The 288,358-nt window shown below is 40.4% G+C and overlaps 2 protein-coding genes, 1 long non-coding RNA gene, 1 other non-coding gene and 1 pseudogene across 8 annotated transcripts; 2 read left to right on the forward strand and 3 right to left on the reverse strand.

Moving 5' to 3' along the window:
* Positions 1-20,240: 20,240 nt before the first annotated feature.
* On the reverse strand, positions 20,241-151,802 carry ntng1a (netrin g1a). Of its 4 annotated transcripts, XM_085418335.1 has the most exons (8): positions 149,019-149,752; positions 136,118-136,789; positions 91,100-91,743; positions 61,514-61,686; positions 46,371-46,397; positions 39,249-39,416; positions 35,589-35,723; positions 20,241-22,015 (listed from the first exon to the last, which is right to left on the reverse strand). In XM_085418335.1, the coding sequence occupies exons 2-8, from the start codon at positions 136,367-136,369 to the stop codon at positions 21,759-21,761; spliced, it is 1,656 nt and encodes a 551-aa protein (XP_085274461.1). In that variant the 5' UTR covers positions 136,370-136,789; positions 149,019-149,752; the 3' UTR covers positions 20,241-21,758. The 4 variants fall into 4 exon arrangements, with proteins under 4 accessions (XP_085274461.1, XP_085274459.1, XP_085274458.1 ...); XM_085418333.1 differs by lacking the exons at positions 35,589-35,723; positions 39,249-39,416; positions 149,019-149,752 and adding exons at positions 42,083-42,127; positions 151,568-151,802; XM_085418332.1 differs by lacking the exons at positions 35,589-35,723; positions 39,249-39,416 and adding an exon at positions 42,083-42,127.
* Positions 27,606-31,900, forward strand: LOC146661842 (uncharacterized). Of its 2 annotated transcripts, none has more exons than XR_014913281.1 (5): positions 27,606-27,719; positions 28,419-28,484; positions 28,835-28,990; positions 30,592-30,684; positions 30,983-31,900. It is a non-coding gene; the product is annotated as an uncharacterized LOC146661842 (long non-coding RNA). The 2 variants fall into 2 exon arrangements; XR_014913282.1 differs by lacking the exon at positions 27,606-27,719 and adding an exon at positions 27,739-27,875.
* Positions 151,803-162,075: 10,273 nt separating the features above from the next.
* Positions 162,076-166,707, reverse strand: prmt6 (protein arginine methyltransferase 6). Its single transcript, XM_085418337.1, has one exon. It carries the CDS (start codon positions 165,698-165,700, stop codon positions 164,645-164,647), a length of 1,056 nt encoding a protein of 351 aa, XP_085274463.1. The 5' UTR covers positions 165,701-166,707; the 3' UTR covers positions 162,076-164,644.
* Positions 166,708-217,861: 51,154 nt separating this feature from the next.
* LOC146661844 (uncharacterized) lies at positions 217,862-219,961 on the forward strand (annotated as a pseudogene).
* Positions 219,962-236,705: 16,744 nt separating this feature from the next.
* trnas-uga (transfer RNA serine (anticodon UGA)) lies at positions 236,706-236,787 on the reverse strand. Its single transcript has one exon. It is a non-coding gene; the product is annotated as a tRNA-Ser (tRNA).
* Positions 236,788-288,358: the final 51,571 nt, after the last annotated feature.

Here is a 288,358-nt window from a genome sequence, read left to right on the forward strand (position 1 = left end):
GTTCAGTTTTTTCCCCCTCCCTATGATTTAGATGCTGCAGAGACACAATTTACTGCTACACTTAGCTAATACCTTAATTCTGTAATGTACTTCTTCAATTACAGGGAAGAAGAAAGAGGATGAATTCAGCTATTTATAGTTGTGTTGTTTTTTTTAAATATGAAAAGCACAGAGCCCTGGAGGCCAAAACACTGTTAAAAACATGCTGGTTAACACTTGACACACAAACGCAGCACAAAGCCATCTGTTTCAAGTCACAGATATTTCAATCAACGCTTAAGAATAAGACGATGGGGAAAAAAAGTGATATGGGAGCAAAAAAGAAGTTTTCTGTACTTGAGATCCTCATACTGCAGCCGGTGCACCCAGTTCGATCTCTGATAACAAGAAGTCCCTGTTAGGGCTTTACTTTAGCAACGTTTCACATCTGTGCTGCTGCAAATAATGAAAGGACTCAAAAGCCAGGGAAGAAGGAGAAAAATCGTTTATTGAAAACAAATGTGGCTAATCAGCTAACATTAGAGAGCCGCTTTACATCAATCCATCAGATCATCTTATAACATCATACCAATCAAAGCCTACTTCTAGTGTCCGTTTAAACAGGAGTCACTGTTGAGAAGAAGGGATTGGCTGCTGGGCTTGCACATGCAGCTCTTTGCTTTGCTAGACGTTCATGAATGCAGCGTCAATACTGCTAATAAAATATTAAAAAGACATATAAGCCCTTATTAAAGTTTTTAATTTGGTAAAACAGAAAAAAAAAACTTTAAATATGCATCTTAGTTTTGTTTACGTGTATTTTGGCTTATATGACACAGCAGATAGTGAATATATTATAGCATATCTCTCTCAGATTGACTTCTCTTTTTATTGGCTCACTGTTATATCCAGAATTGAATTTAAAATTCTTCTTCTCACATACCAGGGCTTGAGTAATCAGACCACATTTCTTCTTAAACACCTCATAGTCACAGTTCCTATGGTTTAAAAGTAGAATTGGAGGCCGAGTCTTCAGCTTTTAGGCCCCTTTTCTGAGAAACAAGCTCCCAGTTTAGATTTAGGAGACAGACTACTTTTCTACTCATAAGATTAGCTCTAAAACTTTCCTTTTTGATAAAGTCTGTCGCTGGGGCTGGATCAGGTGACTCTGAATCCTCCCTCAGTTATGCTGCAATAGCTTTCTGGGAGGTGCTGCGCCCCCGCTACCCGGCCCTGGATAAGCGGAAGAAGATGGATGTATGGTGTTTATACACCACTCTGCATTTCATCATTAGTTATTATTAATCTCTGGCTCTCTCTCCCACAGTGTATTTTGTCTTGTCTCCCTCCCTTCACCCCCAGCTGGTTGTGACAGATGGCCGCCCTGGAACAGGAAAAAGAAAAACTCCCTCTTCCTGTCAAAAGGGAGTTTTTCCTTCACATTGTCGCCAAGGGCTTGCTCAGAAGGAATGTTGAATTGAACTATAGCATAAAGAAACATGAAAGTCTGAGGATCCTTGATGTTAGATGTAACTTTTAAATGCTCTTTGAGAATCAGTGAGGATGCGTCTTGTCTGACACGCGACTGTGGTTCAGGGTTGTTGATATGATGCACTTACACTTGGTAAGTATATATGTATGCAGACCCCTACCCCCACCTCCCCCACCCCCAAGCCCATGTGGCAGAGGGATGATGGAGATGTGAGAGGCAGCGCTTCTATTTTGGGGTCTTTGAGTCTAGCTCACGCTTCGCTCTGCCTCTCTCCTTCCCCCCAAACCTCAACTGGCAATTGTGCCATTCACAGCGCACCCATTCCCCAGTGTCCCCTGAAGCACCTCCAGTTGTATTCAGCTCCCATTTGTCATTCCTGGGAATGTGGTGGCGTCAGCAGTTATGCCCCAACCTCAACTGACGGTACCACACCAACAGAACGGGAAAATTTCAGCCCCTGCCTAAGGTCACCCTACTCCCTTATTACAGTTTTATATCTTCAGAGTGATGGATAATGATGATGTTGTTGCCCTATTTCGTCTGCTGTGGTAACCAAGCTCACGCGTGAATTGCTCATTCAGTTGCATTTCATTTATGCGCTGGCTCACTGCTCACAGATGTGTTAGCTCCAGCGGTGCATTTAAAAGCAGACCCAAACTCTGCTTCATACCAATGTGGTTCTGCTAATTGTATGCAAATGTCAGGGCTACCGTCCGTGCATAATTTAAGACGTTTTGTGCACTACAGAGTTTTTAGCAGAAGACTTCTGAGTTAAAAATAGTACAGGTGTAATTAATAACAAGCTGTTTTAGTGAGGCAGCTAAATGGACACCCTACTCATTCAGTTTCTTTCTTCTTGAACTGAGACATGCATTCATTTGTTACTATAAAAATAAAAATGTTGATTAGATTAGGGGTAGACACATTGTAGTATATAATGTGCTTTGATATTGTATGTGTTTATTGTACAAGCTCTGATTGTAACAGGGGTGCAAGAACAGGAGGAAAAGCCAGTTAAGAAAAAATAAAAACAACAACTGCAGCAAAAAATGAGTCCAGACTAGAACAAAGAAAACAAAGTGGCTTTAGTTTAAATTAGAAAAACTATCTTCCTAATTACAAATATATAATAAGCAAAGCACTTAAAGAAAACACAGTTTAAAAGATCTGACAGCAGGCACTGCTTTGTGTACCAACACGGAGCCTCATGCGGCAAACTAAAGAGCTGTGGGAAAAAAAAGCTTAATATCTCAACATTTAGATATTGTTGTTGTAAGCAGGGAGCAGAAAATGGAAAAGCGGCTCAGATGGTCTGTGATAGGCTGCGCGATCCCAGATTCACCTGCCAACTGCATGAGGTAGGAGGATGACCTATAACTAGTGCCCACAGAGCCTGAGCAAGCACAGAGGAACAGAGCAGGGCGATGAAGTCGTTTTGGCCTGTTGTAGCCACACATGGTATACGCCGTTTGCTCACCATTTTCTTTCTTTTTTTTCACCCCCTATTTTTTGCCAAGCATTTGCCTCACTACACTAAATCCTCTTAAACACAACAGTGGGCGAGCGTGCCATCATTCATAACGCCCAGCCCTGATTCAGAGCGTTTCGAGCCCAAGCTGCCACATTTAGTTGAACTGTACGAAAACAGCCTATTAAAGAGCTGAAGCTCACAAGTTTGGCTGCAGATTTGGATGATAATTCTCTTGGTCCATCACAATGAGAGGCCCAAATTAGCATCTAATAAACAACAATCCTCCATCCATCTTTTCTATTTATCCAGGTCAGGGTCACAGGCGGGCTGGAGCCTGTCATATGGTGGTATAACCTGGACAGGTCACCAGTCTGTTGCAGGCTAAGATGGAAATGCAGACAATCATGCCTAACTCATTATGATTAAAGGAGGAACCCAGAGTTCCTGGAGAGAATTCAGTTACTTTTTATTGTCTCTATATTGTGCTAGATCACAGCAACAGTTGCCTCAATACTTTAAATATGGTAAGGTAAAGACTCTACAGCATTACAGAGAAAACACCAGCAATCAGACAGCACCCTATGAGCAAGCACTTGGCGACATGGAGGAGGAAAAACTCCCTTTTAACAGGAAGAACCCTCCAGCATCACAGATAGGTGTCCATCTTCTGTGATGGGTTGGGGGTGAGGGGAGGGAAGTAAGACCAAAGACACGATGTGGGGAAGAGCGAGAGATTAATAATAATAAATAATTAAAATGCACACAATATCTGCACAGGCTATTTAAACCCAGGTACTTCTTGCTGTGAGGCAGCGGCACTAATCGGCTCACCACCCTAAGCAACAACCAGATATGTTAAAAATTCACACACGAGAAGACGTTTTCCTTAACTGATTAGATTCTGCACACAAACAGTTAGACGTGAGGATCTCTGAATAATGGATCACGGTGGCTACAGAGACAAGATGCTGAGGCCTCCAGTAACTTGTTGAGCAGCTAACGGCGGCCCTCATTTAAAAGGTTGACAGCTCTGCTCTCATCCCTCGCAGCTACAGCGTTCACCTACAGAAACACAAAGGCCCAGCAGCAGCAGCACACACTGTCGACAATCTAATAAATTAAACTCAATTAATTACCGTATTTAGCATAACTCTGGAGTTTAACAAAGGTCTTTGTGGTAGATGTATACATTATAACAATTGTTCATTTTGATGAGCAGGGATTATAAATGAGGCAATTAACGTGCTGTCAGATCGGAGGGGAAAGGGCCTCGCTGCTCATTCTCTGAATCCTTCATTTTTTTTGCATGTAAACTTCAGCCTAGAGTGCAGCGGCGCCAGGCTGTCAGATGGGGGGGCAAGGTGGGGCGAGGGGTCAGCCGGGCGCTGGAGTGACTGGGACAGCAGTGGACGGTTGACCCCATCAGCTGAGATGCTTCGTCCTTCCATCTTCTCATGTTAACCTGATTTAACTGAACGACGCGCACACACTCGCACACACACTCGCACACACACACGCGCGCGCGCGCATGCAGGCTGCCAGCGAGTTAGGTCCCCAGGCGAGAACTGGGGCTGCAGAGAGGGGGAATACATTAGCCTAATAAGGGCCATCTGGTGGCCATTCATTAACTTGACCATCCTTGAAGTCCCCGACCCAAAATGTCATTTTTCACTTTGCAGAGAAATCCGTTAGGTGACAAGAAAGAACTTGGGCCAAATTACCGGAGATGGAAAACGGTAAGACAGAGAGCAGAAAAAGAGGTGGGACTGAGGAAGAGCGGCGGAGCCAGCCAGAGTTTGTGGGTAAAAAGAGAGTGACGGGGAGTGGGAGCTCAAGTGAGGCCAGAAAGGGAGGTTAATTAGCAGATACTGTGTACACTGTGGACTCATCCAAAGCATAGCATTAGTGGCACAGTGAAACACTTTCACACCATTAGCCGACTCTTTATTTTTATACATCCATTCAACTGTGCGGGTCTGAGCGGTCGACTTTTTTCTATACAAAAACACAGCGAAATGTACCAGTGAAAATAACACCATGTGAGATCCTGTGAAAAACAGCTTCTGGTGGAAATGTGTCTTTTTGTGGAAGGATTAATGTAAAGACACTGTGACAGATGACTTTGTAGTGTATCTCAGACCTTGACTGACACTCATTTGATATGATAAGTGATTTTTAAATGAGTGTACGCTCGCACTCGCGAGACGCAACGCCCTCGTGCAACGGGGGGTCTGCGCGGGTTTAATCAAGCTGTCTGAGTCGATGCCTGCGCGGAGAAGCGCCATTCATTCTCAAAGCAAAACATTCTGCAAGGTCATATGCAAATGCTCTTATTATTTCTCACATCTTAAAATGTTTTCAAGTGGTAACGTGAGTCATCTGTATCTTTTTTTTCTTTCCTTTTTAATCCACGGCGTTAGGCGGTCATTTCTTTTCTCTGCATTTCCCAGAGCAGATGCGTGTATTTATGTTCAAGGTTGTTGTTGGTCCTGCAGGTAATATTATGTTTGTAGTGGGACAGTTTCATTAGAGCACACCGAGAGCCTTATTGGAGTAAAGTGTTACACATCTCTTCTCTGAGACCTTCCCAGCATGCAAGGACACACAATCTGTCTGTTCAAAATGTCCTTACTGAATCATAATCTCAACACAACTGATGTTTACAGTAACAAATGGTGGGGAGGATAACATTACCCATCCCCGCTCAGCGCTGCTGTCAATACTCTATTATTACATTGTTGTGTACTTGAATGGTTGCTTGAGAGTCAGCTCTTTCTCTTGGCGATCATTATCTAACATTTCTTTAGTTCATGTTCTCAGTAACAGTCGAGCCTTCGCCCTTTTCCTCTGTGCATGTGTAGTGCACTTGTGGCTCCTCCTGGCTGCTTGAAATCCTCCACAGTTTCTGTATGAGTTTTGCTGAGGTCTGTATGGACTAGAGTTGCTACGGGCATCAATTAGCTTGTTAACAAGATCAGAACCACAACTTTCTTGACAATATAAAAGCAAATCAAGAAAGTTATCACAATGTGTCAGTAAGGAGGCATCAATGTGTGGTATTGCCAAATACAAAGACAGTGGGAAAGTATGTAAAATTAATTTAAAGGTCTGCGACAGCCTGGCAGCCCATCCAGCCCGCCTCTCGCCCTGTGACAGCTGGGATACGCTGCAGCCCTCTGCACTGGATAAACAGAATAAAATGAATGCATAGTTTAAAGTTTTGGAAACTCCAGGACAGTGCGTTGTCAGAAACAAAGTAACACATTACTGTAATCACATTACATTTTCCAGTGATGTGGTAATGTAACACATTACTGTACTGAATTCAGTAACAGTGTCCAACAAACATGTTTTTCCCCACACGTCACACACTGATAATCAGCTGATTTCAGTTCCAGTTTGGGAGGAGGAAAATGGTGGAGCGATACAGATTTAGAGGAGGGACATATGGACGTTACTTTTATTTTATTTATTTTTTTATTTTTACTACACAAAAGGACAAGAGCACAATCAGGACAGAAACAGTTGCATTTCTCTGCTAACACAACTTCAGGTCTTTGAAAGCATCTGCACAGACAGCATGCTAACATAGTGAATTACTTTTAGGAAAAGTAATTTCTCTGTGAATTTCATATTCCCGTGGCAGCATGCTAGGTGCTTGCTCAGATTTGAAGTTTAATTTTTGACTATAGAAACAAGTTTTCGTCCCACACAGAGTGTTCAGCGGATGCTAATGTTTTTGTCACTTTTTAGGGACTCAAACTCAAAGTAATGTCAGTACTTCCAAGCTTTAAACCAGGGGTGGGGAACTCCAGGCCTCAAGGGCCGGTGTCCTGCAAGGTTTTAGATCTCACTCTGGGTCAACACACCTGAATCAAATGCTTAGTTGGTTGCCAGGCCTCTGGAGAACTTCAAGACATTTTGAGACGGTAATTTAGGCATTTAAATCAGCTGTGTTGGATCAAGGACACATCTAAAACCTGCAGCACACCGGCCCTTGAGCCATGGAGTTCCCCCACCCCCGCTTTAAACGCTGCACGGTCGCACTCTCTCCCTCACTCCATATTATCCATTGTTGATCAACACACGTCTGTTGCTACCACGGACATCACATGCTTGTACGTCATTGTCATGAGACACTCTCACAACCAAAATCGCATTTAGTAACGTAGCAAGATAGTGTACTAACAGGAAAGGAACAGTAATCTAATTACATTTTTTGCAACAGTAATCCCTTACTTTACTTGTTACCAGAGATGGGCAGTAACACGTGACTTGTAACGTGATACTGCCCATCTCTGGTAATGTCCCCAGCACTAAATATGATAAACACAGCTAGTATGTTAGCAGTTTAAAGGTCTAGCAACCCATCCAGGGTGCAGCCCGTCTTGTGCCATATGACGACATGACATTGGTACCTGATTGGTGAGTAGTCGGGGTTAGTTGATTATATAGTAATAAGTAGGGGTGCAACGATACACAAAATTCACGGTTCGGTTCGGTTCGATACTTTGGTGTCACGGTTCGATATTTTTTCGATACAAAACAAAAATGTTCATGCCTTTTTAATTTGTCATTTATTAAAATTATAAATATATATTTTGACTCAAAAGTACAGTTTTTAAATTTAATGTTGCTGAAACAACAAAGTAATAAAAATAAATAAATCTATCTGATCGAGAAATCGCTCATCTTTGGAAAAGAGAGTTTATTACAGAGGAATGGCTCTTTCCAAAATAAAAGCTATACTATCCGCTTCTTCTGGGCTATATTCTCAGCAGCATATTAAACATATCAGGTCCCCATGAGGAGAATCATGTGCTAACGGCTGTCTAAATGACTCGGGTAAAGTTTGTAGCATGCGTGCTTGTTGTTTTTGTCTGCTTCCACTTGTCTTTGCACTAGGATGATGTCGGCGTAAATGTGCAGTCATATTCGTTGTGTTCCCACTAGTGCTGTCAGCGTTAATCTCGTTGAAATGACGTTAACGCCACAACACGGCAAATCTCTGTTAACGAGCTACTGCGGATCGCCCCGTGCGTAGGGCTGGACGGCATCAACACATTAACGAGCTAACTGCGCTAATGCACTAGTTCCCACCAATGTAATTGAGCATTGAGTGGGACATCCGACATACTATTTTACTTTAGTCCATGACGCGCTTACCTTCAGGGTCATACGTCACATGAAAACCAAAATAGTTCCAAACGCCAGATCTGAATGAGGGTGGGGGAGGTTCAATTTGCAATTTGTTGCAAAAAGAGCTTAACTTCTGTCTCGCTAGCTTGCCCTGCGCTCAGTGAATCTGCGTTCGACTACTCCGCCTAGGCTGCACTGTCGAGCGCAGATCCACTGAGCGCTCAACACAGACAGCATCGTCAGAAGGAAAGTTGATAAAATAAATTAAAAATTTTGTATTGTTCGATACATATGCGTACCGAACCGAAAGCACTGCATCGAACGGTTCAATATCGATACGAGTATCGTTGCACCCCTAGTAATAAGGTATAGTTTGACTAGTCAAACTATACCCATATATATATACAGAGATGGGCAGTAACGCGTTACTGTAATCCGATTACTTTTTTCAAGTAACGAGTAAAGTAAGGGATTACTATTGCAAAAACGGTAATTAGATTACCGTTACTTTCCCGTAGGAACGCTGCGTTACTGCGTTACTAAAACCGTGATTTTTTTTGCGAGAATGTCTCACGACAGTGACGTAAGCGAGTGCGCTGTTAGTGACAACAGCTGTCTGCAGATCAACAATGGATCACAGAGTATGAGCGTGCAGTGTTTAAAGCGTGGAAGTACTGACCTTACTTTAAGTTTGATTCCATAAAAAGTGACAAAAACATTAGTGTCCATTGTGCGTGGGAAGAAAACTTCTTTTTACAGCGAAAAAAAACCCCTAAACTTCCAAGCAAGCACCGAGTGCGCAACGATGTAATGGGAAACTCACAGAGAAAGTCGTGGATTCTTCAACTGACCGCGGCACACCTGCACCAGGGTAAACCTCCGCCTACCCCCAGTCCTGCTTTACAGGTGAAAATAGAGCAACAGGACCGTTGAGTCTTTGACTTTATTTATTTTCTGCTGTGTTTTACTTGCATCTATTTGAAAGAGTGAGTGTAAACACAAAAAATATTTTATTTTATGTGCTGGAATGTGCAGAAAATAGCTTTAAATGTTAAACTAATTTATTCAAGTCAGAGAATGTTGCATATAATTAAACTTTTGCTTGATGCATAAAGTTAAAAGATTAAAACTGATAAAACAAGTTAAAAAAAGAGACTTTTCCATTTGATTACATTTTGTATGATGGATTATGTAGAAAAAAGTAGAATTGGGCTGAAAGAGCTATTTATCACCTATTCAGGTTGTAAATCGTGTTTTTAAAAAGTAACTAAGTAACTGAGTAACTAAGTAATTAATTGCTTTTGAAAATAAGTAATCAGTAAAGTAACGGGATTACAAGTAATCAGTAATTAGTTACTGATTACTTTTTTCAAGTAACTTGACCAACACTGTGTATATATATATATATATATATATATATATATATATATATATATATATATATATATATATATATATATATATATATATAAACAATTTCCCCGCTCGCCCCTGTGGGCGGTCAATCCTCTACCAGAGGCCTGGGAGCTTGAGGGTCCTGCGCTGTATCTTAGCTGTTCCCAGGACTGCGCTCTTCTGGACAGAGATCTCCGATGTAGTTCCCGGGATCTGCTGGAGCCACTCGCCTAGCTTGGGAGTCACCGCACCTAGTGCTCCGATTACCACTGGGACCACCGTCACCTTCACCCTCCACATCTTCTCGAGCTCTTCTCTGAGCCCTCGGTATTTCTCGAGCTTCTTGTGTTCCTGATGTTGCTGTCATTCCGAACCGCTACATCGATCACTACGGCCGTCTTCCTCTGATTGTCTACCACCAGTATGTCCGGTTGGTTAGCCACCACCATTTTGTCTGTATCTGGAAGTCCCACAGGATCTTAGCACCACCACCCTTGGGGGCAGCTTTTGGGCATGTTTTGTTTTTCAGCAGGGCACTAATGTCATACCAAAAAGGGAAGACTTCAGTGCAAACTTGCCATGTGTGCCATTATTTCACTCATATGTTTGTGTCCTTGGGGATAAAAAACAGGAAAAAGGTATGTTCTGTTGCTTGCTAATGAAGCTCTTCCTAGGCAACAATCTCAGTTACTGAGTGCATTTGCTCATCAGTGAAACTTGACAAAGGAAAGATTCTCAGCTGGCTGGACACAACTTTTAGGTAACTGCAAGAAAAGGAAGCAAGTAAGATATTTTCCATGAACTTTAAATGAATTTTAAAGATCACAGTGTCCCTCTTATTCATGCTTCTCTGTCACCCGCCTAAACCTTTCAGTTTTCACCACCTACAACCTGCATTCATGGAAACATTTATCTCATATTTTTGCAGAAGTGTCCTGACTTTATTTTGAGCTGCACAGCCTAGTCCGTCATGTGAACACAGAGCAGATCCACTAAGGTTAGTGGGTTGCTCAAGGGCACTTTAATTCCAGTGGATGTGAAGCAGAGAGGGATGTTTTCATTTACTTTCCCTGGTTGTAGCAGCTGAGCTGCCAAATAACACACTGTACTATCCAAACCCTGGAGGTTGCCCAGCAGTCCAGTTGCCAGGCCAAGGGACCTTTAGCTATGTTTGTGTCTTTACCATCCAATAACCTGATTTTGTTTGTTTCATTGCCAGAACCTTTGCACGGATACTCCCATCTGTAATGCTGGACCACAATACAGATGATTATGCCATCCTTATTAAAGCTGCAGGGATGCCGACGGTGGAGCAAACTGTATTTACAGCCTCAGAGATGCTATTTTGCTCTCCCAGTAAAAAGAGGATACAGAAATGTTGCCTAATGATGGCACAGATGACCATCTTGGCCCTTATTTATGGTTATCAAGCTCCATGAGGCAACAATCTCTCCCTCAGATCGTTACCTTTTTACTCCCATCTTCCACTACATGGTGTACCTGCAGGAACATCAAAGATAGCTGGAATTAGCCCGCCTCTTTGAAGGCGAACAATACTACAGTCATGTTAATTCTCCTACCCCTGTCTCTTCTCTTTAAAGTGAAAGAAACTTCAGATAGAAATATCAGGATCTGTCAAGCATGGCCTCATTTTTCTCAGGTGCCAGAGAGGAGATAACTGAGCAAGCATGAACTTACATAAGGCATGAAAACATCAAGCCATGGCTGACAATTTCATTCACAAATTGAAACAAACTAAGAAGCAAACAAACAAACCCCCCCACAAAAACAAATAGCCGGTTCCGACACTTCTTTCTTTTCCCCAGCCAGTTTTCTCTTTCCCACTGTGGGATGTTAAAGCCAAAGCTGTGAGTCTCACATGTCTCAAAGTGTCTGCACATCAGGTGTCTTGCCATGAGCATGGCGCCGAATCAGTTCTATTTCTGATGAGACAGATGTCTCTGATCTTATTAGTGTGACACAGACAACACAGAACTCTGACATAACTGGCTTTAAGAGAAGACATGTGAATAATGCCGGTTGCACTGACAAATTACTGTCAAAACAAACCCACACTGAGTGACAGTATGACAAATGGCTTTTCACTTACATCTCTGATTCATTTACTTAGTTAGCTATTACACCCAACGATTCTTCTTCGTACGTATCGAGACAAAGATAAAAAAAATACAAACCGGCATGTGGGCTTTGTGACTTTCTGTTTGACCCCGCATTTGTTCAGTCTATCAGTATACATATATAGTGTTGATGCAGTGGTCGCACTTGCGACCACTTGTTTATCCACGGCACACACTACATCTGTGGAAAACAGCCAGTGTGTACTCAGGTTGATACTATACACACTGCAGGGAAGAGCATGACACAGAAAACAAACACAATCTGTTACGTCAAATCTCCGCACTTCTGTATTCAGTCATGTGCTTTATTTTTGACTTTGACACGAGGATACAGCTTAGTGAAGTGGGATGTGAGACTTTGCGCTCAAAAGACCTTATGTAAGTATTTGTAGGGGAGTTGTACGACTCCTAAAAACATACAGTGATAATGACGCGTGCTTCTCTCAGTATGGCTGAAGAAATGTAATGTTTTTCAAAAAACATTCACAGGACAAACGTCTGTTTTATTTTATTTTTTTCTTTTATTGCAGTGGGTTGGGACAGTATTCACAGTGGTCACAACTGAAGAAAGAGTCAAGCTAAGAATCTAGGTGAAAAATAATAAAAATAACTGGGAATATCAAACTAACCTTCATATTTGCGGAAACATCGCTGCACTAGGCTATACCCTATTTTAGTTTGGCCCCTGGCAATACAGCTAGCTTAGCCTGCGTTTCATTGTGTTGCCCAAAACACAGTGAAACTTCAAAAGAGCTGCAGCTGCTGCCCAGAGTCAGTTGCTCCTTACTCTACAGGAAACAACAATTAAGCACTAAAGTGATTTACAGCAATCCATAGTATTTTACTCCAAAGACAACGATAACAACAGAAAAGACAGTGAACTTGATCTCAAACAGTTTACAATCAGCACACTCTCCAAACATCAGAAAAAAGTCCCCATCCTTCATACCACACTTGGTACATCCCCCCAGGAACTGAGCTATAAAAGGAGTCCAAAATGGCCTGGACTGGTCTGGCACTTCCTGTGTCCAAACCAAAAAAAGGCTGTGGGTCCAACTGAAAAGCCGCTGTTTCCCAAGCTTCCTTTAACTTGACATGAATGGAAAATGTATTTAATTTAAGGAAATTTGTGAAAGAGATTTTTACAAGGTGAATTGTGACTGTGGGTATTTGCTGTATCGAAAACTCCATACCCCTGGATGCAGAAACGATACCAATAAATACTAAAACTACCATGACAGACATAATGATTGCAAGCTGAATCATGGTCAACTTTGATCGTTAAATCTTTTTTTAAGTTTTTACAAAACCCAACACCTTAACAAGAAGCAGATTTTATCACAGCAGCCTAACCTTCACTGCTCAGCTGAGGATTTACTCTAACAAAGCCTGTTGTTGAAGATTCAAAGCATATCAGCAGGTTGTGTCATCAAATGAGACACTCATTAATGAATATTCACATGCACTTTGTTGATTGTTTTCAATGACGCCTGGATATCATAGTTCTTTCCTCGTCTCTTCTCCTTTGATAAAGGATGGTCTTATTACAGCTGTCTCACTGATACACTATATGAAGAAAGATGCAAATATTCGTGACAGAATGGGTCGCTCTGAAGAGTTCCACGAGTTCCAGCACCAGGCTGTAACCGACTGTAATTGCTGCTTCAAGTCATTGTACTGAAAAGTGGAAGCGATCATTTAAAGTTAGAAAGCAAATTCACAGAGTGCAAAAAAAGTCACCAGTGACTCAAAATGTGCAGAGCAAACCTCCTCTGGCATTAACATCAGCACAGCACTGTGTGCCAGGAGCGTCATGGCACTGTTTTTAATGGCTGAGCACCTCCTGTAGTTGTAATGTGTAGTGGCCCAGTACTTTTGTCTGTATCCACGTACTTCTGAGTCACTTCACTTAGTTGTGAACCATCCTAAACAAGTGTGACTGTTCGACCGCACCCTAAGAGCAGTCACTACATCTCTACTAAGAGATAACAAGCACAGACAATGTATAGGTGTCTGCAGCACTGCCTACTCTACCTTTATTTCCATTCATGCCCAAGGTGCCGAAATGACATAAACAGCCTCAGTGTGCGTAAAATAAAGTCCTTCTTGTGTCTTTTTTAATGTACAACTAATATGCAGAAAAAATTACACATTACTGTGATTTGGATTTTTGTGTCTCCTCTCATCATAATGTGTACGTGTACTTTAGAATTATTGGTTTCTAGAAATTGAACCGCATTTACCATAATACTCCAGTCTTCATTAATATTCATTTAAAATGAGCCCCAGGCATTCTGTGTTGCCCTCTGATTTTTTTTTTTTTTTTTTTTTGGCCTGTCCCGTTTGGCTCTTTTGCCATCAGAATTATTGTCTAAAGGCAAAGAAAGATGCCCAACGGATTTACTTTACCAAATTGACCATCCCAGCCTTGCCGTAATGGTCCATTTGATTCACCTTTTATTGTTTATTTTATTTTCACTTACTGAATACGGGACAGACTTGACTGGGGGAAAGAAGGGGAGAAAGAAAGAGGGAAAGAGAAACAGCTGAGAAGAGGGACGGGGGAGAAGGGCAAAAGACAAAAACCAACAGAACGGGCAGAGAAAAAAAATGCATATATCAATCACCTGGATCACCTGCTGAGAAAGAAAAAAGAAAACAAGCAGAAGAGAACAAGAGTAATAGAATAAACAACATCACAATGATATATGGGAATATGACAGTAAATACTAAATATTAAACATTATTGTGCAGCACATAAGATCAACAGAACACAGTGTGCTTTGAGGTAGGAGCCAAAAAGGGTGTAGTTTGTGGGTGTGATCACCCGTGTGTACACCTGTGAGCATGGACGCGCTTGTTTTTTTAAAAGGTTCCTTCATGTAATGATCTGCTAGAGGGTGGGGGGGCCACAGCCCCGTCCTCCAGGGCATGAAGCAGGTATGGAGGAGATCAAAACTCCAGACATCCAGAGGCCCCCAGAACACAAGAGACCAAGGAAGACCAACAGAGGGGCAGCTGCGCCACTGTCCCAGAAAGAGCTGAGGAGAGTCCCAGATGAGGGCTCACTCAGCAGCCGCGGAGCAAAAGCCAGGGGGAGTTGCAGTGACGCGCCCGTGAGCTCCGCCGGCAGCCAGCTGTGCCTGAGTGACCGAGCCCCAGGCCGAGAGGCCGGGGGCACCCCACCTCCGAAGTGGCCCGAGCGAGCCCCAGGCTCCAGGCCCCGATAAGCGGCCGCCAAGGAGTGAGCCGGTGTGCACCTGGACGCCCATCCCCGGACACAAAGAACCACCAACGCACCCTCTGATATTTGTATATGCACCCATAACATTAGCGAGGCATTTCCGGCAGATCCGGGTACATACAGACGATTATTCCTTAGGTGTATTGGAATTCCATTCATGGAATCCCAAGCTATATCTGGCTGTGGTTTCCATTTCCAGGTGCAACCATTCACAGTGCAGAAGAAGCCTGTCACTGCAACATCAAACCTGCTCTAACCATGTGATGGTGGCTTGTGTCACTTCCCCTTCACTCCAGACTCTCCCTGCCATTAGAGCCGTATTTGACATCCATCAACTGTGTTGAGCCACAATGGGAATTCACTCTTTACATTTCAAACACTTCCCCGCGAAAACACATCAGGGGTGTCAAGAATTTTAAAGTTGTGGGAAAAAGTATGAAAAAATAAAAAGTTCCAACCCCGATGGCTTTTCTCCATGCAAAATTCTCACTGCAAGTCGCAATCTCACTTCTCAGTGACTTTGTGTAACATGTGCTGTGTCCCTTTCACAATGAGGGGCCCAAACTAAATTAACTGAGTGGACTGACTGCATATAATTCACAAGACAATGAAGTGAATAACTTTCTTTTTTAGAAGTGCAAAGTGACTTAGTTGTGTTCCTATTGTAGCAAGGGATAAAAATCAGTAAAGCACAATACCACAGATACTAAGACTATACTAATTCAAAACCAGGCTTTTGGTACTGCTGGTTGCACTGGTTCAAAAATATCACTGAATGTGTCGTTCCTCAATCTCTGGCACTCTTCCACAGTGTGTCTTTGACCTGTCTTCCCCCAACTGGTTGTGGCAGATGGCTTCCACTTCCTAAGCTTGGTTTGGTCAGAGGTTTTTCCTGTTAAAAGGGAGTTTTTCCTTCACTGTCACCAAGGCGCTTGCTCAAAGGGGTAAGTTGACTGTTGGGGTTTTGCCTGTTTGTATCTGGGTCTTCAGCTTGCAATATAAAGCACGTCGAGACAACTCTCGTTATGATTTGGTGATATATCAATAAAATTGAATTGAATGGAATTATGACAGTAAAACATTTCCCCGAAGAAAAAAATGGACACAACACTAATACACTGCAGCTATTAAAAATCCTAGATGTGTAACACTTAATCACCAGAAGGGAGACATATTGCTGTGGTAACATCACCGTGGAAACTCTCAGGTGCCCTGGCCTCCAAAGGCATCTGTAGCTTTGAAAAATGGAGCCTTGAAAGTATTCATTAGTCAGCCAAGCAGTGAGATTACCCTGCTAATGCCAGTGTGATTCAGAAATAAATTAAAAAAAAAGATGTGGGACAAAGAAAAAAAAGTTTTCAGCTGTTCAAAAGAATTATTTCTAAAGGAAAATATGGGTATGGAAGACTTTCAGTCCCGTTCTGCAAAGGCCTCCAGCTGAGTAGCAGCTTAGTATCCATTAATGGTCTCACTGTGGAGAAAACCGGGCAATGGAAAAAAAGCAGCGGCCACTCAGCACCCACACTGTAGAAAAAAGAAACACTGATCAATAAGTGCTGCGTGCGGTTCGATAAGTGCATTGATCATCGCGCAAACAAACACATCACAACCATAGCGGGAATAATAGTGCTGGGGCAAAGTAAATTCTTTTCAGCCCGACCTAATGTGAGTGTACTTAGGCTTGTGTTCACCCGCCCTCCAAGCATCAGTCAATGAACATTTGAAGTACAGACACTGATGCTAAAATACACTGAAAAGAAACCAGTTTGACATGTGTGATGTTTCTGTTGATGCCTGCAGGTACTATTCTTTTATCTTAAACAATGTCACGATGCAGTGTTTTTTCTTTTACTGTTAGAAGTCTGCTAGCTAGAGAAACATGCACAGTGCAGTAGTCTCTATGATTATTGTCTAAATATGAATGAATACAAGGTTCTCAGACCTGAGCAACACTTTTTGCTCATTATCTTGGCTCGGCCTTCAGCTTTGGTTTTGTTCAGTCTTACTGCTCTGCAGTTTGCAGCTTTGCATTTCTAAAAACTGACTGTAGGCTGTACTGCTTATCCAACTCCAAACAGCAGAGAAGTTAACAACTAGCTTTAAAACATTGCAAAGCTTTTAGGATTTAATGCATTTTCCTGAAGAATTGGGCCAAAATCCAAAGGAAAACAGCATTTTTTTCTGGCCACATGCTACTTTATGAATGGATGTTCAAAGCTACAAGCTATGGCTTGCTGCAGCTCGGGAGGACAAGCGGGTTATCTGCTAATTTGGAGGCTGGCAGTTTGATTCTTCGTTACTCCAGTTGCATGCCAAAGGAACCCCCAAGTTGCTCCCCGATGCATCCAATGGAGGGTGAATATGTGCAAATGTTAGATAAAAAAGTGCATGGGTGAATCAGACATGTTGTATAAAGTGCATTGAGTGCTCCAGTAGTGTAGAAAAGTGCTGTATAAGAACCAGTAAATTTATAATGTTTGCTGTATTGTTTTAAAAGGAGTAGTATGGTTGTACAGGAAATACAGTTAAATGCATAATTATCTGGACAATTTTCAGAGGTTTTAAAGAAAAGACAACATAGGATTTGATTTTCAAACTGATATATATTATGATGTAATCAATGCAACGGTGTGGTGTTTACTAAAACTCTCGGATGAGTTTGAAGCTTTGTGATTTACACCTCAAGGTCAAGGTCAGAGGTCAGAAGTCAAGTTTTCTGAAAATCGTGTGAATGCAATAACTTGAGGATGAAGTCACCTAGGATTTTCAAGTTGATACCAAAATCTCAGATTAGTTTAAAAGTCTGTGACATTGACTGCAAGGCCAGAAGTCAGAGTTCAAGTTTTCTGAAAATACATTTTTTTCAGAGGATCAAAGGTACTTGGACACACTTTCTGTAATTTCAAATATATATATAAATCGTTTTTAATACATTAAAATCTTTTGTTAGTTAGCTATTGAGATGCTCGGCCTGGGCTTTACTTCTACCTTCAGGTGCTGCTTGTGTGGGGCTCTCTCTGCATTTGGTTTTACTTTACTGGGTTGAGATCAGAGACTAAGGCACTGAAGAATATCTGATTTCTTTGAGTCTGCCTTGTTGCACCGAGACACCTTGAAAAGTCCTTGAAGTTTTGATTTGACACTCACCTTTTTATCTTCGAAAATGTGACAAAAAGGCTCGTCCCCTCTGAGCGTCGGTGGCCTGTGAGTGACACCAGTGGATGTTATATGACAGGAGAATTCTACCTAATTACAGCACTTTCAAAGACATCTATTGCCGTTGCAGCTGAAATGCCTTCGCTGAGTCACAGATTCCCCATAGATAAATTCCACGCTGTTTTTGCTACAGGGCAGAAATAAAAAAAATAACACACCCGTGGCCCCTTTAAACACGTTTTACCAGTCGTTTCCACAAAGCACGTTACAGGGGGAGATAATCCAGTGGCGGTAGATGGCTCGCTTCGAGGTATTTCGGCGATAATTCATGGTTGGGTCAGGCAACAGCTGCTGGAGGTGAGATATCTAGGATGAAGTCCTCTCCCCAAACGACATCAACTCTATTTTAATTCTCCACGCAGCATGGTGCATTGACACCTGGGCTGAACACATGGTTAAAATTAGGGCCGCTGTAGGAGACCTTGACAAACAAGTGACTTTGACTGAATTCATCAGGGCATCCCTGGAGTCACAAAAGTGTTTTAGGAAAGTTGTATTAGTTTTAATTGTCCATATGGCCTTATTTCAGTTTTTCAGATTTCCCTAAAATGGTCTTCCTCATTGTCACATATTGTGCCATCTATAGCGTATTTTATGGTAGCGTCATTGTCTCTAATGTGTTAAACTGAGCTAGATTTGTCTGTGTCTGGAAGGAGCTCAGTGTTTTTAAAAATTCATGCTTTGGAAAAGTAAAATATCACAGCTTAAATAGTGTCTTTTTTATTATATTTTCACAAAGAAATCCCAGCACCCGAACGTAAAAGTTAAAAAAGGCATAAAAGGCTTCACTTTTTCATTTCACTAGATAAAACCACGTTTCGCAGAATAAAAGGTTGTGAATGGAATTTATTCTTGGGATTTGGATGTGAGTTGGTGGCTGTGAGCAAAATCGGAATCAATTAATCGGGCATATACGAGCCAACTTGCCAGGAAGCAAGTATCTGTTGTTTTTGTTATTGATGCATTAGCAGAACAATCAGTGGCCCTAAGTTCTTTTCCTCCCTTTGAGTTAAACTTGGAAAAGAAAAGGAAAGCAAAAAAAAAAAAAAAAAAGCTGGAGCAATGGCTTGAATATTTTAGGTTATGGATGAACTGTCGAGTGTCTGACAAGACCCACTATATAAACTTTGAACACAGGCTCTCCGGGACACATCGATAGTTGTAAATATTTAATTTGGTGCCTCCGACAATGCATGCCCACTGAAACAAATCTTTACCAGATTGAATTCAAGATAAATAGCACGGAAATATCGCAAAAGCTGATACACAGACTTTTATGCTATCATTTTGTCAGGTTTGCCTCTTTGGGGCTTTCGCTTCACGTATCGCATATTAATTTATTTGAAGTGTCAGCAATTTTAAGAAGTAACAGAAGCTGCGTGCCCCTTTATACTGCGTGTGCAGTTCTAATTAAGATGGGAATGCATTCATGGACATCATAAACACATATTTCTAGTGGTTAAGTTTGACTTTATTTGTATATTACAAAAAGGCAGATTAGTGCGAGACTGTGATTGCATGGATTATAAAATCAGCCATTATAAAGTACATGAAAGCTTTAAGTGAAAGGCATGATCTATTGTCATGATATCTTTTTGGATTATAAGGCATTTGTGCATGAATAGGTTCTAATCGAACAGCTGCTTTTGTGAAAAAGCAGAACTACACAATATTACTATGTATGCTATATGTACACATCCACACAAACATGTCTCTGTGCAGATTATTATACAGTTGTTCTATGCAGGCTGTGCTCTCTTGCAGTCTGGACTGAAATGACTTTACTGCATTTTATTGAAATGTTAATGTAGTCTCAGTATGATTTTTCCAGCTATAATAGAAATTGTGTTTTCTAAAGACCTTCTTTTTAATATATACAGACATCATTTATAGCGAAAAAATAAGAAAACTTGCATATTCCATTTGTCACTTTGATAAAGTCATTAAAGCTAAAATTGTTGTGTTTGTTTGCCGATATTTCTACAATGTGGTTAATTGTCATTATTTCAATTTCCAAACAGCTACTAAATTTGAATGGATGATTTCTGCAGCGATGCTCTTATGATGTGGAAAAAAACAGCGATCGCATCTTTTCTTTCTTAGCATGAACAAAAGATCAACACGGGCTTAATTTTTTAACCTTTTATTCATTTAAATTCTCAAGTGTTAAAGCAAGAACAAAACATTTATAATGTCCTTTGGTGGGATTTTATTACACTTTATTAATACTGTATATGTAAACTGATATTCTTTGATGCCAGCACGTTGCCAATACAAAGGAAAATCAACTGCACAACGAAAAGTAATAAACAGAAAAGGTGAAAAAGGAAGTGAAAATAAAAGAGAAAGAGAGAGAAAAAACAACCCAACTGCTTCTGCATTTGAATGACTTAAATAGATACAGGTTGCCTTTTTTTCAATCACAGTTCGGCAAAGATACAAAAGGACTACATGACTCTCTTTTTTTGTTGTTTTTTTGTTGTTTTGTTTGATCTGTCGAGAAAAGAACTTGCAAATACACTGATGGTTTTCTATGCACTTCTCGTCTGCTCAGGTGAATACTATCCCCTGACCATGACAGTAGGGAGAGTGGTGGCTCTAAGATAGAAAAAGAATCAGACAGCTTCACTGGAGTATCTTTTCGGAAGAGAGGAAAGGGGGACGAGGGATGGGACGGGGGATTCTTACATGTGCATCACTAACATTGGACAAAAGAATCTTTCAACCAACAAGGGTTTTACAGAGTAACGTTCACGAAAGCACAGGTCAGTGGCGGCGTCTGGGGGTGGAACTAGGATCGGAGGGAAGGGAGGGGGATGAACGAGAGGATGAGGCCGAGCTCGAAGGAGAGACAGAAAGATAGAGACAGAGAGGGATCAACGTGGGCAAGGTTTTGTGTCACAATGTGGCAGTCCGGACAGATTTCCTTCTATCCACAATGCACTGACAGCAAAGAATGCGTCCTGGGGTTTTTCACCTCTTTCTGTTTGTTATCACGCTGAAGTGTAACGGGTTTGTTTCTGAGGCCAGTCTTTGCCATTCAGCGGGGACAAGTTTGCTTTTTTTTGTTGTTGTTGTTTTGTTTTTTTTTCTTCGGCATCAGTCCAGCCAACATTAACAACGCACAGAAGCATCCCAAAGGGGTCGGCGGCCACCGTCGGCTTGTGCGAGAGCTGATTGGTCGCAGCTGTTGTTGCCGTGGCAATATGAGAAGAAGTGAACGAGTCTGTCATCTTTAGTTATCTCCTCTCAAAATCGAAGGGGGCTCGTGTACTGTACCTGGTATGGCTTTTGGGGGGAGGGAGAGAGGTAGGGTAGGGGTCGGGGTGGGACTCACCATTCTCTGCTCATTTTACTTTTGTTAGGCAAACCCTCAGTTACTCATATTTCTAATAATATCTGTATTTTTTTTTAGAAGTATAGTTTTTCTTTTTAATTATTTCTATATATTCTTTGAAATTAAATGAAAAGCTTCTGCACTCATTTGACTGGCACATTCCCTTTATTGTCAGTGCGAGTGTCCATTGAGTCTGGAGGCGGAGAAGCTCAGAACATTACAGTCCAGAAAGCTCATGGTTGTTCTTTTTTAAATGGTTGTTGATTATCTGAAAGGGGAGGGGGATGAGCTTGGGTTAAGGTGGAGAAGGTGGGAAGTGTGCGACTCCCACCAGGTAATGGGTCACTTTAGAGCACAGCGGGCCGGCAGGAGACCCCTCTCAGCAGAACCGAGCCTAGCAGCAGGAGCAGCAGCAGCCTGGAGGTGGATGGAGGTGTCAGGTGAGCCTGGCCTGAATCTGGGCCCCCACAGCCTCCCAGCTCTGACTCGCAGCGGCGCTTCTCACACAGCAAACCCGTATAGCCTGTTGGACAGCTGCAGCGGACGTTGCTGATACACGTCCCACCATTTTGGCAGCGCAGGAGTTCGTTGTCACACACCCGGGCTGCGGTGGAAGCAATGTAAAGACAGGAAAGATGTGTGAGAATTTAACACACAAACACGTGTTTGGGTGACACTTTACTTGAAGTGTGTTCTGGTGCATGAAGGAGATTCTCTTCTCATTAGCTCTCATTATCAAACATCACAGCAGAAGCTTTAAAGATGGCCAATTATGGAATCAAAGACTGACAAAAAGTGTTCTTCAAGTAAAGCGTTGCCACATTTTATTCCATTTTTGATGTCTATGAAATCTTAAATTTGAAAATATGCTTATTTATGGTCTTGATAGTTACAGTACAGTAAATATGGAGACAAGGCTTAGCCCAAAGACTGGGAATTGGGTTATACTGTCCTAATTGTGTAGTCTATAATTTCATGGGTGGTTATTTGCCCATAATCTATACACCAACACATGCTGCCATTAAATTACAGTAAAGTAAATGTAGTTAGATTCGGTAGCCTAAAACCATTAATCTTCCATGTAGCTAGCATGATCTACAACAGTGTACCTATATGAAACTGCATTCCTCATGAGGGGCTTGGTCTTTATAGCCTCACATATCTAACCCACATTTAAGTTCTTGTTTTATACGGGAACGCTGCCGTATTAAGCATTTTGAGAACCATGCTAGCTGCTGTGCTGGTGGCTACTGCACGGCTAAAACTCATCACTGTTCTTGACAACAAAAACAAGTCTAAAAGCAACCTAACAGAATTTACAATCAGTACACTGCTGAATTAATCACTAACTCATCAACATCCCCTCAAGTCTTTGCATAAGAGAAACTACTGACAATCTGTGCAACCAAATAGTTTTTAAGCTAACTGCGTACTAAATGAAGTAGGGCAACATAACTTCCCTTAATGAATTGTGGGTCGACTCAAGCAAAAGAGTCAGATTTCTTCCACTATGGCCACTCAGACACTAAACATCTCTCACAATGGCCTCCATCTACATTTGCATGTACCAAATCCTGACACTACATGACCCCACACTGGCAAAGCGTGTAGTTTTAGGGAAATGGCTTCTATAACAACTGAAATGCATAATAATTTTAAGTTGTAACATCACCCCTTAATAAGTAAGTTTCATGGGTGCTGGTGGGCAATGCTCTTTGTCTTTGAAACCTTTGAGCACATTCAGATTAGCTGGCACAGCCTGGTTTTGATCTATTTAATGTGCAGAGGCTTAGATCTCTTAATAAACTCAAGAAATCAAATAAGCATATTTTCCAACATGTTCAAGTATTGCTTCAACATTTGGCACATTTTGGATTGTAAAATGCATGAAATATAGATTATATGTCATATCTAATAATTAAATCTAGTAAAATTATAAAATTAAATTAAAGTATTAAATGAAATTGACTATTTTATATAGGAAAATAATTAAATGTGATGTAAAATTTGAACAAAACACGTTTGTAAGACAGCGAAAATGTTGTGTAATGTTGTTGCTTCGAGCTGTGGTAAAGATGTACTGTACACAGAGGCTGAGATTAATCTTAGGCGCTATACAAGTGCTATTAAACTCTAATGAATATATACACATGTAATTAAAAGGTGGTGAACACTGGCTTTATCTTTTAATCACCTCTTAAAGAGTATAATGCCACTCGAAATTAATTTCACAGTCTTTTTTCATCATTATTACTTAAATGACTCTGAAACATTTCATATATTCCCCATCAGTTTAACTTTACAGCCTCTAATCTTTAAATAACACCAAATTTCAGATTTCAGGACATTTTTTCAGCATCTAAAAAGACGCGTCTATTTGTTTAATACCAAAACCTTATTCAAGCCCCATCAAATCAGCTACGTTACAGCACAGAAATCCACACTTTCCTCAAAGCCTGCGAGGCTTTCCCCAAACACCACTGACTTTAGACAAACTGAACGTCAGGTGAAAATTGGTGTATATTTAGAGCTGGGACACCGAGGCCACTCTATTCCCAGCGGAGGCAAGCTGTCAAACAAGCTGGAGGCAAACAAAGCTGCGCTGCACAAACTAATAAACCAACAGAGACAAATAAACACTGATAAACACAGGGGCCACTTCTGCCCATTTCAGTCCTTTATAGGAGTGGAAAACAATGCGGTGAGCAATCTATGAACTCTATGGGACATAAATATCACAAACAAATATAAGACCTCTCTCCTAATAATCAGGATTGGATGCATGCTGTCTCACAGGAATAGCCAAATAGAGCTTTGATGGGAGCCTTGTTAAGAAACATTGACTGTGCGAATCCTATTTGTGTTTCGTGGGAGAAAAGAGAGCTGCTGTTTGGCTCAGTAAGTTTCGCTCCAGGCCACAGCTCACCAATTACCATGCACAACTACATCCAAATAAGACATCTGAACTCTATCTTTGTTCCCCCTGTTTTGTTTTTTTCATCTGACATATCAATTGCATGACCACCTCAACCACTCAGGAGAAACTACAGTAATGAGTCAATATGAGACTGCAAAACAGACTCTATGGAAAGCCTTTGTTCACTTTGATTGCTCTCTGTGATGAGGCAGCGGCTAAACTTGGTAATTAGATTGTCTCCTCGAGATGACAAGGAAGAGCGATCAAATGTATTAATTAAAGAATCATGAGGCCTTGATATGATCAGTACACAGGAGAGACTCCTTTAATTAGACAATAACCTTTCGTCTCGTCTATCTTATCCTTCCTTGCTGTCACAATAGAATGATAACGTGAATTTCTAAGAATATTCAGACTGGCTTTTATTCAGAATGTGCTCTAAATTGATTAGAAAAATAATTGGAAAAAAGACGTCGGACACGGTTGTGAATGCCCACTTTTTTGGACTAAAAATCTCAAACTATCCTAGTCTGATAAGATATGATCACGTCTTTAAAAAGGCACATCTTTAAGGCCAAATCAGACTTGCTATTTGATATAAGCAACGTCGGATTTAGTCTATGTTCAGGAAAGTAATCCATACTTACAGACAACCACTTCCTAACTTGTTGATTAAAGCTTGGAACATTTTGAAGGTGAGATTCGATTAATTTGTCTAAATTTGAGGTAAAAACTACATTTTCAGCAATTTGATTGGTTGTTGATAGGTTAGGCTTCAGTCACACTGGACTTTAGACTAGTCAGTGACCCCCATTGGAAAAATGTGTATCCCTGCTCCAATCAACATGTTTGAAAACATACAGCGTTTACTTACTAAGACAAATAGTCTCTGATTTCACTGTTTCAATTCAGTGTAATTCAGTTGTATTTTTATAGCTTCAAATCACAACAGCAGTTACCTCAAGGTGCTTTATATTGTAAGGAAAAGACCCTATCACCATATAGAGAAAGCCCCCAAAATCAGATGATCGCCCATGAGCAAGGTGACAGTGGGAAGGAAACATTCCCAGGCTCAAGGATGGGAAGTCATCTGCAGCTGCCAGCTGGGGGTGAATGGAAAGGAGGACAGCAGAAAGACTGCTTAGCAAGAAGCTGGCAAGTGTTTGCAGACACCTTTCTCACTCATGTGTTAATAGACCTCTCTGCATTGAATTGTACTTGTTATTAATCTCTGGCTCTCTTCCACAGCTTGTCTTTATCCTGTCTCATGTCTTCCTTCTCTCACCCCAACCGGTTGCGGCAGATGGCCCCACCCCTTCCTGAGCCTGGTTCTTCTGGAGGTTTCTTCCTGTTAAAAGGGAGTTTTTCCTTCCCACTGTCGCCAAAGTGCTTGCTCATAGGGGGTCATGTGATTGGATTGTTGTTTTTTTCTCTGGATGCATTATTGTAGATTCTACCTTACAATATAAAGCGCTTTGAGGCGACTGTTGTTGTGATTGAAAAATTGAATCCAAAACTGAAAATATCATATAGAAGTGCAGCACTGTATACCTCTTTGTGACTGATTTGCGACAGCCAGCAACCTCCCTCACCAACAGGCTGACAAATACATATTGTTGCCTAGCAACCAGCTGGGTACAGAGGGGGAGGCCTGCCTGAATGGGGTTTTTTACAGCAACTACCACCAACCTCCAGCAACCACAAATTTCTCCATAGTGACTGGTGGTTGCTAAGTGTTTTTTTTCTTATTTTCAGAATAATCCCATTAAAATAATTTTAAGAATCTTTCTGTTCAAAGGAAATTTTAGTTCATTCTAAAGGAAATTTTAGGTCATGGCTATTCCCTGGAAGCAGAGTGATTCATCAGCTGAAGGGACTATAAAGACAAATAGATAGTGATGACTTAAAAAAAAACAAAAAAAGGAAAAAAGATCAATAAAATCATCAAGATATAAAAAAAATAATGACAAACAAGAACGATCACGTTCAGTGTTGTAAGATTGAAAACACAGCAGAAGTAGGAACTTCTTGTCCCGCACCTTTATCTGATTTCATTTTCTCACATTAACCATTTTGCATTACTGCACATAAACAGAGCCGGCACAGGCAGTAAAAGACAAGATTTGTTGTGTTTGCTTTTGATATGAGTGATAATATTTAGAGAAGGGGCCGCTGAACTAGGTGCGCCTGTCTGGGAAAGTGATGTGTTTGACGAGAGATTTAAGTTTTAATTGCATTTTTTTCCCCGCTCTGCATGCAGACAGCGTCTCGTCAACGCACAGAACTCCTGCAGCAGCAGCGGGGATGCAGAAGAAGGTCGAGTTTTCCCATTTCAGCCATAGAATCACTCAGTGGTTTTGGACTGACATTATTCTGGGGGTTTCTCGTTCTCTTTCCTACTTTAGAGGACATTTTGTGAAGTGAAAGCACTGCTATGGGTGCTTTTGTGGCTCATTTGTTGTTGGGGCGATGAATCAAACTCCAGTGAAAAACTTCACATTTGTGTTACTGCCAGAGCAGAAGAGCCTGGAATTTTTTTCAGTGACCAAACAAACAAACAAACAAACAAACAAACAAACAAACAAACAAACAAACAAACAAACAAACAAACAAACAAACAAACAAACAAACAAACAAAACAAACAACCCAAAAAAGAAGAAGAAGAAGAAGAAAAATCAATCTCTAGGGGAAAAAATCTGTAGTCAGGAATATAGCAATACTATGCTATTCTTTTTCTCGATATGAGCATACTAATACAGCCTCTATGACATTTACAGCTAAAAGATCCCCCTTCTTTGGATGTTGCATTCTTTGAAATGCCACCAATACTTTGATCAATTTAGAAAAGTCAGTGCACAAGCAGTAAATTACAACCTCAATACAAAGGAACCTCTTTGCCTTTTATTTGTAGGCAAAAGATATTAAAGCAATCAAAGTATGTTTGTGCTGAAAACATTGAGATATTTGACCTTTTCGGAGACTGTCTTCAAATTCATGTGATGAGAATGTCTCTGAGCTGTTGTTTGAGTGATGTACACTCAAAAAAATGAATGAGGTGGATTGTTCAGTGTATATTAATTATTTATTTTCATTTTACTTAAAATATATGTTTTTGTTAAGTTAACCTATGTTTTTCTAATCAAGTCTACGTAATTGTGTCTATTATTCAACGTACATAATACTAATGTGTTACTTGATCGCATAACATTTAAGTTAAGTCAATGAGGATCGATATACCTTGTATATCCACAAGGTGGCAGTAATGCAAAAACAGTTGTAATGAAACCGCGCAGAACAAGAAGGTTTCACGGCTTGTGCCTGCTCATGCGCAAGACTTCAAATTTAACTGAAAAAGGCTGTTTTGGCGCCAAGCTGCTGTTTCTTTGAGAGGTAAGACCACTTTTTTCTTTGACTATGTTGTGTAGTATCTATATATCCAGCATGGTTATATTTTGCGTTTGTCTTACAAGACATGTTATATCGTTTGCGTGTGCTTGTTTTACATTAGTTTTACTGGGTCCTGGACATGCTTATTTTGTGGACTGTGTAAGAAACATTTTTATTGTTTTTTGTTTTATTAAGGGATTAGCTACAGGGGTTCATGGGGTTATTCTTTCAAGGGGTTATTTTTCCATTTGCTTTCTTGGGATTCCTTTTCTGTAATCCGAGAGTCGGAAATATCGAATAGGATAGCAAGGATAGCATAAAGTGACATTTAAAATCCAAAAAGTCAAGGGCGAAAGCCACTGTGACACCATTGTTCTGCTCTATCAGTAATCTGTATTATGTAAAAATGGTCTGTAAATACAGCATGTTTCCTAGCGGAGTTATACATATCAATGTAGTTATAAATTACAGTTTGTGAAAGTACACACTTAATTTTTTTAATAAAATTATTCAAGACATATGAGTGGACAGACAATGGAGGTCGACAGACCTGGTGATAATTGCTTCTATAGAAAGTTAGCACATGGCAGTGTCAATCTCTTGCTTTTCTTCTGAGTAGTATTTTATTTAGTTGTAATTCAAACAATAATTTGCTTCTTGAAATTAAGTAATGAATTTCTTGTTTTACTTTATAAATCTCAGATCCTGCCTTTACCTGCTCCCTCCTATACTGATGTGGTGTATGTGGTACTGCTGAGCTTGTATGTGGTATGTGAACTGTTATACTTTTAAAAACAAAACTGTTTTATAAGTTAAGTTTTCTTTTGTGACCCATCCCATGCCCCTGTTATTTCGTCTCCACATCTGAACCATGGTAAAGGTTGCAGTTCAAGGGCCTGAGGCATGAAATTCTTTTCAGATCAGCTGTGATCAATATTTTTTGGAACTTGATAAATAACAATAAAAGCTGTAATGGCTCCATTAGCATTTTGTGTAAATGTTTGTGTTAAAATTATAGCTTTAATGAGGTCTTACTACATTAGTTTTAGTTTGTATATGTGTACATATAGTATGTATATTTACAGTACAGTATGTTGTGTTTGTTGACATATTTTCAGGTGGAAGCAGAATATGTGAGGATTACTACTGCTGCACATGTTCCAAGGCTTTTTACACAACTTGACCAATACACTGACCAGCTCATAAAAGTCTTCAAGAAAAAAGGAGGCGTTGCAGGGAAGAAAATTAGACAAACTTTGGCCCCAGCCACACAGGTGCGTTATTCTGTTGGTAGCAAAATATTATGGCTAATAAGATCATTTTCAAATTTAAACAGCTAGTGTATGGTAGCTGCACAGTGCACTTACATTTATATTAAGCAAGACAAAGTTTGGTACTCAAAACGTTGGAAAATTTAAATTACCTAAACATATGTAAAATCTGATCCCTTGATTTAGGTTAAACCAGAAGTGAATGTTTTTATGTTATGTTTTGAATGCAAAAAAGATGATGTATTAGTTTGTCTTTACCTCCATTATGGACATATATAATGTGGTGGAAACCCTGCCCAACAGGTTAACTATTCATGTCCATGTGATGATTAGTTGGTCTTGTGTACATGTCTATCTGTGCAGTGGCTATGTCATTCATTTTGCGTATAATGTGAGTTTCTGTCATCCTTAGGACTGCTCGATTATGGCAAAAATGATAATCACGATTATTTTCACTGAAATTGAGATCACGATTATTTGACGATATTTATTTAACCCTTTAAGACCTACTATAGAACCAAGTCCACCAGAGCTTATATTATTTTTATTTTTTTTTTTTACATGCTGTAGTGCCATTTGTGGGAGCATTTCAAGTTGCTATACATCAATACAACTGTTATAGCCCATATTTTAATAATATGTATGCATTAAGTCCATAGTAATTACATAAATTGCAAAAAAGTGCAATAAACTACAAAAAAAAATTGAAAATCGCTTTTGTTTTGTTTACATATATTTCTACTTGGAGAAGTTTAAGAGGTTTATCCCTCAAAACTTTAAATACAATAATGTTGCAAAAAATAGTTTCCCACCACAGGAAATTTATTTTGAATGTCTTCATAGTTTTATTTTGGAGATACAGCAATTTTTATATACTGCAGGAAAAACAAAAAACAATCCTGTGATGCAAATTTGCAAAGAAAACAGCATGTGCATCATTTCACTGTGGGAAGTGTTACGAACAGCTGATAGGAACGGCGAAGCGTGTTTCTGGAATATTATGTTTTTGTTCCTGCAAGCGCTTTTTATGCAATTTTTGCAAAGCTATATGTGGAACGAAACCGTGACCGAGGACAAGCTGATGGCATCAGATGTAAGTACAACTCCTCCGGTTTCATATGCAAAACAAATTATTGCGCTAGCTTACACGGTTCAGGTTCTACAGGGATTTAAAAATAGTTACGCAAAACGGAGCGTGCTGCTCTGACCGGCTTTAAAGGGTTAACAATGACTTTAAAAAAATAATATAAAATAGTGTGCAACACCACTGAAGTTTTTTTTTTTTTTAAACTCTCTTTTCAACCAACGGCAGTCACTCTCCAAATAACTTCTGCTTAGCTTTCCGAGCTTCCCTCGGGTCCCCTTAATCAGCGGTCTCCAACCTTTTTTGCGCCACGGACGGTTTATGCCCGACAATATTTTCACGGACCGGCCTTTAAGGTGTCGCGGATAAATGAGGGAGGGGCTAATAATCGGCTCAGTCATTTTTAATGATCGTTGAAAGCCCAGATCGTAATCGTGATTAAAATTCGATTAATTGAGCAGCCCTAGTCATCCTAAAGTATTTCTGTTTTCTCTTCCTGTATCTCTGCCACTCTCTACAGAAGGAAACCATTGAAAAGGGGAGGGAGTGTGTCCTCAGGGCACTACCTTTTTACCTGAATGAAGACTCAAGCATCCTCTTCAAAGAATAATTGGTTGGTAATTTTAGTTTAGTTTTTTATCTGTATTAAACCAAATTTTGAATAACTAATGTTGTTGCATGTTGTAATGTTGTTGTTGTTGTAATTTGCATGGAACCTGTTTAAATGTTTTGGGAAATCTTCTTGTATACCCAAACTATTTATATTTATCGTTGAATCTGTAGTCTGAAATAGTGGCGCACTGGGGTGCATGTTCCTAATATTGTGTTTACGTCATTAAAGGGTAGCTTTGGCCCTTTTTCTTTCTTTTTTTTAAAACTGGATGCCATTTTTCTATGTTTTTGTGTCTAAGCTACAGCTGTTCAGAGGGAGCTGGAACAAATTACCCTTGCTATCTTTACCATCGAAAGAGCTGATGCCAGCACTCCTCCAGCCGATGTGGGTATAACCATCTAGTGTGTCCTGCATGACCTGGAAGACCTGGCCTCTGCATGTGCACTCTTAATGGGTGGGATATATGCACTGAATCTCAGTTAACCTCAAGACTGAAAGCTAAGAGACAATCAAAAGTATTGAGATTTAAAGGATTTAATTGAGAGATGATACTGCACCAGAAATGTTGAAGGGTGGTGTGTATATTAGCGTTCAAGGCATATTGTTATGAGGTGGAAATATGTTCATATTCAGTTTGTGTTACATTGTGTGCATTGTAAAGGTAATTGCAATACATACTAAAAATAAGGGTAAGTTAGGAGGTTGATCTGATATCCCCGTGTTGGTGTTGTTCCCAGATCATCATACTAAATGTTGTTCCAGGATCAACATTGCAAGTGACCAATCAGAATGTTGTGACGTCATACTTTTGCGACTTCGAGAAAAACCGGCGTAAAACAAAAAACTGTACTTAAGCTGCGTGAAACCGCCTCTGTCCGCTGATCAACTGACCCTAACCCTAACCGTAACCCTTTAATAAACAGTAAGCAGAATTGATATTGTCCTTGCAACATTGGAATTTCATAAATGCACGAATGGCTTGGAATAGAATAACGTCACAACAATGTGATTGGTCACTTGCAATGTTGAACCTGGAACAACATTTTCATGATGGTCTGGGAACAACACCAACACGAGGATATCAGATCATCCAAGTTGGGAATGCAGGATGAATGTATATTTTGTGGACTTTTAAAGACGAACAATTGTTTCCATGTTAAAATGTTTACATCTGAAGTTTTTTGCCCAAACACTGGTAAAATAAATGTTGACAGTGGCAAGTGTTAAATGGTTACTGCTGTGCTGTTGCAAAAAAACTGAACGCTGACAAGCTGTTTTATTGTTAGACCATAATGTTGGCATGTTTTGTTAAAGTTTTATTTGGGATGGTGATGTAATTTTCTTTGATTGCTAATATCAGTGGACTATTTATTATTATTATTATTATTGTTGTTGTTACATAATTTTTTTTAAAAATTGTGGCTGTTGAGGTGGACACTTCACTTTGCATTGTTAAAGGAAAGCACTTCATTGGCATTGTGTTACTGGACTGACCCTAAGCAATCATTGCAAATAGCAACTTTGCTATCCATTTTAGACACTAAAAGAAAAAAAACACTCACAGACCTTACTAGCATCACATGTGCATAACTCAAGTGTCATCTTATCAATGTGTTATGTGATCTTCAATGCGTTTTTTTTTCCTTCTATTTCTGGCAGATACAGACATTTAATTTAAAGTCTTGATGTTGCATCTGTCTACATACTGTTAATTACTAACCCTAATGAGCTGTTGTGTTTTATTTTGGACTGGGTTTACACAAATGCTCACTGAATGTGTTGGCAATAAAATAAATTTTAAAAAATAAGTTGGATGTACTTAATTCATTTGTGTGGAACCTGTTGACAAAATAGATTTATGTAAAACTAATTAATAAAGCACAAGGTGGCTGAAAATATAATATTTGAATTAATCTAACTTAAATTTAACATTTTACTGCCACAAATAAGAAATGTGTTGAAGTAACTAATCTAAACTATCTAACCTGAAAATATATCATCTATGTTCATACAACATAACTTGATTTAGTTAGTCTTAAATATGTCTTGTTAATCTTAAGTAGTTTTTTTAAATTAGATGAACTAAAGATTTTTGCTTTAAACTAACATAATTCAATTTCGTGGAACCTGTTGACAAAATAATTTTAATTAAAGTCAACGTTTCATTTTTTTGAGTGTAGGAGAAATTTTATACCAAGTAGTTAAATCTTAAAGACCAAAAAATATTTACATGTTAAGACATTCTGGATTTTTTTGTGTTACTATTTTAATCAGGGAGAAGGTGTAGATGTAATTGAACTTCTTTTCAGACCCACATTACTATGCAAATCCCAGTATTATACCTTTCATCGTGTCTGGAGCGGATCTTTAACTTTAGCAGCTTTTTAAGTGAAGTATTACTCAGACCTCTTGGATATAGAGTTTGAAGTTTTGAGAGCATACAAACACTTCAAACAGTAATGTTTGTGGATTTTCTGATCACTGCTTCATCTGACAAATACAAACTGATCTGCTCCGTGCTCACTCCCGCTGTGTGTGGCTTCCCATCTGTTTACCTTGGCGCCGCCTCTCTACGAAAAACATTCTTCCGCCGTTTTAAACATTTTCACGTTAATTGCTTTTTTCTGCTTTTGTACCACTCAGCGTTCTCGGTACATCATTAGGTTCGGGTTGTGCGCCTCACGTTGCAGGTCATGCTAGGACGCCTGTCTCTCACCTTTTGTTTGAAGCAGATTTTTTCATGCTGACAGTGCCTTTGCGCTGTACACACAGAATATATTAGTACAGTCACAAAAAACAGCGAATTTTAATGAATGTCTTTCTGTGTCGAGAACTACTAAAAAAAGCAAGTGACTCATTTTACACTGAATTTAAATCACAATGCAGCAGACTTTAAAGCATTCGTTTTCTTAAGTTGGACGCTAACAAACACAGTATAAGCAGCGGGGGTGTCGCTAATTCGCTGTATACTCAATGGGAAACGCTTCTATCTGCTCGTGTTGTATTGATACAGTTCGCATAATGAAATCGTGAAACTTAGTGCATCTCAGAAAGTCGTGACGAGTGCTGTAAGTGGCTCCTTCGGTGAAGCCCTTTACTTTAACCAATCTCATCTCCGTCCACAGCACCACAGATAAAACAGAACATACTGAGCGCACATTGCCTGCCTTGCATGTTGAGTTTGCTGTTGTGAAAAAAGTGATACTTTTCCTTATATGGAATCGATTTTTCTCTGTGCTGTTTCAGTTACTCTAACATTATTGTAGGGTCTTTACTTTACAATATGAAGCACCTTGAGGTAACTGTTGTTGTAACGTGAATATTAAGCCATGTGTTTTAAACATGTTCACAATGATATACCTTCTTTTGTTTTTTCACAAAGTTTACACTGTTTATTTATTGGGTGTTTCCCAATAAATTCACTAATTGATAACACGAGATTACACTCTACTTATGCCGATGATCACTTAATATCCACATGAAGAAGCACAGGAATCAGCTTCAGGTCATAAATGTTTTTTTTCCCTGCACTTTAATGTTTTAGAATGATATATATTCAGAGATTGACACTTAAACTTTCTAAAATAGTGAAACTATAGTTTATATTTTTCTCTCCAGTCAGTAAAACTCAGACATCAGCCAATCCTAGTCCAAATATTTCGGATACACGAGAATGATGTTGAAACCTGAAGCAAACAGTGGCAATGTAATTCACAGAATTAATATCTAGCGATCAAACTTGTCTAAAAAAGAAAGCTAGAATAAATTACACTACCAAAAATTAATTCTTTAAATTAAAATTTTCCCTTTTTTTGGCTTTTCTGTAGGATGTAATAAAAGTGTGGAGTCGCTGTTTAATCTCAAAATCACGTCCTCGTACTCTATTGAAGTGCCTCGTTTAGGACGCCTTTGTTAGTCGGGACAGAGATTAATGTTGAGCTGCAGGAGGCGGGCAAATAGATGTCACTGTCGTGTTGAAAAGGCCTATTAATCTGAGGTAACTTGATACAAAGATGGGTCGCGGTGGGAGAGCGCCAATTAGAAGCAATTATCACCTGTTCTGACAAAAAAAATTGACGCGAGCCTTTTTAAACCAGCGCTCGACTAGTCAGATAGATCCAAAGAGGCCTAGTAATGCGTGCCTGGAGCATAAACAGTGTTAGCAATGATGTTTTCAGTCTTTAAAGTTCTTTGTCAGAGAGTTAAAATCCATCATCCTGAAGTGTTTACTCTATTTTGTCTACCTCTTGCAGGTTTGTCACTGAGATTTGACTTGAAGGAAACTATGAAAAATTGGTGACATTTGAAAAAAAAAAAATACATAGGGCATGCACTGCAAAATGAGCAGGGGAAATATAAAGTGTAGACAGTAATAAATGGGCTGGAACTCAAAACGAGAAAATGTTGATGTTGGATGACATTGTCCTGTTGTGGACTGTGAAGGGGTGATGGCTACTCAAACAGATCACAGGCAGCCTGTCAAGCAGTCAATATTGACTCAGCTGTTGTGTTGCTGGTGTGCGACACGCCTGAATAACTGAGTTACCGAGCAGCATGCATCCCATCATTCCACTGCTTTCTCTCTATTTGAGCCATAAACGGCGCCTGCTGATTCGACGCTGGTAATGCAGCCACAGCGAGTGTGAAATGCAGGTACAGGCTATGAAAGGAATGGCTTCGTATATATCGGGTTAGGTGGTGTTATGTGTTAGCTCTGTGTTTGTCAAGGCAGCTGGGCAGTCTTGCACGTGTGCAGTGTTTTTTTTTTTGTTTCTTTTTCTTCCAGCCAAAGCTTCAGGAATCACGCAGAGAGAAAAGACATCAGAGAGAGAATAGAAGAGAAAGACACAGCTGAGGGGGAGAACAGTCAGGAGCTGCACGGGGAGGGTTACGGTTCTACTTACATTTGCAGCCATTGTCCCACAAATAGCCGGGCAGACACTCCTGACACTTAGGCCCTGTAGTGCCCTCCTTACATATACAAAATCCTGTGCCATTACAGCGATCATTGACTGAGCCATAGGGATTACAATTACATTCTGGAAAAACAAAACACACATACACACACAGGCTGGAGAAAAAAAGGGTAGTGCTTTGACTTCCCAGCACAAGTCTAGGATTTTCACAGCGTGGTCTGCGGTCCTCGAGCTCTAGCTTAAGAAGGTGCTTGATTATTATAACTGGTAAAAGAATGGGAATAGATTTAAAGACTCATACAGGGAAAAATGCTACCATTTCAACTGTAATGGAGACAGAATGAGTGAGAATGAAGCTGGCTCTAGATACATGAACATTTTCTATTCATTACAACATACTTGTAATTAATATAGCATTAATTAAGGCTGTTTTAAAGAACACAGCGTGCAATGAGCAGATATGCAAAGCACTATCAGTAGCTTTGATTTTTTCTTTTTAGATGGACAAAGTGAGCCTATCTGAACATGCTCTTCCAAAATCTGAGTCATTCAAACAGGTAGAGGTAGCAAAAGATGGCAAGAGAAGACAGGAAATGTGATGAGAAGGTAGAGATGGATAATGATATGAAACAAAGATAAAGACTGAATGTTCCAGAGGAATGAGAGAGTACATTGAAATGGGCATTGTAGTAATATGTTCTTTAATTCCCTCTAATTTTTAAATGGCTCTGTAGACTTATTGTTATCCTTTGATAAGAATTTGGCTTCATCTTTAATTGCCTATTACAAACAGAAGACAGCGGTGCTCTGGCTGCAATTTGAACATAAAGCGCTTCATGAAAGCAACACGCCCAGTCTCTAGTGCCTCACACTCAACTGACCTTCCCACTTTTCAGAGCACCTGGAACACTCTGCAGTCAAAGTGACACTTATTTTGACAGTCCCTGACCATCACATTGCACCTTCTGTGTCTGTGCTGGCTGCACGCGGCTGCGCCTGAGTGACATCCAAGGGTCAGGCAAGAGGAGAGAGGTTACAGCAAGTGACAAAGTGGGGGGTCAGCGAGAGAGAGGCAGGGTGACGGCGAGTTTGGCACGCAGTAACGCCTCGGCGACTTTTAATGCCTTGTGACAGGTTTCAGCTGCTGCTCCTGAGGCCATTTCATGTATATGACATATGCACTTGTGTGGCACCTCTGACTGGTGGTGTGACTTCGCTGCAACATTTCCCTCAGAACTCTTGTTGCTTGTCAGAATCCCCCCTCAGGACTCACAAATGCACCTGGCACTGAGCGCTGTGAATTCACACTACATGTGCTAGCTAAAAAATTCAATGGGGAACCGAGATACTGCCCTAGGAACCGTAGGAAACGCAATTTTTACACATAGACAAAGTAGATAATGCATTTTATGAATGCCTGCGTAAAAGTCATGAACAAAATAACAGGAACACCAAGTGGAAATGGCCTTTTACCTCAGACATAACCATAAAGGTGGCATTTGCTTCACCAGCAAGTATTTTGGCAATACTGAATACATTTGCTTGTAAGTTCCACCACCAATTTTATGTAGCCTACAGTACTGTGCGAAAGTCACAAGTCACCTCCAAATTTTTTTAATATTTTGCTAGGAAAATGGAGAATAGGTGCAGTGATTATTCAAACATGTAATCATACATGGGAATGAGTATATGGTATAACCATCTTTATTCTTCAACACAGCCTGAACTCTGTTCAGCAATAGTTCTCCAGACTTCCTGAAGGAAATTCAAAGCTCTTCTTTGGAAGTTTGCTAACTTCTATTTCCTTCTCTGTCAAGATGATCCCACGCTGCTTCAATAATGTTGACGTCCGGGGAGGCCAATCCATGACTGATAGCCTCCCACTGCGTGCTTTTTCTATCCAGGCATGCTGTCAGTGTGTTTGGGATCATTGTCATGCTGGAAATTCTTTCTTTCCAGATGCTATTGCATGATGGATCAAAATCTGCTGGAACTTTTCTGCAATTTTTTCAAGATCCCAAACACCACTGGCTGAAATGCAGCTCCAAACCACGACAGAGCTTCTACCATGTTCACAGATGGCTGTAGACATTCAATTTTGTACCACACTCCTGGCCTCCTTCATACATATTGATGATGTCCAAAATTTTTAATTTGGATTCAAGACTGCATCCAACCTGTAGCCACTGATTTTCCGTCCAGTTCTTGTATAATTTGGCAGAACCTCAGCTCCCCCCTTATTATTTACCTTGCTTGATAATGACTTGTTGACAGCCACTTTTCCACTAAGACAAGTTGCGGGTTTGGTCATCAGCAGATCAACTAAAGAGCCAAATCTATCTCTCAGGTCCTGTGTCAGGTGTTTGCTGGAATTGTTTCTTATTTCCTAAGGACATGACTTTCAGATACTGTTCATCTGCTGCAAATAGTTTTTTTGTAAGTTCTGCCGCTTCTTATATTGTCCTGCTTTCCTAAGATTTTATAAGGGTACACATGATGCACAGACATGCCAAGCTTTTAGCTAATAGCTCTTTGAGAATCTACCTGTTGGTGCAAAAATACTATTTGATATCTGTTAAATTATGTTGTCCTTGGCATTTTATTTTATTTTTTTGTAGATTCCACAACTGGCATCTACTAAGAAAGTGCCTAAAACACAATTTAAATTTGGTTCTTTCCCATTTGTCTGTAATGTTGGACACAACAGTGATTCATCCCGTAGGTTAGGTGCCTTTGAGTGATTCACATGTGTTAAGTGGCTTAACAAAAAAACACTCCTGCGTTTTGCTCACTATTGCTCAAGACCACTTTAAACATAAGAAAATCTGACTCCTGGGAAGCAAAATATTAAAAAATGAGGGGTCACTCAACACTTTGTGGTCTATATGTCATGTCATACAAGGTTTCGAAGGTTACCTTTGGACAAAGCAAGACTAAATGTTATCCTTAATCTATAATGTCCTAAGCTAAGGCAACATGCTTCTGTCTGTACCTTAATAATAAACATAAAGACATAACAGTGCTCTCAGTTTTCTTATCTAACTCAGCTATATCCTAACATTTGAACTGTTTCTCCTTAATGACAGAATTTGTACAGAAAATTGTGACAAGGCACAAACCTGCTAACGTTTCAGATGTAGCTGTTGTGACCATTTCACACTAACCAATTTCTAATCACCATGCAGCTATTCAGGAGGACATTTATTCCTCAAATTATAGTTTTCTCACCTCGCCCACATGCTAAACCTTGAGAATAGGATCATTTTGGCTTCAATATACACCTTTCAAATAAAACCTAGCTAGCAGCAAGAGATTACAATAAAACACAATATATGAGAGCTAGTAGGTAAAAATAAAGGTATATTTAATAAATGGTAAACTGCTAATTTTAATATGATGCTAAAGACTCCCTTAAGCATCACCTGCTAACACCCAGGCTAACAAGGAGATTTATGAGCAACAACCTTGTGTGAAAGCAGAAGAAGCAAAAGAGGAAGATGACTGGACATGGAAACAGGAGAGTGTATGAGTGATGACGTGTTGGGGATGAAACTGACAATTTCTCTAATGAGGAGTCAGAGACAGGAGGTGAGGTGAAGAGAGTGTGAAAGCGTGGTGGTGGTGAAGGGGCCCGGATGGGGGACTGACCTATGCACACATTTTCATCGTCCAGTTCTGCTGAGGCATTGCGGTAGTAGCCCAGCTTGCATAGCTGGCAGTGCTGGCCCCTAGTGTTGTGCTTACAGCTCACGCAAATGACGGTGTTTAGCAGCTCGATATAGCTGCATCGGTTGGAGTGGCCGAAGCATTCGCAGTCTTGCAAAGAGAGAGCAAGTGTGAAGTGAGGAGAGGGGAGGAGGAGAGAAAAGAAGGAGAAAGAGACGCGGGCGAGAGCGTTGGAATTGTTGCTTTTGCAGCGAGTGCTACGGCGGTGGGGTTAGCAAGTCTGATGGAGGCTCCGTGGCATGCGAGGTTAAAAATGGAGATGGTTTGAGGAGAAGATGTTGGGGGGAATGACAGGTAAGGTTGGTCGTGATTAGTCTCGCATGGGCATGGCCAGAGTTAGAAAAAAACAGAAGTTTCACATAAAACACCACGGCGTTAGTAGAGAGGTCACATCACTTCAAGCACACCACAGCACGAGGCGACAAAGGCTCTGAAATGACAGCACAGAGACACGATCACATCAGGAGCACCGCGCAGCATGAGGCAGGTCAAACCATGAATGAAATGGATGTCTCAGCCGCTGAGAATGGCGTGTGAGGGAATTTAGAGGTTTTTGTGTAAGTCTTAATGTCAGCGGTTATCTGGTCTGAAGAGAGGATGAGATGAAACCTTTGTGTTTTCTTTTAAAACCCTTTGCAATGACTGATGTATTACTTATCTTTAAAACCCTTAATTCATCCAACAAACATTTCTTTAGTTGTTTTTTAGTCCGACCCAACTGAGTTTTCAACAAGCAATCAGCGAGGCAAGTGAGTGTGTGGTGAATTGCAGCTGGGTGGGAAAGTGACATTGCCTACTATGCAGTCATGCTTAATTAGATAAAGCTATATTGAGTCGAAGCTGCTACAATCCATGATACTCACTGGCAGTCCTGCCCTAAGGCTTGCAGGATGGGGCGTGTCCGGCCCCAGCTCTGTTCCAGTGAGGATCAGCCCGTCACTCCGAGTGACCACTGACACCATGTGTCACAGCACAGACAGATGTGACCCTTAAGCCACACTGGCAGCTGCTTGGACAGAATGCCCACTCACAGCTCCACGATAAAGTGGTTAGTGCAGGAGGCTTTTGTCCAAGGGATTGTGTTTATTAAGAATCTGTATTGAGGTCAGTTCTCTCTGTCCAGACACTAATAAACTCGGCACGTCTCGGAAACGAAGGTACAGCAAGTCCAGTTCACACTACCTTTCACCTAAATCAGCAAGTCTTATCCAAATGTAAGCTAAGGTCCTCTACGTTAGATGCCTCCCTCTTGCAGGCATACTCTCAGAAGACAAATAATCTCTCCTTTCTAGAAATAGGCTAAGGTTATAAATCATGCACGGCGCGCACAGGGAATAAAAAGTCTCAGGTACATGTTCCCCCCCAAAATAGTTGTGGCCTCAAACACCCACTTTATTTTCAGTGAAAAAAGAAATGATTCCAAGGGACTTTTATAGTGTTTAGAATACGATTCCATAGATGAATGAGTCGTCCAGTGAAAGCCATCAGTCTAGCTCTGAGCTGGAGATACGGATACAGAGTGCTCTAGCACTGGGGTAGTGTCACAAGGGTTGGGGAGGGTTGGCGGGGGGGGGGGGGGGGGGGGGGGGGGGGGGAGGGGGGGGGTAGCTCACAGGTTAGCAGAAACATCAGTTCATACAGGAAGAAGGCTTTGGGTGTCATCTGGGATTGGGTGGGGACAATGTGGGAATTCCAGAGCTCCTACCTCGCTTGCTGTTTGCAACGTGGACAGAAGGGGCAGTGGACAATGCAACTTGAGGAGCTACTAGACAAATTAAAAGAAACAAACAAACAAACAAACAAACAAACAAAAAAACCCCATGATATTGCAATTCAACATAACACATGTAATGCCAGAGAATTAAGGATACCAAGCATCACGCCTAATAAAAATATAACAATAAAAAAAAAGAAAAGAAAGGAAACATACGCAATAAAGATGAATGATGGCATTGAGAAATAAGGAGTGACATTGCCAAGTGAAGCTGGCTGCGTGTAGCAGCATCTGTTACAAATGCCTTCGATTCAACAATTCAAATATTATGGACCCTCTTTTACGCTTCATTTCATTAACAAGTGCTTAGTATAATTCAAAACTGTCTGTGTATGTTTCCCCAGACAGAAACTATACCCTGACAAACTACTCTCCACCTCGGTGGAGGCCAGCCAAGAATTTTCACACTATAAATTTGTGCACAGCTGCGTGGGTAAGGAAACTGGCTAGCAGTGAACACATCAATCCCTCCATTCTTTTACGGCTATAAAGCAAACAGTGGGGAAAAGGAAATAATGGGCCCGGCCTCTGCCATTGTACCAGGTGACATAAGCCCTTGCCACATACATTGTGAGCGCTTGGCTGCAGTCATGGAAACACAGAGCTGAGCGGTTGTGCGCTAGTTGTGAGGTGGCTGAACACGGCATCTACATGATGGATTAAGCTAAGTTGAGCCCAACACTTTCAAAAAAAGACAAAAGTGAAACCTCTCCTGCTTTTCTATCTAATGAGCTAACACGGTGCTGAGAGCTGAGCACCTAACTGAAACAGTGTTAATGTATAAATCAGAGCTGCAGCAACCTCTTGAGCCTCCAGGGTGCGACAGGCTGACTTATAATGTTTTTGGGCTTTTCAAGAAGCCAGGAAAAAGGGAAGGATAGTTTGGGCTACCAAAGAGTCATTTTTGACAACTATACAAACACCTGAAGTAAATGAATCTGCAAAACAAAAACATAATTGTTGCATAATCTTAGATGCCTACCTTCTTTTCGGTTAGCGACACCTAGGGATGACACATTCGGCCGAACTGCGTGCAATTGAGAGAAATCAGGAGTTAATGATGTGTCCTCGTGGGATGCACTTTACAGATCATCTAAAGAGGGGAGACTATGTGGTAGTGGACACAGACAACTGGAGATATGAACATGTCCAGCATGACTCAGATCTGTAAATCAGGAAACAGCACGATGGGGCAGGGCTGACATGGACGGGCAGAGAATGCATCCAAAGAGCCATTAAAAGGACGTCGGAGAGACGTTGTATGTAATTTGTGTGACGTCCATTACCTTGCTGTGCAACTGTATGTTTATGGCAATGGCAATGATGAGTGGGAAAAAAAACTGAAGACAAAAGATCAAGAAAAAAACCCAAACTCAGTTAAACTTAGTATTTAGCTCATGATTTATGCAAGGGACTCTATGTATAGCAAATGAAGACGTTAGGGGGCATTTTGTTTAATTCATCACATTGACTGAGTAATCAATATCTAATTACAGTGTATTTCTGGTGGAGGAATAACAATGAATAAATAATGGCAGGTGTTGGGACTTGGAATGACGGACTGCTGTGGGTAGCATAACCTCATAATTACATACAAGTCAGTATTTCCGTGTCAGGGAAATACTTTGCGGTTGGAAATGGAGAGGACTCAAGCAAAGGGAGGAATACGGATAAGTTTCCTCATCGTGCCCCTTCATCTCTTCACTTGATCTTTCTGTCCTTTCGCTATTGACTCCATGAATCATGCAATCTTGGGTAATTAACATCCAGCGGTGTCTTGGCAAGAAGCCACTTACTCTAACTATGTGTGAATAGAGAATATGACTGCTGTTCACCAAGTGCAATCTTTTAAATAATGACTTTTTTCCCTTGTGAAATAATGGTTTCGAATCTTTTTTCTTTTTTTTTGTAAGTGGGCTGGATTTCAATAAAACATTAGTTTTGAGGTTTGTATGTCTTTACAGAGTGACAGTCGCTTTAAATACCCTCAGTGCTGATTTCAAAACTGCTCGAACAAAAGAAGAATTTGATTCTTCGTGGGGATTCTGGCATCGGTGACGACTTTGACGTCTCCGCTGGGTCTGAGTCACACGAGTCACAGAATGAAATGCTGTTTGAAAATGAGATATTAACAAATAAAGAGCTTTTAAAAAAAAGCTCTTTTTTGAAATCTACTTTGAAATACTTTGTTCGTGTGATAATCACTTAGCAGTGAAACCGTTTGGTCAAAACAGCTGCAAAAAAAAGGCTCTGCCAGGAACATTTGGAGGGGAAAAAAGGTGAGAACGCTGCACTGTCTAGATCTGTCGAACAGCTGATCTAATTGCTAAAGTATGATGATATTTAATCACAACCTGTTTCCAAAAAAAGTTGTGGTGCTGTGTGAAATGTGTTTCAACATAAAGCACAATCCTTGTCAAATCGTTTACCTGAAAACGGCACAAAGACATTAAAAAAAAATCCAGGTTTGATCATTTTAAATTTGCTGCCAGCATCAAGTAAAGAAGGCTGAGTAAACAAAAGCCTGGAACCTGTGTAGCATCAAAAATAAAACAAAGTAAGACAAAAATATTAAACAACTGTTGAAACATCTCCTAACTAATTGGTTATATTAGCATAAGGTCAGTAACACGACCGATTATCAAAAAGAGCAAGAAAGCCTCTCAGAGGTAGCGATGGAGAGGCGTCTGCTCCTCTGTGTATTACTGGGTGTGCAAACAGTTCAACAACGATTCTCTGTGCTAAATTTGAAAGGGATTTAATAATACACGGTACATAATATCATCAGTAGATTCAGAGAATATTGAGACATCTCTTTACATAATGAACAAGGCTGCGATCTTCTTGGGCCTTCGAACGGCACATTTGGTTCTGGAAATCACTGCATGAGCTCAGGAACACTCAGCAAACACAGTTCAAAGCTGCAAATACAAAAGAGCCACGCTAAAGGAGAAGACAACAAGAAGTAAAGAAAACTGCCCTTTTCTGAACCTGAGCTCATTTAAGATGAGCTGAGGTCAGGCATTTAATGTTATCTGTGCACAGTCCAAAATCCAGCCTTCATGCTGGTAAATGGCTGCTTTGGTGTACACTGGGTACTTTGCAAATTTATAAAGTAATGCTATAAATGTTAAACAATACATATAGGTTCTTAAGCAACAATGCTGGCATTTTTTTTTCTTTAGAGAAGGTTTTGCTCATTTCATGAAGGTAATACAGCTACAGAAAGTCTCAATGTATTGTCTTTGTACCACTTTCAGTGAAATACAGTTTCAAATCATAACAATAATTTTATTTTCATTTTACACATTTCCCAAACTTGCATTCTTTTGGAAACAGGGTTTCTGTGTTGGCAACTGACGGGATGTAATGCACATCTAGGTTCCATTAATTATTTTGTTATGGGGAATATTCAGGAGTGAAATGAGTGGTGACGGATTTTAATCAATGCCATACTTATAATGAAATGCAATCTTGCAGAGCCAGAATTGTTTTTTAAAATATTAATTTCACTTTAATGGTCTGCATTAGGCAATTCTGCCTGGCTTAATAAACTTGAAATAGAATTGAGGAAAGTCAATAAGGAATTCAATTACCTTCAAAAAACAACATAAAAAGTGCAGGGCTTTGTTTTTTCTCCCCCAAACAGTAGCTTTGTTTCCAATCCTTAAAAAAACAAACCTCAAGGACATCATAACCTTTTCCCCCCTTAGCCTGTTCTTACTTTATTAATAATGCGACTTAACGTTGGTTTGTGTTTGCGCTGAAAATGGCCTCATCCTCTTCAGTGTGCTTAAAAAATAAGACAGTCAGCATGTTTCATTTTTTTGTGTTTTGTTGGTTCTGTGGAAGGCTGCTGCAACAAGACAGCCACTCGTGAGAAATCTAAATCCCCGTGGGCCAATCTGGATGAGAAACGAAGACTTTGGTTTGTCAGAGTGTCCTTTCTACATCGCCCATCCTCCCTCCCCAAAACACACACACGTACACACACACGCACTTATCAGCATGCACACCCGCCCTGTAAAGGATTTGAGGACAGCCGTTGGACATGGTCTGGCCTGGCATTTTGGAAGGGACGGAGAGGATGGATGTGCAGCAGTGAATATGTACGTGTACACAGCATGTATGAAGAGCATGCCCACACACACTAAGCACTAATAATGCCGTGCATGAAGACGAAGCACAATTCGGAGGCAAGCAGTGGAAGACTGTAGTTGGGTTAGGGGGGGGGGTGAAATTGGTCGTCTTGGCCACATGTCCATTTCTGACTCATGACGTCATAGCATCAGACTTTATAACAAGTGTTCACTTACTGAGTAAGCTACCACACTAAAGCCTGATTAATAACCACCCGGGAACAATCCCTACGTCGCTCGCAGCACGTTTTAGGAAACTTGCCCAGAAGTCGTCTTAGCCTTTAAATGATAAAAACAAGACAAGCACGCATGTGTCCTTTGGGGAACCTTGGGTTGGCTTGAGCACACAATTGGATATTAAATGAAAACAATTTACTACTGAGCTTAAAAAGAGCTCACAAATAATTGGAAATATTGAAAAATGCTGTTGATCTTAATTTAACAGGTAACTTCATCAGGAGGAAGCAATTTATTAATCGATCCACTGCCCCGGGAATAGAGGATACTCATGAAGAACAGGGCGATGGGGAAAAAAAAGAAAAAAGATTAAGGCGAACTGAGCCAGGCTGTGAATGCACTTTGACTTGTTCAATACAGTCCTATGTTTCCTGCATCACACAGCCTTCCAGGCAGCGGTAACTTGAGACATGGCACCTCTCTTCCTCCTCCTCCTCCTCCTGAGGGGCTACTGTTTGACGAAGATAATACCAGCCGAGGCGCTTGCGGCTTATATTAAAATGACCTCCTGTGACATTACACTGTCAGAGAGGTCTTGGCACTTTAATAAAGTCTAGATGCCATTTATTTATAATGCATGGGAGAGAAGGAGGGGGGAAAAAAAACAAATGACATTTGCCATGCAGAGCCAGGCAAGTATTATCTGGTCGAGTTGAATCAGGATAAAGTAAATTAATATGCCCACATTATGACAATATAGCCCCCAGCTATGGCTTATCCCTCCCCCTAACCAAAAAAAAAAGGTTAGTCGACAATTGCTGAGTGATTTTTCATAAGATTGGAATCAGAAATGAACACCTGGCAATGGGTTTAGGGGTGTACGGTGAAGAGTGGGACAGTAGGCAAAGCAAAGCATCAAGCAGTCATATTGTTTACTTGTAACTGTTTACTTACTAACTGGACCAATGTTACTAGGAATACCTGCAAGAGAGGAAGAGAAAACAACAATGAATATTAAGGCACATAACACAGACATTAGAAAAAGTTACTTTTGCCATCCGTCCTCACGGGGGACTGACTTCCAGCAGCAACATCCGTGATTCATGCTGCTGAACTCTACCCCTGAAACCACGACATCTAAAGCAATGCCAGCAGTGTGCACCGTGATTTAACGGCATTGCCTGTACCCGTTTATCCTTACGTCTGCTTGGTGTCTCGTGGTTTTCCTCTGTTATTTGTCTTTTGATGTCTTCTGCTGTTGGCAGTGTCAGATAAGGTCACTGCTGCCCTCTCCCACAGCTAAAGGTGCACACCCCTAAATGTCACAAAAATCACTGGAAAACTCATGTCAGGCTCATGACAGTCATGGGATACTTTTGTGATTAGTGAACAGTGCCTGTTTTCATGAGAATTAAGTTGTCAGCACGTATTCCAACACACGCAAATATCAAATGGCATCAACTCAGTCTCTGACACCAAAGGAGGACATATCTTATCCTGTTGCCTAACTGCCCATCCCTCCGCCGAGCAATCTCTTGAGCCAGGCGGCCACTGAGCAGATAATACAGTCTGTCTCATGCCCACGGTGACCAGATCTCTCCCACACCAGGACACTGGCTGGCTGTGGATCTGAGCACGCTAAGACGTTCACAGGCTTCTTCCGCCGAACCAGCCGCTATCATCTTGGTTTGGGTTTTAATTAGGACCTCAGGACCGAGTGACGCACATTTGTGGCCGCATCAGACAGCACGAAGCAAAGATGATGTCAGACAAAGTGCCGAGGACTCTGCCACGTTTCTCAGTTTGCATCGGTATTCCTCAAAGGCACGTGAATGCACCGGCTGTGTATTTTTGGTCAGCGTTTGTCTTCAGAGGAATTTGCTCTCAACTCTACTTTTTCTAATCATCCCTTTAAGGCGAGGCCCTCCCTCCCATTCGCTCTACCCCCTGCCCTCATTAAGGCAGTCTATCCACCAAAACAAACAACCTGCTCGCCATGAAAAGAGAAGCATGCTGTGCAAGAGTACCCATACTTCTTCTAAACAGTAGAAACAGAAATGAAATAAGAAGAGATCTCACTCTCCCTCCAGCTCACATCTCTCCTATTAAAGAAACTGATGGACATTATGGACAATGCCAGGCATCCTCTGCACACGGCCATTAACAACCAGAAGAGTCTGTTCAGTGACAGGTTGCTTCTCCCAAAGACAAGAACTAACAGACTTAAAAACTCCTTTGTCCCACACGCCATCAGACTGTTTAACTCCTCTCTGGAGGGGAGAGGGAGGGGAAACAGGAGGACAAAGGAGGGAACAACTAAGCTGTAGTGCCTCTGCACCTCACTGTGCAATACCTTTTGTGCAATACTTTTGTAAATAGTCAACGGTGCAATAGACTCAATACTTGAAATGTGCAATTCACTTGTATTTTTATTTTTTGTTCCTATTTATTCTATTTATCCCCTTCGTATATTTTATTTATATTGTCTCTGTATTTATATATATGTGTGTGTGTATAACTCTGTAACTTCTGTCGGTGCTGTGCTTTTTTGGAAATCGAATTTCCCAGAGGAACCCACCCGAGGGATTAATAAAGTTCTATCTTATCTTATCTTATCTTATCATTCGCTCGCTATCACACCTGCTGCTGAAGAAGCTGAGAAGGCACATGTGCAGGATTTTTGGTGGGGTCTTTCATCTAATGGAGCCGTCACGAAATATCTCCAAGTACTCAGGGGAAACGAGGGTTTCCCGAGTGTGTGTGTTTGTGTTCGTGCACTTTGATCAAACTGCTGTCATTCAATCACTCTTCCTCTGATCTCTGCCTGCCGGTTGTATTTAGGAGCCAAAGCTATGACCTGCTTGATAACCGTGAAGTACAAAAGTCTATGCTGACACATGGAGACAGAGTGTAATGGGTGTCAGACCTCAAGGGGGTGGACAGATGCTAACCCTGAGACAGGAAGGATGAGGCAGAAACCATCAGGATCCCAGTCATTTTCATTGTCACACTCGGATTTGGGAAGTTGGGCTGGATATAATCATTTTCAAATGAAAGCTGCCACCTCACAAAACACAGTGCAACAGAAAAAAATAGTTTTTTTTGTTTTTGTTTTTGTTTTTCCTAAATAGAGGCCAACAAGTATGAAAAAATTGTTGGGAGACGGGCATGCCAGAGGCAGTGTTTCATTAGTCTTCTTTTCACACAGGTCCTGGTTGATCGCTAATCAAAGCCACAGAGAGCAACAGATATGCTGCACATATGTTCATGATACCTAATGTGCAGTGCATGAACAGAGAGCATCACAATGAAGTTATCATATTTTTTTGTACATAGAGATATCCATTAAAATCCACTGCCCCTGTGAAATAAATGTGCATGTAATGAAACCGGATATTCACGAAGAATTTTAGGTCCTTAACTGAACTGTAAAAAAAAAAAAAAAAGGGGGGGGGGGGGGGGGGGCTGGTTAAGTAGCTGACAGAGCAATAATACACAAACGTTATCTGCATCTAGTGTGAAAGATTAGCAGGGGGACCCACTATGTTTAATGGAAAAGGATATAAATAAAGAAGCAGAGCTGGTGTGTGTGTGTGTGTGTGTGTGTGTGTGTGTGTGTGTGTGTGTGTGTGTGTGTGTGTGTGTGTGAGAGAGAGAGAGAGAGAGAGAGATCACTAGGTCTTGTTATTACTGTACAGACTTTCATTAGAGTGCACCACAGAAAGTTTACAATTTAAGTAGAGATATTCTTCATAACAGAGAAAATATTCACTATGAGCTCCACTGTACCAGCTACACAAATGCGGTCTAAAAGCCATGTGTTCATTATGCAGCGTGGTCTGTCCTCCACCCATCCTCAGGTTAAATGTATCTATAAAAACTGTATAAATCATGTTTCGTACAAAGACGTGGTTCACAGTGATCACTCATTTGACAAATTACACTTTGCCACTTCACTGGGCTCAAGGCCATAGAACTTTTTCTCTCAGGTCATAATCTCAGACACCAGTGGCCCGTCATTACAATTATTCAGTGCTTTAGGCACAGCCTGTGGGGTCCTAGCAGATCCATGGATCTGAAGTCAGGTCACTGAAATGATTTTTAACCGCCATCGTTTCCAATTCCCCTTCACCTGCCCGGCCTCGCCATTATGGGCCACTGGCTCCAATCTAATTTTGTCTTATCGCACAGGAAGAGCATTAGGAGCCGCATTTGTTGACTCCATTGATTTTTATGTGTTGCGCAGAGATCGCAGTTCTGAGCTGCTAGGCTGGTGAACATGATCTCCTCGGGCCGTGTGATTCACCGCACATTTGGGGTCAGCACATATGACGCATGTGCAGATCGGTGCATTACAATACAGTGCAGGCCGACTCATGTGGGGCATCAACCGATTTGCAACAAATCTCACTTCACAGTGTGGTTAGAAGTCTCATTGCTTGATGTTTACTCTATATCGGATGGTTTCCAGCTATGCTGTCAAGCATCCAAGATCTCACTAATGGATTATCAGAAACCCATAATAAAATGTTCTCCCATGGATATTCAGCCTTTAAATCTTTGGCATGCATTCTGTTGCATCACTGAACTGGCTCGTCTGTCATTTATTCAGTGTGTCTGCACATGTGCAGAAAGGGCACTCATCTTAGGAAAATTTCTGCATGCTTTCTAGATTTTACTGTCAAGAGCGTTCGTTAGCATGGGGCTCAGCTGGTGTGTGCTTGCGCGTGTATGACCGTGCGTGTCGCTGTGTTGTTTCTGTCTGTATCACTTCTGTTCTGACCTTCAATGTGTCTCACCTGTTTGCTTTGGCAATACCTGGACTTCCCTGGAAAGGCGCTTATCAGCTGAATTTCCACCACAGGCAAAGTTGGTAATTACTTTCCGAGGCTGCCATCGTTTTATAGCAATCCATCATCATCTAGAGCTCTTTGGCTATATAGAGCTCAGTGGTGGTGACAGGCATTGCTAACTGGTTAGCAGCGGAAAGACTGCCAAAACACAAGCATACAGCATGCAAGCTGATTGAATTCTTCAGGAGCAAAATTACGTCTTGCTCGGCTTCCCTGCTACGTCTTAAAGCCTTGAAGTCCCCAAGAGCCAAGATGGACAAAGCACAGTTAAGATTTCAGGGATGGAACGAGGTGTGCATCAGTGGCAGCACGAAAAGTGAGAAGGAGGGGGGGAAATCTGGAGATGGAAGAAACAAATATTTGAAAGAAAGATTACCGTCACAGCTGCACAGAGCCGAGATGTGGAAAAGACAGAGTAAACAAGCTTGGTCTCTGGGGTGGTTGGGGGTGTTGTGGGGGAGAAAAAGAAAGAAAGGGAGAAAGACAGAGTGAGCATGAAACAAAAGAAAGAGATGGAGCGAGCACAGGCAGAGGCAAGAAGAAGAAGGAGGAGAGAAAAAGGTAGCGGGGAAGATGGGCAGCAGGAGAAGCAGAATGACAGGATGCAAAACAACAGCCAATAAGTTTTATAGAGAACAAAGAAGGAGAATGGGGGTAAAATGAAAATTCAAATGAGTGGGTGTTATACATGAGAGCAAAGCTCCTGAATGAATGTGTGTAGATGCATAAACATATGACACTAATTGAAATCACAGTAGAGCTCAGAGATGATGAAAAACCCACATTTAAAACATTTATTGGACCTCACTTAAATTCAAAAGGAAATGACAGACCTTCCTTTTTATCGAGCCACGAAGCTAAACAAAAGAAGAAAACACTAAGCGCTAATTTTCTTTAAATGATATCTTTAACAAATGTACTGTGTGGATTGGTTAGTAAAGCAAAGTCTTACTACTGCAGTTGGTAAAACATCACACAGGATTCATTTTAATGCTTTTTGCAAAAGAGCCATTTTTTAAGACGGGTGTTTATATCTGCCCAAATCTGCCCAAGTACAGTAATTGTAAGAAAGAGTGAGCTTTATTCCACGGTGGCACCATCAGTTCCTGAGGGATTTGGTCTTGCTGCTGAAACACATAAATCTCACAAAAGGAGGAAGATCGATCAGGCAACCTAAATATGTGTGTGCGCGTGTGTGTGTTTGTTCACATTCCTATGATCAGCTCCCTCAAGTTGGCACTCATTATAGAAAAACCACACAAGGAAAAAATTAACATGCTATGTGTAAGTCCAATGAAATAATACTTGATATTGTCACTGCCGGCTCCAGATATCACAGCGCTTCTCATCATGCTAATGTGGAACGTGGGAGAGGCAAGGTGTTCTGCGTGAGTGGGATGCTGAGGGTTGGGGGTGGATCTTCTCTTCCAGCTGGGGGTGGGGAATGAATCCTGCTGGAGAAATCCACTGCATGTTCGCGCCTTTCACTGCTTTGATCAAAGGGGATCCATAAACTCCGAGGCTGGCTTTAGCTAAATCTGAACAAGTGCCTCTTAATCCTTCTCTGATAAGCCAATCTATTCATTCATTCATTCAGAGAGCAGAATGAACAAATCGGGACTTAATTAATCTGAACGTTAGGCGTCGTTGGATGAAAATAACATTCTCTGAGTGCAAGGAAGTTGCAAAAGTTTAAAAGAAAAGAAGAAAAACTATATCATTTCCTCCTTAATACGGCCATTAAAATGTCTAGACACTCGCACCAAAGACTTTCAATTAGCAGTGTCAGTCAAACACATCACACGATGAAAAACCTGCACGCCGGCCCCTCGATAAACCAAAGCATACATGTGTGCCGTGCAACAGTGTGATCGTCATAAAAAGGTAATAGCTACAGGTGACTGGTAGGATATGTTATTATGGCTGCCATAACAGCTATCATCAAACTCAATGACTGAACTTTTACAAGGCTGTCACAGTGCAGCAGAGCCATGCTCCCCTCATAACTTCACTGCTTACATCCCCGTGCTGACACTGGTCACAACCTTCAAAAGCCTTTCTCTTTCCTGTCCCACCAGCTTGTCTTTCACTGGTGATGTTCATCGTTTCTTCCATCTGCATTCGATGAAGACAGAATACACCTATACATGCATGAGTGCATATACTGTAAGGAGATATGAAAGCAATTTGAAATGGATTTGAAGGCAGTGTGAGTAGTGACGCACAAGTACAAAGCTGGTCTTATTTTAAATCTTAAGGAAATTCATATTTGTTTGTGCGACTTCACAGACTACCCGCTTCCTATTGTTCTACTTCCCCATGCTGTCTGCAACAGCTCATTCACTGCTGAACATGTAGCAGCTAAGGATGTATGCTTTTATTTTTAAAAGTGGTTTAGTAATATCCTAAAACAGGTCAGCACTGCAGCCTATCCCAGCTCGTATGTTGTTTCTCTCCAAGTTAAAACTGAGATTAAAACATCTCTTTTTCCAAGCGTGACCTGACCAAGAGAGCAGAAAATATTTTTTTACAGATACAGACACAAACAATATAAGGAGACAAATACAAAACTCACAGCTGCCAGAACTTCCTTCCTGTTAAAAGGGAGTTTTTCCTTCCCACATTCACCATGTGCTTGCTCATAGAGGGTCGTGTTACTGTTGGGGCTTTAACTTAGAATAGAAAATTTGGCGCTATATAAATAAAAATGAATTGAACTGATTTGGAGTATAAATGAGTGTTTAGGTGTTAGTTTAGCTACTGAGAAGAAAATATTGATCACTAAACATATTAACTCAGTTTCTCTTAACTTTCTTTTCACACATGCACAGCTTTGTTTTAATCTAACCATATATATGGATATGTGAGCTTCATGTTAGTTACTTTTAAAAAGTCAGGTCAACAAGCAGTCTTACTAGGTTGGACCTACAGCATGCAGAGTGCACCCAGCCCCATTAGGGTAGACAGAAGGTGATTACTGCACATTTCTCTCATGTGTCTTTGTGAGTTGCTTAGCTCACCGAAAGGGACGGATGTACTGAAGAAATTGCTCAATTATGCATTTTTGCAAATGAGATCGCTCCTTCTCTCCCACTTTGTGCCTATGTGTGATGGGTGGGGGCAGCTGTCTTTCTCACCGTGCAGCACACTTGCACACAGAGAAGCCGTGCTCTTAGCGACATCGGTAGAGTGAACTAAATGTTCAAAAGTGCGATTACACTTCGCTAAAGCTGACGTGCAAGAAGTGCTTTACACATATGGTAAAAGTCACATGTGCACCATGGATCTCTCCATCACTGCTGTGGGTGCGTCTGAATGAAGTGCTGAGGAGCATTAACTGAAAAGTGAGTTACATCAGAATAACAGACTGCTGCCACTTTAACAGACTGATGAAGTCAGGAATGTTACCTACAGATGACCCTGAAACCCTGAAAGTATTTTTTAAACAGAGCAAGGTATTTTCAACATAGAAGTTCTAAACATGCCAATTTCCTTTAGAGATCATAAATCATATCATAAAATTCGCACACAATAACAGAATAATAAAAACAATTGACCAGGTTCGATGTTATTAGCCTACTGAAAACAGATCTTTTTGTAGACCGATAGCACAAACCAGTGCTGTGAAAACATGTGTTTTAACTTTGTAATGCTTGAAGCTGGTAAAACTGAGGGTTATCTTCCCATTTACATACAGTACAAAAACTTAAGCAGGGGTTTGAGCTGACACTGTCACTGAGAAAGCATTATGCCAATAACTAAAGTTGGGAATTGTAGTCTCAAAGAAGACAGTCACTGGGACCCTGCACGGGAATGAACTGCGAGGTTGCAGACCAAGAAAAACTTCACCTCTGCAGAAAAGTTGCCTTCAAGCCAGACTCAAGCAAGCTAATGACAACCTGCAGACAGATTATGCATACTGAGATGAAACCGTTTGGAGAAAGAAGGGAGAGGCATACAACCCAAAGAACAACATACCCACAGTGAAGCATGGTGGTGGGAGTATTTTGCTGTGGGGATGCTTCAGTATATCTGGAACTGGGAATCATCAAGACCGAAGAAATTACAAAAAAGAATATGTGAAGATTTTGAAAGGAAACCTCAAGCACTCAACAGCAAAATGGTTCTGTCTCATCACTTCCAATGCGACAGCGACCCAAAACATAGATCGGTCCTGGCAAAGTACTACCTTCAGAAGACCAAAGCAAACATTATTGACTGGCCTCCCAAAACCCTGACTTGAATCACAATGAAAATCTTTGGGGTGAACTGTAGGCCAAGATCCAAGCCAGAAGACCATCAAATCTGAGGGAGATTAAGAGATTTGCCAGAGAAGAAAGGGCTGAGGTTGCTCAGGAGACGTGTGTGAGACTTACCGAAGTCTGCAACAATGACTGCAGGCTGCTATCCAGCAAACAGGATACACAGTTTACTATTAACATCAGGGAGGCTAATAATTCTATCCATCTGTATTCCATGTGTGAAAAGAAGTTATCAGGTTTATGTGTTTCTTTCAAAAAAAATTCGAAAAACTTGTATTTTTGACTTCTCAAGTTTATCTTAGATGCATGTACTTTCTCACTGTTTCCCAATATTGTACATACTCTGTATCATACGTTCTCTAAATCAAGAGATCCAGTCTGTAAAGTGACAACAAAATGTGAAGAGTTTTGAAGAAGATGATGCTTCATGAGCATAGAACCATATCACCCCATGAGAGCACTTCGCTCTCACATGCACTAAAGCATATAGTTAGGGCTGGATCAGGTGACCCTGAATCCTCCCTTAGTTATGCTGCAATAGGTGTAGGCTGCTGGGCGATTGCCATGATGCATTGAGTTTTTCCTTTTCAGTCACCTTTCTCACTCATTATGTGTTAATAGACCTCTGCACTGAATCACACGCTCTCTTCCACAGCATGTGTTTATCCTGTCTTCCTTCTCAAACCCCAGCCAGTCTTGGCAGATGGCCCCGTCCCTTCCTGATCCTGGTTCTGCCGGAGGTTTCTTCCTGTTTAAAGAGAGCTTTTCCTTCCCACTGTTGCCAAAGTGCTTCCTCATAGGGGGGTCATGTGATTGTTGGGTTTTTCTCTGTATGTATTATTGTAGGCTCTACCTTACAATATAAAGCGCTCTGAGGCAACTGTTGTTGTGATTTGGCGCTGTATCATTTTTTTTATTGAACCGAATTGAAATTGAATGAATGGATCTTTGCATACTGACATCATACACATGCAGTACTTGAACTAACTCATTTCTTTAGCACACAAACTGCACAGAGAAACATGGGTTCTCTAAATCAAGTCATCCATTTGAAGTGCATACACAGATTCTGGGTTTAATATAACACAGAGGATATATTTTTACAATCTGAATTCAACTTTTCAGAGGCCACCAGTTTTCTGCCCCCTCCACCGCCAGCTTCTATTTCCCTCAGTGTCCTCAGCCCTACAGTGAAATGAACTGCCATGGTTAATTCTCCAACTGATCTCTCTCCTTCTGTCTCCACAGAGGAAGGAAGCAAGAATGAGTGAGGATGAGAGAAGCATGGGTGGGGTGGCTGGGTGGGTGGGTGTGTGTGAGGGGCTGAGGGGGTGAGAGACGCAGATGAAAAGAGCGAGAAAGACAGAGCCACCCCAGAAGGCTGAGTTAGCTGTGACAGAGAGCGATGCCCACTTCCCCTCCTTCTATCCTTGCCATTCCTTTTTTCATCACTTTCTAAATCCCGCTCTTCTTCTGCGCTCTCAACACAGAGCCATTGTAAGACGACATATCAACGACCCCCCAACCCCACCACCCACACACACACTGCACCCCTCCCCACACCCAGACTCCACACCCTCTCTGAATGATGATTCATCGAGCTCCTTATCGCATCAGACTACTTGATGGGCATAGTAAAAAGAAATTAAATCTTAATTAAATTTTCATCTTTGACAAATTTGTCTCTGCAGAGCTGCCATATGCTCGCTGGGTTTGGGGGAAAACATTGAGAGGGAAGGAGACTTTTGGAATTGGTGTTGAATGGGCTTGAAAATTACAAAACAGCACAAGGTGCATTTTTCTGTCAGCCTTGAGCATTTTCTTTTCTATTCAGGAGGGATAACCTTGCATTCCTATAGATTTTTCACAGCGTTATTACATTATGGATTTTTCTTCCTCCAAAGTATAATAACGCACTTTATACTCGGACTGTTTTTCATCACTTGCAGGGCAAAGGGAGCATGTGTGCGTGAGTGTGTCCTTGTGTAGTTATGAATGTGTGTATGTTTGTGTGCATGCAGGTCTGGATGATCACCTGTGTGTGTGTGAGTGTCACCTTTTTTAATAATGTGCTGTCAATCTGGGCTCTGGGAATGGGCATTTCACTAACCCTCCCTAAGTCTCATAACGTGGATCCTCTGGGAGGTAGAATAAGTCATCAGTGGCCGGCGGCCGGGAGCCCTCGAGCGCCGCAAAGAAAGGCAGAAATCACAGCGGATGCAATAAGGAGACAGGGTGGAATAAAAGTTGGGCTTTCATATTAATGCCACGGCACTCAAAGTTATAGCCCTGCTGCTCATCACTCTTTCTGGAAATGATGTAAGGGAGTAGTAGTGGCTGCTCTGGAGCCTGTGTTCACGAGGGGCAGTTGATACTCACTGTTTTTGTGCTAATTGTTTTGTTAAATACACTCACAGATCCATCGCCTATTTACACACTGAAGTCTGCTAACAGCAGAAAGTCTAAAGGTGAGACGCAGTACCCGGATCATCTCCCAGCCCCTCATTTCAATGACACTAAACTGCTGTATGAACAGAGTACTTCCCATATTGTGTGTGTACCCCAGGAAGAACACACATTCCTGCCTTTCAGTTTAGGAACAAAATAAACAGCGAGCAGTAAAAGTCTGGGGGGAAAGAGGCCATGAAATGATAATATATTCCATATTTCTCAAGCTCATAGACTGCTGTATTTCTCCTTCTTGGCAAGGGAAGTTTTACTGTAAATTCCAATATTACAAACAGTTGCCTTCATGCAGTTGTATACTTCTTTCCCTGAGGTTTGCTCAGGGCTGCAAGTGAGATTCAACAAACTTTCTTAAACTCACATTTTTAAAATCAATTAATTATGATTAATGTGATGAAGGTGATGATGATCATTTGGCTGCTGGGGGGCAGCGGGAGCAAGCTGAGAACAAAGCATTTTCATTTCATCACCTTACACAGCAAGGAGAGCTTTCAAATGAAGTCATGACTCTGGCCACCTGGTGAACCCAGGACTAATTTTCACTCCTCATTGTTATTTTGTTCCCTTGTCTGCACTGTGGTTTGTTACCAACTGCCGAGGTTTGATGTCAGTTCACTAGTTGAACTCTCTCTGCTTGGTTCATCCACAAAACTGCATTTGAAAAGCAAAACAAAAAGTATTCAAAAGTGTAAAACAAAGAATTCCTTGTTGTCCTTGCATTAAGTCAGATATAAAACATGGGTCCACACCAGCAAATGTTCTTCAGGCTCTGTGAGAAGAAGATGTGATGTGACGTCATGCCAACGCATTAGACAAAAGGAGGTTGGCCCACTTACTTCAGCTCGAGCAGGAGAAATTGCCTCTGTTCTACATTAGCATCGCAGCTGCAGCTTAACAACATTATTTATTAACTGTAATCTGTGTCGTTTATTAGTGGAAAGCTCGAGCCCACTTCAAAATATAACAATATGAGATTATGCAGTCTGGATGCACAATTTCCCCATTGGCGACATTTGTTAGCATTCTACTTTTTAATTGTGACATTCCTTTGTGTTTCCGAAAACACCTCGGGATCAAAAGTAGAGAAGCCTTCTGCTAAATGCGCATTTCAAAATCGCAGAGAGCCGCCCCAACCTTCGTCCCCCTGATCAACGCCTCCAGCGCTTCCGGTGGATAGCGAGGTTTTCCCAACCCGTTTGAGAGTCACAGTCTCTCCAGCGTATCCTCAGTCTGCTCAAAACATCTCACCTTTGAGACGCCCAGGAGGCATCCCTAGCGAGACGCATTAAAAGTAGCCAGTGGCTACCCCATTGGCTACTTTTAATGCAGAGCAGCAGCGGCTTTACTCTGAGCTCCCCATGAATGACTAAGCTCCTCATCCAATCTCCAAAAATTCCTACCTTACAATGGTGAAGAGGTCTGTATGCCTGAGTGATCCCAGGAGCTGTGCTGTCAGGTCCAACTGGGCCCTACAGTCCTGGTTAAAGGGCCAAACTAATGCGGTCCTACTGACCACTATGAACTCCTTGCATCTTTTGAGCAGGACTGAACAACACAATGCAGCCAAGATGTAATTTTTCAAAAGCATGAAAAAGTAAAGGAGCACACGTGTGTGTTGGTTTGTATTTAGCCTAACGTTACATAACTTTGTAAGCAGCCTGTTCTATTGCAACTTCTCGAAATTCCTGTTTAGTAGAAATAAAAGTTTATAACTAATAAAGTTGTAATGCAGTTTAGAATTTTAAGCAAAATAATCATGTGGTTGCTGAACCTCCCACAGATTTATATAATCAAGAAAAATCAATTTTGCCTGAAGGATGGAAAGAAGTATGAAAAAGGGCACACACTGTTAACGGGAAAACTACAGGCCCGTAAGTCTGACATCTACAGAGGCGATGCAAAACCTCATCAGTACCTTTATTGTTGACAATGCGCCACGTAGAATTTCATCAGCGAGCAGGTGCATTTAGTTTCTTAGGTACACCTGTTTACCTGACAGTAAATCTCTAATTAGCCAATCACATGGTAGCGATTGAGTGCAAGCAGACATGGTCAAATATCAAACTGAGCGTTGGGAATATTGAAGAAAGGTGATTTAAGTGTCTCTGAAAGTGACAGGTTTTTTACTTACCGCCCTGGGCTGGTTGCTAGTTTAGTTTCGTTCTTAAATTAAAGCAAAAAAAGTGATAGAAAACGAGTTTACACAAGAGCTACTAAACTAATCCAAGTGTCAAAGGGCTGTCACCTGTGGACAGGTTAAGAAAGGTTCACAGATACCAGATGATACCACAGTTAAACCTGTGATCCTCTTTTGGAACAACATAGAAGATTTAACATCCTTTAAATAAATTCCACTAATATTGTCCAGTAGTACTTAATAATATGGCCCACGACTAAGAGTGCTGTAATTACATGAAATTTCAATGTATTTTATTGGAAATTACATTGTAATTAATTTACGCGTGGATAGTTAAAGGTAGGCACACTAGAATAAGGAGATAATAAGAAATAATTGCACTGTTAATATTTTATTAGTAATTTTAGGTAGTGCATGAGTAGTTTTAAGTACTGGAACTTCAAGTTTTTTGGGGGGGTTGTTTTTTTGTTTTGTTTTGTTTTTGTTTTTGTTTTTTACTTTTTGTAAAAAAGTAGGAGACACAAATTACTCTATAAGTAATTTTAAGTGCTGCATAATTTGTTTGGAGTGACTTAACTTTGCTTAAACTTCCAGGTATTTTACAGGAAAGCAGACAATACTTCCCTCAACACTGCTTTTCAAAGTTATGCTTGGACAGTGATGATAAAAGACAACAAAGTTGACTCCATCATTTAAAGATCACACAGTCCTGCAAAGTCTGTTTGTTGTTGCTTTCTTTTTCTTGTAAGTTAGTAAGGGAAAACGGCCCTTATCACATTTATGTGGTAAAATACAAGTTAAATAATAGAGCACCATCATGCATAATGAATATTATATAAAGATGTATACATATTCAAAAAACATACTTGTTAAGTGTTGAGTGTGCTTGCAATATAAGCTGGAGAAATACTGTTTGTTTCTCTGCAAAATTACCAAGAAACTACACAGTACTTCAATTTACTTAAGCAGTAGTTAAACAGTATTATTTGTGTCTCCTGTGAAGCTGGCAGAATTATTGGAACAAGTCTGCCAGAGATCAGTAACATCTTCCCCACTCGCTGTCTGAGGAGGGTGCACAGTATCCTGCGGGACCAACATCACCCTGCGCGCCACCTTTTCCATCTGCTGCCCTCAGGGAGAAGGTACAGGTCTATACAGGCCAGAACATCCAGACTGGCCAACAGCCTGTATCCACAGGCTGTGAGGCTCCTGAACTCTCTGCCCCCCTCTCACGGACAATAACCATATCCAACTTCTTAATAGCAATGAACTGGTCTGCATTGGTGCATCATATCTTTATTCTCTTCCCCCTCCTGCCCCCCCCCCTCTTTCTTAAATAGATAACTATCATATCTGATATCATATCTCACAGTACAATAATATTGAATGGGTTGCATTGTTGTATTTTGTCATGTTTCTCAGGTCTTTGTCTGAATTTCTACGAACATTATTGCTAAGGATTGTCTTATTGCATTGGAGTCACACTGGGTTAAATATGTACACTTGGGTTTTAAGGGGTATTTATTATTTTCTTCTTTTTTTTGGGTTGTATGGAAGCCCCAAACGCAATTTCATTGTTCTTGACAATGACAATAAATAAATAAATACTTAAATACTTAAATACTCCTTTCCTGTAAAATACCTAAAGTTACACACTACTTATATTTACCTACAGTATAATTATTTCTTTGTTTCCTGTAAAAACCTGACTTATTATTCCCTTGTTCTAATGTACCTAGCTTTAAATATCTGTAGGTAACTAAAATTACATTGTAATTTCAAGTGTTAATTACAGGGGACTTACACTAGTTTGCTAAAGTGCTACCCACGTTTCTCTAAAAAAAGGGAGAAAAATGATTCTTTTTTTGCACAGGCTGCATCAGCGTATAACGAGCTTCCAGAGGACGTAGTGCAGGTTCTTTCACTTCACTCTAATTAGAGTGGTCGAGAAAAGGACATTTTCTAGAATACAGAGCTGTAGAAGAGAGAACAACATCCTATTTACACTGTGGTCTTTTAACTAGACTGCACTCTGGTCTGGAAACATTTGCTTCAACATAACATCACTAATCATACACACATCTTTTTTGCATGCTGTTAATTGCTTCACTTTGCTTTGAAACGCCGCAGCTCAGCATCTCTGAATGCAACGACCGTCTGAACTCTCTAAAAGGACACACAGGATACTGATAATTAGGACTGGACTTTTATCACTTGTCGCTGTAGATGCATTTTTTTAAAAAACTAATTCAACAAATTTTCCATTATTTTGTTGAGATCTATAAGACCTCCTGAAAGTCCTACACTGCCATGTCATCCATCTTTTTAATTAGCCAACACGTCAGAGGTGTGCTTGTGTTCGAGTGTGCGTGTACTCACAGATATTTGCGGTGCCCTTGGGTATGGGCAGGTATGAGCCAGCACTCCACGCTCGCCCCTGGTAGTTCCTCTTACAGCGGCCGCAGTCGGGCCCAGTGGTGTTGTGTTCACACTCACAGCTCAACTTCTCTTTGTCATACACGCAGCTGTTGGCGTGAAGATTGCACTTGCACCTGTCAAAGCAGAGGAGGGGCAGGGTTGAAAGAGGACAGGCACGTCAACATGAGTGAATTTTCCGGTGCTGAATAGAGAACAGACGGCTTTTATTTTGTTGGACAATGCTGCTGAAGGGCAGCGTGTCCTTGAATAGCAGTAGCACTGGAACACAGGCAGAGCTGCTAAAACAGTCGCCTTCTCAACTTCAAGAACTGCTAGTTCAAAGAAGGCAGGCGACTGCACGAATGAATCCGGCATCATTATTTCCTCCGCTTTTTTTCTCCCCCTCTCCACTCGGGAAGGTAGCTCGGTTTTAATTGTCCCACTGGAGGATGCGTAATTGTTGTAAGGTCACAGCTGATGGACACGAGAAGATCGAGAGGGAGAGGGGGACAAAGAGGTGCAGGGAGGGCCGAGGAAAACAAGCTAAGTTAAATTGCGAAACAAGCACTTGGAGATTGAAGACGTCGAAAGGCTCACAGCTCCGAAAGATGACGAATACCGAGGAGTTAGCCAGAGGGCGGCGTGGAGCAACAGTATGACTACCTTCTCCATGACAAATTAATATGAGATGAGATCTCAGAAGCACATTTTCAGTTTGGAAAGAGGGACTCCCTCAAGGTGCACTAAATCCTCACTCACATCCTGCTCACTAGAACATCCATTTAACAATAAACTCAGCAGATTCATTTTCTGCTGTGGCTAGATGAGTATTGGGGGGGGGGTATCTGTTAATTTAATTTATGAGCTGCAGACAACAACATGACTGAATGTTTCCACATTTCTCAGAGATGAACTGTGAAAATTTGGTGACAATGCATTCTAACATAGTCTGATTTAAACATGAAGTAGGAGTAGGAGAATATTCCCTGCCCACAAGTAGATTAAAGGATTAAAAAAAAATCTTTTATACTCAATGGCTGTCTACATTTCTACTTTCAGGTTCCGCCAGTGTTATGTCGGTTGTTTTGTTATTTTGTCCATTTTCTTTATAGAATCACTACTTTTATTTTGACAGCTAATGCTGAAAAAGGTGGCGCGACACACTCCCCAAAATCATCACCGTCAAGCATAACCGTGTTGTTTTTAAAGAGTACCTGCCATAATCCCGAGCCACTGCCTGCACTGGCTGAAACAGGCATGACTCACCATAGATTAATGGTGTTGTATTTGTTTAGTTTGAGAGAGGAGGAAAAATGCTGAGAGTCAGGTAAAATGCCACTGTTCAAGCCTGTCTCAATCATTTTAAAGTGCAGTTTCATTCAGCATACTGGGAGTGCCTTACAAATGTCTTTTCTTTCTTCTTAAATCAAAGGAAATGTACACAAAAAGAAAGAAAATTTGTGTTTGGTCGATTATTCCTTTGTTGTAAGAACGCTTCTTGGTAATCAATCTTTTACTGTTGGAAAGCCTATTTATTGCTGTGAATGACCACAGCAGACCCGGTGACATCAACATGCTTTGCAGCATTCTTTATTAGCACACACGGTTGCTGTTCACAATGCACACAGTGCTGCAGCTCTCCCGCTGCTCAACATTACCACAACAACCCCAACCACAGGAGACAGTACAATATTTAAGTCGACGGGGCGTGATTGCAGATGCCGTACAGGTGCGTCCGCCTTCCCTGCACGGTACCGCAGGCCCTGCCCGACACAATTGCCCTTTACATGTTATCACATTTGTAAGGAAAATGCATTTGTGGGTTGAGCAACAGAGTTGAGTCGATGAGTTGTACCCATGAAAAACTTGCAAAATCTTCTCTGTCAATGCCAAACAACTTATTCTGATGTAGATGCTTGTTTGGTGTCATTTATTGGATGTCTGGATGATTGAAAGCTGATGAAACAGAGTGGCAGTTTAACAGCTTACTCATTTAATAAAGAGGGGCCTCAGTAACATGTGGAAGAACCACTAAATGCCCACAACAGCCTGGCGCCTCCTCTGCATGCTGGTCACACATTGCTGTGCGGTGGCCAGTGTTGGGAAGGTTACTTTTAAAATGTATTCCATTACAGATTACAGAATATATGCCCCAAAATGTATTCTGTAACGTATTCCGTTACGTTACTCAATGACAGTAACGTATTCTGAATACTTTGGATTACTTAATATATTATCATGCTTTTTACAACAACGTGAATGTACTATTGCTGTGATTTATTACTATTACTGAAGGTCCGCGACTCCGAACTGTAGTAAAGGGACCTCTGACTAATACGGCGGGGTCCCTGTCGGCTCGTAGTCGAAAAATAGCTTTACTTTGTTGTGTGGGTCAACTTTTCTTGCGAGAGACAGAGAGAGGCGTTGAAAGGCTGCTCCAACGGAACTTATTGTTTTCGGAGGAAAACACGAACACGGTGTACAGTCGAGTCTTAATAGCTTACTTACAACTGGGCTCGTCAGGCACTCTTCTTGGCTGCAGTGGTTATTATTATATTTACATGCTTCCAGCTCCCGTTTTTCCTCGATGACAACTCGTACCTTTCCACTCCCCTTTTTCTCCCTCCTCGCGCTCACAGACCCATAACGTGTATGGCAGTCCATTCTCCCTGCAACACGGACTACACTGCCCATGATGCTACATTCTTTAGAGCTATGCTTGTAGCATTCTGCCTGTTAGCTTAGCACAACAACAACAACAACAACGAAAAGGCGCTCTCTCACCCAGGAAACACAGTTGCAGAGAGAGAGAGAGAGAGAGTCACCCTGTAACCATGGCAACCGTAACGCTGCCGCCTGGAACAACAGAACGTAGCTGTCAAACAAAACCCAAACAGTCCTGACCCGTGACAATCCGGTTGTTCAGTCTGACGTCACTAGCTGTGTCTGGGTCTAAACTCCGCTGCCGGTCCATATATCAAACGATCACTATGGCATTACTGAGAGTTGAAAAACTGTCTAAAGTCTTTCATCTTTAATAAAATTATCAGCGTTCTGCTCTACCAGGTGTAACAATTGAGTTTAACATCCAGGCATCCATGAAAACGGAATTTATGACATTAAACGGAGTTAGAAGTTAGCAGGGAGTTAGCTCGCTAGCTTCTATCTAAATACAATATAGCATGTCCTGACTGCAGGGTTTTGGAAACAAATTAAAACGTACAGCTCTGCTATCACTTCCAGCATAAATGAAGACAGAAAACTAAACAGCAGTGACGTTTGTAGGGTTACTGAAGTTGGGCTAGCTGGTATATAATGATGTGCTACGTGACCGCTAGCGACACAGCTATGTTAGCATAATATAAACAAGCTAACTTTTTTTCCACTCGATAAAAGTTAACGTGAGTGTTCTCGGTGGTCAGAAACAAATGTAATCGCATGGCAGGATGCTGTAAAAGGACCAAACTTCAGCTAGGAGAACAACTGAGATAATCCATCCACAATACGAGGTTAGTCATTCATATACTGCTGCATGGGCTGGGCTGTAGTTACATCCTAAGGTTTTAAAAACTGAGCTTAAATAAATGATTAGCGGTAATAAAAGCCGAGGAGGTCAACAGGGATCACTGACTGTTTTAGGAGCTTTTTGAGATCAAATAGAAGAAAAATACATAACATTAAACATGTTAACAACACAAAAGCCATATTAAACGCAGACTACTTTAGACCCGGAAGTAGGATTCGTCGCGTCATCACTGAACAACCGGATATGAAACAGGAAAGTACCGCAGTGTAATCCATTTATTTCAACAAAGTAACTGTATTCTGAAGACCACCTTTTTAAATGGTAACTGTAACGGAATACAGTTATTCATATTTTGTATTTTAAATACATAACGGCGGTACATGTATTCCGTTACTCCCCAACACTGGCGGTGGCATTACATTCTTCAACCAGCATTTGTTGCAAGTGATGTGGTTGTGTTGGTCACACAATAAGCTGTTTGGCATTGGCAGAGAAGATCTAGCATGTTTTTTAATGGGTACCACTCATCGACTCAACTCTGCTGCTCAACATACTAAAACATTTTCCTTACAAATGTGGCAAAATTTAAGGGGAAATAAACTGGCCTTTTATCTGTTAGTGAGAAACGTCAGTACCAGCTGGCCTCTCTCACCCTGCCCATCCTGCTTTGCCACATCATGACTCATAAATAAACACAATAACTCCTAAAAGTTTTAAATCACACACTGTCTCTGACCCTGGAAATACACCAACCTGCTGTTCACACCCCTAAATGAAATGCTGCAGAGCTAATGAAGGTATTTAAGACAAACTGCCAAGAACCCCGCGTTTCACTTATAAATGTCACCAGCTGCAAATTATATCATTTACAGCTAATTACCATGAAGTCTGTAAATAATAAGCCAGCATTGTTATTTGGCTATTTTGTTTTTTTGGGGGTTTTTTGTGGCTAGCTCGCTTCACTTTTTAACACCATTCCAAGAACACGAGGAGCACACTGTGTGCTTTTGTAATTTAGCAACACTAGCGTAGTCACATTCATTTCAAATATTCCATGCATATCGTATCATTTTAAATCACACAAAAGTTCTGATGTGGGACATCTGTTGTTTTGAGCAAGTGGCACAGAAACTAAAAGGTGTGAAAAAGCTTTCTCGATAAGTAATGCTACGGCTTTTATTTCTCGTGATGTCAGGCATATTTTTAATAAGCCGCTGCTACCTTATGCTGGTTGTCTCATTTTCAGGTTACACTGTAGCAAAAGGCTGTGCATAATAATTAGGCTGACACCTACAACTTTAGTGTTTCTAAGACAACAAAAGCTTATTTCATGGATCTCCCTATACTTTTTTTTAAACTACAAATGTGAAAGCTCATCCAAAATGGATATGATTAACTGGAAGCATTCAGATCTGACATGCATTACAACCACGTGAAATGAGTCTATTTATTTCCGCCTGATAAATGGGTGCACAATACTATTAATGCTATTAACCCAGGAGTCACCCCTACTGGTGTGCCTAATATAAACCTTCTCGACTTTACTTTCAATCCAGAGGAGTGGTGGCTTCACTCTGACCTTTTCTGGAAAAACTAAGCTCCTCATCATGTCTCCAAAATCATGACCACACAATGATGGAGGTGAAAGGACTATCGAGTCAGGAAAAAGTAAATAAGATATCCAGCTAACTCACCACGAGCAGTGATACCAAACTCCTCAATGCATTTAGAGCCCCAGTGGGGAATAAGCTGCATGAGGAACAGTGGGGGTCTATTGCTTTGTGGACTGGGAAACAATGGCTTGGTGTTGGCACGCTTTTCTTAGTTTTTGTGATATTTTCCTGAATTTTTACTCATGCAATGCATCTGTCAGAAAGCTTTCTGTTGTCTCGGTTCTGTGTTACAGATTAAAAAAGCGTTAAAAAAGAAATAAGAGCAGAAACTCTGTCATTTCACAGTCACCATGTGAGGCCCGTCTAAGAGTCCACTTTGAGCTTTGAGCTTTGAGCTTGACTGGGAAATTCTTTTGTTACACTGGCTTAAACGTATCACAGCGTTACCCGGTCGACACTGAGACGTAGCAAAATTGATTGAGAAAAAGTGCCTCGAGTTGAGTTGACGTGCACGCGCAGCTAAAAATCAAGACAAGATCAGAATCGGGTCCCACGGAGTGTTGCTCAGCGCAGCTGCTCCCCACTCTGTTATAAAAATCTGATTTTTACAGTGCGTGTATGTGGAGTGGATAGGCAATGTGGTGTGAAATGACTTCACACAGAGCCCTTTGCGGTTTAACCTTCAGCTTCTTTTAACATCTGCAACATTTTAATCAGCATCCAGAAGTGATAGTGCCGTCGGCATAATGATGGAGGCCGCCAGTGAGGCCCGCAGGGCCTCATACCCGCCAGTGCTGTTGTGCTTCCAATCAACATCGGCTCCTGAATGTGAACACCAGGGGACTCTCCCTCACTGCTGCACTAGCAACAACATCTTCAGAGAAAGAGCCAAGTAAAATTGTATTTAACAGCAATTTAATAGCAAATCTCCTCCAGGGTTTCCCACGAGTTCGATGTTGTGTCTTCGTTTCCTGTTGGCCCCGCTTTACTTTGAAAGCTCTGTGGCATGTTTTCTCCTACCTTATCATTCTCCTCATTTCTCTCTCCTCCCTCCACCTATTAGTCTGTCATTTTTTTACTTAGCTCCAGTCTCCCCCAATAATAAATATTCATGGACCTAAGGCATCTTTGTTTTTGTGTGGTGCTCTCGAAGTGATATTGCTCAAGGCATTATTGAGTGTACCAGCCACCTGTGAGCTAAAGGTCCTGATATGTATTCACGAAATAACCCATGAGGCTGTGAGCTCAAATTGCTGGACTGGCAAAAAAGAAGAAGAAAAAAAAACAGGATGGAAAAAAACTTTGAAGTTTTGATTCCATTTTGTCCAAGAGAAAGGAGCGAGCATATATTCTATCTGAGCAGGGTTTAAAGTTTTCCTTGAAATGTTGGAAATAGAAGATACTGTTGGGCACAAATGTATTTTTTCCCCTTTATTCCGGTGCAGCAGAGCAGCCCGCTGAGACTTAACTTACCTGCAGCAGCTTGTCCATGACCTCTGCAGTAATGGGATTCTGATTGACACTGGGGGTGCCGACGACATATTGGAGCCTTTCCATTGATGACAGCAGCAACAACAAACATAAACAAGGCAACACAAAGCTGTTGTTTTCACGAAAAACACCCTTATCCCTTCCATTGGTTCAGCCACTATCCGCGTAATTCCTTTTAGCCGAGTTCATTCCCAGCCATCGCTCCATTTTGCTCGTTGCGGCATCAAAGCCAAAAGTATCAGCCACTAATTAATAGTAATTATCCACAATCCAAGCAACAACATCCCTGATGCACAAAGCTGCTGATCCCAACAAATTGAGCAGACTAAACTCAACACGGCCCTTAAGTGGGTTAACTAAGTGAAGCAATTAAATTTCAATCAAACGGCCAGGTGTTTTCATACTCAAGCCAACTGGGTCAAATGCTCGGTTAATAAATGCTTCTTTTAGCGCGTCTGCATTCAGTGTCTGCTGTACATGAGCGACAACACACCAGGGGTCGTAGGGGGGCAGGCGATAGGGTGAGGGGTAGCTGGATCAGAGAACAGTACAGCTTAATGATGTGTGATCAGAATGGAATTGAAAAACAGGAATGGCTGGGAGAAAAGGTCTTGGGGTGTGTGCTTAAGTGTGATTGGTAAATTGTACAATATATTTGTCCCGCATGATCTCATCCCACACACACACACACACACACACACACACACACACACACACACACACACACACACACACACACACACACACACACACACACACACACACACACGTGCATCTATCGTAATATCCTGCATTGATATGTAAGCTTGCAGCTGCTGTCTGTAGTAAGTTAAAATGGATCAGCCTGCCTGCTAACGTGTTACCTGCTAATTGCCTCTTCTACCTCTTGCCCCCCTGTTCCCGGCCTGCGGTGCATTGTGGGAAGTGGAAGAAGTGAGATTTCAGCAACAGCTCTCCTGGGATGGACCTCAGCCCCCAACCTCCCCCCTAATTATATCCGCCTTCCCCATCGCTCCCTCTCTTCTCACTAGAAAGCAGACGGTTAGAGAAAAGTGCAGGCTGTGAGAAAAATCACGGCAGATTCACCGAACTCCTCGCCTCTTTCGGGTTTAACTTGCACGAGAGAATACATTTACACAGCCGATGAACGAGCAGACCTTACAGATCTGTTAAGTGAATACGTTCGCAGTTTAACCTTACAGGAGCGATGCTGAACATAAAATGCCTTCACACGTCGATTTGAATTCCTCAACACAATACCCAGCTTTAAACAACCCGAGTGCTTGTGACCTCCACGTTTCGATTTGGTGGAAATCTTTTTATTCTTATTTTCTAACATATTAAACATTTATTTCTGTTACCTTCTAGTCTGCTTTTAATTTATTCGCACAGCTGGCAGCAGGAGAGAGCAGGAGACAAAATATCAGTTTCAGAAAATGATGTGAGGCCAGAACGGGCAGTGCAAGCTACAGTCATAACAGCGAGTTGCACTGGCTGGCTGCGCGCCTTACGATAATAAATACTGGACAAGTGATACGCTTAAGGAGGCAATTAAGTCTTGAAGTGGCACACACAGTGGGGAGCCTGTGAACTTAAAATTTGCAGGACTTTTAATTATTTCAGTGCTTGTTTTGGTGAGTGGATGAGCAACTCTTGCTTTCTGTTGCGTAATACTCTCAACATTATTCACTCTAAATATGAAAAAACAACAAGATCTTGCCAGACTAACATAACCTTGACAATAAATACTTCTTTAAACCACTCAATCTATTACAATCCATATGACGCCTAGAAAACTTTACAGTATATTTTACAATTGCTGTGCAAACGTGGTTCTCCTTTTGTCTCATCCACTGAAAATGCAGAAAAGTGTAAATGCGGAGCCTGCCTGCATCAATCAGCCCGAGTCATCCATCTATCGAATCCTCAGCATTACTAATGTATGGGGTTGGACATGCTATCCAAGCAGGAGTCAATCAAGAGGTCTTTACTGCTTGTGACACGCCAGGCCAGTTCAATAGAATCGACATGCTGGGCCTCAGTGATACTGCGCTCAGCTAAAGACTACTGGCTGTGGACCCAGCGACAGCAAACGCACCGCAGAGGCATGAGAAAGCTCCATCATAGGGAAGACACACAGTTTGAGGTGAGGCCAGGTGGAGAAGCGACATTAGCTGATCCTATCATTTCATTGGAGACATTGAAGCCCTGGACAGAAGTAACTCCCTAAAGACGCTGCAGCATTGATCAGTTTGGGTCCGCAGACTGCGAGGGGTGACTGCTTTTGTTTGTGTGTGTGTGTGTGTCAGAGAGAGAGAAAGAGAGAGACAGAGAGGAAGCAAGCATTTGTAACGATGATTTGTAGTGATATAGAGTCAATCTGCAACCATACAACTAAAAAAAAAGCATCAAAAAATAATAAAACACCCCACTTTTCCTTGTTTAGTCTTATCTCACTGCTTCCTACTAACATCACTATCCATTAAACTTTGGCAACACTCTTCTTTGTTATTTAATCCCGGTGTCTGGAGCAGACACTTCACACGGCTACACCCACTAGGGGCCATAATCTGAAACCAGGGTAAGACCCAAAGAGCAGGTGTAATTACAGAAAATGTTGACAGTTTTCCAGAGGGGTTAAGTCTTAGTACACTTTGCTCCTTATCCGGGGTGAGGGTCATTAGTAGCTCAGGTGGTTACTATGTTCGCTTCTTAAAAAAGAAAATCCCCTGAAAGACCTGTAGCGCAATCATCTACAGTGAGCGAAATGAGGGATCGCAGGGCTTCCCGAATGAGCCGGAAGTATAAGAACAAAGTGGGTGTGAGGAGGAGATAATTTGAGCCATACATCAAAATATAACTATCTGACTGACTCTGCTTTGTGATTGCAAATCTACACACAAGGACACTGTATTAGAAGGTATTTCTAGATAAAACTAAAAAAGAAATGAAAGTAGAAAGGGACATTTTTACAAACAACAGCTGAACAGCACAAGCAAAATGCTATTAGGATCACTTTATGGGAGCTGTCCGTTCAGCACCACAGACACACAACCAATGACAACATGAGCTGAAATCTGTAATCGCTCTTTGGTCAGTGGAAATCATGCCAAAGTCGGACTCGAAAAAAATACTCAGAATATTCACAAAAATCTTGCACAATATTATTGTTATAACTATTAGTATTTATTTATTTATTTAGGATTTTTTTTTCTGATAATAATTAATTTACATGGAAAAAATGTGCAGAAATGTATAAAATTAGATCCAAAAGTAAAAAAACAACAACACCTTTTTTTTTGTCATTTTGCCTCTGTACATTGCACTTGGAATTGTGAGCTGTTTCTCTCCTTCTCCATACTTTATTCTTTCCATCATTCCCATCAACCAGGTTCATCTAGGTTTCATATGTCCAAAGAATCTTTCTCAGAGCTGTGGAGGCTCTTTTAGGTGTCGAACCTTGAGTGTAACCACTGGTCTCCACCTTGTTGTAAACCATCTGTACAGTATTTACATTCATGAAGAAATCGCTTGATACACCTACCACATGAAGGACGTTGATTGCATTGGTGTGGTCTGACCTTCTTTTTTATTTGGGAGGCATGGTGTGGCTAGTACACCTTCCCACTGTGTGCTGTCCACACTTCCATGTGTGTGCGTGCAGAGTTGGAAGTGGGGAAAGCAGCCACAAACCCCAGCACGGAACAGATTCGGCACCAGTGACAATAGATAGGGCATCTATTAAGCCAGACATGATTGAAAAAGCTAGAATGGAAGTGGGTTGCAAAGTGGCTTGTAGATGTGTTGACACTGTGGGCAGTCTAATGTAGCTTAAACAGCTATTGGTTTGCCAATGGTGTACTTGCTGGTGTGGGCTGGCACTGATATAAGAGACCTGCTGGGACTTGGACTACTTGAACTATCTATTAACTACAGTAGCAATCTTGGTTTTCTTTAATTCTGTTATATTTGAAATCTATAAATGGTTTTCACATTCAGATATCCAATCAACCAGTTCTTAAACACACACAATAAATACAGTATATGTTTATAACTTTAAACAGCATATTGCAAAGTGTTAATTATTATTCATTTCCAAATTATCTCAACTGCTCTAAAAGCGAAATCATTTACCAGAGATAAAAGAATATTTATGCTGCCATGGTGGTAATCAGCTGAGAAATAAAATATAAAATATGCTTTGTCTCTAACCCCCATCACCTAACATCACAGTCACCTTCAATCACAGCTGTTAGCCCAAACCATCACTCAGTCATTACCTTGCAAAAAGTTACAGTACCTTCCTAAAGAACTGAAATCTGGAACTTTCCATATGACACTTTTTCTTTGTTTGAATGCATTCTCCTCCTCCTTTGTTAGTTGCAGCTCTATTGTGCATTCCCATTCTGCTTGAAGGCTAAAGCACCATCAGATGGCAATACATAATGAGCACCTACATTCACTGGCCTCCGCAAAAGATAACTCGCTCAGAATGGCTTTTCATGTTTCAATGATCCCATTATCAGGCAGTTTTTATTCATCACTCCCTGTCGTCTTCAGATCAGAATCAAATATCTTGCTCGGGGAGGTTTTGGATCTTACCACAGAAATGCACACGCCGCTGTTGCTGTGTGTATTTATTTGCGATCGAGGTGATTTTGACAAACAGAAACAGTATGACGACGCTTGTGAGGGGGAAATACAGCCATATGGTGTTTTCTTCACTGACGAGGCTCTCTTCTCATGTCGCCTATGCCGATATGGCTAGCTCGGTGGGAGGTCTGACTGATAAAATGAAGCAAAACTCTTTTTGCTATTTCAGATTATGTACCACTGTAGAACTAATCATCACATTCTTTCAATGAGGTCATAATGAGCGTCTCAGTCGCCTTTAAGTTCTTAGTTTATTAGCATGTTTGTTGCAAAGTCTCACATTTGCTATTTTCAAGTCAGAAAGTCATTATAACAATAACTCTGAGAGACTATTTGGGACTGTCATGTAGCTGTAAGTAGGCGCTGTCTTACAATGATGTGTGGATACTGTTTAAAAGTGCTGCTTTGTGAGCCAACCCTACCAGACAAAACAGTATCTTAGTCCATCCACTTACACCCTGAAAAAAATGTTTTTTGAAATACTTTATTTTTTTAATGTCTTCTGGAAGGATTTTAAAATTCAATACATGCTGCCACTGCATGCATGCGGCATCCCTGCTGCTTGGCCAATCACGCACTAAACATTACTGTTGAGCAGCAACTCAGGTAACGCATCGAGTCGATATGAATGTATTTCCTAGAGATATGGGGATAAACTGAGATGGGGACGGGGATAAATGGAAACAGGGTGAATTTAATTCAGTGCCAATGAAATTAATTTTTGCAGAGTCGCTTGCAGATAGTGGGAGGAATGGCATAAAAAATAACCTCTAACACATTCACGTTAAAGCAACACAGTGAGTGTTACGAAGCACAAACGGTCAAGGGCTGTGGTTTTAAGTTTTAGACTTGATGGCCCAGCACAGGCCTTTATAACACATAAAATCTGGTCACATCAAATCTAAATTAATTTTTTAAACCATCTAACACAACTACATTTTCTGCACATGCCTGCATGATGATTTACAGTTAAACACAGAAGTGTATTTAAACTTGCCCTTTATTTTTTTCCGAATGTTTTTCCTGATGCAAGTGTCAATAACTGCCCTGTCAATAGCTTCAAAGCGGTTACTGAATCATCAGTGTGGTGGAGGTGGCTGCGAGTGAACGAGAGGTCAATGAGCAGATTAGTCATGAAACCCCGACAGGAGGGCCGATTATGAGGACGACTGCAGCCGAAGAAGAAGGGGAGGAGACATGGTGAAAAAGGCTCTCTCCATTAATGAAATGGGTCACCGCATGAATGTTGAATGCGCTCGGTGGACGGTGTGGAAGAGAAAAATGTCTCTGATATGCCTGGTTTCTGCACTAAGATCCCTTTTCTAGGAAAAAAAAACCTGGCTTGAGGATAAGATGGTTTTATGAGAAATCAGATTGAAAAATGTCTGACTGCACACTCAATGACAGTGTCGAGATTTTAATGTAACGCCCGTAAACCCTTTGAGTTTATCATCTGTATGGGAGTATTTATATTTATTCATCAGGCTGGGATTAAAAAATGACTGCATTATCTCTCTTGATATGTGTGCGTGTGTGTATGTGTGTGAATTAGGTAAAATTCCCATTGAACTAGATTTGGATTTACGCAGAACAATAACGGAGAGCTATTGCCTGGCACATTTGCTCACACAAATGCACACGCATATGTATGAAAGACACACCTGGTCTTAATAGTAGAAATCCTGCAAGTGCTGCAATATAAAGAGTACACTATTTGTAAAGACATATATTTTTCAGTCAAAAAAAATCAGTTTTATATATACGCACGGAAATTAACACACGATCCATTTTGTATGACGTGTTAATGTCATCTTTCAAAGTAAAAAAATGAATGTGGCTGCATCCCTGAGAACGAGAAAAGGATTTGTCGAGGCGAGGTGCCTCCTGTCCTCTGTTCTGCTGATATAATCTTTCATGTCACTTGTCGCTTTGCTCCTCATATCTGTGGACTTGGTTGATTTCTCTGGCCTGTGATAAAAAGAACGGATTGGCTCGTGCACCTTCTGTGGGTTCAGTGTCAGTGAAACGGTGGCTTAGCTCTTGATTTTTTTGTGCAAGAAGCTTTGAGTGTACTTCATCCTGTAGTTGGACAGAACTGTGCTCTGCTATTAAATCCGTTGTTTCTACAATTTGTTTTGGTATGCATATAGTAAATATGAGCATCAGCTGTTTTTAGTAAGAAAGAGAATATGTTGATATACACTCACGGGACAATTCATTAAGTGCACCATGCTAAAAGGGGATGGACCCCCTTTTGCTTCATGGCAAACAGATTGAACAAAGTCCTGGAAACAATGAGAGATTTTGGTCCATACTGACTGAAATGAGCACAGAGGTTGCACTGATCATGTCTACATGACTAAATGAACTGACTTGCTGCCATGTGATTGGCTGGTAAGAAATTCATATTAATGAGTGGTCGGACACGTGTACCTAATGAAGTGGTCATTGTGCATATGTTCTAATTCTGACCACTGTGGAAGCTAAATAAGCTAAAAGCTGACTTGACTAAAATGAAATATAATTATCATAAGAAACTGTTTTGCAAAAGTAATGCACTCCCCATGACTGTTCAGAGGTTTGAATGATGTCCTTTGTAGTTTGTTTAAAACCTGAATTACATTTTATGCTTGTGTATTTTATGTATGTCACTACCAGCTGACCCGGGAAAGATTTTTTCATTATAGCAATCCGCTTCAAACATCAGCAATAATTTGAAAGCACTATCTCAAAAGCAAAGATTGCACTTTCACCTGACTGACTCTCCTCACACAAACTACACCTACAGAGATTTCTATAGGCTGCCCTCTTTTTAAATTCTGCTTAAGCTGCAACAACTTCAGATGGGGAACAACAGAAGGCAAACACTTTGCTGTTTGTGTTATTAAAAAAATAAAATAAAAAAGGGGTCTTATGAAAGTCCAGTACAATAGGTTTAAGCTGGATTGTCTTTGGAAAGGGGCTATTCAGCAAACAGAGACTAAGCAGTCAAAATCCATCCTTCTTTCATCCAGTTATTTGTATGTGCAAGTGGTAGGCACTGAAGGGAGAAGACAGAGGAGGTTTGAAAGGGAGTGAAAAGAAGCTGTACTTGGTAAAAGACACTTTACACGTGGAAATGTTGTGGTCCCACCTGTGCTCCTGATGTCCCAGTGTTTCTGCGGTTTTACCTTTCACTGTGTTTCTTCTCGGTCGCCCGTTTGTCCGCTCTCTCACGGCCCCCCATTTCTCTCCTGCTCCCGACTCACCTGCACACCTGTGACTCATCTACCAGTCAGGCTCCTGCAGTACATATATCACAACTCCACACTCTATTTTCCACCCCATTGTTCAATCGTCCACGTGTTCCTAATGGCCAAACTGTGACTTTTGTTCAGTCTCGCCTCAGATTGTTTAAGCTATGCTGTGCTTACATGTGCTGTATGCCCAGTCTCCCAGTGTTCCCCGTGTCCTGTCTCAACCTGTGAGCTCTAGGCTTCCCCATACCACCCTCCTTTCATTCACAAACAAAACTGTATTAAAGTGTTTTCAAATTTTGCCCGAATGCTGCTTTTAACCCCAAAAGTGTACATACACACAATAGATACAGTTTTTCCTTTTTTCACTTTTCAAGGTCTTTGTAACTGATGTGATTTTTCTGGACTAAGGGATCCAGCAAAAAAATTAAAAAAAAAAAATATATATAGAAAGAAAACCAGTAACTGCTTCAGTAAGGTGATACAGTGGGGCAAAAAAGTATTTAGTCAGCCACCGATTGTGCAAGTTCCCCCACTTAAAATAATGACAGAGGTCAGTAATTTGCACCAGAGGTACACTTCAACTGTGAGAGACAGAATGTGAAAAAAAAAATCCATGAATTCACATGGTAGGATTTGTAAAGAATTTATTCGTAAATCAGGGTGGAAAATAAGTATTTGGTCACCTCAAACATGGAAAATCTCTGGCTCTCACAGACCTGTAACGTCTTCTGTAAGAAGCTTTTCTGTCCCCCACTCGTTACCTGTATGAATGGCACCTGTTTGAACTCATCATCTGTATAAAAGACACCTGTCCACAGCCTCAAACAGTCAGACTCCAAACTCCGCCATGGCCAAGACCAAAGAGCTTTCGAAGGACACCAGGAAAAGTATTGTAGACCTGCACCAGACTGGGAAGAGTGAATCTACAATAGGCAAGCAGCTTGGTGTGAAAAAATCAACTGTGGGAGCAATCATCAGAAAATGGAAGACATACAAGACCACTGATAATCTCCCTCGATCTGGGGCTCCACACAAGATCTCATCCCGTGGGGTCAAAATGATCATGAGAACGGTGAGCAAAGATCCCAGAACCACACGGGGGGACCTGGTGAATGACCTGCAGAGAGCTGGGACCAAAGTAACAAAGGTCACCATCAGTAACACACTACAACGGCAGGGAATCAAATCCCGCAGTGCCAGACGTGTTCCGCTGCTGAAGCCAGTGCATGTCCAGGCCCGTCTGAAGTTTGCCAGAGAGCACATGGATGATACAGCAGAGGATTGGGAGAATGTCATGTGGTCAGATGAAACCAAAGTAGAACTTTTTGGTATAAACTCAACTCGTCGTGTTTGGAGGAAGAAGAATACTGAGTTGCATCCCAAGAACACCATACCTACTGTGAAGCATGGGGGTGGAAACATCATGCTATGGGGCTGTTTTTCTGCCAAGGGGACAGGACGACTGATCCGTGTTAAGGACAGAATGAATGGGGCCATGTATCGTGAGATTTTGAGCCAAAACCTCCTTCCATCAGTGAGAACTTTGAAGATGAAACGAGGCTGGGTCTTCCAACATGACAATGATCCAAAACACACCGCCCGGGCAACAAAGGAGTGGCTCCGTAAGAAGCATTTGAAAGTCCTGGAGTGGCCTAGCCAGTCTCCAGACCTCAACCCCATAGAAAATCTGTGGCGGGAGTTGAAAGTCCGTGTTGCTCGGCGACAGCCCCAAAACATCACTGCTCTCGAGAAGATCTGCATGGAGGAATGGGCCAAAATACCAGCTACTGTGTGTGCAAACCTGGTAAAGACCTATGGTAAACGTTTGACCTCTGTTATTGCCAACAAAGGTTATGTTACAAAGTATTGAGTTGTATTTTTGTTATTGACCAAATACTTATTTTCCACCCTGATTTACGAATAAATTCTTTACAAATCCTACCATGTGGATTCATGGATTTTTTTTTCACATTCTGTCTCTCACAGTTGAAGTGTACCTCTGGTGCAAATTACTGACCTCTGTCATCATTTTAGGTGGGGGAACTTGCACAATCGGTGGCTGACTAAATACTTTTTTGCCCCACTGTATGGTGGTATTCAGGGTGGGGCATCTTACTAGCATGGTTTAAAGGAATGACAGCTGTAAATCATTAGAAAGATCACCTTTTTGGAGGACGACAAAGCCCCTGTCCTCAGGGCACTGAATGGTTTGATGAGTATGAAAATTATATGGATATGGCCTTCATACTCACCATCGGTCCCTGGGTGGACAGCTCAAACACTTGGTGCCTGCATAATGTAAAACCTTACTGCTCGGTGTGTTTATCAGAGTGTGTGGAGCCTGTGCCAGTGTTGATCCTTTTTTAAATCTAGTGTTTCATTGGAGGACTGTATTCGTGATTTGATCTCTTTGTTACTCAAATAGTAAATCTGGTGATCTGTGTTGTTGTTGAGTTTTTCCTCCCTGTGTGCTTTGACATTGGTCTGCAGTCTAATCCTCAGTCTGTCCTCTCCTGAGGGGTGTAGCATGAGCTTTAGTGAGAGATACTGAGTCTAAGAGTGTGCAGTGTTATAAAGGTGCCCCCTCATTTTTAATTTGTAATTTTTAAGTTGGATGGAAGAGTCATCTTTTCACTTCGCTGTCATCTTTATTTACAGCCCACTTCAAGTTCACCATTTAGGAAATTTGTATGAACCAAATCTATATAAACATATCTAGGTTTATCTAGGTAACTTATTAAGCTGTACATCAGCTCTAAAATTACAACAGCATAAAATGCATGTAGTGCATTGTCACTGGAATTTGCACTCAGCTGATTGTGTAAGAAATGTAAAAATGTCATCTTGCTTATTTCTAATCTGCTTTAAATACTTTTTTTTTCACACTGCTGGTATTGCAGCTACATGGACACAGATTAGAAAATTGATCAGCTACATTTCTCTGCTATTTATCACTGAGAATACCTCGTCAATCAATAAAATTAATTCCACTTTGATCTCGTGACAACCTAAAGCGATTCCCGCGCCTCCTTCGTTACTCTGTGGGGCAGTGTCAGAGCTGAACATTGTGTCTAACCTTTAACATATCAGGACAAGGATACAGGGCTGTGTGCACCTGTCATGTTAGAAATGCACTGAAATAAATCTGTGAATATGAGTTAGGGTATTTATTTTTCTCCTTTTGAAGGCAGACTCTCAAGATTCGGTGGTCAGTTGAATCATTTTGTGCTGAAAGAAAAGACTCAAAAGATGTCAAATCCCCCCTTTTGCGTAAGTGTGCAGTGATCCTGCAGCAGAAAGCCCGAGTTCACAGGAAGTTAATAACCACTGTTTTGATACCTGTTATCTCAGAATTGGGGGTTTCGGTGGTTTTAGGTTACATCCTAAACATCTTAAATAGGTGAATATGAATGGAATGAGCATGTAATGCTAAAGGTTTTATTCATGGGAAAAATGACTGCTTTGGTAGAGACAAGGTGTTTCATTAAATGCTGCGCTATAGTTCAGATAACATGACATTACTCTCATTAGAAAAATGTATTTTTTAATAATTACATTTACCTTGTAACTGTTATATTGTTACACTTGTTACATTGTAACTGACGTCTTTATTGTAAAGGCAGCAGCTTCCTTTGTCGCCTCCAGAGTTCTGTGACTTGCAGTAATCATCCATCCTTGCTCTCACTAACAGTAACTACAGGTGTCAACAAATCAACCAGGAATGAATTCCTTAAAAAAAACTGAAAATAAGTTAAAATAAAAAAGAATAAAAATGAAAAATGTACCAAGTGCCTTTTATAGCAGTTAATTAAGGCAGCCTTGATTGACGGGGTACATTACTCCTCACAACACTTTGGTCTCACCATCCAAGAATAATCTCCATTTTTGTCCACTGTCACAGAGAACACAGATGTGGTGACACTTTGCCACTAGCTGTATACAGATGACTTCACACAGCTGTGGCCTCTAAATACGATGCACTATGCTCTGCTGTTGCTACCGCGATATGTTTTCTTCCTGTGGCCTGTGCACTGCCGAATCCTTCAAACTTGCTCTTTCCCTTCTCTGTTTTACCTTCACGGTTCATATGTGTAGTGTTTGGGCAAGTTTTTGCATTTGGGAATATCAGATTAATTGGATGGGAGGTAACTTTCTATATTAATAGTGCTCACAGGGGAACACACCAACGACAGCTGGCTTCAGACTGGTACATGTTAGGTACTGGACCGTCAATACTAAATGCTCCACTCAAGTAGTATTGCTTTCATTACTGACGTTAACAAGAGGTTTAAAAATGGAGATGTCACAGCATGAGCTGCAAGAGAAGAAGACGAGGAATCTGTTGAGTTTTTAAATACTTTACAGGGACAGGTGGCGCTAATAAATCATACCAGGATTTAGTTTGTGCAGGCGTATGTGAGTGTTTGCCTGCTTGCCTCCACCTCTCTGCAGCTGCAGGTTGGTACCAAAGACTCAGATGCTCTTGTCCAAACAACCTTACATCTAGTATGCACAATTTTCAAAGCTCTTACAGCCTTCTGAAGCAGATTCTTCCAGCACAGTAAAGTTTCTGCTCCAACTGATAAAAATTTCTTTTGAGCTCCTCAACCTGGCAATCTCAAGCTGGGAGGGTGTCAGCTAGAGATGAACTAAAGGAGGAGGATCAAAGACACGGAGGTAAAGAAATGGCTAAGACATGAAGTCTGGAGCAACAGGTGATTTGGTGTTGATGGACGGAGGAAGCGAGAGACATAAAGAGGCAACGGCGGCTGTGTGGTAGCTAGCTGAGGGAACACAGATGCGAGATAATAATGTGAGCGAAAGAGGCTTTCTGAGATAAATGAAGGCCCATCAAAAGCATAGCATTTCCTCATGGCTGTCAACCAAGATGTCAATATCTATTTTCCTTTAAGCTATGAAGTGGATCTCAGTCCTCACACCAGAAGTAAACTGTCATGGTCCTGGGTCGTGCGACCCAGTGTTTTGTGTTTTAGCCTATTTTGATGTTTATTCTTTGTTTAGGGTCACTAAGGCAGTCCAGCCATTTGTACATACTACCCGTGTATTAAGTCTCCCTTGCCCTTCGTGTGGTTATGTCATCTCCCCTGTACTACGTCTCCCCGGTTCATGTGTCTTGTCTAATCTCCATGTTTCCTGTTTTACTTTGAAAGTCTGTATTCACGGTCAGTGTATTCAGTTTCACTCCTTCTGTCCTGTCGTTAAGTTCATGTGTGTCAGCTGTGTTCCCATGTGTGGCCACTTCCCCTGATCATCCCTCATGTGTATTTAGTCTCTGTGTTTCATACAGTCTGTCTCGCGTCGTCTGTGTTATCTCCCCTACCCCTTGTCATAGTATCCCAGCCATAGTTTGTATTTTGCAGTCTAAATCTCATTAGAGTCATAGTTTCCCAGTCTATGTTCAGGTTTTCCCTCAGTTACTTTGTTGTTCTTTTCCATGAGTTTTTCAGCCATAATAAAAGGCTCGTTTTGGTTGGAATCCACTCCCGCATCCTCGTTTGTGTTCGCACCTGGGTCCACCACACACCTTTCCGCACGGTCTGCCTCCGCAGACCTTGACATAAACTCGTTGTACTGTAGAGCCATTTAAAGCAGGCTAAAGCTGGGCCAAATAGAAAAAACAAAAATGTCTCCAGAGTGGTGACTATGAACTATCGAGAAGAGGTATGAGTTCATCTGAAAACTTGGGGTCAGTAGGTCAATATTTTACTAGTTACTTTTCAGATTATTTCGATCCCTTAACTCTGTTAAAATAAACCATCTCATAAGTCATTACTTTTTTGTGCTGTCTCCTCCCTTCACCCTCAGCCAGTTGCATCTGGTTTTGTCAGAGGTTTCTTCCTGGTAAAAGGGAGTTTTTTCCTTCCCACTGTCACCAAGTGCTTGCTTAAAGGTCATCTGATTGTTGGGGTTTTCTCCATATTATTGTACCGTCTCTAACTTACATATAAAGCACCTTGAGGTGACTGTTGTTGTGATATGTTGTTTGATAAATCAAACCTAATTTAACTGAATTCTATTGAACTTTTCCTATAATGTGTTTATTCATCATATAAGGAATTCGCCAGTGTGTGGGATAAAAAAATCTGTGGCATGCTTGGTTTCCTAGCAACATGTATCTGTTATACACATTTTTATTATGTAGTGTGCCACAGCTAGGGAGGTGCGATTGGTAGATGAATATATAGGAGACTGCAGTTAGATAAAAAAATGAATAATTACTGCAGGGCTGAGTGGGTCATGGATGGATGTTGTGGGTCAGGGTGGGTCAGTGTGTGATGGAAGGTGTGGAGAACTGGCGTGTTGCTGGCTGTGTTGTTGGCACAGGAAGTGTAGCTGAACTGAACACAGAGTCCAGAGTGTGGTGAACAAATGAAGAGTGAAATCTGGAGCAGAGTAGCCAGATTTTACAGTATTTCAGGCGTGAGGAGCAGAGGAGGTGGAGGGCTGGAGACTGAGGCAGGGCAGTGTGGACGGTGGATGAGAGAGACTGCAGGTCTTCTACAATAATTAAATTATTACAATGCGTTGTGCTCTCTTGTATCGTTCTACCCATTGTTTATTAGTGTATTTTAAAATATATTTTACCTTTACAATGAACAATGAAAATATCTAAGTTATTTGTAGGACTAATAAAACCACTAATGCCTCATCTTTAATGCTTACTTTGTTAAATCTTTCTTTCAAAATGCCCCCAACTATTAAAGATTTTTTTTTCTGATAAAAAAATATTTTTCTCTCATGCCTTGATGAAGGTCAATAGGACATGTTTGTTGTTAACATGGTTGCAATAAATTGATGAACCTGAGATGTGTCAATTTTTTCTGAATGTGTTTTTTGTGTGCTATTTATTTACTTTTGTGTATTTAACAATAAAAATGAGACTTCTTCCAAAAACTCTTCTTCTTTGTTTCCTTTATTCTGCTTCTTTTTTATTTCAGATTAAATCGAAACACCTCAAATGTATCTTGTGAGTACAACACTGTATATGAAACAGTTAAACTGAGCCGCATCCCAAGCTGCTGCAAGAGTCTGCATTAATATGCTGCAGATTAGTTGAAAATAAAAATAATCAATAGCTTGGAATGAATGAGATGGGCCTATTCCTTTGCCTCTCTTTGATGAGTCTCCCTCCACCGTCATGGACAGAGACATACTCGTACACTAGATATTTTGTCTTACAGCCTCATTACCTCTTGAAATGGCTCACTTAACACATCGTTCTCAACCAACAAAAGGCCGTTGGGTCATTTGATTGCAGCCATCAAACTAACATGTGGTGTGATTTTTTAACAGATGGTGCAAAGTTATCTGGTCCAGTCTCTTGGCCTGTCCTACAAACATGGCATTCTCCCACACAGTGACTAATGTAGAATGCTGGTAAAAAAAAAAAATGGATGAAATGCAGAGCACAGCTAGATGTAAATAGATGCTCATGGCGGCAGAGAGTGAGGAAAAGAGACAGAGAGAGACTAAAGAGGGTAGACAAGTGAAATGACTTATTTAAGGGGGAAGTGGGCAGTAAGAAACATGAAATTAGCACAAATAGATTATCTGTCGACTACAGGCAGGCCTAAGAGCAAGCCAAGCACTGTGGAGGGAGAAGGAGCGAGAGAGAGAGCGAAAAAAAAAAAGCAGATCGACTTCTTGTTTATTCCTGCCTCAGGGGAGTTTCGATGGAGCCATCACTCACCAAATTGCTGATCTGTAGTTGGAACAGCTGTATCCATAGCACACACGGGCTGAACTATACTGCAATTATAATGCAGCAATAGTGCGACCTATGGTCTGTAGGAGAGATGAAGTGTTTAATCCCTTACAGATGGTGTGTTTCTGCATTCCACAGATGAAAAGCTTTCCTTTCATTGCCATTTTTTTTGTAGTATTGTGGATTTGAGCCAAAAAGATAATACAGTAATGACACCGCTATAGCAGCGACAACTCACTCTAAGTGATGTACAATTATTGCAAAACGTGCAGCAATGCAGATTTACAGTGGTTTCAAAGCAATTCATCAAACACAAACAATGCCAAAAACACACACATATTCCTTTGGGTGGGTGGGAATGAAGACTAAATTGTGAAGGCATGATGACGTGATTATATTCTGTGGGCAGTGAGAATGGGCACAGTAATACGATTGCTACAGATCAATTTCATGCCAGTTTTGTTAAAAAAAAAAAATCAATTTTCAGATATGATTTAACATAAGATCAGAAATGATTATAATCCAAATTTTCTTTATTTGGAGTGGAGTGTATTCTTTGCTTATTAATGTAAACTTAAGAATAAACAACCTATTTTTTTAACCCAGGTAAATGAAATGAGAAAATAGCACAAGTGTAAAGGACACAGTATACATTAGCCTAATGACTCATACACAGAGCTGAAATGAGACTGTGCTGTTATTTTACAAAGTTTGGATCTGTAATTAATGTCGGCAGACACCCAAAACAATAATATCAATATTGTGTTGAAGCTAAAAGTTGGATCATTGCATCACAAGAAATAATCTTTATCAAAAATATCTTCAGTAGACTTAGTTTATGCAGTATTTGTTTTGAATAGCACTATGTAAATTAGTATACTCACTTACTTATTCACTGATTGTTTACTTGTTACCTTTATTACATGGTGACAGTGTAAGATGGAGCTGCAGCATGTATTTGATGTGGTCATGTGGTTTGTTCATCAACAGTACCGCACGGCTATCAGTTTGCTCGTTGTAGTGATTTATTCAAATTGAATGACTCACTGCAGTAAAATCTAACTATTTCCCAAATGCTGCTTAATTTTGGAGAGAGAAGAGAGAGAAGGATCTACTCCGGCTTCCTCCCACAGTCCAAAGACATGCAGTTAGTGGGGATAGGGTAATTGGTTACTCTAAATTGCCCATAGGTGTGAATGTGAGTGTGAATGGTTGCCTGTCTCTATGTATTAGCCCTGCGGCAGACTGGCGACCTGTCCAGGGTGTACTCTGCCTAATCGCCCTAAGACAGCTGGGATAGGCTATAGCCCCCTCGCAACTCTGACAAGGATAAGTGGAAGAGAATGGATGGATGGATGTTTAATTTTGGACACCGAAACCAAATGTTGGTTGTCCAAACTATTGGTCCGTCCCCTGAGCAATCCCACCCAATTCTTCCCAGGTGAATCTCTCAAGGTCTTTCAGAGTTGATGATCTTCTGGCGTGAAATCCTGGTCCTCAGTTCACTTCACAGAATTTCATTGTGATTTAAGTGAGGGCTCCGTGCAGGTCAGTCATGTTTGGTCTTTTGGAGGTAGTTCTTCACCAGGAATGATGTGTGTTTTGGTTCGCTGTAGTGTTGGGAGACTCAGGATGACCTGGATCCAGTGTTGTTGCTGACTGCTTGAGGTTTACTTTTAATATCTTCCCATATCCTTCTTCCTTTGGTGATTCCTTCCATCTTGACGAGATTCCCAGTTCCAGACGTCATGAAGCATAATACTCCCACCACCATGTTTTACGAGGCGGTGTTTTCTGGGTTGTATGCCTCTCCTGTGTCTCTCCAAACAGCATCTCTGTGGCTATAGAGTTTTAGTTTAGTCTCATCTATTCTAAGGATGCACTTCCCTCACCATACCTCACTGTGGCCTGAAGTCATGTCTTCTGCAGAAGAGGAGTTTTTCTTGTTCCACAGCCCGGCAGTCCATTCCTGTGCAGACTTCTGGGCCTGTCATCTTTGAGACTACAGTTCTAGACTTGGATAAGCCATTCATTCGTGTCTTGGCAGTTGTTCAGTGGTCATTAGACACACCTCTCACTAATTTATTTTTAAAGTCTTTTGCTTTCTACCACTGTCAGATTTGTTCTGGACGGTGGTGCTCTCTTTATAATTCTTGATAATACTTCAGTCCTGTTGATGACACTGTGACATCTGAAAAGCTGTAATAAATTTATATATCCATGTCCTGCTTTATGAGCATCAAAACTGATTTCTTTAGTTTTTAGCTTGATCCCTTCTTAAGTGACAACTCAAAGCCTAAGCCAATTTATTTATAGTGTGTAAATTAGAAGATAAACCTCACTTTTGGTGCGATTTTACAAGCTTTGAACAAGTTAAAGCAGGTCATTGCACAGGAGTGGTTTGTGCTATGGGTCACTGAAAAATATCAGATTTTCAGTAAGCTAATAATATTGACCCCGCGTTTTTTTTTTCCTTAATTAATTCTGAATAATGAATGATTTGTAAAGAAAACTAAACTAATATGTTTAAAAATTCAAGGTTCTACTGTTAAAAAATCCTTTTGTCCTTATTTTAACTGAACATATTCATCAATAAGTGTACAATGAAAATGATTTTTAGGTAATTCATAGTTTAGGGTCATATGTTAAATGGTTTAAAAAGTAAAAACAAATATATTAAAAATGTAAAAAATCCAATGATCCATGATATTTCCATTTCTGCACATATATGCCAGGGCTCTAGACTAACTTTTTGACATGGGCGCACCGGTACGCCTAACTTTAAAAATTTAGGCGTACCGGCACAAAAGTTAGGCGCACTCAAATTTTTCAACCGCATCGCTTAACACCGCAGTTTTACATGTGCACTTTCTTTGGGGGGGGAAGTCCATACAGACAATATTAATTTCTAAATTATTAACTAACAAACTTGTGCTTAAAGTGCTTTGTCAATATTGTAGAAAATGTTAAAAACGTAATCATCATCTTGGCCTCCTCTGACGACCTGTTTGCTGCTGTCTGCTGCTGAAAGGCCGTGGGGAGAGGGGACACTTGGGCAGTGCATTTACTGCAGCATATAATGTGTTTTCTGGATACACTGTGCTTTTTCAGCATTCAAATATTGATGGCACCGTGTCAGAGCACTGGCTATGAATTTCAGACAGATCAGGCCTTAACTTAACAAAAAAGTTATCAATAGTTCTTTTCATCTTTTCTTATTACCCACAGCTACAGTACATCCACTTCTCTCAGGCCTAGGCTGCTCACTAGGGCTGAGTATCATCACTGATTTCTATAATCCATTCAATTCCGGTTCTCAAAGTCCTGATTTGATTCAATTTAGCCTCAGACAGTCAGAAATATTATAATTCTGATCATTTATCAGTACTGATACACATGAGACTTCATCAGAATTGTGAAAATCACAGCAGATGCCTTTGTGTGAAAGTAACTGAGAATAAAACACAGGAAAACATGAAGGAGATTTTCCTGGTCTGGCTTTTTATAGCAGATAACCTTAAAAATATTCTGCAATTTTGCATAATTTTAAGAAATTTAAATTTCTTCAGTATTGAACAGCAGAAATTAGGCTTTCTTGTCCGAGGTCATTTAAGTGAAAAAAGAAAAAGCGCTGTAAACAACGCTAGACTGGTGGGTAATAAGCGAATGAATAATGCAGAAAACAGATTTGAGACGGGAAACTGTTCCTGAAGTACAGAGAGAGAGAGAGCTGTGCAGGAAGTGTGATTTTTATCGTGGTGGAAGCAAAACAGCAAAAGTCAGAGGGAATTCATGACGACATTGATCAAATGTGAAGCGCAGTTTGCTGCTTCTTTTGCTGCAGGCTCGGTGAATTTTGGTTGGAGAGAGGCAAAACCTGCAGCTCAGAATCAGCGCAAAAAGACGTAAACACAGCGCGGACCCGAAGAATCGCTAAGCTCCGACAGCGTGTCCGTGTTCAGGCCGTCGGGTGAGAAAGCCGAGAAAGACGAAGCTGATTCTGATGTGTTGGGTCCGCTCCGTGTTTAGGTCTTTGTGTGGAATCCGTTAATGAATTGATATCGCTTTATTCAAGCTACTCACCTCTCTCTTCCACCTGCACTTTCAACTGGACCACGGCCAATCAGAGAGGTCCCGCCCCTGACTATCTCTGATTGGTTTAGTCCACGATAGGGGCATAATGTGTGTCTGTTGTTGACCACACGGAGAGTTACAGAGATTTTTTTTTTGTTACCGGAACAGTTGGTCGCACCTGTGCGACCAAATATTTATTTTTAGTCACACCACTGAAAAATTTGGTCGCATTTGCGACCAAATTGGTCGCACTCTAGAGCCCTGTATGCTCTGGAAATTGAATCACAACTTCCAGGCAGAGGGATAAATTGTTAAAACAAACTTTCTCTTCACTTATCAAATCATTTGCTTAACACAAGCAGGTTGGAAACAGGCTGGAAAAGTAGTTCATGATGGTTCTTAAATGATATTTTATGCACTGACAGTGGGAAAAAGGTTTGTAACAATCTGTTGCCAGATTGGGAGGTTATTTAAATCTCTGGCCTAAAAGGATTGTCCTGGTAGATTTTGGCAATTAAAAACCGTGACGGTGATTAAAAAGAGAAGTGCCAGAAATCCCACCTACAGTTCTTCCTATTAGCTGTATTTTTCTTGATTTGATAGTGGGAAGTGCTTTTGTGGGCATGTGATTGGCACACACACACAAACACACACAAATATATATAAAACTGTTTGATGTATACAGGCCTGAAACAGAAAAACCGATAGCCAGAAAGAGATCTTTTAGTAGCCTGAATCTTCTCCAGCTTTAATTACACTATATTGATCAGAAGCAGGAGGAAGGAAAAGGAAGGGGAGATCGAGTGAAGAGAGGGAGACAGTTGGTGAAACTGTCTCTCTGGCTACGGCTGTAGTTACTGTAAAGCTTGTAAAAAAAGGAGGGGGGCAGGGTGTTTGAGCAATTACTCCAAAGTCATACAGTAGATAATTAGAAAATTCCCCCTAACCCACCACAGTGTCTCTCTGCATACATCCATTTAGCTTAGCTGATACAATGAAACAGTGAGGGTGTCAAATTCATTTAAGTCACCAGCCAAAATGCATTGTTCACATCCATCTCGCAGCTTCATGCTTGGTTTGATTTGAAATTCTCAGCATTGATTTTTCGGTCCCTTGTGCCTTTGGTCTGTTTCTTTCTTGTAATCAGCTATAATAGAATGGTCATGCATGACACTCCTGGCTTCCCTGTACCAACTTTAGCTATATGTTAAAGATGCAAAGAGGACTGCTTCTGCAAAACTGCGCTTCTTCTCTCACTTTTAGGTTGACCTACTTTGGCAAAGAGCTTAGGTTCCTTCCTTTGTTTCTCGCACTGTTGTGGCAAGGGCAGAAAATCTGCAAACTCTCCTACTGTATTTTCCTCCACACCCACTCCTGCTTCTGATCCAGGCGGATGGTAGATGAGTCCAGCACAGTAAAATATGCCAGATTCAACCTCACTGCCCCAGCGAAAACTTTCCTGGCGCGTCTCACAGAACTGTATTCTGGGGGTTAAGGAGCTTATGTCTAGTATACGGCGCATGGAGAAAGGAGCTGAGCAGTGATTCGCCATGGGGGGGGGGGGGGCGAGCAGAGTGAAGCCTCTCTGTGTAGAGTGTATCTCATTATGGCTGAACTGTGTGTTACCTTTGGTAAACAGTGGGGAATATTTCTTAGTCGAGCGTCACTCTAAAAGCAGCAGGCTGGTAAACGACCACGGCCCAACGGTGCCGCAATGCCATTGCTCAAATATACAGCCCCATAGCGATGTATGAGTTCGGTCATGATTAGTCAGATAGAATAAATAATCTGCTCTTATGACAGCCCTCTTCATTTCACCGTGTGTTAAATGGATGCCACGTCCAACTCTTTTGTGTTAGTAAATTCCCTCCAGTTATTTTTGCTGAATGACCTTCTCAATCACGAGAAAAGTCAAAAATTCAATTTCTGAGAGAAGCATTCATTATCATAGCCTTTGTGCTGAAGGGTACCTGCCCATTTACTGTGCATTAGAGCGATCCATAGTATATTTGTAGGCAATTTCAATAGCATATTAAGCAAATCAACAAATTAGAGAATCATAAGGCATTTGGCAATATAACGTGAATACTATCAGAGCCACACAAACATGCAATGCCACGAGTATGATGAGAATGACGCCATTTCTAAATTCCTATCAAGTGTTGATGCTCATATTCAGAACTTTTGATTTACTTTTCCCCAACAACTACACTGGCTCAAACAATTATTTGATGAGACTGAACAGGACACTGCTGATGTTTATATTTCTAGTCCTCTTTCCAAGTCTGTCTTGAGGCTGAGAAAAGCTGCAACACACACACTGCTGTGTGCCAGCCCGACTTCAACACTTCCACATATTTCCTCTAATTGTTGTGACGTTCTGCACACTGTGCTTCTGTACAGCTGAGTCTCTCACATGTGAAGAGCAAAACATGAGTAATTAAATCTTCATTCCTCCACCCACACTACCGCATTCACGTCTGTTAAATTGAAAAACTACACGGTGTAAAACAGATCCACTTAAGTCGACGCCTCACTGACTCTTGTAGTATAGCGTCACGAAGCGGGGGAAGCTTTCGTTAACCTTTGCGCTAACACTACAGCGGAGTCTTGTTTTGATGTTATATGACCCTCCAGAGACTTTGTAAATCAAACACTAATTACAGCGTACAGTGACCTGATGGCTGAAATGTTACATCTGATGTGCTCCGTGGGCTAAAAGACAGCTGAGTGAATTCTTGTCTAAAGTAGAGTGCTTCAGCAAACTGTAAGCTGCTTGGTTAATTAAGACATGCTGACAACTGGTGAACTCTGCACAACATTATAGATCCACTGCCTAATTGGAAAGAATGGACAACAGTCAACACATTTTCTTCACTTCTTGGCAGCTGCACTGTAGTTGTAATAATGAATATAGAAAATATAGAAAAAAAATGAAACAGTCGATTCTAAAAGGATCCTTACAATGAATGAGTCAACTCATTGTTAGATTAACCTATATGGGCACCTTTTTTGTTACGCCCCTGCTGGCCGATAACTGATTCACTGCCAATTTATATGAAAATTTGAACTGACTCACTTATCAAAGTTAAGACAAACACTGGACCTAGCTTTTTTAAAGTCCCTTGCAGTCTGAGGCTCATGGGTTGGAACCCCCTTTTCGTTTTTGGTAATCCAGCCTTGAGTCCATCAAACAGTATTTGTACAGATTATTTTATGTCTTACCTGCCCTGAACTTTGATGTCAGAAATGGCATAGAAGTATCTGGACAGGTTGTTCTCGTCCACCATCGTTGCTCCTGTGGCAGGCCGGAGCAGGCGGATTCTCAGATCAGTAATGGTAAAGAAGTCCCTCAGCTTCTTGGTCGTGTCTAGCTGGCCGTAAAGTGAGGCCATGTTGTGGAGCCGGGGTCCAGCAAACAGTGCAAATCGGTCCTTGATCTCAAAGCGTACAGTTTTGTCGTTCTTCCACACGTACCCTCGTGAGTAGTCCTCGGTGCAGATAATGTCCAGCAGGGTATGCTGAGTTAGGTCTTGTACCGTCTTGGGCTCCATGGTGAAGGCGTCCAAGCAATCAGTGGCGTAGAACTGGTAGGGCTGCCAGGTTCGTCCATAATCTAGTGATTTTTCTAGGACCATCTGTTCGGGTCGGCCTGACTCAAAGGTGAGGACAATGTCTTCAGTCAGCTCAATGGTTTTGTTCCAAGATAGAGTGATGTTGACCAGTAGGGGTTTTGGGTACTTCTTCCAGGAGGTGGACTGCCAGAAGGTTGTGGGGTTGCGGCCCTCAGTGTCGAACATCAGCCCTGGGGGGTGGGCGAGCTCTTCAGTGGTGGCGTCACATTCATTGTTACACATGTAAGGGTTTTCCTACATAAGGGTAACAGAGGAAACAAAGAGCAGAAGAGAAAGCAATAAAAATGTTGCTCACAACAACAACTAACAAGAACAAATCAGGCCATTGTCAGAGTTGATTATTCAGAAAACTTTATATAATAGTTGAATTGTAAATGTCATGCAACACCAAGATATTTGGCGATTTTTGAAGACATGAGCTATTCATGAAAGGCAAGCAGGAAAAGAGTGAGGTTGTCTCAGTAGTGGGCATACAATTAGAAGCAGTCAAAGACACACTGATTTGTGTTGCACATTTATCATTTAAGAGTCTGCCAACAACCTATTGCCAGGTGGAACAAAGAGGTGGCCACTAAAATTTGATCACTTGGCAAACCAAATTGTGAAGCTTGTGTAAATAATTAGGTGCATCAAGTAACTACTATTTTTCTCACTGAACCCTTACTATGGCCATTGTTCCCACACAAATATTTAAACATTAAAAAAAACACATCCCTTTAATGACATTATGGGCAAAAACAAAAACTATAGCAAGGATTCTAGACTATTTTCCTCAAATAAGGATTTAAGTCCCTGAAGCATGCTTATCAGGGGTTAAAGCAACCCGATATCATGCAAAGTGTATAACAGGCACGCTGGTCCACCGTGTCCATCACGCTATGCCTCTACAAAACGTGAAATGTCCCGCTTGCAGAAGTTGCAGTAAGGTGCAGTAACAGCAGAGGGAAATATTTTAATTCAAGCCAACACGAAAATAATCAAAGGAAAGCATTTAAACAGACATTACATGTATATATATGTATATATTAGGGGTGCAACGATATTCGTATCGATATTGAACCGTTCGATACAGTGCTTTCGGTTCGGTATGCATATGTATCGAACAATACAAAATTTGTAATTTATTTTATCAACTTTCCTTCTGACGATGCTGTCTGTGTTGAGCGCTCAGTGAATCTGCGTTCGACTACTCCGCCTAGGCTGCACTGTCGAGCGCAGATCCACTGAGCGCTCAACACAGACAGCATAGTCAGAAGGAAGAGCGCAGGGCAAGCTAGCGAGACAGAAGTTAAGCTCTCCTTGCAACATGGCAAATTGAACCTCCCCCACCCTCATTCAGATGTGGCGTTTGGAACTATTTTGGTTTTCATGTGACGTATGATCCTGAAGGTAAGCGAGTCATGGACTAAAGTAAAACAGTATGTTGGATGTGCCACGCAATGCTCAATTACATGGGTGGGAACTAGTGTGTTAGCGCAGTTAGATCGTTAACGTGTTGGCCGTCTAGCCCCATGCACGGAGCGATCAGGGGTAGCTCGTTAATGGAGATTTGCCGTGTTGTGGCGTTAAGGTCATTTCAACGAGATTAACCTGAAAGCACTAGTGGGAACACAACGAATATGACTGCACATTTACGCCGACATCATCCTAGTGCAAAGACAAGTGGAAGCAGACAAAAACGACAAGCATGCTACAAACTTTACCCGAGTCATTTAGACAGCCGTTAGCACATGATTCTCCTTATGGGGACCTGATATGTTTAATATGCTGCTGAGAATATAGCCCAGAAGAAGCGTATAGTATAGCTTTTATTTTGGAAAGAGACATTTCTCTGTAATAAACTCTCTTTTCCAAAGATGAGTGATTCCTCAATCAGATACAGGGCTCGCAATATCGCTAGCCCGACGTCCTGGGGATAGCGATTTTTCCAGTCGGGCTACCAAAATCTATCTCTGCCCTGCCCTTCGGGCTATTGTAGGAAGGAAAAATATATGTCAATGCTTTTGCATTCTTTCGGAAATGTAGCTGGGTAATTATGTCATTGGCATCGGTGAGCCACTGTCAATATGTGGCATATTGAAATCGCGTTTGAATTTGCGCTTGTTTTTTGCTTTCACTTTGCAATAGCGCGAACTGTGTATAGAGAGCGACAGCACTGATCTGTGAGTGATGATAATTTGCGCACCAATTCCTCTGATATCGTCTTATCAATCGTTAGCTTACTATGCAAACATGACAAGTGAAATCTCCCGCAGCAAGCTTAAACATGTAAGAGGATGCAGAGAATCGCTGAGCGTTATGTGAGTGCGTGTGTAAAAGCAGCAGGATATATATTTGACTACGATGACCTGGATGACTGAGAACCTTCACAGACAGATATATATTTTTGTTCTGCTGAGCCAAATAAGACGGGTCAGGGTGAAGAAGTGACAGCCAAAGAAAAGCTTACCACAAAACGGAAAAGTTATGACAAATCAGACTATAAGGCAAAAAGAAAGTGCAGCTTTATGGTTTCATGGACAAAATAATTTCTGTGGCTGGGATATGATAAGCTAAATAACCAGGGCTGCACATAAGTGGTCCGCAGGTGCGCATTCGCTGTCAAAATAAAAAACACGCACAAGGGTTAGGGTTAAATTTAAAAACTGTACTTTTGAGTTAAAATATATATTTATAATTTTAATAAATGACAAATTAAAAAGGTATGAACATTTTTTTTTGTATCGAAAAAATATCGAACCGTGACACCAAAGTACCGAATCGAACCGTGAATTTTGTGTATCGTTGCACCCCTAGTATATATATATATAAAAAACACACCCAGCACGCCTCTGCGGGCGGTTTATCCTTCAAGCTCGGGTCCTCTACCAGAGGCCTGGGAGCTTGAGGGTCCTGCGCAGTATCTTAGCTGTTCCCAGGACTGCGCTCTTCTGGACAGAGATCTCCGATGTTATTCCCGGGATCTGCTGGAGCCACTCGCCTAGCTTGGGAGTCACCGCACCTAGTGCTCCGATTACCACGGGGACCACCGTTACCTTCACCCTCCACATCCTCTCGAGCTCTTCTCTGAGCCCTTGGTATTTCTCCAGTTTCTCGTGTTCCTTCTTCCTGATATTGCTGTCATTCGGAACCGCTACATCGATCACTACGGCCGTCTTCTTCTGTTTGTCTACCACCACTATGTCTGGTTGGTTAGCCACCACCATTTTGTCCGTCTGTATCTGGAAGTCCCACAGGATCTTAGCTCGGTCATTCTCCACCACCCTTGGGGGCATCTCCCACTTTGACCTCGGGACTTCCAGGTTATACTCGGCACAGATGTTCCTGTACACTATGCCGGCCACTTGGTTATGGCGTTCCATGTATGCCTTGCCTGCTAGCATCTTGCACCCTGCTGTTATGTGCTGGATTGTCTCTGGGGCATCTTTACACAGCCTGCACCTGGGGTCTTGCCTGGTGTGATAGACCCCAGCCTCTATGGATCTTGTACTCAGAGCTTGTTCTTGTGCTGCCATGATTAGTGCCTCTGTGCTGTCTTTCAGTCCAGCTTTGTCCAGCCACTGGTAGGATTTCTGGATATCAGCCACCTCCTCTATCTGCCGGTGGTACATACCGTGCAGGGGCCTGTCCTTCCATGATGGTTCCTCGTCTCCCTCCTCTTTCTTGGGTTTCTGCTGCCTGAGGTATTCACTGAGCACTCGGTCAGTTGGGGCCATCTTCCCAATGTATTCTTGGATGTTTGTTGTCTCATCCTGGACTGTGGTGCTGACACTCACCAGTCCCCGGCCCCCTTCCTTCCGCTTAGCGTACAGCCTCAGGGTGCTGGACTTGGGGTGAAACCCTCCATGCATAGTAAGGAGCTTTCTTGTCTTTATGTCAGTGGCTTCTATCTCCTCCTTTGGCCAGCCTATTACCCCAGCAGGGTACCTGATCACGGGCAGGGCGTACGTGTTGATGGCCCGGATCTTGTTCTATATATATATATCTATATATATATATCTATATATATATATATATATATATATATATATATATATATATATATATATATATATATATATATATATATATATATATATATATATGCCTAGCTTAATCGTTTCCAGCAATTAAGGACCCTGCAATGTATTTCATACATTTTCTGCACTTCAGCTTCTTGGCTTTAAATATATTATCTCCTTCTGCCGGTAATGCAACTTCTGCATGGGTGTACATTTCAAATTTTGAATAGCCAAATGGACAAGTGACATGAACACGGTGGACTGGCGTGTCTATACACATCTGTACACAGTATGTTGTGATACTGGGTTGGTTAATGTGGACCAGAATTATCCAGAACAGCACCTTTGATTAATTGGTAACAAAATTTCATTAAGCTAGCTAACCTAGCTTAATACATAGTACTGTAAAGAGAGTTCATTTTTTGAGTGCTGCTGTCTGGCATTGTTTCCAGTTGATGTCATGGAGATACTTGCATAGTACTAAGTATGACAACCCATGCTTTTCTTTTGTTTTTGTTTTTTTTGTCACTGTGATTTCATGATTTCATGTCAATAAAGTTGTACTTGTGGAACTTTGTCCTTTAGCTGAGGGCTTTGGCTAACACTAGATCAGCAAGCATATCTGAGAAACATTTAAATTGGCAGGTAACTATAAATTTTTCAAACAACTCAACAAATACTTCTAAACACCAAATGTTTCTGTGCAGTCTGGACCACAGTGTGTCTGCAAACACTGTATTTCCCAGGGAGAAAACAAAATAACAATGTGTGATCAGTTCAGTCTAAGAGATGGAGAAAGACGTCAGTAAGAGAGGACAGGAGAGGAAGAAGAGATTATTTTCAAAGATAAAAACAGCACAGTGACATTTGATAAGTCAGACAGCATCTATGATGTTTTGCAGAAGTTATATTTTTTTACATTCTGAAAAAACTTGAAAGATAAATTGAAGGGTCCTTGAGTACTCCTTGATGGAGGCTAAATTAATTCGTTTGCAGTACTGTGTAAGGTTTACAATGCTGGGTTGGAGTGGTGCAGAGCAGGCTGTGGTGTTCATGGTCAATGTTATGTTATATTGAAAGCAGCAGACATTTAAGTTTGATCTGATTGGGCTGCTTATATATGTCAGTTAATTCAATTAAATCTACAAGAAGCAGGAGACTTTAGAGCAGCAGCATCCAAGGTCAGCTGATCACATCCTGTATGCAAAGAAAACAAATCTACTTGGAGTTCACTATGCAAATTTGCATTTTTATTCCCTATGTGATTCTTTTCCCTGTGCTGCACCACCACATGGCTATAGCAGATCTTAGGATTCTCCCTGGCAAATGCCACTTTAACCCCTGCTTATATATGGCAGCCATGCCTGGATAAGCTAATGATAAGCTGGGCCATGAAAAATTATTCTTCAGTCTGTAGTGATATGTGGGGAAAATGATCTTGTTCTGTTTTTAACATATAAGAGTTTATGTAAAGATAACAAAATTATATGATAAAAGAAATATCTCCTAAAAAGTGACTTTCTTTTCAGTTTCCTTTGGCCTTCATATTTGTCTGACTTTATTTTTCATTTTCTTTAAAAGATTCATTAAAATCTTGTGGGCAGTTGAATCACTTTTATCAACTTCATTCAAAAAAATAATAATTATGCACACATAACATATAATTTTCACATCAGAAATTTCTCTTGAGGTTTCCAGAGTTTCTTCACATTCTTTAAATTCATCAAGCTCCTTGCTTGAAAGAGGTCTCTCCAAAAACATTTGTCCGATTTACCACAAATCATTACCAGGCAATGTTCTCTCTCCTTGCTCCCTGGGGGCTCGATTTAGCTGTCAGGGGGAGGAGGCACTCTTCCAAGAGGACCTTTCAAGTGTTACAAGCTCCAATTTATCAGGACAAGATAATCCACTACTTGATTAGGTGGGAGATGTCACCCTGTGTGTGTGAGTGCGTGTGGAAGTGAGTGTGGCGATGTGGTGAGGAAACAGGGACAGGAGCGGGTCTCTGATGTAAGACAGTCTAATGAAGCGGCGAGGCAGAGATCGAGTAAGTTAGAGTGAGAAACAGCTCTATTCACCTAATAAGCTTTGCAAGTTTTTCCTCGTCCTCCAAGGCAAGGTGACAATGAAACAGGGCTCTGTCAGGCCTTCTGACTTTTGGAGGGACCCATTAATATCCTGTCTGGGCTATCCCCTACAGGCTTCTCCCAGTACTGGACAGCGGTGACAGAGGAAGGCAGGCTGGCAGTGGAAAATTCCACTTGGGTTTTATTATACCGACTTAATGGCGGAAGGTTAGGTGTGGCATTAACTGCAGCATCTGGTGCACCGTGCAGCCACAGACAGATGTGTAATAAGTCACATGTGACAGTTATGCATGATTAGGGGGTGGGGGAAGTCTCTAAAAACATACTTGGCATGCAGAATAGTTGTGTTTCTATGGCTTGTTGGGAATGTGTATTTATTGAGAGAGACCTAAAACTGAGCTCATATAAGATTCAAGAAGGAAGAAAATTTGGATTTATTGTTGTAGATTTTCCCGCTGTTTCTAACATAGCAACTAAACTATTTATGCTATTTCCTATTAAATTATGTTTTTAGTTATAATGAATGCTGCTGTTGACATCATACTATGCATTCTTACACTGAGTCATTATCTACTTGCTTTCCTGCAGAATTTAGTTTTGTAATTAGCTCATTGTAGTAAATAGACTCCATCAGACGTGAATGTCATTCTGAACCGAATTCAACACATCAGTCAAGTAAAGACATATTATCAGCAGGATTTTGTACTGAATCTCATCCACGCTACGTCACTTTTTAAACCTTTCACATTGACATTACCTTATAGCCAATCCTTTCTCCTTTTTTCTAAGTGCTCACATAAATAATAATGAATTAATTTGAAATGAATCTATGTAGATATGAGGGTGAAGTGTTCAGCACGGTGGATCTCCAGACACTATGGTGGTCTGGACACTAGAAAAGACCTGAGCATAGACTTCTTGGATGGTCTGTTAGCAAAATTAAGTATGAAGCAAGCCATCATGACTAATCAGTGACTCAAGTCAACTTAGATGAATTGTGTGGCTCATTGCGACCACCCAGTAACAATGGTTATATTTGAGTGTTAGTGGAGATCAAACAGCTATAGAGACCAAAAATGCTGGTTGGCTGTGAATTTGTTCATTTCTGGCATCTGCTCAGTAATGAACTCTGGCTTTGGCACTTTTACATTGGAGTTTGAGGTTTTTGGGGGTGTTTTTCAGCCCCAAAGCTGCCAGTTGATCTTCCCTAGTGTACCAAAATGGCTAGAGCAGGATTTGGCTTTAATACGTCTGAAGAAGCAAATTTCTCATGAATGCCCATCAGCTTATAGTATACCATGCTATACAAAGTTGAAAGGCACTTGTTTTGGGGTCACATCTGTGACTTACTTGCTTAGGCCAGTGGCTGAAGTAAACAGTCTTAGGATGTCTCTGTGGGAGCAACTATATCATCTCTGAGGTCAACCCTATTTATTCCTTTAAGTCTAAATAATGCTGATCCAATGATCAGCTATTACTGTAACATCCAAACACACACACACCCAGGCTACTCACACAAAGTGCCGGTACATCACAGTAATCAGACAAAGATGTATCCCTATCGATCCCTGTGGCCGTGCAGCTGAAAATCTGCTGCATGTAGCACCTTGCAGCCCTGACCAGTGGTCCTGCGATCCCCTGAACACGCAGGTTAAAAACCTTTCATTACTGTCTCCTCCGCTTCTCGCCTAACGACAAAATACTGCCTTTATGAAGCTCAATAACCACACTGGTCTACCAGAGAAGAGCAAGGAGATAAAATGCTGAGTATACGCCTTTATGAAGATCAATACTAGATTTCTGTGTTTTACTGTGGGGTAGTGCTAAGGCCTTTACTAGTGAATTAATGGTTTGGCACGCGTTTAACCATCTGACAGGACCCGACACGACAACAGCAGCATTTTTGTAATTACAAAAGATGTTTCTATTAATCCCAGTGTGATGATAAGTGGCCAAGATGGGGGGCAGCCAGCGGAGATTACAAAGCCAGCGCTGAGATAGCAAGAGCGGAAAGGTCATGCCAAATTGGCACTAATAGAGATGCAGTCAACCCACCCAAAACACACTGGATTATTAGCACTGTGATGCAGTGATATAGTGTGAGAGAGCAGTGGTGTGCATGTGAGTGTGTTTGTGTTTGCAGGTGGGTGTTCATATACCACCAAGTATGTGGTTGTGGGTGGATAATATCAGGAAGCTGCTCTAAATTCCTTTGGTGTTGTCCCCATTATAGTCAAACTGTTCAGGCTAATTTAACCAACCGGCTAGAGGAATAAAAATCAGCAGTGCTGCAACACAGTGGGTAATGAATTAGACTCATCTCATTCAGCTGCACTCAACAGACCAGCGTTATTTGTAGCGTTTAGGTCACAGGGAAGTGTTTGCCTATTTGTTTACAGGCTAAAGGCTTTTAGATATGTTTAAGCAATTTGCCTGTTGTACTCACAGAAGTAACACAAGACACCATTTTGGCTTCAAATTACAGATCCTGGATCTTTTATTGTGACTCGGTAACTGCTACGATTTAGTGAACAATCATCAGGAATTTAAGCAGCTGCAGTTAAAACGTCCTATTAAACTTAACAAAACCAATTATCCTAGAAAAAATAAATATATTCTTACTTTTATGCAAATTCTCCATGTGTATCTATGCTGTACTATAGTGGAAAAAACAGCATGCTGTTATGATCTCCTGTTAGCATTTTCTCATCACCTGTACAACAAAGGGTCGCATTAACCTTATTTCAAAGGGATCTTTGACCCAAACAGTTGGATACGGAGGCTTCAGCGGATGCATGATGAGCAGACGGGCGAATTCATACACAAAAGAAGAGAAGAGCAGATAAGTTACTGAGGTTTAAAATAAGATATGACCATGCTGGCTGACAGCCTTGGCCTGGCCACACAGTAACCACTGATGGAGGATGGGACCTGAGGGAATATAAATTTACTAACTGCAGACAAGCCATCTTGATAGATGGGCTCACACCAATCAAACCAATCCGCTTGTGTGACAGATGTCTTGGACGTGCAACCCAGATAGCAAATTGAATTCACACTCCATCGATTCGTCTTTCTAACTCGCTCCCTTTTTCTTTTGCTTCCTGTTCTTTGTTTCATGTTCTAAGAAATCTCATTTCAGAGTGGGATCAGTGTTTAAATATAAGAGAAATAAATCAATTTTAATATGTGGCCTGATCTTTTTTTTCTTACTCTTTTAAGAGGAACTTACTGGAGCAGGACCTGTACTACTTCTAATGAAGTAGTACAGAAAAATAAAGCATATTAAATCGATGGGGGGACTTTTCATCAGGTGATCACTGCATATCAGTGTTATTAATCAGTGAATATCTTACAGTTTAGGCGGTACACCTCCAGTGACCTTGCTGATGAAATCACTCCACTCTGAAACCATGCTCTGGTGTGGATACTGTGTCACAGACTTCACGCATCATATCAGTGTAATATCCATGTGTAATTTAGTGTTATAGATGATGGCAGATATGGCAGACATCTATCTAACCAAAACACACGAGCAATCCTTCCTTGCGGGTTCTTGTAACAAACAACAGAGACAAAGACAGATGATGAGTGGCTGCAGTTTATCACTAAGCACACATCAATACCACATCTTCAGAACGCCTGTTTATTTCACTGACCCGCCCTCCAGCCTCTGCAGATTTGATCAAAGGAACCAAAAATGATTTGAAACATTTCTGGACATTAACCATCCATCTGTGGTTTGTATTAGAAAACAGGATATTATATAGCAACGGGATAGTCAAAAACAGTATTGGTGTGGTTGTACTGCCATTTTTCAAGGAATCTAAACATTGTTCTTCTGCATATTCTGCAAAAAATCATGCGGAAATGGAAAAGATGCACCATCATTCTGTATGTGGCAATAAATCTACAATAAAACAAGTAGAGTGGGGCATCAGTTTTACATGAATCAAGAAGCTCCTGTGATTTCTGTGTTAAATGTCTCTAACTTTGTACCATTTGTGGAAATCTTTTTTTTTGTTGTTGACAGTGTAGAATTCCTCCCACCTCCGCTGCAGAAATCTATAATCCCTTCCTTATATATATATAAATCTATTTCTCTTCCATGTTTGTACCTCTCTCTCCTCAGCCAGGTGTGTGTATAAGTGTGTATGTGCATGTGTGTAGGATGTGGGGGTTGGGGGTTAAAGCTATCCCTGCTGCATTAATGAGACCTTGTGTTCCACAATAGATTTCTTCACCCCAACCCAGTGGCTTGATTGAAGCATTGCTCTCTCAATTTCAGTCTCTTTCGCTCGCTCTCTCTCGCTTTCTCTCGCTCTCTCTAGTCATGCCAACACCTTCAGTGGATCCCTCCTCTCCCTCTCCCCGTCTCCCATGGTGATGGGTGGTGCAGACAGAAAGAGGAGCTTAACCTGGACGTGGAATGAATATTGGATGCCAGTGTGACAGATTACAGTGGTAATAGACACCCTGGTCAAATCCTCACAAGGATTACAATCATATTTTCAAATGGCTCAGGGTCGGCCGGAGGTCGTCCAGCCTGGACTGTGGTCAACAACCCAGAGGGAGCCCTAAAATCCCACACTTACACATGCTGAGACAGGTTCCTCTGCCAATTGTGTGTGTAAAGCATGGTTTTGCATATAATGTTAGCTCTGATGTTAATATAAACACTTTTTACTAAACCAGTGCAGCTACTGGTCATTAATCATGCAAAACAAGGAAGATGAAGGCCTTAAACTCTGGAACAATTAAGGAAAATAAAATAATACATCATAAAGTTTTAGAATAATATATCAAAGCAATAATAGTCAATACACTTCTCGCTTATTTGCTCTTTTTGCTGAGACACTTTTTGGAGTTGGAGCTAGCCGCCGGTTAGCTAAGTTGACCGTAAAGACTGTCAAAATGTGTCTATATGAACCACTAACCTGTATGTGACTATCATATACAACCATCATATACCAGCATACTGAGCTTAGACTCAGCATGAAATGTGCTGAAGCCCTACACAAGCACTGACTGCAGACCACCAGCTCAAAGGGTCCGATAGATGAAATGTGCTGTTTTGTAGCACCACTGGGGGAAATCCAATAGTGATCCAAAAGGCAGTGAGCTGCACCATTCAGCCACCTTAAGCACCACAGCATGGGCCGTCCAGTCGACTGTGGAGGGGTTATGAGGTGAGACGATGTGTAAATGTTCTCCTGTTTCATTCATCGTGATCACTGGCAGCGATTTAGAAGATTCATGAGCCTTAAAACAATAGCGGGGAAAGCCTTCAGCATGCGGCCTCTGCACATTCAGAGGATATAAAAACAATTTTATATTCCATTATCTTTTATATGGCAATGCGGGCCCTACAGGGTGCCACTGCGATATGGTTTGGAGGACAGGACAACACCTCCTGCTTAAAAGATGTTATATTTGTGAGAGCGAGGTAAGTACACCCATTGAGAGCAAGAGCCAAGGAGTGTTTGATGGCTGTAGGTGTACCTTTAACAGAGACAGGTTAATGGCCCGCTACAGTGTATTGGCATTGTATTCTGGCACATTTAACACCAAATTAAGAAAATTTATTCATGCAGCACATGAATGTATAGTTCACTGCTTCCTTCCTGTACAGTGAACATGCATTTGAGGAAATTAAGAAGTTGTGCAACATGCAAAAACCAGTTTGCATGTTGCAAAGACAGTTTGTCTCCAGTGCACACGAGGTTACCCCAGGAGTAGCCAACAGTTGCTCCAGCAGGAAACCACTTATGTAGAAGACTTTTAGAATAATTACATATCTGTGAGGTCTTTTCAAAGAGGACCCAGTGGTAACGGCTGTGTGCTGAAATGTAAAAAGAAAAAAGTATGCATCATTTCAAAGCCTAAGCCTTTTCCCCCCAAGTCTATAAAGTGTAATGGAGCATTAATAATGCACAAGTAACTTAACCAAAAATAAGTTTCAAACTTTTTCTGTTTAACTTCTGTCTGGAGCTGGTTAGATTTTATAGATTATATATTATTCCTGGCATATCAAAGTGTGGCTCATGGAGGGAAAACTCTATACAGTGCTGTAGATTTGGTTCTTTTGTAGTAAAAAACTACTAAAAAAATGTTTTGGATGACTGCATTGCTGCCTGCACCAAATCGCAAATGGAGGAAGGTTATTTTTCACTGTCATTCTCGTCTCTTCTTTCATTAAGATGACATTTCTGCAGTGAACTAATACACGAGGGTATAATCGATCCGCTGGCTGCTGCAGTGCTACATCTCTCAATCAAACTGTCTTGTCAGATAAAACGAAGACTTTGGAATTTTTCACGACACATTAGGACCAGAAACCTGTAGACATGATCACCCCTTAACTTCTAGCTGTGAAATCCCTCACGGCTTGACAACACGAAGCTGAGGCTACATCAAAAGCTGTCTACCCCACTCCATCGCCTGTCGCCATTCTTTCTCTCTTGCCATCTCTCAATCTACTGGTATTTTTAGTGTTATAATAGTGCTACACATCCTACATGGAGGCCCTCCAGAGAGACATGGATCACTGTCACCTTGACCAAGCTAAGAGTCTAAAGCCCAGCACAGGGAGCTGCCCTGGCTTCCTCCCCGTGGACACGAACCCTGCCTGACTGCAACAATAAGCCTACCTTACAAATTAATTCCAGATCATTTGCCAAAGGCGAATGAGTGGAAAACACAAAGGAATATTTGAGCTATATAGAAAGGCATTGACGTCAGTTACTATTGGTATGGCAAAGAAAAGCATGGGAATTTAGTTTTTGCATCAGCAAATTGTATCACAATGTGTGCTTTAAGTGCATTATTTTAAAGTACACAGAGCTTTTACAGCCATGGAGAAAGTTTAGTAGGATGTGCTACGACGTGATAAGATGAAGTAATTCTTTCATCTTATCGATAAATTGTAGCAGAATTTAGACAACAAACAGAGCACATATAGGTAAAATCCACTCAGAACCAGGAGGTTAAAGAGACGTAAAGCCTCACATCAGGGCCTCGTGTGCACAGTGCGGCCAATTCAATTAACTGACGCGCCACGACAGGAAATAAAAACCTCACGCAAGCTCTGATCTTCCTCCACCACTGCTGCTGTGGCGCTCCTGCTCAGTCCCCGGTCGAGGTGTGTTGCGTGGGTTGCAGCTTAATGCTGTTGCTTTGTTTGCCCATCCAGATTGCAGACTTTTAAATACATTTCAGACCAATGCTTTCCGCCTGCTCCCCTGCTGCTCTGTTAATATGCCCTCAGAGGAAGCTTAAAGGTACAGAAGCTGGTGGGTGACATTGCTGTTTGAAGCAAGTTTCCTGCTGGAGATAATCACTGTGTAATTTCGGAACAGTCCCTGCCAAGCCAGAACACTCACACAAGATTGTGTGAACGTTTGGGGCTCTCAAGGTATCCTCTTTACGAGAGTTGACTTAATATTGTTAGAAAAAAATGTGACAACCGTAGCCGGTCCTTTTATGGAAGAGATTTCCTTTGCTGCTTTGTTAGCCTGTCATTCAGTTTTCTCTCAGTTTTATTGTGCTACATAGTGTTTTTGTCGCTACTCCCACGTTACTCTTTGACACTAAGTTGGTTGCGTCTGTAATTCTTAATTACTGTGTAATTACTAACCGGGAGGTGCTATTTACACAATATCATTGTAATCTACTGTAGTTCTTGTTTTCAGTTCACTTTCAGTACAATTCTCGATGTTTTTCGTTCATATATTTTACTTCTGTCCTTTAAGTTTTTTTCATGTAGACAATTTATGGTTTCATTTCCCTTTTTTAACATCAAATTAAGTGAAGCGTTACGCTTGTTTGGTTTCTCTTGCCTGTGTTGGGGGAACCCTCCTGTGTGTTTTTGTGTGGTTGCTTGGTTGATTGTAAGACCTGCAAAACGACCTGGTCAAGCCCTTTTGCCAGCAAAGTCGCACAATTATTAGCAATAAAATGGAGCAGAAAAAAGGTTACCAGAGCAATACGATCACAGTTGTGGTCAGAAGTTTACATACACTCATCATGGAGATGAATGTCACTGTAATTTGGGGCTTTTAATTAATTCTTTGTTCTTTTGTAAGGTGGGATGATTGCACAGGATACATCTTTAACAGCTACTTCACAAGTTAATCTTTTAATAAGTAGTGCTTAAGGTTCTATAATGTGTTTTAAATTGACAAGACTCAACTTATGAACTTCTCAGTCATGATCATGATCAACTGGTACATATAGGATTTGTCTGATAGCACGCATTGGATTGATCAGTACTTAAAAATTGAAAAAGTGCAATATCGCTTTAAGCTTCTGGAATGACCTTCCTGACCTCAACCCTGTTGAGAACTTGTGGTCTATGTTTAAAAGGCCGGTTTGTGATAAGATAACAAGAAATTTAAATAAACTTTGTCTGTTTTGTCAAGAAAAGTGGTCAAATACAGTGGGGCAAAAAAGTATTTAGTCAGCCACCGATTGTGCAAGTTCCCCCACTTAAAATGATGACAGAGGTCAGTAATTTGCACCAGAGGTACACTTCAACTGTGAGAGACAGAATGTGAAAAAAAAAAAATCCATGAATTCACATGGTAGGATTTGTAAAGAATTTATTCGTAAATTAGGGTGGAAAATAAGTATTTGGTCACCTCAAACAAGGAAAATCTCTGGCTCTCACAGACCTGTAACGTCTTCTGGAAGAAGCTTTTCTGTCCCCCACTCGTTACCTGTATGAATGGGACCTGTTTGAACTCATCATCTGTATAAAAGACACCTGTCCACAGCCTCAAACAGTCAGACTCCAAACTCCGCCATGGCCAAGACCAAAGAGCTTTCGAAGGACACCAGGAAAAGTATTGTAGACCTGCACCAGACTGGGAAGAGTGAATCTACAATAGGCAAGCAGCTTGGTGTGAAAAAATCAACTGTGGGAGCAATCATCAGAAAATGGAAGACATACAAGACCACTGATAATCTCCCTCGATCTGGGGCTCCACGCAAGATCTCATCCCGTGGGGTCAAAATGATCATGAGAACGGTGAGCAAAGATCCCAGAACCACACGGGGGGACCTGGTGAATGACCTGCAGAGAGCTGGGACCAAAGTAACAAAGGTCACCATCAGTAACACACTACAACGGCAGGGAATCAAATCCCGCAGTGCTAGACGTGTTCCGCTGCTGAAGCCAGTGCATGTCCAGGCCCGTCTGAAGTTTGCCAGAGAGCACATGGATGATACAGCAGAGGATTGGGAGAATGTCATGTGGTCAGATGAAACCAAAGTAGAACTTTTTGGTATAAACTCAACTCGTCGTGTTTGGAGGAAGAAGAATACTGAGTTGCATCCCAAGAACACCATACCTACTGTGAAGCATGGGGGTGGAAACATCATGCTATGGGGCTGTTTTTCTGCCAAGGGGACAGGACGACTGATCCGTGTTAAGGACAGAATGAATGGGGCCATGTATCGTGAGATTTTGAGCCAAAACCTCCTTCCATCAGTGAGAACTTTGAAGATGAAACGAGGCTGGGTCTTCCAACATGACAATGATCCAAAACACACCGCCCGGGCAACAAAGGAGTGGCTCCGTAAGAAGCATTTGAAAGTCCTGGAGTGGCCTAGCCAGTCTCCAGACCTCAACCCCATAGAAAATCTGTGGCGGGAGTTGAAAGTCCGTGTTGCTCGGCGACAGCCCCAAAACATCACTGCTCTCGAGAAGATCTGCATGGAGGAATGGGCCAAAATACCAGCTACTGTGTGTGCAAACCTGGTAAAGACCTATAGTAAACGTTTGACCTCTGTTATTGCCAACAAAGGTTATGTTACAAAGTATTGAGTTGTATTTTTGTTATTGACCAAATACTTATTTTCCACCCTGATTTACGAATAAATTCTTTACAAATCCTACCATGTGGATTCATGGATTTTTTTTTCACATTCTGTCTCTCACAGTTGAAGTGTACCTCTGGTGCAAATTACTGACCTCTGTCATCATTTTAGGTGGGGGAACTTGCACAATCGGTGGCTGACTAAATACTTTTTTGCCCCACTGTATCCACCCAGAATCATGCCAGAATCTTGTTGATGGATATCAAAATGTGTGGTCGAAGTGCAAATCTGCTAAAAGACATTTAAGAAAACAATAGTGGGGTGTATATATACATATCTGAGCCATTAGAGAAAATTAACCAAATTCTTGCTTTTTAAAGCCATTAAAGAAGTTTGCTGTACAGTCATTCTTCAATAAAAAAATTCAAAGAAATGATTAAAAGCCCAAAATCACGGTGACATCACGCTGATAACAAGGTATGAAAACTTCTGACCACAGCGTGTGCGTGTGCTTTTTTCTCCCATTGAGTATAAATGTTGTAGAACAAATGTTTACTGTTCTATCATGTGATTAAAAATGACCAGGCTATTGTGTTTACATCGCTATATTTATTTTACCTTTATAGTTCATTCATGCTATCACTGATTTCTACCACTTTAGTCCAGCATAAAATATTTCCACAACTCCTAAATGAAAGGTCACGACACTGTGGCCAGTTGTGACCTTCATATGATGATGGATGCCTAATGGCTATAGGCCGATCTCTGACTTTTGCATCCAGCATCACTATTTATTTTCTTTCACTTATCCAGTAAAAATATGTCCACCTCGACTAGACAGACTGCTACAAACATACATTTGCAGTTACTAGATTATGAATTTGGAGCAGCCCATGTTTTCCTCTGGTGACATTTGAGTCAATGACCTTTGGAAAATTTTGTACCGACACAGATGTGTATGTCAGGATAACCTTTTTGATCTCTGCTTTGAAAATTTGTGTTTACTGTTTCACCGTATTTGTGCAAGGAAATATTTAAGCATAACATATACATACCATAGCACATTGGTATATATTTGGTGAGAGTATTTCCTTATATTTTTCTTGTCACGGCGTGTGACTTGCTTCCAGATGTGGCAAATGGAGAGGTAGAATTTTAACGTGAAGTGTTTACATGATGTTACATACACATGCTTCTTAATGTTTCTGAGCTGACTCAACCAGTAATACAGAGTCGTGTGAACCTTACAGTAAGCTAAGCTAATTTATTAAAGAGTTACTGAGAATAAGTCATTTGTTGTAACGACCTGCCCCTTGGCTGTACCGACTAATTTACGAGGCTTTAACAAGGTTAAAATCATGGCTATCTGATAGATCATGATTGTTTACACAAAAGCTACCAACATATTTTAGCAAATCATTGGGCAGTTCATAATCGTCTCTAATGGAATTAATAGCTCACTGTTTAATGAGTGCAGATAAACTCTGATCCAAACACTGAGTGACACAAATCAGTAACTTCTAATCAATTACTGATTACTTACCCTGTAGTTGCTTTCCCTTTAACTTTAGGATCACGTCACCATTCACTACTGCGTCTGTGTCCAATCAAGTAAAGTAAACCATCAAAACCGCTATTTGCTCAGTAGCTCCTTTTAAGCATATTGATACTTTGCTATTGCTTACCATTAATAATGTCCTGGATGAGTAATTATTAGTTTCTGATAAATGACTCATTAACTGTTCGGCTGCTTCTGATTTATTTTACATTAATTTTCTATTAGCCAAGCAAGTCCCTGTGTCTGTAAGTGTAAGGTATTGTAAAGTCACATTGGTTATGGATAGAAATAAGTTATGATAATGTAAATGATATGAGTTATTAACATGTTAGCATTGTTTTTAGTCTATTAAGAGGTTTGGAGTCTTGTGTGGCATACAGAGGTTTTTCACTGACACACCTCGTGACGTTGGGTTAAAAGACTGTAAGAAAATCAGGGTTTGGAGTGTTTTCAATTAATTGATATTTGATTCCCCTGCAAATGGCTGCTCTGACCCTCAGACCAAAAACGAGATATTGGCTCTTGGATATATGCCAGAGTTCCCCCCCCCCCCCCCCCCCCCCCAGTTCTGTTTTGGAAGTGTTGAAAAAAAAAACATTTTCTCCTTATAAAGCTCAAAAACACGAGCGGTGATGAAAACGAACACTGTCAGGGGAAATAGCTTCGCGTCTGGCTTGCTGCCATCGAAGAATAAGCAGAGCAGCGTATTGTCCGTCACATGATTTTTGCTCTGAAAGCTCTTACAGTCGTATAAGTGCCATCACATTTCACTTCTAGTGGAGGCTTTTCAATCAAGCTTCACCCCTCATTAGTGGCTCTACAGACAGCCACGAGAACGTCAAGAATCTATTCCCCTTAATGAGCACTTCTGTGACTCGGTCAGCAGCAGCCAGAGCAGGAGGTAAATTTAGGTCCTTATAATTATCTCAAAAGTGGTCTGAGAATGTTCGAGATGTCAAAAATATTTCAATCAGTCATCATCTTACGGATTCACAAGATCTCTTTTCCATTTCTTTCTTTTTTTGCTCAGGCCTTTAGGGTCTCCTATTTTATTTATTTCTTAAAAGTCTGAGCTTTTAAAAGGATGATTAAAATCAATAGCGTGGTAAAGCTCAGCATTCCCAGCGCGGATATTTAACTGTGCAGAGCAGAGCGTAGTTGGGATGCAGCTCCAGGCCTGTGTGTCAGATCACTGAAGGTCTATTTAGTCATTCTACGGGGATACTTTCTTCTTTTTCTTTTCCCCCTTTATTCTCCTTTCTCAGTCTCTTACCCTTCCCGCCATTTTTTTTCTTACCGCAGAATCTCAGAAAATGATTGGCAGATGACTCTTGGGAAAAAGAACTTGGGCCTTTTCCTCTCTCACGGCTCACAGGATCACGACACTCAAACGCACTGACAGGCAAAGTGCGTACACACACACACATGCGTGCGCACACACACAAACGCGCTCTTTTTGAAGGCAAGTCACACAGAACATTGCAGAAAAAAGTAGTGACACACATAAGCACACAGTGGAATTGACTTGGCACTATTCCTATGATCTTTGACAGCTTAGGATATTTGCAAATATGAAAGAAAGTCTTACACTAGACTAAGAATTAATATTTCTGGACAAATCATTTTTATCCTTAATCACAAATTAGTGTGAGCAGTTGTAACCACTAAAAATGTCCGTGCCCCTTTGTAGTCAGCACTTTCAACTTTTGCCATGGGGCTGTTTTTGTAGATGTGGTCTCAGTAGTATGCTATCATGACAAATTCCTCTTTCACAACTATAGAAAACAGCTGTGAACTGTCAACAATAAAAAAGACAGCCACCAGAAACCCCATAAATAACAAATCAAACACCAAAACATGTAGTTGTCCATCATCATACATCATTAAAACAAAATTAAAAGAACCCTTCAGTACTACAAGCAGCAGTGCACCCATGCAAAAGGATCAAGTCTCTAGAAACTTTGCCATACAGAAGTATGGCTCCCTCATCACCATATGAGCTAATAAAAGGCAGCAGTCCATAAAATAAATACATTTAAAAAGTTGAAGGAGAAATGTGAAGGCGTGCAGCCAGCAACAATGAAACACGAGTGTATCCACTTAATTCCACGACCGCAACTTCAAGCACCCATCGCCATTGTAATCACAACCATCAAAAAGGAGTCAAGGGTGCTCTGCCTGCTGATTGTCTCTGAGCTCCTGATGAGCTGCCATTATAAAAGATGAGAGAGACGCTGCAGTGGGTGGAGGGTAGCAGGGTAAGAAAAAAAATCAGAAAAGGAAATCAAAAACTTGAGGGAAATACTACACTAATCAACTCCACTCTGCTGAAATTATAGATGAATTAAGCTCTCTACTAGTGATTAATTAAACCAAGAGATTCAAACTAATGAGACCATACAGAGATATGGGTGTGCTGCATGCATGCTTGTGTGTCTGTAACTGGTGGTATGGCTGGGTGAGGGGGGGGGGGGGGGTGGCCTGTTAAATTTTCTTGTGTACATTTCTGGTACCAAACACTGCAGAAGCACACAGGTTTCAGGCTGCAACCCACTTTGAAGAGGGATTAGCTGCAGTGGCTGATCTTGTGATCGCTGCACACAGGGTGTGCTCATTAAGTAGCCAAAAAACAGGCTTAGAAATATCTGAGAGAAAGGGATATCTGCAAGTAGTGTTTGGGCTTCAGGGAGGAGAAACTCTTTGTTTACACTCAGAGGACATTAAAATGTAAATCTGCTGTATTTTAACAAAAGATTCCTCATAAACGCAAATATTTACTGTTCATGTTGTCCCTAAAAAAGGAAAGAGATTTGATTGAAGAGTAAATTATGTGGTTAGCAGAAGGGGCAATTTCATTTTTTTATGTGAATTGATGGGAAAGCTTTTATATTGATGGCATTTCTTGCATTACATGATAAAAATGTTAAATACTAAACGCACATTTGGGGTGTAATGCAATCCTTCTAGTGGTTAAGTAAATTTAGCAATTATGCATAAACTTATGCGACAGTATCTAACTTCAGCTCATTAGTTTCTCATTTGCTGTCAAGTCCTAGATTAAGGGAGGATAAGTAAATGGAAAAAAAAAACACCTTTGCAAAACAGCTCAGGCTTAAACCCCCGCTGCCCATCAAATCAATGATCCATAATGACCTCCACAAAAGTCTGAGTGTTAAATTTAATGGTTTTTTTCTGATCTCTCGTCTAAAAAAATGTAAAAATCGGAAAAAAACTTTACCATCTGTAGGTGTTGATGTCCAAATAACGTATTCGTATTCATTTAAATATCAAAAAGTTAAAACTGAACATTGACAGGCGTTTTGCTTCTGCTTCTTCTGAGGTGCTTTTTTAAACTTAGCACAAGTGGAGTATAAGCAGCTTCTCCGCTAATGAGCTGCTTCTCTGATTGGCAGCCCTACAGGGGAAGAGTCACACTAAGTTAGAGCTGATTGGTAGACTTCAGACAAGTCTACTGTCTGACAGATGCTAGAACAAAGTCAAAGTATGTGTATTTATTTAGTACGTGTGTGTGTCTGTCTGTGTGTGCATGTGTTTTAATATAATCCCTAACTCTGTGGGAATTGTGTAACAAACACCATTCAGATTTTCACTAACTGTCCTGGGAATCTGTCACCATCAGCTTTTAGTCCATTTCTTTAGCTCTTTTAAATACAGTAACTGCTAAATTCTTACAGTGTACAATCTGATCTGGGACATAGAATAAAGTAATCTCCCCCAGCTCTACCATTCCTTGTTTGTAAAGGTGTTAGAAGCAGGTTTTTGTAGACTGGGGTTGTAATATGAAAGAACAGTGCTGACTGCAGGCTCCCATGCCCTATTTTGGTCCTTGACTATTTATGAAATCCTACAGAAATGTAAGCAATCAAAACTGCATTTGTGCAACCACAGACAGATTTCAACGTATATTTTTAAATTCTGAGGATGCCCATTAAAGAAGATGCCGAGGAAATATTTGTGCTGGAGGAATATTTCTTTACTTGGGTTAGAAACACATATGTTGATGTTAAGAAGTTGGATTCCTACATGCACAATATGGCATTTTACCCAAAGCACCACACGTGTGCATTTGCAAGTGACTCATAAATTACTAGGTACAGCCACAAAGAGGGTCATTAATTAATGAAATCAAGCATATGTGAATGACAGCCTCGAACCTCACATATAATTCATGTGCGCAATTACTTCTAGCATGGGCTTTGATTTATACATTTCTCCTGTGCGTCACAGTGTGTGTACACCAACAAACCCTGGTGGTGCACAGGTGTAATCACAGGTAACACAGAACACCCCAAACCCTTTCTCTCCAAACAAAATAAGCCCTCGATTAACTGCATAACTGAACACCTGTAGCTACAAGTAAAAGATCAAGAGGATCTGTAAATGACTTTCAAATTCTAATAAAGGTTCATTGTATTGTTCTGTCGAGTTAAGTCACACACGAATATTTTGCTATGCTTAATTAAAAAGCTAATTTGTATTTTATGAGCTACACAGATTGTGTGCCCGGTGTCTATGACTTGACTGTCACTATAATGAAATCCCAATACAGTGATGATCTCCAGGTCTCAGCTACTGACCATATATTACCATCTGTGGTGTTCTATGTGTAAATGAGGCTGTCTGTGTAGAATAACATGGATGGTGAGATGAACAGGTGAGGTTTATTTTGATAAATACTACAAAACTATCAAATATAGGCGTGCTTCAATGCTGAAATCCTCTTGCTCATCATGGGGAGAAGTAGATTTTCAGAATCAATGTTCTACTTCAGCCCACAGGCTCTATGCTTCCTTATTTTTCTCTGTTCTCCAAAGAAGCCAGGATGGAGACAAATATATGTGGTCTTTGTGGGAACCGACTGCAAGGCATTGGGGGATTTTTCTCCTTTTGAGCAATAAGGGCTAACAAAGTCCTTTTCCTCTGTTTTTGCTGTTTACCTGTTTTAACAATAACTGTGCATTTCCAGCACACAGACAGCAAACTTTTGTAACACACCTCAGTGGTCTGCTATTTTCATTCAGGACAGTATCTATAAACACCGTGGTTGTTTAATTCCCATGCACTTAACGCACAACCACCGTTTCCCTTCTCAGTGTGCTTTTCCTGTTTATTCTCACCCTTGGATTCCTGTTCAGGTATTCTGCACTTCCCTCCACGTCCACACACACCCGGGGCACAAGTAAGATTTTATTTTATTTTTTGCTTGTGACTGACAACAATAATAATACATAGTGAAACTGGGGTGCAGTGTTTTCATCGCCAGCATCTCCTCGCTAAGCAGAAAAATATCCTGCTCTGACTCCTCTATGTGCCTCCTCCCTTTCCCTCCTCCACCACCTCTTCTTTTACCTCTCTCCTCTCTGAAAGTTGATTTCATCTGACGTGACAGAGTTGTGGAAGCCATGGGCAGAGGTGTTACAAATGCTCTGTCACAACGCTAAACATGGCAGGAAGCGAACGCCTCGACAGCTCTCGGATGCAACTTGGGAAACAAGCGACGATGCTCTGCCTTGCCACCGCCTGTTTGACTTCAGCCTTTATCTCTCATTTCAACTACACCGGCAAACTGCTCTGTGCCTACTCTCTTCGGCTGGCCTAGTTTTGTTACTGGCGAGGGAGAACATGCTGGCAGGGAAGAGGTGGCAATGAAAAAGGCAATGGATGCCGAAGGGAAAAATTCCTAGTTCAAATGATGCATACAAGAAGTAAACATAGTTTACTATTAGGCTGAACAGACTATTTGAATGTTTGAAACAATGTTTGTACTAAAACACCATCGACAATTAAGACACATTATCGGATGCAGTGTGCAGAGCAAAGCAAATAACAGCAGATTTTTTATGAGAGAGGGGGGATTGACAGTGTCAACACCACTCAACCTGGCATTTCTTTCAACATAAACAAGGTGTCAGTGGTGCAGTGCAAAACAGAAGATAATGTATATCACGAAGGAAGATCAAACTTCAAGCTTTCCTCTGACTCAACAGTATTGATGGGAATGAGCGCTGGCTGTAATTCAGCCTTCCCTATGGATTTAATCTCTTGGGCGCTGTCATCCCACTGCCTGGATGTGTGGGTTTGTAGATTTGGTGTACTGTGTGTACTCACATCAATAATGAGTCAGATTTGGTGATACTGATGATGATATGTAAGTTCCTATTATATCACATTATCATCAGCTGGGGCTAGTGTAAAACCTTTACACACATTTGTATGTGGACATATGATGTTAATGTCCATATGGTCATATATATATATGGAGAAATCTTTTGGCTGGATTTACTAAACAGGGCAAATTAGCATGTGGGTACAATCTTGCTGATTACAGGTGACTAACAAATATTTTGCTGTTTTTTAAACAAAGGTGCAGTCAGTTCATTTCAATGTCACGAGTCCAACCTGCCAACAGTTATGCAATTTTGAGCAAGGTCACAGAGTAAGCGGTGGTGCCTCCAGAATTTTTTCATATGGGTGGCCATATGGGAACTACTGAAAATATTGGGGTGACACACCAACAGAACAAAAACAGAATTTTTTCTTTTATTGTGCTGTTGTCAAATATAGATTACTTGAAAAATATGTCAAAAAGAAAGAGAGAAAATAATTATATGTCTAAATAATTCCCTGCTAGTTAATATCACTGAAAATAGGTACATATGAAAACCAAATACATTTTGAAATCCATAATAATCTGTTTTAAGCAGGAATAAATATCAAGTTTGTGTTTCAACTCGATGCCTTCCACAGTCTTGTGCTCACATCTATTTGGATTATTTCCAACATAGGACAGTCTTGTTGGGGGGAGGGCCAGAGGGCCAGTGCCCCCTCTGGCCCTCCCCTTGGTGGAATATCAAAGATGATATTCAGCTGTTGTTTTTTTAAGGTAAGCTAACAGGATAGGCACAGTGTGAATTATAATTAGAAAAGCATAAAAATGTAGGCCATAGATGTATATGTTAAATGTAGTCCTGTGGCAGTGACAGACAGAGTAGTTATAATGAAAACAGGCTTCAGTAATTAACAGCCTCTGATCTACGTCTGACTGTGAACCATGCAGAGTCTGTAGCAGTCTTGTATTAAGACAACTATAATCCCTTTAAGGGGAAAAAACAGAAACAAAACATACATGCCTGATTGACAAAAGTTTATTTCTACACTCTGCGGCTGGTGGTGTTAACAGTGTGTGTGTGTGTGTGTGTGTGTGTGTGTGTGTGTGTGTGTGTGTGTGTGTGTGTGTGTGTGTGTGATCTAACATACTGCTGAATATGTGTAGGTCCACCAGTTGAAACCTGTTATGTGCTACAGCACAACTCATGGCATCACAATGAAACCCACATGCTCTGTCCATGGTCCTGAAACTATAACAGTCTAATTAGTTCAATATTTCACAGTTAATTTGAGTGTAATAGAATGTTATGAAGGAAAAAAATATGCACTCAACTATAAGAAAGCCTTTTTTTTCTTCTTTCAACCAGACAGTGACACTCTGCTCAAAGTAAGGGCCACAAAGGCATTTCTCTCCAGTGGAGAATCATCTGGCAGAGTTAGGCCTAAAGCTCTGATCACATATCAGACCTTTAGGCCTATCACATGTGATGCTCTGTTCTGATCCGCACAACCCTGCATGCAAGCTGACAGGTTGCTGCTTTGCAGTAGGATAATGTGACATATTTTTGGACAGTGTGTTTCACTATTCCCACAGGCACGCTAATAAAATCTCCTCAGTCAAACATGAACAAAGGTAACCTGTGGCCTTCAAACCTACAGGGGCAAACTGAACACTCAGTGAAATAATAATAATAATACTAATAAAAAAAAAATGTTTCATTTCAATTTTCTTAGGGAAGTTTACACACATCAAAATACTTTGAGCATTTGGTGACATTTACATAGAAGCTTCCAAAGCCAACACCCAGACCTTCTCATTTTAGGCACGTTATCATTGCCAACAGGTTTTCAGTATTATGTAAACTCAGTGACTGTGGAGCACAAAATCAAATTTGTCTTGTAGCATTTGGATGAAGATACAAAATAACAAAAAACAAATCACTGACAGCTAGCAGAAATCTTGGTGTTTTCATATATTACTTAATCCACAAAAAGAAGCCACAGCACACGAGGCTACTTGCACTGACACGCACACTGAAAGCTGTTTCGTTTCACTGGCTCTGCACTGTGTTTCAGTGTGTGTGTCTGCCTGCAGTTCCAGACTGAAACCCTTGGAGAGAGTCTGTTGGCAGCTAGAATGAACGGCCAAGCCAAACCTCCTCCCAAATTTAACTTCTTAATAGGAACGTGGCAGCCAATCTATGTGAATTAATAAATCTCCCAAATATCAAGAAAGTCTTGAAAATTAGCCGTGGCACGTGGAAAGAAATGAAAACTGAACTGTTCGTGTTCTGGCAGGGGACGTCAACGCATACTGTAGGATCTCCAAGTGGGCAACACAGTTTTCCATAGATCCAACTTTCTCCCAACAATGAAACCCTTTATTTACACTGAATGACCAAAGAATTATCAAATAAAAACATACAAATTTCAAGTCTGATATTTTTGGATTGTAAACTTTCAAAAACTCAAACACTTGGTGACGTTTTTACACTTTACAGGTTCATGAATTGGATGTTTTAAGTGTAAGAGTTTATTCTGATGCTTAACAGACTAGAAGATGGAAAACTATGCTGAGCTGTGCAGAAGCATAGAAAGCAGGCATGCAAAGGATGCTCTATAGAAGTGGTGTGCAGTCCATATATAATACACAGTCAGTGCCATTTACAAAAAGCTTAATGTGCAGTCTCCACACAGATCTATGTGTATGCTAAGTGCTGCCTTTTTTGTTGGATTTTTGTGTATTTTCAGATTAGAAACAAGCTTTTTTTAATAAACCAAAATCAAAGACAATTGGGAAACACACTTTTTTCATTTGCAGGACGTGTAATACACATTTATTGCCACAAAAATAAATCTAAAATCTAATCCTAAAATATGATCAGTTTAATGACAAGACATACAGTTAGCAATGCAGACAATGCATATGACAATACAAAATGTTGATAATTTTGTTCTTTCTTTTTGTTTTCCTCAGTGATGCTGACACAAGCTGGAGAGACCGGACAGATGGCCTGATTCTTAACCCTCGCTCTCCTGCGAGGGATGCTGAGTTATTCATCCAGATATTCAGATGTGGAGTAAAAAAAGAAAGACTTGTGGCTTTATTTTGTGAATTCTGTTACTAAAGGTTTGCAGTTTGTACATCACAGCCTTGATTCAGACATATGTGAGGCTGCATTAAATGAGCTGGAAGCATAGACTCCATTGTAAATCAGGTAAGGAAGAGAAAAAAATGTTTTGTAAAGCAGATGTTTGCAAGAAAAAAGAAAAAGATTAAAATTGTGAATAAAATCAAAAGAGTCTAACAGCTTTATTAAGGAAAGACGAACCAGTGAACAAAAACGACACAGTGAAAGAGAGCGATGAAGAGGAGCGCTACAGAGAAATCCTGGTGTTTTTACCCAAACCTGTAGCTCCTCACAGCAGGATCTCTCTACCAGGGGAGTAGGAAGGGTGTGATCAGCAGCCAGGCTGGCTGTCAATAATTCAGGGTAGTCTGCTCCTCACCTCAGCGTGCTTCACACGAGCCAACTCACATCCAGATCTCAGCTTTAGATCTCTACCTTCAAGAGACTCTGTGAAATTGAGTACATCTATTTAGCCCTCAGCACAGGACCTCTGCACACATCCAAAACACAAGGCACAGGTCACGAACACTGGTTCATCTCCTGCAGGTATGGTCTATGGCTAATGGGAGAGTCCAGTGTTTACAGGTTGGTCTGCCTCAGCCCTCCACGTCTTTCAGCAGAATAAAATATTACTGTTTGGCTGTTTCAGAACATTAGCTGATAACTCCACAGGCTCCACTTACGCTGCGTTTTATGGCCAACAATGAGCCTAAATCACTGCCGTAATGCTGGTGTGATTTAACATAATGATTCTTTTGCTATTTTGCATGCAGCTGAGGTCTACAAGCGTTTTGATGCTTAACAGAAATTGATATGACACCCAGCAGCTATGCTGACAGCTCAACTAAGTCCAAATTACTGCATAGTTGTCTTCGCCTTTTTTTAAACTCTGAATGCAAAACCACACCTGTTAGTCATTTAAATGACTGCAAAGCTACAAATCAAACTTTCCTTTGTTAGATATTTCACTGAGCTGTCAAACGGTTCAAAAATATAACTTTATCTGGAGTGCTTTTTCAAAGTTTTTGTCCCCTGTACTCATCTAGCTTGTCCTGACTACTAAGTGGGCAGTGCTTATGCGGGAGATCAAGGCTTCATCATTTCTATAATGAAGAAGATTAAAGCACATATGGTAGAAGACAGTTTGCACCATATACAGTACAAAAGAAAGAGATTAAGCACTGTTCATACGCAGCAAATCCAAACCGAAATACTCAGAACTTTGTTAATGGTGGCAGTAAACTGCTGCAAATGTCAAATCAAACTCCCTGTCAATTTTCAGCAACGCGAACACAACTCGCGCCATGCCTGGCTGCATTCCCTCAGGGTGTACTTTTTTCTTTTTCAGCAGAGGAAAAACAAAGACCATTGTGAGAATATCCACTCGCTAATTTAAAAAGCGAACTAAACAGTGAACATGGCTGACTTGATGACAGCTGTCAGCACGACAAGAGGTATTATCAGGTGGGATTTAAATTGTTGTGCTGGAGGCAGCCAGGCGGTGTCCAGAAGGGATTTGTTTGGGGTGTTTAGTGGCTGTCACTCAAACCTATATCATACTTCTACTAGCCCTTCAAGTAAAAGTTTCTCTTCTGAATATTCATAAAAAAATTATTTTATCATCCATCAAAACTGCTAAAGAAAACACAAAAACCATGCTACAACAAAGTCAACACTGGATTGGTGAAAACTAGCCAAAAATAGAGTAAAGTTTAGTTTTCATGTGTACTGTAATTCTTTCAGGTAGCATTCATGGTGGTCACAGAGGGTTAACTAGATTTGTTATGTTAGTTTAACATGTTAAAGTGTAAAGGCGACAACTGGGATCCTCTACCCATAGCACCAAAAAGTGTTGTTTTTAAGTGGAACTAGCAGTTAGAAAGGTGTGCTGTAGCAACATTTGGACAAAGTGATGAAAAATAAAAACCACTAAGGAGTATGTGAGTAGCTGCGGGGCTGCTGCACACTGCTGGAGTAGCTTCAGTGTGCTGGCAGTGAGTCTAAGGCTCTCCTGGTTGAGACATCATGCCGCCAAAACAACATTCCCTTATTTGGTGTTTTGATGATGGTTGTGAAGAGCTCTGGAAACCCCAGCATATGGGTTACATCATTTTCACACTTCATAATTCAGCGACTTAGGAAATTTGGCATCTAAAATCTAAAAGGCAAAGACACCAAAACGCAGACAAGACTGCACTAAATCACATAAAGGCAACATTTCCTGTTAACCAATCACCCCTTTTCTTCAATTAGACAGCTCCTCCTTTTCTCCAGCTATATCCAGATACACCCATTAATCCAGCTGGTAACCCTTAATATAGAAGAAGTCTATATTTAGCAAATGAAAGATTAGTCTAAAAATATTGGAATTAATTGCTGGATAATTTTGGTAAATGACTGGCATGACACTGCGTGCTCACTGACCCTGCTGCCTAACAATATAAGAACCTGAAAATTATCTCAGTTCTGCACACACGAAACAAGCTAAAAAGGCGGCCTAACAAGGGTAAGCACTGGTGAGCACCATCAACCATATGCCAGCTTCCACCTCCACTTCCCAGCAGGCACTCCCCTCTTGTTGCCGACCCGTTTGCTGACTGCTGCCAACATTTCACTGGCAGAAATCTTCTGCAAGGCATGCATCCAGTCAGCACAACAGTCTAACACCTTTACTTCAGGAGCCAGTCTCCCCCTTTTTTCCCCTCTCTGTACTGATCTAAAATAACAGATTAAACAGTATCTATCACACGGCCGAGCTGGAATGAAATAAGGTGCTTAGGTTTAAAGTACTTTCATAATTAAAACAATTAGACCTACCTATTACACGCTAATATCCCAAACCGCCATGTGAAGCTGTCCTCGATGCACAATGATTTAACAACCCTACCATTTCTTGCCATGGCAGGATTTAACTGCTTTTTTAACTGCTCTCAAGTGCTTTGTCATTGATAATGTATTTCAAATAGCTTCTTGCGCTGAACATATACAGTACATAAAGTCAATATGGCACTCTGCAAGAACTGTCACATTAGAAATAGAGCAGCCCTACAACTTCCAACAAAGAAGATTCAGAGGTGAAATCCAGTAGGCTGGCGCAGCGAGCAGCTTACCCTGTGTTCTTATCTCTTGGCAGAGCAAAGCCGAGTCGCTCAGTGCCACATGGCACCCGGATACACAGTGAGACGCAGCCACACACATCAACAAACACACAAACACACGTTGGCTTTTATGATCTATTCCCCCAAAGCACTTCCGCAGGTTCAAAAGCATCGCTAGCAATAAATCAGGAGCTTGAGCCAGGTTTTGCTTAGTTATATCATTAACATGAGGAGAAAAGCTGTAAATATGGATGTCTTGGTTTTTTGTTTCACCATCAGTTGTGCTTCTTCTTTGTGAGGATCATTTTGATACTTCCTCAACTTAATCATTATTCTATTTCTAGCTCAGACTTAAGACAATGAAGTACTATGATGGATTTAATTTCTCACGACAGCTGCTAAAATTTGGCAACAATAATGTTGCAGAAGAATTCTTGGGCAAAGCTCAAAATACAGGAACCCATACTCACGGCCAATCTTCCATACACTGCCTGATACCGATCCTGATTATAAATCAAATGTTTGCTGTTTAGGAAATTTGGCATCTAAAATCTAAAATGTAAGCAATATTCTCCTAAGGGTTAACGGCTATTAATACCTTGTCTCCAATAATCAAGCAAAAACTGCTTGGTCTTAAACTGGTTTGGGTTAGACTACTTAAGGATGATAAAATACCAACAACAGAATGTAAAATCCTGTATGGTTATCATGTAATATTTGCTAGTTATTGATAAGCACAAAGTCTGGTGGAATTACATGCATTTGCATGTATTTTTCCAGAAACCAAAAATACTGATAAAGTTTTTTTTAAAACTAAAAGATCAATACACTCTTTCAGTTTTTCATTATGGACCTGAATAGATGCACCACATTATCCACAAATTAATATAGTAGTTATAGTATTAGTAGTATATAGAAGAGAATTAAGTCACAACCACAAACCTCCAAATCGCATGGTGGCACCAGATCACAGGTACGGCCTGCAGAACATGCATGCCAGAGGGGCGAGTTAGGCTGCCCACCGTTTGGCAGTGCAAAATGTGAAAAGTAATTATTATTACTAAATATAAAATATCTGGATACATTTTTATAATCATACAATGTAAGTTGTTTACTTATAAAAATGTTACATTTGCTGTTTGTCAAAATTGCAAGATATCTCATGCAGTTCATCATCTGGTTTGTAAACAGGTTAAATTAAATGCTACTTTTCACACAGTTTATTACACCATAGATTTACTGGTCCAGCCTGTCTGAGATCAATTTGAGCTGTACGTCTCCCATGAGCTATGAGTTTCACAACTCTGCACAACACAAGAAGTCAAAGGTTCACCAATATCACTTTCCTCTGCTGCAAACTATTGTGGTGCAGCTCTAACTCAAGGCAATCCATCAAGGCAAACTAAAGTCACACAGCATTTCTGCAAGTGCATATTTACTGTTCACAAACATAATATAATAATAAACGGTAAAACTATATCTCATTTTGTGAGGTAAAATAAGGTTATAAAGTTCTTATTGTGCTAAATACGAGTTTCAACAGCAACACTTTTACCTCTTGTAGTGGCTGAAACTCTTCATCAGGCAGACAGATTAGAGGTAGTGGCTGAATAGGTTCCAACCTCAATTGCACACCAGAGGGAGTATTTAGAGGAGTGTGTAGGGTGGGCGGGGGTACATTAGGGGAGCTAATTAGGATTATTAGCACGGACGTATTTTATTCAGCTGGGACTAAAACAAATTGCTCAGTCGTTGCAGAGCTAAATTGAAAATGACTTCAGAATTACTGACAGCCAAAGTGCACACTCAATTTTTAGAAAAAGAGGGGGGAAAAGCCACAGTGTGAGACACAATGTTGCTACACGCCTGACATGGTGGGAATCGGTGACACTAGCGATGCCATGTGTTAGTCAAAGTGACTGTTATGAAGTCTAGTCAGCAGCTCTAACATGAAAAACAATGATCTTCCAATGAATAAAACATTTTGTGGGACTCCACTAGTGTCGCCCTTATTTAACTTAAACTGACCTCACAATTCATCCACCATCTGAAATGAGCTGTTGTAACTCCTCTCCCTTTCCAAGTCCAGTTTCTACTGACCGGTTTCCAGTTTTTAAGCTAAGCTAAGCTAACCTATGTAGAGCTGTGGAAGTTAAGCATACAGATATGGGAGGTTTCATTCTTATCTATCATGAAATGTAGAGTTTAATCAAAGTTGTCATTTGGCTCAAGCAGTTTATGAAGACATTGTTCAATTAAAATTCTCTAGGATCAGAAAAGGCAAATATGCATGTATGCTAACTCAGTGACGCTAGAGTTAGCATACAGTCAGCAATGCAGTAACGTAAGAAGGAAAACAGATCTTGTAACTACATAGAAAAAAAATATTAATGTACTGAAAACTAATTTGTAATTGTCTACTTCTCAGTATCTTTTTACTCTCTAAAGTGACAATGGTGATGGCAAGCCAGAAAGCCAGCTAATAATACAGGTAGAAGAAAACCCTTGATGAAATCCAAGGGAATTCAGGCAAGGAGGGGTACTGCAGTCATATCAAACACCAATGCGCCCCGCCACTGTGTTTGCAGCTTGGCGTATTGCCCTCGTGTTTACGGTGGGGGAATAATCTGAAGGGGCGCTGACTGTCGTTGAAAGAGAGCCTTCAATGTGACAACAATGTGTGTCCCAGAGTAACAGTTAATGGCTGGCACCTCTAACTGAATCATTTCATTTAGAGCCTCTGATGTGCAGACAGAGGGGATGTAAAATGCATTTCCATGCCAGCCACTCAATCGCTCACTATCCTTGTGAACATAATGAACAGATTACCGTTTGCACCCTTGTCACATCATGCCTCTGTGACAAGTGTCTGACACCTTGAGGGAGATGCTTTGAATGCATGTCCTCGCAATGCAGATGGCAAGGCCTGAAAAAAAAAAAAGTCAGGAAACTAGTTTGGTAGCCACAGGAAATAAAACAACTTGCTAATTAGAGGAGCAATGGACTGAGGCAGACGGTATTGCCTGAGTTTGAGATGGCTTGGGAGATGGATAGGGTGAAATACCAAGTGTCTATATCCCAGCACCCTTAGGCCAAAGTCCTAGAGACAGCGCAAGTCTACACCCAATTTACCACTTGCTCTCTCTGTCCTGACTCGGGTTAATAAAATGCTAACCATCTCAATATCCGTGACGACATTTTGCTAACTACGTCCCCTCTAGTTAAATTCAGCCTCTCTTGTCCTTTTCTCTCCCACAGAAATATACTCCTGCCTGGGCTTAATCAGGAGGATTGCTTATTAAGGAAAAGCTCTCGGGTACTTCCTAAATTGGGGAGAGAACAGTCTCGCCAGTGCGATAACTGCAGATTTATGTCAGAATTAGGTGTAAATAGCTGCACTGGTTATTCCCCTTCTTTAATTAAGCAAGCACATTTTCCAGGTCTTTGTCTTGTGCGCTGACCACTCCAGTTCCCTCTGCGGGGCAGATGCTAGCTTACAAAGCAACTCGGTCATGTGTAGGAGAGTGCACAGACAAGCCATTATAATGTGCTCCCAAAAGTTCAAATGGCTAAAAACTCCATGACAGCTCATATAGTTTCTTTTTTGGTATTTTTTTTATCATTCTTATATATGTGCTTTTATGGGTCTGATAAGAGAGTTCATAGCCCAGTCGTCACTTCATGTTTCTTACTTTGTTCTCTGTCGTGGTTTCGAACTAGTACTCCAGCCTGATTGAAACTACCAACGGGTAGTTATCCAAAATGATACATGGCGGTAACTGTCAAATTACTTTTCGGAGTCAGATCAAGCTGAGTGCACAAGAAAATAAGGTGAGTGGAATAACACTTTAAAAGACTGCCGACTCTGTACTTTGAAAACAATTCCATCCATTTCTGCTCATCTCTCTGAGTTCTATCTTTATGCTCCACTCTTAATATATGTTCCAACAACCTTTACACTTTCTCTTAGCTGCGACTGTGCTCACATCTGCCAGTGAGAAATATAACTGAGACGAGCACTGGAAAAATGCTCTTATGCAGTTCATGAGGGGGTACTCATCGTTCAGATTCCGCATTCAATTTCCATCACTGATAGTGTTGCTATTGATCTAGAGTTTGCCCTGTGCTCAGTGCGGGCCAGACATAACAGATTTTATGGTTTGGGATCTGTCACTCAATGTAATCCAGGGGTCTTTTTCAAAGCCTGTCCAGGGTGAAGTGCACCGACTCACATTTCCCTCGAACAAGGAGAATGACACTGTTGGCCTAAAAGCTGTCTGAGAAGAGAGAAGTGTTTCATAGGGCGAGTCTAAACAAGCAAGTAGAACTTTGAAAGTGCATAAAATATATCCCCCTTCTTTTTTCTGAGTTAAACAATAACGAATTCTCTTTAATGCATTTTGACTAGATGATGTTATATCAGCCCCTTGTGTTAGCAGATGACTCGGCTTCAATATGCTTTACAACTCCTTATTGCATGTGTTTATACTACAGCTACACTTTGCATGGTTTCTATCCCCATCCATCCATCCATCCATCCATCCATCCATTTCCTTCTTGTATCATAAGGAAATTATTGAGAGTTAAGTTTTCAGAATGAATGAGTGACCTGTATTATTTCAGATGTGCATCTCTTATATTACATTTCCATTAAAATAAACCGTGACACCAAATACAGGACATTGCACCTCAATTTCATTTTTGTGTTAACACAGCGAGAAAACGTTAATCCCCATCTTTTCACCAGTCATTAGTCCAATTAAGAATGAAACAGTGTGGTTTACTAAGGTGTGGTGACAGTATGCCCTCCATCAACTCCATCCACCTCCAAATGACTCTGAGACATGTCCTAATACACAGTAGTGCATTATAGAAAAGACATTACAAGCCAATAAAGGTTAAATAAACACCTACATAACTGAGGATATAACTTTTAGATTGTGCAACTAAACTACAATCAGTGTTGCTATGATGATGCTAATGGTGTTAGTGCAATGGTAGCATAGGAATTTGGCTGAGGGACAAAATTATGTTGCATATAGGTGGAAATTAATCATTTCTGACATGTTGCAGACATGTTGTACTGCTTTTTTAAAACACATATCACTTTGCATTAGTATAGTATACAGCAGCATACATCCCAAAATAGATAGAAAAGCCTTCTGAAATAGTACAATGTGAACTGCAGTTCAAAATTTAGCAAAGTGTGTCTGTACGTACAGACACAAATAGAAGCAAAGTGGCACACACACATACACTAGTCACACAACACAAGGTATTCATTGTGCTGATAAGGGATGGGAGGCCCTGCTGCTTTGAAATGCTGAGTAGAGGAGGGAGAGCGTCTGCCACAACTGTAGGAAGATCTGACCCCCCACGACGGGTAAAAATGAGGGATGGGATCACTGGGACTGCTCTATTCAGAACACACCCCCTTATCTGCTGCAATTAACATTAAAACCCCCCCGAACACAGCTAAATGAAAACATGAGTGCCTCAAAATATGAATGCTACCATATGCCATGCTCGGGGCTCTGTAAACTTCTCTCTATCGGCCTGTGCTCGTGAATGCCATTTGTTATTCAGTTCCCAAAGAGGGAAGGGGGATATTTAGAAAATCAGTGTTCAACCAAGTGAGCTCCGAGGGGAAAGCCACACTAGAGGGTCAAAGAGTCATTTAAAGTCAACGGATCTCTGCAGAAGCCAACCACTGTATCTCCATATATATTCTCCAACCCCTCGCGCACAAAGGAGGAGGAAGAACAGGGACGGCTATAGGACAGGAGGGGGTGTGTGGGTGTTCCAGACCATAATTTTCCTCAACTGATGAACTGTGAAATGCAACAAAAGCCCCCATTACCACAAGAGGGATTTTGAGTCCATGGAGCTATAGGAGAGAAAAGAGGGTTAAAAAAAATGCCTTTGTTAAATAAAATACACGGAGAAAGAAAAGAAAAACGTTCCCGTGTAGCAGAAATCAGACTGTGAGGGCCAACATGGTTGGTATATATTATTTGTGAGGTCTCCGGTCCCTAGAGTATGGTGACCACTTAACTGTGAGAAAACGTGATATTTCTGGGTGACTTGTAGTCAATAGCAAGAACTTTTAAAGATATTCAGAGGCTAAATCTGAGCTATGAGAGATCATCCCTTCCTTGACTTATATTCAATAGCAATTTTCTCGGAATATATCATTTCAGTATCTGGAAACCAAAGCTGAACGAGAGGGAAATATAATGTTTTTGCTTCCCGGGATGAAACGTTAGCCCTTTTCCTATTGACTTTGTTTTATACATGTAAGAGAATATGTTCTGATTTGCTCTTTCACAGTCCAACATGTGAGTTCACATTTAAACACAATAACGATCCTTCAGCTTCTCCGAGGTTCCTCGCCATAGTTTATGGTGAAGGAGGAAATGTTCTGCTTCAAATTTAAAATAAAAAAATCTACAGAAAACCCTGTGGGAGGCTGGAGCCGAGGGGGCCCCCTGTCATCCTGTGATGGCAGTGTAAATGGTGAAGCAACACCGAACGCCTTGATGGAGCCCAGATTTACAAGTCATACACTCACACAGCACAACATCACAGAGCAACACCTGATGTTTTCTGCATACCAACTTTTCGCTAACTTCACTTTGCCAAACTTTTTTCCCCCCTCTCTGGGAGTAGACATTTCCTCCTCTTCACACTTTCAAAAAGTCCTCCCATTTCATTCATGTACAACCAAAAGAAACAAAAACAAAAATAAACAATGACACATTGTGATGATAGGAGGTGGTGTAATATGCCATTGCTCACATTGATCACTAAACCACACCCCCTCAAGTGTTGCTACATCTGCAAAGTTTTCCATTTTCCCATGACACATGCTCAGTTTGTAATAATATTTGCAGCTCTGCTACTTAAAATTCTTGGTAAACAAAACAAAGTCTTTCATTTATTGCGGGTGGCCGTTGTTATGCCTGCTGAAAGTAAAAATATTTTCCGCATACCATGAGGTGGTTTACAACGCAGTATCCAGCGGACTCATTAAAAGGAAAAAAAAATCATTATTTTCTGTCACATGAATTATTCTGCAGTAGTAGACGCTCATAGTAAACATCGCAAAAGTTTTTGAGTAATGGGTGCGTGTACGTGCAATCCAAACGCTCTGGCTTCTGTTTGCTCTAAATACTCAGTTTCAAATAGCTTTTTTTTTATACTCTTGGCTTTGATGATGTCAACAAGAGCAGATCTCCCTATTATGGTCATGTCATGCTCACAGCTCTGGCTGTGAGCTCAGGAGCCTTGCCCACCTGCTGTCCCCACCTTCTGTTCGTTAGAGGCAGCCAATCAGAAAAATGTGGGCTTAGAGGGAGGAGGAAGAAGCTTATTTTAGATGGAGGATGAACTGAGCAGCTGCACTGAGGGCCAGGATTATTTTCAAGTGTGAATCATGCAAAGCTCCTCTAGCAGAGCTCCAGATCAAAAATATGTTAGTAGAAATGAGGATAATAGGTCCCATTTAATATTTCCAAGTGAATGACTGTGAAACAATTTGAGAGTCTGATCAAAGACTGTATCCATAATCAAACCTGGTGCACCTTCCATTGTGTTTTAGTGTCTGCTAGAAAGTACATGAAAATATTCACAATGAAAGAATATATAATAACTATAATAACTTAAAACTAGGTTTGAAAACTCCAAAGATGTTTTTCCATAGCAACTCTGAATTTCTGCTATCAACAGTATCTCCCATTTCAAACATGTCAACTCAGTTTGCAGAACGGCTGGAAATGCACCTCTTCAGGGAATTACAGCATAATAAAATCAACGCTAATCCAATTGATTTGGAAATATTACAGAAGGTACTGTTTGTGTTGTATGTGCGGTTTCACTTGGCAACAAACTCAAACAAATGCATAGCACAACAAAGTAAGTGAATTTAGGCTCTGTATCCAGTGTGAATACAAGGTTCGCACTGCGGTTAACTGGTTACATCAGAAAATTAGCTGTTCTTATTCTTTTGCTAGCCTGCTGTTTCCTGGCTCTAGTAATTGCTACTTACATGAGAGGAAACACACTTTGCTGTTGTGTCTTTGTGTCTGGATCCTTGATCATAGCACAAAGATGATGTGGCAACCATACACTCAAAACTCCATGAATTCATATCAGAAACTGAAATTTAAAACAAAAGTACTGCTATACAAGGCTGAGCCACAACATGCCCATAACAGGAAGTGGGATTTTCTGCCAACACCTGTTTAATGGACTTCTCTTGAGCCTGGTCTGGGCTGGCTGACAAGCCCATGTTCATATTGGTGCTCGAAGGCTCGGGAGAAGGAGCGCTTGGAAATAAGAAAATGATAAAAATTCAGCCGGTGCCCGACGCTCATGCAAAGTTTATAGCACAGGATGTGTCGGACAGAATATGATGAGATCCTCCCCTCACTGCGGTATCTGTAACCTTCACACTGGTCAGCTACAGTGTGGGTGTCTAACAGTTATCTGCTGTCTTAGACAATATTAGATCTATTCTCGCCGTGCCGGCAGTTGAATTCATCAAGCTACAAAATTAAAGATTGAAAGGTTCATATTTGGAGAACACGGGGGAAAAGTGTGCAGGCTGTAGGTTTCAACTCATTAAATATGAATGTTAACACTACATGACTGACATTATAGAAACCCATCTGTTAGTCTGTATAATAACTAAACAGTTCTGTTTACTTAATATCACCCTTTGTAAATAAGGAAGCAGCCAAAAGCAGCTTCTTCATTAGTAAATCCAATTTGTATTTTTCATTATTTATTTATTTATTTATTTTTTAATTATTGTTGCCAGAGAGTCTGGACCGTGCAGCGATTTTGCACTCTGGTCACAGTGGCGGCTCAAATCCTTAAAAAAGGAAAACAAAATAATTTTCTCACAAAAATAAAATACAGTAAAATTTAAAATTTCCTGATTTCTCTGCATAATTGGAGAAATTAGCAATTTTGTCTTTTTCTATGCTCAGACAATGTGAAATCACACAAAGCAGAGATGCTGACAGTCCAAAAGCTTTAAGAAGGGAACAAAAAGTAGGGAACTAAACAAACAAATGTATTTAACACAGTAGTAGCTTGATGGTTTGTTTGAGTTATTCTGGGTTTGACAGTTTCAATATACAATGTATGAAATTATATATTCAAATAAATATGTGTTTTGTTAAACACATGTCTGCCAAAGAGTAATCAAGCTGTGTCATTAAAGTTACAGTGTTAAACAGTAGCCCGGTGTTGTTAAAATCAGTGTGCATGACATTATGTTGCTGATAGAATAATTCAGTTTTTTTTAAATAATGAATGACCTCATGTTATGAGTGTAAAATATTTTTATAGTAACTTTTGGAAGCCTGGCCCACTTGTTATGGAGGATATATCGAGTACATACTTACATACATAAGTATTACTTTACCTACTGATTATATAGAGAATTTCATCTATTTTTTTAGTTGCAGATAAAACAAAAAACTAAATTGAAAAAATATTGAATCTGGTGATTTTCAGTTTACAATGCATCAGTTCATCATATTTCATTAAAGCAATAAATCTAAGCATCAAAATTGATGCAAATGGACTAATTAAAGCACAGTGTATTTAGCAGGCATGTCTGTGGGAATGTGGCTTCAGCTTGTAGCTTGTTGAAACAATAAAGTAAATTTTATGGCTCTTATGTGATGAAAACCGCTCTGCCCATAAAGGAGAGTGTTTGAAGTGTGTCACGTTAAGAAAAAAAATGAATACGCACTATACTGAGTACAACCTTCGCCTCAACTTGTTTGCTGAGGGTTGATTAGGCTAATTAAATCACAGAAAAGAGACAGAATTCCCTTGAGCGCAGATTAAAATCAGCTGTGAAAAATTCGCCTTCTGGGTAATTATACAAAAATAATAACTCAGGCTTTGTTTGCCACTCCAGATAGCTATCAGTAATCAAACAATGAAACAAAAAGCTATGCTGAAAGAATCTGTGGATTATCCACAGATTTTTTTTTACTCCTATTAGCTTGTTTTGGCAAAAAATTCAAAAAATGCAATAAATGTTTGCCCCTGTTTGGCAAAGATGAAAGACAATACATAAAGTGGATCACACTGATTTAGTCCTCCAGTGTTAAACAGTTCTACTGAATAGAAAATGTTTTTTATTCGTGTTTAATTGTAACAATGTTCCTGATATCTGACCTTTTTTATACCAATCAGTGCATCTGAAATTCCATCTTTGTGCTTGTTTTTGCAATCTCACCTCACAAAAAAATCCAATATAAACTGTTTATGAGACAGACACAGACAACACTGTAGCCCTGTGAAAAAGCAGCTGTCTCTTTTCTCTCGATATCATCCTCCTCTAACCCTTGCATTGAGCGTTGCAGTATGAAATGAGACATATTGCTGCTGACAGCGCACTCGTTTTCTCAAGGAAATGTCAACGTGGAGCCCGTTGGCGGAGTGGGATGGTTGAGGCATGGGAGAGTTAAAACGCTTTGGCTGTCTCAAACCTTTAATCGGGATCAGCTTAGGAAGAGGGGAGATTTGTATACCTCTGAGTAAATCTATGGGGGCTCACAACAACCTTGCCTCCCATTCACTGGTTAATACATCTAGAAAACCTCATCTAAAAGGATGACCAAGATGCAACATCGAATAGCAGGTTATAATGGGAAAAAAAGAGTCGTTGTTACAGAAAAATGAAAGCCTTCCTAGTACTGGCTATAAGCACAAACAAATACTCCTAAGCAGGTTTTGTTCAAGATAACAAATCAATAAGTATAAAAGCACCAACTACTGACCAATCAATTCTCTTGGAAATTGGCAGCGCCATTTGTAGAAGATGTTGCAACGCTCGGTGTTCGGATCATGAGGGTCTCTTAGGAGGGCAAGAGTGTTCAGAGAAGGTCTAAACCCTCTGGCTTTCCCTGATGAGCATCAATAAGAGAGCTATAGATTCTCAGCAGAGGGAATTGCCTTTTCATTGTTCTTTAGGTCTTTGTATAGCAATATAATCCTACAACAGAGACTGATTAAAGTACTAGTAAAGTCTTGTATTTTATGTCCTTGAGAGTAAGCCTACTAACCGGGTTGAATTATGTGTTTATATATGCTCTTTTTTTTACTGGGATTTAAACATGTACACAATAAGTCAAACTTTGATTAAAAAAAATAAATATATATCTTGCATATTTGCAGCTTAAGGGGGAAAAAATAAAATACGACATGCTATGAAAAGCTTGATATGGGTATGTTTGCAGGCTTAGAAATGGCAATGGTTAACAAAGTTCACATTTTAAAGCCTATATCAGTTTCTAATGAATTATCCAAATTAGTTACAACGCCATGTGTGGTATACTGTCCTCTGACACAGCATTACAGTCCTTTGATTGAGGCTGAAATGGGGTAAAAAGGCACACACTGCACCACCTCCTAACAATCCCCATAGCTTCCTCATTTAGATGTGATTGGCTATGAAATGTACTGGCCTGCAGGACTCAGGTTTCAGCATTCATCAGCACTTCCTGGTTGTAAATTGATGGCACCGAGAGAAGCATCCAGTACTTGCACGGGAATGCAGAAGGACATCAATGCATGCAAGAGCATGGTTTCCAAACACAGTTTAATTTATATATCCACACCTACTGAGTAGACTCATTTATGTTTAATGCCACGTGCATCAAAGAAGAACAAAACTGTGCGTTACGCTGAACGATCATTTTATAGCCCAAAAAGCTCTGCGGCGAGGTAAATGAAACGCTGATAATTCCCTTGAGTGCTCTTGACTGTGATGCGGCGGCTAGACATAGAGGAAACGCAGCTACTTCTCGGTTTAATCAACCTGTACTGGGAAACAAAGACGTGTCTAAATGCAACATAATTACTTCCATTGGTTTTATAAATATGCAGCTTTTTTATGTTTTTAAGGTTTTCCAAATACACAATCATCAAAGTTAATTGTTTTGCACAAGAACTGGCTTTTCTGGAGATTGCACATTAATTTTGTATGAGCTCAAAGATGCCCTCGTGAACGCTGCACAAACCCGACCATCAGGCTGAGGCTGTGGGAGCCGTCCAGGCTTTTAAAGGCCAGTCTGAGTCTAACTGGAGGGGACCGTGAAAACTCATATGATGGCAGATTCATGTGCCGGAGTTCAGTGAATGCCAGCTTATTGCTAAGGAAAAGGTCACTGGGCTAGAAGGAGAATTAAAAAGTCTTTACTGGGGAGGGTGGTGTGTGTGATGTTGTCTTCCCTTATCTGTGACCCTGGGATGAAAGCCGCAACCCGAGATAACCACGCTCATATAAGCAGCACGCCCTCAAGCTACTGCATCTCTTTCCGTCTCGGTCTCCTCTCGTCAGGCTTCGGTGTCTGTTACCTTCAGCACTCCAGGAAGCAGACACAACGCTTTAAAATACACCCGCCTCTACGAGCGCAAAATCAATTACCAGAGAGATGGAATTCTCCGATAATGCAGCATAATGATAATTGCCCTGGATCTGCCGTGATTTGACTTATGATACAAACCACTATTGGCATTGTAGCAGCGTATTGGCAGCCAGAGTAGCTGAAATATCAATGATAATTGTTCCAATGTTGATTCGGAGCCACGTTACTGCCTGGGGTAAACATAAACCAATTGCACAGAATTGGACTCCATGGTAAGCAGCAGGGGTCATATTTCATTGATGTTTGTGTGATTTGCGATCAGCACAGTGCAGCAAGAGAGAGGAAATGGTTATGTGGGAGCTAACCGCTGCCTGTTTAATTGAAGCACTCCTATCACATCGACTGCCGGAGACACGAGGGCGACAGCGTGGCACAAACTCGCACTAATTCAATAAGCAATAATCACACTGTTGTTAAGAGGCTGGCATTAATAATCACAAACTCCCTCTCAGTGAGTCTAGAAATAGAACATAGATCAAAAACGGATGGCTGCTCGTCCAGGATTCAGCCAGTTTATCCACAGCATAGCCGCGGCAGGCCGCACAGATACTACGACGCGCTTCAGACTCAGATGTGGATCGCTCGGAGGTCAGGGAGTCACCCGGAGGGGAAAGAAAAGCAGAGGGTGGCTGCATTTTGACAATGACCTCGCAGATATGGAATCCCATGCCCTCTAACTCACTTTGCCTTCAACCAACCTTGGAGTCAGCCAATCACAGGAGTCAGCATTTTTCAAAAGTGCCTCAGAGATGTCGGGCTGAATAATGTGTCCTATGAATAAAACACATTAGCTACAAAACATGCTGAATTATTCACATTTCAGAGCCTCCTTGCCTCCCTACACTCGAGATATTAGTTCTTCAGTCATCATATGCTTCGCACACGGTCCTCGGAGTCTCTGTCTCCCTCACGTTCACTCCTTCTCACTTCTCCGTTGATCATTCTCACTGCCTTTGTCATCTGTGTTTTGTTAATCCCTCTCTGTTTCTCTGTCTCTCCCCTCAGCTGACGTTCTGCTGATGGCGAGTGTCTATTTATACTCCCAAAGTTACTACTTTTCCTGGAACATCTCACTATTTATCTAAAGAGCTCTTGAAGCCGTTGAGGAGTACATTTGTTCTGAGAGAATCTTTGATGATTTGGTAACACACGGTGGCCCAAAATGGATTCATCATTCAGCGCTAATCTGAGGCGACCAGCTGTGAGCTTCAGAGCTAAAAGGACCTGAATTAAGGAGGAGGGTGTTTTGCTAATTAAATACTTGACCTAATATGCATCTTTTGCTCATTTCACTTTCAGCTCCATCAGGAATTTGTAATTTTCATGATTGCGATATAATTTGCAGAATCAACACCATCGCTGACACTTGAAAGGGTAAACCAATCAACCAGTCGCTGCTTTGAATTTTGCTTTTTTAAATCAGTCTGATCCCGCAAAACATCCCCATCATTTGCTGGGTAGTTCCTTGTTGAATTTGTTGTGATATTAAATGCTCGTTGGATAATTTTCTAAAATGTGTTTAATTATTTTATTTATTCCAACTCCACTTTAAAGTGTTTTTTGATCATAAAACTGAAAATAAATACAGTAAGAAATCCTGCTGATGCGTACAGTTTGGCCCTGCAGGTCACAGCATTAAAATGTTTATATATGAGAAAACATTTTCCTCACAGAAGAACATCTAACATCTTTTTTCAGAGCTTCCCAAAAAAATAACAAAAGAATAATAAGGAATGCTGTGTGACTGATTAATATGTCTGAACACTGCATGGGTAAAAACATTGTGCATATACCATCATGCACCACACTGTTATATTTTTAGTCCACCTGTGCACTATTTCACCCACCCAGAAACTGTTTGAATTTTTAAGCCACTCACTCATCCACAAACATGGGTGCAACAGCAAAGCTGTGCTGGGACGTCTCTTTACTCTGAAAGCAGAACGACTGAGGAAGCTGTATTTCTATATGAGGCTTTTGTGTGTGCAGAGAAAGAGGTGAGCGCTTGTGTTTTCATTGAAAAGTCACATTATACTGTGTTTTCTGCCGTGTCAACAGCACATCAGACAGTGTTTGCAGTGCACACCAAGAAGCAGCTCTCTAAACAGCAGAACATGACGTCAATGGGCACAAGCCTCTATTTCTTCAGCCACAGTAAGGTATCTGAGTCACACAGGCTTTTGAAAGTGTCTGTCATGGCTGTGGGGTTGAACAAGCCGAGAAGCAACTTGATACACAGGAACAGATAAGAAAGACGCCTTAGGTTGTCTTTTTTTCCCCTACTAGGTGTACAACTTAAAAAAAAAAGTTTCACTTTTCAGCGTACTCACCAGGGCACAGTACGTCTCTGGAGGGTCTCCACAAGTGATGTTGGGAGGATCTAGAGTCACCTTTAGGTACTGGGTCATATCTGCTGCCTCGGGTTGGCAGGCCATGTAGTCCCAGGTTAAGCCTTCATCTGAATAAACCTGGGACTTGCACACATCGTAATGTCCCCATGCTGCAGCAGGGTAGTGCTGCATGGCTGCCTGGCAAACACCAGTCCACAGTGCCTGCAGCGTCAGCGCAAAGTGGAAACGCATGACTGGCCCTTTCTCAGCTCCTTGTTAAGGAGCCGTATCTCCTTCTGAAGGGTGTACAAACAAGGGATCGCTCTTCGACTTCCACTTACTAAACTTCACTCAAGAAGAGTGAGGAGGCATGCCAAACTCCCTTTCGGTGGAGCACGGGTTGCTTTACAAGTGTTTTTCAGTACAATTTCTGTCTCTTTCAGGTTTTCGAGGGGCGGTGGATGATTTGAGAGATGGTGAGGCTACCAGCCCATTGAGAAGATAAGACAGGACCGAGGGAGGGAGGAGGATGGTGGAGGAGAGAAGGAAGAGGAAGAGGGGGGAGGCAAGACGGAGATAGCCCTCTGACACGCTGATAGGAAGATGAGTGACGGGTCTCCTCAGCTTGCCTGGCTGTCAATCATGGTACTCGTCCTGCGTGACGATCTGGCACTGCAGAGAAACAGGAGAAGGAGAAGAAGAGGCGGGGTGAATATACCTCACTTATGGGAATAGGATTTGACAGTGAGAGAACATTAGCTGGGGCCACGTCATGAGTAAAAGGTGTACGTGTGAAAAGAAAGTTGGATGGGTGCGAGAAAAAGGTGCCGTGCTGGTGTTGGTTGTCGATCAAAACACAGAAAATCAGTAAGCGAGGCCACCGGGGTAAACTGGATCCTGCTGCTTTCACGCCAAACCCTCATCACACTCAGCGGTATTAAGCCTACAGTGTTACAGCTTTCCCACAACCAAACTCACCTTACACCTCAGTCAACTCAAACACCATACAATGCATGGGAAAAAAGTACAAATAGCATGCAGAACATAACAAAATTTCATGTGTTGTTCATTCATGGAAACCATTCACCTCAGTGCTGCTTTAATCATAAATACTGGACAGTACTCTAAATGGCTGCTTAATGGTTTAAGCTAAATGCAAATTTCAGCTTCTCTTTTTGGTTAGCGCCACTTTGTATCAGTGCTTTATGGGATAATACAGCAAAAAATCAAGTTACAGCAGGGAAAATGTGCAAAAACCTCACATCTATAAAACACAGACATGCGTGTGCACTTTTGTATTGGTGCATATACATGTGCAAACACACCAAAGTTCATATGAAAACAAAAATACCAATAAGTACCAATCGGTTCAGTGTATTGATGCTAAATTTGATCTTACAGATAAAACATTTTGTCCGAGGTATCAAGGACTTGTACTGTGTCAGCTGCACAGGGGGATGGAAAAAATGATATTGTACAGTTGAAATCAATTGTGTAGTGAAAAACCCTGAAGTATGTTAAGGTTCAAAATTGAGGAGGGAGAGTACAAACCACCCATGGTCCAGAGGATCTTGGTCCAACAATGATTTTAATGAATACACGCGTGGGAAGACACTCTGTACGCAGACAGCCAGTAGTCCTCGACTTAATCAAAGCATGAACAGATATTTTATAGCATCAGGGTTTGATTTACTGACGCCCCTTCATGCGTCACAGATACATTTTATACATAGATCAGATCAACACCAGAATGACTTTTCACCTAGAAGATCATCTTCTATTTTCATGGCTGGTACTTTCCGTTATCTTAAAGTGAATTGTTCCTCTTTCTTGTCGAGACATCACTAATCTCTCCTCTAAATAAATTTAACTCATGTGTGTGTGTCACGACCTCACATGCTCTTTCTCAATTCACCTGTTGCACTTCTGACCTTTCACCAGGACAGAGGCTCACTGAGACTATGTGTATGTCTTCTACTAAATAAATGTTTTAACCAAGAACCTCTACTAAAACCTTAATATAAAATGATCTGATATATAAGTGTTTTGTAAGCATGTATTGCAATTCCTTCTATGGCTCCAAGTCACTTGCACAATAGATTGTCCGAACATCGCGCCGAACAAAGCTTCCGACCCCCAATTAATTGACCGAGCTCCAACTCTTTAATAAGCACAGATATGCATTGTGTATAAAATAGTCATAACTGCTTAAGGCCTTCTTAAAGCTATCTGTTACATTGTTAAAGCCTCGTCTTAGCCTGCTGCTCAAAATAACTTCCACTTCTGCAAAACTCTCCAAGCCTGTTTCCTGTCAGCCTGTGACTTTTAGCTTTTCTGAAAGACACACACTGTTCAACCCCTGAATGCAATATAAACTCCAGATTATATTATTAATGCAATGGTAATGATGACAATTATTTAACAATAGCAGTAAAATAATTTCCCTGCTCCACAAGTACTTCAAAAATAAAAGTTGGCAACATCGGGAGTATTATGATACTTTAACAGCTATCATGAGCACTGGAGTCGATGATCCAACAGGGAGTCATGGGAGGCTTTTATGTCCGTGTTGTCATTAATAATATATAAATATTGTTTTTTTCCAGTTCAAGTTTAAGTTCTTGATTAAATGTACTCAAACAGAGATTGATTGATTTTTTTTTTCACTTGCAGGCAATGGTAAGACACATTTTGACTCCCTGATAAAGCTGATGTAACATTTGTAGAAACTGTGAAGGGTGTGAAGGACACAGAGAATAAAGAGGTAATATTATTTATTATCTACCTGATTAATGAAAATCCATTAAAGAAAAAACAAAGAGCCCCATCAAATGCTCCATTAAATGCTCCACTATCTTCACCTGGGAGAGCTCTCCTAGTTGTTACAATCGAGCATAGCATCCGGGGGTCCATAAAAAGCTAGCTCGTCCGGCCCACCATCCATCACTATTCAAAGGTTAGTGTAATGTGTGAAGTACGTGGGAACATTTTCTTGACAATAGCTGGCTGCACTGCACAAACGAATGAGAATTAAAAATCCACTGAAAAAAGGTAAAAGTGACCTTGACCTTGAGCACAATTTGGATGAAGACCCATTGTGTGTAACTTTGATTAAATTCTGATTGGAGCAGCAATTCTTTCAAATTATGGAGAGATGGGCAGACGACAGACATCTCACCACCCTGTAAGCTCATCTGACTGATGCAGCAGAGTTAGAGGTAAAACGGTACGCTTTCTAGCTAGTGCTAAGTCTAAGTATACTACTGTATATGTAAGAATTCTGGGTAATTTGTACGCAGAACATTGCACTCTCTGTTACTACGTTTTTTGTTTGTGGAAGTTTGTTAGCAGATATACCAACTTGTGACCGATCATTAGAAGCCACCGCAATACAAAAACACTATAGGAAGTTAAAATGTTCTCAGTAAAGGTGCAGCCCCTGTGTGTGTGATCCAATAATTCCAAACATCCTATGGCAAGAATAAAGAGACAAAACTGTTTTCAACATTACAGGTTAGTAATTAATGATGACTGGATAATGAGTCATGGAGCTCCAAAATACTGTATTCATGACATATCACACTTAATCAAGACAACATCCTCAGCCAGGTAGTAGAGGCTTTGACCCAGAAACAGGGTTGCTAAATCTTTATGTAACAAGTGCACAGATGAAAAGATGAGATGAAGAGATACTCATGAGATTTGTGAGAATGAATCAAAGCAGTGAAATCAAGACAATGAGCGGAAAGACAGTGAAATACTCATGTGTACTCCAAATTCCTTTCTATGGGTTTGTCTGTGCAACCAGAATATTACAAATAAATGTAACAGTTATCTGATCCATACTGATATAAACCAAGTGATTAAAGCTGCCTTAAATGAAGGACGGAGTGAACCGTACTCCACAAAAATGAAGTGGCCACTTTTGAGATTGTCCCACATTTCAGCATTACTAGTTCATGACTGTTCACAAGTTTTAAAGGAGTCTCGCAGATGGTGGATTGTCCATTGCAGGAGCCACAGTCCTATATCACATACAGTGATTTACTTCATAGCGTCTATAGGATCCATTTATAACTGCCAACCATTGTGGGCTATGGCCTCGTTTTTTCTTCTGTCTTCAGCCTTCTCTTATTTATTTTTTTCCACATACGCTTTTTATTCCAGTTTTTGTGAATTTAGGTTTCTTTTTTACTTATTTAAAACATCTTTGAAGTAAAGATGTCTCCGACCCACATTTATCTTTATATTTCAAAAAGCAAGCCAGATGACCAAGGTCGTAGGTTATGTGAACATTTCCTGCTTCCTGCCTTCAAGCAGCAGCCCAACTGAGAGTGATTGATGGAGAGCAGACTTGGAGACTGAAGGCTCCTTCTCTGGTCTCTGTTGTGCTGCTTTTTTGCAGTATGTGTGCAGCAACAAAACACAGTTTGTAGTCATGCCTGATCACTTTCACCTAACAGACACTAAATTAGGTCTAAGCGATCTCTGATGTTCACTGATGGTGTAGTATTGTTTTAATTGCTAACTTTAATTGCAATTAATTGCAATTAACACAGCCATGTTTAATAAACCCTAAGGGCAATACTATGGGTAAAATTGGATCATGTTATCATACTACAGACACACACACACACACACACACACATATAGATACACATATATATTTATTTATTTATTTAAGGAGAAGTTGAATAAAAACTAAAGCTCAGAATTATCAAAATGTGCTAAGAAGCAGCTGAGCACAAGCTGTGACAGGATTATAAAAGGAAGTGTAGTGTGAGAGTATGAGAAAGTCAGTATGTGGAAAGAAATAATACACTTCTATAGAAGCTGAAGTCACATTTAATGGTCTACCTGAAGCCTAAAGATGTGTTCAAATGAGTAGATGAGCATAAGCATAATAGAGACGGAGATGAATGCCCAGATGAAGGGAGTCCACTAAGGACAATGTAAAGACATATTTAGTTCTATTTCACATGCAAATGTAGCAATAAGGCTATTTTTATTTGCCTCTTAAAATGTAAATTGGACGCATTGTACCAAAGTAGGGTAGATATGTGATGCTTCTGTGTTTCACACTGTGGCATTTGGAGTCATTTCAATCCGACTGAATGTAAATCATAATTTTTAGAAACAGTCAAGGTCAGGGGCAAAGACTCAGTAGCATATAAATACACTGTGCAAAGCAGCAGAGGCACAAAGTGGGAAAACATCCATTAATAATGTTGGAAGCCAGATGATATAAGCAGAAATGCAAGGTACCTAAAAACAGGGCAAGATAAGATGAAAAAAATAACTCCAATTGATCACTAAAGCACATATCCCGAGCTTTAGCATTCATTCTAAAAAAAAAAAAAAAAAATCCATTCAAGAATCCAAGAATTAGTGGAAAGAATTTAATTTTGCAGGTAAAATAAGCGAGAAATACAATGTGAAATATAGAGTAAAGTATTGCAGGTCAGTGGGCAGAGGAGGGAGGAAGAGATTTGGGGGCAGGGGGGGGGGCAGAACTGAAGCACCTTAAATGTAAAATGTAAGAATGTCAATGGGGGAGATGTCAGCAGGTGAGGAAGCAGCCAATTATCCAGACGAACTCTTGGCACAGAGCTCCCTGTTCCCATTAAGAGACATAATATTACCGTGTTAAGAAGGAGACTAAAGAGATGGCTGGAAAGTGTCCGTGTGTGTAATAGCGTGTGTGTAATAGCGTGTGTGTAATAGCGTGTGCGCACGCCTCACGTGCAACCTCTGGATAAAAAGTGGTTCAAGTCATGGGTAATGAGACAACAAGCATGGGCGAGGGCTTCGATAACAAGCAATAGAGATCACAAAAGCTGGGTCATTATTACTCCACTAGCCTGGACACAGCAGCCCCTTCCTCTCATTACTCCCTGCTTATAACCCTCTGTCGCTCCAAGCAGACGAGGTGAGAGCGAGAAAAGGAGAGCAGATGGAAGAAGTGTGGATGTGCATCTTAAGTGAGAAAATGGTTTATTTTAGGGCAGGCTGCTTCCTCCAACCATCGATCAAGGTCTAAGGACATCAGAGGAGGTGCGCTCGGAGGAAGCCTGAAAATTCTTCCACGTATAGGAATATATACTGCATCGTATGCACACGGCAAGTAACAGTGGGAGGTCGCTGAATATGAGAGAGGAGCAGACGTAGAAAAAAAAAGTATTATTTTAAAACTCTTTAAAAAATAGCTTTTCTCTTTCAACAGAACTGCATATTGCTCAATTGCCTAGTCATTCAGAAATATGGGATTTAACTACTTTTTAAAAATGTTATTACACTGATGTATTAAGTTGTAATGTACGTTAAAAAAACAATCAAGTCATTAGAAAAAGTTTAAATACGTCACAAGACCTGTCCCAGTTGATGAAAAAATATATTCAGTATGATAAAGAAAAGCCCCACAGCATTTCTTCTGTTAGACGTGGAAACACAAACAGATATGTTATAAATGAGGCTATAACTAATAAAAGTTTGGATCTCACATCTTTATCCTGTTAACAAATGTCTGAAACAATGATCATTTTTAAGGTTTTCAGTCATTAATCGTTACTTTTTATTTTCAGTCACAAAAAATACAGTCATGGAAATATAAATTCCTATGATCTCATATTGGGAAGAAAGAGTTGCTTTAATTTTTTATTGATTTAATTATGATATTTCTAATTATTAGAGTATTATAAAACCTTTAAATGCAGCTTCATGGAAAAATGGTAAGAACTACAGCTCCATGTCTGTGGGTGCCCCTCAGGTTGCTATGGTATTTATGGGTATGCCTATTTTTATATTATTATCTTTGACATGTATTTTATGTCTATTCTGTGTCATAAAAACAAATATCATATTTTCTATTCAAAAATGTCAAGTGGATGCTGATGTTTACCAAAATAAGATAAAAAAATCTCCACAGTCTGCGATGGGAGTTTACAAACAAAAAATCAACTGAAAAGATAAAAAGGGAAAGATTACAACCAAAAAAATGGAATAACAGGCACTTCAGGTAAGTTTGGACAAGTACTGAAAATAAACCAGTGCACACTGGCTGTAGGGATACAAAGCTACCAACAGAGCACCTTCACACGCTGTAGATGTGCGACACCAAATATGTGCATCATGTTCTTTTCTAGGCTTGAGAGGCAATGCTGAATTCACAGAGTGAATTGGTTTTGGAGTTTTAAACATTTAAACAATCGCACTAATTAGCTTTACCTCCAGATCCTTGACTCTGGCATTGTTGTGACTGAAGGCAAATCGGATTTGTTTCTCAGATCAGGTCTTAAGGGCAGACTGCTGACTTTCGTATTTGCCAGTGATCGGATCAGATTTGCGTATCCAGACAGTACCAGAACCAATCTGCATGAGCTGCTGCGGTAACAACACAAGTGTCAGTAACTGCATTGCTCCACTTGTGACGCAGCTTTCTAAGAAGCCTTCCCTAACAAAGTAGCAGCATATAATTTGCTTTGGCATCTGTTATTCTCCATGTTGCTCTCTATAGCGCTCTGCAAGTGGCAGCATGAATTACACTCAAACTTACATTTCTCATAATTTTTTTTATTTTTTTCCACAATTCCTAAAATCAATCCAAATAAAATAAAATCTCGATATGGCGAGAAACAGATTTGGGCTGACAAGTCTGACAGTTACGTAGTTGCACATACTTGTATCGCACATTTCTTTTTTTCGTCTAGATTTGTGTCACATTATCATTTTAAACACATTATTAGCTGATCGGAATACAATTCTACGCAAACCCAAACTCCATCTACATCTCTCATTATTTCTTTCTGCTCTGGAAAACCTTTTTTTAGAATGTATTGTCCTTTCATCGTTCTGGTCATTAAGAGCATACATTTTTAAAACTTTAATCATAGGAAACCATATTTCCACGAGTGCTTTTGCTTTTTTAAAGTTAAGAAACCCTGCCACTGTAGCCTCGCACTTTTCATCAGTGTGAAAGAATTGATCAAATTCCAGCATTAACATAAATGGGTTAAACCGAGTTGAAATGAGCATAAAGAAACTTTCAAAAGGTAAAAATATAAACAGCACACACACACACGCACGCACTGTGAAATATACTGAAGGCAAAACATCCTAGTAAAGCAGTGACAAATGGAGCACGTTTTGAATAGCAGTAAGCTTAAAAACATGAACATTAGATTGAGAAATTGAATTATTAAGATTTTTACACATACAGCCATACATTATTTTGCTTCTGCTCTGTTTTGTTAAGTTAAAATAACTGTTTCTTTGTTTCTTCAGCAGGGACGTTGTTTCGATATGACTGTATGTGCAAAAGACCTACTGTGTGGGTCGGAGTGGAGTTGCCATTTAGACTGAAGGTAGACTTTTTAGTGAACATGAGGGGTTTAGGGCAGACCGTGCAAAATAATAAGTCTCAAAAATCTTACATAAGGATTTAAAGAAGTTTTCATTTTCTGAAAAGCAGATTTGTACGGGAGAATGACGCAAAGACCCCAGTAGACTGGAGAGCACAAGTCTGGGAGCTGAACAGATCTTAATTTGCATGCTGAAGAAAAACCCTTTATGACTGTGCAGTTAGTCAAGAAGGTACTCCAGCATGTGTGTGCACAGGTTGCAGTGTCAACAATCAAGAGAAGACTTCTTGCAGATGCTCAGAGGACCTGCTGCAAGATGCAAAACCACGGTAAGCCTCAAAAGCAGAAAGGCCACCTGCAGCTCACATAAACATCCAAAAAGAAAGTTTTGGAGCACAAGCGTATGAAATGAGGGAGCAAGTTTTGTCTAAACGTAGAAAGAAGAAAGACAGGAAAACTAAAAAAATAAGCAGCTCCACCCAGAGCATCAAACATGGAAGTTGCAGCTATTTTGTCTTAAAATGCTTCCGGTGAAACTGATTGTTTCACACATGACACGATGCAGAGGTGCACAAATTCAACTGATGGGTTAAACCCAACTGGAAAATTTGTCATCATCCAGCAAGACTGTTTTCCTAAACAACCAAAGAACATTTTAGAGTAAAGACGAGGTATTTCCTCCACTGGCTGAGAGCAGACACCCCACAGAACCCACGAGCTCAAGGAGATTACAGTGAAGCCCGGAGAGAGCATCAAGCATCTGCTGCTATCTGCGAGACAAAGACTTCAGGCCATCATTTACTGCAAAAGTTTTCACCAAAATGTTATATGTGAGGATTTGCTTTGTCCAAATGAATCCCTGCGCTGTGTCTCCACTCAGTTGTTTCCATAATGACACAAACCCGATGAAATTAAACATATTTAAGGTGTTGGTGCTTTAATGCACAGTTACTATATGTCAACCTGAATGGGTTGAACACAGAGCCTGGCGAACAACAGATGCTTACTACTGGATTGTAAAGAAAAATTACTTCAAGACGTTAAAGCAGTGATTTTAAGGTGGGGCAGAGGAAATAAAAAGCAGCTTTAACTTCTATTAAAGGTCTTTACAGAAGTGTGAGTGTGATTAAAAAAAAATCTTAGAAACAAAAAGTGTTAGTCACTCCGGGGAAAATAGCAACGTATTCAAGAGCCTTGTTCAGGCAGTGTCATAAACCACATACAGTAGAGCAGTTCCTCACAGCCTGTCTGAAACATCAGGGGACTGTAGACATCAACCCGCCAGGCTGCAACCTGCAAGCTTTTATATTTAGACACATGAATCTTTCACAAGGCCCCGTAGAACTGGGATGGGGTTGTTCGGTTGGTGAGGTCACCACCCATCAAAAGCAGCCTTTTCACCCAACTGAACACCTCTCTCTGGGGCTGAGAAACGGCCCTCTGCGTCCTCTTCCATTTCATCCCAGAGGAGCACACGAGCACTGACTGTTTATCCTCATCACAAGGAAAAAGTTACGTGCATGTCCCCAGAGCTGCACTTCACTACTAGTGGGAGTAACTTGTAAACCATGCACATTGTCAAATAAACTAATGAAAGGACGACTCCTTATCAGTTTGTAGTTCTTCCTTTTTTCTCACTCTAGCCCTAAATGTGTACGTCTGAATCTAAATCCAGTGCTTTTGTCCCACTTTAATTCCCCATTCTTCCACTTTCTAATTTCTGTTTATATTGAAAATTCATTTCTGTTGACCAGTGGTTTGTGTGGGTTCAGCATTTTCTCCTGCGATTGACTGCCAACATTCTCCACTGCTTCGGACAGCATTTCTTTTATTTTTTTTAGTCCGCCTGTGAACAAAAGAGGCCATTTTGTCACCCAACCAAAAAGAACTATCAGATCATAATCGCTTCCAAACCATCTACAATGGCCCACAGGGGGCAGTACTTACACACCTGCCACATTATAAAGCAATTTGATGAGTAATAATGTCCCAAAATGTAAAAAGTGTCCACTTTAGCTCTAAAGGGTGCACTCAGGACAAGGTGCGGTGGAAAAATTACGAGCTTACAGCTGATATTTGAGCTATTTTCCTGCCTTTCATTTTTAATTTCACACATTTTATGCACTTTCAAGGGCAATTTCTGACCCTGCTTCTGTCCTGTCGCTACCTGCTTTCATCTTTTCTGACTCCACCTGTTTCATATTCCCTACCAGTGCCTTACTATAAGAGAAACAAGAACGCAGGAGTGAGAAGGGGAGAAAGACAGGATGGCAGACAGTCGGAAACAGATGAAAGATAGATAAAGATAGAAGCTGGCTAGGCTTCAGGAAAGAAAAAACCCTCCTGCCTGCTCTCTGCGCGCCGCTCACCAGATTTCTCTGCCTGCTTTTTTTCAGAATCCCTGATCTTGCCTGTTAACAACCTGCCAATAGGGCCGCTGTCCTCATGAATAAACATACGGAGAGTGGAGCATGGCCCTGAAAACATGACAACCAGCGCTCATTTGAGCACGCCTATAATGCGAGTGAGCTTGCCTGCGACTCAGTCCATCACTTAGCACTTTTTTTCCACTTCTGAAAATGTCGCCACCTTCAATTGGCAGGCTTATGATCTTTTAATAATGATGACAGGTAGCAAATGGGTGGAGTGCTGAAAGCTATGAAGAGACTGTGTGGTGGAGATGAGTGGGCTGACTCACAAGAGCTCAGAGTTAAAGCTCCGCTGCGGGGTTAGACAAATAATTTGCCTGTTTTTGTTAACTGGGCTTGCACTGGCCCTTGTTTTCCTCTCCTGGTGTGATAAATGTCTGACGGAACCAGATGCAATAAAAGAACAGAGCCACGAGTTCTGTCAACCTGATGTTCATTCGTTAAGAATTTCAGTTGCTCTTCTCCGAGAAGCTTTCCCACCCTCAGGATAAAAAAAGTGAAAAATGGACAAGATAATAGGCAGTGAAAACTGGATAGTGCTGGCTATCAAAAAGCCATGCTGGAACTCTAAGGTAATCATTCCTTAAACAGGATGTGGCTGCAGTCTGTCTTTGAATCAAGCATCTACTGGAGCCAGACAGGTCAGGCCTCTGAAGGCGCACAAATCCCTGACGGCCAAAGAAGACGTGCTTCACTTGCCTCCACCAGCTGTATCCGCCACCGTCCTCCATCACTCCCTCTTTCCATCCACCCCCACCCCTTCCTCTGAGCTGCTCAAGCTGCCTTGTGTGCTCTGTGTGTGCGGGAGCAGCACTTTTGACAGGGTGACTGTGGCGATGCTGACCCAAGTCGAGCTGAACGCCCTCGGGCGTCAGTTACTCCAGCTGCACATATAGAGCAGCGCGTGGGGCACCCGATGAGACAGTGAGACAAGATCACTCCTACTTGCTCCCTCCCTCCCTCCTCCTTTTCTCTGCTTCCCCTCGCCACCGAGCATGCTTCTCTTTGCGACACAGGAACATCTTATGCATTATTAAAGACACTTTTCCTAAAAAGGCTGCTAGCACATTATTCTGCAACCACAGTGACATGTCTCGATGCTCAAAATGTCCACTTTAGCTCTGAAGAATGTGCTCACCCAGGTAGCTCTCTCAAGCTGACAGTATTGTGAAAAGGTTGGAATAGTCACACAGTTTAAAGCGACAGACGCTTGGAGCACACAAATGATGGCTCAGTGTTACCTACGAGTTTTTGATAGCATTAGATATAAATGACAAAGCACATAAAGCACAAAGTGACTTCAAATCTGATATCAGTCACTCATTTATGCCAAAAACAAGTGTAGCTGATGCTGTGTATGAAGTGTAAACTAAATCCAGAAACCCTCCAATGCACACTGTGATCCTCCAGTCAGAATTTGGATGGAGCCTGAACCAAAGAGCGCTCATGTTTAATGATAATGGTTAAAGGCATCTGCTTAAAACAGCAAGGGTTTTTTTTTTAGACTAATTCAAGGTGAAGCCATTCTAGTCTTGAAGATTATAACTATTATTTAAAAAAAAAATAGCATAACTGTACTGCCACATACTGCTTTGTGACAGACCTGGTGTCACTCATTGGGCTAGGAAGCATCTTTAAATCACACCAGGAGCTACCAAATGTGCAAAAGTGACCAACACCTAAACCAAATATACCAAAAAAGCTTCTAAATGCAAGAGACAACACAAGGATGCATTAAAGGTGGAGTAACTGCTTGCAGCGTGACACTAATATAATTATACATGGCAGTGAAGCAAGGACGTTGTAATAAGTTCCACAAGGGGGCGCCTCTAAAAAATGACCTGAGGAAATTGTGTCATGTTTTTGGATGAATTCAAGGGCACCTTATTTCTACATGTTAACACGTCTTCTTTGCTTTAAACTTTGTCAAGCTGTCCAGAAACCAAAGCCCAACAGCTGCCTGCCCCATCCTTAGCTGTTTATTGCTGGAGATAAATGCATATAAACCAGACTCACCAACTTCCAGCAATGTTAGAATTTATTAACCGGAGTGTAAAAATTATTCCTCAGCGCACAAAAGAAAAAGTAAACTTCACAAGCAAATGGAAAACTCACATTTCTTTGAGTGCCTCTCTGGGAGTCCCGCTGCTCTTTAACGCCGCTCAACAAGTTCAGAGCAGCAGAATGAACATGAACGAAGAATGAAGCTCTTTAAGACGCGCTCCTTAACGGGAACGTGATGAGTACGCACGTCAGTCTCCGAGGAATCGCTGCGCGCACCATCTCTCGCTCTTGTTTCAATCAAGAGGAGGATTTTCCTGCCACTTCAAAACAAATGACTGATCACCGTCCTGAGGGCTCGGTCAGCACCGCGCCTGCTGGAAACGCGGGGGATCTCTGAGCAAGACTCCGGTGCCAAAGTGTCCATCATCCTCTTTTCTGGTGTCATTCCATCACGGTGTCAAACCTGAAGCACAATGATGTCCACGGAAAAGGGAACCCCCCACCCCATCCCATACACACAAACGCACACACACGCAGTACCGCGAAAGAAACTTTGACCTGCTGGCGCGCTTTCCTCCTCTCTGCGATCTGCTTCCTATATTTCCAAAGACTGCTGAGAGCGGATCTCTGCGCGGATCCCGTCCCCACTCTCCCCTTTCTCTCCTTCTCCCTGGCTATGAATAGGTTTCAGCCACTCAACAGGGACATGAATCACAGACAATTAGTCTCGGCTGCTGAGAATATCCGCTCGCATCAACGCATCTTCTCCTGGCCGTTTCCCCAGCAAGGCGCAGCACCAACCGCACAGACGGAGATGACGGGGAAGATAATGCGTTCCGAGGCTCTATTAGATGAGACGCACACTCAGCGTGTTTCCCCCCCACACACACGCATACCTATGGTTTTTCTCCACACCCCTCCAGCCCTTCTCCACTTCGACATACTCCTCCACCCCCCACCCACACCCCTTCTTCACAGACATCAACACGCACAATCCTCTTTCGGGACCCGTTAGAAACTCAGAAGGGAGGGGGATTGTCTGTAGTTGAACCTTGTTTGGTTGAGTTCACACGAGTCGGCTGATCGAGTTAAATTATCCAACAAATGTGGGCGTGAATATAGTCTCAAAGGAATGATTGCATCCGGGCAAAATAGAGGGGGGGGGATCATACTCTTGGTGATTACTACTTAACAGCCATCCGAGCATGTGAGAGGAAAAAAATAGAAGAAAAAAACAATATTTGTGCTTTTGATTTCACATGCAAAGCCATTGTGAAGTGTGAACGTGTTGAAATGCCAGGATCTTATTTATAATTAGATTTATTAGCTATAGTTCTAGTAAAGCGAATTTAATGTGTGTTGTAACTATTCAAAATGGTGCGTAATTGCTCCAAAATCCCTCTGACGCAAATAAAAACAGTGGTACCATACGTTCACTGGTGCCGCCTCGTTAAACGGGCTGTTTTAATTCCAAATACGTGTAAATTGGGACAGATTAGCATAATATAACCAAGACTGAAAAAAAATGGAAATGAACAAATAAGGGCGAAGGCTCCACTGAAAGTGTCTATTTTAAAATTTTAAAACTCAGTTACTGTGGGTGAATACGTCCGTGGGATTACTTAGATATAAATAATACAAAAATCTGTTTATCAGAGTTTAACATTCGAAGTTTAACACCTGTGGGTGAAGAAGCAACGTTGTTTATATTAATTTAAGGATCTCATAACCTACTTTTTAAAAAAAATTATAATAATAATAATTATTATTTAGTTAGCGCCCAGTGTGTTCTGTATTATCACCCCTTAACACAAGGAGCAAGAGAAGACGGGATGTTAAGGAGTCAGGTCATGACACTTGGCGCGCAGGTTAACCTCACAGTAGCTTGACAGCCTTACAGTTGAACGAGTGTCTACAGTCTATCTAGTCTCTAAAGGCCAAGACAGGCCCCTAGTCACCCCCTACCCGAAACCAACCTGTGTTAAGGCTGGTGATGTTCAAGGATGTGGTTAAAAGGAAAGAACAGACACACAGACTTCATAGAAAACGTTCGTTGGGCTTTTTTCTTCTTTTTTAAAATATCGATCAAAGAGCCTGAGAGAAAAAAAAAAGTATTTGATGACAAGTGTCTGCCAAGCGTTATTGTAATTTTTAGTTTGACTTTAAAGTGGGAATATCGGCACGCAGCAGTGCTGATTCGTTTCGAGTTAGACGTGGAAATGCTTCCTGCTTTGGTTCTGTGCACCTACAGCGCATCCACGTGTCCTTTAAACAACGTATACAAGTGATTTGGAGCAAGATTTTAAGATAAATCTTTCTGTTCAAAGAAAGTGTGAAACAGCACTTTCTTAGTAGGACAGCGGCATTCAGGCTACACCTGATCTCATACTGGATGTACCACAGAAAAGGTACCGCTTTTTATTAGAGCATCTCTCCGCACGGGAGAGTGTGGTGCCGAATGAAAGCACAGCAAAGAGAACCTGAAAGGTAAAAAAAAAAAAGCATGTGATCTCAAAATAGTCGCCTTACTTTCTCTTATCACGACGCACCTTTTGGTTGCCCACTTGGCGCGCGTCGTAGCGAAGCTTCAAAAGTTTATGCGCCCCTCCATCCAGCTGGACATCAATTAAAGAAATAAATCGGCTGCCTGAGCCTCTCACCTTGGGCTTCGGTGGTTCATTCCGTCGGTAGCAGCCGGTAATGTAGCCTGTTGCAGACAAATAAATCCGCTTTAAAACGGGACATCTTAGCACGGCGCGAGAACGGCACACTCCGCGACCCGCTTGTCTCTGCCGCTCCCGGGGAATGGAGAGGAGCTCCCTGCACCGACGCAACGTCACTTAGACCTGGACACACAGGTGGAGATTTTTCCAGGAGAAAATCCCACAAAGTAATTGTATCTTTAAATCGTTTGGTTATTAAAAAAAAGAAAAAGAAAGAAAGAAAGATTTAAAAAAAAAAAAAAAGGAGAGACACAGAGATACCTCGAGTGGCCCCTTAAAAAAAGAAAGAAAAAAAAAGAAGATCCTCGGAGACGGCAGAGTGGCCAGACCCACTGCTCTCAGACACAATGAGGTGGTGAGGCTTTGACAACTGGCTTTCACCTGAAGTTTAATTCTACTGAGTGCAACCATGAACAGAAATATACATATTCTTTAATTTTTAATTTTCTTTTAAATTTTTTTTTTTTTTTTTACAATTATATGGCTTTAAGTAGGAAATGCACTGTCTAAATATGTGACAGCATTAAAACTTTGGAAACAGGAGCATCGCTACTGAGTGGGAAAAGAAAAAAGCTCTATGGAAAAACGGCTGGCAGTAATTCTGTTAGTCTTCATTTCGAGCAGCTGCTTCCAGAGAGGTGTTTTGTTTGCTTAAAGTCACGTTGTTAAAAGTCAAAGGTGTACCGTCTGAGTAGACAAACATGTAAAACTTATACTGCTATGCAAAGAGCTGGAACAATGGATTATATAAGCTGTGAATGACAACATATTGCAACACTAGAGGGGTTAAGCAAGTCAATCAACTGATAAATCAAACAGAAGCATGCCGTGAAACAACTTTTGCCTGATTTGTTTTTTTTACTTTTCAAATTGGAGAATATTACATTATTTGCTCACTTGTCTTGCATCTTTAGCAGTTACAGCTGAGGGAGTGGGCTTCCAAGGCAGCATATGAGTCAGAAACAGAGTTTTCAAGGCTAGAAATCTCAACAATAAGTCAGTTGAGTCACTAATCAATAAACCCTATCAAATCCAGTACTCTAACATGGCCCACGAAACATTTTGTTTCATGGGACCGTTCCAGTGTCAATTAATTCATCTCTCACTTTACTCGTGTCACTGTGGAAAGGTTAAGGATACAGTGTTGACCATCTGAGCTGAGAAGACAGCTCTTCATGCAGCTGCCTCTCTCTTTTTCCCTCTCTTCTGTGAGCCCAAGGGCAACTTGCCTGACATGAACCTCTTTTTCTAATTCACTCAGCGACAAGAAAGAGGAGAGCGCAGAGGAAAGCTACCAAAGAGCACATTAAATTCCCACTTATTGACTCAATACAAAGACACCATATAAAATGTGGACTCACAATACATTTCTGAAGCTCATCTACAGACTGTTAAGCCCTATTCTGTCTTTTATTCAAGGCCTAAAAACACTAAGCTCACGCAGACTGGGTTTGAACAGGGATTCTGTAAATGAAGCCATTCGCCAATAAAAGGCTAAAGTACAGTTGTGGTCAAAAGTTTACATACACTTGTAAAGAATATAATATAATGGCTCTACCGAGTGTCCCGTTATTTCTAAAACTCTGATTTTTCTCTGATAGAGTGATTGGAACAGATACTTCTTTGTCACAAAAAACATTCATGAAGTTTGGTTCTTTTATGACTTTATTATGGGTTAACAGAAAAAAGTGATCACATTTGCTGGGTCAAAAATATACATACAGCAACATGAATTAGCAATTTTGGTGACTTACAAAGTTGTCAGTGAACTGAGCTTCATAGCATGGCCTCTTAACTTCTTGTGAGTGATTATGAGTGACTACAGCTGCTGACTTCTCTTAGGCCAGTTAAATAGGGCTCATTGGATACAAACGCCCACAAACGCTACAATGGGAAAGTCAAAGGAGCTTAGCATGGATCTGAAAAAGCGAATTATTAACTTGAACAAGTCAGGAAAGTCACTTGGGGCCATTTCAAAGCAGCTGCATGTCCCAAGAGCAACAGTGCAAACAATTGCTTGTAAGTATAAAGTGCATGGCACTGTTTCGTCACTGCCAAGATCAGGAAGAAAACGCAAGCTATCACCTGCTGCTGAGAGAAAATTGGTCAGGAGGGTGAAGAGTCAACCAAGAATCACCAAAAAGCAGATCTGCCAAGAATTAGAAGCTGCTGGAACACAGGTGTTATTGTCCACAGTCATACGTGTTTTGCATCTCCATGGACTGAGAGGCTGCCGTGCAAGAAGGAAGCCCTAGTTCCAAAAGCGGCACCTTAAGGTTCGACTGAAGTTTGCTGCTGATCACATGGACAAAGATAAGACCTTCTGGAGGAAAGTTCTGTGGTCAGACGAAACAAAAATCGAGCTTTTTGGCCACAATGCCCAGCGATATGTTTGGAGGAGAAAAGGTGAGGCCTTTAACCCCAAGAACACCATGCCTACAATCAAGCATGGTGGTGGGAGTATTATGCTGTGGGGCTGTTTTGCTGCCAATGGAACTGGTGCTTTACAGAGAGTAAATGGGACAATGAAGAAGGAGGATTACCTTCACATTCTTCAACATAACCTAAAATCATCAGCACGAAGGTTGGGTCTTGGGCACAGTTGGGTGTTCCAACAGGACAATGATCCCAAACACACATCAAAAGTGGTAAAGGAATGGCTAAGTCAGGCTAGAATAAGGGTTTTAGAATGGCCTTCCCAAAGTCCTGACTTAAACCCCATTGAAAACATGTGGACAATGCTGAAGAAACAAGTCCATGTCAGAAAGCCATCAAATTTAACTGAACTGCACTAATTCTGTCAAGAGGAGTGGTCAAAGATTCAACCAGAAGCTTGTGGATGGCTACCAAAAGCGCCTAATTGAAGTGAAAATGGCTAAGGGACATGTAACCAAATATTAGCACTGCTGTATGTATATTTTTGACCCAGCAGATGTGATCACTTTTTTCTGTTAACCCATAATAAAGTCATAAAAGAACCAAACTTCATGAATGTTTTTTGTGACAAAGAAGTATCTGTTCCAATCACTCTATCAGAGAAAAATTAGAGTTTTAGAAATAACGGGACACTCGGTAGAGCCATTATATTATATTCTTTACAAGTGTATGTAAACTTTTGACCACAACTGTACCTGAATACTAAGAGATAACCCCGTGTATGTTAACATGTTAAGGTAAGGCTGTGACGAACAAGACGCACTAAAGGTCAGCAAGGGAAATGAAAGGAGGGTGTGTTTGAATGTGGAGGAGTATTATTATTCAAGGACAAAATGACCATGTGCCATCAAATCCATCAGTGGGTTCAATAGATGGCTCTTTACTTAAGAGACCAATAATCACGAGGCCCACTCTTCCAGTATCTCACCACTTCACTTATGTGCTGTTAAGTTTTGTTTTCCTTTTCCTCTTCTTCTTCTTCATGATGGTTATTAGTAAATTGATGAGTTACGCTGTTTTTGCACATCCCTGTCTGGCGGATGCCAGGGACGGATGTATTGAATTTTTTGCACCTGTTGAATGGACGGTAATGTTGCCGGTATCCAGAAGAGTCTGTCTGTTAGTCAATGGGGTGGAAGGAGGAGAGGAAGGCAGGTTATTAATACAGGAATAGTGCAAGTAATAGTAAAAGTTAAAGAGAGGGCATGCTAGGGCAGAAAGTAAACCAAAGGGTTAAATAATCAGTAACCCAGAAGCACAAGGAGATCACAGAGGGTATGCACAGGGAGGCCAAACAGAAACATAACAATGCAGCTGACAAACAGTCTGACAAGGACAAAGAGGAAGAAGGGACTATTTAAACACACTGGGCAGGTTGGGAGCACAAAAGAGGGGGGAATGAGACACAGGTGCAATGAAATTACACACAGGTGAAAACAATCAGGATAATCACACAGCAGCAAGTAAAACTAACACAAGATGTGAAAGAAATCACACCTTCAAAGTAAAACAGGAAACAAACCAAATGCAAATGGTTAACACAGAAGCAAAAAGACTTGCGCTACATATGACAGAGACAGTGGAACAATGCTAACAGATGAGACAGAGCAGACACATAAAACTGCAACTAATAAAAACAAGACTAAAAATTAATTTAGAATACAAAATCTTCAAAATGACACAAACCAGTCAAATTGTGTCAGAAAGATAGTGGCAGAAGTATTCTGAACATGAACAAGAATGAAAACATCTTACACACTTTTCTGCAATTCATACTTACAGACACCGAAAGCGCTGTCGTAGATTGTGCCACTGACAAATACATGAGGCGCTACAATGTTTTTAAATGCAATAACGGCAGTGGGTAAAGTACCAAAGCTGATTAATGTTTAACTCAACACAACACTGTTGCATTGCTTTAAATATCACAAATCTCCACATTCCTTCAGAGTTGTGTGGAGACTGGGTGAGTTCATATTGTTTGGTTATAAAACATTCAAAAAGTTGAGGAAGGAAATTTAGGGAATCTCATTTTAATCACTATTATTCAAGTTTTAATCACCTTTTAGTGATGACAGGGAGTCATAGCTTGCTATGTAAAGCATCTATGTGTCTCTTTGGAGGTGAGACAGTGAGTAAGTGTCAGGACCAACACAAGGCTCACGTCACCGGGTGGGATGCGTTTGGAAAAGACTGAATCAGGTCAGCCTCACCACTATTATGCACCTGCTCCATTCGGACTTTGTGTCAAACGTTTATCGTGCTCCTTTCAGTCGGGCACTAACCCTCCGCTCCAATCTGCTGCCTGCAGACCTCTGCTGCTTATCCAATCCTGCACGGTGTCCTAAACCCATAACCCAACTCACCCAAATTGAAATATCATATTAAGTTATAAAACAATACCTGAGAAGAATTACAGAAAAGCATAATCCAAAAAGTGCATGATTGAAAACTGATTAGTGGGGAACAAGAGGGGGAGGAGGATGTGGCCACACAGTTTGGTGGATTTGTACTTTGCTCACAGGCAAAGAGCCGCCTGCCTCGGGCTGATTGTGAATCAGGGCCATCCCGTTCAGATTTACGTGCCCCTGCGAGTGATTTGGGATTTACTTTCTTAACAGGCGCCATCCAGATCTGTCCTTGTTGTGCGGTGTGTGTCCGTCCATGAAGTCATGCCTCAGTGCCTACAGCTGGATGCTTTTCTGATAGGCAGTCGCTTTCTCTGCTGAGATTTGCAGCTCAGGGGCAGAATAAATACTGTTTCTCATTTAAATAAGTCTACGGTTTTATTACTGTTGAGGAAAAAAATATGTGGACGTGGAACAGCACAGTTATTTTGGGGTTTAGCAGTAGGCACATGGGTCAACGACCCCAGAAAAATGTGGCAGGGGATCAATCACATTACCGACTACAGAAGCAATAACCAGGCAACATCTAGGACTGATGCCTCACTGGCTGAGGATCTAAACCGTTTCTTCGCCCGCTTTGAGACGACCAAGCCCTCAGCTGCCACACCACTTCCACCCGCCCCCAGCACTGGCACACTAACACTTAGGGAGCACCAAGTGAGGTGTGTTCTAAGGTCAGTGAATCCCAGGAAGGCGGCAGGTCCTGATGGAATACATGGAAAGGTTCTCAGAGCATGTGCTGACGAACTGACCGGAGTCTTCACTAAAATCTTCAACCTTTCCTTGTCATCAAACACCGTCCCGCCCTGCCTCAAAACCTCCACCATCATCCCCATCGCCAAGAAGACAGCTGTGGCCAGCCCAAATGACTACAGGCCTGTTGCACTTACGCCTGTAGTGATGAAGTGCTTTGAGAGACTGGTCTGTCAGCACATCAGGGCCGGTCTGCCTCCCACTCTGGACCCCCACCAATTTGCCTACAGGACAAATCGTTCCACCGAGGACGCTATCACCATAGCGCTCCACACTGCGCTGAGTCACCTGGAGCACCGAGGAAGCTATGTGAGAATGCTCTTTCTGGACTTCAGCTCAGCATTCAATCATATCATCCCGGAGATCCTGGTCCAGAAACTGTCTCACCTGGGACTCTCCACCCCCATCTGCCTCTGGATCAAGGACTTCCTGACAAATAGACCACAGTCTGTCAGACTCGGCCCCCACCGGTCCAGCACCATCACACTCAGCACCGGGTCTCCACAAGGATGTGTTTTGAGTCCCCTCCTGTTTACGCTCTACACATCCGACTGCTCCCCTACCCATCTCTCAAACACCATCATAAAGTTCGCGGATGACACCACAGTGGTTGGACTCATCTCAAGGGGGGATGAGTCGGACTACAGAGATGAGGTCAACAGACTGACTGAGTGGTGTTCAGTTAACAACCTCCAACTGAACACCACGAAAACTAAAGAACTTATCTTGGACTTCAGGAAGTGCAGAGCAGACCCGGCCCCACTTTACATTCACGGGAGCTGTGTGGAGAGGGTACACTCCATGAGGTTTCTGGGCGTGCAGATCTCTGATGACCTCTCCTGGACTGCAAATACTACAGCGGTGGTTAAAAAGGCCCAGCAGCGTCTCCACTTTCTGAGAGTGCTCAGGAGGAACAACCTGGAGGAGAGGCTGCTGGTGACATTTTACAGAGCCACCATAGAGAGCATCCTAACGTACGGCATAACAACATGGTATGCAGGGTGCTCAGCTGCGGACAGGAAAGTACTGCAGAGGGTCATCAACACAGCCCAGAAGATCACTGGCTGCTCTCTGCCCAGACTGGAGGTCACTGCAAACTCTCGGTACCTCAGCAGAGCTGGCAATATCATCAAGGACCACTCTCACCCCAGCAACCAACTGTTTGAACTATTACCGTCAGGCCGACGGTACAGGTCACATAAAACCAGGACAAACAGATTCAGGGATAGCTTCTTTCCCAGAGCTATCACCGTAGTAAATAAGCACAAAAACAATTGAACCTATTCCATACCGTCACTGTCATTATATTATGCTGCTATTCATACTGTCATTATATTAATGCTGCTATCCTGTATATATTGTACATACTATTGTTTGAGTACTTACGATTGTTTTTTTTGTACTTTTTATATTTTACATTTATATTTATTATTGAAACTTGCACCAAGGGAGTGGCACTCCAATTTCGTTGTACTCTGTACAATGACAATAAAGGCTATTCTATTCTATTCTATTCTATTCTATTCTATTCTATTCTATTCTATTCTATTCAGTTCCTGTTGCTAATGATAATGATGACAAATGGTCTGGCCTGCTGGGCCCCAGAGAAATGAAGTCCACCACTCTGAGGGCTCTTGCACCAAATTAGCTTTCGTCAATACCATGCTCCCAATTTGTCCTCACAGGATATGCTGACAGAAATATTGGTTACAGTAACCGACTGTGGGAATTGAATCCCATTGGCTTATTCACGGTGTCATTAGCATATCAGGATGAATGAGCAGCTACAATAAGATATCGTGTGCCACCAGAATCCAGCTCTGAAATACACAGTCAGTGATTTTCCACTTTTTATAGGATTAAATGTAGGATCCACGCTGAACTATAAAGAGTGTTTTGATATGCATGTTAATCTGATCATTAAAAACATCAACAGGGAAAAATTACTTTCTTCCAACACTGACAATTATCTCGAATCAAACCAGATTACTTTACGCAGATTTACATTTTTCTATTTAAGTTTCAAAATGCATAATTCATACTTGTTGATCTCTCAGAGTCGCAGTGAAATGTTGAATATGGAGGTGAGCTATTGCCTAGCTTAAGATCCATCACATTTCGAATAGTATTTTATAAAGTGTGAACTGGTTTTACAGATTTCCATTGCGGGTTCTGGTGAAAAGCCTTTTTTATCAAAGTTATTCTGTACGGTTAGGTTAGGTTTCTTTCTTCAGCTGGATTGCTGTTAATACAGATGTCAAACAAAATATATTAATTTTCAGGGTAATAAGAGCATTGTAAACTGAGCTGAGTGGCTCAGATGTGAGGAACTGTACACTGTGTTCTTTCTACAGGCTGACAACTCAAGGACAAAGCCACCATATCACCATAATAACATGTAACATGAAAACCCGTTATATATAATGGGTTCATATATATATATATATATATATATATATATATATATATATATATATATATATATATATATATATATATATATATATATATATATATATATCCTACTATGCTCTCTTCTACCTCTATATATTTTAAACTTACAATCTAGCAGGGTAGTTTTGCATGATTCACTGTTCAAAAATGTAATAATGCATCATGTGTTGGACCTTAGTGGAACCTCAGTTTATTGCCTCTCCCTTTAAGGTTACAGCTCCAAATAGGTCCATTTTTGTGCGATTGGCTGCCCCTCACAAACAGCTGGTCCGAGGGCCTGCTGAGCTCGCAACCACAACTCTGTACCTGAGGACCATCGTAAAGGATATCCTCTCTGTATGACATCAGAAAGAGGCAAAGATAGAAAAAAACAACAACTTTAGAACTTGAATTTTTAAAGCAGTCTGAAGCCTGAGATTTTGGCACTGTTAGACAGTAGAAAGGCATAATAGTTCCACTTATACAAGATGGTATACTGCATGAGTGCTCTGCATCATGAATCAATTCATGACATGTCCTCAACGGTAGTGGCTACTGGAGTCTATTAAAAAGTATTACTAGTTTGAAGGTGTTTAAATCATCAAATATTTCCAGAATTCCCTTTTTGATGATGCACTATATATGTTTTTAACTAATATCATACATTTGTTGCACTAATTACAGAGTATAAGTCTAATTGTACGTCCTTTCCCCGTCTCTTTCTACCCTCACCCCCAAACTATAGAGACATTTGAAAACTGTATATTCATAGTCTGTAGGAACACAGTTGGCTTTGACATTAATACACTGAGGGTTTCTTTGCAAACTGTAGACACAGTCAGGAAAGATTCAATAAAGGACCATTTGCTGACAACAGTCAGAGTTTGTTAAAAGGCAGATAGAGGAAACACAATTTTCATCTAATTTTATGGAGAGATGAAATCAAAAATAGACTTGCAAGTTTCAGTGTCGGCGGCATCATAGCACGACACAGGACAGCTCTTTGGCATGAACTGGGAGAGTTTTGGCAACAGAGGAAAGAAGGAACTGAAGCTGCTGGAGAATGCCAAAAAGCTCAGACTGGGTGTTAGAACACGACCTGGGGCATAGAGGCCGGCCAAATCAGCTTTGGAAAAGCTACAAAACAAGAATGAGGATATCTTGCTTGAATCATACAGAAAGATTAGCCGTGATAAATTGTTGTTGATCACAGATGTTTTCTGTCCAACTTAAAGAGGCTCGAGCCAATCCAATTGCAGGGTTGGGAGAAAATCCCAAAATTTCTAATCTGTGTGCCAAACTATTAAATTTGGCTTCTAATAGAGCCAGTGAGTTAATAAAATATATTTCTGGTCTTTTTTGAATCCATATGTAAAAGGCTGTGAGCGTTCTTACAGTTTTGTGTTGGGACATTTTGTTTAAAGCAGTACATTTCAATATTATGACCTCACTGTTTGAACTCTGCACAGTGATTCAACATGGTTTAAGTCTTTTAGATTAAAATAAAGACAGAATTTTTATACTGTGAAATTTTATTATTACAAGAAATAAATCTGTACTAGATTCCTGCATTTTCATTTGCTCATCTTTACAGTGAATAACTGTATCCTGCATTTTAGTAGTACTGATGATTTTGCTACAAAAGTAAACATTTTCATTTCAACACAAATAATTTTGAATACACAGTAATATAATGCTATACGCTAATAACATCACATTTATAGTTAGATAAAATTAAATCTAAAGATGGCTTCATGTTGTGATTCCAGTTCAGCAAGTCCCACTCTGTCCTGTCTCCGTCTCACTCGCCAGACCTCCAGTGAACAATGAGTCTTGAAATCTGTTAGATTAAGCACATTGTCTATTGATTGGCTCCTAAATTGCTGTGCGATGCAACCCAAATAATCCCATTTCGAGTTTCAACACTTGTTTCTAATGGTTTCCAAATCATTTCAGGCAGGAATGGATCACAATTAGTTTAGCATTTAGCAGCCGAGAGTGGCCGTGCATGCAAGAGTGCGATTCTGGGCTTAACGGCGGCTGCCTGCGCTGCATTTGACATTTCTATTCTCTGGACACCCTCCTTTGTTTTGCCTCAGGGCTTTTTTTTCAGCTACCTGTGGAAGTCAAGAAGAGAGTGAGTCTCTGTGGGTGTGCATTAGGACAGGTGCAAAAGAAGAATTAAATTTGTGTGGAAAGTGTATGGACACAAATGTAGTTTTTGTGCTGCAAAACCACTCACAAAGACCCACCCAGCTCGCTACCTGTGGTAGAACACAGCCCGTCACAGTGGAAACCCCATCTGACATTTGACTACAATGACCTGATGTGGTCATAACTAAGCCCGCATTTTCTGAAACCAATTTAAGTATAAAATATTACATTTTATACTTAAAATTCTATAAATTAACAGAATCAGATTAGGCTGAATTTTAATTTAAAGAGACTATACAAGACAACAAAGTGTACAAACTTGAGATAGTATCCATCCATCCATCTTCTTGAACAATTCTTTTAAAAATTGCACCACTGCCCATCGCATTTCACCGTGTTTTGTTTCTGATTGCAAACAACCCTTTTGTGACCCTTTTATAGCAGTAATATAAAAGTTTGCCAGTAAAGCAAATGACTGATAAAAGAGCTTAACCAGGTTTGGCCCAGCTCCTATCCACAGACATCAATTTACAACTACAGTATAAAAACTATTTCTTTGCCTGGTTCTGCTTGTAAAGCACATTTGGCAGTAAATACAAATATTAATTCTAATTCTGGATATCTATTTATTAAAGTGCCGTTGCACACTTCATCTTTAGACTTTAACTGACACGGCTTGTTTTTATAAAGCTCGTACATCTAACTGACCATAAGCTCAGTATGTTACCTTAGTTACATTTCAAGCTGCTCATATCAGTAACTGGATATTATAAATGATGTTTCTGCATCTGCTTCTCCTTTTGTAAAACACACTAAGCAGTCGATTGGAGAAATGATTGAATGTCAGTAAGTTGTCAGACAGAAGATTTTTCCATTGTTATAAAACTGCATATAAGTTTGGCCCAAAATGGGTTGCAAAGAAGAACTGCATATAGCAATATATACAAGATATTAAAATATAAATACAAAAGGACAGCAGGTATTTAGCTACAGCGATTCGGCCTTTTCACTTCTTTTTGAATTGATACACAATGGGATTGATTTGCAGACACTACAGCTCATGATTAATTTTACATACGCTCATTAGACAATGGGTAATGTTTGTATTGATGATGCAGAAACACATGAATGCCAGGTGATAATAGGGCCTGAAAGCACAATCATCAGTGAACACTGTCAGGAATCTGTATTTAACTGTTGCATCAGAGAGGCTGCATGCTCTTACTCCACAAGCTTTGGCTTTAAGTCTTTACAAAAGGTTTAATCAACACATTGTCTCTGATTCAAAGCACCTACAGAAACAGCAGCTCGCCTTTCCAATAATGAGTAGGTGTCATTCCTGCTCCTTGGGCACAGAACCTCTGCCTGTGTCCACTGGTGTCTGGCATGGAGCAGTCTGCATTCATTTGGGAACTTTGGGATATGGATGCAACATGTCCCAGCATCTCCTGTAGAGTTCTGATCGGATGGGGATACGGGAGGTTTAAAAGTCAAGCCAATGCTTTGGGGTCTTTGTCGTGTCTCGCGAGGAGGTATTTTTTCTCTTTAGCACAGCAGCGGGGCACTTTGTTCTGCTGAAGGGAGCTACCCCATTCTGGAGTGTCGTTGCTAAGAACTGCCGTTGTTCAGCAGTGTTAAGGTGAGTGGTGTGTGTCGTGATTGAATGCAATAAAGTTTTTGAAAAAGGACTGAGACCCACAAATTAAGAACAAATGAATCTTTTCTCTAAATCTGATTCTGGCCCACTAATCAAAGTTTTGCATTATACCTGAAAACAAGCACTGCAAACTCCGACATAAACAGATGACTTTTTTCTTTCTTCAGTCAATAAATAAGTTACTTTTTGAAACTCCTGCCTGGTAAAGTTTATAAAACTATCATTTCAAACTGTTCAAAAACAGGTATACTGGCAAGATATCTTGTGCTTTTTTATGTAGAATGCTTTAGTAGAATTATAAGTTTTTATTAGGCTGGTGTTTTCTATCAACAGATGACAGTGCAGCCTAGTTTTAAACCAAAATAATGAGCCAATTTGGTACTTCATTAAAAAGTAACTGAACAGCAGCCAAAGTCATGTAGGATGCAGCCTCCTGCCTGACTGCAGCTAGTCCAAGTCAATATATTGGTCTGATGCTCATTTGAATGCAGAATTTTGATGAGATTCCACACAATATAAATGGCCGAGTTTATCAGAATATCAGATGCCTGCAGCATGGTGTTGAATTTAACATTTTATAAACCTGCCTCAGAGCGACTGATTACAAGCAGCTACAAATTCACCTCAAACTCTTCTTTTAGCCAGACTTTCTGAAGGTTTCTTCCTAGTACACACTGATGTATCAAAACTTTTAAATTATCTTAAACATATTGATAAACAACTAATTTTTGAAGGTGTTTTCTACTAAGACAAGAAAAACAAGACATTTGAAGATGTGGGCATAAACAGGCTGTTTTCCTTTTGTATTTCAGGGGCTATTTCATGAATGATTCAATCAATTAATGAATTGTAAAAGAACTAATCAAACATACAAAATTAAAACCCAAACACTAAATAAAGAAAATGTGCTTTTACTTTTTAGACATGCACATGCACAAAAAGGTTAAATTCCTTGGCCAATCTTTATTCTGTGTCTTAATCTGCAGCTGTCCATTCATTTGCTGGGGAGGCCTACTGTGATATTATATTTTTGCCAATATATTATAAAGTGACACCACTGCCTCATTTTCCCAGGAATTTTAAGATCCATGGATAACCATGACACAATAAGAGGACTCGGGCATACAGGTGTGACACATGGTGAATGAAGTGCATTTTGGTGTTGATGGCACGCTATGGCTGAGCCTCAGAGCTCCAATCAGGGATGGAAAAAGTCTTGGACTGTCGCTTCTGCTCTCCTATAGAGTAGTCCACGTGGATACATATATGCCTGGCGTTTTCCTCTGAGGGATACATTCTAACTTCTCCAGTAATCGGTGTGTCCTGCACCACTTCCACCGGAGCGTCCAGGTACAGCACCGCTTGCTTCCAGTGTGTCTCTGGTTTGCACGGAGACGTGGAGAGAACGAGGGGAGCCGTGCTATCCGGGCACGGGAAAGTCACCGTGAAATAAACACAGAATGCGTTCACTGCCGACGAGCCGAACGACTCGCACCTGAACTGGCCCTTCACGGACCGCAGCTCCTCCGGGGTGACCGAGTGCAGGTCGAGCTCGGCGAAGCGGGCCGGGTGGGAGAGTACATCCTCGCAGGTCACAGAGCTAACAGTGATGTCTGAGTTCATGATACATTTCCGGGCGAAGCCGGACATGCAGGACATGTCCACTCCATACTGGTCTTTGACTGTGTACCAGAAGTGCAGGCGGTCCTCCACCACCGGGTCAATAACAGGTGTGATGTAGAGTTCGGCTTTGCTCGGCAGAATGATGCCGCCCGGCTTCAGCCACTTGTCGCGTGCATAGAGGACCGAGTTGAGCATGGACTCGTGCAGAAGGGCATAACCCATCCACTCGCTCACTATCACGTCCACGGTCTCCGGCAGGTCCACCGTCTCCACTGTTCCTCGAATGACTTCAATTCTGTCCTCCATGTTGTTGTGTTTGACTGTTATCTGGGCTTGCTCCGCTATTGAGCAGGCCTCCACGGCGTACACCTTTTTAGCTCCAGCCTGAGCACAGAAGATGCTCAAAACGCCGGTTCCTGCCCCGACGTCCAGAACAACTTTACCCCGAACTGACTCACTGTTCTTCAGTATCGCCGTCCGGTACGTGTTGGTTCGGACGTGGTCTGCTATCATTTCCTCGTGGATAGTCACATCGGAATAGCTGTCAAAATAAAGCCTATCCTGTCGGATTTCGTCCAGTTTTCTCTTTTTAACAACACGCGACATCTTCTCTGCCGTGTTGTGCTGTAGCCTAGCCGTGTTTTGTCTCGCTATTTCCGCCTTAAACAATCTGGGACTTGTAGTTTCGCCTGGCACGTCACAACGAAGGGCTCAAGCAAATCAGACTACAATTCCCACAAGCAAACCTCGGCCATGCCGTGTTGCCTTCGCTGTCAGGTGAAAGGTGGTACACGTGAGCTTCTAAAAACTAAAGTGTCGGAGAGAGAAACAGCGCCTTCTGCACTGTCATATCTGCACGCGTTAGTGATATTTCCATGGCACTGACTAGTATAATAATTATGAGGGTTATCAACATTTTAACCATGTGCAACATACAATTAACTGCTTCATTTTGACTGTATGATTATTTCTGGAGAAAATGTTAGTTTTTCCTTTCTTATAAAGGACAAGATAAAGACATAAGGAATAACTCCAGTCCAGGTGATACCTGACAGTGGATACTTATATAGATGTTGCAGTTTTTTGATAAAACTATTTACTGTGTCAGTTAAAACGTTACTGTTTGGATTATGAAAATGCTTCGATACAGTAAAAGTAACAGTAGTATGACTGTAATACTACATTTCAAATGAAAAAAATGCTGCTGATTTCAGTACAACTAATAGTTTAGTTAGATGTATTTGCAGGAGGAGGACGGAGCACTACTGGATGATTTTGTGGAGCGGTCTGGAAGAACTCCTCTGTTTCTTAAAACCAGAGAGATGTTGATCGAGTTGAGAAGGAAGAGGACGGCTACATGCTGAGCTAGGATGTTGATGTGGTGGTGGAGTACAAATACCTGGTTGTCTGCACAGCAGGCTGAACTGAGAGATCAACATACAAGAAGAGGATGGGCAGATTCTCTTTTTTACTAAAGAAGATGGAATACTTCAGTGTGTTTGCAGTTAAATGTTAAACGTTTTCTAGTGGTCATTTGTGAGTGCAGTGTGCTTTGCTGGGTCTGCTGGGGGAGCAGCAGTGTGTTGTGACACCAACAGACTGAATAAAATGAAGGCTGGCTCTGTGATTGGCTGCAGACGGGACACATGTGAAGTTTTGGTGAAGAGAAAGTCACTGAACAAACTGTTATGCATCATGAATAATCCTGACCACCCTCTATACCACTTACCGGACAGGTAGTGGAGCACCTTCTCAAAAAGACTGATTCAGCTCAGCTGTACAAGAACAGAAAGAGGAAATCTTTCATACCAAATACTATCTTTTGCTAAACTATTATGTATCTAGTAGAAAGGCCTCTGCCACATATTATTATTATTTCATCATCATTTCAACAGCTGTGACAAAAGAGCCTCCTAAATATGGGATGATAAAGTATTTATCATCTCATCACCATCATCATCACATAAATCATGTGACAAATGACTAGCATTATTCAACACATCATTTGACCGTGCTGTATCAATCTGGACTCTCATGTTCCTGAAACAAAAGTGTAAAATTCTTATAATTTATTTTACACTTTGTCAAATTAAGGGTAGCTTTATTTTGGTACCATCATCATCATGGTGCCTCGGTCAGGATTACAGCAGATAAGTCCTCCTCAGTCTGTTCAGAAATCCTACAAAGGGGTTTGCTTGATGGCAAGCCCCCTTATGATACAGTGGTTTCAGTTAGTATAAGCCACCACATGTTTTCAGTCATAACATAGATGGTTGTTTGTAATTATTAATTACAAGCATTTCTGTTCAGGAAGCTGAAGTCATGTGAAGCCTAGCAATAACCTAATAATTTGGGCTTACCGATACACAAACTACTTTTATGTGTATCAGGCTGTGTAGCTTTAAGGTTAGAGAGACCATATAAACACAGTACGCCGCAAGACGTCTAAGAAGCATGATAACATTCTTTAGGTAGCTTCTTCTCGTCATATTGCCTTTGCAGGGTTTTACAATCAAAGCAATAAATTGCTGGCAGCATTTCACTGTTTATAATTAGTACAGAGCCTAATCTTCTATAGCACATCTACAGTGTCTGCAGAATACAGCGTGGCCATTACCACTTCAGAGCCTTCCCCAAAGTTATGGCAGGCAGAGTATACCTGCTTTTGGCTGAGCTCTTCTCTCTTCTAGACAGTCCTGTGGGACCCTCTCCACTCTGTTTCAGAGATCTTTGGCAAAAAGATGCTGGACAAATGAGCAGGAGCTGTATCCCATTTCACAAAGATGAAAAGCAAGAGAAGGAAGCTGTGGTTTGTGCACAGCAAGATGTCGGGTAGTTTGTTGTTTTCAAGACAGCACATTGTAATGCAGGAATGGGGAAATAATAGCATCGCAACATAAGAAAAAAATACATTATATGGGAATTTGTGTGTGCATGCGTGTGGGTAGATCGGTGGGTGTTTGTGCGTGCAGGCACATTTAAAAGCTTCTTCTAAATTTATATCCAGTGCTGTTTTTAAAGCACAGATGCTCATGGGGAAATGTGTGCATTTAATTATTCAATCTTTTCAAAAGTATATGAAGAATAAATCAAGGAAAGGATTCTACATTAAATTATATGTTTGCAGCTTATATCAAGGGGAAGTAAGACCCATCTTTGGAGTAAACACTGATTTTATATTCAGAGCTGCAGTTCGTCTTCGTGGGTGCCTTTATGATAAATCACAAACAAAATTAACACTAAATATTTACTTGTAGTGTAAGCCTTAACTAATCCAACTATAGAGGCTGGCCTCCCACATCTGACTGGTCAGATTCAAAGTTGGACGAGGCGCAAAGGAGGAATGGCAGTAAACAATAGGATAGATTACTGGACTGTGAAATACAGACTGAAGCATTCAGACTGTGATTCTACATACTTGGCAGGCAAGTTTGCATGCGTTGTCGCGGGTAGACAGAACAGACAGACAAGCAGCTGCTGGATGTGTTCTGCTCTCAAGCTTTAGGTAGAAGCACTGCCAGGTCCAGACACAGCCAACACCTAGCGCCCAAGGAAATGGCTACCGTGGTTTACCTTTATCCTTAAAGTAAGTGTCTATATTGTGCAGGATGTATTCAGGCCCACAGAAGTTTGTTGCCGTCTCAGTATTTGGGTCACAAATGGTAAGGTCGTACTGTGACTGTGTTAGAGCCACCTTGTAAGATCATACACTGTGAGAAACCACATTAATATGTCTTTTTTTTTCCCATCCAGTTTCTGTATTAAGAATATATATGCTTTTTCCATTTCTTTTGCCTACTGCTCTGCTTACTAGTATGTATGTTTTGGGCCTGCAAAAGCATTTAGTTTTAATGAGAAAAAAATAAATACATTTTGATTTACATTTTTTAAACAATCAAATGACACCATATTAAGTAAAGGTAAATCTGGTTAGGAGTCATTTGTATCGGCCAACAAATTGTTTTAATTACAAGCAGGCTTGTTATGTCTTTCATCTATGGTGTGATCATATCCACGGAAGAAAAATCAAAAACTTGAACTGATTTAACTTCTTCCTCACCCTTTAAAGTTATCTCTGGACCTCTACACTGAGATGATTTTTAGATTCTTCCATGCAAGTCCCACTCCATCCCCTTGTGTTGGTGCCTTCTTGATGCATGCTAGATCACCTCCATTGTGTCAAAACAGGGAAAATTGAACGTGAATGTTGGGGAAGCAGACCAAGTTGGAAAAGACAAATCTGGGAAGTAGGGTGGGTGGTGAGCAACAATTATGTTGGTATGCCTGCTGCCTTTTGAATGTGCTGTGTGCAAGCATGCATTTGCACACTGGCATGAGCAGCAGTTTGGCTATTTCTGTTGAATGTTCTCCCTCAGATGCCACAGAGCATTACACTGTAAAACTGACAGTCTGAACTTTACATTCCCAGTGCAAAGACCTTGTGAATGTACAAAGAAATGACCAGCATGCTCCTGGTTGCTTGGTGACAATGTGTAATATAATGCCACCTCCATTATTATTAATACTAGCAAACACCAGGACTGTGGCGCTTTTTCAGCTTCTTTATCCTGTATTTAGTGGTGATATGATAAAAATTCCTTCACTGATACGAATTTTGGTGACTGCGAAGTTATGTACGCACAATGTGGGATGAGCATGACAAGTGAAATAAATACTAATGGAAAATGTAACATCGCATTCACAGGAAGATGAGAAATATGAAAATCAGAAGAATTCAGATTTATAATAAATCTTCTTTCAAAACAGATAAATGTTAATAATCATGGAGCCTTCAGCTCCACATACAACTGTGTATGGGGAGCAATAAAAGGAGATCCACTAAGACTGAGAGGAGGAGAGAAACTAGTATTACTGTAAAAAACATCAATATTCAACAACCTATGACTTTCATGCTGAACTGACAGGAATGAAGAGTTCAGATAATGTATAGGCTATATTAAGAAATACAAATTTGCAAACACATAGACATACACAGGCCAGTCCTACCAGTGGCTGGATGAAGCTGGAGTGGAGGGTGAAGGCAACAGTGTTCCCAGTGCTAATCAGAGCACTGGGGGAGTGGCTGCAGCCTAGGAATATCATCAGAGATCTCTGTCCAGAAGAGCACAGTCCTAGGAACAACAGAGATATTGTGCAGCACCCTCCCAGGCCTCTCTTGAAGGATAAAGATATTAGAGATTAGCCCAAGAACAGTGTGTCGAGAGCTTCATGGAATGGATTTCCACGGCCAAGCAGCTGCATCTGAGCCTTACATCACCAAGCACAATGCAAAGCATCAGAGGCAGTGGTTTAAAGTACTCTAGCTGAAGCTGTCACTCAAGTTCATATGAGTGTGAAGGTAGACGAGCAAATACTTATGGCAACATAGTGAATAAAGATGAAACTGACTGTTTCTGAATAATGTTTGATCTGATACAATTTCTGATAAAGTTATGAAGCACAATTACGGTATGCTGAGTTAAGCATTTTCAGTAGATCTTTATTTCAGAATTTTTCAAAATTTGAAATTTTCAAAGGCTAAAATACCTGGGGTAGCAGCTCAGGAAGTAAAACAGGTCTGTTAATTGGAAGGTTGGTGGTTCAATCCCTGGCTGACCCAGTCTGCATCACAAAGTATCTGTGGGCAAATGGGTGAATGAGACGTGTATAAAGCGCTTTTAATGGTCAAGTAGAATAGATGCGCTATATAAGATTCAGTTTATGTATTAATTTTATTTTTTTCATATTATAATGAAAAAGGTCCAGCAAAATGCATTATTACATGAGAACAGCAAAATAAATCCTTTGTAATGTCACTGATTTACATTTTGACAGTAGAATGAAAGTCATGATTTTACAAACCTTGGATTATGTCCACTGTAGACACCTTAAAAAAAATATTGCTTCCCATTAAAGCAATTACAAATTAAATAGCCAAGATGCAACAGTCTGGGTTGATAAATGAAACCAAATAATTACAACAGCAGACTGTTCAGAAAGTCTGTGCATTTTACTCTTCATATATTAGCTAGCAAGCTGGATCACTCTATTACAAACCCTTCACTCTTACCTTAATTCAAACCCAAGTCAAATCTTCTAAATCAAGGCTATTTGTGTCTAACACTGGCAGTCAGTCAAGACGTCAGTCACTCTGTGCAATACAGCCAAACGGTCCATGAATGCAGCTTGATAACGAAGCTTGCTAGCATTAGCTGATGAATTAGCAATTTAGCTTTTCATGCAGAAATCTTAATGTCTGGCTCCAAAAACCTGATGCTTCAAAACAAAACCTCACCAATGTTGTATCTCTTCACTGGCTGTAATACACTGTTCATTTGCATTTGACCATTTATGAGTTATACACTTGAAAAACAACTCAAATATGGACACACACTTTCACAGATGCATGTAAACCTTATACTACTGATCAGTTTTAAACTCTAACTATAAAACCATTCTGCCTAGCATTCACTTCTTTTCTCAAATGAGTGCAGCATCCTAAAAACACACATATTTGCAGAGACATGCAACATTATCCTCTTAATTAAACTGGGCCAAGTCCTGTTTGCACACCTAGTCCCACATACAACTGACTGAGCAGGTGTAAGAAAAGGCAGAGCATTTATATTGTATGCACTCTTTGTGACTTAAACATTTTCAGAAAATCCAGGGAGGAGATGCTGGGAAAGACCGAGTTGGTCAAGCATGGTGGTGCCAATGGCAGATCACTTTGGACAATGAGGGGTGTCGTGGAAAAATCAATAACTGGCTTTCTGTCTCCCCTGTTCTTCTCCTTCCTCAGGCTTCAGCTGTGTGTTGTTGTGTGTGGAGAATCACAGAATTCATTGCATGTGTATGAGTGTGTGTCACTTCAGTTTATAGACAGAATGTTTTTACATCAAGAAAAAGCAAACTACCATTTTGCTTTTTAATGAAATTCAAATAAACAATTAGTAAAAGAGTAAGTGAACATATAAATAAAGAAGGATGGAGAGATAAAAGGCGAGGCTCAGTGTGGGCTCTTTGTACTGGAAGCTCATCAGCAGCTGTTCTTTTTCTCGACCAGCTGCTGTCAGCATGCACGGCCTCGTGGGAGTTGCCTGCATCCTGTCACTATTACAGGACCTGTCAGCTTCTGCAGTAAACACACACGTGCAATGAAACAACATGCCACATCCAGGTATGTACACACTCATACACAGAAAGCATAACAAAGCTGCTTTAAAACTATCCCACAGTAAACTTGTACACATGAACACTGAATATATACAAGCATCCACACACAGCCATCAGTTGTGGTGTCATGATCACAGATTTTAGAGGAAGGCAGACTGCTGAGCAACAAATACTAAGGTGCAATGGCTTCATATTGATTGTTCCCAGGAATCAATACCAAGCTACTTTGATATCTCACTCTCAGAGAAAGAGCCCCACCATCTGTAAATGCTGGTGTGTCATAACACATCTCTTCTTCAACTCTTTATTCACCCGTTTCTTACAGCAAACATAATTCATCTCACCCAAAAGACTGTTTCACGCATGAATCCTTCTGGATGCCTTTTCCAAGTGTGTGTTATCTAGTTCCATGCTTTGACATCTCCCTATACGGACACAGTGCGCACTTATCAGTGGAAAAGTTATAACAGTGGCTAGAGCAAAATTTCCACCCCAGGCATTTTCATTCCTCGTGTTTGTACAGTCCACAAATCATCACACGTACACACACGATTCCCCAGCTTGCCTCCTTTCTATACCTCCAACCAATCACTTTGCAGGACCTCGGCCTGTCAACACAGAACACCGGTAATCAACTCATTAATTACGTCCGTGTTTTGTGGAGACTCACTTCCTTTGTGCCACACTGGTATCAGTTACATTACACTGCAATTATATTGAATTACTAAGCACAATCTGCATGCGACAGCTGTTATGGCTAAATTATGCTGACTCCAAGACAAACCCTCTGTGCAATTTGGAAAATGGAAATATTGTCTGTTTGTTAATGGGGGTTATTTGATAAGAAAATGAGGAAGCACTGCATTAGTCCTGTTAGTACTCTTCAAAACATTCAGAGATTATACCACTTAAAAATATGATTTTTTTTTCAATAGTCTACATTAAAAAACTGTGCTGATAGTCAATAGTTCAAGAGTTTGACATTTAGGAAAATGCACTGAAACACTTTGGATGTGTTGGATGTATTATGACTATTAATATATGAAATATAACACAGATCACATGTATGTGTGTTGAATCTACACACACCGGGGGAAAAAGACAAAACTTAGACTAAATGTTACATTTTTATATACCAATAAGACTTACTGACATATCAGTGTCTGGCAAGATAACAGAAAGAACTAAACATCAACATAAAATGTTATGTTTGACAATAAATCAAGAAAATGAATACTTCTATGGATAAATTACAGTAAGAGAGTTAAAAGTCTTAATTTCCTTACATGGATACACAGAGTAGGTGGCTGATAATAATGTAAAAACAATGGAAACAGCCAAGTTAGATATATCACCTGCTTCCAGTCTTTATAATAATCTATCATTTGATAGCCAGCTTCACTTTTTCTTTTCAAATTTTTAATCATGTTCATTTTCTATTTTTTGTTTTTAATTTTCTGTAATTTTTTTCATTTAAATTTGTTTTTACATATTTATTCTTCTGTGCAGCTCATTGGTTCATTGTGGTTGTTTTTAAAGTGTTTTACACATTAGGCTGGTATGGTATGCTAACAGTATTACTTCCCAATCTGTGAGTAGATTGGGAGGTAATCTATAGTTTTATAGTCTAGTACTATAAATAGTGCTTGAAAAGCAATATCTTAGAAGCAATTGTGGAATTTTTCATGATTTATCTGCTTTTTCCAGGTTTTAAGACAACTACAGCAACTACCGTGATGCTGCAGTCACTCGTTATAATTGTAAAGATTCTCAATAACTCGTGCATTTAAACAAAGTACAGACAAAAATTTTCACCTGATGGTGTCACGAGAATTATCAGGGAAAATCTGTATGGTTCAGTCATGAAAGCCTGTCATGGCAATTATGCCTCCTTTAAGGACAATAATCAACTGAAGTAAGTTTATAAATTCAGTAGTAACAACAAAAATCTCTGCTCATACAAATCTCCTGAGTCATCACTTTTACAACTTTTTCATTTGAAGTGAATTATAATCCGATATGAGGCCAAAAATAGACAAATGAGACTCTGGTGGGACTAATGCATTCACACAGGTTTGTGGTTAAATGTGGGGCCATTGCTAAACTGCAACTAGTGTTCTGTGAACAGCAGGGTTACCCGATAACCTTGCCTTACACATGAGACGTGGAGTTTGATGTTATACTGCCACAGTAACATCAGGACCAGCACTATAAATCACCACTGATCCCAAACCATATACAAACCACGAAAAATCAATTCAGCCTTCACTCCTTTGCCAAGAAGCCTATAATTCACTTGTGATGCAAAACAAGCACGCGAGGCAAAGGGTAGAGGAAGAGTTGAGAATACTGTTAACTACATGCAAATGCATGCTGCGTTTGCCATGATAGGATCAACCCACTTGGGAAGAGCGGATGACATACTGCATAATGCTAGCTGCTTTCACATGATTACACATGATATGAAAAATTTCAAGTTGTAAAGGCCCTTTGTTGTCACAGTGGTGAGAGCAGATGAAAACACCCAATAGTGTCAAACTCCCAGGGGGATTAACAGTTATGGTTATTAAGAGATTTTTACCAGTAACTCCATTAGAGAAATAGTTTGACAAATTATGAATGCCTTCTTTTAGCTGCCTCACTGATTTTGATGAGACAATGTGAGTACAGAAAACACAAAGCCTCTGTTAACAATTTGAAAGAGTGAGGTATATTAGCAAAGCCGAGCTCTGTGCAGTGACATCTTGGATTGTCGTTGCAGTGATAAAAGAACATTACATTACTTTTAAGTATATCCAGACCAGCTTTTCCCCCTTGATTGTGTTTATATGCTAAACTAAGCTGGCTGCTGCCTGCAGTACACACACCATACTGGTATCACGCATCTGCAAAAAAGCAACTAGGCATATTTTACAAAACACCAACTATTACTTTTATGACCTACTCTAGATGTACTTTGCAACAAAGTACTGTAGAGTGTATCTCCAGTTTAGATTTATTTAATTCCTCCATCATTTACTATGTGTGTGGAAAAAAACCCATAACATGGATTTTGGGGATTCTACTCACGCACCACGAGCACATTAATAACTTGACTTACTGAAATGAAAGAATAAAGCTGATTGATAGTAATAAAGACGCATTTGGATGTGTCATGGGGGATTTCCAAAAAAAACCCAACCCAGCCCTGGAATGAGAGTGTTTGTGTTTGGAAAATGTGCCTTCTTCATTTAGTCTTTGATGGAGCCATACCTGCTGTGTTGTGCTGTCAGGTCTAGTTCTTCTCATGCATTTTGAGCCAGGTTTAAGTCATTCACTGGGAAAGAATTAATTTGAAAGCGCCGTCATCTGCAATGATTAGTCCCATTACTTGTTTTCTGCCTCCGAGGCTACGCATGTCTTGTCTTTTGCAGTTAAAGTATGATATCCCAAACAACCAAGAAAATGCTAAAGACACAGAGCAAGATCTGAAATGTTCCAACACTTCGAACTTTAAACACCTCAAAGTTGAAACATTGCTGTATTTGTACATGCAAGGTCAAAGTAAGTCAGCCAGCTGTGTTCTCAACTTCATTTGTGTGCATTTTCCCTTCAATAAATAGACCGAGAGGAAGGCCTGTACTTCTAAGGTGATAAGATCCTCCCAGCTTGTTCTTCACACTGACCTTGGGTGCCGCAAAGTAAAAATCAATGCTTTTTTTTCCCAGAAGGACAGAAGGCAGTATTCACTTTCTGGTAAGGTACTGTGCATCTTCCATGCAAGACCAAACAGTGGACGAGAGAACCTGTTAGTCAGTGCAAGAGTGTGGAGTGTTTATTTAAACAGGCAGATGCACACACACATGCATGCACACACACACACGGTAGTATAGGTATTAAGCGATAAGGTAAGACTATAAGTCACCAATAGCGGCGTATTAGGTTTACATTATATCAAATCAGCCTCCAGAAGCCACTCACACATATGAAATTCCTTTCATAGCACACTTTTAAAGCTGCTAAAATTGATATTCTTATAATACTAATGATCATATGATCAAATATGCATGGTATTAAATTGACTAATGATTTTAATTAAATGATAAACATTTCTCTGCAAGCAGAAGTAAAAAAATGTGCTTTCATCTTTCTTTTTTATGCAGTATCATGACAGAAGGAGCTGTATCAACCGCACTGGAGAGCTACACAGATACTTCTAAAAGGAAACTTTCGTTGTGTTGTTATTCTTGTTGTGATTAATAATACAGTAACTGATAAATGCTGAATGTTCTGTTTTTGTCATGATCCTCTCAAAAGTTCTAGAAAAATGCATCACTTGACCTGCTATAGCCGTCCTAAATCAGGACGTGACACACCGTCTGTACGCTCACCGTAAATGACTCTGGTACCTCAAATATAATTCCGTTGACCATCTGTATGCTTTCAGGAAGCAAAGCATTAAACTATACTCCCATCCCAGCAGTGTATTTGTCTCTGTTGTGCCTTTTGTATTGTGCGGTAATCGGTAATCACAAAGTGGTACTGTTAGTGGACACAAGTGTGTTATATGCAGCTTGATGACTGACGCATGAACGATACAAAAAAGACTCGGGAACACTATTTGAGGAATTCAGCCTTCACTGCAAAAATAGTTTTTCCATTAAAATGCTGTGAAAAATGTAAAATCCACCTTTGCGTTTAGAGATACAATCATTTCTGGAGAGAGGTAAGAGGTACAGGTGCTTCACTCTTCTCTGACTGTATACTGTCAGGGGCATGCTGACTGGGGACAGATAGCCAAAGATTTAGCTGTACCGTATTGCTTTCCTCCAACCAAATCGGAAAATCCATTCAAGCACATTAGCACTACTGCTAATTGCTGGGCTGTGTGTGTCTAATTGCACACATTGATCTGTTCGCAACCTCCCTCAGTTGAAATGGAATTGTGAAATTAAAGACCTTAAGTGGACAGAAAGCACTGTGCGCCACATTCAGACATATGATTCAGATATTTTGGATAAAAGTGTTTGTTATGAGTATGTTTTGTGCATGTACAGTGGTGGATTGGAGCAGCTGCGTTCAGGCTTCTTTAGCTGAGAATGACACGTCTAAGACTTTATTATGCCCGCACAAAACACTGCACAGCAAACATAATAAGTAATGCAATATGCAAGTGGTATTTTGAACATCCTGTTCTGTAACCTTGCTGAAATAAAGTAGAAGCCACTGTCCACAAGCCCAAAATAACCTGGAACAAATCAGTTAATTCAGCATGACTGATCCCCTTTTTACATTTGCTTTTCAAATTCAGCACAAACTGTTTGGAAATGTATGGTAAATGTTGCTATATCACTGCACTGCCTAAACAAGTCCAGTCAGCTCGGTGAATGTCCCGTCAGTGAGTGTGTCCAGTGACACCAAAACTACAAATTTAATCAGCATGTGAGAAGTCAGTCATCATATTTGATTTTAGCAGATAGTTTGACTACAGGACACATTTCAACCTCAAGCATGAAGCTGAAATAGAGAGTAAAAGCGTACATTTAAAAAACAAACCCCTTTAAAGGAATAAAAACTCAACAAAAATGAACAATACACAAGAAATACAATTTATGAATGAAAATGCAAAACCACCACAGCATCACTCTGCTGAATCAAACAGTATTATCAAATGAGAGTCAAATCATTTTGGAAGTTACACCAGCAGCATTGCTGCATTGCTATCGATTCACTGATCCACACTACCAGGCTATACAGCAATGACATTGGAATGTCGTTCGGACTGGAGAAGTGTAGTCGGATGGTAAAAAAGAGAGGGAAGGTAGTCAGAACTGAGGGGATTGAACTACCAGAAGGCAACATTGCAAACATAGAGGACAGTTACAAGTACCTGGGGATCCCGCAGGCAAATGGGAACCATGAAGAGGCTGCTAGAAAGGCTGCAACCACCAAGTACCTGCAGAGGGTCAGGCAAGTCCTGAGGAGTCAGCTGAATGGTAAGAACAAGATCCGGGCCATCAACACGTACGCCCTGCCCGTGATCAGGTACCCTGCTGGGGTAATAGGCTGGCCAAAGGAGGAGATAGAAGCCACTGACATAAAGACAAGAAAGCTCCTTACCATGCATGGAGGGTTTCACCCCAAGTCCAGCACCCTGAGGCTGTACGCTAAGCGGAAGGAAGGGGGCCGGGGACTGGTGAGTGTCAGCACCACAGTCCAGGATGAGACAAGGAACATCCAAGAATACATTGGGAAGATGGCCCCAACTGACCAAGTGCTCAGTGAATACCTCAGGCAGCAGAAACCCAAGAAAGAGGAGGGAGACGAGGAACCATCATGGAAGGACAGGCCCCTGCACGGTATATTACCACCGGCAGATAGAGGAGGTGGCTGATATCCAGAAATCCTACCAGTGGCTGGACAAAGCTGGACTGAAAGACAGCACAGAGGCACTAATCATGGCAGCACAAGAACAAGCTCTGAGTACAAGATCCATAGAGGCTGGGGTCTATCACACCAGGCAAGACCCCAGGTGCAGGCTGTGTAAAGATGCCCCAGAGACAATCCAGCACATAACCGCAGGGTGCAAGATGCTAGCAGGCAAGGCATACATGGAACGCCATAACATCTGTGCCGAGTATAACCTGGAAGTCCCGAGGTCAAAATGGGAGATGCCCCCAAGGGTGGTGGAGAATGACCGAGCTAAGATCCTGTGGGACTTCCAGATACAGACGGACAAAATGGTGGTGGCTAACCAACCGGACATGGTGGTGGTAGAAAAACAGAAGAAGACGGCCGTAGTGATCGATGTAGCGGTTCCGAATGACAGCAATATCAGGAAGAAGGAACACGAGAAGCTGGAGAAATACCAAGGGCTCAGAGAAGAGCTCGAGAGGATGTGGAGGGTGAAGGTAACGGTGGTCCCCGTGGTAATCGGAGCACTAGGTGCGGTGACTCCCAAGCTAGGCGAGTGGCTCCAGCAGATCCCGGGAATAACATCGGAGATCTCTGTACAGAAGAGCGCAGTCCTGGGAACAGCTAAGATACTGCGCAGGACCCTCAAGCTCCCAGGCCTCTGGTAGAGGACCCGAGCTTGAAGGATAAACCGCCCGCAGGGGCGTGCTGGGTGTTTTTTATATACACATATATGTAGATATATATATATATGTAGATATATATAGATATAGGTATTTGTTTTTACCTTGCACTTCCATACGGTGGCCCCTAGAGACAAAGCATGTATAAACTCCAAAACACTTACAAATTCCAAATAGCACGCACAAACTCCTCAACACATACAAAATCCAAAACACATGCAAAATCCAAAACACGTACAAAATCCAAGACACGTACAAGCTCCAAAACACATACAAAATCCAAAACACGTACAAAATCCAAAACACGTGCAAAATCCAAAACACGTGCAAAATCCAAAACACGTGCAAACTCCAAAACACGTGCAAACTCCAAAACACATACAAAATCCAAAACACGTGCAAAATCCAAAACACGTGCAAAATTCAAAACACGTGCAAACTCCAAAACACATACAAAATCCAAAACACGTACAAAATTCAAAACACGTGCAAACTCCAAAACACATACAAAATCCAAAACACGTGCAAAATCCAAAACACGTACAAAATCCAAAACACATACAAAATCCAAAACACGTGCAAAATCCAAAACACGTACAAAATTCAAAACACGTGCAAACTCCAAAACACGTACAAAATTCAAAACACGTACAAAATTCAAAACACATGCAAACTCCAAAACACATACAAAATCCAAAACACATGCAAAATCCAAAACACATGCAAAATCCAAAACACGTGCAAAATCCAAAACACGTACAAAATCCAAAACACGTGCAAAATCCAAAACACATGCAAAATTCAAAACACATGCAAAATCCAAAACACGTACAAAATCCAAAACACGTACAAAATCCAAAACACATGCAAAATCCAAAACACGTACAAAATCCAAAACACGTGCAAAATCCAAAACACATGCAAACTCCAAATCACAACGGAAGTGCTCCAGGACGCTAGGGGCAGTGTTGAGCTCGATTTGTAAAATAAACGGCAAGTTTGTTGCAAACACATGGGCTCTAGTCTCCGTTGCGCTTCCCAGGTTGCCTAGCAACTATGATACTAACAGCTGGAAACGTGTCATACAACTTTTTTTGACAGAAATGAAGGAGAACATATTTTTTTTCATTTGTTTGTTTGTTTCTACAAGAGCTTTGTTTGATTTGATAAGTATCTGAGGCTGAGACCACAGGACAGTAAAACATGATTTTTGGGCTTCATTTCTGTACTGAACAGTCATTTAAGATTAGCTAGTAAATAACAATTAGCTAATGTTGTTCATGAGACTAAAGTCATATCACTTTGGTAATGTAAATATAATATGGACAATATTATGGTTATTATATTAGTCATTATTAGGTATTACAGCAGTGAACATGAACTCTTTGTCAAATACTGAGCTTCAGTACAGATTCAAGTTGCAGTTATTTACATGTCTTACCACCTTAAATCTTCACTCAAAGACAAGTATATAGGAATGACTGCCAAATTTATTTGCCACTGAAGCCGAAGGATGGCATCTGAATAAAACCTCTCTTGACATGCCTAGTAGATGACATTAAAGCTTGGATGGCTCTAAACTTTTTAAATTTGAATGAAAAGAAAACAGATTTGTTGGTGTTTGGACCCAGTGGCCCCTGTGAGTCCTCTTCTTTTCATTTGGAACCCCTGGAGGTTTATTTTAAACCTGTTGTTACTGCCCTTGGTTTTAAGTTGGACCAGTCCATTTTTATCATTTAAGGCGACTGGCAAGAGTGAAATCGTTTCTTTCTAGGCAGCACTTTGAAACCGTGATCCATGCTTTTATTTCTTCCCCTGTGGACTACTGTAACGCACTTTATGTGGGGGTCAGTCAGTTGTTACTCTGACATCTGCAGCTGGTTCAAAATGTATATTGACAGTGCATATATAGGTGTATCATATATAAGAGACAAATGTTGTTCCTTCAGTATGTTGGCATTACTAAATTTGGCTCAAATGCTTACATACATGTGTAAAAAGAAAATGTACAAGCTGTGAGCTGTTTCAAATCAAATCACTTTTATTGTCACATCACATGTGCAGGTACATTGGTACAGCACATGTGAGTGAAATTCTTGTGTGCGAGCTTCACAAGCAACAGAGTTGTGCAAAATACAATAATGTAAACAAGCAAAATACAAGAATGGCTACATCTGAAACTAATAAATATATGTACAATATATAATAGTATATATATGTTTCTGATAAAATGAAGAGTAGACTGATGTATTAAATATTCCTTTATTGGGTGAGAAAATCAGACCATGTCATAACTGCTTTAAGTCATACAGAATAGATATCAGAGCTTTAAACAGGCTGACGTCTGCTAAATGGGTCAAACTGGGCAGAAAGTATACAAACACATAACATCCTTATAGAATATGATGTAACACTATAGATCAACTTACCTCAGAATATATAAAGCATATAAACAATTACAGCAATATGATGCAACAAACACAGCAGTGCTACTGATCCAAAATACTCAAAGCTTCATAGAACTGAAACAAACATTTATTTTTAGTTCCATTCTGCTGCTGATACAGACTTTAGGTTTCTGAACATTAAACTTGTTGCTGCCTTTCATAGTGCGTAACTTGAAGGCCCTGAGTACTTTCTCCCACACTGGAAACACTGGAATGATAAAATTATTTGAACATTACCTAATAAGACTGATTCAGGACAGACAATTAGTTATTTTAAACTTTTCTAGCAGTCCTTCACAAACAGGGAACAGTCTGTCTATTCTCTCCATCTGTCAGCTGCTGCTGGCTCTTCCTCCTCCTCTTCCTCACATACTGCTGAGATTGTCCTGGTGGATCATCAGGGGTGCAAAGCCTCACAGATGATGTAATGCAGTGGGTCCCTCAGTCTGTTCTCACTCTGGACACTTGCAGGTGTCACACATAGAAATCAAATGTGTGATAAGCTGCAGGATTCAAACACAAGTGTGACTTATAAATACATGTTCATACTTTTATTCCACAATCAGAGAGAAAGAAACAGAGAGAGAGTGCAGGACAGACAGACAGGTGACAGTCTCAGGTGTACACACTGCTACAAAACAGCACCAGAGAAGGAGGATTTAGTGTTTGTGTCATTACGAGTGCTAAACAAGAAGAGTTCCCAGATGGTACAGTGGACACATGTGTGACTCCTGTGATTAAAGCATCTTTCTTTCAGCTTAAGGAGTGAACCGTCAGCTGACTGACATGACTGACTTTAATTACGCATAAAATCATCACATTCTCTGTAAGATTAAAGTCAGCTATTGAACGGCGAATATTTTGAAGTGAAGGCTTTAAAACCAAGTTAGTACAAACGTCGCTAATGTCACATAACTTTCCCGACATGTTGCCAACAGTAATGTTTTAATGTTCTTCATTATAAAAACATTTGCGCATAAATAAGTGACATAATATTCAGTACTTACTTCTGGAAGTTTACTCTTCGTCCGCTCCGCTTCCGCCGTTTTTTTTCGGCAAAATTATCCAAACCACCGCCGCGCTATGAAGTCTGGGATATGTTGGGCCATGAAGGCTACACAGACCCATCCTTAAAATTCAGGGAAATTAAGGACGCATTTGAGGGCCGCATTTCGAGCAGCCTTTGAATTGGGACAGTCTTTGTCGTGTCGCTGTGACATAATCGGCCTTAAAATGCGGCCTTTAAGGCTGCAGACCCCAAATCCTGTCATTGGTACTTCCTGGCTTGTGTAGTTACTAGGTAACAAAAGCTCAACATTGCCCCTAGCGTCCTGGAGCACTTCCGTTGTGTTTTGGATTTTGCATGTGTTTTGGAGTTTGCGCGTGTTTTGGGGTTTGCACGTGTTTTGGATTTTGCACGTGTTTTGTATTTTGCACGTGTTTTGTATTTTGCATGTGTTTTGTATTTTGCATGTGTTTTGTATTTTGCATGTGTTTTGGATTTTGCATGTGTTTTGGAGTTTGCGCGTGTTTTGGATTTTGCACGTGTTTTGTATTTTGCACGTGTTTTGTATTTTGTACGTGTTTTGTATTTTGCATGTGTTTTGTATTTTGCACGTGTTTTGTATTTTGCATGTGTTTTGTATTTTGCATGTGTTTTGGAGTTTGCACGTGTTTTGTATTTTGTACGTGTTTTGGATTTTGCACGCGTTTTGTATTTTGTACGTGTTTTGTATTTTGCACGTGTTTTGGATTTTGTACGTGTTTTGTATTTTGCATGTGTTTTGTATTTTGTAAGTGTTTTGGAGTTTGCACGTGTTTTGTATTTTGCACGTGTTTTGTATATTGTACGTGTTTTGTATTTTGTACGTGTTTTGTATTTTGCATGTGTTTTGTATTTTGTACGTGTTTTGGAGTTTGCATGTGTTTTGTATTTTGTACGTGTTTTGGAGTTTGCACGTGTTTTGGATTTTGTAAGTGCTTTGGAGTTTGCATGTGTTTTGTATTTTGTACGTGTTTTGTCTTTTGCATGTGTTTTTTATTTTGTAAGTGTTTTGGAGTTTGCACGTGTTTTGGATTTTGTAAGTGCTTTGGAGTTTGCACGTGTTTTGTATTTTGTACGTGTTTTGTATTTTGCATGTTTTTTGTATTTTGTACATGTTTTGTCTTTTGCATGTGTTTTTTATTTTGTAAGTGTTTTGGAGCTTGCATGTGTTTTGGATTTTGCACGTGTTTTGGATTTTGTAAGTGTTTTGGAGTTTGTACGTGCTTTGTCTCTAGGGGCCACCGTACTTCCACTGAGCCATACCTCATCATTGTGGTCTGTGCTCATCCCCAAACAATGACATCATATATCTAAAGCAATGCTCTGTCCAAGTACCTCTATTCTCTATTCTGACCTCTAATTGGGGAGGTAGTATGTGCCAGAGGGAGCGTTCCACTGCATTCCTAAATGGCTACACTGGGCCACTGAACAGGACATTTAGTTAAAGTTGGTCATTCTCCATCCCTTGAGAGCCAGTAAAGAGTTTGCCACATTGCCTGGAAGAAAAGTGCAAAGACATACAATGTGCTGTAGATGACAGGTTTCTGCTGTGGGATCCCCAGATAGGAGTCAAGTTGGCAGGCCACACAGCATGGAACTAAGTAATGCCCCACTGTATCCTGCTAATAAGCTTTAAATAACCATCTGAGTCTCACTCTGCTCTTTTTTTTTTATCTGTATTCTTTCTAATATAACAAGAACACATTCAGTTGGATCAAGCTTTTTTTTAAAGGCACTGGGAAACGGTTCCCTCTGGAGTATCCCTTGTTTTCCAGCATTACCTTGGCAAAACATGGATGCAATTTACAGACAGGACTCGAACACACTCCCTATGAACCTTTGTTTTATGCAAGACATCAATGTGAACTCATGCTGGCATTTTCTTTTCAAAAACATTGTAATTGGATTTTTTTCCATCTTCCTGCCTTGCCTGTGATGCAAGTCCATATAGAATATTTTCATTCAATTATTTCATTCAATATGTGGGGAAAAAAAGAGGCTTTAATAACAGGGAACGCATTGTGTTTTCAATGTTATTGTCCTGAAACGGGTACACTAATTAGGAAGGAAAGCCAAACCAAAAAATATTAAGAATTAAAAGGGAAAAAAAAGTGTTAATCAGTGATAATGGCCTTCTTTGTCAGTCTCACTAGTATGGTAGAGGGACTGTAGCCTGTTATAAGTGCAAAGTGTTTGTTGAAAACAGAAATGTGAAGCATTTCCTAAATTAAACACCACAGGCTAAAGCTTTTGTTGTCTTCACTATGTTTTTAAGATAATTATTGTGCACTGTAGAGTGGGGATAGGAGCCAATGGTGTTTGATTTAAAATGCTCACACCATATGCAAACATCTACCGGCCTGGGTCATTAAAAGCAGTTTAGTAGCTGGTAACTTAACCCTAACTTTTCGGGACTCATGGCTAAAAAACTTTCTAGTTTTGATATTCATATTCAGCAGTTATGGATCTGGACAAACAAGCTGCATCATGATCACGCTAGACGGGGTTGTGTGAGTTGCAGAAGGTGTAGCTGCATTTATCTTATGGGAGTTATTCTGGGAATGAAATGTCACATACAGACATCACACAGTGGCTCCGGAAAAGGAAAGACTTTTATCCCTGTCAAAAATGGGACATTTATTTTCCTTTAGTTGAGAAGTTGATTCTCTTTGGGCTTCTCCTTTGAATATTCACCATAAAATGCCTTACCCTAGTGTATCACTGTAACCTTTGTGCTATTAATTCTTGTGTTATTCTCTTTACAGATGAAAAGGATAGCAAAAGTTAATAATTCTCATAAACACTTATTTGATTTCAGTCTCATTTGTCTTTTGTTTTCCAGTTTGCATGCTCTCACTGGGTGATTTTTTAGCATGCACAGGTTGAACGAAAGGCAGAGATATAGAAATAAAACAGTTTTTTAATTGTTTATTGTACTTTTTCTTCCTTACCACAACAGATTTCATCAAAGTTTACAACTGACATCGGCATGTGACTCCTGATTTTCCTGTTATCTTTGCTCTGCCGGACACTGGAACCACTGGTTGTGTTTGACTAATTGTGATACTATAACATTAAAGTAGCCTAATACTGTAATGCAGCCAAAAACCCAACTATGTTTTTCATAGGAGAACATGATGTGTCAATATGTCTATCCATTTAAACATGGTCAGATAAATGCTGCTAGACCATTAAGGGAAACAGTGTCCAGTAGGGACTAAGACTCCATGCTCTTTGGTTTAAGTGTGCAACAAGAAGTGGACAAATCTCTGCACCAGCATCTAGAAGTTTTGGGGTGGACGCTAAGATTATGTGGTCACAAGTAGAACGAGTTTGTGGCATTTAAAGATGCAAAATTATTTGATAATATTATCACAGCAGCCGCTTATTATGGGAAATTAGAAGAAAATAGTTCCCCCAAAATTGCAGTTTTCTTTCAATATATAGAGCATTTTGGGCTTCCTTTAGCACAGGGTTAACTTTACAGTCACCAATGTGATGGTTTCATTTGCTCACACTGTGCAGGATGACTTCAGTATGAATTCAAATAAAAAAAACAACAACTAGCTGATAAATGCAGAGGGCATTTAGCAATGATCATATATTTTGACATTTCCCTCTACAAATGGTAAAGGCTAAAAACAAAAATATGAAGGAGGTAAGAGTTCAAGAGATACAATTATAATATAGGAAAAACAGGAAAAGGGAAGGCAGCACCAGTGAATAATGGGTCCCAGCTAATTAACTCACAAAACAGTACACAGGGTGGACTATTATGGCATTTAATGAGATGTCACATCATTTGAATATTTACACATTTAAAAAACCTACAACAAAAAATAATTTGTTGTTGTTAAATGTTAATAACAAACATGCGCCATTTCATGGTCGTATTTATTTGTTAAAACCTTTATTTGTCTGTTTTCTGAGATTTTACAAAGAGGTTTGTACATAACTCAAAGCCTGCTTCATCCAAAACAGCCAAAAACTTTCACTCCAATATATCAACTGAATGAAACGAGAATTTTAGATCTGTTGTCATCCAATATTCAGAGCTGTATTCAAATTACAGATAATGACTCATTTCCATATTTAAAACTTGTAGCACAAAAATGATATTTATAATATAAGTCATCAACTGCAAATTTCATGATAATAATATCTTTAGATTTTTGTGATGGAATCCTCTCAGTTTTTAATGAGAAAAGCTCAAATTTTCACCTCAAATACACCAGAAAATACAAACAATGTTACATCCAAACCTCAACAAATACTTTATATCACATTAGTAAGTTGCATTATTGTAAAAACTTTACATTTTCAAAGAAAATCAATGTACAATTTTGAGGAACTCAATATTGTTAATAAATTTTAGTTCAAATTACAATTTTTCCATTCACAAAAAGACACTCTGTTTCCACAAGTTGCAGATAAAGATTTTTTTGCAGATGTTAGATCAGCTCTTTATTTATTATGTGTTATTTCAACCCCCCTGCAGTGTGCGACAAGTGCAAACACAATGGGCGCCTTCATCAGTAAAGCGTCCCTTGTTACCTGACATAATGAAACCTCACTAAAAACCGAATGAAGTGCTCATCTAATGAATCCTGAAACTGAAAAGACCCAGCGACACCTACAATAGGAACAAATATACCAGACGTGACCTTTTCAACCCCTCACATATATATTTCCCCTCTGTATATTTTTTCTACAATACCATAGACAAGACCTTTAAGATGAGATTGCACAGGATTGTCTGCAAATTGAATGCTATCGCTATTAAAAGATGTTCAAAATGATCCAATCTCAAAAAGTGCCAGACTCATACTTTGCATTCTCTTCACTGTGTAGAAAGTATGAAGGATCACAGGCTCCGCAGAATTTCCTGCAGCGCTTGACAGTGATGTGTGAAATGGAACAAAAGAGTAGTTACATTTTCTTTAAGTTCCCCGCTGTTTTGTTGTCTACTTCTAAATGTAAACCAAAGCCTGTATTAATCATTTTAATCCTTTTTATTGTCATGGCCTAATTACACTTCTTAATTAGCAATTAAGCACCTCCTCCTCCTGTACTACACAACACATCTGTTCAAGGGTCTCTGCTTTTCTTCAAGGTGACTAATTTAATTTCCCTGATTTGACTGACCTTTGCCAGAGTTGTTTTGATGGCAATGATTTCCTGTCCCTTTGCTTCGGTTGCTGCAGCAAACAGAGCAAGTGTAACAGTCTGGTTTATGTTCCTGGCTCTCGGATTAAATGTGAAGTGAGCTGTAAAGAGATCCTTGTGTGGGACTGAGGGTCAATATGCAGAAACAAGTGAAGCTAAATAGCTTTTGAGACAATACATTAAACTGCCGCAAATTGCTTGTGTCAATGGGTTTGGTAATTGTGTGAAATTTTACAGAGATAATAAAAACTTTAAGAGATGTATTAAAAGGGTAATTCTTGATTTTGTTTGAAAAAAGTGTGACAGAAAAAATTAGAAACCAGCGTCAGGCACAACTAAAGTATATTTAAGAATTATGGATATCTAAATTCTTCAGTGTGTGGCTTCAAAATGAGAAGTCAAGCAATTACACACTGAAATAAAAATTAGACCGATGTCCTGCATGCATTGTGCACTTCATCTAACCTCATCTTACCTATACAGTCTGTCAGTACTGTTGAATGTAAGCAGTATACAGATAACCAGCACCACCCTTATTTCAGATTGTTAATGAAAAGGAGTTACGGAGTCAGAAAGCTATAACCAGTAACCAAGAAGTGGCTGCAAAGTAGTCCCATGGGGCAAATGTTGGGGTCAAAGTTTTTGCCACATACAAGCTAAAACAATTTTTCTTTTGATAATTTCTTGGGATCTTTGTTTAATGTTATCATACTCAGCTTCTGGGTGCACTGACATCAGGTCGACAAATAATTTTAGCCAAAGAGGAACTCCATTCTGTCTGCAGACACATTTGAAGTACTTCTTCTATTTTCTAGAAAAAAAAGCTCTGTGCTATCAGATTTCTTCCCACTTTTGACAGCCATAAATAGCTGCTATGGCATGCAGTCAGCATGGTCATTGCAAACACAATGGGCTACTGGGCACTGCACATGGACAGGAGTGCTTCCATCCATTCAGAGCACAATTAGCCACGACTTTATTGTGTCCCTGCTCCTTCACTTTGTGAAGTGAAGCGTGCCATTTGCCATTGTGTTGCCACAATTCAGAAACGCACGACAACAAACCGCTGGTTTTTTGATCTTTCAGGTAAACTTCCCGTACTCCATCGACTCCACTCCTCCCCAGACAGCTTTATTCAACTTTTCATTCATGTTTACACCGATGTTTTCCTGCAATAAACTCACTCCCAGCATGATTTCAGAGCCAAACCTCTCTTTGAGGGAGACTTCTGTTACATGTTAGACAACTCTATCTCTGCAGGGATCCTTTTCATGAAGCTATCAGACACTTATAATAATCTGAGCCCACGAGAGGCAAAAACAAGCACTTTTATGAAGATAATTTCCTTGTGGGATTACATTGCAGCCATTCCACAGTTGCTATTTGAAGATCAGCTTTTTTGGTATTTTGAGCCTTTATTTGATACATACCCTCATGGTATGCTCCCTAATCAGTTGGCTATTGAATCAACCAGGGGTTATGTGATCTCACTAAGTAGTAGGCCATTTCAAACCCTTTGTTCCCATTTTGTGTAACCTCATAATTATATAAAGCATACGATGATACTTCTGTAACTTGGTACTGGAGTAAGTGAGCAGTCACTCACAAAGGCAATATTAAATTCCTGAAAGCTGTTATTTATTTATTTTTCACAGGAATCTTGCGAATGCAAAAGAGGCTTATTAACAAAGAAAAATGGCAGCTTACAGTTCTTTGTTGCACTTTCCTTTGCATTCAGTAAGATTCCTTCGGGCCTTGTTTAAGTGTACTACCCAAGGGAAGGGGGTCTTTAACAAAAGGTCTGTTTGTGACAATGGTCTGCATGGCAAGCAAGCTTATTTTTTTGCATTCGGAAAGGATTGGGATTTTAATGTCTGACAGCCTTCATATAAAACTCTAAACTATATCCATATGTACTTCTATCTGCCTTTTTTACTGATCTGAATCCACAACAGATAATAGTGACAGATGTTACTATTTGCTGGGCTTTAGCTCATTGGTGCCAAGTTGCTTCAGTTTTATATTTTCCCTCATGCGCTGCATAGCATCATGAGTCTGTAAATGTAGTATGTCCCATATATTGTAATGGTACATTGTCATTGACATCTTTAAGGATTTAAGACAGAATAATACAATCTGCTCCAAGTGAACCAACATTACTTTAACTAAAATGGAAATAGATGGAAGTAAAGACTGTTGACATAATGGAAACACTAGTATTAAATTGCAAATCCAGCAAATCCTCTGGAAGTATGATTGCAGAGTTTTAAATGGTACTTCTATGCATGTCAAAAGCTAAATCATCTTTCGCTGTGTATTACAGCTAATGGGCCATTTGTTTTGACAGTATAGTTTATTTGGATAATTATTTGGGCCAGTTATTTTGTGTATGATTTGTGCAGAGGAGAGGTAAGTTTTAAAACAGTTTGCATTTTTTTAATCTACACAAATGTAACTAATTACAGTTATTCACAACCAGCTTGGTTGAGCTGTCAAGCTATTTAATTGGGGGAAAGCCATTGTTTACTGTCTGGAATATGACTTGGTCGGATGAGACAGTTATGTCTCATGGTAAAATGTTGGATGTCTCATTATTGTAATATGCACTGTCTCCTAATATTTTCTTCCAGTGTCGTATTCTTTTTAAGATCAGGTACTCCATCCCTGTAGGCTTTAAATGTAGGCGTAACAGTTATCTGCTGACGTGAATTTAGTCTCCATAAAGATTGAAACTTTAAACTTGAATCGTGTGAAAATTCAATGCGAAGAACAGAAGATTTGCTTTTTTACTATACCTGCAAAAAGCTGTAGGAATTTAAATAACTTTTATTTGTCTTGTTCAGTTTTGATCAGTTTTTTACACTGTCAACTCTCTGAACTTTCGCAGCTTAGTCAACTATAAATGCAAAATGGAAATACTCTAATTCTGAGTGACATTATGTAACTCTGAGCATAACTCCACCCAATGATGAGTTAATTACTTTGATCTAAATGTTTAGAGAAATTAAGAACATCAGTGAAAGTGATAGAATGAAAACTGAGCACCTGGACTACCTACCACAGGGACATGTGAGACATCCAAGTGTCTAGTCATGCATGGACATTGGAGTTCTTGATTGCATGGCTTTATCCGTAGTCCTAAGTGGAAAGTTCTAGTAAGATTTGTTGCCACACTAAATGCATAAATCCTTTACAAGGGAGAGGTTTACCACACAGGCCAGTGTTACAGCTGCACCTATAATATTAAAGCTTGTGTATCTATCTGCCTTTAAACTGCCAGTAGCATATTCTCTTAGCAGGACAAAACCTGTGAGTGACAGCTAAGTACATTATATTTTATGACCGGGCAGTGGAAACAGGGAGCGATAGGGCTCTAATCGGGGACAGGCAGTGGCATTCTTTTACATGGCGAGGAGCTGAGTCAATACAGGGATGCGCTGATAGCCATAATCTTTAATGGGGGGCATTTATTTCCAAGCTCCACTGGCCACAGCTGCAACAGTTGTTCATCTGGATAGTGATAAAGAGGCAGCAGCAAGGGGCGGTGAACCAATTTTAGAGGGTCGACACGGGTTAGGAAAGGCAAACTGAAAACAATATCTTTGCTCCTGTTATATAGGTCTGCAGACCATTAGGTCACTGTGCATGAAAGGACCAGCAAGTCTCAGGACACTACTTGCCTGGAGACTCAACATATCAGACTGCTTACCAGCATATTTAAAAATCTGATGCAGTTGCTGTTGCTTGTTTCATTGATGTACAGAAGAATACCTCCAGCGTTCTGGGGGGTGGCCTTTAGCAAAAGTAAAAAGTTTCCCAACAACACGAAATGGAAATGGGCTGTAAAAGTTGAGTGAATAGAAGCACAGTTGCTGATAAACCTGAATACTTCAAATGCTCTCTCCACACGGAGATATCTAATGTATCTAATGTGTCCCACTCATGAGATGCATAGCACCAGGTAATTTCCTTGCAGGATTTGCAGTCCTTGCTTCTACGCATCCAGCCTATCTCTGCATGCAATTAGGTGAGCTATCGCTTGATTTCTTCCATCTCCCTTAATGTTAGTTGCAGCGCCTTTAACAGTGCCGCTGCACTCTTATTGCCCTGACTCAAGTAATAAAGGGCTTTCTGATACTTTCAGCTGACTTAAATGTAGATTTACTATTTTATTTATCGCCCCCCATCACGAGATTGGTTTTGCTTGAGGCTATTATCACTGTGCGTGAACACCGATATAAAACGTTGAGGCTATCCTTCACTCAAATAAACTAGTTTAAGATTTACCACACAGCCTGATAATTTAAAGCGTAACAGAGCTGTTAATCGAAAGCCCGCATTTATTGTTTGTAGCTGCATATTACATTCCACAGAACACTGGCTCTCTTAACTCAGCTGTCATCTGCAGGAACTTTGACATCTAATTTAAAATCTTGTGATTTCACTTTAGCTGCGCTGTTTCTGCTGCTTTTTTCAGAACCACCTAGCACACCTACTTGTCAAGGTGAGTGAGGTTCTTCCCAAAGAGTTGCGCTCAAGTCCCTGGGAGTGTCAGTCGGCAGCTTATTAAAGCACTGTCAGACTGGAGGTTTCAGCCAGAGAGCTCATACCATTATGAGTTGCCCATGGCCCTGTGAATGGCTTAACCCAGTTGCCACAGAACGCCAGGTGATTTAATAAGACCTGAAGAAAGTGAGTGTTTATGGATAATCCTCCCTCGCTCACATGCATCAGTAGCTTCTCTGGATTTTTTTATGCTCTTAGCCTTCATTCGCTCAGCTGTTAGAGGGGTGGACTTCTGTTGGAAGAGTCAGTCTAGTGGCAACAGAAAAAGGGGCTTTAGTATGGATTTTTTCTCCTATCAGTGAGGCGTTGAAGCTAATATATTTATTTCATCAGTGGTTCTTGAGAAGCGAATACACTCAAAACACTTTAAATGGAAGGATATGTATGTGATGGCTTAGTGCTGTACACGGGAAAAAAATAAACATAAAATAAATACTGGATATCAGTCGGTGATCATCAAATATGACGAAGGCGAGTTTCTGATTTTCCTCAGCAGCTCCAGGGTTGTCAATAGTAAACATGTCCCTGTCTGTCCCCTGGGGGATTGCTGAGATAACAGGCCAAAGATTTCAGCCACAGCATGAACTGCAGCATCCCACTGGGCTGGGTCACATATGACCTCTCCGATGCTCTCCATCACAGTTCAAAAAACGTACATCTCTAAAATGTGACAGCATATTTATGCTCATGACCTGATAGCTGCAGTATGTGTTGTGATTTCCTCAGCAAGGTCTGGAACAATACTCTCTGCTTCAAGACTTCAAGATTTCAATGCTATGCTGTGAGGAGACAGATCATTGCAGGCACCTTTCATCCTCAACAAGGACTTTTAATTCTGTATAATATGATACAATAAAATTCCTTCACCTCTGGCATTTTTTAAAGTGTGGATTTTTTCTTCTTCTGCATTTATTGTACATTGCAGTGTAGAAATGAAATCGCCACAAAGAGCTAAAGCATCTTCACACTTGCAGAATGTACTTGGGAACAGTCAAGAAAGTAATCATTTTGTTTAAAAAAAAAAGTTTAAATCTTGGAAGCCAAGTGCCTCAGACGGGGAACATGAAGAATCAGCGTCCGAGGCACTTAAAGCTGCTATTATGATCTGATTCTGCTGGGTCCAGCAAGCCGGCGGGCTTTGGGACTCAGTCAGACTTTTGGCCTATGATCAGAGTTTTCCCTTAAGGGGCAGAGGAAGATAGATTTTAGTACTGAAAATGGACAGAACTGTCCATTAAGGAACAACCAAAGAAGAATTTAATTAGTTTCAGTGGAGAATTTGACTGTCACATCTTGGTCTACATGCTGTCTTAGAGGCTTTTTAAGAATGCCAAGAATAGAAATCAGGGAGGGAGAGTCCTTGAAAGCAACTGCCAGTTTTTTGGCTAACAAATAACAACTAACTGTTTTACAAAAGCTTCAGTTTAAAGAGTTTCTGGTGTTTGAACTCCAGTTTCCCTCATAAAGCTGTAACCACTGCACAGATTGGTGATTGAACAGGGAATTCTACAAACATTAGAGAATGATGTGGATTTTAAGCCGAGGTGTAGCTTAACATGAGCACACTTCAAATATTGAAATCCCATGGGTGTAGTCGACGCATCCAAACAAAGTGACTTATAGTGAATTGTCAACAGAAACACTTGCAGTGATCAAAGCTCTGACCTCGTGGCTAAATAACAGCTTCGGTAAATGCAAGTTCACTTTGCCAACCAATTTGACTGAAATTATACAAAAAAGCCTGTGGGCCTGAGTGTGACTGTGAATATAAATCAAGAACATGCTTACATGAAGTCAGTCTCATGCTGCTGAATAGTAGCAGGCTGTTTATGCGTCCCTTATTAAATTGACATGGTGTGTGGACATAGGCAGGTGCTGCCAGCGGGACGAGCGTGTATAAATAGGGAAGAGAAGTCATTCAGAATGGCAAAAAGGTCTCAGGAACATGACTTGGCATCACATTCAATTCTCCTGTTAGGAATCTCCATCTAATAATACATTGCAAACCAGAAGTATCTTGAAGTGGGTTTGTGTCTGAATACTTATTTGTCTCGTTTCACTCCTCCTAACATCATCAGTACTTTTTCCACTTGTTTTGCAACTGATTTTGTAAAGGCATGTATATTACAGACAATATTGCCAGTACTCCTAAAAGCAAACTGCTTCCTTGATTTTAATTATATTAAAAAAAATATATATATATATATATATATAAAACATGGACATTCTCAAATAACACAATATCAGATACAATTCTACTCGCACCCCAGTAAAAAAAAGTTAGATATACCACTTTAAAGATAGTGGGACTCTTTAAAATCAGCATGACCAGCCTCACTCCATCCTTCTTTACCCATGTATATATACAGTGTATGTACAACTTGCAGTCTTAATAATTAAAACGCTGTCTAAAATACATCTTTAGACTAATTGCAGCAGAGGAGTAAAAATTCAGGAACTTGCCAGTACCGGATGTTTCGCTGTCTTTCCCTTCAAACGATAATGGGTTTTCCTAAAAGCAGACCCTTTATCAGTCAGATGCAGACGGGGTGAACAGAGAGATGGCAAGGCACAAGGTGAAAAAGGCCAGAAACCTACACATTTTTGTTTTAGAACTGAACCTAAATAGGGCCGATATTCTGCTTAAACACCCTATGGTTCATTTTTTTAAAAACTAAACACTATTTACAAAATGTAATGTGGGTCTACTCGAGACACAATGTTTCAATATGTTAAAGGTGGCAATCCAGCTGCCTTGGCCTGAAAAGAATATAAGTTGAATTACATCTGGCCGGCTAGTTTAATCATTTCCTCATTGTTTTTTCTTTGTATTTGTGTTGATAGTGCAAAAAGCGAAACGAATCCCTTTTGAATTACTATAAAGTCTGGTTTATGCTGTTAATTCACTCCTATTTTCTGTATATGTGATATGGATGACTCGGGAAGAGAAATTACAGAAAGGTTTTAGTTTCATCAGCTGCTTGTTTTTCACACTTCATATTCAGAGCAGAGGGTTGTCAGCACAAATCTGCTCCTGTACAGTTTGTCAAAGGATATCAATCATAAGCCTGATCTTTAATATCTATAAATAAATTGTTTCAAATGTAGGAACTGTCACTGTTCCTGATCATGGCAACCCCGATTCCTCAGAGGACCCCCTACATTACAAATCCCAGCATATCGCCTGGATATAACCAAGATAAGACTATAACAAGGCAACAAGTGTGTATGTTAACATAAGCACTGACATACTAGGGCAGGAGTTTTAGACCTTTTCCACTGACAAGTAGTTTTACAAAATAAATGTCAGTAAGAGCAACCCAGTCTTTACATATTCTATCAAAAAGAAAAAGAAAAGAAAATTCAGAATCTAATTTACTGGTTCAACTCATGTTCATTCATATGATGTTAATGTCAGAAAAAGCTAGACCCAAACAGAGCACAGCGTTTGAGGGTGCTTCGATACTTTTCATCAAATTTCAGAAATTCTTATGAAGTTATGCATTTTAAATTTTGCCTGGGTATTGAATCTGCACATTGTTTCTGAGCATTATAAAGTTTACGTCCTCAGGAGTGTCACTGTCACCTGCTCTGACAATAATAATGGATTGCATTTATATAGCGCTTTTGAGACCCTCAAAGCGCTTTACAATTCCACTATTCATTCACACAGTGGTGGAGGCAAGCTACAGTTGTAGCCACAGCTGCCCTGGGGCAGACTGACAGAAGTGAGGCTGCCATATCGCACCATCGGCCCCTCTGGCCAACACCAGTAGGCGGCAGGTGAAGTGTCTTGCCCAAGGACACAACGACCGAGACTGTCCGAGCCGGGGCTCGAACCGGCAACCTTTCAATCATAAGACGAACTGCCAACTCTTGAGCAACGATCGCCTGCTCTGACAACTCTCTATTGTCGAATGCAGCGGGCAACATGGCATCCTAACAATACAACATAAAACTGTCACTACATGCTGTTCTTTCCAGAAACCACTTCTTCAGCTCTGATAGTTCCTGCTTTTTATTTGCTCACCTCTCATGTGTGGTCACTACAGTTCTGGGTGCAGGATCATCAATAAACTAGATTAACGTGCCGCAAACATCACTGCACTTCATCAGCACCGTGACTAAAGAAAATAAACTTGACAGCAGAGTAGCTCATTTTTCTGACACCTGATTGGCAAATAATGTTTAGGTGTTCGAGGTGGTTGAACTGTCCTTCTTGATTAGGCTGTAATCACAACAGACTGACAGAGTGAAGCTGTGTCGGTTTATGTTTGTATCATGTATGCACAGTTTGTAATCTTTGGACCTTAAAAACATGTGGTAAATTACTACTATGCCAATCCTTTGAAGAAATAAGATCACAGACTGTCCATTTATAGTATACCACTACTAACAGCAGCTGTTTCCCAGCAGGGAATGTAAATGAATATACACAGACACATTTTTTTTTTTTTTTTTTTTTTTTTTTTTTTTCTTTTCAAAACTTTAATTTTGCATTTCACATTTAACATTAATGAACCAAGAAAATCTGCATTTTGCTTTGGAAACATGTTTGCAACCATCAATGGAGTGACAGGATGCGTGACTGCAGCTTTTTCCAACCTTATAAATAATATTTTTTAATAATAACCAAAACTACCACCAATGACTACCAATGGGCCTTGCAATTAGTCATGATCATTATTGTGCTAATTCTCATTACCATTCATCAATGGAAATGTCTGTGCATTACCATTACAGTTGGGGGAATGGCTGTAATCACAGTACTGTAAGATGGTGAAACATATATCCTTAGAGATGGTTGTAAATGGCCTCCTTGACTCCCCACTCAAACCAGTGTTGCTTTTTGTCAGGATGTGCATACCATCGTCATTGAAAGAGTGATGATGAGGTAGCTCTGCGGTGTTGTGCTATCTGCTTATCCAGAGGTGGTTTGGTTTCCCCGATGTGTAATTCACAGCAATCTTCCTGGCATTTCACCACGTACACTATATTATTCTGTTTGTGCAAGAGGATCCGATCCGTCAGGTGGACCAATTGTTGGCATAGTGTGTCGTGGGGTTTGAAAGCTACAGACACCGTGTTTTGACAAAATGCGTCTCAGCTGTTCTGTTAAAGGTTTTCATTTAGGCAGCAGTTGTCTTTCTTCTCTCCTGGATCGCCTGGAGCATTCTGTAGGTGCTTTCCCAGCTTTGACAAATGTCCAGCTGGGATAACCACACTTACTCATGGCCTTTTTGTAATGATGTCATTCTGATTCCCTGGCCGCTGTGTCTGTGGGGATGATAAGAGTCAAACATTTCTTCCCCTGAAAACGATATGTCCAGTAGGGCTGGGCGATATGGCCTAAAATCCATATCGCGATATAATTTGAAGCATGTGCGGTAACGATATATATCGCGATATATTCTTTTCTTCTGTATAACGTATTTTCCACACTATAAGGCAAACTTAAAATCTTTTAATTTTCTCAAAAATCGAGTGTGCCTTATGTATGAATTCTGGTTGTGCTTACTGACCTCGAACCGATTTGGGTGTGCAGAAATCTGTTAAAAAATGTTTTGATGCACAGTAAAGCTGGAGGATGAACGCCAACTTTTCTTCCACTCGATAAAAATTAGGGCTGGGCGATATGACCCAAAATTCATATCTCGATATTTTTTAGCTGGATGGCGATATAAGATATATATCTCGATATTTTTTTAAAGCCATAAAGTAAGAACAAAAAGAGAGTTCTTTTTTTTTTTTTTTTTTTTTTTTTTTTTTAATAAATAGGACAGGGGGAATGAATGAGAGAGAGAGGGGGAGAGAAAGAAAGAAAACCAAAGGGGAGAAGAGACGGTGAGAAGGGGGGGGAAGAGAGACAAAAAAAAAAAAAAAAAAAAACTCCTGGGTCACCTGTATGGAGAAAAACAAACAAACAAACAAACAAACAAACAAACAAACAGAGGAGACAGCAAACAACAAAGAGCAACATAATAATAGAGAAAACAAAGCACCATCACAATAAACTAGCTAGTCATAGATATCAGTATTTACTAAGTAATAAACAATATTGTGCAGCACGCAAGATAGACAGCGCACAGTGTGCTTTGAGGCAGCAGCCAAGAAAGCTTTAGTCCGCGTCTGTGAATACCCATGTGTGCATACCTGTGTGGATCAGCATGCTTGCATTCCAAAGGTTTCTCCATGTAATGATCTGCTAGGGAGTGTGGGGGGGCCTCAGCCCCGTCCTCCAGGGTGTGAAGCGGGTATGGAGGAGATCAAAACTCCAGACATCCAGAGGCCCCCAGAACACAAAAGACCATGGAAGACCAACAGAGGGGCAGCCGCGCCACTGTTCCAGTAAGAGCTGAGGAGAGTCCCAGATGAGGGCTCACTCAGCAGCCGCGGAGCAGAAGCCAGGGGGGGTTGCAGTGACGCGCCCGTGAGCTCCGCCGGCCCCCAGCTGCGCCTGAGTGACCGAGCCCTAGGCCGAGAGGCCGGGGGCACCCCACCTCCAAAGGGGGCCCGAGCGAGCCCCAGGCCCCAGGCCCCGACAAGCGGCCGCCAAGGAGTGAGCCGGTGTGTACCCGGACGCCCACCCCCAGACACAAAGAACCACCAACACACCGACACCTGAGGGAGTCCGCCACCGGCAGGGGAAGTGGTGGTGGGTGGAGATAGGCCTCCAAACCTTGGAGGGCCTGAGGTGTCCCCAGAGAGGTGGCGTCTGATACCCAACCTGACATATAGACACAGACATACAGGCACACACAGACACAAACATCCATTCCCACCCTCATGCTCTCATATGCACTTACTCCACACTCAACCAACGTGGAGACAGACATAAAGAGACGCTGTACACACAATCACACTCCCCAAGCGTACTCTACAATCCGGGTCTAGGTACCCTTGCCCCTGGAGGGGGGAATTGCACCCAGACCCAGGTGGTGTTACCCTTTTCCCTGCGGTGGGGAGAGGCAGACCACCCCGACTCCGCAGCAGCAGGGAGGCCCCACACCCCAGACCGCAGTCGGACGGCCAACTCCTCCTACTAGCCCTCCCGCTCCAGCAGGCCGCAGAGAATGGGGGTGGGAGAAGACTCCAAACCTCCCTCCACCCGCTCATTGTAGTGTTGATGCATATGTGTTCTAAGGTGCAATTAAAACCCAGGAGGGCATGGAGCTACCTGCCAAGGAGCAGCAGGTAAGCGCATAGTCCCTCCTGCTAACCCTCAATGACTAAGTGTATTTAAAATTGAGAGGTGGGCAACGACGTCAGGGGTGAGGTATACACCCTGATGGTGATTTGGACTCCGTGATTGTGCCCACCCCCAAGATCCTATATGTATGTGTAATGAGAGTGTGAATAATGTGAATGTCTAAGATGTGGGATAAAATTGAGGCAGAGGCAGCCAGAAGGGGACAGGGGGGGGGGTAGCCTCCTCTGCACCCTGGTGACATACCCCCACTCCAAGGCCCTGCATGTGTGGGTGGTTGTGGAGGAGCGGGAAGAGGGAGGCAGCTGGAGATGGGGAGGGAAGGAAGGGAGGGGCAAGTGACCCCTCCCTGGGGCCAGCTCCCCCGCTGACCCCAGTAGGCACTCCCACCCTCCGCGACCCGCCAGGGAAGGGGGGCCCAGGCCCATCAGACCGGGGCCCAGTGCAGTAGCGCCCCCCGGCTCCACAGAGCCCTGGACAGTCCACCCAACCCCACCACAGAGAAAACTGCACCCACCCCACCAACCACACATCTTCCAGACTACATAAGACGGTAAACGCCCAGGCTGAGATCTTCCTCCACCTCTCCTGTATCTCCCCCTCCTGCAGAGAGTTCCTGAGAGAAGAAAGCTCCTGCCAGATGTGACCATCCCCCCCACCAGTTGAAGAGCCCCCCAGGCGGCTCGATGCACCGGCGGCACCCTGCTCCAGGGCCGGGCCCCCATGCACCCACCCGCCCACAACCCCGGCAACACACCAACCAGGACCCGAGCCCCCGAGGCCCGGCCCGGGCCCCCGCCCAGAGACGGAGCACCCCCAGAACCTCACGCCCATCCCGGACCCACCCAGGGGCAGCCAGGTTGCCAGGTCAGTAACCCACGTCCGTCAGCACAGACCCTCCCCTAGCCCCGCTGCACGCAGCCGCGAGGAAACAGTCACCTGAGAGCCAACAGAGCCCTCAACCGGACGTGACCGCTACCCCGGGTTGAGCCCCCCAAGGAAGATGCCTCCGGGGAACCCCCCGACGCCCTAAGCCTGTCCCTACCCCCTCACCAATCACAACAGTGAAGGCGGGACCAAACTATGACCCCCCACCCCCACTAGGTGATGGAGCTGATAAAAGGGGCCCAGAGCAATTGATCTGATGTGGTGGCAGAGGCTGTGTCAAGACTAATGTAATCTAATAGATAATTTCTATATTGGTTAGAATTAAGATTATTTTTATTTTTCCAGTTCATGAGGACTGTTTTCTTGGCTATGCATAGGGCAGTGAAGATCATATGGGCTATATTCTTTTCTGAAGTGACATTATCTAAGCTGCCCAACAAACACACTAAGGGGGAGGTTGGAATGTTACATTTCAGACATTTTGATAAGTCTTCACATATCTCGCGCCAAAACTTTTGCACTGGTGGACAGAACCAAAGAGCGTGGATGTAATTGTCTGGTGTATTGCCTTGACAGTGTGAGCAGTTGTTGGAAGATGTAAAGCCCATCTTGAACATCCGATGACCTGTATAGTGCACTCTATGAAGTATTTTGTATTGTATTAATTGCAGACTGGGATTTTTAATTAATTTAAAAGTTTTTAAGCAAATCTGAGACCAGAAGTTTTGGTCTAGGTTGACTGATAAATCTGCTTCCCACTTTGCAGTAGGAAGGGATATTGATTCATCTAATTTAGAAAGTGTTCTGTATATTTTAGATAATAATTTGGGGGATTTAAGAGTAAGAAAATGTGCCGCACTTAGTGGTGTTTGTAATTCAACTTGACTGAGGTTAAATTTCTTTTTTACTATGGATTTAATTTGTTGATATTCTAAAAACCTTGTCTTGTTGATCCCATATTGTTCAACTAGTCTGTCAAATGGAATAAATTCTGTTCCCTCTAATATATGTTCTAAGTATTTAATTCCTTTACAACTCCATTCTGGGAAATTAATCATATTATTGTTTTGTAATATGTCAGGGTTATTCCAGATAGGTGTACGTTTGCATGGGATTAATGAAGACTCCGTTATTTTTAGAAACTCCCACCATGCTGTTAGAGAAAAGCTGATGTTGATACTTTTAAAGCATTCATGTCTTTTGATGTTTGAGCTAATAAATGGTAGGTCTGAAATCTCTAGATCCTTGCATAGTGCCTGTTCAACATCTAGCCAGGGCTCAACTAAGAAGGTATGTTTTAACCATTCTGAGATGAACTGAAGCCTGTTGGCTAAGAAGTATTGGTGAAAATTAGGCAGATCTAATCCTCCTCTATCCTTGGTTCTTTGTAGCGTTTTTAAGCTAATACGCGGGGGTTTATCTTTCCAAAGGAATTTGGAAATATATGAATCCAGAGATCTGAACCAATCTTGTGATGGTTTGTTAGGGATCATCAAAAATAAGTAATTTATTTTTGGCAAGATCATCATTTTTATAGTGGCGACCCTTCCCATGAGTGATATGGGTAAAGATTTCCATCTAGTCAGATCGCCTTCTACTTTCTTTAGAAGTGGGATGTGGTTTAGTTTAGTTAAGTCTGAAAGCTTAGGAGAGATATTAATACCTAAATATTTAATGTTTCCGGATTGCAGTGGGGCAGAGGAAGAATTATGGAAGGAGCAGTTAATGGGGAGAACTGTAGATTTTGGCCAGTTAATTGAATAATCTGAAACTCTTGAAAACCAGTTTATTAAAGTAATTACCTCAGAGAGGTTGGTTTGTGTGTTTTGCAGAAAAAGCAACACATCATCCGCATAGAGACTGATTTTATGTTCTATGTTCTTACATTTTATGCCCTTAATTGTTGTAGCCTGTCTAAATGCTGCTGCTAGAGGTTCGATAAAAATTGCAAAAAGTGAGGGGGAGAGTGGGCATCCCTGTCTGGTGCCCCTCAGGAGACAGAAGCTGGAGGATGTCTGGTCATTTGTTCTGATACGAGCCGTTGGGGAATTGTATAATATTCTTATCCAGTTTATGAAAGAGTTTCCAAAACCAAATTTGTGTAAAGTTGCGAATAAAAATTTCCAATTAACTCTGTCAAATGCTTTTTCTGCATCTAGAGATAATATTATGGCTTCGATGTTTTTATCGTATGAGTAGTCTATTAAATTAAGTAATCTACGAGTGTTTGTTGAGGAGTGCCGACCTTTTATGAAACCAGTTTGGTCAGGATGAATTAAGAGGGGGGTCATTTTCTCTAATCTCTTTGAGAGAGCTTTGCAGATTATTTTAAGGTCTACATTTAAAAGAGAAATTGGACGATAGCTTGAGGGAAATAAAGGGTCTTTGCCTGGTTTTAGCAGGAGACTAATGTTGGCAGAATTCATATTTGGTACACAGACACATTTGCCAATAAATTAAGGATAAACATGTCACTCGCCACCTCCACAGAGCAATCTCGTCTAAGGAAACATGCTGCTTCTGTAGTCATGTTTTCGAGGCTTTCCACGGCCTATATTTGACAGCTGTGACAGACCTGTCATATAAACAACTGTATATGATATAGTGGAACCAATGTGTTTTATAGCCAGTGGGTGATTACTTCAGTCTTATTAAGGACAGGTAAATGATTTCTTCTTTTCATTTCTCATAGAATGTGCAGTCAAGAAGCAGGAGGGCTTTAATCTGCACTAATTAGCTGTCATCCGCATTCATCTCAACAAGTCATTGTAGGGCTTAATATACTTAATAAGATTCAAGCTAAAGGTGAGTGAAATGTAAAGGAACTATGATCCTAGCAGAGTGAATTGAACATTGATTTGAGCACATTTAAAAGCATAAAGTGACCAGTTGCAATACTCCAACTTCTTCACGTGTCTCTAGTACATACTTTACAACGCATCTGCTCAGAGACACAGAGGAGTATCAAAGCTGTAAGGCGACAGGTTCAGAATGTTTTACAGTCACCTGTATGCCATTGAAAACACAGAATCAATCATAACAACTGAACTTATGAGCAAGGTTTCAAACAAAACAGCTGAATGCAACCTTTGCTACACATTGTCTTGTTTTTCCACGGATTAGAAAGCGCTCACAGTTAAGCACCCGATTCATTTTATGCTGAATTGTCAAAGTGAACCAAAGGGCAAAGGGAGCAACGGGAAACATGTTCATTTTGTAAAACCACATGTGAGCGCTGTGGGCACCAGCAGCCCCATTACAAGCTTATGTGAAGTATATTAAATCTGGTTAGAGGGTATTCTAAAGCAACTATAGAAGACACATAATTACTGTTCTGCTCTTGCAGATGTCCTCCAACAAATCTCATAAAACACTTTCCATTTAAACCATGTGATTTATGAACCTGTTGATTTTTCCCCTTTCTTTTCTGAAGCAAATTCATTGCAAATGTTTGAAGCTTTGTTATTTTGCTTTGCACTTCAGCACTGGCACTTCATGTTCTATTAATGCGGTCTTCAGTGTCACCTCATGCTTTCATAGTTCCTGACTTGATGATGTTACATCCTCAAATGAAAAAAAAAAAATGTCTAGCATCCTTGGCAGCTGAGGTTTACAAGCAAAAGTAAAACTGGTCATGAACTGGTTGTGAACTGAATTCCTGTTGTGTCGGTCAACAACAAGTGGCAGAAAAATGAACATTTCTGAAGATAAAAAATGCAGACCTTTTCTCAATGCGGAGCCGCTTTCAAGTACAGGCTAAAAATGCAAGACTATAAAAAAGAAACGCTGCATTTTTAAAGGCAACACACTCAACAACTAAAGCTGTATGCTCTAAAGTGACATTTTTTTTCTATAGTATTTTCATGCCTGCAAGTAATCAAGTGCATTCCAATATGTAAGGAAAGAGCTTTGGCTCTGACTGCAAAGAAGGTCGTCTCTATCTCCCCTTTCTGTGTATAAGCCACATAAATCATGTATGCACACACCCAGTTGAGCCCTGGCTCACCTGCACTGCACCCTAACACCAACCCCCCATGCAGCGGCCGAGATAAACACAGGCACAGATGAACTCTCCAGGTTATCCTCCTGATTCCCTTGGGTACACGTCAAGGAGATTAAACCATCAATGAATATGCAAACAGGGTCCAGGGAAAAGCGACAGGAATGTAGGAATGTACAGATAGCGAAGACTCGGCTAATATTTCAGCCCATAATGATGTCATCCCCATTGTTGATCACTTAACAAGTAGTTGCTGTTTATCTTTCCATTGAGGTCACATGCAATGGAACAGAAAGTGCAACACTGTTTGAATGGATTGTGGGGGAAAAAATCAAGACAAAGGATAGAGCAACCACTTAGAATAACTAACAAGTGAGTCTTTTAACTCTTCATTTAAAAGCCTCACAACTGTGATTGGACTGGTGCGGGTTAGGAGAGCTGGCAGGATAGACTACACAAACGAGTGCAGTGACGCCTAAGTACACCACTTCCAGTCTATACAGAGCCAAGGCATTGATCAAGCTCATGTCTGAATGAAGTGAAGGGAAGGCGACAGAGGTATCGCCTTTCTTCTCCAGAGTTAGACATAGACTCTAGACTCGTTGCTGTCTGTAGCTGCAAGGTCCTAACAGCAAGGGGGCTGGCTAATGGTAAAGATCCTACCCAGCACAGTTCCCTTCATCTGCTGCATGAAAACACCAAACACCACATGCTTCAGCAGCTGAACTCTACTGTATACTTTAATAGTATCAGGAAATTCTGATGCAGTGACTTTATGCAGCTCTTAAGTGGCATTAAGAATTGTAAACAGTAAACACTAAGGCTGAAAAACACAGCTACATTTCTCGTGAAAAATAATGTTTGTTTGCCTTTAATACTCCAAACCTACAGAAGGACATCTGCTGAAGTGATCACAGTTTCTTTGGCCTTGTGTATTAACCCTCTACACCCTGCTAATGCCTACCAAACATATGTGACCTGTCGCTAAGATAGATTCCCTCCATGATTAATCTGCACCCCTTGTCTTCTGGATTAGGAATCCAAAGGCCGTAGCGCTAACCATTATCCCCGGGCCATGTTCTAATATTGGACACTGAAAAATAGTTTTACTCAAATATTCTGCCTTTCTGTCTATTTCCCTTTATCTCTTGTACATAGACATATGCATACATCTACTGCATCTCTGTAAGGATATTGAGACCTAATCATAACTGCAAACTAACTCAGAAAATCTTATAGCAGTATTCTGGAAATCTAGTTATAATACTATACTGTACTGCTAGCAAATCTACTATAAAAATAAGTTTAAACCCTGATATTATTTGATTTTTACACTAGCCTTTTAAAGAGACAAGTTGATAGACGATAATGATGGAAAAGAAAAATATGCTCTTTAGTCATGGTGCTTAGTAATCTATTGTAGATATCCTGTATTATCAGAAGGGTATTCAATAAGATTTAACCACGTTTAGCTCAAAGATGTCTCAGATTAGTCTGACAAATATCAGTTTTGCTTCATAATTGGCATTTATTCATAGATATGTAAAATATGGAGGTTATTGAGAGGAAAATGGAGAATGCTGCCCTAATGCCTAATGCTTTTCTGATGCTTTTCTGTTCCATTGGGGATATTTAGAAAATCTATAAGGTTCAATAATTGTTGTGAGTTTTGCCATTTTTGTGTGAAGAACTGTGAAGAACTGTTGTGATGTGAACAGTTCTTCACCTATACTCCTGGTCAATGGTGAATGATATTTTCAACTATGTTAGCAACTCTGAATTTAATGAACATCATATTAGCAAGCTAACGTGCTAGCAATGATAAGGCTAAGCTGGTGTTGTGGCCAAGCAGCGATAGCACGTTTACTGTCCGCTCCAATCCAGGGATGGCCACAGCACTACACTCAGTCTGTGGACCACTGCTGCTTATACTGTTGTTGTTCAGTCAGCTGCAGAGAAAAGTGACATTCTAACACGCAAAGAGCTGAAGTCAAACCGAGTGCTAAAAACAATGAAAAATGTTCACTGCAACGACTCTCTGTGGTCTTCATGCCGTGTTTTTTTTTTGTTTTTTTTTTATCTCTGAAGTTTTTTTCGTGGTTCTTCTGTTCTGGTGAACTCCAACTGTCATTTGACAGTTGCTTAGATCATCCACTTCCACCCCAGACACACAGGTCCACAGTCCAAGCTTCTGACTGTGCATCGGTGTGTCTGGAGTGGGTGAATACCCCTCTCCGTCCTCTTAACGAACGGAATTCTGTACGTGGAAAGACACAATTGCAGGATTTTAAAACCAGCTTAACACGCTGATGTTTATAAAGTATATTGTTTTCTCTGTTAACTTGTATTTAGGTTAGCATATTAGCAGGCTAGACTTATTAAATAGGGGTATGCACAAGATCACTGAGGTGAAAGGGAATGTCATTATATTTTGGTTTTTGTCATAAACCAAAGCGATGGAGAATTTTTACCAAGGGCATTAGCAGTCATTAGAAATTACCTTCTAAAATATGTATGTTTGCACCATATTTAATCACCTTCCATTACATCTCGACATTTTATTCTACACCAATCAGTCAACCAGCTCGCGCTTGTGCAGGTTTAGTTGGGGCATCTACTCAGTTATAAAAATTTGTCATCTGGGAACCACAAATGTCTTTGTGTTAATATACCTCATGATAAACATTCCATATGGTCAGTATTATTTTGAAAACAGGAAAGTCATTAGGGTTTATTTATTCATAGGGTCATAAATGTTACACACATACAATTGTAAATATTAAAATTGCTGAGCTTTGCAAGTGCTAGAGCCACTGACCAATTCCATTATATTGTTGCAAAAGATGTGACAGTGAGTACAATGTTTTTGTTATACATCAATTTAGCATTCTAGTCACAGTGGATATGACTTTACTGAAGTTGCAAAATACATTTTTATGCATTTGTTATTTTTTAGTTTCTTCTACTACTACTACTACTCAAGTGGCACACTGTAACTTTTGTAATCCTCTATGGTGTCTGCAAAAAATACTAGTTGTGGTTATTTGTTCGGCCTCTTGTCTTGCCTGAAAATGGAGACCCAGAAATGGAGAGAAAGTCAGAAGAGACTTCTGTCATTGTATCCGCTGGGTCCACCACCAAAAAAGTTGATTCTGTTCATCTGGATGTAGTGTTTTCAGTGGGCGCCGACTCCTTGCAACTTCAAAAGATTTCCAATTTGGGGACTAATTGCAAGTGGTTGCAATAACTTGTTTTGATGGCAAGGTCACCTGGTGGGAGGCAACACATCCAAAGGGTCATGTGCTGACTGACTGCAAATACTCTCAGACACATTGGCGAAGATGTACCATCTAATTTATAAAACAAGACAGATTATTAGAACTTTGCGATGATTAGTGCAACTCATCTGTGATGCATCACTTTCGGAGACTTAACTCAGCTATATTCCTATATAAACCCAAGGCTGGTTAATGCCTTTAATTTGCAGTTAAATGGCCGTCGTGTGGTATCTTCAAATCTATAATTTCAAATCTGTGATGTCCTGGCTGGACACTGAATGTAACCCAGAATTAGTAAATTGGTATATTTAGTATGCAAACAGAAGTATAGATTATTTGTAATTGAGTTTCATAATATGTGCTACAGTCATTTAGTTTTACCGTGATACCTCCAAAATATAAACGTGATGTTTCCTGTCATCATAAGAATCCTTGTGATGAAGCATCCAAACTGAATATGACTGAGGTTGTTTGAACCAAGATTTAACCTCTTTACAGTTGTATTCAAAATCACCCCCAAAGCTAATTTTTTGCAAATAACCTATAAACTCTTCATAGCCATGTATATCCAAAGAAGACAAATGACAACGACACCTCCCTTGAATGATAAACACATTCATGATTAGGCAGATACATCTCTAATTTTGTGTCAATATAGTCACATAAGAAAACAACTTTGAGTTCTTTTATGTAACAACAGCTATTTCTACAGTTATTTATGGAAACTACAGTTTGTTTTAATTCAAATTATTTTAAGACTTCAGTTTTTTAATATAAATTAAATAACTTTAAATAGCTTTGAGTGACCGGTGTGTGGTTCTTTTGTCTTGTTAAAAGTGTTTGTCCAGAATAACACCCTAAGGACTCAGCTCTTCAGTCTTACAGGTGTGTATGTGTTATATATATATAATCCCTGTCCCCAAGAAACCTAGGATCACTGGACTAAATGACTACAGACCCGTGGCTCTGACATCTGTGGTCATGAAGTCATTTGAGCGCCTAGTTCTCTCCCATCTCAAGACCCTCACGGCCCCCCTCCTGGACCCCCTGCAGTTTGCATACAGAGCCAACAGGTCTGTAGATGACGCCATCAACATGGCCCTACACTTCATCCTGCAGCATCTGGACTCCCCAGGAACCTACGCCAGGATCCTGTTTGTGGACTTCAGCTCTGCCTTCAACACCATCCTTCCAGACCATCTCCGAGGCAAGCTTTCCCAGATGAATGTGCCTGATCCCATCTGCCGGTGGATCACTGACTTCCTGACGGACAGGAAGCAGCACGTGAGGCTGGGGAAGAATGTCTCGGACTCCCGGACCATCAGCACCGGCTCCCCTCAGGGCTGTGTTCTTTCTCCTCTGCTCTTCTCCCTGTACACCAACTGCTGCACCTCCACCCACCAGTCTGTCAAGCTAATCAAGTTCGCAGATGACACCACCGTCATTGGGCTCATCTCTGACGGGGATGAGTCTGCCTACAGGAGGGAGGTTGAACGTCTGGTGTCTTGGTGCAGCCACAACAACCTGGTGCTGAATGCCCAGAAGACAGTGGAGATTATTGTGGACTTCAGGAAGCACACAGCCCCACTCCCCCCCATCATCCTGACTGACACCCCCATCACCTCTGTGGACTCATTCCACTTCCTGGGTACCACCATCACCCAGGACCTGAAGTGGGAGCCCACCATCACCTCCGTCATCAAGAAAGCCCAGCAGAGGATGTACTTCCTGAGGCAGCTGAAGAAATTCAACCTGCCAACACGGACGATGATGCAATTCTACACTGCAATCATCGAGTCCATCCTCACCTCCTCCATCACCGTGTGGTACGCTGGAGCCACTATCAGGGACAAACAGAGACTGCAGCGTGTTGTGCGCTCTGCTGAGAAGGTGATTGGCTGCAGACTCCCATCTCTGCAGGACCTGTACACCTCCAGGACACTGCGGCGTGCAGCCCGGATCTCAGCTGACCCTTCTCACCCTGGACACAGTCTGTTTGACCTGCTCCCCTCAGGCAGGAGGCTCCGGTCCATTCGCACCAGAACCTCTCGCCACAAGAACAGTTTCTTCCCCTCTGCTGTTGGACACATGAACAATAACCACATGACTGTCCCCGCCACTAACACATGACCCTACGCTGTGTCACTGCATCATTTCATGTCTGGCACTGATCACCACCTGCACTCATGTATATATCTTTCTACGTAGCACTCATAATTCTTATTCTCATGTATATATGTTTGGCACTGATCACCACCTGCACTCATGTATATATCTTTCTGCGTAGCACTCATAATTCTTATTCTCATGTATATATCTCATGTATATCTCATGCACATATCTTTCTTTCTACATAGCACTTTAATTCTTATTGTCTGCACTGAAGCACCGCAGCAATTTCCTAATGTTGTAAACCTCAACATCTGGCAATAAACCCATTCTGATTCTGATTCTGATTCTGATTCTGATTCTATTTTAAGCTTCTTTAAGTTAGCTAAATTTGTCATCCTATTTAACCTCCTAAGACCCGAACTCTTCCACGGCATGCATTTTTAATTTCTCTTTGATATTTGGGCTGATTGGGGCCCGATGAATGTAAAAACAAAGAATTACCAGATTTTTTTTTTACATTGTTTTTGTTTGTAAGACAAATAAGAGCCACATATGAGGATATTCGTTTAAAATTTTGATAGAACAGTAGCAGTATAATGTCCTCGTAAGTGGATATCAGGCCCTTGTAGAGCATAATTGAGTATTTTGGGCTAAATAACCCAAAACGTGATGTCCACATATGTGGACGCCAGGTCCTAGGAGGTTAATGACCTTTGCTAATCACACTAATCAGTCATTGTTGGGCTCAAGACAATCCAAATATAATGCTTTTTAAAAATACTTAAAATACTTTCTAAATGTGCCATAAACATATCTGGAGAAGCACACACTATCACATCTCAGCTGTTATGAAGGCATGAGGTCTCCTCTGCTACTATATTGCCCTTTAGAACTGTAACATTATTGCTTCTAATTGTGCTAACACCGCAGTGTTCTGACATTCAAGAGCAACATTATTACCCCATCGTCAGAATCTAGCTGCATCATGTTACATAAAAAATGAGGGTTTACAGATAAGTCAGCTTTAAATTTCCTGAGAATACAGTTTAGAATATACAGAGCTGATGATACATCTATGAAGCAGCTTTCAACAGATTCCAGTATTCTTTAAGACTGCTGTTGTACAAGAGGTTCATTTTGTCAGACTTCACATTCACCATAGCAGCTTTCCTCATATTACCAAGATTTGTGGTGTCGGATGTTTTGTAGTTTATTTTAAAAACTGCATCTGGTCATTACTATTAAAAGTAACTTAGTAAATATTTAATGATTTTCTAGTGCTATTGGCATAGTATATATAATATGGTTAAAGGTAGGGCAATGCCAGTCAGTTAGTTACACCGTCAAACTGAAATATTTCAACATTTGTTGGATAGATTATAACAAAAGGTAATCTCAGTATTCCAATCTATAATTACTGTGTACTTTTTATTAAGTGCTAAAAAGAAATTATTAGGGTTGTGGTAAATATTTTGTCAGTGCTGGCTTTTATTTCGAATGATCATTATAAAATGCTATCTTACATAGGCATTAAACAGAGGAAGAAATATGCCAGAGCATAGCAGCTATTAATGCTGTCATTTAATAGAAAAATTTTGAAACTTTGCAGAACTACATTTCTTCTATAATATGCTTAATAAAGTAGAAAAAAATGGAATACAATCTTAAAAATCTTAGGCCAATAAATCCTAAATAGGTTCAATAGAGTTTGTGACTATGTCACATTTAGACACTGAGCTCATGATAAATGTAAAGCAGAGCTGGTCAAACGGCTATTTGAGCACCTGAAGTTGGTCTTGATCTGTCCAGCAGCTTGGCTCATACAGTAGCATGCAAACTGTGGCCGCTCAGCATAATAAGCACAGTTAACAATGAATCTACAGAGTAGCTGAGGTGAATAATTGGAACGGAGGCTTTTTGTGTGTATATGTAGAACTGTATATATATCTGAAAGATGGTCCTTTTGAAATGTTCTTTTATTAAGAGCATGCAAAACTAATTTCAAGTATTCATATCTTAGTGCTTTAAGTTTCTTTTTTCTACAAATTTTTATAAATAAATAGAGCTAAAATGAAGCTGACTGAGCAGTTCAGAATGTAAGATGTGTGGTGTAACTCAAGCTTATGAGGTGTATTTAATTATACAAAAATATTACTGGATAATTATTGAGGCAAGCACAGATCATTCATAATTTAGAGAGTGCAAATGAACTTTTATTGATTATGGCTGTATACATGTCGGACGTATTAGTTAATCAATATCTTAATACTGTTGTGGATAGTAGTTTAAAATGTGGCTAATTAAGTTCATTAAATGTGACTAGCTAATTAGCTTTCTGAGAGAAGTTCAGGGTGGGTTTGAGAGAAATATCACTTCCTTTTGGTTTAATTGCTTTTTGAAAACTTGGGCTACCTGACCATGATGTAGTCACAAGTTAGCCCTTGAAATACTGTCAGTATATATATATATATATATTTGTGATTCAAGCTGCAATGGTTGCACGATATATATATATATATATATATATATATATATATATATATATATATATATATATATATATATATATATATATATATATATATATATATATATATATATATATAAGATAAGATAAGATAAGATAACCTTTATTAGTCCCACACGTGGGAAATTTGTTTTGTCACAGCAGGAAGTGGACAGTGCAAAAGTTATGAGGCAAAAATTAGAATACAATAAGAATAAATACAGTACACAACTGTACAGAATAGAATAAAATAAAATACTATATACAGTAGAATAAAATAAAATAAATATACAATAAGATAAAAATATAATACAAATACAAATACTATATACAACTGAGTAAAAATACAACGATGACAGAAAGGATTATTGCACTTAGTATTATTGCATATGTATGGATGTGTGTGCTTGATCAGTTAAAGTCTTTATTATGGAGTCTGACAGCAGTGGGGAGGAAAGACCTGCGAAATCTCTCCGTCCCACACCGTGGGTGCCGCAGTCTCCCACTGAAGGAGCTGCTCAGTGCTGTCACAGTCTGCTGCATGGGGTGGGAGATGTTGTCCATCAGGGATGACAGCTTAGCCGCCGTTCTCCTGTCACTCACCACCTCCACTGGGTCCAGAGGGCATCCTAGAACAGAGCTGGCCCTTCGGATCACCCTGTTCAGTCTCTTCCTGTCCCCAGCAGATACATATATATATATACTGGCTGAAGAAGCTGACTGCACTCCACGAGCGTCTGGCAGCACAAATGAACCAGCTGCTAGTTAACGAGAGACACCCGGAATGGCTAACTGAAGGCCGGACGGTCCTGATCCCCAAGGACCCCAAGAAGGGACCGGTCCCCTCCAACTACCGACCAATAACCTGCCTCAGTACTACATGGAAGCTCCTGTCAGGCATCATATCGGCTAAGATGAACAGGCACATGGGTCAATACATGAGCGGGACACAGAAAGGAATTGGCAAGAATACCAGAGGCGCAAAACACCAGCTACTGGTAGACAGAACAATCAGCCGAGACTGCAAGACCAGACTGACCAACCTGTGCACTGCCTGGATTGATTACAAGAAGGCCTATGACTCAATGCCCCACAGCTGGATACTGGAATGCCTAGAATTGTACAAGATCAATGGGACCCTAAGAGCCTTCATCAGGAACTCAATGGGGATGTGGCGTACAACACTAGAGGCCAACTCCAAGCCCATAGCACAAGTCACCATCAAGTGCGGGATCTACCAAGGAGATGCTCTGTCCCCACTGCTGTTCTGCATAGGCCTGAACCCCCTCAGTGAGATCATTAACAAGACTGGCTACGGATACCGACTACGGAACGGAGCAGTTGTCAGCCACCTCCTGTACATGGATGACATCAAGCTGTATGCCAAGAGTGAACGAGACATCGATTCACTGATCCACACTACCAGGCTATACAGCAATGACATTGGAATGTTGTTCGGACTGGAGAAGTGTAGTCGGATGGTAACAAAGAGAGGGAAGGTAGTCAGAACTGAGGGGATTGAACTACCAGAAGGCAACATTGCAGACATAGAGGACAGTTACAAGTACTTGGGGATCCCGCAGGCGAATGGGAACCATGAAGAGGCCGCTAGAAAAGCTGCAACCACCAAGTACCTGCAGAGGGTCAGGCAAGTCCTGAGGAGTCAGCTGAATGGTAAGAACAAGATCCGGGCCATCAACACGTACGCCCTGCCCGTGATCAGGTACCCTGCTGGGGTAATAGGCTGGCCAAAGGAGGAGATAGAAGCCACTGACATAAAGACAAGAAAGCTCCTTACCATGCATGGAGGGTTTCACCCCAAGTCCAGCACCCTGAGGCTGTACGCTAAGCGGAAGGAAGGGGGCCGGGGACTGGTGAGTGTCAGCACCACAGTCCAGGATGAGACAACAAACATCCAAGAATACATTGGGAAGATGGCCCCAACTGACCGAGTGCTCAGTGAATACCTCAGGCAGCAGAAACCCAAGAAAGAGGAGGGAGACGAGGAACCATCATGGAAGGACAGGCCCCTGCACGGTATGTACCACCGGCAGATAGAGGAGGTGGCTGATATCCAGAAATCCTACCAGTGGCTGGACAAAGCTGGACTGAAAGACAGCACAGAAGCACTAATCATGGCAGCACAAGAACAAGCTCTGAGCACAAGGTCCATAGAGGCTGGGGTCTATCACACCAGGCAAGACCCCAGGTGCAGGCTGTGTAAAGATGCCCCAGAGACAATCCAGCACATAACAGCAGGGTGCAAGATGCTAGCAGGCAAGGCATACATGGAACGCCATAACCAAGTGGCCGGCATAGTGTACAGGAACATCTGTGCCGAGTATAACCTGGAAGTCCCGAGGTCAAAATGGGAGATGCCCCCAAGGGTGGTGGAGAATGACCGAGCTAAGATCCTGTGGGACTTCCAGATACAGACGGACAAAATGGTGGTGGCTAACCAACCGGACATGGTGGTGGTAGACAAACAGAAGAAGACGGCCGTAGTGATCGATGTAGCGGTTCCGAATGACAGCAATATCAGGAAGAAGGAACACGAGAAGCTGGAGAAATACCAAGGGCTCAGAGAAGAGCTCGAGAGGATGTGGAGGGTGAAGGTAACAGTGGTCCCCGTGGTAATCGGAGCACTAGGTGCGGTGACTCCCAAGCTAGGCGAGTGGCTCCAGCAGATCCCGGGAACAACATCGGAGATCTCTGTCCAGAAGAGCGCAGTCCTGGGAACAGCTAAGATACTGCGCAGGACCCTCAAGCTCCCAGGCCTCTGGTAGAGGACCCGAGCTTGAAGGATAAACCGCCCGCAGGGGCGTGCTGGGTGTTTTTTTTATATTTATTTATTTATTTATTTTACTTAATGATGATATGGTAAACCAGCAGCAGTAGCTTATGAGAACATGATCACATCTTATGAATTTTTTTTGGTACCACTTTACAATAATGCTCCCCTTATAGATGCTAATAAATAGTTTATAGCTATATTATTAATTAATTTGTAAATGCTTTATAAACCATTATTAATGGTTTATTATGCATTAGTTAAGGGTGAGAAAGAGGAAAAAAACTGACCGGTTTCTTGCCAAATAGTGAGCCAAATGTGTTCACCTATATATTTCATCTAGAGTTGCTATATTAAACATTTCAGACTAAGTTACTATCCTGTAAGCACAATCAGCATTTGTAAACATATTTTTTATCATATAAAATTGTACTTCAGAAATGCATTATAAATATCCACAACTATCAATCGGAGCTTTGTAGTAAAGTGTAAAGCATAAAACCATTTATTAATCACTAATAAACATTTATAAATGACAAAAGATAGCTTTGTCGTAAAGTTTAAAACATGTCAACATTTATTAAGGACTAATAAACATTTATAAATGCCAAATGGGAGCCTTATTGTAAAGTGTAAAGCATAACACCATTTATTAATCACTAATAAACATTTATAAATGACAAAAGATAGCTTTGTCGTAAAGTTTAAAACATGTCAACATTTATTAATCACTAATAAACATTTATAATTGCCAAAAGTGAGTCTTAAATGTATAATGTCACCATTTATAACACTTAGACCTAAATTACAATCAGTGCTTGAAATAACATTTAACTACTGTCAAAAATGGCAATGTATTGTAAGTGTCACGGCGAGTGAGGTGAGCCGTGTGGAGGCAATGAAGGAGGATCCAAACGCAGGCAGTCGTGAAGGTGTGAAGGTGGTTTATTGAGCATGAAAGTAAATACAAACGGCAAAGGGAGCTATGACTAACTAGACTGGGAACAAACTAACTACAGAACACGAACCTGAACATGAGCAGAAACACTTGGCGGTTGACAGCAGGGAAACACACAGATGACGCAGGGTGGAATACACAGACGGACCAGCAACTACAATGACGGCAGACATGACTTAAATACACGGAGAATCACAGGGGAATTACACACAGGTGGTGGACACAGCTGGGAATGATCAACAAGACGAGACAAAGGTAAAACTGAACACACTCACATGAGACGCAGACCATCACAATAAAACAGGAACAAGAAACCATCACACTAAGACACAAACTCGACAGAGAGACAGACAGACAATGGCACATGGAGCTAGACAAATACTAAGCAGACACAACCGAAGAACAAATCCTAAACACCACAGAAACATGAAACTCAAATAATAAACATCATCATCATCAACACTACAAGAGAACAAGAAAACAATCCCTGATGCAAACTAAAACATAATAAAACTCAAACTACTGGGTCCAACGGACCCAGAACCGTGACAGTAAGAGTAACACATGTAACATTAAATGTGTTTTTTAAAACACCAAACAGTCACCCACTCCAAAAAAAGTTCATGCCAGACTGGTTCAAACTGGAAATATTTTTTGTATGTCCTTAAATAAGCGTCCCAGTGGTCCATCAGGGTGTCGCGCTCCAGTTCCTCCTTAAGAAAAGTCAGTTTCTCTCGCTCCTTGTTAAGAAGGGCAGTTGCAGTAGGGGCAGGATTAGAAGAAGAATCTAAAGAACAAACAATTATTAAATTACAATACTAAAATAATTTATAATCTAAACTTGGGAAACTCAAATAAAATATTGATTAAAAACGGTTACAACTTGAATTTATAAAAAGCCACTTTGTAAAAATTATGTTATATACACATGTGGTGGTTCAGACATTTCTAAAACAAGGCAAATAATTCTTATGTGTACTGCCTTACCAGGGTGTTTAATATAAATTTAATGATGCACATAAACAAAACTAAAAATATACAACTAAGTGATATCAATCGTTTGGAATAACCAATAGTAATAGAGCTATTCACATGTTATGTGATGTTAGTTAGCCACTGTAGCTAGCAGCCAAATGGCTCGGTAGCTAGCTAGCTAGCATTATACTCACCTTCATGTCTAACTGCTGACGTCGTTGGCTTAGTGCAATCTAGATCATCCAGTCTCTGCTTTTTGTATCTCTTCGAACGTGTGCTAACTGTGTAAGTCGCAGACGCACACAAATTTTTATCTTCTGCTCCATCCATGGCGCAGCAACTTGAACGAGCGCCTTCAGTGTGTCTGTTCGTGCCCCTTTGGCTTGACCTTCCAGAGCGCTCCACTGCCTGTCGCGCTCTGAGAGGAGGGGCTTTCCTTAATAAAGTTAACTGTGATTGGATGGTTGTATAAGCTCCTCTGCGTTTAAATTAAATTTGTTTTCCCTCCCTTTGGCAGCAGAACATATTTTTTTAGCATGAATCCAGCGGGTTAGATCTACATAACAAAATCGGAGATACATTATAACAGGTGAGACAATCCTCTTTTTTGCGTGGGACTATTTTTGATTATAGGGCTTGTTTTATATAGCATGTGAAGTTCTTTAACTCTGAACCGATTTGCACTAGACTCCCATAGAGTATTTTACGGTGTTTCGAGGTGATAATAAAATAAATTACTCATTTTTTTCCACCAGAATGTCTCTGGGAATGAGATTGCGCGCCAGAATAGAAGGAAAACAAACTAAATATAAGGCACTAAGGCTCATTAAATGGCTGCAGAAGAAACACCTGCTAAAAAAGAAGCTTAGATGTCCTGTTTGTCACCATAAGATGAAAATGATTTCCGTGGTGAAGAAAGACCAATATATGTGGTATGTATAATGCATGATAATGTAGTGCATGTAGTAAATATAACAAAATATTTCGGTTATCAATGCAAGAGGGAGCATTAACCTCTTTTCATTATTATTTTCTTCATACTTAATTTTGTGATTATCTTTTCAATTAATGCTCTTGTTTAAGGGTCCATTTCTTTACTTAACTCATTGATATGTTCTCAGGTGCTGGAAAAGAGCAAGTCATAGGAGAGTTTCCAGAACAATTAGAACTGGCTCCCTCTTTGAGAAATCAAAAACATCTCTTTTCAGTTGGATGAAGTTCATTTACAGGTATATGTAGATGTAGACATTAATAGCAATGCACCTTTCATAATTGAACACCAATACGAGACTTGTGAAATAAAATTAGGGCCTCAGTAAGTAATAATTGCCTCAATTTCTATCACAGATTTTCACAAGGGCTCAGGCTCAGACAAGTAGATATGATCGATGATGAAGTGGCTGGCAGCTCCAGAACACTAAGTAGCATGGCAAGACACATTCGACATGTTTGTATACGTGCAATTAAAAGACACAGAATAAACAATGGACACCGTCTTGGTGGTGACAGAGAATTTGTGGTTATAGATGAAAGCTGTCTCCGTCATCAGCGAAAGGTTGGTAAACTCTCAGACAGGTTTGTTAGAATCAATGCAGATCTGACTGTGTCCTCTAAACATGGAAACCTTTACCATAAGTAAAAAAAATTAGTAGAAGCAACCATCTTTTTGAATGTTTCTTTGTAGATATTTAATTTTATTCTTTTTCATTTTAATTCTGTTTAATTTTATTCTTTTTGTTTTCAGTATGCACGTGGACGCTTTGGAAATGCATGGAAAAGGAAGAAATGGGTATTTGGAATGATGGGAATTAAAGACAAAAGGCGAAGGCTCGTGTTAAAACTTGTTGAAAAACGATCAAGGCGCCACCTTGTTCCTCTGATCAGACAGCATGTTAAGTTGGGTAGTGCCATTATCAGTGATGAGTGGAGAGCCTAGAAAAATGTTTTGACAAACATAGGGTACAGACATTACACTGTAAATCACAGCAGGTGGTTTGTAGATCCTCAATCTGGCAGTCATACACAGCATATCGAAAGGGCTTGGATGACCATCAAAGGACATGTCCGTAGACTAAGAGGAAATCGCACTGAGAAGTTGCTGGAGGAACACCTGATGGTTCTTGAGTGGTCATCTTGGCTTGGTTCGCGACACCCTGATGGACCACTGGGACGCTTATTTAAGGACATACAAAAAATATTTCCAGTTTGAACCAGTCTGGCATGAACTTTTTTTGGAGTGGGTGACTGTTTGGTGTTTTAAAAAACACATTTAATGTTACATGTGTTACTCTTACAATACATTGCCATTTTTGACAGTAGTTAAATGTTATTTCAAGCACTGATTGTAATTTAGGTCTAAGTGTTATAAATGGTGACATTATACATTTAAGACTCACTTTTGGCAATTATAAATGTTTATTAGTGATTAATAAATGTTGACATGTTTTAAACTTTACGACAAAGCTATCTTTTGTCATTTATAAATGTTTATTAGTGATTAATAAATGGTGTTATGCTTTACACTTTACAATAAGGCTCCCATTTGGCATTTATAAATGTTTATTAGTCCTTAATAAATGTTGACATGTTTTAAACTTTACAACAAAACTCTCTTTTGTCATTTATAATGTTTAGTAGTCATTAATAAATGGTGTTATGCTTTACACTTTACAATAAGGCTCCCATTTGGCATTTATAAATGTTTATTAGTCCTTAATAAATGTTGACATGTTTTAAACTTTACAACAAAACTCTCTTTTGTCATTTATGTTTAGTAGTCATTAATAAATGGTGTTATGCTTTACACTTTACAATAAGGCTCCCGTTTGGCATTTATAAATGTTTATTAGTCATAAATAAATGGTGTCATGCTTTACACTTTACAATAAGGCTCCCATTTGGCATTTATAAATATTTATTATTCATTAATAAATGGTTTTATGCTTTACACTTTACAACAAAGCTCCGATTGATAGTTGTGGATATTTATAATGCATTTCTGAAGTACAATTTTATATGATAAAAAATATGTTTACAAATGCTGATTGTGCTTACAGGATAGTAACTTAGTCTGAAATGTTTAATATAGCAACTCTAGATGAAATATATAGGTGAACACATTTGGCTCACTATTTGGCAAGAAACCGGTCAGTTTTTTTCCTCTTTCTCACCCTTAACTAATGCATAATAAACCATTAATAATGGTTTATAAAGCATTTACAAATTAATTAATAATATAGCTATAAACTATTTATTAGCATCTATAAGGGGAGCCTTATTGTAAAGTGGTACCTTTTTTTTTTTTTTTACTTTCCCCCCTTTTCTTGCTGTTCCCCTTTGTTGGCACCTCAGAACAGCAGTAACATGGCTTTACTTCTGCAGCTTAAATAACACAAGCCAAATCATCATGGCTCAGACGGATTGTAAATAGTCGAGGGGGCGATAAATTTGTCACCGCTTGGACGGAGATAGGGCACATTACCTTCAGAGGAAGCATATTTCACCTTTCCCTGGGGCTGATGAAATGCGGAGCACAGGGGCAACACAGCATCTGTAAGTGAGGCTTTCTTTATGGCCTGATTAAGTCATCTGATGCTAGCTATATCCAGCTGTACAGCTTTATTTCACCTCCCACTGTGGCACTATTGTAATCATCCAGGAGGACTACAGAGGTAAAACACCATCGGAATAGCTCTTGTAATATGATGAGGACTCTCATTTCCCTTCTAGTTTTATGTCAGCTATTGTAATGTCTTATAAATTAATACTGCTTAGTAAGAGCATTTTCTCTGATTGTGTAAATGCTTAGCACTGCTGTGATTGCAGATTTGTAAATGTGTACAATGTTTAATTTATCTTTACTGGGGAACCATACAGTATCCTTAATTAAAAATGTGGCATTGAAGTGGAATTATATGGATGATAAAATGCTGTGCTGCTTTTTTTCTTTTAAGCAGAACTGCAGAAATTCTGACCCACTCTGACACATGAATGAAGTTTCATCTTTTGGCAAAGCTTTTCTGGCAAACAAAAGTTATGTTAGTGCTTTTCAATGAACTGCAATGTTTTTTTTCCCCTTGAGGCTTAATAAAAGTGTCAAGTGCATTTTCTGCCTTAGAAGTCGTGGGGAGCTTAATATTTTAGTATTTCAAAAACTGCATGCACTTGTTGATTTCACTAAAATATCTGCATTTGGATTAAAACCAGAATGGGGTGTTACTTATGGCAGACGTTCTGAAACCTGTTGCTTCTCCTCGTGCATGCGAACAAATTAAAATGCCAAAAAAATATGCATTTGCTGTTATTCATTCATACTTCCAAAGCTACATGTAGAACCTTAAATAAAACCCTTGAAATAATTACCTTTGAAGTTGTACGCTCAGAGTAAGCAGAAACTTAAATGATTACAGAGTTATCTGCAACCATTTATTATAGTGCTCAGATTAGCAGGCATCATATTACTATAATGCACCTTCCTTTTATGAAACGTTAAAAATCAATAGTTTTTGAATGATACTGTGAGAGATATCGGGTTCTCCCACTGTACTCTACACAGTGTATGTGACCAAATCCGAGTGCACTTTACGTGCCACAGGGTTTTGCGAAAGAAATGTCTCTTTTAGAGAGAGAAGGTGTGTATGTGTGTGTAGGTGTGCACACATGTGTGTCCAAGCAGCATTAGCCAGCCAGTAGCACTTTGGGCTTCAGTCTCTGTGTCCAGACTCACAGGCTCCGGACAAGAAGGGGCCGGAGGGTGTATGATGCAAAAATACCAGCAAAGTATTTAGAGAGCATGCACTGTTAACCCTTTACTCAATGGTAATAATACAGCATGTGAAACACAGAACTGTCAAGGTTTAAATAAAAATACAGCCTATGTATTCCCTGATTTAACTCTTAGGATGAAGTCGCTAGGAGCCAATGCAGTTGACGTTGCAATAAACATCACAGTCATCTATTTTCTCTCTCTATAGACATCCATAGCCAGTGTCCCTATTATACTAAGAATGTATGAAGAATGCAAGTTATTACAGTGACATACACTTAAAGCTTGCTGTCTACATCATCTATGACATGCTTTAATAATCTGTAACAGCTCTAGATAGCAGACCTGCAAAAAAAGCAGCACAGGCCATCACCACAAAACAGTTATTAAGCTATTTTGACTGTTTCTAAGGTGATGCTAACTGCTTAAGGGCTGGTTTTGCTAGTGGCTAGGTCCGCAGCACAGAGACTAGCCCAAAGTAGACATTGGGAAACAAAGCAATGCATTTTAAGGTATGGTCTTTAATATGTAAGAAAGGTTCAGGAACAGTGAGGGATTATTAAAACGAAGCCGTAGAAAATGATTCAAACTGGAGAACAGGACAAGTAGTTGTAAGACTGTTTTAAAGGGGGAATCACTTGACACAGACACCATAGCTTCTGATGCTAACATGTGCTATTTATACGTTCAGACACTCTTCCTGCTGTGTGACAATTATCTTTGCAACAGGTGATCGCTGTAACTTCAGCGCGTCTAAATCTTGCTCAGTTGTGATCTCATAGATGAAAAGCAAGTCTGTAATGAAGTGTGCAAACCTGGGATGACCCAACCATCATCTGGAGGTTTCAGTGGTAGTCACAGCTGGGTCAACAACTATAACCCAGAAACCAAACAGCAGTCTTTGCTGTGGAACAGCCAACAGTCTCAAAGTCCAAAGAAGGGAAATCATTTTTGGAGTGTAATTATCTTTAACACCAAATTTTCCAAAGCGAATTAGACTTCCAAGCAGTTTTCCATGTGTTGGCAGTCTGCTATGCTATTAATTCCACTTTCAAAGAATATCTCTATTTCCTTTCTTTTCTTTTTTTGGCATTGTCAAAAATGGAAAATTGTACTTTATATTTATTGATGTAGTTAGTGTTTGTGTACCAGACTGACTTATATTTAAAAGCATTACCAAATATTGAATCTGTCTAGGGATGTTCAGATGGTAGGGTTATGTACTCATTTTAAGAACATAAACACTGCAACAATGTTTCCTAACTACATCACATCAAAAAGGGTTACACAGAAAAATATTGTTCAAATACATATTTTTTTTTCACACAATTGATTTTACTTGATGTACCCGGACATGTTTGTTTCCACATGTGCAGCTACCACCAAACTTTCTAAGGCCAATAATATTTCTGGATCAGAAATCTATTTATGTTCAAAAAGGTGAAGCATCGCTTGTACATTTTGGCAGGAGAGAACAGATGGTGAGGCAGAGCCATCTGACAGACCTGTTTGTGTTTTTCAAATCAGGAAATTCTATATAGCATGTCCCTTAATCATTTTATAACCGCCCCCTCTCTGTTTTCATCTGTTTTTGTCTCTCTCTTTTTCTCTCTCCATTCTCGCTCTCTCCCCTCACTTTCCAGCCTTGCTTATTATCATCTCAGTATGTGCCAGACTTTATCTAATCCTCGTGCCTCTCTTCTCTTTCCTTGTTTTAGCCCTCAATTAGCGGTGCTGTTTTCTCATGACACCTCAAATATGGAGGAAGAGAAGTTGGTTTTATATGCAATAACTGAGTGTATTTTACCCTGAACCACAACACGCTTTACGCCATTTTGTGGGGGTTTAACAGGGTAAGAGTCCAAGAGAATGTTTTAGAAAGATCCATCATGTTGCAGGCAAGTATTATCAGACGGTATCGTCGCTGTCCGGAAACACTATGTGTTTCGTATCCACGAGTTGAGAAATTTCTCCACACTGTTATGGTGGAGTCGATCCATAATCCTGCTTCTCGTGATTACTTTTATTCTTAAAAATATGAAGTGACAATGGACAGAAAAATCTCCTTAATCACCTCTCAATATTGGTGGGCTAATTGCTTTGCCAGTTTCCTGATTAGGTGAAGCAATTCTTGCCAGCAAATTTATCAGCTATTGCAATGAAGTGATAAAAGATATCAAAGACCGGTGCTATACTGTGTGTGATGGCAAATTAGTACCCTGCTGGTTGCCAATTTTCTGCTTTCAGGAACTTTTATAGTCGTGTGAATGTTATTAAACCACTGTTTGGTAGGTATTCTTGTAAAATTCCCAATAATAGAAGAATATTTGTCTTAAATGTTTCAGGTCTCCAGTAAATATTGTTTTGATGTACCACGTGGAAATACAATCTACTTTATTAAAAGTCATGTTACAAGCTTGATAAACAAAAATCAGAAAAACTGACAGAGACTGCAACGACAACATGAAGTCATGTGACTCAATATGATTCATATAGCAATTCAGAAATCATAATCTGAATTTCTTTTCTCAAATGTCCTTCATCTGCTGACAACAGCTTCTCCTGTACTTTCTCCAGACAATTTAACTTGACAAGAGGTAGAGAAATAGCAAATTGAAGCATAATCAAACAGAAAAAGAAATGTAAGCATCATGTTTTCAAGCGACAATATTAGGAAAATAAGAATAATGCTCTCAAGGTGGTGTACGTTCAAAGTTGTGGAAGTTTCAACACACCAGAGGAATCTTTGATATGATGGATGTTAAATATTGTGCCTAGTAAATTCATGGCCAATAAAAAAGTGAAGGGATTAAAATAGCTTTATTGATTCTTAAGTTATTATTTTATATTGTAGCTATGCTCAAGATTTGCCTTTGGTAACTGTCAGTCCTGTTGATGATCTGAGTGCATGAAGTCACAAGTTTTTGTGAGTTTTGTCAGTTTAAGCACAACAAAACAAAACTGCATCTATTATGGACGTGACATCTGACAAAGCCAGCCAAATCATGTGGGGGGACAAATAACAGATGTGTGAAAAATATTGTTTTTTCTTAAATCACATTTTTCGTGAACTACCCTTTCAGAGGAAAGCAATAACAGAAGCACTAGGAGCTCCAGATTTGTATGCTTAGCAATGCTTATTTCTCGCAGATGCAGTGCCGTATTAATGTCTTTGGCCTATGTTGCCATATCACAGTGAGCAGGAAATCTTTCCCTATTGCCTCTCCCCTGGTGGCCTGGTTGGCGGTTTAATTTTGTTGAAGTCTTGGCAGATTACCGCTACCTCGGTGCTGCTGTCATGGAGAATGCGGCCCAGGCAGGCAGTGAGCGGGAAGCCGGCACATTGATAAGGACAGCTGTTCTTGGGAGATTTCCCCGGGGAGAACAGTGAGACAGGGCCAGCAAAGACACGTTGGACGTCAGGTGAAAACACCAGGACCACCCTCATTGCAGCATACCGGCTGGTATTCAAGTCCTGCTTATTATCTGATAGGCAGCTTACAAGGTGGGAGACCATCAACTTTAGATGGTGGAATCAAGGGGCTTAAAGCTTGTATTCTGATTGGATTCACTGGCCCAGATGCAAAAAGATCAGAAAGCAGATTGATGAAAGAAAAAAAAGCACTTCCTCCACACAGTGGTTTTATTACAGGAACTATTTGAAGAAATTGTTCCCATTTCTCAGCAGCTTCTGAACTTCAAAAGGAAGGCAACAGGAACAACAGAACAAAAAGTTATTGACAACAATAAGCCTTTAGGATCAGCTTTACATGAGAAAACACATGTTTTAATGGGCTCATCAGGGAACGGTTTGTTCTTCAAATAAGGTGGTAAAAACTGCATTTATTTCACCAGGTTTGCTATTGAAAAAACTCCCTGAGGCACAGTGAATAGCTCCCACCATTTATCTTAAATTCTCATTCCATCTAAGTCCCTTTTTGTTTATTCAGGACAAAGACCTTAAAACAAAATGGAATTTCAATAAAACAGTGAGAAAGCCACTGTCCAGATGTTTGGTTTTTACAGCCAGGCAGCAACACAAACTTTCATTTGAGAGCCCTGCCGTTACTTTCTCCCAGGATCCCAATAGGTTACCTTTAAAGAAGTGTAGCGAGGAGTGACTTTGATGAGAAATGCTTTCCTGTCTAGGTGGGTGCTCAGAGGCAGTAGAATCACAATTGAATGTTTGTGTGCATGCACATAGAATATGTCAGTCTGAGGATGCACATTTCTGAACAGGCTGTCATTGAAAGATCGGTTCTGTCGTGAATGCTAACCATCTGCTTCGTTTTCTGATGTTTGAATAGGAGTGCGTGGGAATGCTGATGAAAACCTTTCACTTACATTCATGTACTGTGAACCTTCATATACTGTGATAATGACACGTGTGTGTTGTAACTGGTTGGTACTTAAAAAGAACAAATAGATAATTTCAGAGCAGCTGCTCTGTTTACTGGAGTAGTGACACACTCCTGAGCTTCCTCTCTGGCTTGGCTTGTCAAGCCCCCATTTAACTGACTGAAAAAAATGTTTGGTCCATGACTATTGCTCAGTAAATCTGCATTTGTGTGACATGAAGGAAAGTCACAAGACAGGTGTAATCAGTTTAAGCCGATTTGTTTTGAGCTTTGTGTAACAAATAGGATACCTGCATTCTGCTAATGAAAGATCAGCATCCTTTATGAATGAGCCATTATCATCAGACCATTTTAGAATCATTTGCGATGATCTTATGATTCAGTTTTATATATCAGGGCCCAGGTAAACTTTACAATTCCATTTAAAATGGGTCTGTCAACCAATGTTACTAATACTGATTATAAAATGAAACATATAATAAAATTGTTACCAAGTGCAGAAATTAATCATTAATTCTAGAGAAGAAAAGCATGTCTGTTGTCTACCAAGTGGGACAGAATGCACAAGAAGTTGTTAGACACTAGAGAAAAGCTGCTAGAGGGGTTAATGGAGCATCACCTGCTAGAAGTCTCAAAGCACCCACTTGTGTCAAAGTCAGAACAGCTGTTTGACATAGGACTAGGTGCAGCGCTCTCTGCTTCAGACTTTATATATACTGCTGGCAGTGCAAGGAGAAAGAAAGAGAAGTTTACGATTTAGTCGACCATAACTGAAGAACATGTCATCAAGTATCAGCTCAGCAACTAAAGGCAAACATAGAGGAAATATTAGTTTATATTCCAATTTCCAATGGTTGGATTCTGCCTGGGTCTTTTTGAATGAATACTGGAACATTATATTTGCCCAGTTTTCACAACCCTAATATGAAATAGCAAGCAATCTCCTTTTAGTTTCCCCCTTTTCAGAATCAAAGTTGTTTTGTATGATCAACCCCTGATCTGTCTTTCAGCATTTTCACATAATAATACTGATTACCTGTGGTAATAAATAGGTTATAACAGACACTCTATATGTAGGAGGAAACAGAGACATTATCTGGATGAAGAACAGAAATGGCAAATAAAGAATCCCGAACTCACAATAGCAAAGATGGAGATAGAAAGTGCAATATCAAAAATTTGGTTGCCACCATGTTGCTTTTTTGAAGTCATTAATCACCTGGGTGGAGCGCTAATTTATTAAATGGCTAAGTTGGTTAACAAGCCTGATTGTTCATAAACTGTATAGCCGCAATGTAGAGCTATACCTATCAGCTAATTAATGCTAAGAAACTAACAGTAAACTAGACTATAACTCCACAAAACTTAAGCAAAAACTTCTGGGATGTTCTGCCATAATACTGACCATATAATTCTTTAAAAAATACTCAAAAAGCCATGTCATATGCAAGCAGTGATTGGAACTACAATTTTGGCCACTTCCTGTTTGGGACAAGCTATATAGATATAAATAATTTTGTTTACAGAAACAATAAAAATCTTAACACCCTTTTGTAATTCAGTTCAGTTCAGTCCTTGGTAGGTGATTCCATATTAACCCTGCCTCGGGATCCAAGCTCCTACTGTGTTAATTAAGGCTGTGGACTTTTTTAAGTGTTGTATTGGGTTTTATTTAATGTAAACAGCTCTCAAAATACTCTGGGGTTATTATCAGCCTTTGTAGCTTTTTATTAGCATTGTTAATGTGCAGGACATTGTTAAGCTTTAGGACGCATCAGAAATAAACCACTCTGAGGTTAACTAAGATTTTTTTGAGGAAAAAATGTAATACTCATCCTCCATCCTGCTGTGCCAGTGTTTTGTATTATCCTAGCCATAGCTCTGTAGCTAGCCACCAGGTACCACACCATTATATGCCATCTAGCCCAACTTCACTAACGTTACAAACACTGATGCTGTTTTCTGTCTTTATTTATGCCCAAAGTGATAGTAGAACTGTTTCAGCTTTTTAGAATTCCCTCAGTCAGAACATGGTGTATCATCTCTACATGGAAACTAGAAAGCTAACTTCATAAATCCTCTTTTTCATGAATGAATAGGTGTTAAATGTTATTGTAACACCTGGGAGAGCAGCCACACACACTGAGTTTGGAAACTGAAGAATAGCTTGACGTGGAAATGGCCAATGATGTCAGAGTTATCATTACAACAACTGTCGCCTCAAGGTGCTAGAACAAAGACCCCTATAATAATAAAGAGAAAACATCAACAATTAGATGAACCCTTATGATCAAGCACTTGGTAAAAGTGTGAAGAAAAACAGGAACAGGAAGAAACCTCTGAACCAAGCTCTGAAGGGGAAAGAGAAGAGAGCAGAGAGAAACTGGACAAAAGACACAGTTTAAAGAGTTTATGACCGAAGAAAAAGCACTGAGTGTGTATCATGGGAAGCTCCCACCAGTCTAGGGCTGAACTGAACTAAGCATTGTTTCAGGGTCACCTGATCCATCCCTGACTGGGGAAGTTGTAAGCCTAATCTTAAAAGTAGAGAGGGTTTCTGTTTCCAAAAGCCAAACTGGGAGCTGGTTCCACAGAAGATGGGACTGAAGGCTCTGCTTCCCATTCTACTCTTACAAGCTCTACAAACCTGTGGTAGCCAAACTGAACAAACCGTCTTCACAAACCCTTAACTTGAAGTACCATGACACCATATTTCTAAAATGTTTAAGGCCAGGAACAATTACCTCAATTCGTCTACATTTAGAAGCCTGAAATTAGAGGTCATCCAGGCCTTTGTGTCTTTAAGACACGCCTGTAGTTTAAGTAGTAGATTTGTGTCACCTGGCTTAGAACTGTAGTTCTGTTTTCATGAACAAATTAAAGTCTGTTAGAGAGATGTGATTCAAAGCACAGTTTCTTTATTACCTACATGTATGTTCTAATCTCTGTAGTGAAATATTGCGGTCAACAATAACAAGTGCTATACTGAGGTCTAAATAAAAGGCACATATTATCTTATCTTAGAAGGATACTTTAAATGATTAAAAAAAAACCAAATAACTTCCCTGAAGTTAAAGACCAAATTGCTGGACCTCGTGATTTAAATAGAGCCAATAAGAACAGAATTCAGCCCGTAACACCTGAGATTCATCCATAGCTCATGCTGATGAGCGGTCATCCACCAGCAGCAAACCAACTTGCAGGAATAATCATCCTGCTGGCTTTCTTACAGTGATGAATGACTGCTCATTAGTGTCAGCCACCCTCTGAAAGGTTGGGCTGACATGATGAGTCTTTTACATGCAGAAGAAGCTTTCTGACAGGCTGAACATTATATTTCTGGATCTTAGTTGATGGTCTTATCTAAAGCATTTATAAACTAGTTGAATGTGCTTCTCCTGTCATGTCATTTGCTCAGGGGTTCCCAAACTTTCACATATGACTGTATGTAAGTAGGTGAGGTTGTGCTCTATGTATCTTAATTGATATGGCTGTAATTTCTAATCCTGTAGCTTCTGAGGTCATTACAGCTGATTTGTGATGTTTTTATCCTTCCAGCCTTAAATCAGGCAAGCTTGTTTGGTATTCATGTAGGTATTCCATGGACAGTCTATTGAGTAATCAGATTTTATCATACTCTGTACTGTAAAAAGGAAATAACAGTGTGTTGTTTCCATTTTTCATGTTAGTTAGTATGTCTCCCCTTTAGGATTTGATTTTCACACTATTCTCCCTTGGGCTGACATGAAAGACCATTATCATAGCCTTATGTGACAGCATTTGCAAAATCCATTCAGCTGAGAGCCAAGTCTGTACTGTGGTCTGAATGGATCAAAACCCCAGGTTGTGTCTAGTGGTGCAAGTTTGATGTATTGCCAGCAGTGCAGAGTCCTTTTAATATCCCATGTCTAGTATTGGTGTGATGCATCACTATCACAGACTCAGTTCCTTTGGCAACTGCCCGCCGGTGTTTCGGCGCCCACACATCACAACAGCATGATCACTTCCATGGCAATACTGTGCAAACAGCTCAGCATGTTCTGTCATCTCCAGTAAACACGCCTTCATGTACACATTCTTTATGCCAAAACACCTTTGAAGGTCACAAAATAAAGCATGATATTGAGAATGAAAGCACTGCCACACAATATTTTGTACTAGCACAGAATAAAGATGTAAAGGTGGTTCAAAATCAAGCTCGTGGCTATGTTTGACATACTTTGTCCTTGTACAATTAATGGTGGAGAATTGTATCCACATTGATAAAATATTTGACCTGCGTGCCAAAAAATTCTGTATGACTATCTGAATATCTATTACCGGTATCATATAAAGTGTAGTTACAGTGCAAGTAAGCTTGGCCTGCAGGTAACCAAAGAACACATTCGAAACATTGTTTGTCTAAAAGCCATTTGCTTTCCAACATTAGTAAATAAATATTGAATCATCTTTCAATGCTGGTATATTACACGCATGTTACAGAGGTTATTTTAGTCCTCCCCATTTGACACTGATCTGGGGCGTTTTTCCAAGAGCACAGGAGAGAATGGAGACATTAATGGGTGCTGTAATTGCACGGCAAGGCCAAAATAGAAAGTTGAGTGAAAAAAGATAAAATCAGAAAAAAAGTAAAGTGCTGCTGTAAAAGATACTTAAGGAGAACCTGAATACATTTCAGCACAAAATGTTGGATAAATTGCAGCCTTGACAATCTATCCATGGCAATTTATCCACAGCAGCATTTTGAGAAGAATAGTTCTGTGCTGTTGTTCGATTACACATCTGCAATTTTGCCATCACTTGCTCCAATGTCTTTATGGTGACAATGAGCACTTCAGTTTTTTTCCCCTTTTTTTCTCTTTAAGCCAGGAGTAATATTAGCCCCAGAAGTGTTATGTACACTGATTGGTGATTAACAGGTTGGCTGTAGCTCAGGCGGTAGAGCAGGTCATCTACTGATCGGAAGGTTGGTGGTTCGATTCCTGGCTTCCCCTAGTCTGCATGCCAAATATCCTTGGGCAAGATATTAACCGATGCATTCAATGTGTGTGAATGCTACTTAGAACAATGTGCACAAGTTGTGTAAAGCGCTTTGAGTGCTCAGAAGAGTATAAAAGCACTATATAAGAACCAGTCCATTTACCATAACCAAAGTCAAAGATCACAAACTTGCAAATCCTTCAGTGATGTGTGAAGATCCAATAGCTTCAGAATCAGAGATGGGCAGTAACGCGTTACTGTAATCCGATTACTTTTTTTGACTAAAGTAAGGGATTACTATTGCAAAAACGGTAATTAGATTACCGTTACTTTCCCGTAGGAACGCTGCATTACTGCGTTACTAAAACCATGATTTTTTTGCGAGAATGTCTCACGACAGTGACGTAAGCGAGTGCGATGTTCGTGACAACAGCTGTCTGCAGATCAACAGTGGATCATATATCGAGTGCGGAGAGAGTATGAGCGTGCAGCGTTTAAAGCGTGGCAGTACTGACCTTACTTTAAGTTTGATTCCGTAAAAAGTGACAAAAACATTAGCGTCCATTAGCATTGTGCGTGGGAAGAAAACTTTTCTTTTACAGCAAAAAAAACCCCCTAAACTTCCAAGCAAGCACCGAGTGCGCTACGACGTAATGGGAAATTCACAGAGAAACTTGCGGATTCTTCCACTGACCGCAGCGGCACACCTGCACCAGGGAAAACCTCCGCCTACGCCACTCCTGCTTTACAGGTGAAACTAGAGCAAAAGGACCGCTAGTCTGACTTTATTTATTTTCTGCTGTGTTTTACTTGCATCTATTTGAAAGAGTGAGTGTAAACACAAAAAAAAATATTTTATGTGCTGGAATGTGCAGAAAATAGTTTTAAGTATTAAACAAATTTCTTCCAGTCAGAGAATGTTGCATATAATTAAATGTTTGCTTGATGCATAAAGTTAAAAGACTAAAACTAATAAAACAAGTTTTAAAAACAGACTTTTCCATTTGATTACATTTTGTATGATGGATTATGCAGAAAAAGTAGAATTGGGCTGAAAGAGCTATTTATCACCTATTCAGGTTGTAAATTGTGTTTTTAAAAAGTAACTAAGTAACTAAGTAATTAATTACTTTTGAAAATAAGTAATCAGTAAAGTAACGGGATTACTTTTTTGGGAAGTAATCAGTAATTAGTTACTGATTACTTTTTTCAAGTAACTTGACCAACACTGTTCAGAATACAACGAGGCAGTAAGCTACACTACACCATAATTGTGCATTTTTACTCATAAGTCTATGACAAAGAGAGTAAAACCATGACTGGTGACTATACCCTGACTTTTCATTATCTGCTGTAATAAGATGAGATGTTTTTGTTTTTATGAACATTTTTTTGTTTGTTTGTTTTGTTTTGGGCACTATGGGTATGCTAACTGTGTTTCCAAGTTGTTAGCAACAGCATACTGACCCAGTGGGACTGAATATTAAACATCATCATCTGCCAGCTCCCTACCACAAAGCTTGTGTGATAACAGATTGCATTGATGTGAGAATACTGCAGGTGTGAACTCACAGTGAGTGATGGGTTGTCCTGTGTCCTGCCTCCTGCGTGCTCTCCTAGATGCCGCCCGTGCCAAAATCAGACAGATCGTTTCCAGTAGCGAGGACGCCTTTGAAGGGGACCATCCCCTGCTCTGCACTTGTGAGAAAGGGCAGTTTAAGAAAATCTGATTCTCCTCAAGTCTTGTCAGTTATTTAACTTTGTCATGTAGTGAAAAGTAATTTTAACAAAATATCTTCCTTTCTTTTCTCTTGGATCTGTCTGTCAAAGAATTAAATGACCTTAGCCTGTTTACTGATGCAGTAAAGAGCAACAGAGTTTTACATTTTGAAGACTTTTTTTTAAATGCCAATCAAAATACACAATCTTACTTTTTAACAGTATCCAGTGTTAAATAGTTATAGTTTCCCTTCAGCAATGAGTTGAAGGGAGAATATAAAGCTGCACTGCTTATGTTGACCTGTTAAGTAAAGATGGTAACATGTATCATATCAGTCAGTAAAGGCAAATGAGGTCTATTGGCGCTCCATTAACCTATTTAAAGTAGTTTGCTTTGGATTTTGTGGACATCAAAGAGACTGGCTTTGAGAGACAGCTTCAAAGCCATCGCCCCTCCATAATGGGCATGGTCATTGTCTGAGAAAAATCATGATGCTGGCTATCTTTCAGATGTTAGAATTAAATTAGATTAGTCAAATGCAAATGGTTAACTGGTGTAACACAGCCAACCGCTAACTACAGAGAGTGAAATTCTAATAATTTTGGTTCTCTCTCCAGAAATGTACACCTTCACTGTAAATTTGAATGTATGCAATGAAAACCGAAATAGAAAACTGCATAAGAGAGCCCAGAGCAGGGGTGTCCAACTCCACGCCTCAAGGGCCAGTGTCCTCCAGGTTTTAGATATCACCCTGGGTCAACACACCTGAATCAAATGATCAGTTCATCATCAGGCCTCTGGTGAACTTCAAGACATACTGAGGAGGTAATCTAGCCATTTAAATCAGCTGTGTTGGATCAAGGACACATCTAAAACCTGCAGGACACCAGCCCCTGAGGCCTGGAGTTGGACACCCCTGGCCCAGAGTAATATTTACTTACTTTGCTTATTTGCTTTCCTTACTGGATTCCTAACTATAGCCTGAGCCGATATGAATGAACAACAATTCAGTTCAACGGTTACATAGATTTTATATTTGGAGATATCTAATCAGTGAGGGGTGTCTAGCATATTGGCGTGGTACTGAAACACTCACATGTTGCAGTTACACCATGAAAGGCAGTAGAACAACATCGGGTTAACATTGTACAGGAACATTTCATTTCTATAAGTGATTTACAAGGAGTGGATCAGAAGAAGCAAAGCCCAACCATCAGATCAGAGGCACACTAATCCCACCCGCAGATTGGACTGCTAATGATAATAATTTGAATGGCCCTCAGTGACAAATTATCTGCCCTTATTGGATGGGTAAGTCCTGATGCACCTTAAATATACACTGGCTCTTATCAAGAAAAAAATACTCTACTGTTGGTGTGAAGAGCTCATCTGCCCGCTTTTCTCCTCACTCACTTTTTTTTACAGTATTACTGTGGTTTCTTGTTATTTGTTTAAAAACATCTGTGAATAAGAGTGAAATTTTTTTTGTTATAATCTTGAAAATTCTATTTTCAAATAACAAATTCATATTTGTAACACTGTAATACTATCATGCTATTTTTACCTATATTCATATTGCATGTGAAATTGGACAAAGAAAAACAGAGTTGAAAGCCACACATCAGAGCTGGTGCAGTGCAGTCGGTAACAAGCCTCATGACGATATTGTTAAATCACTCCAGCAGCTGAAAATAAATCAGTCTTATCCAGCTGTATGTAGTGAGTTGGTTCATTCACTGAGAAAACACCAGCTTGCTACTATTAATGTGCAACAAAGCTTACAAACGCTGCACACTCACAGATCTTGTCAGGTATAGAGCACAATGTAGAGGCCTCATTTTAACAATTCCCCTTGAATTAGATTTCACTCTTGACTTAATCTCTTTATTCGTGTGGAGAGGCTTTTTTTTGTCAAGGAGGTTGTGCATGATGTGGCTTAATCCTTCTGCCTGCATGGGCACAGACAGGCCTTTGATCAGCTCCTGTTTGATGAGAGATATCGACAGACCTCATCTGACACAGCGGACAGCAACCCTCCCTGCCCCCTCCTCCTGCACTTGTTGAGGTTGATGAGATTAAAAGGGGAGAAGATGGAAGCGTCAAATGTCGGGAAACATGGTAGTGGAAAAAAAAAATTGCGGTGGCACCAGCAACTGGCTGGACCTTGACTTGATTTATGAGCGTACTCTATTTCTTTTTATTTCTGTCTCTCCATCTCTCTCTCTTTCTGGGTGTTCCCCTTCACTCGCTTCCTATCTCATTGTGCATACACATGAGCAACACAAAATCAGAAATATGAGAGCACACATGCAAACAGGGAAAAATGCACACTCCACAGCCTGCCATCCTTTTGCAGAAGGTTAATAATGATCTCCTGTGTGACTTTCTGAGAGGTCACAATGGACTCTGAACAAAATAAGAGTTTGGCTTGTACATGAAGGCTTTTTCCCTATAGTTCAGTGTCCCCTTCGTGGCTGTGTGACATTTAGAAACACTAATAATGTGCTAATGATGCAGTATTTTCACAGAGCTGCCCCATGTCACCAGGTACTGCAGCTTTCTCTTGTTTGCCCTCTGAAAGAGTCAAACACTTAATTAATGTCTAATTTAACCTGAGACAAAAGGTGACAGAGGATGTGCTCATTTGATTTGATATACAGCGCGTTCCTCTTGTCACTATGGTGCCAAACGACTGACTGAAGAAGCAACTAAATGGTACATCCATTTTACTGAGAAATCCTGACTTCATTGCCAGTGAAAGATAATGATTATCATTCCGACTTTTACATGCTTGGGTTTTGAGTTAGCCTACTGAAAATGTTTACCCTATATATTTTATATTTAGATTCTCAGAAGAGTATGTATCTTCAAATTACAGACAGTTAAAAGGCAAATGAAGGAACACATGAGCAAATACTGAAAACCACACTGGAGTCAAAGCACCAGCTGCTGGTTTATAGAGCAATCACACAACTATTTAAGACTAGACAGTACAACCTGTCCACTGTAGGAATTCACTAGAAGAAAGGCTATAATTCTGTGGCACATACACTATAGTACATGGTGGTGTACAAGGCCTCAAAAGAACGTTATACAGAAATCAACACTCAAAGTCAACAACAAGGCCACTGTGCATGTTACCGTTAAGCAACATATGCCAAAGTGATGGAGTATCCATCTGTTTGTTCTCTCTGTGTAAAGCTCATGCCTTTATGTTTTTCAGTCATTGTTCCTCACTTCCTGTTTCGGTTTGGTACTCATTTGTCTTTATTTATTTCAGCTGTGCTTCATGTCTGCCAGCTTTGTCCACTTCCCTTCATTATTTTGTGTGTGTGGGGGTATTTATAGACCCTCTTAGGCCTGTTAGCTTTGTTAGCTTATCTTGTGTGTTTCCAGCCTGTTTCTACAAACTCAGTGCATTTGATTTACTTTCCTTCTGATGGATTTGTGTTTTATATCAGCTTGAATTAAATGTATGTTAACTTAACTTTTACTCCTTTTTGGAGGCCTTGTATTTAGATTAGATTAGATAAAACTTTATTAATCCCTCGGGCAGGTTCCTCCGGGAAATTCTGTAAAGAAAAAAAGCTTCACATGCACTGCGAGCAGGGTTTGAACCTGCGCGGGGAAACCCTATTGGATTTCAAGCCCAACACCTTAACCACTCGGCCATCACAGCAGAGCACTGGCTTGTTACAAAATTTTAAAAAAAGCAGGAAATTGCCAGTTGCAGCCCTTTTATGACGTGTAATACAAGACAGAATCAGTCTGAGTGTGATGAACAACGACAGTACATTTAATTATAAATAAAAACTAAAAAAAGGATTTTTTGTGCCAAAAATTAATATTTTCACCGTGTGCCGTTGTAATCATTAGAAGTGCTTCTCTTTGAGTCTGATGCACAGAACACACATTGTGGCAAAAGTGAGAGAGGCTGATGTGTTGTCAGAGCAAAATGCCCTCTGCTGAGAAAATAACCCTGCTTGAACCTCTCCTCACACACAGGAAGGAAAGTGTAGTTGAAAGCTATTTTTTCCCAATTTGCTTCTGTTTAAGCAGATTGTCAACTGCTGAATACCAAAGCCTGGCTGCCCCTGACATTATTCATAGAGCAGTGGACCAGACTCACAGACTGCAGGAATTAGAAAATACTGAAAGAAATTCTATACAAAGAGCACTTCAGCCACGATCTACAAGGGCTGAAGGCCCTGGCTGTTTTTTTTGTCCTCTTTCTCTTTAAGCCAGGAGTAATATTATGGGTGCAATTTAATATCTGAGAGGAGGGAGGGATCTGGATTTTCATAATCTTATGATAAGGAAAGGGATTAAGAATAAAGAAGGGATTAATTCGCTTGATCTGCCAATATGGTGGACCAACAATTCCCCCCCGATCCCACCCCAGGAAGTGATATGTTCTCCCCTTGTACAAACCTAAGTATAACCCAGTTACTATTCTCTGAAGAAACTTAATTTGGACACATCAGATTTTCATAACTGGACCTCGTAACCTGGTAATATTCCAATACAATATTCACATAAGATATACTGTGGTCATGTGATACAGAACAGTTTACAAAACACAAGTACAGTAAGTTAGTATTAATCAGTGAACTGAGTGACACACTATTTATGTGGATATGTAATTATGTGTAAGTACAACCCAGTGATCCATCACAGCAGTTAGTGATATGGGATTTTTACCATAACGGCAGAAAACCTGAATGCAAGATCATAAGTAAGCTGTGTGTAGAAGTGCAAACAGCCACATGTAATTATCTCGTTTTGAACATAAATTTTTATCTAATCAGCTAGGCACAGCTGGTCTTGTCATGTGTTTCTCTACCTGCAGGCCTCTCTTGGACTGAAGCTGTCATCACATGCAGATTTTATGGCATATTTCTTCTCCTCTGCAGCTTTTGTGAGGTTTCTGTGAATTTAGCAGAACATGAACCAGTCATCCTCCTGCGGCAGGTTCTGGTTGAAGTGCCTCTCAAGCTTACAGTAGATCTCCCAGAGAGCAGAGCAATAACTTTGGGAATAATTACAACTAATAATAGTGCCATTGATGGGACGAGAACGTCAGAGAAGAATATGAATGGCAACAAAGGCCGCTACAACAATAACAACCTGACTGGCTTATATTCATGCTCCTGCCAGTACAGCCCAGTTTCTCAGCAATTTGTGATATAGTCCCAAACTTCAATCTTTTGATTTGTGTTGCTGGATGCAATATTTCATCAGTCTACTCTCATATATAAGCTGCAGATTAAAAAGCATAGAAGTCGGCATAAGGGGATTGGAGAGGTAGCGAAAGAGTACTTTATTGACACAAACCCAAGTGTGAGTTATGTATGTCACAGTTTTTCACATATATGTTATTCATTATAAATATGTCGCTTGGTTAAATGTGCACATTAAAAACCAATGGGTGCATTACTTTCAATTCATGTTGATAAACAGGAAAAAATAAGCTACATTATGAACCGCCATTAGACTGGGACTGAAAAGATGTAAGTGAGATAGGTAGATCGCTTACTACTGATCAGAGATGGCAGCTAATGTCGTGATGAATTATTAAATTGGCAAAATTGGCAATCAATCATAGATAACAAGTCAGAAATGACTAAATGACTTATTTTTAAGATGCAGAGTTTAGTGAAACTGCAAGATAGAACATGTAAGGATATTATTGCAGTGCAATATTCAATACTAACCAAAACTTCATGCTTTATAAGTTTGTTTGCAGAAGATGAGATGCCAAAACTATTTATTTGCACGTATCACAGAGACATGGCTCAGTGGCTCAGAATGCCTGACCGAGTCCCAGTCAGAAGGCCTGAACGCACGCTTCAAGTTGTTTATACTCACCATCATATTTTCAGAAAATGTCAGGGAACTTCAGGGAGCATCAATGCCTGTGAGAGTAAAGCGACAGTTGTTTGTGTTCATATGGATCACGCCCTCCTAATAACACCTCATTGTTTAGCTTCTCTGTGTAGGCCATTGTGCTGCTGATCTTCTCAGTGATCAGTTTTGTGCCATCCAGCCTCTTCTACTCATTCTGATGACATCTTCTCCTGGCATCCACATAAATCAACAGTCCTATCTGCAACTATCACAACCACATTAGCCAAAAAATAAGACATGCTTTTTTTCAATTCAGTGCAATTTCCAGTAAACTGCATGTGCAAACCATAGTGAGCCAAGATTACATGATTCACGTCAGTTTTGCAGTGTTGCTACCATTACATTAAGGCCAGCCAGAAACATACCTGTGTCCATGCCTTTCAGTTATTACACTCACATTTTGCATCTTTAGTAAATGTCAACAGTAGTCTTTTTTAACCCCTAAAGATGCTTTAGTGCTGGCGCAGACAGTCAGGAAATCTGGTCCCAAGTCACAAAGCAGTGTTTTCTACAATATGTATAAACCATTCTGTACAGGGAGACAATCTTCTTAAAGCCTGGTACTTTATGAGCTTTATAATGGGCATTGATCTCGATCTGCAGTGGGGAGGGAAGATGAAGGTGATTAGAAGTTGATGCTCCCTCAGGCTTGGGATTATGGTAAATATACTGCCTGTCTTTGGGGATCATTAAAAAGAGCTTCCTCATCCCCTCCAAGTGACTGCTTATGTTACTGGACCCTTGGAGAAATAGCAAAACCAGTCACCACTGCTATCCAGTTTGAGGGAAATGGAGTGTATGGTGCATCAAAGTGCTGTTTTTAAATATCTATAAATGCTTGAGGCCGTATAAAATATGGGGAATTCATTGATATTTCATAGAAAAGCAGATATTTATTGTAAGGTTTATTTATCCAAATATTCCTTAAATAAAATAGATAAGTTATAATCCATCTGCAACTAAATATGGCTCGTTAAAAAATGAGTCATCATAAACCATTCCTACATGTGAAGAAGCTTGTGTTTACTTAGTCAGTCTGCTGGCAGAGAGACTTTAAGCCTCTCCGTTCAAAATCAACATGTTAAAGCCCTCTGAGATATACAGGGTCAATAAGCGGACTCCTGCACTTACTGCAGCGGCAGTGAAGCTCCGTCACCCAGCACCACGGTTTGCCCTTTGGGAGGTCCAGGCGGAGGCTGTGCCAGCCTTCAAGTTTTTACATACTTCTCACCTTCAAGAGAGAAACTGCTGGAAAGGGTCTGACATGAGACAAAAAAAAGAAAAATATATATATATATGATGTGTCATCAGTAAACTCTTCTCACCAAGCCCTTTTGATGACATGCAGGAAGGTAAATATAAGACCAATTAAACTTTAATGAGCAGAAAACTCATATTCAGATGTCACTGATAAATATTCTGAAATATCTCATTGACAATTTGCTCCTTCAGTTGCTAATATCAAGCTTTTCATGGTGACATTTTTTGTGCAGCACAGAAGCTTGCTGGTTTTAAAAATGTAACTAAAAGACTGTTGTTGGCAAATTTTAACATTTGCTAGTTTCACTAACACCAGCTTTATACGGTGCTTAAAATTAAATTGATAATTATTCTGTATATAATAATAATAATTCTCCAATAAGAACATCTTACTTCTTGTTAGTTCTGAGGGTTAACTCAGTACTATGGTGCATCTGGAAGAAGACAAACGTCACCCTCGTCACCAAAATCCACCTGTACTGCACACTGGTATTGCCCATTCTTCTCTAAGGATCTGAGACCTGGGTCATCCTCAAGTACCACCTCAACAAGCTCGAGGTCTTCCAAATGCCCTTTTTGTGTCAGATTGTCCGAGTGTCCCTCTGTGACAGTCTCAGCAACGGCGTGATACCTTGTCAATGTTACCAGCAGCCCTCGATGAAAGCGCTGACTCAGAAGCTGCAATGGTTTGGCGACATCTTCCGCATGAGCAACCATCGCCTGCCATATTGCCTTCTGCTGCAGCACCCAAGAAGACTTTGATCAACCAAATTGAAGGTGATCTTAAACAACGATATCTAACCCTTGAGCAAGCAAAGGTCAAGGCAAAAGATCGCAAGGCCTGGAAATGCATTCTTATTCTCTTGTTCACCAAGATGGAAACCCCACGGCACCCACAGAGACGTATTGGCTTCGTGGACGACCTCCCCTGCCAACCGCCAGCTATGGAAAAAAGAAGAAGAAGAAAGAACTCAGTACTAAAGTAATGAAAGTAGTAAAGTAATGTGTGAGCTGTACTATTTAAATAGGGAACATCACATGGACTTCTGTGAAAAAATATTGGCCGCCTTGTTCTCGTTTTTTTTTTTTACATATTTGTCACACTTACGTGTTTTAGATCAACAAACTAATTTTGATATTGGACAAAGAGATCCACAGAAAATACAAAATGCAGTTTTTAATGGGGATTTTGTTTTTTAAAAGAAAAAAGCAATCCAAACCCATCTGACTCTAATGACAATTAGCACTGACAACTCATCCAGGAGGTCCAAAACAACATCTAAATAACTTTTGGGAAGGTTTAAGTCCCAATATACCTGCCATGAAGCTAACACAGCATTTCATGCAACAGTTAAACATGGTGGTGGCAGTGTAATGATCTGGGTCTACAGCAGGACCTGGACAACTTGCCGTAATCAGTAGAACCTTGAACTTTGCACTGTGCCAGAAAATCCTAAAGGACAATGTCTGTCCATCAGCTGGTGCCCTGAAGCTCGAGCACACTTTGGTTATGAAACAGGAACATGATTCAAAGCACACCAGCAAGTCCATCTCTGGATGGCTAAAAACAAAAGATAGTCTGGACTTGATATGACCTTAAACGGGTCATTCAGTCTCGAAAACCTTCTAGTATGGCTGAGTTAAAATAATACTATGAAGAAAAGTGGGCCAAAATTTCTTCCACAGCAATATGAAAGACTCCTTGGTAATTATTGCATCATCCTTGTTTGTATTTGATGATCTGAAACATGTGTGACAAATATACAAAAATAAATTAATTACTGTTTCAGTGTTTTCTCAAATACTAAATAAATTATTTATAATCTGTATAATGTTTATTTGTTCTTTAGTCATCACCTTGGATTGAACTCTTGATATTTATTTTTCACAGGAAAACCTTAGAAGTATTTTAGCTCGTCAGAAGCTTTAGAACCTGGACTTTCAGCTGGAACACTTTGTATCTTTGCGTTTATGCAAATGAGTCTATAAGAGTTTCGTAAAACCAAGGGTGCTTCTTTTTTCCATCCCATATAGAAGGGGTTACAGTGTTGTATCTAAGTTTTCTAGCTGAAACTTTTCAGCGCTGCTGCACCCATTTCTGTTCTGGCTTGGTACAGAACAAGGCAAAAATAATCTTGAGAACATATGGGAAGATTATGGGCAGATGCAGGTGTAAACAGAACAGATACGCCCAGTCGCAAAGCTTGCCTTACATAACACCACCCGTACACTTGTGTATGTATGCCACGCTCTGCATGTCCTTCTCACAAACACAGAGAGAGCTGAAAGGAGAAGATGAGAGATCCATCTATCTTTTAACAGATGTGATGAATATCAGTGCATGACCCACGCTCCTTCCTTGATACATCACTGCAGTGTGCTTGTCATCTTTGTTTTTCGCTTATTATTCTCGGAGAGAGAATCCACAGATTTGCTTCAGGTGCATTTTTCATTCTCCATTTCATTATTTGCTCAGATTAATACGAGCAATGGTATCAGCGGTGGCGTGGTCGGCTAAGCTGTGTCTAATAGGCTAGAGTCTAGACATACCCATACCAATTATCCACTGTAAATAGAATCCACGCTTTGGCTCAAGACTTTGTTTATTCAATTCTATTCACTTCATATCCGCATGATTATAATTAAAGAAAATAAACACCTGCTTAGAAGGTAAAGGCTCAGAAATGTGCCGTCATTAGTGCAACCCCATGTAGGTGTGCACTAGTATATCAACTGTGGTAAATGTAAAGGTATACTTATGGAGCCATTATGTTGATATACAGTGAAAAGCAGCATCTTAATCACAAAAGTATGTTTAGTCATTTCAATACTGTATCCTTGGAAGTGCTCTGGTTTTATAAGCACATGTCTTAAGACGGATATTCAACAATAAAATCATTTTTATGCTTTTTGCAGGACATTATCTCTTAATGTCCTGCCAAAGATCTGGAGCATTGCTACACCTTTGGAACCACTGGCCTGATGCATGATCCAAATTAAACCAAATTTTAACTGTCAGGGAGATGGAATTGGTTGACTGGTAAGTTAACCAAAATCATCACTGCGCCACCAATGTGCATGACAGTTGGTATGAGATGTTTACAGGATACAGTAAAATACAATTGTTACTGCTTTTTGTGGATTTAGACACAAATAGCTAATTTCCAACCCCCCTAGTACAAAAGACATAATTCAAAACTAACTAGTTTAGTTTGCTTTTCTTACATCTTTCTCACTGTTGCACATTGACTTTTTTTCTCTCCCTGGGAAATACAGAAACGGTATATTCCTCTTACAGACACATTTTGTGACAAACTGGACAGAAGTATTTTGCGTGTTTAGTGATTATTTGTTCAGCTTTTTTGAAAAGGTTCATTTGAAATGACCTACCACTTAAAAAATGTATGTATAAATATGTTTGCTCTTCTTCGACAGGTAGCTAGGTGCTGCAGTAATGCAACCACAACTTTCTGTCTGCACCATGAACACATCACAGGAATAAGAAAGAAATTGTTTAGGTGGCTGTGGGATGTCATTATTTCCTTATTACTGAGCAAATAACTCCGTGCCATCACTGGAAGCAGCACCAGGCTGCAGCATATGAAAAAATTTGCCTATTCAAAAGAAATAACCTGCCTATCAGATTTAATCACTCATTAACTGAAGGTGCTGGAAACCATTTGAGGTTTGTGTTGATATGCAGTTTGTTTTTTTGCCAAACCTGGTGCTGTTTCCAGTGATGACATCAAGCTATTGGACAAACATCTCTGTTTTGGTCTTGTCTGCCCAAAGGACATGGTTGCAGAAGTCTTGTGGTTTGTTGCAAGATGCAACTTCACAAAACTAAACCAAGCTGTCATGTTCTTTTTATAGAGAAGAGGCCTTCTCCTGACAAACGTTCCACACAAGCCATATTTGTTCAGTAATTTGTGTAATTGCCCTGTCATGAACTTTTAACATTTAACATGCTAAGCATGGCACGGCTGCTTTGTTCAGAAGACGAATTTGTTCAGAAGACGAATTTGTTCGGACATCCATTTCTGGGAAGAACGTTGTATGGTGCTAACACACACCCAAATACTCTAAAACCGCAGAACCTGGCTGGTACTTACAATCCTAATTCCTCATAAACAGTAAGAGTGTAAAACAGTCCGGATTTACATGATTGTAGCTCTAGTATATGCATTTTATGTATTCTATAGTACAGGTTATGAAAAATGTAATTGGAAATCAATAAGATCTAGACACTGAAATAAGTCCAATACAGTATATTTTTTATTCATGATCAAAAATCATAGAATTAGAGTTCAACAACAAAATAACAACAAAAATGCTTCTTTGAGGGAATGTGTCACCTGTGAAATAAGTTTATCTTAACCCAGTCCATTCTCTTTTTAAATAAAAGGTAATGAAAATACAACTCCAAGATAAAAGTAGCCAAATAAAATAGCCTTTTGTAGGATTTGAAGTTTAGTCTCTTGAGCTTTATTCTCTAAGTACCTGGATTAAACAGTCAGGTATTTATACCACTGCCAACCTTCTTCCCTCCTAATGAGAACTTTATTGCTCCATTAAACTGGAAGCACTGTAAAAACAACACAGGTCAATAGATACAATATTGTTACAATTTCACAAACTACTGTCAAACTGGGTAACAGGAGTTGTTCATATGAATGCACACACAGGTACCCACACACTCACATAACACATATTCATGAAAACATGTCAGTGGATTATGTTTTCAGGCCAAACCGTGAGATAATTTTTGCAATAGTGCTCTGAGAGGTTATTTTTGCCTTTTAACGTTAAGTATGAGGAGGACATTTTTTCATCAAGCAGCTTTAGTGATCAAAAAAAGCTCTAAAATAGGATTTTTTGATGCTTTGTTTTAAGTTTCACTAGTAAAACACAATTAAAACAATACTTAATGTTAAAAAAGAACAAATAAATTAACCTTAATTTGATGTCCAGTCATTATCTTAGGTCAACCCTCTGGCAGTGCTGATTGTTTGATGAGAGGACTAGTTTTCTAATAGACTGATTTAAGAAAATTAACCATACCTTAGTCAGTTACAACTTAAGATCCCAAAATATTAATTATGAGACGGTACACAGCTGTCAGAATCCAAAAATGAGTTACAGACTTTTTAAGAAATGGGCTTAAAAAGACAATGCAGCTGTGAGTGACAGACATACCTTCACCTTGTCATGTCGTCATGCTCGCCCACTGGTGTAACAAGACATTTGCTTACCACGCAAAAAAGAAAGAAGTCGGAAGTACTCAGCCACCAACTTGAAGTCATCACTGGCGCAGCGGTACATCGCAAGTGACACAAAGTCAGAACTTAAAATCTCAGTATAGACAGGGCTAAATCTTTCATGAATTTATCATGTCTTATTCATTACAACTCTCTATCTACCGTTTTTTTTAACGGATCTGCAACTGACGCGAGAGGTCCTTGGTGTGTGACCTTGTGGATGGAGGTAAAGTTTGAAAGTGCAGAGCTTACTCACCGGTGCTGTTGACTGGATTTTCCTACAACACGCCACACTAGCCTTCCATTAACACTTAAACCCCCACGGATCGCCATTTGGTGTTTTCTAACTTTAAAACCCGGAGAGCAGCCAAATGGCTTTTAGCTAGGCTTTAGCTTCAGCCAAGTGGAAGCTAAATTGGCTAGTCATTCATATGTAAATTGGGTCGTTATCTGGGAATTCTGGAGGGAGGGGAGTGGGGGTGTGTGATTGAGGGCGTGGGGGAGCTGCTAAAAGCTGTGCACTTCCTTTTGTGTTTCATCTTGATGCATTCTCAATCATCCAGGGAAATAAATCTCCAAAAGTCACCAACTTGGAGTGTTTCAGTTTGCCATCTTAGGGAGAAATCAACACACATGGGTGTATGTCCTTTGTTGCTGAGATTTATTGATAAAAACAGTACAAAAAACCAACCATTTGTACACATATTTACAAATGGCCTGCTGAGTGGTGCATGGAGCATGTTCATTGGTTCATGGACCTCCCTGAACTAATGGCATTTATTGCAATTGTCATCTTGCGGGGGATTAACTGGGTTCCATCTCTAAATGACTGCTGGTGGGCAAACCTGGGAAACCCACAGATAATTGGAACTATGGCACGAATCATGTTATAAAACACGGCGACTGGCCAGCGCCGTGTTCCTCTGCGGACAGTGTACTCCCGAACCATCTGGTCCATCACATCCACGCCACACTTTGTTTTGTTGTAAAGGGAGACAGTGTTTGGCTTCCTTTTGGTGGTGTTATCAGTCTGAACCACGCTGTGCATGCTGCTAAGAATATAGACTGTCTTCTTCCGTTTGGCCGCATACGCCGTCAGCGTGGCAGCAGAGGTTGAAAACACCTAAGAAATAAGATAAATTGTTATTTCCATAGCCCTTTTACACACAATGAAACACATAAACATAGAACCACAAAAGACCTGTAACATACCTGAGTGGTGAATTCATTGCGATCTGTCTGTCTAGTGGATTGAGGAATTTCCCTGCGAATCCTGTTGACTGTGCCGAGGATGGTGGTTTTCCGTCTAAGAAGTTTTTGTGCAAGTGAAAGCGATGTGAAAAAATTGTCCGTGGTAACATTTCTGCCCTTGTCTAGGAATGGTTCCATCAGCCTCATTACTACATTTTCAGAAAGTCTCTCCCCAGTGGGACGATTGGGGTCCTTGCCAAGATATGGGAAGACATTGCAAATGTACTTGGATTTTAGGTCGCAAGCCACCCAAAACTTGATCCCAAACTTGTCAGGTTTACTTGCAATATACTGCAGGAAACAGCACCGAGTCTTTGATGGGAAAAGCTGTTCATCAAGGGTGATATGTAGACCAGGGTTGTAGCACGTGATGCAGTTGGTGACAAATGATCCCCACACACTGGAAATTGCAGCAAACTTGTCAGTCTTTGCTCGATCACAGCGGGTGGACTTGTCATCAAAGCGTAGGTGTTGCATGATGTTTTGGAAGCGGTTTCGTGCCATAGTTCCAATTATCTGTGGGTTTCCCAGGTTTGCTGACCAGCAGTCATTTACAGATGGAACCCTGTAAACCCTCCGCAAGATCACAATTGCAATAAATGCCATTAGTTCAGGGAGGTCCATGAACCAATGAACATGCTCCGTTTGCTGTGCATGTTGAATAGTCCATTCTTGAATGCTACGAAGCATGTCAAGAGTGATGAAACACAGGAAGCTCTGAAGGCAACTCGAGATACTTCTCCTGGCCTTAGCCGTTGGCTCTCCATCTGCAGCGTACGCTTCTATTGGGGTGAAAGGGAGACAGGTCCCCACATGTTCTTCACGCCACACTGTGCCATCTTTCGGTGTCTCAGTCCCCAAACAAGCTCTCTTTTTCGGTGGAGAAGCAGTCTCCTCATCTGCAGTGTGAACAAATTCAAATTGTGAGCAAAATGGGAAGGTCAAACAAAATCACAAATGCATGCATAGATACTAATTATAATTCCAGTATCTCCTCCTCTGTATCAGAATAATGTCTGAAATATCTTACTTACTAACTACATCCACTTACTTGTTTGAAATGAAAAAGGAAATAACATGAAATGAAACTAACCGGAAGACTGATCAGACAGCTCTGAGTCCGAATCCGGCTGAACTTCTAGGTCTTCTCCATCCGAAAAAGTAGTAGAAACTGCTAGTTCATAACATTTTCAAGCGACAGTGTGTAACAGCCTATATGGCAGTTTGTGATATAATCTATTGATTCATGCAGCTGGATACAGAAATGTTGAACTTCTTCTAGTTCTTCAACATGAATCCCCCAACAACATTTACATAAAGGAACAAGTTGCATTCAGTTTTGTGCTGGAAACATTATCAACTCCAACATGTCACACATCATTTATTGACACTCTGAAGCACAGTATAGTACAGCTGAAGTGTTCAATGAAGAGTTCCCCCTTTCTGCTTGGGGTGGAACAGCAAGCTCAACCTTTGTGTGGGTTCTTTGTTGTTAAGGTTTTTTAGCTTGCCACAATATATTAAATACATTACTTGCAGATTTGAACATAATGAAACAAAGTAATTTTGCTGTGTCCTTAAACATGTGAAGAAAAAAGATGTTTTTCATGACTATTTCACAAATTGTTATGAGACTGGGCTGATTTTAGGTTTGCAAGACTCTCTGCCCTTTGAGTCAATGACTTATCCCTTTTTATTTTATTTAGTTTTAACTTAAAAAAAAAACAGCTCTCTTTCACCCAGTTAAATTGATTCCTTTCTTGTGCGACGCCTCGAAGTCAAGCCTCTAGCAAAAGACAGTAAGGGCCAAACATATCCAGCGTGATCACAAAGGCACACGTGACTGTCACCGAACACTAAATATTTCTTCACCAGTGTTTTTCAGAATGCAAACAAATGCTTTAAATTCCTCCTTTGAAAACGTCTGAGTGAAGCACTGCCGCATTGAGAGCTGCACCCTGCGTGGGCCTTTCACTTATTCTCACTCTCTCTTTGCTACCCAGTCTTTCATTATCTATGTGAAAATGTCAAATCCCTCAGCTCTGCAGGAGGAATTTATGCCACACATGGCACCGGCTCATCAAGAATCATGACCCACGCTAAATTGTTAACCTAATTTTAGGTTCACGTTTCTGGCCATACAGGTCATTTCCACATTCTAAATAGGAAGATAAAGTAAACATTATAAACAGTGCTATCTTATTGTTATTTTGTTCTTCAGAGTTTTGCACCCTATTTCAGCTGCTGGAATCATAAACCAGGCAGGGGCAAACTTGACCTTTGGTTCTGAAATTGGAGAAGTTAGTCTATGACTACAAAGGGACCTAATTCCTCTTATTCCCTTTAATAGAGTCTGAGAGACAAAAAGTGACAAAGCCAGCTGAGCACAGACTAGAGCAAGACAAAGTTTTCTAAAGTACTGTCCTTTTCAAAGAGTCTGCTTTTACTAATATACATAAAACACATGTATTGTTAAAGAGAGCAGTATGAAAAAAAGAGACAGTGACAGTGTAATATGATGAAGACCTGTGTTATATGTCTAAATAAACTGTGGACTCAATTTAATAAACTATCAGCTCTGATCATTTTCTAATTGTGGATGTTGGTTTACGTGCCAGCAGTGCATGCACAATGCTTTTGACTTGCAGTAATTCACTTCTTCTAAGCAGTAGTTTCTTCTGTACTTAAAAATAAAATACATCACTCAGCTCAGTAAGAGTCAGTGTAATGTAGTTGTCATTTACAGTCGCACTGTCCTCGCCTCCTCAGCTCTCTGTTTCACCAATTCCTCTATTGTACGTCTATTCCAGAAATCCCACTGTGTGCACACCAGTGCTGGTCAAATTACTTGAAAAAAGTAATCAGTAACTAATTACTGATTACTTATTTTCAAAAGTAATTAATTACTTAGTTACATTTTAAAAACACAATTTACAACCTGAATAGGTGATAAATAGATCTTTCAGCCCAATTCTACTTTTTCTGCATAATCCATCATACAAAATGTAATCAAATGGAAAAGTCTCTTTTTAAAACTTGTTTTATTAGTTTTAATCTTTTAACTTTATGCATCAAGCAAACATTTAATTATATGCAACATTCTCTGACTGGAAGAAATTTGTTTAATATTTAAACCTATTTTCTACACATTCCAGCACATAAAATATTTTTTTTGTGTGTGTTTACACTCACTCTTTTAAAGATGCAAGTAAAACACAGCAGAAAATAAATAAAATCAAAGACTAGCGGTCCTTTTGCTCTATTTTCACCTGTAAAGCAGGAGTGGGGTAGGCGGAGGTTTTCCCTGGTGCAGGTGTGCCGCGGCGGTCAGTTGAAGAATCCACGATTTTCTCTGTGAATTTCCCATTGCGTGGTAGCGCACTCGGTGCTTGCTTGGAAGTTTAGGGGTTTTTTTTCGCTGTAAAAAGAAGTTTTCTTCCCACGCACAACGGACACTAATGCTTTTGTCACTTGTTATGGAATCAAGCTCAAAATAAGGTCAGTACTGCCACGCTTTAAACGCTGCACGCTCATACTCTCTCCGCACTCGATATATTATCCATTGTTGATCTGCAGACAGCTGTTGTCACGAACGTCGCACTTGCTTACGTCACTGTCATGAGACATTCTTGCAAAAAAATCACGGTTTCAGTAACGCAGTAACGCAGCGTTCCTACGGGAAAGTAACAGTAATCTAATTACCGTTTTTGCAATAGTAATCCCTTACTTTACTCGTTACTTGAAAAAAGTAATCGGATTACAGTAACGCGTTACTGCCCATCTCTGGTGCACACACAGAGCAGAGTTAAAAAGAGAAAGGCAAAGTGAGCACTACTGACATTGTCGAGACCTAGTTACATTACTGTAATTACATCAAATTGGTCTTAATCTGTCCAAAGCCAAAGATGGATAGAGGTCTCCCCCAAACTTCTAACAGGTCAAAAGATCTGTGTTTTTAAATGTACCAAACCAGAGAAAGGACAACAGAGGAGACTGCCATTGTCTGTACCCTAGACTTTGCCACTGTGTCAAGCATCTCCCTGTATAATCAGAGTAAACAATGTGATGCAATACAACATCCTTGCAGCAACTCCTGACACTTAACTGCAATTTCGCTGCTCAGGGCAGTTCACTCGTGCATGTGACAGAAATACACTCGTTGAATCACTGAAGAGATTCGTTCTTCAGAGGTGTAGTGGTCAAATTGTCCCTGTCATTAACTGCAGACACAAAGACACTAAATACACATCCCAAAAGAAACTCTTCTTAATGTTTAGAAATGATTGGAAAAGAACTCAAACGGTTGTCTGTCTTTTGTCGTGGTTATTTTTGGCATGCTCCCAGGCTTTCTCCAGACCTCTCTCATTCCAGTGTGTTCATTCTGTTAAAGCTTCTGGCATATGGCATCATTTGATTTCAGTGTTGTAACACTATGATGTGTCATGGCAATAATGGCTTTTCAAGTTGTCACACCTGTAAACGATCACATGGTGTTACATATAAACTGCAACCTGCAGGGTATATTTTTCTTTTAATTCATAAATAGTATTTCATGGAACTGAACATCTTAAAAGCTCATTTATGATTTTTGACAGTATGTTTTTTGAGATATATATGCTAAAGTTCTAATGAGTAAGTGTGCACTTTGTTTGTGTTCTGTGCAGTAGTAGGTGGTAGTAAGTCCTTGTGTGGTTTCACATGCTTAAGATTTGTGGGACATAAACTCCATCCAAAATGTCTGGCACTAATTTGAGAAATTAGGGTTATATTCCTGAAGATCTCTTCAGTTCTTGGGGGAAACCAGGGCTGAATTTCAGGAATGTTTAGGAATACCTTTTCATATGGGTGCTGCTGGGAGCAATACTGCTTTGCTTTAATCAAATATTTTAAATACGCTACTCACCACACACCCAAGTAATGATTAGGTATAGCCTGTGGAATTTGCCTACACCTTCTCAGTGAGTCCAAAACACTGAAAGAAATCCAGTTCCATCAAAATAGTCCCTTGTCAGTTTCAGGAGCTTTCTGAGCCAACACATATGGAGCACACTGGAGACTGCTAGCAGGCATTACTGAAGCACTCTTCAGGTGCCTCTGATTGTATATAGTCCGACACATTACAGGTCATTAGGACGACCAGGAAGATGTTCAACAGGTGGCAGCTCAGAATTAGGCAACTTCTGACACTTACCATATGACACCTTTGAGCTTACTATGGTATCTTTATCAGTCTGGGAATCACGACTCACTACTTTGGTCAAGCAAAGACCTTTCAGCTTGGAGCGTGCTTGCTGCTTAAGTTTTAATTTCAATGCCTAGCAACAAGGTAGCAAGGTTGGTAGCAGAAGAAACAAAGTTTAGCCTTGGGTCTTGAACCCACAACACTCCCAACCTTCGTAACTGCGCTGCTAGCTCTTCAAGGTAGAGTATGGTGAGAGGGGAGGTCATATTTTGCTGCATTTATGATGTAAGACCAGCATACTGAGTATAGCGAATCATACATTAAACAGTCTATACAAACTTACACCTATTCTTAACTACATAAAACATTACTGGCAGTTTTAGATTGCTAACAGATGCAGATACACTGCTTGGTCACGTTCTTTGGTGCTTTGGTACTCACTAGGAAATTAGTGAGTACCAAATCTCAGAAAAAGAAGTGTTCAATAACAGCTGATTCTCACATTTGTTTCTATTACTGGTTTCTTAGGTATTAATATTTTAGCAGTAAAGGACACTTTTGTTATTTCCAAAAACTGAAGAACCAACTTCACATTACTGGTCAGTAAACTAAAATTAACTAACTGGTTTGCTTCACATCATGCACTAATTTCTCATTGGTATTTCTCCTGATCCTTGTGGTCTCTTTATATTTTTGACATATTTAGAGTCTAAACTTCTGTTTGCATCTTTCTGAATGCTGATATTTTTAAACTTGTGCAAACTTTATTGCAAAAAAGACTTTTTTTTAAAATAAAAAAATTTGTTTTTGCTTCATTGCTTCAGTTTTATTGCTTCATTGTCATACGAGTTCTATCCTGCAAGCTGTAGCCAGCATCAATTTTATAATGTGAAGAGTTACTTAACCTGTTAAGCTCCCAGCGGTTTCTGAACTTCCTGCTCGAAAATGAAATGCCCAAAATAAATGGAGTATTTCTCGAGTATTTGTGTGCAATTACAAACTCTGTGTATAAATCTTGGTATTAAGATAAAGCTAACACTTGTGAGATTTCATCAGAGGTGTAAATAGTACTTTAAATGTTACTATGTCAAAGTTACTGTGACTCAAACATAGAAAAAATTAGAATTTTTATTTTCTTCGCCTAATTTTTAAAAGTATTTTATAGCATATAATGCCTTTGAAAATGCACACATTTAAATCCAGAAAACCACGTAACTGCTCTTTTAACTGTTTGATGTGTCTACTTTGTTTGGTGGTTGTAGAAATGGTTTATATGAGATTTTAGCTGAGATTCAGAGGTTTCTCTGGATACTACACGTCAGGATTTATATTTCTGACCCCGTGTTATATTTAAACATGATTTCCTCCCTTTTGTGCCCATCTTTGGGTGCGTGGATGCTTAAGAGGTTGACCCTTCACATTAAGACAGATTTTTCTTTTTTAATTTAACCAAACCATAATTTTCCTTCTACTGCTCCTGACACAAAAGCAAACCACAGTCTCCTGGATCCCAGACTTTTGTTTTCATAAAAGAGGGCTGTTATCTTCCATGTCCAATATTGCAGTAGCACAAGTGTCAAAGCAGTGACACCTTGGTCACTTCGCTGAGACGCTAGCTGTATTGGACAGAACTAAAAAAATTGACACCCTCGGATAAAAACATGTTTGTTTTTTTTCCTGTGCGTGATCTTCTCCCTGGATGTAGTCTCTGCTTGTGATCCCACACGACCTGCAGCTGGCACACCTGTTGGTTATTATTTCGACATCTCTTGCGGTAAAACAACCCCAGGGTTTCCACCAGTCTTCTCCACATCATTCACTCATCTAAAGTGGTGGCTAGCAGCTTTCAGGACAATCTTCATATTAACTTGGTCTGAACCTGCTTGTGTTATTGTTTTGTTTTCTTTCTGCATCATGCGGTAGCCAGCTTGCTTCGTTCACCACACACCAACATGTTGAGCCACACATCATTCCAAGTACCTGCTTGCCCATTCTTCAACATCTTCTGATTCATTCACTCACAGCTCACTCATTATGAGCTGCTTCCCTCCTGTTCAAGCCTACTACAGTGGCACCACCTCCTACATCCACCTTGAGCCCATCCATCACTTCAAATGATGCTAGTTTTGCAATCAATCTTTTAAATTGTCCCCCATGTCAGCGTGCGGCGTAGACGTCCAGTCATTCTTGTGCAAAAAATGTAAAAATCTGGTGGCGAGAAGGAAAAATGTTGGGAACACAGTCAAATTACTTCTGGCTTTGATGTATGTATGTGCTAACATAACGTTATAATTAGAAGTTAATCAGTGTTTTAATAATAACATTATATTTTTCACTAAAAAGAGGCTAGCTGTTGATGTTTGACGATTGTTGTCTCTTTTTTAAGTTCAAAAGATTTTTTCAGCAGCGTGTCAAGGTGTCTAACAAGACACTGTTTACCTGCCTTAAACCATGTTGCCTCTTTACTGCCTATCACAGCTGACAGAATTAAGAAATTAGTCGTCTTAGTAAAAAGAAAAAAAATCTTATAGTAACTCCTTTAAACCCTGATGAAATATATCTGCTATTGCTCAGTATGGAATCCTGGTTATAGACGATAAATTGGAAATTTTATTTTTCAACATCATTATTATGCTGTTTAGTTCACTGCACTTACGCCTTGTAGATAAAAGTGTTGTCATCCAGGAAGACATTGCAATTAGTGGAGAAATGTGTCATGGGAAGAAAGTGGTAACTCAGAAACATCATGATAATGATGATCAGAATTATACCAGCATACTAAAGAGGAAGTGCATAGTCCCATGCCACATTTGTGGCAATAACATACTGACTCAATTAATTACCATAAATCATTCGCATTTGCTATGCTGTTTCTCTTTTCCTCCTGTCACAGTTAGTTATTGACTTTTTAATGTTTGTTTTTATGAAACAAATGGAAAGCTACTACAGTGTTTAGTGCTTGTCCATATCTCAAACTCTGAGCAAAGGCCACTGGCTCAATGGCTTGTGTCTTTTGTTTGGGCCTCTAATAGATGTCAACATTTTCAATAAAAACTATTTGGTGATGCTAATGACATATGCAAGAATAGAGACACTCAAATGCATCACACTGTCTGCATGCTGTGCTTGGCACCAAACTACTATATGGTTACATTATGTTGATGAAAGGAGGGAAACATGCTTATAATTCTCTGACTATACCATTCAGTAATTCGGCTAATGAGCCACAGAACAGTGTGCCCTTTAGTGAAGCTCCACATAAAAGAAAACTCCCGCAAAAAATGAATATGCACATGACCTTTATTATTATATTCTTTTAGATTTCGTCATGTAAAAAGTGAGGTGAATCTCAGTTCAGTTTAGCTATATTTGTAAAAAAAACAATTTGCCATGTGGACATTTGCGTATGTAATGTTCATAATTTTTCTCTGCCTTATCGTCAGTGGACCTATTCATGGATTAGTTGTTGCGTTGCACAGACCTCTTTTTCATGTTCACTTGTGTTGGTGTTTAAGAATATATATAATTTAGCAGTCATTTTCCCATATAGTTTGACCTTTATGAATTATGTTTCATGTAGACGATGGACATGGTCTTCCCATTAAGTTGGACTCCGGCCTAAGGCTGGACTGTAGCCTTGAATTTTCACACAGTCTAGTGACATTGTGCTGCTATCTACAGCACGTGTGTACCCTACGGCCTTCATGAGTGACATTCTATTGCATTTCACAAGAGTAAAATATGCCAATGTATTTGTCAGCATGTCTGTGTTTGGCCTTTTGAATAAGTCCCCTTTGTAGATACATACTTCCTAAGGATACGAGTGCTTTCATAGTCAATCAGCAATGCCCTCACTACAACAGTGTGATAGTATTCATGTGGCCATGTCCACAGTTAGTAATGGAATCAAACTAAATTAAAGTCTCAGATGAAAACAGATTTAACTCCAGTTATTTTAGATATAGAATGAAATGTGTGTGTGTGTGTGTGTGTGTGTGTGTGTGTGTGTGTGTGTGTGTGTGTGTGTGTGTGTGTGTGTGTGTGTGAGAGAGAGAGAGAGAGAGAGAGAGAGAGAGAGAGAGAATAATATGGAAATATTTGTTTGTTTGGTTATGTTTTTTACTACATAATTATTATAATAGTTGGCAGTTTTGCATACAATATTTGGGAACTATTTGAAGGGCATCAGTGTGTGGGAACAGCAGCTCCAAAAAGACACTTTCTGAATTGAGAAACTCATATTTCTGTTGAATTTATGAATGCCAGAGTAATCTACTGCCCTCACAGATGGGCTGAGATTGCACAATACTTTAAGCTGAAAACACTACAGGCTGACGGTTCATCAACAAAGTAGGAAGTCCTCAAACTAAGTTTGCCACTCACGGTTCAGCTAGTGTCATGGTAATCAGTTTTGTATTCTGGTGAGTGAAATATGATGTATGAGCATCTGCTTTCCAAATGAGTTTACACTGAAGTCAGGGCCTGATATCTCTGGGCAAAGATAATCATTTCTTGTTCTGTCTTTTAAGCTGTGAGATGGAAGAAGGTGCAGCAGAGGTGGGAGAGCCAGATGGATATTACGCTGACTTTTGAGGAATGGAAGGCAAACAAAAGGGTAACTGGGGATGAAAGCAAACTCAATCTTCCATTCCCGAGCTCCCCCCCTATATCTGCCATGGCTTTCCTGTGTACTGTCCTAAAGACAGCAGGCTGGTAAACTGAGAGGTGAAGAACAGACACTCCAGTGACATTTTTACTTACACGTGTAGTATTGCATCACGTGCAAGTTGCAAAATAGCCGTACAAAAGATGGGCAACGGATAAAGAGAGGGAGAGTCAGAAAAGTGACGTTTGTAGCACTGCTACTCTATTTATCCTTCCAAATATAGACAGCTTTGTCGAGGATGTTTGTCTGAGGCCATTCAAATGCCTGAATTGTTGTTATTCTTAAAATTGAGTTTTATTGATGTCAATTAACTCAAGTAGATGTGAGAGGGAGAAGATATACCATGTTAAAATGTCCAACTTTACAACAGAAACAAACGTGTTAACAGAACACATTTAATTTTCAAAGCCATTTCTTCCTTTAACATTTCTTTTATTAATCAGCCTTTATATAATTATACATTGATTAGATGTTTTTTTATTAAGTAATAGTTCTTTTGACTGAGCTAACTGTGATACATACACTCATTGGATAACAACTTGGTAACCACAAGTCATTTGGTGAGCCCAGGAGCATAGTGTGCCACATCGACAAAATCTTGCTCATCTTTTATTGAATATGACCAAAAATGAGTGACTGAGTCTATAAACTCACCAGGAAAGTGTTTAAGTCAAGTCAAGGGTCAAGTCAGAGAGACATTTTTCACAGATGTCTATAGGACCAGACTTTTTGCAGACATAGAAAAAGACTTTGTCTTATTTTTGTATATATTTCTCATGTTTGCTATTTATTCCTACTGTCTACTATTTATATTTTATTCTGGCACAGCTGGTGTGGAGCTCCTAGAATTTCGTTGTACATGTGCAATGACCATAAAGTGCAATTCTATTGTATTCTGTTTTATTCTATAACTATCAGCCATGGTTGTAATTAAAAATAACTGTTAAATGTTTAAGGCCCTTTAGGTGCCAGCTTCACTTTTCAGATTAAGAAATCACATCAATGTTTTATACTGTCTGTGCTGAAAACTCCACCCTCCCATCTAAACAAAACATAATGTTCTTATGTAAGCCATATATACTTTATGGCACAAGGTTGCTTTCCATGACTGGAATGGAGGCCAAGTGTAAATAGAAAGGTTATCAAAACTGTTTCACAAAGTTCATGTAAATGAAATAGCTTAGACATCATATACATGAACTCTTCACAGACAGAGAAGTAAGAAAACAGCATAAATCTAATGTACTTTTGTTTACCTGATAGGTTTTATAGGACTGAGCAAGGCACATTTTTGTGAAATGTTTGATGTTAAGAGACAGCAAGACTTTCAAAGTTGTCTGTCTGGTCAAACTCTGTAACCAGGCAACACGGGTCTTGTGAGGGAGGTAACCAAGAACTAAGAGTCTTGTTTCTCTGCAGAGATGAAAAAAGACAAAAACAAGCATCAATGCAGAAATTCATCAATCAGGCCTTCATTGTTCTGTGAACAGATAAAAAAAAAGAACATACATATGGCAGTTCTTTGGTCGTTTTGCTGTTGGAAGTAAAATATTGTTTCAGTGGCAGGGGCCTTGAAAAAAAGTCAAGTATAATTTTGTCTTAAATAAAAGAGTATTCCAAAGTACACCTTATCTCAGCTTTAACAAAAACAGTTAATTTAGTATTTTCGAAAGCATCGGACAAAAGTATTGCAGCCTCCAGAGTAAGTCTGCCACTATCTCATGCACAGCCCATGTTTTATTGATCATGTGGTGGTACGCTTTTTGACAAATGCCCTGTGTGAGTTCTCTGGATACAGAAAGACTTCAGTGCTCAGTTGACTGTTTAATATTGCATTGTGATCAACCGTTTTTCAGCCACCATGATTCAAGGGACCAGCCACAATTGTGGTTAAGTTGTGAATTAATCTATTCTGCTGCCCTCAGACATGAATGCAAAATCCCATCAGTATGTGAAGTCAACTTTGTATCCATTTTCCTATTGTGGTTGTGAGAGGTCCATATGTCAGAACAACACTGCTTTCTGAAATTGGTAACACATTACAATTTTCATCATTAATAAATTGCTAACTGAATTCAGCTTTAGCAGATAATTACATTACTGTTAGGAAACATCCATCCATCCATCTTCATCCGCTTTGTCCGGGGCCGGGTCGCGGGGGCAGCAGCCTAAGCAACTGTTAGGAAACAATGGAATGATAATGTTATTTACCAATGTTTAGTCATTTAGCTTTGTTGATACATTATAACAAATAGAACTCCTACCCACTGGGTAACCTTAAATTAGTAAGTTCTTCAGTGGCACGCAATGTCAAGTTAAGTCAAGTTAAGTTTATTTATATAACAGGTTTAAAACAACCTCCATTGACCAACATGCTGTACAAGTTATACAAAATATACACTATATAATATCCATCCATCGATTCGGGTCCGCTTATCCTTTTCAGGGTCGCTGGAGCCTATCCCAGCCGTCATAGGGCGAGAGATGGGGTACACCCTGGACAGGTCGCCAGTCTGTCGCAGGGCCAACACACAGAGACAGACAACCACTTACACTCACATTCACTCGCTCATTCACACCTATGGGCAATTTGGATTAACCAATTAACCTATCCCCACTAAGTGCATGTCTTTGGACAGTGGGAGGAAGCCGGAGTACCCGGAGAGAACCCACGCAAACACGGGGAGAACATACAAACTCCACACAGAAAGACCCCGGCCTGATGTTGGAATTGAACTCAGGACCTTCTTGCTGTGCGGCAACAGTGCTAACCACCGTGCCACCGTGCTGCCCACTATATAATACAAAACTTAAATTAATAATAAATATACACTAAAAATTAAATAAAACAAGTAAATAGGACAGTGATTTCGTAATAAAAACACAGGGTATTCTGCTCAACTACACACGAAAACACACAAGAACAACTAGTTTTTGAAAACTGTTTTGAAATGATTGCAAAACTGGGCAGCTCCTATGTGAAAAGTTGCTCCAAAGATTAGAAGCTGCCACTGAAAAGGCTCTATCGACTGTGCTTTTAAACCTGGATATCAGAATCTCCATTATCAGCTGTTTCATAGATCTCTGAAAAAATGTTTTGTTAAGTAAGGTGACACCAAACCACTGAGACTGTTAAAAGCGGACAATAAAATTTTAAAGAGAATCCTGAAATGGACTAGAAGGCAGTGTAAGGAGGCCAGTTTACTTGTAATGTGATTGCACCATTTCTTTTGCGTCTAAAGGCGAGCTGCTGCATTTTGAATATCTTGCAGGTGATGAAGTAAGGACTGATCAGAGTCAGAGTTACAACAGTCTATATAAGTTGAAAACAAACACTATTGTGACGGTGATGTACACTGTTTTGCTGGTATATATGTATCGATCTATCAATCGTTTGTTGTAAGATTCAGTTAATTATTTTTTAAAAAGTGAGACATTTTAAATGAGAATAAGAAAGAAAAGTATTTCTTTGTGCCCCCCTTTACCTGTTAATGCCCTACCTGCCCCCCTGGCAAAACTTTGCTAGATCCGCCCCTGCACAGTTACCAGCTGTCAGCTACGTAGAAAAAGGATCCTGGTTTTATTTGTCTCTCAGAAACAGTTCATAACTTCCCTTCAACTCATTCATGTCACCTAAAAGGTAAACCTATTTCTCCATCACCTGTTCAGTTCTGATGATCCAGTAAGGACATCTCCTGGTTTCATCTTCATGTTTCCCTCTCACCAGATAACCAAACCATATCATGACCAGCAGCTTTTACAGCTGTGGCTCCAGCAAACATCAGCTGATACTAGAAAGTAATATTAAAAAAATTCTAACAACAGCTGATCAAGCTTGAACGTGCTGCTGCTGTTTAATGCGACATCCGCTGGTTTCCTCTTTCTGGCGCAAAGTAGGCGATAAATAAACAAGAGAGAAAAGCCGATCAGCTGATCATTGATCAGTTTCATGATTGAAGTAGAAACAGGAGAGGGAGGGGGAGAGAATTATTTATACCTTTTTTTCATCCAAATAAAAGTCTCACTTTTTGTTAGCATCCATCAGCTCTGTGCGTCTGCTTTTGGGTCCACACTCTCCTCACTCCCCGCCGTCTGCCTCTCTAGACGTGACAGAAGTATAATATGGTAAAAAAAAACCTAAAAACAAACAAACAAACATTTAAGCAATGTAGTCTAAATGTTTAACATTGCTTTTCAGTTTTTATGCTACACTTAAGGTTTTTTACAATAAAACTTACATCATGAAAAACAGCAGATTCTACTTTCTCTTCAACTTTCCATTCCAGATTTTGTCAAAAATCCAGAAACACCCATTGTGCTGATTTCCTTATCTTGCTGTTATTGTAATGTGTAGGCAGTATTTTCATTGAGTCAAATGGCAATTGATAACAATGTAATTCAAGCAATTACTAATAAATTGCCTTCAAAATATACATTATTTGATTCTATTCAGAAACAGTTTTATCAATCCTGAAAAACTGTGTCGTGTCCTGTGATGAAATGGGGTTTGGCTTAGGTGAGTTATGGTCATATTTCTTCTCTGCTAAGTTAATCTCTCTCGGCGGATGAGAGGATAGTCAGGGCAGAAACATTTTAATTTGGAGATGGTACAGTAGCAACATTGTTTTAATGTTTTCAGGGCTTTACAGGAAAATCTTCCTCTAAGCTTCAGCCACAAAACAAAGCTATTCCTTTGATTTTGAATTACAGTAAAAGCCTTCTTCCTGTATCCCACTTTGAAGACGATTACATTTTGTCATCCTGATCAGACATGTCACCCATTCACATTATTTAAAGGTACCTCGGACAACCCTGGAGGTCTTTCAAGGTCACATTTCACTTATTCTGTATGTATCTGAATATTTGGCATCAAAGGCCATAAGCTGTATATTTGGAACTATTTGACTGGTGACCTTTTTGTGTAATATTCGCACATCAAAGTGATGTCAGTGAAGTCGTGTCAAAGGGTTTGGGTTTTTTTCCAAAGCTACATACTATTAATACTACTTTTCTCTGACTTTTCTAGTAGCTCTCTCCTTATCCGACCTTCTATAATTAGATCAAGCCCTTATTGTGAACCATAGGTACACAGTGGCCCACATGTTACTCCGACCAATCAGCCCCAAACGTCCAATATAATCTTCCCACCTTTGATCATGATTTCCTCCTAATCCGGTTGAAGGTGTTAGGTGAAGACAGCCAGCGGCAATATGTCTGCTCAAGGTAGGATACCCGCATCTTCTTGTGAAGAAACAGCGTTAATTGCCTCTATTCATACACGAAAACTAACCTAAGTGACCAAAGTGAAAGTTACATCTCTCGTTGGATGAATCAGCACCACAGATGATCGAGTTCCTATTGATGTAGGCTGGGAGGCACAGCTGGAGAGGCGGTGGGAGGTCAGGCTGCATCATTTCTATTCAAACTTCATTATAACTGATTAAAGTGACTTTGCAACACTGCATCATCTGGCCACATTAGATGACTGGATTAGCAGAAGGGATATTTTTACTCATTAGAGTTTTACACAGACTGTGCTTATAATCCTCACAGCATCCATTTGACACATGAAAACACACAGACTTACATGCACACACATCCAAACCACTGTCAACTGCCATCGCATACAAAGTTCTAACCATTTGTTCTCTATTGGTTAAACTAATAACAGTAACATAATAAAAACCAGCATTGGAGTTTTATTGTGAAGCACTTTGATGTACACTAGTCTTTTAAATGTGCTATGGAAATAAACGTTGACTTGACTTGACTAATGACAGTAACATGAGAAATCATTTAAAATACTTTGTGAAACTGTTACAAAACCTTAACCCTACAGGACTGATATGATCTCTAAGGATAAATGAGCAGATAAACAGATGGAAAAAAAAAAAAAAAAAAAAAATATATATATATATATATATATCTGCCCTCATGATTGTGTTATGTACTTGTACTTGTTCTATTTTTTCCTCTGATCCTGATCTTTTCCACTTGCTGTTCCACATGCTGTATGAGTGTAAAACATGTGCCCTCAAACTCCCTGCTGTCAGTTAGCCTTGTTTCTGGCTTCTTCTCAGCTGTTGCCTTTGAGACTCCACGCAGACAAGTTGGCCCCTACTAATACAACGTCTTACACAAGTATCAGTCCCAACCATATCTGACTTTTAGAGTAGCATATATTTTCAAAAACATCCAGTTTAAGAGCAAAATGGAGATAGAGATCAGCTCACAACTGTTGCCGTAAGTTTTACACACTTTAGAACACCTACTGACTCTGTTTTAAACACCCGTCTGTTCAAAAACCTCAGAAAAAAGTACGAACTGCTGACATGGCTGATTGTAGCAGGCTATTGAATTCTCCACGAAGCTAGAGAAGGTGTTCTACATGTCCACTATGTAAACCTTCGACTTGCATTGGCTGACATAAACTAGAAAGCAATGACTCTCACCTGGTGTCACAATCACATGCATGTAAGGCTAATTTTATTCAGGCTGCCCTATTAGAAAGAAATGGCAGTTTTGTGTGTGTGTGTCAAAGTTTGCTAATCTCTGAATAATAGATTGATTTCTTGATTTAGTATCCATAAAATAAAATCCAATCTTCATAAGAATACTGAGGCTCAACATATCAAAACTAATAATGCACTAATAATGAACAGCTGTACTTTTAACATACTAATTGAAAACACTGAATTTAGTAAACCGTGAAAGTTTTGGAGGTAACATCCTCATATTATTCCTAAAGCCACTGAGGAGTCATTTTATACCATTCCCGTCTAAAAAACTCTTTAATACAGGGTTCTTGATTGATTAGCCCTCTTGTGGTTATCCCATAGCAACTAAACTCATTTTAGCTGACTAAAGACTGCAAGGTTTCCAGTCCCTGAGATAGCAAATAACCCGTAAACCATCATCCTCCCTCCACACACAGCTGAAATTATCTTTTGGAATTGGTGTGTGGTATCTTTTCTTTCCTTCAAATTGAGAATTTCTGTCATGGAGTTTCTGCTTGTACCTCATATGGCCATGGAATATTGGGAGAATATTTTGGTGAGATTAGTGAGTTTTTTTCATGGTATCATCAAGTTTTTATTCAATGCTTTTCTTAGAGTGGGCTCAAAAAAACAAACAAACAAAAGAAAAGAAAAACGAGGTTATCGAGCTCTGCAATTATATTACCATTCACCTTGAGCTCTTTTTCAGCTCTTTTAGTTCTGCACAATTTCTCCTATGGAGACGGCCAAAAGTAATGTATTATCCCCATTTTTGTTATCATGAACTAATGAATAGTCAGCTATGAATGACTAATAAATTACAGCTTGGGAAAGCTCTAGTCTAAAGCCTTCATAAAGGCCTTAAATGGGACCACACTGACCTCTGGTCTCCGAGGACATTTTAGCACTCTTTTTCCAGGTGAAAAGCTTTTTATACTACCGAATTTTACTCAGCTCATCAGGAAGAGACAGATTCTAGACTAGTCTAGTCTTGAATTTCAATATGCTGAATGACTATGTTTTATTATTTTTTGTATTTAGATATACCCTAAATTTACATGCAACAACTGACTTCAGTTCAGTAAGTTTTAGTAGCACAGAGGACATTTGCGTCTTCCAGCCTGAATTTTAAATGTTTATTCATTTACTCAATGCGTTCAATAAAGACTTGAAAAGTACAACTGTTTGTGTGTTTTCACTTTAATCAAATCATGTTTGCTTGTAGTTGTGACTTCGATGGAGATCCGACATAATTCAATGAGTAGTCAGCACAGATTTCAGAGACTTCTTGTATCTGAATAATGTGAAATTTAGGAAGTTAGTGTTTCTCTGTCCACCTGCCTTTACTGCTTTTCAAAACGCCAGTGAGTCATTGTCAGAAATCAACATATATTATTGTCAGTTGCTCTCACGGCTAATGAGTAATTAACACTAATGATAGCAATCAGACTTAGCACAATTCTGGCATCAAGATCTCCATAATAATCACTTGTCTTGACCTTATTGCTATTTCTGGTGCAGCAAGCCACTGGCAACTTTTCCCCAAGAGCACAATATATGGTATAACATTTGATTAAAAAATACATTAAGAGTTTATTTAAGTCAATTTTTACACATATATTATCTCTCTGGGCTGCAAGGTAACTGGACAATATAACATATTCATAATTATGCCAATTATTTGTAATACTTTGATGCATAATGTTTGAAAATAATTGCTACTGTTTGAAAATTGTCTTACAAAGCAATCTGTTGCACTCAATGACCACCTGCAATCTAAAACCCATGGACACCAAATGCTGTATTTCCTCCCTTGAGATGCTCTGCTAGGTCTGTACTGTAGTGTTTGTGTTTGTTTGTGGGTCTCTCTGTCTTCAGTTTTGTGTTACAGTGAGTTAACTAAAAGCATGGTCTAAACTGAAAAGCAGGAGACTGATATTGCTAATATTCAGTTTCATTGTCTAGAGAAATTCTTTGGTTGCTCTTATATTATGCTTTATGTCAGTATCGATTTGCACTGTGTATCGCCATCTAATCTTTTTTGTAGTATTTGGCTTAATTTGAGAAGAGAGTGTAGTCCTGTACACTTCAGAATTCATTGTGCTATTTGTATTAGCAGTCACATCATCAATAAACACTAGTGCCCTGATCCCATTGGCAGCCGTGCATGCCAATGCCATAGCGCTGTCTCCATGTCTGGCAGATGATGCGGTATGCTTCAGATAATGAGCCGTTCCTTTCCTTTTCCATATTTTTCTCCTCCAGTCATTCTAGTACAAGTTAATCTTGGTTTGAACTGTCCAAGATTATGTATTTATTTATTTGGATGTCTTCTAACAAAGTCTAATCTGGCCTTGCTGCTCTTGAGTACAACCTGTATTTACAGTCAAGGCATCTCCTGAGACTTTGACAATGATAACGTCTTCAAGAGCAATGAGTAATGTTTGGGCGTGGTGAACCTGTGAGCAGTTTGGCAAGGAAATAGATGCCGCTTTATGGAGGGAATTGTGATGCTCTGGAACCCGAAGGCATGGATATGAAGCTGGAAACTGTTGCAATGTCGAATGACAAGAAGGGCAGGTTGGAGTTTTGATGCAATGAACAGAAGCTTGCTACGAGGCTATTTAAAATCGCTTCTTGGGAGATGCTGATAAGTTCTGCGATGCTGGGGTTTAGATCTCGAACGTCGTGGCTGAAAATGAAGGAAAGGGGTTTGGAGCTGCCTCTGCGTGGGGAACCAAGGCTCTGAATGTCTGGAGGGAGAGATGAGACAGGAAGTCGGCAATGGAATTGAAGTGGCCTGGAATGTGTTCCGCTCTGAATAGGAACTGATGGGTGACTGATACTGATGTTGATAATGTCAACTACAGCGAAGTTGTCGGACCAAATGAGGATAGATTTTTTTTGACCATTCGTGGCCCCACAGTAAGGCTGCGATGAGTACCGGGTAAATTTCGTAAACAGCTGATGAAGGCAGGAACTGATCGTGGATATATTTACGGAACTCGGGTGGCCAAGCTGAAGAGAACCACCCTCGGCCATAATAGCCCCCAAAGCCGGCAGAAGGGGCGACATCTGTGAAGAGCTGAACACCATCGGGGTGGGACAGCCGATCATTGTAGAAGAAGGTGATGCCGTTCCAGTTGGCGAGCAGAAGTTGCCAGAGACGCAGTTCGGCCCTGGAAGAGCTGTCCAGCGTGATGGAGTCGAGGAGTGACGGTTTAGATGCAGCGAGTGAAAGCAAGTGAGAGATGAAGGAGCGGCCTTGAGGGATGATGCGTAGAGCGAAGTTTAAGTGTCCCAACAGGGAGAGCAGCTGTCATTTAGAGCAAGTGGGAGCAAGGAGAAAGCTTTGGAGGAGAAGGGTGATGTGATTGAGCTTTTCGGTGGGCAGGGAGGCCTGGAAACGTTCACTGTCGAGGGTTATCCCGAGGAACTCCAGGGATGTCGAAGGTCCCTCTGTTTTCTCTTCCGACAAAGGAAGGCCAAGTTCGGAGAAGACTAACCTCAGAGTGGATAACCCGTGAGCTGGTGGTGACGTGTGAGGGGAGATGAATAGGAAGTGTTCGAGGAGGTGAACCAAAAAAGGCAGCATATGGTTGTTAGAGAGGATCCAACATAGAGCTTCGGAGAGTGAATCAAACAGCTTGGGGCTGCTTTTGCAACCGAAGGTCAGTCTGATGGCGAAATAGTAGGTATCCCTCCACTTGACTCCGAACAGGTGCCAGAAGTCAGGGTGAATCGGCAAGACCTTGAAGGCCCTTGTGATGTCAGCTTTAGAGAGCCATGCGCCTCTGCCGGCGAGTTTAATGAGAGAGATGGCATGGTTCACTGTTGAGTACTTGAGAGAGTAGTCGTCGCTGGGAATGAGGCTATTTATGCTTGGAATCTGACTGCTATGGGAAGCAGAAAGATCGATGATTATGCGATTTTTTCCTGAATATTTCCTGGTGGCGATGCCCAGAGGGTTGATGCAAAAGAGAGGGAAGGGAGGTTCGGGGAAGGGTCCGATCATGAAACCCTCCCTGACTTCCTTGGCGAGCAGGCTGTCGACGGTTTCTGGGTCTTTGAGTGCTGACTGCAGGTTATTGCAAGTGCAAGAAACCAAAGGCTGGGCGATGATCCCTGGGTGGAAGCCCTCCGAGAAACCTTTTATTAAGAAGTTGATGAAGTCTGGGTTAGGGTGATTTTGTAAGGCGACTTTTAGTGCTGGAATGTGGATGGGTGTGGAGGCTGACGGAGCTAGCCATGGCTTGGTGGGGTTGTGGGGGCATGCGGGGCGGGAATGGTTACCGCCGCAAAAGGAGCAGCAGTGAAGATAGCGGCGTTGAGACAAGGAACAGCTGGAGTCGTTGAAGTTATTGCAAATGGTACGGCCTCCAAGGTGCTTGATGGGCCTGCCCCGCCTGTCTGAATCGTGAGGCAAAGGCATGCTGGGGGTGAAGATTGTGGGTTTAGAAGGTTCTGGTACGGGATCTGGGGTCAAGCGGGAGGGAACGGAAGGACGGCACAAGGGCTGCGAATCTTTTGGGCTGGGACTATGCAGGCGGAAGCGGGATGTGGCGGGGCGCCGCACAACTTGCAGGAGATGGAAGAACGGGCAGTGAAGACGTGGCAGTAGATTTCCTGATCGAGACTGCCCCAGAAGGTGTCTTGGTTAAATTGCTGAAGGCGAGCAGCTGCCTGAGAAGCTCTCTGTATAACGAGAAGGCTAGAGCAATCTCGACCGGGGTGAGCTCTTTCAACTGAGAAGGGGCTGCACCATGTATAATAATGGGACCATCGTGGCCATCTAGCACCCTAGGAAGAGCAGGTTGCGTGGGAGGAGGAAGAATGAGCTGGCGAAGGTTAGCAGATACAGGAGAAGGCTTTGGGGCCAGTGGGTTGGGAGGAGGAATTGCTGTGGCCATCGAAAACTGGGTGGTGTTAGCTTGGAGAAATGGAGCCTGGGCGAAAAGGCTAGGCCAGGTGCAGCTCTGAACTTCACCGATGGGAGAAGGAAAAGCTGCTGGGTAGGAGGTAGGAGCAGTCGGACGGCTGGTTGTAGGAATGTTAGCTGAAATACAGTGGGAAGTAGCGGAGGTGAGAGGACCTGGTAACGCTGTGCAGGTGTTAGCTGTGGCATTTAAAAGAGGAGGAATGAGTGGCTGAGAACCCAGCATCCCGGTGCTGACGTTACTTGTGGTGTTTAGCAGAGGAGGAAAAGGTGGCTGAAAACTTGGCATCCCGGTGCCGAGGTTGGTGGCAGAGTTTAGCAATGGAGGAATGTGTGGCTGAGGGCCTGGCAACTCGGTGCTGAGAGGGTTTGTTGGGGCAAGCTGCGAAGGGGGGGATAGGGGCACGCAGAACTGGCAACCCTAGACGAGTGTCACGCTGAGTGGGAGGAGCAGCTGAGGAGGGAGCATGCGGAGTGGTGGCGAGCTGCGGCTGTAGCTGGCTGGGTGAGGCTGAAAGGAGCGAGGAAGCGTTGTTAATGGAAGCGCTAGCTTCGTTTGTGTCCGGAAGAGAATTAACTGTGTTCGGTGAATGACTATGAAGTTAAGAAGAAACTGAATAATGTAGCCTTGCTATCGGATCGACGAAAGTGAATGCCCCTCTCTTTCAGGGCTCGTTGGAGATGGGCGACAGTAAAGTCGGTGATATTCGTGGGCAAAGAAGCTTCGGGAGACCTCACCAGAGCGTGGGAACGGCGGCGCGACGGGGAATTCATGGTGATGAGCCGAAGGGTGAGTAGGAATCAAGCTCCTAGAATTTGTGAGGTGTCTGACGACGAGGAGTGTTCGCATGAAAATGAGAACAGCGGGTATTGGAGAAGGGGAGCTTTTATAGGCTGAGGCCAGAGGGGGCGTGAAGGGGGAGTGGTCCCACTCCTGAAATTCAGATGATATCTCCACTTAACTGTTAATCATACATGTTGTGGCTGATTCCCCTGCTTATTTCATTAAAATATTTTTATCTCACTTTTAATTTAAGGAGTGATTTTGGATTAGGTTTTCTATGTGTTCCACCAAAATAGTTCTGGAATACTACATCAACCTTGTGTATGCTAACATTGCAGGTTATTTAATAAAAACATTTTAACTGTCATAAAACCAGAATCTGTGATAAAACTAACATTTGGCCACTGTAACAGTCCCATAAATATGGAACTGGTTTTGACCACTGGTAGGACCAGTTTTTGCATATTTAAATTTTGTCACTGGATTTAAATCATAGCTAAGGATTTAGCTTAAGATATATCCCATAGAGGTAGTAATCTATTACCACATAACAGGCAAAAACCTCATTCTCAACTATTACCGCCACTTAAGCCAGACAGTCTGGGACAGCAACCTCAGCATGGCAAGCTTGAGAAGGGGATCATCACAGTGTGCACCATGTTTGTAATACTTTTCTCCCTTGCCATAAACATGGTGGTAAAGGCTGCTGAGGTTGAGTGTAGAGGATCCTTTACCAGGACCCAGTGGTGACAACAACATGTGTCCCAGGACGTAGGTGGATTCTGAAGGGCCTCAAGGAGCTAATTACCTGGGCCTGCATGAGCTTCAAACCATTAAAGTCAAGATTTCTGGTGCTAAAGAAAGGCAAAACCTCCCACAAGTTCTGCTTCACACTTGGTAGCGTGCATCCAATCATAGAAAAACTGGTAAAGAGCCACGGGAAGGTACTCAACTGCAATCTGAGGGACACATCATCCATCTGAGTCACTAACCAAGATCTGGAAACCTGGCTAACTCTATTCAATAAATCAGGCCTACCTAGTAGGTTTAAGGCCTGGCTGTACCAAAATGCTATCCTCCTGAGAATTCTATGGCCTCTTTTAGTCTACAAGATCTCTACAGTTGTGGGCTTCAAGAGAAGAGTGAGCAGGTTTCTGGGACTGCCATAGAGCCTAACTAACATTGCCTTGTATGGATAGTGCAACAAAGTGAAGCTTCCCCTCAGCAGCCCGAATGAAGAGTTCAGGATGGCCCTGACAAGGGAGGTACTAAAGTACCAGGAATCTTCTGACTAAAAACTGTTCCAGGCAGACATCAAAGTCAGGACAGGCTATATGTGGAAGGCAGCAGAGGCTGTGATGCTGCGGAGTCATGGCTGATGCACCAAATCTTAATGGGAGTGGTAGCTCAAGGAAGAGCAGGTATTGGCACAAGTACATCACCTTGCTACAACAAGACACAAGGGGGTTTCCAGGTGTGTGCACCAGTGGAAAATGAGCAAATCAGCAGGGCAGTTGCAATGCGAAAGCAGGGAGCCTGGGCAAGATGGGAGCAAGCAGTGGAAGACAAGGTCTCATAGACTGCACTGTGGAAGGCTGTGCCCCAGCGCATCAAATCCTTTATCCAGGCTGTCTACGATGTTCTACCAAGGCCATTCAATTTGTTCTGCTGGGGGAAAGTGGAGTCAGGAGCTTGCCAGCTGTGCTCAGAGACAGGGACTCTTGATCACATCCTCAGCTGCTGTTTGAAAGCCCTGGGTGTGGGATGCTACCACTGGCACCATGACCAATCTTGAAGGCGAACGCAAACACAATGTGTAGTGGCATTAGCCACTCCAATTGCCTCCACCCAGAGAAGAAGACCATTGCCTTTGTCAGGGCTGATGGAAAAACTTGGCAGCAGCATTCCTTCCAGCCTGCTAGCAATGGCACAAGACTGGTAACTGAAAGTTAACCTGAAGACCATTAGCAGAAAAACGTTAAGGCCAGACATGGTACTGAGTTCAGCATTTAGAACTCATGAACTCATTTAGAACTCAGTGATGAGTACTGTTAAGTACTGTTAAAGATGGGGATTTTGAAATTCATCATTAAACAAGGGAAAACAAGGGAAACACAAGCAGATTCATTACCATTAAGATGTAAAAAAACCCAAAAATGAAATCACACGTAATTTAAAACTGAAGAATTTCAAAATGAAATATCCTGTCAGTTTAAAATATTTACATGAAATATTAGTACTACTTTTTATTAAAACCACTACGTTAGGTTATTTAATTGTTCTTAATTATTGCTAAATATACAATGTATTGTTCATTACCAAAAAAAGCATTACAATCCACAATCCAGTCAAGTTTAATTGTAATTAAAGTTCAACCTTTGGATAGACAAGACTGCAAGTCACATTAATGGCTCAAAAAAGTGTCTTGCTGTGTCTGCCTAGAGGTTGTCTTTGTCCTGGTCTCACTGCATCTCATTTCGACCTCTGTCAGAATGTTTTATCACTCTCTCATCATTCATCATGGCCACCTTTAAATTCTCTTCTCTCCTCATTATGTTTCACAAAGGACTATTAAAACACAGAAATAGTGATGCAACATTTCTACGATCTTTCTCAAGGACTTTTTACCAGTCCTTACTTCCTCCTTATTCCACTTCCCAGTGCCACAGAAGTACCACAGCCTTCTATCAAGGTACACACACACGCACACACAGACACACATGCACATCACTAGACAAAGCCCCACACATGGCTGCTTGAATAAAGTGTGAAACAATATTCAGAGCTTTCTCCATTACTTTATTTTAGGTGCACACTCCCAGAACAGTTCCACTGGTGCGCTGGGTCAACCTCTTTTACTCAGCTAGCCATCCTGTGACATTTCCCTGCCTTACTAATGAGACAGGCTTGGCGAGGAAGGCCTGTGCTGACACCAGCAACCTGGCAGAGTTTGGCCCCTGGGGCCTTTCACTGGGTCTTTATTCCCATTTATCCCTGTGAAATATTCTGCTGCTGTTTTATTACATAAAACTAAAAGTCCTCACTGCTCTCACTGCAGGTTACTGGAAGAATGATTAAAAATCAACACAAAAATCAGCAATAAAGATCTGTTGGAGACCTACAAAATGAATAATTTAGTAAAACCTTAGGTCTTTTTTAAAAAAATCAACATGTCTCTATTGATTTTATGTTAGTTGAAGACTGAATACATTTTACTAGTATAACGCCTCTTAGCTCTGAAAACTTAGTGAGTGTTAGCAGTTTGCATATTTCTAAATAGGGGTTGACTTTAGCAACTAAGACAATCTGTGGATGAGCTGAGAGTGTTGAGAGGGTTGTTATTGTGGTATAAAGACTTGGGTGTTTGATGTCGACTGTAGCTACACTTCACCTCCACAGGCATCACTAAACAACAAATGGACATACATTGATGAAATTTAAGATAATTTTGAATAATATATACTTCCTCTCTGTTCTGTTTGGTTACAATGCAAAATACTACCGAGTGGATGTATATCATGCAAGAATCTTTTCTCTGGTGATAATTAGACAGCTCAGAATGTCTTGACTCTTATATTGTGTGTGAAGTATAATTAGAAATCTTTGTGTGGTTCTGCCTTTCACCCACTGGATGGTGAAGACATTTTCTTTTATAATTTATATTTCTGGCACAACTCAGAAAATCTGTACTGAAGGAAATGCAGAGACCTTAAAAACATCTGCATTTGGTGCATTGTATCCTGACATGGAATAAAACCCTTGTGTTAATAAACAGGATATTCACCATGACCTTGTTATCAGTATCTGAAACCAGGTTGGCATGTCTGCTCCTGATTCTTTGCTTTATTTAGGACATTTTGTGAAGTCTAAAAGCATTTCTGCACCTGGTGTTCTGACATTGCCTGCTCAGGGCAACACATTTTCCCTGGACACAGTGCAGCCACAGGGAGCCATTTAGAGATTTCTGGTCTCTCTCTTTCACCTACGTGTGCTGATAGCAACCTGTGTGACTAACATATTTTAACCCTCAATGTTCTCCTGTAACAGTGAGAGTTGCCAGACTTGTTGTGACTCTAATAGAAAGACTGGTAGGTAGGTTTTGACCTCTACCATGCAGTCAGGCCATTCTACCACTTCGGAGGGGGCATGTTCACCGAAAGAAAAGAAAACAGCCCATGGCACTCAAGCAGCAGGATACTTTGGAGTTGAAGCTGTGGATATAAAGGCCACAATTGATTTTTCTCCAGTCTTTCTGTAATTTTCAATTCTCATCTTACTTCATAGCTTTGTTGTGGATCTTTTTAAAGTGCAATGGCCCGTTCTCCTACCATTGTTAATATTTTCAGAAGCAGGTGTGTATGTGTTTAGTCAGTGGATGCAGGTGGTGATGGAGGGCTGGTAGTCTGGTTTCATAAGTGTTTCACCTGTAATTTATTTATTTATTTATTTTATTTATTTTTTTATTTTTTGCCTGTCCCGTTTGGCTCTTTTGCCATCAGAATTATTGTCTAAAGGCAAAGAAAAATGCCCAACGGATTTACTTTACCAAATTGACCATCCCACCCTTGCCGTAATGGTCATTTGATTCACCTTTTATTGTTTATTTTATTTTTTATTTTCACTTGCTAGATACGGGACAGACTTGAATGAGGAAAAGAAAAGGGAGAAAGAAAGAGGAAAAAAACTGCAGAGAAGGGCAAAAAACAAAAACCAACAAAATAAGCAGACAAAAATACATATATCAATCACCTGGATCACCTGTTGAGAAAGAAAAAAGAAAACAAGCATTTAACAAGGGATAAACAACATCATGATGATCTATGGGAATAGAACAGTAAATACTAAGTGTTAAACATTATTGTGCAGCACGTAAGATCGACAGCGCACAGTGTGCTTTGAGGTAGGAGCCAAAAAGGGTGTAGTTTGTGTGTGTGAGCACCCGTGTGTGAGCATGAACGCGCTTATATTTAAAAGGTTCCTTCTTGTAATGATCTGCTAGGTGTGAGGAGCCACAGCCCCGTCCTCCAGGGCATGAAGCGGGTATGGAGGAGATCAAAACTCCAGACATCCAGAGGCCCCCAGAACTCAAGAGACCAAGGAAGACCAACAGAGGGGCAGCAGCGCCACTGTCCCAGAAAGAGCTGAGGAGAGTCCCAGATGAAGGGTCACTCAGCAGCCGCGGAGCAGAAGCCGGGGGGGGGTTGCAGTGTTGTGCCCGTGAGCTCAGCCGGCAGCCAGCTGTGCCAGAGTGACCGTAATTAATTCACCTGCAATTAAGACACTGCAGCTCAGAGAAAGTACACTGAGCTATCTTTGAATATTAATCACCATGGTATTTTTCCTCAGAAACGGTATTGCTTATCTGTGCATAGCTGATTGTGAGTCAGCGTATGATATCTACAAAAAAACCTTTCTTTTTAAAAACTTAATCTGTCCACCATCCAGGTTTTTGTTTGTGTAGGCAGATTGTTAAAAGCAGATTTTGAGGTTCTGGGAAAAAAAAACTCTGGGAATTGGTCTTCGGCCCTACTCTCCTTCAATCTCTTATTGTTGTCTACCACTGGACTGCTTTCACCATTTGTAGTTGTTATTTTAAAGTCCATCATTGCAGGTCATGGACATCAAGCTTCTTGAAACCCAATGAGAGGATCACTGTTGTGAGAACTGGGTCGTCAGCTTGACCCATTAGACTCCATAGTTTCCAAGCCCAAAAATGGTTTTTAGGTTTTTTCTGTTAATATTCACAAGGTCTGAATTGTGAATCTTGGCACCATGTGCACGCACAGCAAACTGAAAACACCTGCCCTAGCAAGATTTACCACCCAGTGACTTTTCCCACTTCTACAAAATGAAATTTGAGGTGAAGAGCTATTGTTTTGACATAATGTTGGAAATTGAGCATGCACCTAGGCACAAGGACAATGGAGGCAGAAAAGGACTTGCAGATGTTAAAACTTCAAATTACAATTAAACTACATATCTTACAAAGTTCATTTATACCCAGTGCTAACATTATAATGCCGCATTTGCTTTGGACTTTGGATGTTTTTTCAGCTCGTTGTCTGTCGAGGCCTTGAACCTGACCGTTTGCAGATGATTAGCTTTTTTTTTTAATTAAGCCACGTAACTAAGAAAGACTCAAATGTAAAAACAGCACCTAAATAAAGGGATGGATGAGTGTTATGTGTACACATAACAGACACCTTAACAAAGACCTAATTTTAAATAGTCTTTAACCCTTTAAGACCTACCATAGAAGCAAGTCCGGCAGAGCTTACTTTATATTTTTACATGCTGTAGTGCCATTTTTGGGAGCATTTCAAGTTGCTATACATCAATACAACTGTTATAGCCCATATTTTAATAATATGTATGCATTAAGTCCATAGTAACTACATGAATTGCAAAAAAAAGTGCAATAAACTACAAAAAAATTTAAAATTAAGAGGTTTATCCCTCAAAACTTTAATACAAAAAAGTTCCAAAAAATAGTTTACAACAACAGGAAATTTAATTTGAGTGTCTTCATAGTTTTATTTTAGAGATACACCAATTTTTATATACTGCAGGAAAAACGAAAAACAATCCTATGATGCAAATTTGCAAAGACAACAGCACGTGCATCAAAAAAAACTATTTAAAGCAGTGCAATTCAAGTTCTAAGCATCCCAGAAACTATTCAGAAAAGCATAAAGGAGGAGGAATGGGAGGAATGCTGACCCACATCCACCCATCCACATTAAGGGGACGGCTGTGGAGCGTGTGAGCAGCTTCAAGTTCCTGGGAGTCCACATCTCCGAGGATCTCATCTGGACGACCAACTGCTCCAAGCTGGTCAAGAAGGCTCACCAGCGCCTCTTCTTCTTGAGGACTCTGAGGAAGAACCACCTGTCCTCAGACATCCTGGTGAACTTCTATCGCTGCACCATCGAGAGCATCCTGACCAACTGTATAACAGTCTGGTACAGGAACTGCTCTGCCTCGGACCGGAAGGCGTTGCAGAGGGTCGTGAAAACTGCCCAGCGCATCGCCGGAGCACCACTTCCTGCCATAAAGGACATCTACAGGAAGCGGTGTCTGAAAAGGGCTGGGAAAATCATCAAAGATCCCAGTCACCCATCACATGGACTCTGCACCCTCCTGCCCTCTGGGAGGCGCTACAGGAGACTAAGACCACCAGGTACCGGAACAGCTACTTCCCCACAGCCATCAGACTCCTGAACTCTGCCTCCTGACATCTGACCCACGTTAAACTCATGGACTGAACATACACACACACAATGGACAACTGTACCCTCAAACACACAATAATAACATGGACTGAACCACCACTCACAACCACTAGCACTTTATATAGCCTCTGTAGAAACTATCCACACCCTCACTTATCTTAACTGCACTACTGTATAGCTCTGTGTAAATAATCATTCTGTACATACGATAATTTTTAACCTTACAACTGTTTACAACTTGCATAGTTCCCATTTCTGTATAGCTGTATATCTCAGATTTCTGTAAAGTTATTTATTTCATATTCTGTATAGTTTTTCATATTTATATCCTGTTCATATCCTGTACATAGCTTGTACTCACTACAGCCTGTACATACTTATAGTTATAGAATATTCACAACATACTTCATACAGTGTACATTATAACTAGAGATGGACCGATCCGATATTACGTATCGGTCTGATACTGACCTAAATTACTGGATCGGATATCGGAGAAAAATAAAAAATGTAATCCGATCCATTAAATATCACGAAAGCACCTCACAAAACTTGCAACACGCCGTAACTCACCTCAGAACGTTAGCACGTCGGAGCAGTATGCATCACGTGATAGAGCGGCTGTGGCATGCGGGACCTGTCGGTGGTCTGGATAGCATTTGGAGCTTCGCTAGCAACCCGGCATTTCATCTCCGACAAAGTTATCCCCGAGAGAAGTAAAGCAAGTGTGTAAGTCCATCTCTGAATGTTTGTAAAGCATTCCCACGTTAAGCTTAACAAGCGACTGCCTCTCGCTCTCCGGCTGCTACTTCAATCGTGAAACTGCTTAAATCAGCTGATCGGCTTTTCTGTCGCGACTCCGTCTCTCTTCTTTGTTTTTGGCCCACTTTGCACCAGAAAGAGGAAACCAGCGGCTGAACAACAGCAGAACGTTTAAGCTTGATAAGCTGTTGTTAGAATTTATTTAATATTACTTTCTACTCGAGGATCTTTTTCTACGTGGCTGACGGCTGGTAACTGTGCAGGGGCGGATCTAGCAAAGTTTAGCCAGGGGGGCCGATAGGGCATTAACTGGGAAAAGGGGGCACAAAGACATACTTTTCTTTCTTATTCTCATTTAAAATGTCTAGCTTTTAATAAATAATTATCTGACACCCAAAGTTTTAATTTGATGTAAAATGAATAGAAGTCAATTACTGTACATAGTGACTATTAAGTCTAATATATATACCCTAGTAAGCTATAGTACTTTTTACTTTGGGAAGGTACCATCTGTGCAGTCTGCAATTTTGTTGAAGAAAGATGTTGAATCTATTTAATATTTCTTGAAAAATAATTGATTTCTGTGCATTTTTTTTCACACTGCATCAAATTAAGGTTGATTACGTCGATTAAGCATCATGAGGTGGCGCGTGAGGGGTGGTTCCCTATTTTTTATTTATTTAATTTTGTTGTTGCTGGGAGTTGGAACCCTATTAGTTAGGTTGCTTAATATTTACGCTAAGTACTCTTTAAAATACCAGAATAGGGAGGATGGTGTAGGTCTAAGTTTATTAGATTGATCAGTATTGCTGAACTATGAAATATTTTTTTTGTATACAGGTATAACAGAATAGCTTTAGTGTAGTTGTTGTTTTAAACTTGAGTATGAACTTGCAGACTTGCAAAATGCAGCAAGATATTTTAAAAAACAGTTTTGTTGATTAAAAAACACTATATCGGATTCATATCGGTATCGGCAGATATCCAAATTTATGATATCGGTATCGGTATCGGACATAAAAAAGTGGTATCGTGCCATCTCTAATTATAACATACCATAATAGACCCATTTCTGTAATATACTCACATATCTATATTATTGCCAATATATATTGTAATATATCTATATCACTAAAGCACTTCTGGATGGATGCAAACTGCATTTCGTTGCCCTGTACCTGTGCATGTGCAATGACAATAAAGTTGAATTCTATTCTATTTTATTCTATTCTATAAAGTCAAACATGACTTATAAAAACACCAGTATAGGCTTTTAAGGCCTACAAGTAAAAGACTACATTTTCCGCGTCACTTCCGGTTTCAGGCAGGAAATGGCGGATATGCGATAGTTCGCGCTGACGTCTGTTTCAATGTGGGAAGTGTTACAAACAGCTGATCAGATCGGCAAAGCCTGTTTCTGGAATATTATGTTTTTGTTCCTGCAAGCACTTTTTATGCAATTTTTGGAAAGCTTTATGTGGAGGAAACTGTGACCTAGGACAAGCTGATGGTATAAGATGTAAGTACAACTCCTCCGGTTTCTTATGCAAAAAAAATTATTGCGCTAGCTTACGTGGTTCCGGTTCTACAGGGATTTAAAAATAGTTGCCCGCTCTGACCGGCTTTAAAGGGTTAAGCACTTTGTTACTATTAACCTGTTGGAAAATATAATTTGTTCCAATTCCTTGAATTTCATTCTGATAATTGAAGGACAAGAGGCCAATGGAGAGGCCTAAAATATCTATAGCATATAAACGATATCTCAAAAACATTTCTTAAAGAAATAAGAAAAATTCCAGCAAAGACCCATCACAGCATCTGCGAGACACATCTGGCCCTTCAGCTGATCCATCTACTGTTCAACAAAGCTTCATCAGAACTGTGTCAGTAGAAGGGTGGCCATCAAGAGCCATTCTTAATGATTTGAGACGTAGAGAAAAAGTGGAGGAATGCCAGATTTCACAAGAACCGGACTGAAAATGAGTGGCTGCAGGTGTTATGGAACGATGGAGCTACATTTTACATTTTTGATTCAAATAATCATTAATCTGTATGGAGGAGATCAAGAGAGAGGTAATATAGTACAACAGTGAGTGTCTACAGCCATTTGTAAAACACTCACATAGTTTGGAGCAGTGTTGCCAACTCCTCAGTAAGGAAAATCGCTATTGGTTGTCCTAAAAGTCGCTAGAAGTCGCTAAATGATGTCATTGCCTAATTTGCATAATTGGTCATGCTAATCTAATTGTAACCTACCTTGTTGGAGAGAGAAATAACATCGTGGAAGAGACATAAAGTGAGTAACAAACATCCTAAATGCATTTAGAGTTTATTTAGAACTACAAATTAAATTTATTTTAGCAATTATTGTTTTTTTTTAATGTCACAATTCCAACCCTGCTCCTTTACCCGGGCTTGGACCGGCAAAAGTGACCCGAAATAGGCACTCTGGTGGAGTTACTTTGTGTGTGTGTTTATAAGTAGTTTTAAACCTTGTGATCCACAAAACAGCATAAGAGTAAAAGAAGAACTGACAGCGTTACAGCGCTGTAACGCAGACATCCAACATTAAAGCTGTGTTGGACACGGACAGGGATGTCTAGCGAGACATATAAGGGGATGCTGTAAACATGATCAGCTTGAAACTAACTGGGGCAGAAGCGAAAAGAAGTGACAGAGTCAAAAGTGACACCAGATTATGTGCATACACAAAAGACTTAGATATGCTGTATCTTGCTTGTAAATAAACAAAAAACCCATAACTTGAAGTCATTGATTTTAGCAAGATCCCTTCCTATTTAATGCAGAAAATCTTTACTTATTGTTTTGCCTCTTGACATTGTTCCATCATCTGATCACGGGGTATAATGACACACAACTCTTCTCACTATCATTAAAAAAATCAGGCTTCAATAAGCAATGACAAAATGCGACAGAAGATTCATTTTATAACAGAACTGATGGCACTTTAACGCCATGTTATGTAACACAAGGTGATCCATTGTGCACCTTTTCAGTACAGCAGGGTTTATAAACACTTAATTGAGTAATACAGATTGAGTGTGCCCCAGCTTGTCCTCACCACCAAAATACACCTGTCATCACCAGAGGCACAGCCCGGTGTTATAAAGCTAACACACACTGATAAGTAAGCTTGCGCTTTAAAACTTTTCGGCTACACTGAAAAATTCAACACAGTTTTTTAAGATTGTCAGATGCTTCATGTCATGGCTGGAACTATTTCTGCATATAAATACAATAAAACCACAAACAATCTTACATACCATGTCTACCAAATATTTAAATTTTTTTCGGTTGATAGAATAGAAAATTACTATATTGTAATGTAATGTAATCTTATGTAAGCGTCCCGTTAATGTTGGTGGCGTCAGTTACACAATGGACCCGGAGCCAGCACAACAGAACCAGCAGCGCACGGGCAGGAATGCATTTCTTACTTGGAAATTCTGACACCACTTCACATTTAAAGAAGAAAGGGATGGGCGAAATCTGACCATGCAATGCAAACTTTGTTTGCCAGCAACCAAGCTGCTCTCAGCTTCAATAGACTCCACCTCCAACCTAAAGAAACATCTGGAAGTAAGTTCTTTTAAAAAAAAACTAATGTCAGCCTACTGCAACTACCTTGTTTTAGTTGTGGTAGCTACCTGGGTTATGTGCCACTTCAGTATCTTCGATGTACTATTACTGTGTGATTTGTGAGATTTATTACTTTTAATAAAGGCTACTCGTGACTGAGCTAACATTGTTAGCTGACGTTAGCTGAGGTTAGTTCATAGACTGCCGACTGTTAGACTTGATGATAGCATTAACAACCTGCTAGCTGCAAATAATCATGCACAGTCAAAAAGAAAACATATTACTGATACAGAAATGGTTTTCTAAATGAGATAACTGCTAAAAGTGCAGCCTTACCTAATGTCCACCCTACTGTTACTCATTTTATATTAAGATTTTAAAATCTAGTTGGTATTGGTATGGCGAGTAACCTTCATTAATATTATTAAATCACACAGCAATAGTGCATTCATGTAGTTGTAAATGCATGGTAATACATTAAGTACATTTTGGGGCATGTATTCTGTAATCTGTAATGGAAAACATTTTAAAATGTAACCTTCCCAACACTGTACAGAGTGAATTAAAATTCTAATTTCTCCATGTTGTAGCTATGGCCAGAGCTGCTTTTTGGAGAAAATGACTCCAGCTGTCTGCACCAGTAAGAGGCTGACAAACAGATGTTCTTTATAATTTAAGAGCGTCTTTCCAACAAACCCAATTATGAAATGCTCACTGATCGCTACCTGTTTTCTGTCTCTGCCTCTGGCTTCTATTAGCATTTAGACTCCTCCAAGTGGGGACACATGATGTGCATTAGAGTCCAGTATCCACATTCTGATTGTGGAGTATCCCACCTCTCTGCAATAATAAGAATATGTGAAATGGATACTGTTGCTCAACAAAAGTGTTCAAAAGGCTGCTTTTCCCAGTTCTTGTGTTTTGGCCAGTATATACTGTAATCTGTGATTGAGAATGATGCTAACAGTGGAAAAATCGACAGACAAGATGTAACCAATTCAGAGTCTTCCAATTACTCCATCTAAAAATATCCACAGCTATTTAAAAAAATCTAAAGAAATAACTTATTGGTTATATCAAACCTCCACCCGTGGCTCATTTTCTTTCTCCCCAGTCAGCTTTCTTTAATCATCTTCAATCATCTACACGCATGTATATGGCAGATGTTCAATTATTTAATAGCTTGTGGGAATGGATGACAATTTAGCCAATAAATTCTCTTTGATTAATACAAATGATGGTTATAAATGACTATTAACTGCAGGTTTCACTGAAGGAGGAACTACTCTAAATCTTACAGTAGTTTAAATGCCAATAACTATTGCATAAAACAATTATTTCTAAAATTACAACTGAACCATCACACCTGAACTTTTACATATTACTGTTGTATTAAACAGCCAGTATTACAATCTGTACATCCTTACTGTTAAACTATAAGTAGCACACACAGTGATCTCTGAATTTCTTTTGGTTGTTTTTTTGCTCTTTCAGTTTGTAAAAGCCTGACGTAAGTGTCACAGGCATCCTATCATCTATATTTCCACTAAATGAACAACAATGGGGATGAGTTGAGTTGGATAGTCATCGTGACAGTGTTCCGTTTGGATAAGAGTGACCCCGAGGCCAAATCATTTTCCACTATGCGGCCTGTGTTTTGCTTGCATGATAAATACTTCATGCACTATATCATGCAAAGTCTTCTCTACTCTGGCAGACAATGAGAGGAGGACCTTTCCGCGGCATGAAAGCTCCAGTCAGCAATGTCATAATTGCTTTTCTTACGGCAAATTTGCTTTTACTTTCTCTCAGTTAATGAAATTAAACCAGAACATTCCTCCCACAATCAGCAGTGCAGTAGACCTAAATGTCAGTGGCTGCTGGATTTCTTCATTCAATTTGAGCAAACACCCAGGAGAGAGAGGGTATATGGCATGAATTGATTGACAGAGTTCCATTACAAGGGCTTATCAGACCCCTGTCTGCAATTATCCAGGTTCAGTATGGTGGCGGAATTTGATTTGTGCCGGGATTATAGTCACAAAGATGTGCACAGAAAGGGGTACTGCTCCACATTGTGACTCTTCTATAATTTGCATTAGCATGTTCCCCCCTACTAACACTCGGCATTTACAGAGCCTTGAGGTGACTGTGCTATATAGCTTATTGTCTTATTGATTTTTCAGTTGGTGTTTTTGTTTGTTTTTGTGTTTTAAGTAGATTTTAATATTTAAATCTAATCATTTCATTGGCTGTAGCCTTTGACCAATGTTGTGCAAGGCAAAAACGGCAATAGCTACTTTATTAGCTGGTGACTTTTACACCAACGCTCTACGCTTGTACAACCCACTCTGTATCGTCACATGAACTGCTACTTGTTACTTTTGTAAAATCACCACTGACAGTTGATGGAATACCAAGAAGGGGGAAATATGGGGTTACATGTTGCAACACGGATATCCTTTTACCGTACCATGCTGGGATCCAGTGAGTAGACTGCACGTCTATGTGCTTGATTTTACACACCTATGATAATGGGCCTGAAAACACCTGAATTCAAAGATGAAGACGTGCAGCCCAATACCTCTCTATGTAATTAGATTTCTTTTTGATTTATTTATTTATTTTAATAAAAGCAACATGTTGATGAATCAAATTGCAGTAAGATGAGCTACTGATGTTTGCCCATCTCTCTCTGGAATTTTAATATTCTTAATTAATAGAGTCAAAAGACTATTTTCTTGCACAGTGTAGTAAAATGAAGCAAACACATTGTGAAGTTCACACAGAAGAAGCAGAATAGAAGCTCTTTATTCCTTTTCCAACTTCACGTGTCTCGATGTGGTTTTCTTTTCTTTTTTTTCTCGCCCTGTTTTCTTGCAGCCTGTGCATTTTTCGGCAACATGTCCTGCGGTCAGCACAATTACAACAGACTGAGGCCAGTGGATGCTTGATAGGCTGGGGAAATAAATGCTTTCAGTCACAGATGCAACCAATTGTTGAAGGACAGCCGTTCCTCACAATTCACTCAGAGGGAGCAGCATGTGGTCAGATTGGTCCATTGTGAAAAAAAGGCGAAGAAATGCGGCATCATAAAGTTTTCAGCATAAATGTGATCTATAATTATCATTCCAAAATAAGAAGAGCTAGAAGAGCTTTGTTTGTTATTTTGTGTATGCTTTTTCTTCCCTCAGGCTTTGTTCCTTGAAGTTCTTTGTTTTTCTTTTGCATTTTCTAGGTTTTTCTGACTTTGGTCATTACATATTAACTAATGATATGTGATATGTGGCTGTTTTACTCAGGCAGTAAACAGTGATGCAAAGAGCTTTCAAATGTAACTAAAAAAACAAACAAGAAAATCCTAAAAGCTGAATTGAAATATTTTCTGTTGTCAGACTTGAATACTGATATATGAAATTGTATTGCTGACAGTAACAATCATGTGAAAATACTACAAAATCCTACAGTGGATGGATAGTAAAGGAGCCGAGGTGTCAGCTATCAGAAACTGAAAATCAGCCGCAACAGGTCTCATGAAGTGATCCATACAGAGGTGGCTGTTGGTCTTGTCAAAACTGATGGAATTATGAATGCAGAAGTATCATCAGATTTTCATCAACACTGTCGGTCATGGATTGGCCTCCCCAGAGCCCGAACTTCAACATTACTGCTGCAGTGTGGGATCATCTTGACAGAGAGCAGAACAAAAAGAAATCAACGTCCAAAGAAGAGCTTTAAATGTCCTTCATGTCCTCCTAACTTCCCAGAACGATCAGTGTAACCAACCCTCAAAAATAAAAAAAAGAAACTGAGGAAATGTGAACTTTCTGCACTTTATTATTTCTATTATTTTGCTTTTGTGTCTCTTGGGTTATTCATTTATTTATTTGTCTTGAATTGTTTGCAAGTCCACATTTTTGGTGTATTTTTATTAACAGGAAAATGTAACCCTGTGGAGCAGGAAGAGGTGTGCTGAAATCGTTTGTTTAGGGCAGCGCAGGACACCAGAGCAGTACAAAATCTGACTCTTAACATAACACACTGCGTAAAAAATAAGTTATTTCGTTAAGTAAAAGAAAGAACTCACACAGCAATCTTAGTACAAACACCCAGATTCTCTGGACACGCACACCTGCAAATTCATACACAATGCTTTATTCAAGTGAAGGCGCTCCATTATATCTTTATTCATAAACGTGCATGCACAATCACATCACCACATTAAGACACACATTCACTGAAGCAAAACACTCAGCGGCTATGTACTTGCGCATGCAGTCCCAACATGCTGAGGAGATGATATAATGGCAACACGCTCATCGTAAGACACATAGACACCACGCGCACAGCACAAAGATCATCTCTAGAGGCCTCTAAACAGAGAGGAAGCAAGAAGGAATATAAAATGTAAATTTTCACCTTGCTAGATAAAAATGCAGCCAGCACAGACAAAATGTATTTCCATAATGACTCTGGCTTGGCGTGCATATGGGGCGTTAGCTTCCCCTCGGCAGGCACTGCATGTGAAATGAGCTGCTGCTCCGGCTGCCTCTTTCATGAACTCTCGGGGGTTTGTCTGTCCACTAGCTCTTGCTGTTCTGACATTAAACCCAAAAGCTCCGAGCCAGACAGGTGGGCAACTTTATTCAACATTCGTGGCGCCTGTCTGTCCAGATTTCAAGTTGACTGGGTGAGGTGTGTCGTATGCTACAACTGTTTTACATGTAAAATATTTGTGGGTGGAATGAGAGCACATGATCCATTTATGTTAATAGTGATTTGATGCTATTTGAGTCTTCAGAAATATTTAAATGATGGTGACTAGCATGAAAAGTTTGTCCTCTTATTCTCTGGTTATAGAAAGTTTGGTTTTGGGAGAGTTTAGGGCTGATTTCAAATCAGATGTCTATTTTCTGTGATGCTTAATTTAGCAAATATGCTAAGATGTAGCGTAGTATTTCCTTACTTTAACAGAATTCTGTTTATTCTTAAGTGTCCATGCTCATCTTCTCTCTTGGCTCTATTATTATTATTTTACAGATACAACATGCAGTGTGAGCTCAATCCCCAAATAACCCTCATAGGTGTTCTCAGTGTTACGAGTGATGAAGGAAAGTTCTGCTGTTTGTTGCAGTAATTAGTAGTTTCAGTCGCAAATGTAAATAAATTAATTAGCATGCTTGATTTAAATATTCTCCTTCTTATATTTTGTGAAAACAAGGAGCTCCCAAAAATACACACACTTCAGGGTCAGTTGCAAAACTCTGACCTCTCACACACCATCATGTCAATGCTTGCTCTCTTTGTTTTTTTACCTGGGCACAATGCCTTCAAAAATCTAGCACTACATTTTCTAATCTATAGAGATTTTTTCTGACATTTCTCAGGCATCACATACACAGGTGTCACTATGCTTATGATAAATAGTTGGGTTTTTTTGCTTTTTTAAAAAGATCTTTGTATTCAGTGTTTTGTTTTTAACAACTTATAGCTGCATGAGTTCAAGGTTTATTGATTTTTATTTGTTTATTTTGATCTTTATTTACAGTGCAATATTAAAACTGGAGGTAAATTGAGATGGGGCGGATCTCATGACTACAAGAGAAATGCTGCTTTTTAATTCATGCTTTACTGGAAAAGTCAATAGTGTTGCTCTGCTCATCAATAAAGTCATTTCCACCAGGGCAGCAGCTTTCGTTACACAGAATGGTGAATAATTATATGAGGTTGATAATATTGACAAGACGGTTGTGCTGCAGATGATGCAGAAATGAGAAAAGTGAAAGGTATTGCTTAATAACTGACAAAAATAGTTTGGATTATCATTATGTTTTTAATATTCCCTTCAAAATGCAAATACATAGTATTATTATTGAATTGTCTTTATTTTTGAAATGCTAGTTTTGCATCTTTCTTTTTTGGCGTATCTTAATTGATTCTGAGTTTGTTGCCCCTTAAACATGTTGTGTGTTTTATGGCCTTTGCAGCGACTTAACCATTTGCGCTTTGCAGTGAAACACATGGGAAATAAACAGCTCAGCAGAGCTTAGCACGAAGGTGCAAAATTTGGCTTGGGAGATAGAAGATGGGGAAAAAAAGGCTTCTTCAAATAAACCCCGCTAATGAGCTGGTGAGAGATTTACATAGCCTGATGACTAAGGATCCTGGGCAATTACCCGTGTGCAACTTCAAGGTATAAGCTGTGATGAGTGTAGGTCTGGTGACAATCCCAGCCAATCAATTGCTGCCTTGGGAGGTCAACAGGAACAGCACCTCCCCCGGTTTAACATCAGTTTATCTGTTGACTTTTGCAGTACAGCTCGAGCTCACCCGTGGCTTTATGAATAATTTCTTCATCTCTCAAGAGGACAGGAGCATTAATGCAGATGCAGACACACCTGAACTAATCCAGGATTTCAATGTGTTAAAAGCCTCAGAATGGGACATTTTTTCCCTACAAAGCGGTGGTGTATTGTTTATGACAACAGTGAAAACAAGTATTTCGTGGAAACCTTGGGTCTAAATAGAAAATGCAATCAAGCAGCAAGTTAAAGCTTCAGATGAGGTTGCATCTCAGCTAAACAATCTATTTTGTAAGATTTCTCTGAAAATAAAGGATGGGGGAAACAATGAAAATCAGCAACAATGAGAAATATGTAATGTTTCCTGAAAGCAGGATTTCACTTCAGGGGCTAAACATGCACTCAACTTCTAAACCTGCATGTTTTCCATGACATTACTAAAGCCATTCAAGGACTTGACTTCATTTTGAGTGAAAGCATGTCAGATTTGATTGATTGGAATGATATAATGCTTGCCTTGGGTACGACATGACCGTCATGGAAATAGGTTGACAGCTGGAGCAGATACTTTATCAGACTTATACAAACGGATTTATCTGTGGCGCCTTGCCCGCAATGGTATTAAAATACGTATCGAAGCTTTGAAAGAACCCAAGTGTCAGAGTGGAGGAATTTGCATTGTCTTTAACTATGACACTGGTGGCAGGGAAATTAAGGTTCTGAAGTAGCTTGACGCACACGTTGCCTGGAGAAGTGCGTGCAAGGATTTTCTTGAGTTCAATTTAAGGCCAAAACTTAAAGTTGCAAGACGTCCTCAGCTATGTGATCATGCCTTGAAAGCAAAGGCAGATGATAAGTACTGTTCAAATGAATATTAATGCAATTTAGAACGAATGCTTAAAAGGTACTTCTCCCTAATTACTCACTGTATCAATAACTATCACAGAATACCTGTAAACTACTTAACTGCTTCTCAAGAGAAGAAGAATTTAAGGACATTAATCAAGGATGAATTCCAAGATTCACAAACAGATGTTTCCTCTTATTTACAGTATCAGTCCACAGTCTACAGCTTTTTGAGTCAAAACAAAGCTTTCACTTAGATATGTGCCTCGTACTCTGCTCACCTGACTGATTTCAATATAGATTTCTTAACAATACAAGCTGTTGAGACGGTCTTACATAATGAAGCCAGGAAGATTTATGCTTGGTTAAAAGTACACAAAAATCCCATATTTTCCACCATGCTTACTGACATTCACTGAAACATGGCAAACAATGGCTCTAATGGCAACCTGTGGTCATTCAAAATCTCCTCTTGCACTAGATCAAATAAGAGCACGCACACAGCACTCAGAGCACTTTGAATAGTATTAGTGGTGACAGTTCTTGCCACAGAGGTAACAATTATTCTGGTTGTTCAACAGTCAATCTCTGTATAACACCACTTTTCATTCTTCGGGGGGTGGGGGGCTGCATGCTGGGCCTGTGAATCAGCCTTAAATTTGTAAATGATACTGCTATCAAGGGCTGTTTATTTTGAAGTGATTAATAAAAGGGAAGTAGTGCACCATAGGCAGATCCATTCACATGCTGGGAGACACAGCTCAGCA

Source organism: Rhamphochromis longiceps, linkage group LG9 (assembly GCF_057381845.1).
Source record: "Rhamphochromis longiceps isolate RC_006_pf linkage group LG9, R_longiceps_female_GT1.1, whole genome shotgun sequence".
NCBI classification, from domain to species: Eukaryota; Metazoa; Chordata; class Actinopteri; order Cichliformes; family Cichlidae; genus Rhamphochromis; species Rhamphochromis longiceps.

Bases quoted from the DNA above. Each gene is read 5' to 3' on its own strand.
- ntng1a (XM_085418335.1), bottom strand. From the start codon at position 136,369: ATGCGTTTCCACTTTGCGCTGACGCTGCAGGCACTGTGGACTGGTGTT. The intron at 61,687-91,099 runs GTAAGACATAAA...CTGCTTTGACAG, and splicing joins GACATCAAAGTTCAGGGCAG to GTGCAAGTGCAATCTTCACG. The intron at 22,016-35,588 runs GTAAGTAGAACC...CTTCCACCGCAG, and splicing joins GTGGGACAATGGCTGCAAAT to CCCGGGTGTGTGACAACGAA.
- prmt6 (XM_085418337.1), bottom strand. From the start codon at position 165,700: ATGTCGCGTGTTGTTAAAAAGAGAAAACTGGACGAAATCCGACAGGAT.